Source organism: Echiichthys vipera, assembly GCF_963691815.1.
Source record: "Echiichthys vipera genome assembly, chromosome: 3".
NCBI lineage: Eukaryota > Metazoa > Chordata > Actinopteri > Perciformes > Trachinidae > Echiichthys > Echiichthys vipera.
The window spans coordinates 10422016-10710373 of NC_139828.1; the positions used below are offsets into that span (position 1 = coordinate 10422016).

General features: G+C 41.6%; 13 protein-coding genes and 1 long non-coding RNA gene across 19 annotated transcripts in view; 6 read left to right on the plus strand and 8 right to left on the minus strand.

Moving 5' to 3' along the window:
* Window positions 1–22453, minus strand: part of ssbp4 (single stranded DNA binding protein 4) — a 92001-nt gene extending 69548 nt beyond the window's left edge. For both annotated transcript variants that reach the window (XM_083940450.1, XM_083940451.1), the window contains exons 1-3: window positions 22326–22453; window positions 11486–11558; window positions 6386–6447 (exon numbers count right to left, since the gene is read on the minus strand). In XM_083940450.1, coding sequence (XP_083796576.1) covers window positions 6386–6447; window positions 11486–11558; window positions 22326–22381 — 191 coding nt within the window. In that variant the 5' untranslated portion in view covers window positions 22382–22453. The remainder of the gene's footprint in view (window positions 1–6385; window positions 6448–11485; window positions 11559–22325) is intronic.
* Window positions 22454–75442: 52989 nt separating this feature from the next.
* tmem59l (transmembrane protein 59-like) lies at window positions 75443–89164 on the minus strand. The gene is made up of 8 exons (XM_083940487.1): window positions 88848–89164; window positions 87509–87614; window positions 86718–86812; window positions 86355–86507; window positions 79802–79907; window positions 79564–79678; window positions 78944–79061; window positions 75443–77154 (listed from the first exon to the last, which is right to left on the minus strand). The coding sequence occupies exons 1-8, from the start codon at window positions 89010–89012 to the stop codon at window positions 76996–76998; spliced, it is 1017 nt and encodes a 338-aa protein (XP_083796613.1). The 5' UTR covers window positions 89013–89164; the 3' UTR covers window positions 75443–76995.
* A 3147-nt stretch (window positions 89165–92311) lies between these two features.
* On the plus strand, window positions 92312–104684 carry crlf1b (cytokine receptor-like factor 1b). The gene is made up of 8 exons (XM_083940526.1): window positions 92312–92412; window positions 96358–96636; window positions 97896–98025; window positions 98251–98423; window positions 100476–100633; window positions 101175–101343; window positions 103523–103704; window positions 104545–104684. The coding sequence occupies exons 1-8, from the start codon at window positions 92355–92357 to the stop codon at window positions 104566–104568; spliced, it is 1173 nt and encodes a 390-aa protein (XP_083796652.1). The 5' UTR covers window positions 92312–92354; the 3' UTR covers window positions 104569–104684.
* Window positions 104685–105707: 1023 nt separating this feature from the next.
* rex1bd (required for excision 1-B domain containing) lies at window positions 105708–110137 on the minus strand. The gene is made up of 5 exons (XM_083940100.1): window positions 110009–110137; window positions 108789–108871; window positions 108405–108609; window positions 106295–106383; window positions 105708–106122 (listed from the first exon to the last, which is right to left on the minus strand). The coding sequence occupies exons 1-5, from the start codon at window positions 110009–110011 to the stop codon at window positions 106050–106052; spliced, it is 453 nt and encodes a 150-aa protein (XP_083796226.1). The 5' UTR covers window positions 110012–110137; the 3' UTR covers window positions 105708–106049.
* A 3425-nt stretch (window positions 110138–113562) lies between these two features.
* On the plus strand, window positions 113563–116049 carry fam78bb (family with sequence similarity 78 member Bb; the record flags this gene model as incomplete). Its single annotated transcript, XM_083911141.1, has 2 exons — window positions 113563–113939; window positions 115527–116049. The coding sequence occupies 2 exons, from the start codon at window positions 113563–113565 to the stop codon at window positions 116047–116049; spliced, it is 900 nt and encodes a 299-aa protein (XP_083767267.1).
* Window positions 116050–120136: 4087 nt separating this feature from the next.
* On the minus strand, window positions 120137–130979 carry slc35a3a (solute carrier family 35 member A3a). 2 transcript variants are annotated; one of them, XM_083911344.1, is made up of 8 exons: window positions 130608–130979; window positions 130253–130465; window positions 127579–127733; window positions 127306–127428; window positions 124027–124198; window positions 122690–122808; window positions 122397–122530; window positions 120137–122285 (listed from the first exon to the last, which is right to left on the minus strand). In XM_083911344.1, exons 2-8 carry the CDS (start codon window positions 130440–130442, stop codon window positions 122195–122197), a joined length of 984 nt encoding a protein of 327 aa, XP_083767470.1. In that variant the 5' UTR covers window positions 130443–130465; window positions 130608–130979; the 3' UTR covers window positions 120137–122194. The 2 variants fall into 2 exon arrangements, with proteins under 2 accessions (XP_083767470.1, XP_083767469.1); XM_083911343.1 differs by having other exon boundaries at window positions 130581–130979.
* A 2182-nt stretch (window positions 130980–133161) lies between these two features.
* notch2 (notch receptor 2) lies at window positions 133162–180877 on the minus strand. 2 transcript variants are annotated; one of them, XM_083940172.1, is made up of 35 exons: window positions 180455–180877; window positions 166212–166293; window positions 153270–153544; window positions 152393–152600; window positions 152138–152271; window positions 151451–151573; window positions 149982–150215; window positions 149045–149200; window positions 148760–148945; window positions 148044–148157; window positions 147808–147921; window positions 147361–147594; window positions 146339–146449; window positions 145974–146166; window positions 144826–144971; window positions 144601–144714; window positions 144358–144477; window positions 144060–144212; window positions 143535–143763; window positions 142663–142864; window positions 142381–142534; window positions 141888–142072; window positions 141582–141714; window positions 141215–141466; window positions 140960–141072; window positions 139609–140141; window positions 139154–139495; window positions 138884–139026; window positions 138563–138785; window positions 138259–138346; window positions 137957–138110; window positions 137557–137876; window positions 137191–137338; window positions 136850–136947; window positions 133162–136647 (listed from the first exon to the last, which is right to left on the minus strand). In XM_083940172.1, the coding sequence occupies exons 1-35, from the start codon at window positions 180525–180527 to the stop codon at window positions 135202–135204; spliced, it is 7533 nt and encodes a 2510-aa protein (XP_083796298.1). In that variant the 5' UTR covers window positions 180528–180877; the 3' UTR covers window positions 133162–135201. The 2 variants fall into 2 exon arrangements, with proteins under 2 accessions (XP_083796298.1, XP_083796299.1); XM_083940173.1 differs by having other exon boundaries at window positions 138563–138770; window positions 180455–180876.
* Window positions 180878–201203: 20326 nt separating this feature from the next.
* On the minus strand, window positions 201204–208407 carry sec22bb (SEC22 homolog B, vesicle trafficking protein b). The gene is made up of 5 exons (XM_083911349.1): window positions 208226–208407; window positions 203874–203983; window positions 203571–203731; window positions 203031–203177; window positions 201204–202834 (listed from the first exon to the last, which is right to left on the minus strand). Exons 1-5 carry the CDS (start codon window positions 208298–208300, stop codon window positions 202680–202682), a joined length of 648 nt encoding a protein of 215 aa, XP_083767475.1. The 5' UTR covers window positions 208301–208407; the 3' UTR covers window positions 201204–202679.
* A 5474-nt stretch (window positions 208408–213881) lies between these two features.
* Window positions 213882–221972, minus strand: npl (N-acetylneuraminate pyruvate lyase (dihydrodipicolinate synthase)). Its single transcript, XM_083911166.1, has 12 exons — window positions 221852–221972; window positions 221486–221567; window positions 220811–220884; window positions 218739–218826; window positions 218595–218652; window positions 217053–217128; window positions 216845–216937; window positions 216549–216694; window positions 215950–215996; window positions 214964–215048; window positions 214832–214871; window positions 213882–214714 (listed from the first exon to the last, which is right to left on the minus strand). Exons 2-12 carry the CDS (start codon window positions 221563–221565, stop codon window positions 214569–214571), a joined length of 933 nt encoding a protein of 310 aa, XP_083767292.1. The 5' UTR covers window positions 221566–221567; window positions 221852–221972; the 3' UTR covers window positions 213882–214568.
* A 1140-nt stretch (window positions 221973–223112) lies between these two features.
* LOC310966349 lies at window positions 223113–224720 on the plus strand. 2 transcript variants are annotated; one of them, XR_014593822.1, is made up of 3 exons: window positions 223113–223504; window positions 224200–224418; window positions 224531–224720. It is a non-coding gene; the product is annotated as an uncharacterized lncRNA (long non-coding RNA). The 2 variants fall into 2 exon arrangements; XR_014593823.1 differs by having other exon boundaries at window positions 224538–224720.
* Window positions 224721–225044: 324 nt separating this feature from the next.
* LOC310966337 (G2/M phase-specific E3 ubiquitin-protein ligase-like) lies at window positions 225045–232185 on the minus strand. 2 transcript variants are annotated; one of them, XM_083940104.1, is made up of 11 exons: window positions 232046–232185; window positions 229398–229534; window positions 228429–228735; window positions 228042–228124; window positions 227833–227933; window positions 227577–227702; window positions 226888–227192; window positions 226387–226565; window positions 225963–226135; window positions 225500–225714; window positions 225045–225399 (listed from the first exon to the last, which is right to left on the minus strand). In XM_083940104.1, the coding sequence occupies exons 1-11, from the start codon at window positions 232179–232181 to the stop codon at window positions 225164–225166; spliced, it is 1998 nt and encodes a 665-aa protein (XP_083796230.1). In that variant the 5' UTR covers window positions 232182–232185; the 3' UTR covers window positions 225045–225163. The 2 variants fall into 2 exon arrangements, 1 of the variants encoding a protein (XP_083796230.1); XR_014593820.1 differs by lacking the exons at window positions 225045–225399; window positions 226387–226565 and having other exon boundaries at window positions 225579–225714.
* A 2250-nt stretch (window positions 232186–234435) lies between these two features.
* On the plus strand, window positions 234436–246544 carry edem3 (ER degradation enhancer, mannosidase alpha-like 3). The gene is made up of 20 exons (XM_083940460.1): window positions 234436–235693; window positions 235778–235823; window positions 236012–236112; window positions 236301–236340; window positions 236601–236713; window positions 236904–237057; window positions 237687–237821; window positions 238545–238650; window positions 238861–238958; window positions 239190–239315; window positions 239418–239501; window positions 239752–239835; window positions 240054–240178; window positions 241018–241189; window positions 241290–241435; window positions 241550–241694; window positions 242164–242355; window positions 242571–242736; window positions 243624–243809; window positions 245322–246544. The coding sequence occupies exons 1-20, from the start codon at window positions 235605–235607 to the stop codon at window positions 245699–245701; spliced, it is 2688 nt and encodes an 895-aa protein (XP_083796586.1). The 5' UTR covers window positions 234436–235604; the 3' UTR covers window positions 245702–246544.
* A 901-nt stretch (window positions 246545–247445) lies between these two features.
* Window positions 247446–275853, plus strand: LOC310945151 (uncharacterized protein C1orf21 homolog). Its single transcript, XM_083911164.1, has 6 exons — window positions 247446–247668; window positions 260846–260975; window positions 269864–269949; window positions 271848–271915; window positions 272773–272833; window positions 274223–275853. The coding sequence occupies exons 2-6, from the start codon at window positions 260885–260887 to the stop codon at window positions 274280–274282; spliced, it is 366 nt and encodes a 121-aa protein (XP_083767290.1). The 5' UTR covers window positions 247446–247668; window positions 260846–260884; the 3' UTR covers window positions 274283–275853.
* A 9028-nt stretch (window positions 275854–284881) lies between these two features.
* colgalt2b (collagen beta(1-O)galactosyltransferase 2b) overlaps window positions 284882–288358 on the plus strand; it is a 23128-nt gene continuing 19651 nt past the window's right edge. Inside the window, exon 1 of the mRNA XM_083939845.1 lies at window positions 284882–285144. Coding sequence (XP_083795971.1) covers window positions 284909–285144 — 236 coding nt within the window. The 5' untranslated portion in view covers window positions 284882–284908. The remainder of the gene's footprint in view (window positions 285145–288358) is intronic.

Genomic DNA, 288358 nt, shown 5'->3' on the forward strand with positions numbered 1-288358 from the left:
AACACATATGGTGTGTGCGTGCCCTGCTGCCCTTCTGTCATTTGACAATAAAGCCAGTGTGCATTATCATATCTATCGGTTGGTGTTAAAGAGATTGTTGCTCCATCAGACACAAGTCGCAGTGAAAAGGTTCGACCATCGCAAATCCAATCAGCTCCCAGGGAAATGAAATGGAACGTAGGTTACAGTTTGTTACCGGAAAAGACACAACCAGGTACAGGTGCCGGGGGGTTGTAGGGGAAAGGTGATCCAACAACTCACGGCCTGTGAAACTGAAATATATTGCAATTTGAACAGCTGACCTGCTTCTGTCTGAGCCAGGCAGGGAAATCTCATTCTCTCTGTGTCCCTGCATAATCTGAAGCAGGATCGCTGGCGGACGAGACTAAACGTACAAACCAGGACTTTTCATTATTGTGATATTTTTTTCAGGTGGTTAAGATAAGATACATTTCTCTGCGTAGTTAAACCGGACCATTTAGGAATGAAAAGGTGGTAGATTACTGAGCAGAATTATTCTTATGTTCAGGGTGCAATCAGGGGAAATAATTAATTCCCATCAACTGTACCATCTCATGCATCACTGGGAGTGAATCCAGGCAAAGTCTGGATGGGACCATTGTTAGTTCTGATTCGACAATCCCACCCACATTTAGAGGAAAAAGCCCAAGTCTTAGTTGTTGTCGCTTCCTTTTCACAGACACTAATCTGTAGAAATTATCAGGGAAGTCAACATTCACAGTTAATTAGCACCAGCAATCTGCAAAAAATCTTGTACTCGGCACACCCTTGTAATAGTAAATTTTCTATCCAATTATCTAATCATTTCAATCTAATCATCTCATCATGGGAAGCTCTTTATGGTATTATGGGTAGTATCTGATGGTATCTGAGACACACAACTCTGTACAGAAGAAACTCAACGCGCTATTACTCTGAAGAGTCACAGGAGAGATTTAAATTGCAGCTCAGGGTCATGCAAACACCTTTTTTATTCATTCCAATGAGAAGCAAAGCTACAACACACACATACACGCACGCACGTGCACGCACACAGACACACAGACACACAGACACACAGACACACAGACACACAGACACACACACACACACACACACACACACACACACACACACACACACACACGCACACACACACACACACTTTATATCCAGAACAGAGGAGGAAGGGATTAGCGACCAGCCGTCCAGAAGAAGACAATTACTAAAATTAAATGCCATCACGATAATTATTTGCAATTAACTGTGGTCTAACAAAGCCGGTGGTTACAATGTTCTTTTCCATTATAATAAGGAGTATAAACAAAGACACGGAAAGACAGACATACAAGCAGCTGGTGGCAGGTCTAAGTGATAATCCTGTGTGCGTCTTTAGCTAGTGAGTCAAGAGAGATGGAAACATACATGGAAATGAAGGCAGATATGGAGACAGATGGAGATAAGGAGGCAGAAAGAGCATAACTGAAACAACCACAGTCCAATAAAACAAACTTACAGAGAGTCGACACATGCCGTCCCCTCCTCTTATCAGAACAGGCTCTTCGTAATGGGGCAAAATGTTGCAGTCAAAGAGCGGAGGTGGGGGGAAAACAACCCTTCCAGTTGTCTTTATTACCTTGACTCAAGTACCAGCTATTCTCCTGGTAGCAGCAATGCATTCAGCGAGCAGGAGGAAACAACAACGCTGTGCCATGTAAATCAGAAACACTCCCTTTGGACTGTTGCTAATAAATAAAGCAGCTGTCACCGCAAGACGACTGATGGCTTAAGAGAAACCAACAACAAAATGAAGTTGCATATTTGTTGTTAGGTGTTCACAAATACAGGTGAAGGATATTTTCCTGCATGCCGGAGGCTTCAGAGACCAAAAATTAAGCCGCAGTCTAGAATTGGTAGCGCTGGAAGTTTATGGTTAACTGACAATACAGGATTATTGCAGGTTATTAGAGACAAACCCCTAAAAATATTGAATTAATTTTGCTGATAAAATATGACGTCAGTGTTAAATACAACATTTAGAATAGACAAATATGTTGCTGTTACTGTTACAATGACACATACTAGGGCACAAAATGAAAAGACTAAAGTCACAAATAGAACCAAAGCTTAACCGTAACCAAACCTCAAGTTAACAAGGTTCATTTCAGCAAAAGTGTTGTATCCTCTCGTCTCACGCCTGGCTGCGGGTCGTCTCTTTTGTGGAGCAGAGGTCGTATTAAGTGACATGGTGAGACACAGTTAATACGATAGCACCTTATAAGTTGGACACTCCTTCAAACGTCAACGCTGTCAAGAGGGTTTACAATCGTTCAACGATGCTAACCCGCCCGCTAAAGTTGCACTCGAGCGCTGATCCATTGATTGCAACAACTGCATCATAGTGAAATGAAAATGGGGCTGTTATTAATGGTGTTGACACCAAACCATAATTCTTCTGAAGTGAAACTCATCGAGTAGTTTTGCTGAAAGAGTCGAGATAAGAGTGCAACCCGTTTCATATTTCAGGATATCCAAGGAAGTCATCGGTGGGTGATCTGCGATCGCAGATTATATCTTATATCTGCAGGAGCTGTTTTTTCATACACTTGAATTAAATTTGAATACGCTGCCATTTCGGAGGAATGGGAAGAACAGGAAAACTTCTTATTACTCTGTTTTAAGACGGATTGCTGGCCTTGTCGTCTTTTGCTTTGTTCTATAATTGTAGCAGTTTGTTAAAACCATATACAAACAGTGTACAGCTCCTTTTAAATTAGCTGAATCTACTGTATGAGTGTAACTATTGGATTTTATTTAGATGTTACCGCCAGCGATGGGCCATCTCCTACGCAGAACTGCAACCAGCAGGCCGACGTGAACGGTACCTCAAACTCAGCTGCTACGATTTACAATCTGAACGATATGATGTGAAGAAAGAAGAACAAATGAAGCAAAGAGAGAGGAAGGAGGAAGAGAAAGAGGTGGAGAAGACTGAAACCTGTGTTTAAAATGAGCAGAACTGCTCTCGCTGTATTCTCTGCCCCTCACAAACAAGAATTTCAGCTACAGAGGATGATCTCTCGACGTACTGTCGTGTATGTTTTTGTGTTGGGGTGTGTGTGTGTGTGTGTGTGTTTGCATGTGTGTGTGTGTGTGTGTGTGTGTGTTTGTGTGTGTGTGTGTGTGTGTGTTGGGGGGGCGTGTGTTGAGGATTCAGCGGCCATCTAGTGAAAACTGGTTAAAGCAATCGATTTTGGGATAAGGAGGAGACAACTAGCAGCAGCCAATAGAGAGAGAGCTAATGACACAATCAACACCTGCAGCCCTCTCTGAGCCTTTTCTTTATCCTTCTACCCATAACAACAGATGTGGATGAGTGACCCCCACCACCAGGCTCCCTCTTCCTCCCCCAACACCCCCCTTTCCCCTCTTACAGCCCTGGTCTTATACTGAAGGCCCCCCACCGACGCCATCCTACAGGAAACAGCCACAGAAGCAGAGACAGGAGGGAAGAAAACGCCAGTGAGGTGCTGAGGAGGGGACGAAGGGGGCGGGGCCGAGTGGCGGAGGGGTCGGGGTCTTAGATTTGGCTGTTTAACACAAAAGAGGTTGGAATGCAAAGAGTTAATCCGTTCGGGGGTCTCTCTTCCGCAAACAAAGGGACAGGCCTCCAGACAAAGGTTGAGGGAGGGGGGAGCGAAGGGTGAGGGATGAGGGAGGTTGGTGGCTTTCCTACCATCTGGAGCTTTTGTTTTGGGGGAAGCTGTAGGTTGGGGGGGGGGGTATGGGTGGCGTTGGGGTGGACAAGGGACTCCGCCCCTCTCCTCCCCCCGGACCCCACCCCCCCAGTGAGTCTCCATGTCCACGTGCTGCACGGTCCAGACAGACGCCCCTCAGCTAGGTCATACAACACCGGAGCGCTGCCCCGCTCAGCCTGGCTAATCATCAGCCTACACTTCAACTGCTCTCCGAGACACACACACACACACACACACACACACACACACACACACTAGGTCATCTCCCACACTGTGCTTAAATATATCAATACAGTCAGAACACACACTAAGAGCGCTCGGTTTCCCTCTCTGCTTCCCACTCTCACTGGGCCATTCTCCCTGAGCCAGTCTCCCTGAGCCCCCTTATTGGTTTAGGCAGAGGCGAGAGCAAAATTACACTGCGCTGTATGTTTGTGTATTTCATTCTGTCAGTATTACTGGTAGCTGTCCAATTGAGAGCTGCCAGGTTGAGAGAAGCCAGGCTCTTTAAGCACAATTATGAACCGTGTCAACAGGCTGCACAATTACAACACACACTGGGGCCAGAGAGGATGAATGAATGAAGCTGCATGTCCGGCTTTATTACACAGGGCAGGGATGAGCAGGATAGCATGAATGACAAACAAAGCAGGCCCTGTCAAACCTCTTATCCTGGCTCTCTTCGCCTCTCGTGCTGCCTTGCTGAGGATTCAGGCTCTCAACCTCACTGCTTGTTTGATTCTTTGTCTGCATCGTTTCTAGCTGCCCAGCTTCCTCCTCACTGCATGTTTGCTCCCCTCTTTGCTTTTCTAGCTTTTGGCCTGATGACTGGAAAGGGGGGAATCCTACATTTGGGTGTTCCCATGCCTTCTGATTCAGGCCCTGAGCCCACTGACCCTGTTCTTCCAGCCAGATAGAAAAAACTGTCCTCTGTTTATCTAGCATTAATAAATCTGACAGATTTGTTTAAAGACAAAGAAAGAACGAAAGGAACATCCCACGTCAGAGCTCTGTTAAATGGAGCGTCAGGTTAAAAAGTATATATATAAGTATAAGTAAATATTGACAAGGTTTTGAAACTGAGAGGAGGCGTGGTGGGACAGAAGATACTCGGGAGAGGTGATTGCCAGTCCTCTAAAAACGACTGGAAGTTATAGTATTTTCATCAACAAGTATGCTGTAGTCATCTTGCACAGCTGCAGAAACACAAGATCCTGTGACAATCGCGTTCACATGTCACATGAAAATCGGTATCGTCAGGCTCCAAGTAATGTTTTTCTGTTAAGAGCAAAAGAAAGCCGGAAAATCAGTGTCCTGTGAGGAGCTACAGGCAGTTGAGGTGGGAGGAGGGAGCGCGGAGTGACGACAACACGGAGAGACGACCGCTCGTTCAAAACAACATTAGCGGTTCCTAAAGAGGCTATTGGCACTGAAGACATTTCTTGACGAAAAAAAGGTTTTTGCTCTTCTCCAAACTGACTTTGGCAAGAGTTATATAGACAGATGGTTCAACCAATCACCTGCCAGGTATGTTTTGAAATTGCCAATTTTCCAATCAGTTTGCAATGAACGCCTTCTCAGATGGTCCCATGAAACAAACCATGTCTACGGTGCTGTAGAGCCCCCTAAGGCATTTGTCATTTATGATATTGGGCTATATAAATAAAATTGACTTGACGTGGCACTGTTTGCAGTTGCAGCAGCAACAAAGACTGTTACACCCAGTTAAATTCCTTTGAAAGCAGTCAAATCTGACCACACAGATATGATACAATCCAACGTCTATAAATCTACATACAAATCATCTGTACCCCGTAGAGAATCTCTGGAAGGTCCTTGGCAACAAAGTAATGGCTAAGAAACCCACTACAGTTACTGAACTGTGGAAAAGACTAAAGAAGATAGGATCAAGATCAAACCAGAACAGTGTGAGAAACTAGTGATGTCCTGTGGGCCCAGATGTGCTGAAGTCCCTCAAAGCTGTGGACTCACACTTCCTATTCATTCTTTAAGAAAACATTGTTAAATCTTCTCCTCTGACACAGTGGTTACTGGTCTCTAATGTTGCTCACTGTTTTTTTTTCACAAAATAAAAGTGCCCCTGTTATTTAAAAAACATGCTAGGACAGCAGTGGTATAGCCACAGCTGATATTATATCAAATTCTGAACAATAAAAAATAACAATATTTCAGAATAAATTTTAGTGCATAGGCTGAAACACAGAGGCTCAGAATCCTGTTTACCTTTCGCAAAGCATCATGGGAACTGTAGTTGCAAATCTTGGGGGATTACTTGACTCTGATTTCACAGTGCATACTTCGATGTGACGTTAAAAAATAGAAGTTCAGCTTAAATAATAGTGCAAGGCAAGTTAGCTCACTTGTCAATCAGAAGGGCACCAGGATAACAGCACTTAAACATGTGTGAGTTGATGCACTTAGCATTCCCTGCAATTACTTTCCCTCTCCACTCCTGCACATTCTTTCAGACCATGAAGAGTACTTATACAGTAGAATGTGAGTTAAAGTAACGTGTGTGTGTGTGTGTGTGTGTGTGTGTGTGTGTATGTGTGTGTGTATGTCTGGTAAAGAGCGACAAAAAGAAAAGAGGATCAATGTATACATACCACCACCATGAGTGTAAAAATCCAGGAGGTTCCCCAAGTGTGATGTTCTTCTCCCATCGGATCTGAGAGGAAGAGAGGAAGTGGAATAAAGGATCGAGGGGAGAAGACAGAGGAGAGAAATGAAAGATAAGACACTGCAGCATTTTTATGCATAATGTAATTATTTTGCACAACTGTTCCCCCAACTTTAGACAGACAGAGCGATAGTCGGGACAGAAAACTAGGCCAACGGGCAGCGCAGTGAAGTGTAGTGCAGGAGTTTGTGGATAAGAAACTGTGACTGTCTTGAAGCGGCGGCCCTCTCCACTGCCCTCACAAACCAGCAGAGCTCCTGCCTGTATCTGGACACCGAGATAAGATCCAGTGAGAGATAAGAGAGCGCGCTGCCTGCTTCACACACTCCTCCTGACATGACTCCCCACACACAAACACACTCACATCCTCATACATACATGATTCACTGGAGTCTGTGAGGACAGCATGACAGCAGCGAGATTTGTCTTTGTCTTTGTTTTCCATTTATATATGTATTTGTGTGTGTGGAAAATTAGATCCAAGCTTCAGATTTCTATTAAAGTGCCTATTCTATAGATTTCCCCAGTGCAGTTTATTGTGATGTGATGTGCCGTATGTGGGTTGGGCCTGTTGATTTAATGCTGCTAAAGAGCTGAGTGCTGCACTGTGCAGGAGAGCATAGAGTGGCAAAGTCCTCTCGGGGACACAAGTGTATTGTGTGTATACTATAAATATGAGAGAGAGTTTGTGTGTGTGTGTGTGTGTGTGTGTGTGTGTGTGTGTGTGTGCTAGTCACTGAAGAGGAACAGAGGCTAATTGAGGCAGGAGAGTCCAGGTGATAGCGCTGTCATTAGATGAACAGGTGTGTGTGTGTGTGTGTGTGTGTGTGTGTGTGTGTGTGTGTGTGTGTGTGTGTGCGTGTGTGTGCGTGTGCGTGTGTGTGTGTGTGTGTGTGTGCCTGCAGTCTACCTGTGAGGATTGGAAGTCCCTTATCTATTGAAACATTTCTGTGTTTCTGTGTGTGTGTGTGTGTGTGTGTGTGCCTGTCTGTCTGTCTGTCTGTCTGTGTGTGTGTGTACATGGGTGCTAAGGTTGAAAGATCTCAATGCATTGCAAAGAAAACATCAACCCGCCTTAAACAACACATACATTTAATTTAGTAAATGAATAAAAAACAAGTCAGTTGAGAAACACGTCTTGTCTTGGATGTTGATCTGCTTTTCTGACACGGCCATCGTCAGTCAGAGTTGATTTGCCACATCTTTGAACCCTGGCGCTGACATTGATTTGACCAGTGAACCGATTCATTCCACTTCACACGAGCTGCCGTGATAACAGTTTAGTAAATTTCTGCAAGAGCCACATATAGTTAACTAATCGTCTGTGGTTTTAACGGGTCCAGGGAGCTCCTCCAGAGCTAACGTACAGGAAGGCTTAACCTTTTAGGTCACCAAATATGTTTGTCTTATCTCATCACACACAGTCCACATGTGTCATTTAATATTATTGCGGTGCTTTGTGGGAAATTAGCTATTTTAATGCCATGACTTGCCTCTAGGACTGAAACAATTACTTGAGGAACTCTATTTACTTGATTACAAAAATTAATCAAGGCAAAATCTCTGCCTCGATGATTCGTTTAATTCCTATCTTGCGCGTTACGCGGCTTGTTAAGCGCAGGGATCATTGTTCCACACCGACCGCTTTTGCAGATGCAAAACACTATATCCGGAAAAGGCAGAGAATAAGTTTGGGATCATTTCACACTTAAAAAGGTGCAATGTGTCCACTGCAAACTAGAACTGATATTCCACAACAGCACAACATTGATGATTCAGCGTCTGAGCCGAAAGCAGCCCGTTGTTAACGCCACTTCACTGAGCACCGCTCTTCCGGTTTAAGGAGGACGGTTGTCGTAGTTACGGAGAAACAGGAAGAGAATGTGTATAGTTAGCTGTACTTGTGAATGCCTCTATGTTTAGTTTTTCTTAAATGTTAAACATAACGTCACCTCCCTGACCAGTCTTTATAGTTTTGTTTGAGTAAATGTGTCAGTTGAGTTTTGTACGTTGCTAGTTTTTACGGTAAACAGGAAGAGAGCGACTCACTCTTCCTGATAATATCTATCTCATTCATTTTCTAAATTAACTTAACTAAACCTGTTTAAGTAAACACGTGCATCACACAGACACACAAACACACACACCTGTTAACTAAATAGGCCTACCCTAGACATAATATATTTTTTTTGCAAAATAACGGAAATTTAAATACGTTTTTATGCAGAATTCTAATATTTTTTCATACAATTACTTAATTAATCGATAGAATAATTGGTAGAATACTCAATTACAAAAAGATTCGATAGCTGCAGCCCTACTTGCCTCCCTATGGTCACATGTTCCACCAACACAAGTTCTCTCCCGAGACTATTCTGCAGAGGCACCATCGCTGCACCTGAAGCTTAGCGCCGTCCAAGATGATTGTGTTTGGTTGTAAGAGTGTTTTTTTCCCCCTTTGTCCCAGAATCTATGTGTGGGGTAACCAGACAGAGCACGACTAGTTAAATGTTAAACAAATGCTAACACGGTTATTGAACATTGAGTGACATAATGGAGTAAAACAAATCATGTCTGTTTGCAACCTTTCTTCAAACTGTTGAGAGAAATCCTTCAACGCTTCAGTTCCTACTGCTAGAACAGCATGCGGGGGAAAAGGTAGAAGGTCAAGCTGCTGTATTCTTGGATGTGTACCCATTACTGTCAGTCTAATCCAAATACAATCGCTCTGACCATATAAGACAACTAAAAACCAACCATGCTGTGGTTAAAATAAACAAAATCATTTAGCACTGTTGTAGGCGCAACGTTTGAGATAACTGGCGTCAAATTGACTTAGCAGTCTTTGCATGCATGCCTCCCGGACATGGATTGTTTGTGTGTCTGTGTGTATGTTGTTATAATCCCTGTTTGTGTAGATGTTGTTTTAATTCCTGTTTCAGGCTGTTTAAATGTGAGTGTGCGTGTGTGCCTCCAGTTGCTTGCGACCCAGAAATTCACCCCTTTCCAGCAGCTCACCAATAACACTCAATCTCCGGGAGAAGATTCACCCACAAGGGCTCTGAAATGAGCGAGGCTCTCTGCAGCTTGACCACTTGATCTCCCTCTGCTGCTCCCCCCATCTTCGCTCTATATTTTAGACGTCCGCTCATGGTTGTTGGCAGCTGGGCCGGCCTCCTGCAGCCTTACCCTTGCCCTGCTGCCAGCCTGCCTGCACACTATAAGCAAAGGCAACCAATTTCTGTCTGATTGCATCTGATTGATACATCCACATCACATCGAGAGTGATTATATATATATATATATATATCTTCTTGATATATGTTTCTCTACTTTTTGGTTGGTCTCTCTGGAAAAGATATTAAGTTTTTAAGAATTAAAATGAGGGCATTATCATCTGATATTGCTAACGAGAGTTCTTTGGCGCCCAGGCCAGGTAAGTCAGATTAAAGCCTTTTTCACTGCAACACCACGAGTGCCCACTGGAAAACATTAGCTGCAGGGTGGTCATGTCTAGATGGTACCTTAGCCATTCAAGGTTAATGCCATCTTGCAAAACTTTCACAAATCTTGGCTTACCATCTAGACACGACCCTGCAAGAACAAGTGGGAGCTCCCAGTTCTGAGAGACTGGAAACGGGGAAGTCTCTGTAGTCGTAACCAGTCACCTGACCAAGTATTAGTCTGAGACATCATCCAATAAAACCACAATTTCTTGTTTTTATACTTCAGTTTTTGTACGAATTAAAGAAACTGGCAAGTTGTTTCCCTCTGTTTCCAGTCCTTATGTTAAGCTAAGCTAACAGCTGCTACCTGTAGCTTCATATTTACCGTAAACACATGAGAGTGGGATAGACCTTCTAATTTAATTCTGAGCAAAATAGCTTGGAGCATTCCCCAAGAATTGCTCTCTAGACTCTCACCTATAGGCTCTCTCACCGCCGCACAGTAACTTGCAACCTCCAGTCATTTTTAATGAAGGGAGGCGTCGGTTTCCATGACGGCGGCCGCCTATATGAATGCACACAGATTTTGCTCTGCCGCCGAGTTCACCACCAGGAAATCACCTGGTGGCAGGGGCTGGTTTTTTAAAAACTTAAAACTTAAAGACCTTTTTGGGAAACACTCTTGATGGTGGGCGGTTATCAGGCCGGTTGCCATGCAGCAGTGTGAAACAAGCTTCTGGATGTGCAGCATGCATGTGTGAGTTTATGCAGCACTGTGCAACAGTATGTCCATGAGTCTCTACACTGTGCTCACTTGATGGAATGACAGATACATACTATGAAAGTATGAATAGTTGAATGATATAGACCTGCCCTTGCTTGCCATAAAAGCCCTCTCAGTGTTGGGGAGTGTATTAAGTGGAGCTGAATAAAACCAGTGACCAGGAGAGGTGTTGTACAGGAGACGGCCTGGACACGGGACCATTAGCAGGAAGGATGTCCATTAAGGAAGAGGATGCAACACATTAGAGACCTTAACTCTTCAACAGTTCAGGGGCCCAATATGAGGCTAATAAGTCTAGCAGAGCTGGGACACATGGTAATGTTTGGACTGATTTCAAAAATTAAAAGGTACACTCAATTTAACTTAACAGTGCCTGGCTTCGCTTCTTGAATGTCATGGCAGAAAGCGAGCAACACATTCTCACAATATGTCAAACTGCTCTAATTATACAATGTTTATGATTACAAATTAGCGCTAATAATGAAGGACGGGTAATCATATTAGGTAGCCTAACCAATGCCATGTTTACATTGTTCAAAATTAATAAACAGTCAAAGGAACAATTGCTGTTGTGCTGCAGTAGTAAAACAATGTATTTGCTAATTAATGTATTTATATGATAGTCCCAGTTTTCAGTGTCCAGAGCCTGTTGTTTTTTTTTTGTTGGATTGTTCAACAGCTGCTTCAACCCAGAAACAACTTATAATGTGAATTCCATTCGCGATCACACAATAGAGGGGGAACCACAGTCACACACACTTTAGAAACAGGAAGTCAAACTGAAGGAACGTCTTACCTCTGACAGGAAGGTCTGTGCTGATTTCTGTGCGCCGACATGGAGCAAATACTCATACACATATAAAGCTAACCTGGAAAACAGAGGGAGAAAGAGAGAAAGACGTCAGTGTCGGGGATCACATCTTTTAACTTCTACTCAAACTTCCATATTTCACTCTCAAAAACAAATGAAAGGATTATTTAAAATGTAAAAAAAAAACACAAAAAAACAAGGTCATGCACTCTAAATGTGTCATCATTGTACGTCCAACAACGTCCATGTGCACAATTGGCAGAACATCATCACTGTGTCATTTTAGATGGAGCTTGGATAAACAAGATTTCACAGTATGAAGATCACATACACTGAGAGGGGGTTGTAAATGTGTGATGTAAAGCTCTGCAGCTCGAAGCTAAAGAGCCTCTGTGGCACTCGGCCATATCCCTGTGGTTTTAGGAACTCTGCTGTTGAGGCACAGAGGCTGAAAACATGAACCGTGTTAGACACAGAGAAACATGAACAGAGGAGATGAAAGATATTCTCAGACGGGGCTCAAGTTGGACTTTCAGATGTCACCTTGTTAGCCTTCTGTCATTTGTTGATGCCCATCTGTGCATCAGATATATATATATACAGTATATATAATCATTATTTTCTGATGGTTAAAAGCTTTCTACACAAACTAAAACATAAACAAAGCAGAGCAAATATTATTGGCTTATCAAGTTGTTACAGATAACCAGCAGACATAGAACAAAATGAGCACTGGAGTTAAATCTCACATACTGACGAAGAAGAGTTAAAGGTCCCATATTGGGCTCATATTCAGGTTCATACTTGTATTTTCTGTCTCTACTAGAACATTTTTACATACTTTTGTGCCTGTGTTTTTAAGCCCCTCTCCTGAAAACGTAACTGTAACGACACTGTAGTGTCACTTTCTACCTATATATAGTATTGTTGTGATGTCACAACCACGCGAAAGTGCTGACGTCTCGTTTGAAAGGCAAAGTTTCTGAATATGGGCTCTGCGCCTTACTCCATTATGATACTTAACAGTATTTATATTTAGTAGGACCTTGACCTGCTTGACATGGTGATCTCAGTTTTTACAATATCCCATTTTAGATCGAGCTCAAATATAAGGATGTGAGTGAGAACTGCTGGGAGTCACAAGTTGCAGAGGGCTGAAGAGTTTGGTGTTGACTCTCAGAGGCTTTGTTTCTAAAAACAAAGCCTTTGACTTAGTGTCATTAGCAGTGTCTTTATCAAGCTTTGAATCTTTTGGCACTTTACGCTTTCTTCATGAAACACAGCTTTTATTAAGCACACATAGTAATGGTGGAAACCGTCGTGGAACGGAGAAATATGCCGATTGTCGAACATTTTAGTCATGTAATTACTCATCTTTAATTAATTCTACTAATAATTTCTTAAAATTGGCTTACTAATATATGACAAGTTGTGTGTGAAGTGTTTATAAGGAGCGTGAATGTTTCCACATCTGGCAACAAGATTGCATGAAGTCACTCCTCCCGGCTAAGAAATAGTCACATATAAACCCTCGTAAAAGCACAGCGTGTCGTTTTTTTACACTGTGAAGGTATTCATTTTTTTACACAGGTATGAATTAAACACATGTGTTAATTAATGCGCTTAAAAAAGTCTTTATGCTAAGCTAAACTAACGGTCTCCGGTCTGTACCTGAAAACTTTCCGAACAGATATGAAAGTGGTATCGCTCGACCTCTGCAAGAAAGCAAATGTGTGTATTTCACAAATGTTATAGTCTTAAATACTTCAGTATATAGACAGACTAAAGGCTTGCTTTTAACTGAAGAAGCAACACAGCTGTTCTGTATCTGATCCACTAAAATCTACGATTTTTTGGTGATGATGTGATCGAGACCACAGCAGCTGGTCCGGACTCAAACCTCAACTGGGGCCACATTCACAAACCATCTTAAGGCTCAGAGTAGGTCCTAACTTGCTGATTTAGCTCTTAACTCTTAAAAATAAGGGATGTAGAGTAAATCAAGAACGACCTCACATGGCTGCTGCAGTCAACATTTTGGAGAGATTAAATGATAGTGAGCTTTTAAAAAGGTATCGCCTTAATGGAGATGGCATTATGAATGTGGTAGAGTTGGTCAGGGATGCCATCACATCACTGACTAATAAAAAACATCCAATATCACCGCAGATTAAAGTTGGTACAACTCTTCGCTATTTGGCCACGGGAGAAATGCAGCTGTGCTACGCAGACGATCTTGGCTTCTCTCAGCTGTCGGTCAGGAGGATTTTGGACCAGATGATAAATGTCCTATCCAGACCCCACATAGTGCAGCAGTTCACTTGTTCCCATTGAAGTGTTTCTATTATAAATTCACTCTTAGGGACTCATTCCCTCTAAGCCAATCACTGTGGGCATAGAGGGTACAAGGATGTTTCCCATACCACCGAGGTCAAACCCACCCTCTAGTCACTCACGAGTAAAAGTTGGTCTCAGAAGCTTTGGGAATAGGTTTGAAGGAATTACTCTTAACTAAGAACTTAAAGTGCTCTTTAGGAGTACTCTTAGTGCTCTTCTCCTGTATCTGCAACAAAATCATCAGATATATCTGACATACTCAGTATAAATTGCCCAGACCTTGTCGGACCTCTCTGACCACATCAGGACAAAAGCAACCTTTACCCCCTCACCAGCAATATTTTCAGGAGTCTGTACAGACATAACAGCCTGAAATCATCTGTATGCAACTGTGTCCTGGTCTGGCATAGAGTAGAGGGGAACTGCTGTGCCTTTGTGTACGGTGGGCGACTCTTTTCATGCTGATCACATGCATCAGGGCCGGAGCAGACAGAGTTATGATGTTTGGGTTGATGCTGGATGATACTGAATGAATCAATAATGAGCCGGGCCAGAGTAGAGCAACCTGATTCTTTATCTCCTCAAAGATATCACAGAATTACCCTGCAATGTCTTGACAACCCTCTGCTAAAAGAAAATTATCTGCTACAGCCGGTCCAAACCAGTTTCAACTAGCATTAGACATTCGATGCTATCGCCTGTTCTATTTCTCACTCTTACATCAGATACAACTGTATCAACAACACTTTCAGATATGAACAGTAAACATATTGTTTTAAAAAAAAGATTTATAGTTGAGTTTTTATTTTTTTTATTAGAGCGTGTGCGTTTGTTGAGTGGATGTGGTGAGGAGGGATGATCAGTGTTTCCAGGTCACTACTTAAAGGCCCGGTCACAGATTGCACGTGCAGAAAAAGGATCGTGAGAAGTGAGAAGTGCGAGTCCCACGAAGGTTTAATATTGGTCTCAAATGGAGTGGCTGTGCTGGAATTAAGTGAAACTGATGAGTGTTGTGTTTGATTACAATTAAATCACGTTTATTTACATGTTCTCTGAAAAAACGTAAAAGACATTGTGCCTGGAAAAAAATGTGAATGCAATGTCTTGTCTTCATATACATATACATACATCTATACAAGACCATTACTTTTCATAATAAAGGCATAAAAAAGAGGGGATATACAAAAATTGGATGGTAAAAAAGAATGCACTAACACAACTTTAAACCACGTTTAGTTTCCTACATAGATACCTGATTACCTGATGCTGTAAACACACCAAGCGCCTGCAACTGAATTACATTTTTCTGCGGCCAAGAGGTCTGTCCATGTTTTTCAAGCGAGAAGAAATCATTTGTACACATAGGTCAACAGGAGTAAATCTATTTTGGTGTAATGGCCACATGGGGTATGGCAACTTCTGGGACCATAGTTTTCAAACATACAGCATTTTTAGAATGCAAAACTTTTGGAGAAGGAGCGGCTTTGAAAAAATGATGGCTTCTTTTTTTTTTTTTTACGATTTTTGGGGGGCTTTTTTATGCCTTTAGTGTGATAGTATGAATGGAAAGTGACAGGAAATGGGAGAGAGAGAAAGTGGGTGACATGCAGCAAAGGGCCGTAGGTCGATAGCATTTGTATGAGCGTCTTATTGATTGAATTTGATCCATTCAGCCCAATAACATTTAGAAAGTCTAGAAGAGTTGTATGATTAAATTATTTTGCATCATTCATGTACAAGGGGAGCCAACAGGAAGTATCGGATACTCCGGCTCTCAAGTGGGACTCTCTACTCTTAATGGCCCAAAAACGCATGAGGAAACCTAATAGAGGCGCCAGCTTTGATCAGGAATGCAGTTCTCCTTTAATACATCCATGGCATACTGCCCCAAAACCTCCAGTAATAATGTAAGGCAGCCTCTCTTCTGAGGGGTGAAACCCATGAAACTCCACTGAATTACCAGGTTTGTCTGTGTGATTTTTGGTCAGTCGCTGTGATGCTGACGTAAACATCCCAATTTGTTTTTGCTCCGTCAGCCTGAACAGTTCAGGGAATGTGTCTGGCTGAAGAGAGGAGTCTGTTGGTGAAAATGTAAAAAGAAATTAGGCCTCCTTTGCAGCGTGAAAAACCCAGCGGCAGGCGTCAGCTCCTATACACATCCCGTCCGCACTGTACAGAATCGAACAGACATTCCCATGAGCAATGCGGCAATGCAATGCAATTTTCATGGCAGAGCCTGGTGTGATCTGAGGGGCGCTATGCCCTAGTGATGGGCACCTGCCCCGGCTGCAATGCATTATTTAAAAACACTCATTCAATCCAGGCTTCAGGGGACACCTTTTGTTACTCTGTCGGAAGCTGTAAGTGTAACTCGGCTAAGGAGGAGACTTTTTGGCGAGTTGATGGAGCAAAGCCTGAGGAAGGCCAGGTAGATAAAGGAGACATGGGGGGTACTGTACAGCAGAGCTGTGTCAGAGGGAAATGAAGGTCAGGGCCTCAACTTTTTCCTCTGTGGATACCGTAAACCTGAGTTCCTTCCCTGTGTGAACCATGCACTAGTTACACATGTCACTCAGGAATAAAAGATGAGATGCTTACGAGACTAACCACAACCAGCTCACTCCACATCTCGCATTTCCTCCACAACACAATTCACTCTCTCCTTCCTCGTCCACAGATTGGATTTAACAATAAATGACATGATGAGAAAGAGATCTGTTTAAATGGGAGGTAGAATACTTGACCTGTGCTTTGACTGCTGACTAAGTGTCAAGGCTTGTGATGTAAAGCTGCTGTGTGCCTTTACATGAAAAGAGACACAAAGCCAAGCAGTCACTGCTTGTCTGTTTCTAATGCTTTTCCTCTTCAACAGCATTTGCAACAGTCTTTCCACCATATAGAAACTTGGTGGGAAACTAATACACCAATCTTTCTCTTCTTTCCTGTGCCTAACCTTGTGCGGCCTAACTTGTACTTTGCTCCATGTCCACACATCAAGGAGATCTCTCCCACTGTCTCGTCCCTTGGAAACACACCTGACATTTAGCCCCAGGCTGCCTCATCCTTCCCTTCGCTAGCCTCCAGAGACAAGGGCATCTTGGCTGAGTTTAGCCAGCTAAAGCACAGACAGTTAGCAAATTAACTTTCATGTCTTGGTTTCAATAATTCAGCAGGGGCAGGGTGACGTAAGGTATGAATGGGGAAAGTGATGGAGGAGGGTTCAGCAGGGCTCGTTATTGCATCTGCTTTCATATATAATCTTTAACAAAAGAATAAACATGTATGGCATACATTATTTATATATTCAGTGGCACACTGACTGTAACACAAAACGTAACCGGATAAAAACCCCAAATATTACTTCCTAAATATTAAATATTTATAAACATCATAAAGAAGCTGTATAGATGTCACAGTGTGTCAAGGGGTGTGGATGTCGTGATGTAAAGGTGAATGAGAGCCTGCATGAGACACCTGTGAAACTGTGAAGCTGTTTCACTAGAGCTTATTCCCAGTGCACACACTGTTTATATTTGCTTAGCTTTGTTATGGCAGTTCCTTTGTCAAAACAAATCAGTGTCAATACGCATGTAAACACGCATGGCTTTAGCCACGGGTTAATCCACACTGTCTCTCACACAGACAAGCATCCACACTCACACAAAAACACGCAGTCCTCTCCAGCAGCGAGCTTGACTCTGTGACTTTGTCGTATCGACACACTCACCTGTGAATGTCCTCTAACCTCAGAGTTTAACTGATGCTAACTTGCTCATTTACAGTTTTCAGTGAAAGAGGCAGAGCAGAGACTTATGGTGATTTATGATACGGGATTATACTGACATAGTTTTGTTATCCTCCCACATTAGTTAATGAGGACAAATATATGACGCAACTTCAGCAACAATAACAAACAATAATGCTTTTCCTTGTTTTCTATGATCATCTGTAGAAACACATGAAGTCTTCTGTACCTCGTGTCTGTTGAGGCAGATGCTTTTCTCTATTACAAGATATACACACTGTTGCCAAACTGATTAACGACTCCAGGCACGCAGACTCAATATTTATACTGTCTCCTTTATTTCAAGTGAGAAAACTAACAAATTTGTGCGGATGCACCCAAAGCAGCTGACGAAAGGCAGCATTAATTGACTGTTGACATATTTGAATGAAAGCCGTCAGCCAAAGGGTGCCGGGGGTAAATCAAGGGTTTCTTTACTCTTAGTGCCGTGTTTCTGCCTCTGTCAGTGCGTAGCTCTTTATGCTTCTTTCAAAAGGCTAAAATGCAGATGGCAGAGCCATCTGTGTAGCATCAAAACCATGCATTCAGACCTGAAGATCCCCTTAAACGGCATGTAAATACATGGGAGGAGCCAAAGGAGGAGCGGAGGATGTAAAGAACCCCATGTTCAAAACAAACTGATTAACTTGTAGTTCTTGAAGTTTTTTTTCCCAAACAAATCCAGTGACACTTGAAATCACACAAAAATGTCCATAAACAAACAGAGGATCGGAAAACAAACGAGGGAGCAGAATTATTTTGGAAACTAAGAACGTGCTTTAAAAAATGAGATGTTTGATCAAGCTATTAAATATTTTGGTGAATGGCACCTTTAATTAGAAAGCCGCATTCATCAGTGCATATTTCATAGAGGTTCCTGTTACTAAATAATAAGGTGACATTATTATTGAAGCTGCTGCGTTACCCTGTTCAAATCAAATTAAATCAAACAGTGTGAAAAAAAAGGTCTGGAGAGTAATTAATTTCTCTGGTCACAAAGGAACTAGTTCATCCTCTACCTTTACTTGTTCTTGTTATTATTTGTATGTTTTACAAAATGTGAGAATGATCACAATAATGTTTCCCAAGGATGTGCAAAGAAAGCACTTCACTCCCCATCGTGCCTGCTACCTGTGATCTCAAGACAGTGAAACATGGCGGCTGGGTTGAATGGCGAGGCCTTGGCTGTGTGGAGGAATCCATCAAATGTGAAATGTACATGTGACTGTTTGTTTAATGCTGCATTTCTACAAACAGGTTGGATTCAAGCCTTGGTTTCAAGGCTTTGAAGGAAATCGTTTTTTTTTTTTAAAAAACACTGCACACACAGCTTTGTGTTGCAGATACACTTAAATGCACACTTGAGCTTGCACATTGAAAACGTTTAGTGTAAAAAACCTGAGAACTATTCAGGTGGCTGATTACTGAAGCGTTCGGTATTATAAACACAGAAGAACGTGCTGTACTAGAGAGAAGCATTTGCTTTTCCTTATCTTCTTAGGGTTTAGGCTGCACATCTGTACACACCAGATTACATGCAGACACTGTACCAAATCTGACTCCTAACTGAAATCAACAGATCGTCATTACCAGAGGCAATATGGTGGGATTGCAATACCAGGAGCTAATAAATGCACCGTATAGAACCTGCAACACTGACAACATTGCAGCACATACAGTTGAGTTACAGACGTTTTAAGCTACAACTCCCTTAAAGATTCAATCTTTTCTTGAGTTAAAAGAAACAGTGGTGTAAAAACATGATCATAAAGATAGATGGTTTCTTGTGGCGGCTCCACATCTTCCAGAGTGAAGTTAATCTATAATTTCCCTCAAAAGCTTCAGCAGCTGGCACGTCACTCTTAATGACACCAGATTGCTAACAAAAACCAAATGGTGAGAGAATAAAGTCTGCTTGAAATACTGGATCTGTATGAAACACTAGCAAAACAGTCACTGCAGTAACGACACGGTATTGCACTCTGCAACTTCTTCCTTGTATCACATATTAGTCTAACTCACATGCCCACAACCTTTGTATCGTCCGATTGCTTTCAACACATGGACATTTTTACATTTCCTTCAATAACTTCTGTGTATCTAATCCAACTGCAATAGGATATGACTTATTCCATGTCTTAAACAGGCACACATTGTTGGGATAACAATATAATGTGGGACATATGAACAACACCTAATAGATTTAATTAGAGCTAATGTACATGTTCCTTTTTACAGCATATCGAACACACCAGCTGACCAAAACTGATTCCAACTTACTTTTTTATCGAACCGAGAGATAAATATTAAATGATCAATGTAAAGCTAATTAATTAAGTAAGTATAGGGCTTGGATCAATCCCCTAAGAGCTGCAGCTGTGAGTTTTATGAGTGAGTCTGCTTTAATCAGAAGTCCGTCTGGGGCGCCCTCTTTTTAGCATTTGAATATGTAAAGAGCCATATGAATATGTAAATATGAATATGAGCTAATTCAGTGATGCATTGAGGCAGCTGTTGTGAGCTCCACATTTACAAGGAAACATGTGTTGGCCCTGTGGGGCAGGTTAGGGTGACAAGACAGGTGAGGGGAGAGGGCAAGCATCGTCTATTATGTCTGGACAACACCTATAGTCCTGTGACGTGTGGGGGCACGCACACACACACACACACACACATACACATGCACGCACACACACACACACACACACTAAACTAAATGTAAAAATACATACACATGATTTACTGTTGAGTTTCTGATATGTAAAATAAATGCAAACAAACACTAAAATAAACAAATTCAAGAGTTCTGTAATTCAAAAGCAGCCTCCAAACAGAAGCATTCATCATTTCCAGCTCCCAACAGACTTGTATTTCTTACCAGTTAAATAATTAATCCTCCTCCTACATTATCATTTGAAATACATGCTGCCTCTGCACTGATTTCACTCCCAATAACACATGGAGCACAATCCACACTCCCTGAACAAGCAAGCGCGACTAAAAACTGTCTGAAAACCACAGCGTGTAAATCATCCATTGCTCTTGATGCATATTGTAAATAAAGTAGCGCGACTGAGGCGCACAAACAGGTGTAGAAGCAGCCCCGACGTCTGCTGATGGTTCATATGCAATATTAAAGCATCATATGCTGGTTCAAAGGTCACTCTGCCTGCTGTTCATGAAACCACATGGGACTGTTTCCATTTAGGATTCACTCCTCCACGACACAAACACACACACACAAACACACACACACATACACACACACACACACACACACACACACACACACACACGAGAGCTGCTCAATTTTCCAATAATCTGATGTGAATTCAGAGTGAAATTAAACGCTTGTGGCACTAGAAGTGTACCAAGTCGTATTCAAGGAAGCTTACACTAAGCACATAAGCGAGCCACATCTCTAGAAAGCTTAATCAATTGAATGTGACACGGCGATGCATCACAAAAATACAACAGAGTCTCTAAAGAAATTTTGTTGCTATTACAGATGTATGAGGTGCTGTAACAGCAGCCTCTCAGGACCTGACAGTGATTTTAGATTACAATTGCATCTCAGCGGGGATCTCCAGTCACTCCTCTAACCTCAGACTGTTTTAGTGCTTAAAAATAGCAAACGGTGATAAAAGACTACACCATCTTAAAGAGCTGGGATGCAAAGAGGGTCCAAATCTTTGAATGGCCCCATACAGAAATATCCCAGGCAGCGTCGAAATAAAGAGCACTGCAGCCTTCAGTCTATAAGGGATAGTGACATTTAAAAAGTTCATTTAATACAAAAGCATGGACAAATGTGCTTTTATGTGACAGAGAAAAAGGACATTTAACACAGAATCTAGCCCCAAAAACGCCTGATGGGATTGCACGTTATTTAAAAAACACAAAAAGGATGTTTTTTTGCAATATTCCCAGACACAATAACTTTGCAGAGTTACACATTCATGAGCCGGTCTTGTAATGTGAGTCTGCTTCTGGGATATTCACAGCTAAATGCTCGTGGCAGCATGACTCTCCTTCGTGTGAGCGGATGCTTAAAAAGTTTACCACCGCTGTATGTGGCTGCTGAATGGGACAAAACTTTTCCCTTCATCGCCAGGTTGGATTGCGCCCGGCTTTACGCCTAAAAACACACACACACACAGCAAAAGACCCCGAGCAAGCTGCGCGTTTCTATTTCTAAAAACACGAAAATAATCCAACCATGCAGCAGCTGCATCTCCTAAAAGTTTACAACACCGAGCAGCAGCCTATGGTGTCCGCACAAGGACGGGGACGTGAGCACCCTACAGAAACACGCTTTGAAACATGAAATAATTAAAAAAAAACGCGCCTCTTTCTGCAGAAGCGCTTCAATATAAAACATACATTGTTGCGTTTTTGCACCAAGTTACAAGGGGAAGGGAAGTGCAAGCGCGGTGAGCACGAAACACAAAACACTCGTAGATACAAAAGTGCAAACAAGAGATGCATTTAAAAAAAAAAAAGTTTAGGAGACGCACCTCTAAAGGTGGTGGTGGTGGTGGTGGTCGGAGGAGGGGGGGGCGCACGGAGGAGCGCACTTTACTACAGTACGCTCCTTTTAAATTACAGTACCCAGTTTAGAAAGTTGGACTCCCCTTCCTCTGCCCCTCTCTCCTGCATGATAAACAGGTAAAGTCTTTTACATATAGCGTGCAATTCACTTACTTTTCTCTCGCTTGGCTATCGGAAGGGACGACAGCTCCTTTACCTTTGGCGTACATGCTGGATACTGTTTTAAGACTTTTGCCCCACTCAACACCTGTCAAAGAAAGCAGCCAGGAAAACGCTCCATCTCCATAGCTACCCCTTTAGTGTTTTTCCTCCCCCCCTCCTCCCCTTCTCCTCCCTCCTCCTCCTCTCCTCCCCCTCCCTCCTCCCTCCTCCTTCTCTCTCCTCTCCCTCCCTCTCTTTCTCTGCTTTTTTTTTTTTTTTTACATCTCCAACATTGGCCACAAATCAGGCACAGTTTCTATTGGGGGGACTTGAAACCGTCCTCTGTTGGATTTTTTTTTTTTTTTTCCCCTCCTCAGCCGCTGTTCTGCAGACCTGCTCCTCCTCCCTCTGCTGTGCACACGGTGGGGGCTCCTTAAAGGGAAACACACACTTCTTGTTTACTGACCTCAGAAACATGAGGAGAGAAAGGGGGGATGATGGGGAAAGAAAGGCATGCCGGGTACAGGCTCTGCACTTAACTGCTGCAGCTCCTTTTGGGAGGGCTGGCACACTCTTGAGCCCCCCCACCATAGAAAGAAATTCCAGGACTTTGACTTCAATTTGATTTCGAGACTTTGATACACACTAATAAGGACGCTGCTCTCGTTTTTTAACGTTTGCACACACCCTTAAGGAGGTATGATTTGAAGAAGTATTCCTTTATTTGTCCCGCAATGGGGAAATTCAATTTTTATAAATTTTTTCATTTTACACACACAAAATAATGCCCAAAATACACACACATGCAGAGACAGGACCTATATACATGCAATTAATGGAGAGATGTTAGAGCGAGGGGGCGCCCCGAGTAGTTGGAGGTTCGGTGCCTTGCTCAGTAGCACTTCGGCAGTGCCCAGGAGATGAACTGGCACCTCTCCAGCCACCAGTCCACACTCCATATATGGTCCACACAGGGACTGGACCCAGCGACCCTCCGGTTCCAAACCAAGTCACCTATGGACTGAGCTACTGCCGGTTCCCAGCCAAGTCACCTATGGACTGAGCTACTGCCGGTTCCCAGCCAAGTCACCTATGGACTGAGCTACTGCCGCCCCCACTTCCCCTATTGTGACGTGGTCTTAAAGCAATTCTTTAAGCAATTTCTGGCATTTTAACACTTTTCTTATGTAATTTTAAAAATGCTCTTAATAAGCGTACGAAACATTCATTCATTCATCATCAACCGCTTATCCCGGGGTCGGGGTCGCGGGGGGGGGGGGGGGGGGGGGGGGGGCTGGAGCCAATCCTAGCTGACATCGGGCGTGAGGCGGGGTACACTCTGGACAGGACGGCAGTCTGTCGCAGGGCACATAGAGACGAACAGAGACAGACAACCATTCACACCTAAGGGCAATTTAGAGTCATCAATCAACCGAACACCTGCATGTCTTTGGATTGTGGGAGGAAACCGGAGTACCCGGAAAAAACCCACGCAGACACAGGGAGGTGTTAAAACTCAAAAATATTCAATTCTCATATAGTTATGATAAAAGTCTGACCAATCAATTTGCGAGCTTCCTGCCTGTCATCCGTTGCTCCGCTTCACTTGCGCTGCTCATGCTGCGTACAAGTGCCATGGCAAGTCCGATGTTTCAGACCTCCAACCAGGCAAAGTGCACTGAAATGCCAATTGTTATGGGAGAAATCTGTCAACAAAGATTAGACACAACCAAGTCTTGGTTTTTCTCCATGGTTTTATTTCTTAAAGCATTTTCTGCAGAAAAGGACTTCGCTCCGCGCACACAAACACAGGCTGCTGGAGACAGACCCAGAGCCAAGGGCCGTTCTCCTTTTATACATAACATGAACACATAATCACCGTTTGGATGACGTACAAGGTAAAGCACTATCATTAGTCACATTCATATCATGTTTGGATGGGTGACGTACAAGGTGAAAGTGACATTCATATCATATGATTTCTCAGTAGCATACGGACAGGCACTAACCTTCGTTATATTTGTATCACAAGATAGGAATCCGTCACAAGATACAGAGCTGAACATTGTATGCTCCGATAAAGAAAGTCTGCGTCACGAGGGGATACACAATGTGTCTTGTCCTGTGTTTTAAAACATGTAACTTGTTATTTCCACCACACTGTCAAAGTTGAACCTCCTACTCGCAAATTCAGGGTAGGTCAATCTCCTCTGAATTCGTTAGTAGGAGGTTCCACTTTGACAGGCCTTCCAGTGCCGAGTTGGAGGTCCGAAACTTCGGACTTCCCATTGCATTCGAACGCAGCATTTCTCTCAGCGCAGGTGTGGGGGAGTATCAGAGGTCAGACGGGGGGAAGAGAGTGGGACTGGAGGGAATTGCTGTGAGACATGCAAGAATGGTAAGAAATCCTTTAATATAACACTGCTTTGATATGATCACAAAATAATTAGTGCTGCACTTTATGAGCTCAAGAAGAAGAGAAGAAAATTCTGGTATGGCCACAGGAAATACTACTAAATAAAGGTGTAAATTTGACCTCTGGAGTGTTTTTACAGTCGGTTTAATTTTGTTCAGTAGATAATTCTGCACCTCACAGTTGACCCTTCGCTCGAGTCCTGCCTACCTTGGTTACTGTTGCTAAGCCTGTCAAGATTTAATATCAATATGACATTTTCAATTATATCAGCGGGAGATATTACAAAGGAAATATTCCCTCGAAACGTAGCTGAGAGAACTCAGTTTGGTTGTATGGGAACGTCATTTTTAAGAGGCCAGGCAAGCAGGTAACTTTATAAAACGGTGTGACCGTGTTGCTCCATCGTTGTGAACGGAAACACATCCAACATGCTAACGTGCATTGGACAGCATCACCCAAAACAACCCGGTGCCTTAATCCTAATCCCCGCTGCATTCCCACATTAAACCATAGACTATACGTAATTGAAGTGACGCAACTCTACAACCAATCGTGAATCGATCACAGCTGTCAATCATGACACCTTTTAAAGCATAAAATAACTAGTTGAGAACAAACATAGAAGGAAAAATGAACACTTGAACAAACAACAGCGTGATAAATAAAACTACCTACATCAACAGAAACCATCTTTGGGTGTGTATGATTTTTTTAGTTTGGCCCATGTAAATGGTAAATGGACTTATATCACACTACTTGTCACTTTCACCCATTCACACAGACATTCAGACTGATGGCAGTGGACATCTACATACCATCTTCTCTAGATCTAACCATTCACACCACCTCCACACACCAATGCACAGCATGGGGGGCAATTCGGGGTTCAGTGTCTTGCCCAAGGACCCTTCAACATGCGGACCAGAGAAGCCGAGGATCGAACGGGGATCGGACCACTGATCCTTCGAATGGAGGACGACCTGCTCCACCTCTGAGCCACAGCCACCCATGTCCCATCCACTAACATGGGGCGATCCAGATGCTTTGGCTTCACTTTTGGGGAGCAGTCAAGCCGTCCAACGTTATAAACAGTCCACATATCGGACTTGCAGGTTCCATTAGCACATCATTCATTTCATCTTGATAGGCCTCCTAACGTAGGATTTGACAATGGCCTTCTAGGGAGCGGCTTCGCGAAGGCTCAATTTACATCCAGTGGTGATGCTGCCGGGATGACGTTACTTGGAAGTTAGCATCGTGCTGGTTATTCAATTGGATTATGGATTAATGCCGAGTATGTGGCATACTAAGGTTTATGATATTTACATGTTTTGTTCAGCACGATAATGTTCACAAATGAACACCACTTCTGTACTATTTGAAGGGTATGCCTAAATGCAATCTGCTGAGGTAAAAAGCTAACGTTAGGCTTCCACCATCACTTGTAATTTGATTTTGCATGTTTGTTTTTGTGATGATATTTAATGTCCCTGAAAACATCTGTGTCTCATTTAGCCACTTATTAGCAACCACCTTCGTGGGGAAACACTTTATGTCGTAAATCAAAATCTCTAAGTTTGTGTTGACCCCAGACTTTGTTCAGACATCCAACCTAAAACCTTAAAAACAAAACTATAAAAACTATACTATAAAAAAACAAAACACTTGAGACAAGGCCATCGGAAATGCAAAACAAATTTCCGGGCTTTGGGACCATTTGTTCACCATTACCACGATCATTCTCTTACCTTTAGTTTACCAAAGCTGCTATACAACATAATAATAATCAGAAAGAAAATAAAAGATATACCAACTCTTTGACCCACAGTAAAGCAGCATGCACTTGAAATAGCTCGAGAGTCTTTTACGATATGCATCACTGGTGTGAATACTGTCAAATTGATATGAGGATTGGACCTTTTCAAGACATTTAAAACCCTTATTGATTTTTATTTATATCAGTGGGTGTTTGCCTGATGGTGAGGTCACAGTTGGTGCACCTTTTTATTCACATTATTTGACTCAAACTGAGAGATCAGTATTATTGTCTGGTCAGAGTACAACACAAATATCTCTGAGGTTTACTTTTTACTGAAGCTGCTTTCTGAGAAGCAAAGGACATGATCTTGTGTTATTCAAATGATTAACACATAACAAAATGAATGGTTTAGATGTCGATCCAGAAACGATGAGTTAACCAAGGGCGGCGTTCATGGTTAACACAAGGCAGGCTTAAGCAGCAGCTTCCATTGCCAAGTCATCCTCACAGTTCTGCATGGTTCTCTCTTTGTGCTTCTACTGTACATTTCACATCTTGCGCAAGGCCACACTACTGATGACATCTTTAGCTGGGGATTGGTTATTACTATTCATTCCAACTCTGACACCCCAATGACCCAAGGGCAACCCACTTTCCCTGTCACTCTTACACCTCCGACTCCAATTACAAAGCAGCTTTAGGGAGGTGGCACAATGGTTGCTCCATATCACCGAATGTGACCAGATCTGTATAATAGCATCTATGATTAGCTACTAGATCCTTAAAGTGAGACACATTTATGGTATTTGTCAACCAGGCCTGAAGGCAGGATGTGCTTGTGATCTTTAACTTTTAATATCTTATAGCATGCTCCTTTATCAGGCTAGTTTACTGCTTGCAGAGATCAGTGTATGATACTGGGTGCACAAGACAGGAACTAGATATGAAGTACATAAAGGATTAAAACGTATGCAATCAGTTATTTTGTGTTGTGTATTTGTACTTAAAGAGGCACTCCAGCAATTTTGTATCGCACTTCCATGAAGTTGAGGAGCTCACGAGAGACAGATGTTTTATTAAAATGACCAAAGTTGAAGCACAGAAGCTGAGATATTCTTAATTTAGTCCTCAGTAAGGGTCAAGCTCCAAAAGCTCTGGAGCCTACATTTCCTATAATGCAGCTAATGGCCCTTTTCCACTGCGTGGTACGGCTCAACTCAACACAACACAACTCTGTTTTGGTTTTCTGTTTTGATATAACCTGTACCTGATACATTTTTAGTACTTTTAAATGTGTTAGTTACTGCTGATGAAAACCAAACATTTCCTGATTTAGCTACCACGTAATAAAGCATTTAAATAACAAAGCAACAGGCTGAACTCTATTGTGAAGATTTTATAGGAAATTAAATGTGGTTTTCCGTTGTTTTACGCTCCTAAAGTTTGCCGGATTCTAAATAGCAACAGCAGATGATGCAACATAAGAACAGGGATGTCTAACTTCCTACAAATTTGTGATATTATTTATTATATTAAGCCTACAATTTCTGAAACGAAAAATAAGGTTACTATCTTGGCAGACAACGCTATCTTTTGACAGACTACAGCGGAACTCGGGGCTCCAGACAGCCGGCGCTAGAACACCATAAGAAAAACAGGACACCACTGACACTTTTAAAGTAACATTCGTAACACAAGATTCACGCTCAGCGCTTTCTGTGACATGATAAATACTTTTATATGTTGTTTAAAAATACAAACCTGCCAAAACACAGAGCTACCGTAGAGTCGTAGTCTATTTTGGCTTTGGAAAGCTCCTGCCAGAACCACAGAGGACATTTGAGTGGTGTGACGATGAACTGGACGGTATGTGTACAATCATTGTCACCTCAGTCTGTTCAATTTGTTGTGATTTGTTCTAATTTTGCCTTTGTATTGATCAGTATAAAAAAAACACAACACGTTGTTAAATCTAAAGAGAAACCGGGGTTAAAGTAATAAATGTTTTGTGAGCCTCAAAGGTTGTCCAGGAGGAAATGTGAACAATGTATTGAATTAAGTTTTTCAATTTGAAACTGCTCTTTGGCTAAAATCTGTTATGGTGCCTGAGAACATTAAGCCCAATGTAAAACACTGAAAAAGTGCACTTATATACTGTTTTTTTCTAACGTTTTGATGATACTGCTTTTCTAGCATATTAAGTGTGCTCAAATAAAATAATTGGACAACATTGCAACAGCAAAGATAACTTGTCAGGACGACAAAGATATCCACGCCACATGTTTGAAGTGAAATCTAAAAACTGTTCATCCATATGATAAAGTAATACATGCTCGATGTCAAACGATGAAACAATAGTCATAATATTCAATTTCCAGTAGTAGAGACCATGCCTTGCATATGTCTTTCATTCACACGTATTCATTCACACTGAATGTAAGAAATATTAAGGAAATGATTACATGTCCTTACATTACATTGTCCAATTGGCAACCAACAACATTTTTGGGAGGAACCTAAACTAGTGTTGTTTTTTCCTGCTTCTCTCTCTGTCTTTTTCTCTTTTGGGTGGCCTTTCTTTAACTCATGCACTGTTGTTGCAAAGCCAGGAACCACTAAGCCAACTCTGGCCACATTTCTTTACCCTGAAATGTGTGTTAAACTCTCGTTGCTCTGTTGCAGTCTGCAGAGTGCAGTCCTTCCCTATTAAAGACTTTCCTGTTATGCAACAGCTCCAGCAGCGAGGGTCCACGTTAGACGTGCAGGCATCCAGTACCCCTGTTACATAGGTCTCTGCTCCGCCCTGACATTGGCCTGCACGGGAAGGAAAAACACAATAAGTTGCAATCCAGACCAACAGAGGAATTCCCCCAGCCCCTGCCTTTGTGAGGCCAAATTATAATTAATCACAGGTTGAATAATTCAGTGCAGAGCGAGTGGATGCCTTTCTGAGCCCTTTTCTCGGCACCTGCCTCAGGAGGCGTTCTCAAAGCCGGCATGTGTGTGTAGGTTATGTTTGTGGTTGTGTGTGTGTGTGTGTGTGTGTGGTGGAGGATTTTCTCCAGTGCCAGTTAAAAGAGAAACACACAACCCCAAAACAACCAAACACAAGACAGCCATGAAACCTCCGCCCTACAATCCCATATGAGTCAGCCTTGACTTGCAATGGCCCCTTAATCCGCCTCTTCTCTTCCTCTTCACCCTCAGTCCATCTTTCCTCTCCTCCTCCTCCTTGACATCTTGACTTATGGAAGATAAATTGCACCTTTGAATGCATAATGGATTCCTGAAGGGAAGGGGGGCTGGTTCTACTCTAATACCTCCTTATTCTGTTTATGTCACTGATTGGGTCAACAGGTTGGAGTAAGTTCATGTTTTTGCCTGTATCAGAGAGTCGGAGACAATGGGGCGGTGGGGGGGGAGGGGGGCATGTTCATGTGGAAAAAGTATTGATGCTAATCCTGTCTCACATGTAAGTGTGAAATGTACACAGGAAACTGCAATGAGATAACCATCAATATATCGTTCAGCCATAGTTATTGTGAAACACACATATGCTACATTCCCAACGGCTCTTTTTGGTTTTAAATTAACAAAAGTTGTGGATAATACCTGGTATTTTTTGGACACCGCCTTGTTAAAGTTCTTAGCGAGCTAAGACGATACTAGAAGGTGGGGTAAAAACTGAAGACCACTGATTGTTCAGAGAGAATCTTCTTTAGCGCGACAAGGGACATCCTGCACAAACCTGCAATTTCTGATTTTTCAAGCGGCGGTCATCTTTTTATTTACTCGGCCGCAGTTTCACGTTCCGTCACTTTCTTTAGTGAACAGCTGAGAATCCCGCTTACACTGAGGGGGTACTATCCACACAAGGGAAAACAAGACAGCGAAAAGCACCTGGTTCCAAAAGTGAGTCGAGTCCAGTGGAATCGAGCCGAACCATGCACTGAAAATGAGGCAATAGATTCTTGGCTGTCATTCGGTCGCTGAATTGAAACCAGGACCTCAAAATTATACTTCCACTAACAAACAGGTTTTGTTTTGTTGCTTGGTTTGAATAATGCTCAGCTCATGTTGTTTACTTTTTCACTGCAATAACTACATATCTCAGCAAAGACCAAAGAAAACACTGAGCGTGTGGAAAATTGTACACAACAGTAAATAAATAATCCATCTGCACAACACAGCCATGACAAACATCTACTGCTGCGGGAACATTTTTCAAGCTGTACGCTCCTGCTTACATAACTTGAAGCTATGTTATCCCAAATATGAACCTGTCTGTCTGCTATTCTGTCTGTCTGCGTGCCTACCTACCAGCTGTTATGTCTGTCCGCCTGCCTTCCTGTCTGTTTGTCTGTTTTGATTTGCGTCACTCCACTTGGTCACCAAGTTCGTCTGTGCCATTCCCCAACACCCTACCAACCCCCCCGACTCCTCCTTGCTTCACTTCATCCATCTGACACCCAGCGGCTACTGCGGGCCTCTGCTGTGATGAAGAAAGACTGCGCTCTTCAGCGCTCCCATAATTAGAGACAAAGAAAGAAAGCTTTGGCACTCGTGCTTTTGTGTGCCTCCTCTGCAGACACAGGTTGCAGCCACACATGAGAGCAATAATAATAAAATCCATCTCCCAAATCTTTCTTTCTGTGCTGCTGCCTCGTAAAAATGTTCAAAGTCATTGCAAACTTTAAAAACACTTCCACATATTGCAGATGAAAACCCAAAAGCCTTAATGGGTAAAAGGAATCTGTGTTACATTTTCCCTTTTTTCTTTTCAACGTGTATATGCCTTAACTTCAGATTTACCAGCTGTAAAGCCACCTTACCATCAATCGAACCTTGAACACGGGCGAGATTAAGGCCTTAGCCAAGCTTTTAGATCGAAAACACCACTGCATTAAAAAAATGCAAGGGGCTGCGTTGGTGGGGTCATCTTGTTTCAGGTACCGGTTAGATGATTAAACATGACCAAGGGAGTGCAGTTTGACTAACATATCCATGAGTTTAAAGGCTTAACACACATTAACATTTCCAGGTTCCATTTTAGTAGAGACCACTGCCCACAATGAAACTCCCGAACAGCATAAAAACGGCTAAATCTACTTAGTCGTCTTGTTTTTGGACCTACAGCAAAACTGCATATCGGCTGAGAATTTCAATGTTTGCAACGTCGTCGGAGAAAATCAATATCAATACAGGTTAATCGCTTTCCACTACTGCGCCAAAGGCAGGGGCGCTTAAGCATGCCAAGGCCATCCACTATTCCACTGACACTTCCTTTCTTAGGTTGTGTCGCGGCGGGGCCAATTTCTAGGTGAATATGGCGATATACCAGAGGAATAATAAATCAGCAGCTATAAAGATGTGCATTGTTAATGCAGACGGACATTATCTGACAAACATCATGGTTTTTCACATGGTCATGGAGATAAAATGAATACAGAATTATCATGTTAAATATCAGCCAACATGAAACGTCTTCTGTAGGAGTCACATAAAGTCATATATGCTTTAGTTAAGTATTAACTGTGTAACATCAATATATGATCAGAGTCTGGAAAGTAACGTTAGTCAGCTGGCAGTCACTCCAACAGCACCAATGCGTACTTTAGGAGCAGATCTGAGCTTTTGTTTTCTGGATAACAGCCCATCGGACTGCTGGGTTTTCAGTCCAGTGGGACATTTTTCATACTATCTGTGTTTTGGATTAATGCCATCAGAGAGACCGCCCGGGCCAGGACACCACCGGGCCACCGGTGTTTGTTAGTTATAGGCTAGCTAAACAGGGAAATCGAATCACATAAACACATCTTAACGTTAATCAAACTTAACTTGTCTTTCCGCAGTGTGGGATGAAAGTGTGATGTTTACACTGAGGCACTTGCGGGCGAGTTTTAGAGAAATACTGTTGGGCTATTGGCGCAACGGTCGAAAGGCAAAAGGGTTTTTGTTTTGCTGACTCGCGGGCAAGGGCTTACATCATACCGTTGCAAAAGCTATATGTGTCCTTGTACACACTAGCCCCTTTCACACAGCCTGTTTGCTGTTGCGCTTCTATTACGCCCTGCTGTTTGTGTAAAAGGTATGAAGCTGGAATGGGTCTCCACAGAGCGGACCTGACGGGACACAAGGTACAAGAATACACTGGCCAACATAACATTGTAAACATCATTTTTGAATTAGGTAAAAAGCAAAACATGTGAGCAGCAAAGAGGGATAACATGATTTGACGGCTTGCACGCCTCAAATTGATATTGAACAGTGCGACACAGATTGTGACCAACAATTTATTTGACCCATGTCCCAGAGTGCGACATGCAATTAACTTTTTAGATCGCTGTTATCGCACAGTGCGCGCTGGCCTTGACATACATTACACTTAGTACACATACAGAAGATGACCGTGAATTGTGGTGGTGGTTGAATAACCACTTTAACGTGGTCTGATGAGGCACAGAGAGCAGCATGTGTTTGGATAACTGTGACTTCCACCTCCAGTTTGATTCTCTACATGGAGAAAGATGACTTTGTCCCTGTACCTTTAAGAACAAGAAGAGAGGGGAGGGGGCGAGAGAGAATTGGGAGAAGTGCAGTGGCAGAGAGAGCGAGAGAAAGAGAGAGGGAGGTGGTGGTAATGTTCTCATGTGTTTTCTTTCTGTGGGAAGTGGCACAGCCACACCGCAGCATAAACACACACACATGCATGAACACACGCCTGCCAACACACACACAGACACACAAACACACACACACACATGCAGGCAACACGTTTTTCTACGTGTGAGTGAGGGTCCCTATCCTCACAGTCAGGGAACAGAGAGCCATGTTGACGACCATATTCCACAGCTGTGATTCCTCCGTTCTCTGCAGACATGGAAGAGGAAGAGACGGCAAAGAGAGGAAGGAGGAGGGGACGGTTACTTGTGTGATTCAGAGGAGGAAAGAAAAGGAGGATTTTTATGAGTAAAAGTTTTGTATGTTAGAGAGGGAAAGACCCCAGATGGGCCACTTCAGGGAAAGTATTGGTATTGCTCTCACCAGAGGAATTTCCTTTGTGAATGATACATCACCGCTGATACAATACAGAGACAAACACGGCTGTAACATATCCACCAGTAGATCCCCTTTTTTTCTGGGTGATAACTGTGAGGAAGAATTGTTCTGGATCTTTCCAGTGTGGCTTCCCGCCATTTTAGATGGAAACCACAAACAGCTAGGCCCAACCCGACACAGCCACACTGAAACATGTGGTTACATCCTATGCCTGCTCACTCTCTCCTTCCATTATCCATTATCCACCATGCTCCACCCTGCCATCCTCTACTTCCCCACCACCACAATATATTGGCCTCCCTCAGAGTCAAATTACCATGACAGTGCTGAGGAAAACGACGGGATGCAGTCGGCCCCGGAGTGAGTGAGAAGTGGGAGTGACAGCTAACTGTTTCTTTAACAGGCTTTGTGGTACCCCAATCCCCTAAACTGGAGCCGGAGTGCCGAGGCGAACCGCATTTACTCTGATAAGGACTGGCCCGGCAATGGCAGAGGAGCACGCGTCACCTTCAACTGGCAGGCAGGCGGTGAAATTGCATCATCAGCATGAATGCAGCCACCACGCCAAAAACATGCCATGCCAAGTCACTCCTCCTCCTCCTTCTCCTCCTCTTCTACCATCCCCACTCAACATTTAGCAACCTCTCTCTCTAATAGGCCTACCACCCCTCATCACCCCACTCTGTCACATTTTTTAATTCTCCGTTCCAAAACATGCCCATGAGCACTCTTGCCAGCATGCGTGCCCACACTAGCACGTGCATACATTCTGCATCACAGTTTGTCTCATGCTGCATGTCTCCCACGCGCCCTCGTACGCCACTGCCAGGCGGCACGGAGCGCCGTGACCTCCCACTGCCCCGGGGGCCTATGTGTGTGTGTGTGTGTGTGTGTGTGTGTGTGTGTGTGTGTGTGTGTGTGTGTGTGTGTGTGTGTGTGTGTGTGTGTGTGTGTATGTGTGTGTGTGTGTGTGTGCTGCAGGGGGGGATGGGGTTTAAGCAGACGGGTAATGGGGGTTGTCACACCAGGGAGTCGGGGATTGTCTGCTCCTCTGTGCCCTACAAGAGAAAACTGGTGCCATAATGAACATCATTCACTCCCAGAGCTTCACAACACAAGCCTTCAGTGATGAAACTACCAATCACACAGGGAAGGAAATGAAACCTGCAACTTTACAGCCATTAATGATCGGGTGGGCAGGATCTTTCTACGTCATTGGGCAAAAATTCCATAATAACATTTCAGCATATTGTAAATCAAGTGGTCTGTGAAAAGACTCTGGCTCTGTTTTCAAGCTTTAGAGAATCTAGCACCTGACTTTTTGGCCAATCACAGATCGTTTCAGTTCCTTTATGCTGTTCTCCAAATGCAGACGTGTGTCAGTGTTAATTTTGTTTACAAAATATGTCCGTCAACAACCTTTTTTTCCATGACAACGACGATATCATTAAACATTTACTGTAACGATATCGACATAAAATAGATGACTAAAATGTAGGCAAAAAATAAAAACTAGCAGATTCAGTCGGCTTTGGGGCGGTTGATGTTCATGATCTGATTCGTAGGATATTGTACGAAAAGTTCTATTATATCTTACAAAATGGTGAACCGTCAAACATGAACCGTCGAACGTGAAACGGCGACGGACTGGAAGTGAACCGCAACGGTTGCTTAGGTTTAGGCACCAAAAATAACATTACATGACAGGTTCTAGACTAATAGAGGTTAGGGTTACGCATGAAAACCACTTGGTTTGGATTAGAAAAAGGTTTTGATGTGGCTAAGTTTGTCCAAGGCATGAACGACAATGGGAGACAAACCCTGCTCGCCCGGATGACAGTCCCGTGTTTTGGCGAGGTTTGGTATTGCAGAAGTTGCATGCTGCCTGTTACTGCTCAAAATCATTTCCCCCGGGGATTATTAAAGTATTTCTGATTCGGTTTCGGATTCGGGTTCTCAAACCAATAAAAATTGTCTTGGGCGAAATTAAGCACCATAGTGGTGACAGCAGAAAGCAAAGACAACGCACCAGATGTCAGGTTTTATCAAATCACTGTTCATCTTGTAAACCAGGCGATGAAAGCATGATTCAGTTCTGTCGGAAAAGTTGCTGTTGCAGCATAGGGCAGCAACCGCCTTCACTGCAAAGGATCCCCAAATAGGAAAGACGGACTTAACCTGAAAATATAACATCACAAATCAATCAGACCTTCAGCATTACGGAAGTAACAAATGGTAGGATTGGTGTTTATAAAAGCAGTGATGGGGTGATGGAGTGAGACTAATGTGTTGTCAGCTGCATTTTATTCCAGCAGACTTCTCAGCTGCTTGTACATTTGACTAACTTGGCTAAACTGCGTGTGATGCAAAGGCGGGTTCACTGAGGGGACAGTGGCTGACACGATAGCCGGTAGGCGTGTGTCATGTGGGGTTTGGAGGGGGTGTAGCAGTGGGCGGGCAGACTGGATTGTGATCCTGTCAGTGTACAGAGGAGGGTGGGGGCGGCGCGGGGCTGAATGATATGAATAATACCACACAGAAAGTAAACAGCCATTCTTAACGTTCTTAACACCTACACCAGCTGACTGGCAGACAGAGATGTGGTGGGAGGAAGGAAGAGGGAGAAACAGAAACAAACACAGAGAAGATCAGGAGACACTCCTGCATGAAGTTTGCCTAATTTTTTAAGCTCCCAAAATAGCCACAGTGGGATGATGAATTTAGAGCTGCCTGTGTTGTCAGGAGAGTAAGATAGAGGTATTATTTGGTTCTCTTTTCCTCCCTCCTCCCACATTTCCTTGCACTCAAACATCTCGATAGATAGACCCATAGGATCCTGTCTCCTGGATGAACCCTGCTTCTGCTTTAAATCGCACTGTTAAAAAATCTTGAAGTATATAAGAAGGCAGCGGGGACGGCACACTGAAGCTTTTGTCTCAGTGTGCACCACTGTGAAGAGTAAAATCAAAACCGAGCCAACGCCATGGGATGCCTGAGGAATGCCACCGCAGGCTCCTCACTGAGGTGGAGGCTCGACAAGATGCTCACTGGGGCTTTTTGGGTTGTATGAGAAAAACATCCTGGTAGGTGTGTGTTTGTGTGTATGTTTGTGTGTGTGTGTGTGTGTGTGTGTGTGTGTGTGTGTGTGTGTGTGTGTGTTTCCTCAGCTTCACTCAAAGTGGCTCAAACTAAAAACGGGTGTTTTAAGAAGTAAGGAGGGATTTTGAGTTTTGCAGTGACTGTAGTTCTGTGTGTGTGTGTGTGTGTGTGTGTGTGTGTGTGTGTGTTTGTGTGTGTGTGCTTCAGTACATGTGTTTATGTTAGATCGAAGGGGGTGTACTGTAAGCCTTGCAGAAAATAGGTTGTTGTGACCTACATATCCATGTGGCTTCCTATTATCATATACCCATATTTCACACAGACAAACACCAGTACACACACACACACACACACACACACACACACACACACACACGCACACGCACACGCACCCCCCCCCCCCCCCCCACACACACACACACACACACACACACGGCAGATAACAGTGACTTGTGTCATAGAGACAACCAAGAAGAAGGCTATTTACATTATTTGCATTGTGTCCTTTGTTTGCCTTTAACCGTCACAACACCAGAGCAGATGGCACTCTGACACACACACACACACACACACACACACACACACACACACACACACACACACACACACACACACACACACACACACACACGGTAGATGGACTTCATCAATTAATGTGTTTGTGCGACCCTGTGGCCAACAATTTTCATTTTGAGGATTGCATGACAAACAATTTACATGAGAAGCTCACACTTCAGTTAAGACCATCAAAACTGATACACACGACCCCACAGGGAGAAGAAGGTACATTTGAGGTAAAACCAATATAATTTATTTAATATACTACTTATTAGTTCAAATGAAGAATGAAAATACAACCTCCAACTGTCCCCAAACAGAAAAATTACCACATTGTTGGTTTGGTGAATGTCCTAAAATCGACCTGGTTAAATTAATGTTGACAGGAAACTTATGAAACAACCTTGGGCCTCATGCAAGCAGTAATATACGAACACCTTTGCTCTTTTCCAATCTAAGACATAACACGGTTGGATTATAGGGCTAAACATTCATATTATAATTATATAGATACAGATATATATATAGATACATAGATAGAAGGAAGTTGCCAGTTACCTGTGATAAGTAGCTGATTCTGAACAGAAATAAAGGCTTTCTAGTGCGTATTTAGTCAATGAAATGTACACACAGCAGTACATACTGTATTTCACCACTTTGACCACTTTTTTTGGGGGGGCCAAGAGTGAATGAACACAGTAACACATAATGTTAGCTTTCTCATGTTGTCAGTGACACAATAACACCAAATAATAACATATTCATATGTTAAAATAATCATTCTGTGATAGTGGTCTTAATATATTTTAATAATGTGTTAAAATAAAATCCTCAATGTTAATATACGGTATGATTGAATGATACATGCATACAGACTGGGATAAACTTAAAAGATAATCCTTAGTTGATTTCTTAATGTCAATACTTACATGGTCCTGTTTAATATCTCCACAATTTCTGTAACTTTGTATCTTAATCTTGATCATAGAACGACCAGAGTTGTTCCAAACAACACAAACATATTTTTAAAGCTTAGTAAAATAAACATTATAACAGTTCATGTCTTTAAGAACATATTAAAATTGAGTCTCTTCTCCTTCTTATCTGATAAGTTCAGGGGTCTTGTGAGCTGTGCTCAGGGCCGTTAAAGTGTCACAGGTTTCTGTGAGAGGAATGTTTGGGGGGTTAAGGTTGGAGAGTCGAGGTGCAATAAAAGTTCTCTTAAGAAAGTCTTTTCTCCATTAGTTTACATATATTGTTTGGTAGTGTCCCATATTTTTTGTTGTGTCTAATTACTAAGGTAGAGGACACACACAGTATTTGCACTCGTGGCAGTATATTAGATCTGTGTCCTTAAATAAATAAATAAATTTAAGAAATCGTCAGGGAAAGGAACCTTTGCCTATATTAGATCGGCAAATTAAAGTCATTTCCAGCCTCTTTTAAAAGGAGAATTAAGGCCTGGTTACTAGAGGTTAGCTTAATAGAGCATGGGGCCAGTTACGCTTTCCATTTTTTAAAATGTCTTATTTTAGATAAATGTTTTTTACTGATTATCATGCACTTTGTAAGTGTCTTGTCTTGTCTTGTTTTGTCTTGTCCTGATGCTTTGTGTTGAGGACCACAATGGAAATAAGTCCTGGACTTCTATTGTGTTTTTTTTATCCTCAGTTGTATTTTATGTATTAACATGTGTAAGACATTTGTGCAACAATTTCATAAAACATAATTTTGTTCACTACCTGGTTCAGAAAACCCTCACTCAATGAGTTTGAGTTCCTTCAAAGGGTCAAAGGATTAAGGGAGTAGAGCAGGGAGGGGGCCAGTTCGTAGCTGGGCCAAGGAACAGAGACAAGGCACTGGACAGGCCGGGGGGGGGGGGTCCCGGGGGCAGCAGCTCTATCAGGGGACCCCAAACTTCCCTTTCCCGGGCCACATTAACCAGCTCTAACTGGGGGATCCCGAGGCGTTCCCAGGCCAGTGTGGAGATATAATCTCTCCACCTGGTCCTGGGTCTTCCCCGAGGCCTCCTCCCAGCTGGGCGTGCCTGGAACACCTCCCTAGGGAGGCGCTCAGGGTTCATCCTTACTAGATGCCCGAACCACCTCAACTGGCTCCTTTCAACGCAAAAGAGCAGCGGCTCTACTCCGAGTTCCTCACGGATGGCTGAACTTCTCACCCTATCTCTAAGGGAGACTCCAGCCACCCTCCTGAGAAAACCCATTTCGGCCGCATGACCAAAATAATTCTGTAACCTTCAATAAGTCATTTTTGTTCTTTAAAATAATCAAACCCTCACCTTAGTGGTGTTGGCAGGTCAGACAACGGCTATATGACTCACTTTTGTAATGGTCAAACAGTGCTTTCCTGCCAATGCGCTCTTATTTGTTGTTTTGGAAGGCGATGCCAGACCATTCTGAGGTTTCGTTTGGAGACTTTCATGTGTGAGAAACCCTGTGGTCAACAGTTTCCATTTTGAGGGCTGCATGACAGTGAACACGATCACCATCATAACACTAGAGTAACTATAGTAACAGATTAATATATGATATATGATCTAATTTAAGACTAAACTAATAACGTACAATATTTCAAGAGAAAGAAAGGGGAATAGGCAGAAAGAAAACCTCTAAACAACATAATTTACTGTGGTTTGTGATTCACCAATAATGACAGTAGCCTCTTGACAGGCTTTATTCATAAACCCTTATTAACACACAACTGCAACACAACAGGAGACATTCAGAAATCTCTGAGCTCTGTTTTCTGTTTAACTGTTTCAGACCCCTAAGCAGGATGAGTCCCCCCCCCCCCCCCCTCTTTTTCTGCCTCTCTCTCCCTCTCTCTCTCTCTTTGCAGAGCAGCCATCCCCAGGACAACTATTAATCAGAGGCAGAAATGATAGATGTTTTGCTCACCAGCAATGCCATCTATTTTGCCTAAGTACAAACAGTAGATGTGCTGTGCATATTTATTTCAGGGGGGAAAAAATATGTCTCAAAAGAACACACATATTTGCACATTTACAAAGGCATACATGCAAACACAAACTCATACTCTCGTCCTCTGTAAACAGCCCCTGTCACCGTGACGCAGAATCCAGACTAAAATATAACAGATCGAGCTCTCTGCATGTTTTTGCCTTTGAGTGTCTGGGTATTACTGTGTGTCATGGCACCTTGCAGCTCCTCCGGCACACTGATGATTCAGCTGCACAATGGACACTGTGGTCATTGTTGGTGAAGGATCTCTTAAAGAGACTTTAACTAGAGGCGTTGGTGAATCAGAACACTTGTTTATAAATAGTGCCTTCCAAAAGGCTTGAAACTATTGCTATGAATCATTCACTGTCTGAAGTATCATGCACATTATCTGGTTCTCAGTTTGTCTTTCACAGGGAGCCACACATTCATCATCATCACTTTTCTCCGCTGACTTAAAGGGGATTTTTTTTTAACCTGGACCCTATTTCCCCACTGATTTCTGTGTGATGGCAACAACTTTTTAAAATAAATTGGTCCAGTATTAAGCGTGAGCACTGCAGCCGGGCTGCAGTGTAATCCAACGGACCACCTGCACGCTGACAATATACGTCCACTAGCCTTGCCTCTGACATGCTCAGATTGCGATCAGATGTGTCAGACTGTATTATCGAATGACGGTGAAGTCTAGTTCTGAAATCTCACAGGATGTTTCCGTAAGACACCAATACTCCATAAGAGAGAGGGAGAGGGTTGTGTAGCTTTGTGTTATCTGGGCAATCTTCCAAATTGTGCCAGAATATGTGGAGCTACACTTCACACAGCTTTCATCAACTAACATGCATAATGTGTTTAGATGCAGACAGGCAGGAGTTGTGGCTCATCTCATCTCATCTCATCTTCATCCGCTTATCCGGGGTCGGGTCGCGGGGGCAGCAGCTTTAGCAGGGGACCCCAAACTTCCCTTTCCCGGGCCACATAGTTTTTACAAATGGACCATTGTGGTACACTACTGCCAACACTGCACCGAAGCACATTTTCCTAAAGAAAAATGCTGTTCCAAGAGTGGAGACCCTTGCTGCAGACAGAGCAGAGGTAGGCTAATGGTATTAGCTAAAGTCACTGTGTTGACCTGCATCAGTAGCTACACACAAAAGCATGGCAGGATAACGGAAACTTTCCCTCCTTCAAGAATAAAGTCAGATACTTATAATAACAATCTGATGGCAAAAACAAATATTTCAGTTGACATATATGGTGACCCGTTCGATTACATTGCAGCTCGGTTCATGGCGGCCAGGCTGCAGTGCTCACACTCAATACTGGACCTATTGTTTTTTAAAGTTCTTGACATTAGTCAGTTACCCATAAATCAATGCTCCTGGACTTTAGAGTGACCTGCACAATAACTGGCTGGCACAATCAGTCTCACCTTTTAAATCACCTCTTAAAATCTATTTTTATAGACTTTGTTGCCACCAAGGCAAGCATCTACACATATAGCCTCATTAGATGTTCTGAAGTTGCTCAGACCGCCTCCATATTAAAGGCTGAGGTATGCTCAAAAAGAACCAGTTTGTACGACATGTCACTCAACCACGTCAGAAGGCAGAAGTGTTTATAGGTGTTCACTGGGACCTGGGGTGAAAAGCCGGTCATCATGAGTCGTTTTCTCATATGAACTCTGGACAATGTCGGGGGAATCAGGTGTGGACAAAGTCTGGAGTTGCCCTTCAACACACACAAGCACTCTTCTCACTTCTAATGCCTAGGCAGAGCATGCAGAAGGCATGATGACGCACAGAGCTGGTTCGTAATTTGGTCATCAAGAACTGAGTCTCTTGCCGTTCCATGAATTGATCTGACGATTTCAGTGAAGAAATTACTGAATCTTGTCGTCTCTCCAGCCGGAAAATTTGTGTTGTTGTCTTCATGTACATCACCCTTCTTCTCTATCCTTGGATTCCTCTGCATTCATGCCAGCCGCATGATAGAAATGCTATCAACACACCCACTCACTTGCTGGGAATGCTTACTCTTTGGACTCAATCAGAGATCACATGGACTTTGTATAAGGGGGATGGTAGGGTAGACACTGTTTGGTGTCCAATCCAAGTGATTTGGACATCTGCGTTTTCACATACAGTACCACTGGGTAATGTCTAGGTATTATCAGGTTTGCAGTGCATTGTGAAAGGGACTATATACAGGATACATACAGGGATGTTGGACCATTTCACAAGTTCTGTTGAAGCCCCCTGGCCCTTTAATGATGACAAAAGTGAAAACACCTTTTTTTTTAAGATGAGATCTCAAAGATCAAAGGTCATCTTTTTCTTTGTTTGTTGGCACCATCTGGTTCAAACAATAGACCATTATAACAGAGATGGACAAACGTAGAGATCATTAACTGTGATTTCACTGTACGCTATGACTCCTTTTCATTTTGTAGATGTGAAAAAAGGCTTGACAAATAAACTGGACTTAAATCACTATGTGGATGATGTTCGCTTTTATCTCTATTTTAGTTTCTCAGTTATTAGTTGGACATTATAAACTCACTCACTGTACATTGTACCAGGGGCTCATGCAGTGGGGTTGATGGTGTCACACACTTGATCTCTCAGCACAAACTCCATAGGGGCATAGTTTGTTTCTTGTCTCATAGTAATTACGTCATTCTATAGTAACTGAATCATTTGAGGTAGCACTTTGAAAGGGATCAGTGTTTTTGTATGCATGTGTGTGTGTGTGTGTGTGTGTGTGTGTGTGTGTGTGTGTGTGTGTGTGTGTGTGTGTGTGTGTGTGTGTGTGTGTGTGTGTGTGTGTGTGTGTGTGTGTGTGTGTGTGTGTGAGTTTGGCAGGATTAATGAGGATTTGATTGGAACAAAGAGGCGTATCCATCCGCTACAAGGTGGGACAATGTGGCCCACTCCTGAAGAATGCTTCCTCCCTGGCTGCCTGCCTCACTGGCTGGCTGGAAGACTAGCTGCCTGCCTGGGAATTAATTGAATGGACCACTCCAGGTGCAAGAATATAACACATGCTCTATGCGTCGAGTAGTGTCAATTTACAGTTGGGGTGGGGGATGGGTGGAGCAGGGGAGTAGCAGGATGGAGAAGGAAGAAGATGATCTGCTGGTTTATAATAGACTGAAAGTGAAGCATGGGGAATAGTTTAAAGTGACTCCAGGGTATCTGGTGGGAGATTGTGTATATATAGAGAGTATTTTTACAACATAGAAGAAAAATCCCCAAGGTGTTCCTTATGTTTTGTGACGTATCACCCGATAAAACACTATACTTGAGCAGTGTACAGTTGCAAGAGGGATTTAATTCAAATACTTTGCATTTGATTGGCCCCCTAGAAAATGGTCAGGCTTAGGGTTTAGCACGTTATGGAGCAACAGAGCAGAGAACTGCTGACTCCACACACACTGAAGAGGACGAGGGAGAGAAGAAAGGGACTTTCACCCAGCTCCATGTCAGTGCGGGGAGTACACGCAGATGTGCCCGGCCCCCCAGTCCCATTGTGCAGCCAGAAGCCTCCCCGCACACTTGCCGACAATAGCTGGCGTGTACTGCCTGCCTACAGCCACACAGACTCCAACGAAAGACTCCCGGAAATAGACTTCAGACACATTGTTTTGGAAATGAAAACCTTGGTAACATACTCTAACCCCAGATTCTATGAATATAGATGTTTTTGCCCAATGACATGCATGGTGTAGTGTGGTTTTATGTGACCGTCGTGACTAGCTAGTCGCCCAAAGTCTCATTTGATTGGATTAATTTTTGTAAACGCCCCTGTGAGTGTGACATGAGTCATCAAAACATTTGAAACTATTTTACTTGGTTTGACGGGAATTTGATGTTGAAATACTCTGATACAGATTTTTTTGACGTAATTTTTGGACACCGGGGACAACAGATTAAAACTGAGAAAACGTATTTTTCATTTCATTGGAACTTTAATGATAAATAATTATTTTGTACAGATAAAGATAACTTCAAACAGTAGTTTGACAGTTGGCCGATATGCAGCAATAACAAGCAGTTACCTAAAAAAATTACCTCTGACCCCAAAACATTCATTTATTTATGATATATTTTTTAACAATAAAGACAAGTCATAAATTAGTTCATCATACATTTAAAGAGCTACAGACAACACTGAGGCTTTTACCCTCCCTGCACACCAACAAATACACACTTTGATTTCACTATCATATCCCATCTACTATGGACAATAGTTGTGTTTAATTCTGAGACCAAATCAGGCCAGCTTCTCCTTTTTTAATGACTTACTCACCCATGAACTCATTTACATAACTGAAAATCATGCTTCTTAAAATCAGTCATGCGCCATAGACTCCAATAACAAACTGGACGTCTTGGCAAAGCTTGAAGTAATCCAACAGTATGGAGTGTATCGATAATGAGGACACAAACCTCAACTACACTCCAGAGCCTTGCTCAATATGCCAGGATTTGTCCAAGTAGATAAATCAGAAATAATTGCCCAGTTCCCCTACATTTCCTGGCCACACTGAATGGAGATGAGGGGCCACAACACAATACAATCAGACGTCAGTCACTTCTCAGCCTTCACGGGTCAGTGGCTGAAACAATAGGGAACACAGTAATTGTTTACCATATTTTTTGGACAAAGACGGTGTTTTTCAATTTTTCTTTGTCTTATCAAGATCAGGATTCGGTCAGCTGAAGGGCGGAGATGATACGGAGCTCTTCGTCCAACTTATCAGGTTATTTTGTTGGCTAGTTGGCTCACCTATGAGCCACTTTACACATGTGGATGTCAAACTCTTTGTGTGTAATAATGACATATACAAAAGTTTGGAAACCACTGGGATCTGAATCAATAACGTGATGTCAGTCTTCAGTTGCAACCAAGACACTGGAAGCAGACAGAGCGTGCCTGTTAGCACCTCTTTCAAACTGTCCAAAAATTCAAAATGTCACAAAAGTTACAGAAAAAAATAGTTGAAACTAAGTGAAAGTTGCATAACGGAAATGTTTACATTAAAAAAACAAATAAGGGAGTATCTGTGAGTGCCTTTTACAGAAAGCCAAAGAATATAAACTAGATGATGCACTAAAGAAAAAGTGGTTTCCAAGGTTTTTCTTTTAACGTCGCAAGGCAGAGTTAAGTCAACAATGGCTGACCGGGGGGAAGTATAAACAGAGAGAAGACGGGGTGAGAGAAGCAGGACAAATGGTGTATGGTTGGCTGAAATGGAGTGAATCACCTTTTACAGGGTCCTGCCTCGGTGCTCCCGGGTGATTGAACAGATCAGTTGGGTTCAGCCTGACAAAGTGAAAGAGACAGAAAGAGAGAGGAAGACAGGAAGAGAGAGATTTATGAGTATAAAACGAAGTGATCCTCTACTATATGTTTCCAACGTATTAAATCATAATGTGAAAACCTGCTGGATAAAAGGTCGAGGTTACCCACACTGCCAAGGTGACTGTGAAACCGTTCGAGGGTTAGTTCACGTTCAAAGCACAACGCAAAAACTGTAAAATTCTGTAAATTAAATAAAAAAACCTGAAGTCATTTGTAAACTGGTAAAATATGAGAATTGATACTGCCTTGACTTGCCTTGGTATGTAAACATTCGTAACAGAACGCTGTAATCCATGATGAAAAGATAATATTTTAAAGCGTAATTTTAGCTGTGTGACAATTTATGTGCATGACCTCTAGCGTTCAAAAAGTCAGTGCTTTTGCGATGTTGGTTAGGTTAAAGGTATTTCATAGCTGTCCTACATGTTTCTAAAAAGGAAAAACAGATCAGAGGCAATATTAAAAACGGTTTGCTAACACCTTAAAGTAATATTACATCTGTTAAATGTACTTTATATCGACTTGAAATACTTAAAAAAAGAAAACAAAATAATGACATGACAAAATAATAACAAATTTTAACATATGTATTTTTTTTAAATGCAAAAGTTCTCTTTTATATATTGCATCTTAAGCACCTCAATAGTTATAGAACTGGACGTGGAGAAACCCTCGAAAGTGTAAATAGTCATGTAGATACAAATCCAACACCTGTTATATCTAAATGATAAAATAGGGAGATTGACAATGACTCCAAAAACATATAAGACCGTTTTATTTAACGCTACGAAACCGCCACACAGACAGTTTAAAAAAACAAGACTGCAGTGATAGTATGACCGATTTAACATTTGGAAAACGGAGCTACTTAAGTTTAAGCAACAAAACAACTGTTAAAAAAGATGGATTGGCTTTAAATGAGACACAGACTTCATGACACCATGGACACAGGTTAGTTAAGTTAGAAAATGTCACCATTCACATTTCGTGTCACGCGGTACACAAACTCCAGTTGTTTGTCTGACTTTACAAGGCAAGTCCCTGTCATTATTGCAACAAATTCATGTCACTGTTTGGGATTATTCCCAAAATGCAAATTAAATATGTTCACAAAAAAAAAGAAGAAAGTCCTGTGTGTGTTTCCACCACACAATCCTTCCTCCTTAGATGGATTTTGGAGCTCTTGTGATGATGTCACCTCACTTCCTTGTTTGCTCCGGTGATAATTACGACGCCCAATAGGGGTTACCGCCTAAAAATAAACGTAAATCAGTGTTTTTATAAGCTGCTAGCACAATTGACCTATATGGGCGTATTTGTGAGGGCGGTCTATGCAAATGCACTCAAAGAAGGTTAGATGTGGGATCGTTTGAGACCATCTGAAAATGAATGTGTAACTGTTGCAATGATGCATCTGCTGTCCACATATTGTAAATTCGTCCTAGTGTGATGATGGACATTATCATAACCGTAAAATATTTTTTTCTATCTCAGAAATCAGATTTTAGGATGACATGGTGGCCTAGAGGCTAAGAAGCATATCACATAAACTGAAACGCCCCTGATTCGAATCTGGCTAGAAACTTTTATTGTATGTCATCCCACTGACTTTCTCTCTCAACATTTACCATCTGCCTCTCAACGCTTTCATAATGTTTTGTATGTTCTTCCAGCAGTCGATGCGATACAGAAGCCAAATCATGAAATCGTTCAAAACGGGCTCTCCTCGTGCAGAATCAGGGATGTCTGTTGGAGGAAACAAGTTGTTTATGTCTGGAAACGACAGAAGCAGAAGAACAGTGTATTTAGCATGAACTGTGATAAACACCATGACTTGACAAAGGCCCTGTTCAGGCCTAATAGCTTGTATTCAGTAATGTATCTAGATTGTGTCCAGATCCATTTCAGATGGCCTGCAGAGTGCATCTCAAATGTGTCTCCAGTGACCGGTTTTGATGAGATTTTGCTTCCCTGCTCACGTGTGATTTTATCGGCAGAGACATTGAATGCTGCAAAACAGAAGTAAAAAAAAAAGAGGAGGCCTGCTGTGGCTATTTGGTGTTTCCAATTAGATTTCTTTTTTCCGGTTTGATGTTTAAAATACACACGCAAATCCACTGTGTTGAAGCTTTATCATATGCCCACTTTACTACAATATATGTAGTCGTTCAGTTCAGCTGTGGATGCATTCACGCTACATTATTCAAAGGAGCTGTACTCAACATTCAGAACATGCTTATAGCAGTAAACAAATATTTTCTACGTACAGATATAGTGGAGCAACAGCGTCCTGAGCCGAGAGTGAAGTCACTGTCCCTCTGTGTGTGTTGTATAAATGTCTCTGTACGTTAGTTTGTTTTGACAGTTCCGGCCACATGTGCACGTTAAAAAACGTCTGTATTTCACGTATTTGGGAACGGTGTATGACAGCCGTGTGGAATCTGGAGTCCCGGCCCACTTTGAGTTTTTTTTTAATTTAGTTTAGCTTCTTTAAGAATATGAGAACCGTTTTCCAGGGACTCAACACAATATTACAACAGAGAGAGCAAAAGCGCATGTGAGTCATCACAAATACAAGCGATCAGACAGGTTTCAAACAAGCCCAGTTTCACTCGAGTGTATCCAAACTGAACATTTGAACGATTAAGCAGGTTTTCTATGACATACTGTTGTTACAGCTTGGGGACATCCCTGCCTTCATGTTTTTAAAAATGCTTGTAAAACGTTACAATGCATTCACACCTGTATTTAGTTCTGGTCACTTGTGATCAGTCAACTCAAAATGCATTTTAGGTCTAAGTGTTAACAGGGATGAAGACATAGTGCCAGATACAGAGACTAAAGAATCAAAGCAATTGTGATGGAAAGTACAAAGCACACCACAGTTACCACTTACCACAGATTATATTTGTAAATTAATTTAAAATATATATTTTTATCACTCAGAGAACAAAATTTGAACCATTAAATTTAAATAAGTTTTGAAACAAATGCATTTATGTGATACATCGAATTGGAATATTTAGGATAATATTCACGTTATTCACTAAGACAGGGCCCAGTGATACTACTACTGTATTGAACCATGACTACAGTATACTTGTGCACGCAAAGTGTATCATTATTTTTCCGTGTCATGATTCTCTGCCATCGCCTGCCATCCAAACATTTCCCCCTTTACTTGAACTCTTTGGTTGTCAAGTTATATTTCCATGGCTGTTTCATTCTGAGAATGTCCCCTCTCCTATTCATGCATGCACATGGCTCAGCTTATACTTAAATATAGACCTGTCATTTTCATCAGAAGTGCACTGAAGTTAACATAAATTTGCTACACTCAGAACGCGTTACAAGTCCAACCTGTTCTTCACGGCGCCACTCTGTTTGTGACTGTCTGTGTTATGTGTGTGACTGGTGGACTGTTTGGCAAGGACACACTGAACAGTATGTTCTCATAGTGTGTGCGAGCACAAGGCTTCTGTATAAACACATCCGACTTGATTGTTTTGTCGCACTGATAATCTGTGTCGATGATGCCTTGAGTTGCTTAGTTATAATGAATCACTGCAGGAACATTCAAGCTCTCACTCCAAATACAGTGAATGCAGCAATTCACCTCCTACATTTCAAAACCAAAATCAAAACAAGCTTGTTATTTATTCGCTCCTATATGTTCTGCAAAGATGCAACAGGTGATTTACTGAGGATCAACTTTATACCAACAGATCACTCTCGGCCTTTCTAGTCAAACAAGACTCAGGTTTTATAGTCACTAGTGCAGTGCCCATTCTCCAGTGTTGCTGCTTGCAGCTGTTTTGAGATCCGCTCATCCAAACAAGCAAGCTGTACCCAGCCAACGTATTCTAATGAAGGTTCACATGATATCTTGTGAAAAGTAATTCCAAGAAATTCGTACAATATCTTACAAAAAGTGATGTTCTATTTAAAGCCGTGAAACTGCGAAACTACTGAAGTGGAGCAGAATGGTTACGTTTAGGAAGCAAAAGGTTACGGTTAGGATCAGGCATCAAAACTTGGTTATGATTATAAAAAAAGGTTGTGGTTTGGCTTAGTAGTTCCAGGACACGAACACCAGCGTGACATGAACCGCGTAAAAAGTCCTGTGTTTTCAGACCCAGCACCACCCCAACCTCCCGTCTTATACTACATCACCTGATTTCAATAAGTGGAATAACACAAAATAAATATGTGGAATACACTCAAATTACTCTGCATTACTTTTTGTAGTTATATATGTACGCACAGTGAACGAGGATAGCCTGACCCAGCATGCAATTCGCCTTGTAACAGCAATAAACCCGTCAAGCGTGAAGTCATTTGGATAAACGGTTCTTGAGAAAATCGTTGCACAGACAAACAGACAGAGACTTTATTTTAGTTGGTCGTAAGCAGCCTTGTACGGCTTCATACACAATTTCAAAATCAGTAATTAATCTATACATTTTAAACAGCTGCCATTTCCAGTATTGCTCCTAAATTGGCAATAGCACCATGTCTGCCTTTTGAAAATCATGCATTCATTCATTCATCTTCAACCGCTTATCCCGGGGTCGGGGTCGCGCGGGGCTGGAGCCGATCCCAGCTGACATCAGGCATGAGGCGGGGCACACCCTGGACAGGATGCCAGTCTATCACAGGACACAAAAAGACGAACAGAGACAGACAACCATTCACACCTAAGGGCATTTTAGAGTCATCAATGAACCTAACACATGCATGTCTTTGGATTGTGGGGGGAAACTGGAGAACCCGGAGAAAACCCACGCAGACACGGGGAGAACATGCAAACTCCACACAGAAAGGCCCAGGCCGGGATGCGAACCTGTAACCTTCTCGCTGTGAGGCGACAGTGCTAATCCTAGAAATCCAGACGGACATCTAGAAAGAGATATTGTCTGGCAATGAGTGACAGACCTTCCCAACTCAAGGGGCGACACCAACGCATGCATTTCAAAGTACCACCAGTGCCCCTACCACTGGATAACACTACGAGCAACTACGACCAATCGGCATCCAGAGCGATGGAATGGCAGAGTTTGTTTTGGAGATGACTTTGATGGGCGTAACGTCATCCGGTTAGCCCGCCCATGACAGATAATATATGATTTGATTGGTGAGTTGGGATTTGCTGACATAGTTAATGAGCTCCTACGGTTCGTGCCCAGAGGCAGCTGCAGAGCAAATTTGCTGGATGTCCAGGGTAATTTCCTACACGCTCCTGTGATGAAGTTCGAGTTTTAAATAATTCAGCGTGGTTTTTAGATGGATTCATAACAGAGCAACTTCATTTTCGATTGCTGAAATGATTTCTGAAATTGAAACGGTAATCTGTTACAGTTGTCATTAAGGGGAATGGTTAGGGAGTATGTGATACTGAGTAATAGATATAGATGTATACCATTGTTCCAGCAGCGTTTTTGAACTTTAACATGACTTGTAGCAGCTCAGATGAACTATTGCTACCTCTGGCGACTCGTTAGTGCTAAGCTAATTACTGGTGATTTGGTGGAGGGGGGGTGTTAGGATGTGAAGGGAGGGGCTAGGCTAATGAGGGATTAGACAGAGGTTGTTAGCCTGTTTCCTTTTGATGGGATTACTGTGCTGAGGGCTATATGCTGGCTGGCTTTTAATGATGGTCGTTCTGGTGTCATTGGAAACAACATCAACTATAAAAGTGGCCCTGGGCGCGAGAGGAAAGGAGAGAAAAGAAAGGAAAGGAGAGGAGAGGATAGGAGATGTGCGGTGACACTGAGAGGTTTAGTTAATTAACCTCTATTCTGCGCCGTAGCTGCTCTCTGCTATCACCTCACTCTGGGAGACACACAGAGCATTAAAGGGATGTTTCACTGAAAAACGTGACTGTAAGAATGCGAGCTTGTGTAAAACGCTCATGTGCTTCCCGCCAATAAAGAGTAAAAAGGTGTACATGTGGTGAGAAATGTTTAGATCATTGGGAGTTGTCATGGTAGCTCAATTCTCATTGATATGCATACCAGTTTATAACGCCAGCTCTGGTGATTCACAGAACAGGATGAGTCACACCTACCTGATTTCCCTCTCTGTTACTCCTTTTTCTCGGAGCTGAATTTGAGACTGAATTAATCCACATTTGGAAGACAAACTATTCACTTATTATATTGTTCGCAACCCTAACTCGATTTGATTGTGTTTCACTACAACAAATTATCATACGGATGAAAACCTCATAAACCAAACAGATGATGCTCCACTTATCATTACTGTCTACACTAGTGCAGCACCCTTTCAAAGGAAGGGGACGGTTGATTGGCCTTCGGTCTTGCAGCTTGACAATTTTTCGAGAACCGCTCCTCCAAACAACTTGATACTCGACACTGCGCTTCCTGACATAGTTGCGTCCCCTAACGATGCTTAATGATAAGTCTCATTTCCTAACAGCTAGCTATTTGGGACCAGGTTATTTCCACAGGAACAAAAGCGAACAGTAACTACAAAAGTCACATCCCCGATCCTCGAAATTAGAGATGCACCAAGTTATCAGCTGAGTATTAGTACAATACAATATTAGCCTTCTTGACTGCAATCTGCCTATTGACAAATATGATGATATTCACCAATGCCAATGGCTGATCTTTATCTTTTGCGTTGCATCAATTTTGCGCTGGCTAAATGTTGCATTATAAGGTTAAAAATAAGCTTCTCAAATAATGACCTTTTCTTTTCCTTTTTTTTAACATTCATATGCAGATATATGGAATGAAATTACTCATGTGGCCTTCAGGTAACATGAAAACAAGACAAGGCCCTCTCTAGAGCTAGTTTGTCTGTTCTGGGTTACTGTAGAGACATGGCGGTACAACATGATGGACTCTGTGAAGGAGGACCCGCTATGAAGGGAGAAGAAGGGCTTGTTCTAATATATGCAAACGAAATCACAACCATTCTTAGTTTCATGTGATTATACACCAATGAAAACATACTAAATATTATATTCTATATCTGCCAATAGACTCCCCTAAATCCTACACACTGGTCCTTTAATGCTGCTTCCAAACGTACGAGAACAAATGTAGAGCAAAGGAAAATCAAACCATGTTAGAGCTGGATACATACAACAGGTCTAATCTGAATATTCACTCAACACACAACCATGAGTATAAAAGGACATGTGTGGTCAGATTAATGTGATGCCATAGCAACCAAGTAAGGCTCTTCCTGGTCGGGGCCCAAAGGACAGAGATGAGGAAGCTGCCTGAGTCCCTGCGTGAACCAAACTGACTCAACAACATGACGAACATCACTTGTCAATATTTGTATTATAGATGCAGCCGGAAGCTTTGTATTATAGTCTCTCTCTCTCTCTCTCTCTCTCTCTCTCTCTCTCTCTCTCTCTCTCTCTCTCTCTCTCTCTCTCTCTCTCTCTCTCTCTCTCTCTCTCTCTCTCTCTCTCTCTCTCTCTCTCTCTCTCTCTCTCTCTCTCTCTCTCTCTCTCCCTCTCTCTCTCCCTCTCTCCCTCTCTCTCCCTCTCTCTCTCTCTCTCTCTCTCTGTTGTGTGTATCAGTGACAGACTCGTCCAGGGAGTAAATTTGCCCTCTTTGTTTTGTTTTTGGGGGCTTTAATTTAGCTGCTGTTGGAAAATTACCCATAATTGCAGCCTGCAAATGCTTATCCCTCTCTTTCTCCTCTCCAGCTATTCTCTAGTGTACACTAGCTGCACATGCCAACATGCGCACGCGCACACACACACACACACACACACACACACACACGCACACGCACACGCACACACACACACACATAAATGCACAAAAAGACAGATATCCCCTGTAGATAAAATGGTTGCTGCTAAAGGAAAGACCCACATTTTCTCTCTGCAACACGTTTGCATTGACACACACACACACACACACACACACACACGCCCACCCTGAGGTTGATAATGAGACTGGGGAAACATGATTTATGTTTCATAGTGCAATCTAATTGATTTGATTAATTACATTGTTTCTCGACTAATTAAATTACCACAACAGGTTAAGGAATATTTGGCCACAAATGTGCCCTGCAGCTGTTAGTTTTCAACTCTGGGTTAGATTATGTGTTTCTAAAAAAGCTGGGATCAATGAATTCTGTGGCCAATAAATCATTGAGAATCCATTCCTAAAGTTTGTGTTTGACAAAAACATACGCATGAGAATTCCCCAATACATTAATCCCAGTAGCAAAAGATTCACCGCCATGTCCAACTGGACAATATGTATGCCATGCGTTGTTTTGCAGATGGCCTTGATTGCAAAAATTACACATATGCTCATAGTAAAATATACACTGCATATTGCATACATATTTCTTTATTTCTCATTCTAGTGCTGTAAACATACAGAATATATACCAGACCATATAAAGATATTGAATATTGTCTTAACGATTCAGTTTTATCTCTCATTCCCTCACCTTGAAACTCACCGGGGGATAAAAGTTAGGAGTATTATATGTTGGAAAATAAACTAATACAGTCTCATTCATTAGTGTTAGATTGCCGTGTGGACGGACGGGTTAAATGCTCATTCTGCAGATTGGCTCCAACAACTTTGAATAGGTTTAAGCATCTATAGAAATCAATGAATGACATAAAAGAACAACCTATACAATTTTTACCTTTTCATTTTCAAATCACAAAGAGCGATATTAGGAGAACAACTACTTATCTTAAAACAAAATATCTGGCATGGGCGGATTATGAGACAATGGACCCCTGGACACAGACAGAGGCCGCCCACTCCGTCTACGTAGGAACAAGACATCCAAATTCAAAGTGTCTCGTTTCGCAGTAATTTCTCTTTATAGTCATTGTACGTCCATTTTTAATTGTTTTGTATGTCTTTGTAATTCTTTTCCATCATAAACATTTGACGTTTCTATGTCGTCATTTTGTTTCTCTCCGTGGTCTTTTTAAAAAAAACACTTTGCGTGTCTTCATTTCCTGTCTATTCTCAGTCATTTAGCATCTCATCGTGGTCATTTTGCATCCCTATAGTAATTTTTTGTCCCTTTGTGGTCCTTTTTTGGTCATTCTATGTATACTGTATTTAGCATCTCTTTGTGGTCATTTTGTATTTTCTTTTTAGCAACATTTCATGACCATACGTAGAAGGTCACCTGAAGTAATATGGGACAATACAAAACAACAGTATGGGTGAGAGCTACCTTTAAAGAGTCCTCCTGCATTTGATGTTGTATTGACGTAAAGTTGGGTGACTTATCGTTATAGACAGATACAAAACGCCATTGCGTCTGCAGAGAAGCTTTTCACTCCGCCTTTGAGTGTAGCTGCACAGAACAGCAATAAACACATTTGGTTTCCGACGTGGACAGACAACATCTTACAAATTCTTTATTTTCTAGCAAAACCCAACCCTAAGATATCCTGGTTTTACTGTAAACCCACAGCCCTGCACGTGCATTGCACATACTATTTTCTTTACACAGCCCCACATTGCTATTTTCATCAATCTCACTGTCTTTTTTATGGTTGCTGGAAGTCCTCTACGTATATATTGACTTGGCTATTGATGCTGTTATGAAATGTCTTCGAGACACCGGGCTGCTGAGAGTCGGTGAGTAAGATGGCCGTAACACAAGAAAATGGAAAATGAATTATGTGCGAGCAGGGCGAGGAAAAAGACAGAAAAGGAAGAAAGGAAAGGGAAATACAGGGAGTGCGGGACTTGTGAAGTTTAGAGGTACAGCGGGACCTTATAAAGTGGGTGAAAGAGTGTGAAGATAGCGCACATAAATAGAGAGCGGGGGGATAGGGAAGATTGGAAAAGAGAATGAAGCCAAAGAGAGGACAGATCGGTCTGCAGAAAAGTGGAGAGCAGGGAGATGAGAAAGAGAGGGTGCAGGATGGAAAGAGAGAAAACAGGAAGGTGCAAAAAAGAGAATGGGAGAGAGAAAGGGAACGAGGAAGAAAACGGGGGATGGGGTGTAAAGAGGTCATGGAGTGGTTATGAAACCAACTCTGACCTAATCTGGCATGTTTATGACTGTGTTTTCCTTTTTTTCCCCAGCCACTGAGATGCTAGCTGGAATTAGACTGGGCGGTGGCTTAGGATGAGCTCAAGGAGAGGAGAGAGGCAGAGAGATAGGAGCATATTGTGTTGTCCATTTTAGAGATACAGCTCTATACGGTGTGAGCGCGTGGCAGCGGTTTATGGTGGGGAGGTCAGGGTCGGTTCAAAACAGCTTCATTCAGATTCACCCAGCAGCACCTGAGCCTGAATCACTAAAGTCCTGTAATCATTAACCAGTGAAATCCGTACAAACAATAGAAAGGTGCTCAAGTAAATTTCCATTACATGTGTCCGGTATGAAAGGGACGCCACAGAGGGGAATCTACCTCTTTGGTCTTTTCTAAGGTGGTAAATTACAGTCACTGTATTATGCTGTCAGCTAATTCGGGTCACAGGCTAAGTTATATTTCTCCAGAGAAAATAAGGTAAATTAAGTATTGGAGACCAAAAAAGACTGTGTATAAAAATCTGTGATAAATCTGTTATGTTGTACTTTTTGTACACTATATACAAAGCAGAAGAAGAAGAAGAAGAAGAAGAAGAAGAAGAAGAATTCCTTTATTTGTCCCGCAATGGGGAAATTCAATTTTCACTCTATTATTAATTTTCATGTTACACACACAGGCCCGAAATACACACACATGCACAGACAGGACCTATATACATGCAATTAATTGAGAGATGTTAGAGCGAGGGGGCTGCCAGTGACCGGCGCCCCGAACAGTTGGGGGTTTGGTGCCTTGCTCAACAACACCTCAACAGTGCCTCAGCCGTGCCCAGGAGATGAACTGGCTACTCTCCAGCCACCAGTCCACGCTCCATTCATGGTCCACATAGGGACTAGAAGCAGCGACCCTCCAGTTCCCAGCCAAGTCACCTGTGGACTGAGCTACTGCTGCAATGTCACTTTCAGTCTGATCTGGTCGATGCCCCCACTTTTAAGCCATTTACGATGTTGAGCTAAGTGTTCATGATAAATCTACTTCCACCCTAAAGCTCTGAGTACGAATGCATTTTTCAACTCGGTTTGTGTTTGTTTGTCAGGATTACGAAAAAATGATTTTCATGAAACTTGGTGAAAGGGTGTACCTGTAGCACGGCCCAAGGAAAAACCTGTTACATGTTGTAGCGGATCTGAATCACGGGGCGGGTGGGTAAATTATTTTTCACTTTCATTAACACTGTGAGATAGCCTTGGTGGAGGTGTTTTAATATGTGACTGTGGGTACATTGAAGCTACAACGGGGTGTTACAGTAAGTGGCTTGTTGCACCGCTGTCCCACAGGCACATCATGCTCAGGTGTATACTTGTATTTTGGATTTCTAATGTTCAAAAAAAGAATAGTTTTCTCATACTGTCTGTCTGAATATACCTGTATATATCTGCCCCCTCAACTCTTCTTTGAGTTTGATAGACATATGCCTCTTCCAATCACCTGCCAAGTTGTTTTTATTAAAGTGCCTGCTCTCTTCCAAATAGTTTTTAATGACGGCTTCTCAGATGGACCTGTGTAACAAACATGTGATGTGTCAGGTAGTAGGTACTCCCCATACCAAATGTATGTACTCTTTGAGATGAGTTATTTTGTGCAGTTTTTCTTTATCTGATTAGACGTCTAAGGAAGGGAAAAACAAAGCCCCTCCTTCATGTCAGTGGGACCAGTGCATTGATACAGGGTTGTCTGGCTCAAGCTTTGTCAAAAAAGCAACGTCATCCACATTCCTGTTAGACTTTGCAACATGGACGCTGTATTTCTACTTTCTACAGTTGTAAAATCCTGTGTCATAGTGTTACAGGCTGCTGTGCAGTGTTTATACATCTTAAACTGGACATCTTGTCTCACCAGAACCTGAACCAACACCCTCCTACCAACCCTTTAATATAGGGCTGTTTTCAGTCTGAACGCCCACTAAGTACAGAGGGTATCCTATGTTGCACATTGTAAAACCCTCTGAAGCAAACATGTGATTAGGGGCATTGTAAGTACACTTGACTTGACTTAACTCTAAATTAATTTACAATAGATTTTTGATAATCCAGCCCCTTGGTCTGTTTCCCTCCTGTCATTGCTCCAACCTTCTTTCTCTCTTGGTCTTTTCTTTGTTTGCTCTCGTTCTAATACTGCAGCCATGCATTACACTGAATTATAGATTCCAGTCGACCTGCTGCCACCCCACTTGGGCAGTGAGAAGTGCCGCTTTTCTGCTGCATCCTCGTTGCATATGGATCGTACAAGAGAGTCAGTGATCTTCTTCTCATCGTAACTAACCCACGGACAATGTGACACTAATACTCATTCAATATGCTAATCTTTGAATCCAGCCTGAACACGTGTGCATGTGAACAACTCTTTCTCAAAGCTGCTAGAATGTGACGGGAAAATATGCAAATCTGGGATGTTATCGAGATATCAGGAGTTTGTCCACTGACAATTTAATAACAGCCTGTGAAATCTACTGTGGATTTATCCCATTACAGAGACAGCATGCAGATTTGTTTGTAGTTGTTGGGTACACTAAACACGTATGTCAATTGCATGTTTCAGGAATAGACTAAAGAGAGATCCAGAGTAGAGCTGCAATGATTGGTCGATTGACAGAAAAATAATCAACAACTATTTTGATTATCTATTAATTGTTAAAGTTTTCATGGGAAAAATGTAAATGTAGGACGTTTTTTAGTCTCTCACATACGGAAATTTCCTGATTTTCTCTGTTTTATAGACAACGGCTTGGCGGGGAAGGGGGTAATATTTTGAGAAAAACCTCCCAGGTTTATGAGATTCAAAGTAAATCCACGAGAAAAAAGTCACAGATTTACAAGATTTCATAGTAAATTTCTTGTACATTTGCTACTTTGAATCTCATAAATTTGCAACTTTTTTCTCGAAATATTACCCCCCTCCCTTGTGTCCGTAATTTAATTATTTTTTCATACTTGGCCCTAATACGCCGTCGTTTTTATATCATAATAAAAACAGAATATCTTTGGGTTTTAACCTGACAAAACAAGACATTTAAAGACCCAAGAAACTGAAATTTGCTATTTCACTATTTTAGATAGATAGATAGATAGATAGATAGATAGATAGATAGATAGATGGATAGATAGATAGATAGATAGATAGATAATCATTCATTCATTAATTCATGTTAGATAATCAGAAGTACTAAAAATAAAATAAAATATAAAATACGAAATATGAACAACAATAAATATTTTCTAACATTTTACAGTGCAAACGATCAATCCAAAGAATAATCATCAGATGAATCCATAATGAAAATAATCATGAATTGCAACCCTAATCCAGAGAGATCAGCATTGCATTACATCCATTTAGCTGAGACTTTTATCCAAAGTGACTTACAATGAGTGCATTCAGCCATGAAGCTACCATCCAAAAAGTGCAACCATCATGGCAAGTACATAAAAAAGATCAAATAAGCAAAAACTACATTTTAGAAAGAAGTTATTGTCCACGCTGAGAAGACTTATTCCTTCTAACTGTCCCTAAAGTCTGTTAGTTTGCTTATCCCTCCCGTTGGTATCAGTTACAAAACCACCTAAGTCTTGGGTAGCTGGTTTCATTGGACTCGTTTAAAGTGATGGTAAAACATCGGCTCAGTGTTACATGATGTTTCATGATGCTCTGATTGGTTGTAGGTCTATCCAACTGCGCCCGGAGGCATTTTAGTATGAAATTTGTTTGGTTTGGAAATCGGTTTCAAAGATGAACTTACTTGCATTTGTGATTTGGTCTGGCAATGTCAAGCTACGGCTGATCTCATCATAGCTGTTGAAGTTTTGCATGATAGAAACCAGTAACGTCTGGAAAATCACTCTGGCGTCTGATCCGTCGTCTAGTCACAGTTGGCCCAGTCACAGGTGATGAACCAACTCGAGAATGTGTTTCTTGATAACATCCCAGACTGCAACACAGACTGCTTTTTTTGTTTTGTATTAGTGCAAAGGACGTATAATTGATTTACACTAAAACACCTTAAACTCACACGATGAGCCAAATATGTTCAGGTAATAACTTCATAATTTAATTAAGCTGTATGACGGAAAAGGATAGATGTAACGGAAACAGGCGAGGCATTTTTACACTGCCTGCAAAGCCGCCTTAACGTCGTGGTAAGTGGGTTATCATAACAGTGACATATTTTAGAGAGGCACCAAATGTTCCCCGTTCACGTGTCATCACAACCTCTCATCGCATTGTGATTATATCAGCTGGGGGATCATGCCAAGCTGGTGTAATATAAACCCTGCGTTGTGCCTTGTTCGGGAGCAGCAATTAATTAATGAACTTGATAGTGGTAGTGTGTTAGTGTGTTAGTGTGTGTGTGTGTGTGTGTGTGTGTGTGTGTGTGTGTGTGTGTGTGTGTGTGTGTGTGTGTGTGTGTGTGTGTGTGTGTGTGTGTGTGTTTGTCAGATTCTGGGAACCAGCAGAGAGACTCACCAAATCCTCAGACTGTCTGGGAAAAAGCATAAACGATGGTGTTTTAATGCTCTGCTCTGTCCTCTTCTGCCCACATCTGACTGTAAAACAGCGCTGCTCACAGGCACGTGTCTGCTTCACTTTCTAGAGAACAACACTTCTGCAGCTGTATTTCTTTGAATATAACAGACCAACATACTGCATAGGAATCCAGCACCCTGGTGGAAAATTTAGATCTGTAATTCCCCCACACCCCCAATTATAATATTAACCTTTCTGGGGGCAGCCACTACCGCTACCTTCAGTACAGTTTGATCAAATGTTTATCATTTTTATATGACCTGCATACACTGCACAACAGGCTGGTTTGAATTCATGTGTATCATGTGCTGTTTCCTGCAGGGAAAAGGCCAACTAACTACCTTCAGGTTTTCTGTCTTCTCCCTTACAGGGGCCTCTTCTACCCCACCCCCTATTCTTACACACAAACGCACTAAATCTCTCTCTCTCTCTCCCTCTCTCTCTCTCTCTCTCTCTCTCTCTCTCTCTCTCTCTCTCTCTCTCTCTCTCTCTCTCTCTCTCTCTCTCTCTCTCTCTCTCTCTCTCTCTCTCTCTTCTCTCTCTCTCCCTCTCTCTCTCTCCTCTCTCTCCTCTCTCTCTCTCTCTCTCTCTCCTCTCCTCCTCTCTCTCTCTCTCTCGCTCTCGCTCTCTCTCAGAGTGGCGGATGTGCACACACACAAAGACGCACACATTACTGTGCACACAATCGGTATGACACATGAGAACACGTTGAAATGCTTATACACACACACACACACACACACACACACACACACACACACACACACACACACACACACACACACACACACACACACAACACACACACACACACACACACACCACACATTCCTACCCGCTCGGCTGGGACGGTATGTGAACAAACCACAGGCAGGGAGAGGTAGAGAAGGCCAGGCCTCCACTCTTACTGATTACTGCAGGAGAGAAGAGGAGAGAGGAGGCTGCCAGCTCCTCTCTCACACAATGACCTGCACACACACGCACACCACACACACACACACACACACGCAGAAACAATAAATCTCTCTGCTGGCTGCCACACTACTGTATGTAAAAATGCAGACAACAGTGCATGTTACCACACATAAAAAAAATCAGATGCTCACTTACAGAGATACAATCGGTAGAACTGATCACACACCCAGACACCATTTCAGATCACATACTCTCCCTCAAACACACACACACACACACACACACACATGCACGCACGCACACACATACACAAGCACAGACACTAGCACACACACACACTTTTCGGTCTTAAAACACACAGTGAGACATACATCAATGCTTTTACAGCCCCCAGTCTCGGACAAACATTTACACTGGCTCCCCTTCTTCCACACCTCTCCGCCTCTTAAACCCCTGTTCTAACACCCCTGTGTTTATGGAGCCACGCTCACACACACTCCCATGTGTCACACTCAGACCTTCCACTTACAGTACAAGCCCTGTCACACGCCGCCACACACAACAGCATACACCCTCACAGTACAGGTTGTGCTGTATGTTGCCATGCCAACAAATGCTGAAATCATCAATTAGTTTAGCCCCTTTTAGTCCTACAGTCTACATGTCTATGTACATGTGTATATGTGTGTTTTATTAGATTATATTTGAGATAAAGAACAAAGAGGTATTTTAACTGATATATCAAGGTTTTTAAAAAATGCATCCATGGATTTACAGATGTCTTTTTGCAGCAGATGTAAAATTATTATCACATGACACACCCGGTAGTTGTAATTCCGCCATTTGGCCATTATGTCAAATTGGCTTCAAAGCCCTGGGTGCCTGGTATGTTTACCGTGTTCACCATCTTAGTTCATTATTTTGCCAGTTAATTAACACAATATACATAAAGTACAGGCCGATGGGAATGTCATAACTTCAGCAGGTTTTTGTCATAAGCAGAGACGTTGGAGAAATGGTCATTTTTGAGCTGATGATCGATCAAACCATCAATATCTGTTCCAGATGTCGTGGCAATGCATCAAAACTTATCAAAAGACATTTCACCAATAACTGAAAATGTCAAGCCCACGGTGGCAGTATAGGAAAAGTTGTACATTTCTTCACACTTCTTCACTTTTTGCAGGTGAAGAAATGTGCAAGATACACAAGACGAGAACACACACACACTCACACACACACACAGACACACTCACACACACACACACACACATTGTATTTCTGCTGTTAATGGCCAAGCTCTTTGATGTAAAATGGTCAATAAAAGGTCCTCTCAAGCATTCATGTGTCCCAATAAAACATCTGCTCCAGACAGGTTCTCCCTGCATCCAGCGGCCTGATCGGCACCTGAAACAGAGCTCTTTCTTTTGGGACTTTATGTGTCCCAGTGACTCCATGTCTACGTTGAAACTGCTTTGTAGCTGTACGAGCCAAAATCAAAGCCAGGTCCTCCTGTCTGTTTGTCTCTCTGTTTTACTGTCTCTCCCCGACTCTAAATCCTCTTTTATTCCTCTTCTTTTCCCGTTCTGTGCGTTGCCAAAAATATAATTATATATCTAAATGTCTGTTAAAATAACTCTTGGACCACAAGGCATGACTTCACCTACAGTTATGAATACAGATTGGGATTTGCACAGATGGAAGATTGCGTTGGAGCTAAACTAACGAGTTAAATGTCCAGTGTCGTCTGCAGCCCAGTGTGTTTTGTGTTGATGTGTGGAGGTGGGCTAGACTTGGCATCGTTCAGGGTAATGTGGCTCTGAAAAAAAAACAACATCTCTGCTCCTTGCTTTCCTATCACTCATGCATGCTGCCATTTGCATGTATATTGCACACATAGAAATGCATATGGTTGAGAGGTTTCTAAATTCTCACACCACCGTCTCTCTTCTTTTTCTTTCTCTCTCTCTCTTTCTTTCACTCTGCTCCGCATCACCTCATCCCAACCATCTCAAAATCTTTGCGAAATCTCTCCACCGCCATTTTGCCTGACATATTTTTCTCCCCTTTTGTCCGAAATATATTGACACACTCGCCTTCTCCTCCTCGTCAGTCTTTCCATTCCTTTCCTTTCTTGCTTGCTTAATTTCTCTTTCTTTTGCTCTTCCAACGTAGCTGTTATTGTGATCCCTGTTCCTTTTTTATTAGTAGTCTGAAAAGCGTGACATTTATATGAACTGCTCTTGGAGTTTCTCTTCCCCATTGTCTCAGTGAGGCTGCAGACCCCTCAGCACCATGGCTCCACGCAGGGTCGGCTCTTGCCCTCTGTCGCCATTCATAATTCTCATATCAGCCAGCAATGAAACTTCGTATCTTCATATCGACGATCCCTGCCTTTTAATAACACAGGAAATTGCTGGTCTAGGTATCTGCTTGCAATGAATATCAGCTGGATTCATTAAAGAAGAAATAAAGGAGAGGGAAATATCTTAACTATTGTTTATGAAAAAATTAAACCTGTTCCTTACAAGTGACAACGATGCTCGTTTCGCCAGGAACGTAGGCAAATATGTCTTCCCATTAATTATCTCGCTGTCCTTCTCACATCTCACACAAACACAAAGATGATGAGTGTACTCGAGCCTCTGACGACCAAGGAAAATTTCCCTTCTCACTGCTAAGTCTTCTCCTGAGAGCAACCTGGAAACCGAACCTGTGTTTGTGTGTGTGTGCGTGCATGCGTGCGTGCGTGTATGTGTGTGTGTTGGGCACTTGCTTACATCAGCAGGCGCAGCTCCTGACTGATCTGTTTAAAGACACACCAGCCGCTCTGATTACCCTCTCCATTGCTGGCCATAAATAATGAGATTTAGCTCAATTAGGACCTTCTTGAGGTGTAAAACAAGTGGAGAGGCTACAGTTAGCCTCCAGTAATCCACACAGCTCCTGCTCGGCCTGCTAGTGGATTACAACGCCCGGGGTCACTGTTTATCCTTTACGTAAACTAACTGCTGTGTGCAGTGCTCGGGTTGTAGAGCGGAGCTGAGCAGAGCAGACACCTCTCTGCCCGATAGCATCTGAACTCTCAGCTACTTGACGAACAACAGGACACTCCGCCGCCGCCCCCCCCGGCAGCAGTACCATCACCGCCAATGCTCCATCCATCTTCCAGCTCTTACTCTGGATCTCTATCTCTACTGCTCAGACATGGGGACTGGAAGGGCAATTCAATCTCAGGCGTATCTGCTGAGAAATGGTGATGCTGCCGCTGCCTTATACGGTCGAGGGCGGGCCGCATGGGTTTAACACCACACAGAAAGTACCACATAGGGCTGGGCGATAATTCAACATGATCGTTTATTGTCTTTCAGTGGAATTGTATTGTGAGGAAATGATACGCATATACACTGTTTTAGATTCATGATGATTCATGATAATTTTTCTGGTCTAAAAGTCTCAAATCATGCTCATTTCCAGGTTCATACATGTATTTTGGATTTTAATTAGAACACATTATTTTTCTCATACTCGTGCGTTTACATGCAGTTTAAAAACCTGATTATATTCAGATTTAGGCAATACTCCAGTTTCTCAAACGCCACGTAAACACCCTAACCCGGATAAAATCCAAGTTTTCATACCGTGGTTTACAGACATAGATAACGCCTTTAGTAACTGCATGTTTTATTTATTCATGCATGTAAACAGCTTAACCTGAGTATGATCAGGTTTTGCATCTGCGCATGCTCCGTAGGTTATAACTCCCCCTCCCCACTCCGCATTATTGGCTTTTGACCCAGAAATAGAATAAACACAAAAACAACAACACAAGCTTTACAAGACCTGTTTCTGTTGGAATTCTGTCCAAAAGTCGTCTGTTGTTCCCCGTTTGTGATTTTGACAAAGGTGAACAGGAAGAAAAAGATGTATTCTGACCATCTGTGTGTTGGTGGAGCGCCACCTACTGTACTGGAGGTTGAGTTACTCTCGTCATTTCCCCCGCTCATGTACACAAGGGGAACATCGATAATCTGATTATTCCCTTAACCAGGGTAAGACCATTTTCAGGTAACTGCTGCGCATGTAAACGCACTGACTGTCTGCCTGAACAAACCTGTTTTCACTCTCTGTCTGAAACACTCTCAGCGCTTATCTCTTTAAGCCCTCCCTGGTCTGATTGGCCAGCGCTTCTGGGACTTCTGCATTTGTGCTCTTGCTGTGTCTGCACCATCATTGCAGTCAGGGAAGGATTGTATCTCTGCTGTAGCAGCACTTTATAGATGTATAGTTGTGACATCACAGTCATAAAGAAGTCCTGACGGCTCATTTAAAGACACAGTTTCTGAATACGGGCTGTGTGCATTTCTCTATGGATGAACATTTTGATACTTTCACAGTATTTATAAAGCACCTTCAACTGCCTTATAATCAAGAAATCTCACTTTTAACAATATGGGACCTTTACGTAAGAAGAAGAAGAAATACTTTATTAATCCGGCAAGGGGAAATTCCATTTTTTCACTCTACTATTATTCATGTTACACACACAGGCCTGAAATACACATAGATGCACAAACAGGACCTATACATGCAATTAATGGAGAGATGTTAGAGCGTGGGGGCTGCCAGTGACCGGCGCCCCGAGCAGTTAGGGGTTCGGTGACTTGTTCAACAGCACCTCGGCAGTGCCCCAGGAGATGAACTGGCACCTCTCCAGCCACCAGTCCAAACTCTATTCATGGTCCACATAGGCACTCAAACCGGTGACCCTTCGGTTCCCAGCCGAGTCACCTATGGACTGAGCTACTGCCGTCCCCTATTTTTTTATTTTTTTTCACCACCTGCTTTTCATGTACAAGCATGAAAAAGATGGTTACTGTACAAAACAAATGAGTGTGATTGATACTGAACCACACAACAGTGGCACAGAAAATGGCAACAAAATGCACCTGGGCTGTATTTGTGCTAATGTTTGCTACAAGATTTTTGTGTACACTTTCCGGTTGTGAATGTATCAGACATTTTTTATATAATTGTGACCGCTCCGACTGGTCTGAGTCTCAGTTAAGAGTTGAGATACTTGGTGGCAACTGTCCAGGGTCGCCTGCCCTATTTTCTGCAGTTCATTTTCGAGTCTCCATGAGGTTGATAATCAATCATCATGAGCAAATCAAGCTTATAATCAGCCTCTGTATTCACATTCTTTTCACGGTGTAATGCAGTTGGATGCGGCGATGCCTCGAGTTTAAGGTCTTGTGTGTGGCAGCAACTTGAAATCAGCTCTGTTTTGTTTATTGGCAAAAGAGAAGCACAAAAGACAACTGAGCACACAAGGATACGCAATATTACTCTGTGTGCGGCACAGAAAATCCATGTATTCAAGCAAGGAAGGTAATTCAATAAGCAAGAGTATCCGATGACTTGTAAACATACCACAGTGATGACGGAACTGCAAGGACAGTGTTAACATTTTTAAGACACATGTTGAATCTTCATGCGGTCCCGCAAATCACTTGCCAGTCGCACAGGTATGAGGTATGCATTCAACTCTTTTCTGAATAATTGACAGCTACAAGTCCTTGCGGTATAATAATAGGGTGCAAACATCACAGCAGAGGTTGGAGCACACCTCAACCAACATGTGACAAAGATATATCCAGAATGTAATGTCTCCCAAAGAGGTGTGGTAGGTCTGCATGTTGGTCTTTAGGGTTCTTCCATTTTACGGCGTGTTGGTGAGGCCGACACAGATATGGTTTCGCTCCCCTTGGCAGAGCCAGGCCCCGCTGCTGACAGCAGGTTTTATTTGATGTGGACGTCCCGTGTTGGGTTTCAGAGCTGGCTTCAACATATGATCTCCATTATGACCAGAGGAGGAACGCATGCTGGTAGACGACTGGTGACTCTGGGCAGACAGGAGAGGAGAGGAGAGGAGGAGGGGTGGTGGAAGAAGAGATGGAGGAAGGCCAACAGATGGAGAGTGGCGTTGAGGGAGGGAAGGAGAAATATAAAGGTGGAGAGACAAATGGATCAGGTGGATGAGACAAGAGAGATGATGAAATGGAAGAGATAATTGAATGAGATTAAAAAGAGAAAGATGTGAAGGAATAAGTCAGAAAAGTGAATGAGGTTTGGTGTAAATGGCTCATTTAGATTTTGCTGTACACAATTAAGCCTGTGTCGCACAATACCTCTACTGTCAATCAAAAACAAAAGTAAAAACATGCATTTTGTCCCTGACAACAAAGATGTTATGCAGAGAACATGCCTTCTTATTTTACGTTGAGTTTTTGTTGTTGTTTGACTTCAGGCTTTTACATTAACCATATTAGATGTCTATAATAAAATGTATATTTTCTATAAGATATGCAGATGGACCACATGGACATCATATAGCATCTGTTCATTTCTTGACATAAAAGTCATGGGTATTAATGGGGTTGGTGTTATTTTATATCGAACATGCATTTGAAGGATATCTAAGCCTATGTGACATCACTCCATATCAACATATTCCCTGTTTAATAAAGCCATTTAGTAGTCTATAAATGTGAAGATATAAACATAGCGTCCACATGAGAGCCATTTAGCGCACTTAGAATAAATGTGTTTTCAGTGAAGAGATTAGCAGTGACTCATATTTTTCATTATCAGAACTCCATTGCACAGTTCCTTCAGCACTCAGTCTTTGCAGCATCCTTATATTTGATTAAACTAATCTATATAACATACACCAGGCCTATACTTAATATCACAGTAAACTTTATGAACCACTTTCATCATTAGTTCCACCGTACTGAAAATGTGGAGGGTGTAATACATTATATTACATCCAGAAATGAAATGAAAACAGCAACTTACTCAGGATACAAATTGCTAATCTTATACAGCGTGTACGATGCTTCATCAAACTTAATTATATGTTGGCACAATACCTGATTGTTACTTAACTAATGGCCTACTTAACTAATGCAGCCCCTTTAATATCTGGAATATGTTCTCACTCATAGATTAGGCAAAGGTGTTAGATGGCATTTGTTTAAAACGAGAGAAATTAATTACACGTAAAGTCTTACATTGCACCTGCTGTGAAAGGTCGAAAAGATAAGTGACTTAGCTATGGCAAACAGAGGTTTTGTTTAACAAATTATATTTGTATAACTGTTGTTATAGGCTAAGCCAGAGTGCAGAAGCGTGACTTTAAGTATACAGATCATGCACTCCCTCAATACATCAAATTATTGTCAAACTCCGGCTAAGTGGAGTGATAACTGACACCGACGGAGCCTGAGATGACAGTAATATAAGCAAAACAGTGTCATCATCAGCAGCACTGGCAATCACTTGTGACAATTAGGACTCAAACCTCACGCAGATGATGTTCTGCGTGACCTTCAGGGGCTCAAATAATATTCAAGTACCAAAAACGAACCATCGTGTTTGCATTTACAGGCAAACACATCGACAGTCTTGCAAATGTAGCGATTCTTCAATAATGGGAGTAAGTTGCGTGTAGTATATAGTATACAGCTATCTTCCCTTGTGTTCATAATAACTTGGCCTAACTCTAGCACCAATGTATTTAATAATTTGATGGAGGAGGAGGGGGAAAAATCATATTTATTGGATTTAACTGTTTTGGGCGCTCTCTCTCCGTCAAATTGAGCCTGCACACCATCCTATAATTCCTTCTTATCGGCCAGAGGCTTTAGTTATTTACTTTAAAATGGACTAATTTCTTATTCCAGCAGAGGGGGGACCGGCCGCTGACTTGAACAGCTGCTTCATGACCCAAAAAACTGTCAGTCTTTCCCTGGAATAAATTGTGGAATGATCCATTTCGCGGCGCGGGGGTGGCGGAATCTGATAGATACCACCAATCCTCCTCAAAACGAGCTATCTCTCCTGTTCTATCGACACAAAAACAATCTCGCTTCTTTTGGGATACCTGGGTCTACTTGTGTGACATTCAGTGAGGTTTTGAGCCGTGAGAGAGCCGCTGTTTTGTACCGCTCACCCCCGCCTCTGAGAGCGGATATTCGTGTAGGCTCATAGTAGAATCAATTCACAGAGAGGGCAGCTTGAAACCGGCCGCTCATGCCTGTGCGCCTAGTTTGGAGAGAGTGGCGTGTCGGGCAGCTTGGAGTTTAATAGTCCGGGTAGCATCCGTGCTGTATGTACATGTCTGTCTCCATGTGTACGTGCATGGCTATATAAAAAAAGAAAAGAAGAAGAAGAAGAAAATGTGCTCTGAATTTTGATTTGACATGTTGTTAAAGCTCTGATTGAATCTTTGTTTTAGGCTCATGACAGATGTCCTGGTGAAATAAAGTTAGTGCTCCAACAAAGTGGATGTTTCCCCATATCTATCTCTCTCTCTCAGTATGTGTGTGTGTGCAAAGCAACTGGCACACAGAGAGATGGAGAGCAAGATTGTGTGTGTGTGTGTGTACATGCATTTTCCCTCCCAAAAACACACCAAACTTTTTACCGCGGTAAAGCAGATGTGACACAGAATCACATTCCTTGTGACACTTGTCACATGCAGTTGGCATGAGTGGGATGGCTGTAGAGTTGACGGGTTTCTTTCATGCACACACAGCTACATCTGTTTTTGGTCCATGTGCACGAGAAACAGGAGTCAAAAACAAAGCAAAACACAACAGGAACAGATCTACCAGCATTCAAGATTTCACTTTTAATACTTGTCAAGTTAGGGAAACAGCTAAGAAGCTGTAACATTAAAATAATCAAATATGTTTCAGTGCTAAATCAATCTTGACCCTTTGGCATTTTTAATAGCACTATTAATATTTTCAAAAGCCCCAAACTGTAAAAGGGGAGGTTTCCCGCCGAATTTAGAAAACTGTGTCTTTAAACGTGACTGTGAGGTCACATCTATACCATATATATATACACTGTAGGTAGAAAGTGCCGTTACAGTTGTTCCCCGGCTGCAATGACGGTGCAGAGATGCTGTGAGCGCAGATGTGGAAGACCCGGAAACGTTGACCAATCACAGCAGACTGGACTTTTTCAGGAGGGCGGCTGAAAGAGACACTAAAACTGAGTGTTTCCGACAGAGGGGGGGATACAGGTATATTAAGACAGACAGTGTGAGGAAAATAATGTGTTTTTGAACATAAAAGCATGTAAATATGTTAATGAACCTGAAAATGAGCACAATATATCCCCTTTAAAGGCCAATTTACACAATCCCATTACCACTGCTTCTTTAACTTCTCACTTTCTAGCACAGGGTATACAGATACATTACATTTTCATCATTTCGTCAGTGTGTAATCTGTGAGATAAATTATTCACAAATATACACTACAATAGACTGTCCAATCAATCGCCCTGATGAACTCCCCCTCTCCTTCCTTTAACTGTCTCTGACTGTCGCTCCTCTCTCATTATTCTGTTCATTTCCACAGTCAGACACACACAAATACACACAGAGCAGCGTGTGTGTGTGTGTGTGTGTGTGTGTGTGTGTGTGTGTGTGTGTGTGTGTGTGTGTGTGTGTGTGTGTGTGTGTGTCAGTGGTGGTGGCTTGTTTAATGCACTGCAGGTTGGCTCCTGCAGCAGGTCTGGCCAGATAAGAGCAGCACACAGCTTTCTGCTGGGAGGGAGGGAGGGAAAGAGAGAGAGAGAGAAACATTGCCTCTTCACTCGCATAAACCATTAAATTGTAATAATGGGGCCACCAGCGCACAATCCTGGATCCATAGCGCCCCCTGTGGGTGACTAGTGGAGCGACAGCACCAAGTGACAGGCGTCCTTGTTGCTGGTTTTGGTGTGTTCATGCACCCCACTGCTGAACGAGGCACTCATGACAATTATTTAGGGTTGATTAGACTAAAGATGCAACAACTGTTTTCCTTTGCAATGCAGCATGTGAGGATGAAGACGAGCAGGGTGGAAAGAGAGAAGAGAGAGAGGGTAAGGAGAGAAAAGCGGTGAGAGATTAACTTGTGGACATGTAGCATCTTTCTTTTCTTGCCTTTTCTCCACCAGAATCGTATCCCTGAGATCTTTTGGTAGCTAGTGAAACTAAAAAAGGGGAGTGGGGTCAAACTGAGAGAATTTGGACTCACAACCTCAGTATTGATACGTAAAATTATGGGTAAGGCCTTGTTTGGAGCCACTGTCTTGAAAAACACCATCCTTATGCAAAGGATCCCTTCCAGTCAGTGCCAATGGATGAAATGGATTAAACCCAGATTTACTTGATGGTGGTCCACACACACACACACACACACACACACACACACACACACACACAGAGCGTTTAAAGTACAAGTGACGCATGTCCTAAGCCTGACGTTGTAAGGATCATAAAATCTCAGTTTCTGTCTCCGTGTGTCAACAGAGAAATACTGATTGTGGGAGACGGAGAGAGTGAGACGGCAGAGCCATTTGCATTAAATGAGTCAACATATCAGTGTGAAAAGTGCAGTCCGATCCAACTCTCTCATGTTTTAGTTTTTAGTCCCCCCCCCCACACACACATACATCTTTCTATTTATAGCCAGATCCCTTGACACACACACACACACACACACACACACACACACACACACACACACACACAAGACCCCTTACCTTTCTCTCTCGTTCTTCCTGCAGGTTGTCATCAATGGGAGCCCATCCGCTGCCAAACTCATTCACTGCACACAGAGTGAAGGCCGGGCCAGGTCAAGTTAGTGAAGTGGCACTACAGTAGGCAATTTTTCTCTCTTTACCCAAAGTGTCTGAATGTATGGCAGAAAAATCACGGCTCTGAAGCTTGTGGTGGGTGAAAGGGAAGTCAAAGACACACATTTGCACCCTCTACCAACGTGAAAAAGCTTGAGGAATTGACTTTTTATGAGAAAACAACAAAAGCCTGAGGATGTTCTTGCTCTAAAAAAAGTTTGTTCCGGCCAGTTGGTGTCGATCCTCCTCGATTGTCATCACCTGTCGACACACACTCCAGTGTTAATGGGGAGTATCGGTGCTGCCTTGTGACCAGCGGCGCCAATCTTTCCACACTGAACTTTAATTTTGTTCATGCCAAAACATCACATTCATGTAATGTAACACCCTCTTGTGCAGAAGCTTCTTCCCTTTGATTATGTGTCACCACTGAGGCATGTTTTGATATTTCCTTCTGTCCGTCTGTCTGTCTCTCACACAGCCGAACAGCATGTTATGCTAATTGGACACATGCACTGGTTTGTGTTTGATTAGGCATTCATTGGATCTGGTCTGTTTCTGATGCAACGGTAGGGAAGCCAAAGCAAATGTACGTTGTTTTTTCTTTCTGTGTCTCTTTTCTCGAGTGTAAAAATTACAAATGGTAATCTTTAATTGTCCCAGCAGCAAAATCTGCCTTCACTTGATTGATCTGTTGTTGATCTGTGACCATTTTCTTCCTTTCAGAACCAGACTTCATATATTTTGCGTAGACTTAAATGTCACACAATATTTTTCTTGACTAATATGCTCAGCTGCCTCTCTTTCTGACATTGAATGCTGTTAAAATTAAAACAAAAACACTCCCCTGATGCATTAACATGTATACCTGGATCACTTACAGCGTGATCACACTATCCCTTTGGCCGCGGCCAAAACCGGTTTTTCAGCTAAAGTCTAGTACCTTTAAGTAGTGTGAGCGCACCCGCTCCGCGCTCAACTGGGGCCAGCTGGGCCGCCACGGCCCGCTTGAAATAGGTGGGCTTTAGCGGAGCCGTTTGCACATGTACGAGCACGAGCGTGCGCACGTGTACGCGCACGAGCACGAGCCCTACGGCAGTAGCGTTATGTCCGCCTGTTCGGACATGTAAATAGAAGGACGGACCATGCGCGGACATTTAACAACAACAACAATGGTGGTGAAAGGTTCATGTTGTGTTTACTGCAGATTTGGTCGGATGAAAATATTCAAAAACAGTCGACAAGACGCACAAAAACTCCGAGGTCTATGGAAAGATTTGTAAACAAAGCCACACACACGAGATCAATGCGTGTGACGTGTTACGGCTTGAAGGCGTATGGACAGCAAGAAGTATTGGCCGAGGCCCTGGTAGTGTGAGTACAAACGGGGCTGGGGCGCGGGGGGAGAGGGAGGGGGGACAAGTACCCTAAAGTCCGGGTCTCGGTCCGGGAGGATAGTGTGAGCGCGCCCTTAAGCTCTATTGAACACAAACCAAGGCACACATTATGGTGTTTCAAGAGAGGAGCACTGAAACTATACTGCCACCAAGTGGACAACAAGATTTATTACACATTTAGGATTTAATTGGCAGAGTGAGTTGCAGAAATAAAACACTGTATAAGGTCTTAATTGCCATTGTACAGAATAGAACAGAGTTAGGAGCGCTACTCATCAATGCAGTAAAGACGGACTGACATCACAAACACAACTTAAGTAAACAGACATCCGCGGCTGACAACATAGGTTCAAATATAAGTTAAATGGATACATCCAATGTAATATTGCACTAGAATAAGAGTTTGTATTGAACTAGACTAAATGTAAACATTTCACTGGTATGAATGTAATAAATGCACTTTAATAAAATTAAACATTACTCTGGTATGAATGTAATAAATACACTTTAATAAAAGTAAACATTACTTTGGTATGAATGTAATAAATGCACTATAATAAAAGTAAACATTACTCTGGTATGAATGTAATAAATGCACTTTAATAAAAGTAAACATTACTCTGGTATGAATGTAATAAATGAACTTAAATAAAAGTAAACATTACTCTGGTATGAATGTAATAAATACACTATAATAAAAGTAAATATTACTCTGGTATGAATGTAATAAATGCACTATAATAAAATGAAACATTACTCTGGTATTAAAGTAATTGTAACTGAGAATAAATGTAATTATTGCACTTGGAAGACAGTCATCTTGCTGTACGTTAGGGGTCGTTCGTGCTTCCGACCTGAGGAAAGAAACTTGTCTTCAGTCTGATGTCTGTGCTTTAAGACCAGATTTAAGTGCTAAATGTAATAATGTCCACATACGTTGATGTGAAAGAACCTGCAAAGAGTCTGATCTCAACTCCAGTAAACATCTTTGGGATAAAACTGTTGGACAGGACCTCACTAATCCTGGCAGCCGGTGGGTTACTGGGAATATGTTTCCTTGGGACACTTATGGGGAATAATTGCACTACAATAAGAGTTTGTATTGCACTAGACTAAATGAAAACATTTCACTGGAACGAATGTAATAAATGCACTATAATAAAAGTAAACATTACTCTTGTATGATTATAATAAATGCACTATAATAAAATTAAACATTACTCTGGTATTAGAGTAATTCAAGTGCTAAATGTAATAATGTCCGCATACTTTGATGTGAAAGAACCTGCAAAGACCCTGATCTCAACTCCAGTAAACATCTTTGGAATAAAGTAGAAGGCTGACTGTGGGACAGAACCTCAGTAATCCTGGCAGCCAGTGGGTTACTGGGAATATGTTTAATTCAATTCAATTCAATTTAATTTATAGTGCCAAATCATAACAAAAGTTATCTCAGGACGCTTTACAGACTAGGTAAAGACCACACTCTATGACTTATTTATGATAAACATAGACCCAACAATTCCCCCGTAGAGTACCGTGGCAACGAAAACCTTCCCTATAACAGACAGGAACGTCAGACAGACCCAGCTCTGTGGAGGACGGACATCTGTCTGCACCGGTTGGAGAGGAAGAAAAGGAGAGAGAAAGAGAGAAAAGACGGACAGATGGACAGAGAGAGACAAAGACATACACAAAGACAGAGACAGACACACTTCCAGTAACTATAATAATATCTATAGTAATATGAATATGACTTATATGTTATGGCAGTTAATACAGCAGAATAGTAGAAACAAGCACAGTTAAGGTTATACATTATAATAGTAGCAGGAAGCGTCATGCAGGACCACGGCAGCAGGCACCACCACGTTCAGCAGAGACCTGGGAGACGACAAAGCACAAACATCGCCGGGGAAGAAGTTGAATTAGTAACATGCATTGATGAGACATGAATGTCACACAGCTTTCTGCTGGGAGGGAAAGAGAGAGAGAAACATTGCATGTTTACTTGGGACACTTATGGGGACATTACATTGACTCTGTGAGACCTAACCTAACCCTAACTTACCCACTGACCCCAAAATCTGCTTTCTCAATTGGGGACATAGCCTTTGTCTATTGTGTCCCGCACTGGTAGCATATGTTAGGAACACACACACATGTATTATTTTTTATTTATTCTTCTCTTTAGTGTAAATTGGAAAAAACAACAACACTCAACGTCACAATTTATTTACAATGAAAACACTTTATTTCATCATGTTGTAAGTATCAGTTCATTGAAAATAAGCAGACGGGTAAAAATGAAAACAAAACAGATTGAAATTCATATCCTACTCCTTGTGATATACTTTCAGTTTGAACCAGCACAGAATAATATAAATGTCTATTTTCAATTACATCCTTCCTGTAAATCATGAGGATATTGTCATTCATCATTACACATTCTATTCGATGTTTACAGTAAATAGTAACACAAAAATCACAAGTCTACAGTAGAGTCTTGCCATACAGGTGTGGCGAGTGGTTAAGCTAAACTATTGAAGCTTCACTTGCATGCGCGGTTTATCGGCTACATAGCCTGGATGAGAAGAGAGCGTTACGGAACATCAAAAGCACTGAGAGGAAAACGGAAACATCTTCTCTAAGACTGTGCAACTCTGTTCAATAACAACGGTCTATGTTGAAAGCTTTGCATTACACATTGTTACAGAGGTCATCCTTCAGTGTGTGTGTGCTCCTAGGACATACAAAATAGTCAGCTATTAGAAAGCATGTGGCACATATAACAGCTAAGAACGCTTGAAGTGATATAAGAGCAATAATATGATAATTATACAGTAATAGGTGCAATCTCCCCTCTATGTGTCTCTTTCCAATGTGTGTTACAATGTATTTTTACATACAGATCAATAACATTTGTGTGATGAATTAACTGTACATGGCACTTCAATAACACTATTTAACAGATAACTCATGTTTATGATTCTAAATAAATAAAGTAGAAAATAAATAAAGTGTTTGTTTTTGCTCATTCTCAGACAGAGCGCCCAGTTTTCAATCCAGTTCCAGTTACGCATGTACCAGTGTTTTAGTATTTGTGTGCTGTTGTAGATGTACACACATGCTCACACACATACAAACATACACGAACACACAGAGGAGGACAAAAGACACTAGTTTTCGGAGCGAGTGTGCTTTTGTTCCTCTGGACTCGACAGGATTTGTTTACGTTGTGAGGGAGAAAACGTGATTTAAAATGTCTAATCAGTCCTGAAGCGCTCGTAAAAAAGCTCTCAAAGTATTTAGCCGGGCTTTGATACATCTTCCTGTCCTCTTTCGCCCCTTTACCCCTTAGCAGCCCATCAATTAATCCAAACTCTCTGTGAGAACGAGGCAAAATTAAATGTAAAATGAATCTCAGCGTTTGACTCCTCCTGACCACGACAGACCTGGAAAATGATATGAAAGCTCTCTGCTGTAATCCATCCTCTCTCTGCTGGTCTCCAGCACGGCTCTGAGACAAGATTTATCAATAAGCGACGAGCAGGCTGAACTTTAAGGATAATCTGAGGATGGACTCGAAGAAATCTGGGCTGTTCATGGAAATTAAAGGCCATCAGACCAACAAGACCAAGCTAGATGTATCGGTATTGTAATTTTAAATGACAGAGGAGGTGCCATGCTCTTAAAAATATGTGTTTTTAAAAATTCTGGTGGTTGAGTCCTGTTATGTGTTTGTTTCACCCCTTGCACCAACGTGCCACGGATATCAGACAAGGTTACCCTGGGAAGCAAGACAGCAGCTCTCCCATTGGTCCTTTTCTAAACGCAGGTTTTGTTGAGGTCAACTTTCACCGGCAGCGGCCCCGCCTCCTGGCTCTCCTCCGATTGTTTCATGGCGACGGCGATCACAGGACTCAGGTGGTACGGGTTGACTTTGTGGGCATTATCCAGAAACTCTTTATCTCCATTGATACTCAGCTGGAAAGACACAAAGAAGAAACAAGTGATAACAAGTTCACCTACAATACTTCACACTACCTTGTCTTGACTTTTGCACTCAGACTGCACTGTGAAGCATGCTGCAGACAGACAACCCTTGCATTTGTGAGTGTAACTTAAAGATCCCACATTGTTAAAAAAAAAAAAGATTGATTTGTAAAAATACTGTGTGTGTGTCAAAATGCTTAATCCACAGAGAAATGCACACAGCATGTATTCAGAAACTGTGCCTTTACACGAGCCGTCAGGACCTCTGTAAGATTGTGATGTCACAAATATACTATATGTGCTGTAGGTAGAAAGTAGGGCTGTTAATAATGATGTGAAAAGTGTAAATACTCGTTCTGAAAAAACACACAGGTTCAAATATATTCAAATATCTTTTTTGTGCATTAAGTCCATAAGTGGGCAAACCGATACAATTGGAGACATAACTACATGTAAGGGAATATTTATCTCAACATAAACATCGTTAAGATCTACATGCTGTCCGTGCTCGGCCAAGTGATGCGGGTGTCGGTTGGCTTGACCGCGGTTCTGCACGTTGGAAGGTTACAGCAGGCGCCATGGTCCCTCTGCCTAACTGAAAGAAGACTGGTAGACTATTTCACTGTGGAGAGCAAACTGCTGCTCGGAAGATGCCCAGCTTGTCTGTCTCTAGTGTCCGCTTTTTTCATATTGGAATATGTACATTTTTTGTTATAAGCGTAAAAAGTGCCGATTCAGAGGAGCTAAGGTCATTCACCAGCTGCAATGACGGTGCAGAGACGCAGACAAAGATGATCTGGGAACACTGACCAATCAGAGCAAACTGGGCTTTCTCAAAAGGGGGGCTCAAGCGCGGTTCAGACCAAAGATTCATGACGAGACGAGTTGAAACTGGAAAAAATGCAGGTCTGCAACGTTCTGAAACCTGCCAGTTCACACCAGTGAGACGAGACTAGACGAGACGAGACGAGATGACACGAGACAGTGTATCATCTCCACAGCAACACCTCTCTGTACTTCTGATCTATCCTCCGACTTTTAGGCTTTCTTTTCGTAGCTCGATATAATTTGTAGCCCCATAAAATATAAATGAGGACAGAGGTAGTGAGATACTTGCTACAGCTGCATTTCTAGTAGTGATGAAATGGCAAAAATACCATTTTATTTCCCTGATTCATTGTCTTTTTCTTGATGTTGGCGCTCCCTCTCCTAATTTATAATATAGCTCGCTCGACCCTCTTTCTCTGTCTCTTTTTCTCTAACTCGCAAGCCGAGGGAGCCTCCGTGCAAACGGCCATTTCAGCCAGTTTTTACGTGACTTGACCAGTGGACTTCGCTCCGAGTTAATTGGCTTTTGAAACAGGTGACGTGAGTTACGTTCTAAAACCAACTGCTGGCGACTTGACGAAGCTGAGTTACAGGCAACAACATCAGCCAGTTCGAGTGGAGATGAGACGGCCGGTTCACACCACAGCAGCTTTTACCTGCAACGTTCTAAAATGGTTTCATCTCATCGCAAATCTTTGCTCTGAACTGGCCTTTAAAGAGACTGGTGTGAAAACTGAGTGTTTCTGATAGAGAGTGAATACAGGTATATTCAGGCAGACTGTGAGAGAAACGTTTTTAACGTTAAAGAATGTAAACATTTTCTAGTAGAAACCTAAAATGCAAGAATGAATCTGAAAAAGAGCATGTCCCCTTTAAAGCTCATGAAGTCATTACTTCCCTCACAGGCATGTGCTGGTTTATACACTGATTGTGGATACTTTTCTCTGTGTACCTGCGTCTTGATGTGCTGCTCTGGTGCGGTGACGAGGCTGGCACAGCTGAGCCACAACATGACCATGATGGAAAGGAAGAGACAGGCCGCCAAAATCCACCGCGGAAGGCCTGAACGTCTGCAAAGAGGGACCAGAGAATTAGGGGTTGAGACTGCAGAGGGCTAGAGAAACAGAGAAACATTTAGTACTAGCCTGACTTACGAGCAGTTTTTGCATGTTGTACTGCAAATCACTGCTTCAAATTCGTTCAAAGCATAATATAAGATATTTTTTTCCCTACCAAACACGCAGCTGTTAGTTCCCTTTATGCCAGTATGGGAAAGATTGAGTTAGATCATCCATCTCAGTGGCTGCATCTCAGTCCATCGTGTCTACCTTTGTTTTTGTCGGACTTACATCGCATAATATTATCACACGTTTGACATTAATAAAATCAGGTATATTTGATGGATTATGATATCCAAGTAACTTTCAAGTCTCTGCAAGTTGATTTTCATACTGACAATAAACTTTAGGAAATGATTGTCACTTATGTTAAGTATGTTTTCATGGGGAAAAGACATTAGTTCTCTCATTTAAGTATTTCATTCTCAGCAGGGCAACTCGAGCTCCAGCGCACCTTGACATGCAGCCGAGGAAGTCATGCTCAGCCGTGGGGTCGTCTGTGTGCTGGACAGGGTGCTTCCCTTTGCCTCCTGCTTTGGATGCTCCCCTCTCACCATGTCCCCTCACACCTGCCAAACAATTGTTTTGAAAACAAACATTTGGTTGGATGCAAATGAGGGAATATTGCAGCAACATGCACGTGCTGCTAAACACAGATACGTGTGTGTGTTGTGTGTAAAGTATGTTCTCACCATGGGGTCTCTGGGTGTGAGAGTGGACCTGAGGCCAGGGTTTGTCCGCCACGTTAGATCGAGGAGCCTGCAGCTCGGGCAGAGAGTACTCCATCTCTGGTTGGCTCTGAGGACAACAAACAACAACACAGACTCTCAACTACAGCACAATAATTCACAACTGTCAGGAAAGGGTCTGTTTAACACACATCCAAATGAGGCATAACTAAACACAACAGTAAACATTAAAGGAATAGTTAGTTACATTTAGGAAATGTATCAATACTACTCTCATGTCTGAGTGGTAACTATTGAGCTAACAGACAGAGCCCGGCTAGCTGTTTCCCCTTGTTTCCAGTCTTAATGCTAAGCTAGGCTAACAATTTCTTGGCACTAGCTTCATATTTAGTCTTCAGACATAAGTCAAGTCAAGTCAAGTCAAATTTATTTAGATAGCACATTTCATATGACAAGCGTGAACTCAATGTTCTTCAATACATTAAAACAAAGATACATCGTATAACATAAAATAGCATATAGGATAAAAATAATTAAACATAAACATTCAACATAAACATTAAAACAAAACATTTAGGACAAGGGCAGTGTTAAACCGTATTGCCAAAAATGATAAACTATTCCTTTAAAACCACATGAAAAACAAAAAACAATGCCACATTTGAATGAAACAATATTAATTATCATTAGAATGAAGCTGGAAGTCATCTAATGTTACATTTAGACCAATATTAAAACTAGAGTTCACTCTACAGTATGTAAAGCATTACTTTATAATTGACTTGAACCTTCAAACAAAATGCTCTTTTTATTTGCTTTGCTTCACCGAAAGTTCAGAGGTTAGTTATAAAGAATGACATAAAAAGTTAAAATAAATAGTGAAAGAAATATGTTCATCAACTGAATTCATTTTAATTTAGTGCTGGACTTTTTACGTCATAAGAAACAGTAAGTGATGATAAATGGTGCCACTTCAGGCTGGAAGGACACTGGTGACTTCTGGAGTTCCTCAGGGATTGTGTTTGGTCCCGTACACGTTGTCTACATTTGCCAAGTGAGATGCAATCTGAGGCATATGTTTTTGCAGATAACATATGAAATATGAAAAAGAATTTAGTACACTGACGCAGCCAATCTTCAAGAAGATCTTCATAGCATGAGTAATTGTTCATCAACTGAATTCATTTTAATTTAGTGCTGCAGTCCAATTTGTTTTTACTCTATCACCTTCTGAATTTACTCTTCTGTTCAGTGAAAATATCAAATCAATCTGAACGCCAGCAAAAGGATTATAACTCTGAGCACTCAATGTGTTGTGTGACTTAATCAAACGGCGTTGAAACTAATTATTTCCATTCTTTGCTCCTGCCTGCTCAATGTCGTCGAGATGTGTCTCGACAGTCTCGCCCACCCAAACCAGTTTAGTAAAACTCCTCAAACCGGGACAGCACCTCTGAAAAAAAAGCTTTTTAAAAAAACGCTACCACATACACACCACCTGCTGTCAGTATTTGCACTGTAGTGTGTTTCATTATGTGCACAGTGTTTCTGGTTACCCCTGGAGAACTCATTAAAAGAGGATTTTGGTTCCCCACTGCTGACCCTCCCTGCACAGCAGCAGCGGCGGCAGCTGTAGTCGGTTGCAACAATACTATTGCTGGCCTCAGCAACACACGCACACAGACACACACACACACACGCCCACGCGCACACGCACACACGCACAGCAGTAGCATCAACTACCCAGTATTTATCGATTCCGACACTAAGTGGATCAATGATCTTTGAAACCTCTTGCTGTGTCTTACACTATAATGTGAAACCAGCAAAAATCATTCATTCTCATTACTTTACTGAGGAAATGATTGATCTGTTTTCTACTCAAGAATTTCAATCACTTGTCCAGGATAACGAAACAGTCAACTGTGGAGACACGGCTGGTTAGATTGCTTCCCAAAAACGCTTCAACCTCTTACGTTGAAAAAGTAATTTCGCATCGGGGATATTATTATCCCGCGTGAGCAATGTTTTCTGACAGAGTGCATTGAAACCAGATGCAGCGGGAGTGTGAAGGTTTGGGGAGACGTGAGGGGGCTGATTCTCATTGGCTGCAGACTGAAGAGATCTAACCGTCAGGACGAGCGGAGCCTGATCTGCATCTGTCATGCATTATGAGAGAGAATGTAAAAGGTGCTGTGGCTTACAGAAAGAAGGAAAGAAAGAAAAAGAAAGAAAGAAAGAAAGAAAGAAATAAATGGCTCAGCCTTAAAGAGAAAGGGTTTCAGCCTGAGGAGGGGTGGATACAATTAGACTAGATCTCCCTTCTCTTATTTAGTTGATTTTGAGACGAGGTACAATCTGTTCAACAAATGAATATAAACGTGTAATGAAAAGAGGTTAATCACAATTACAAACGCTGCCTCTTTGTTGTGTCTCCATGCAGAGTGGGGAACATGGTAACACAAGGTATCTGAAGCCCCTCTGGCTGTGTGCAAATGATGCAAATGAATCATTAAAGAAAGAAACCTTGGAGAAATATCTAGATTAAATTGGACTTTAAATTGACTTATGGTGTTGAAATGATGGACTTTAATCTGAGCTTTGACTACAGCAACCCACGTGGTCAATCAATGACCTGCTAACAAATACTGAGTATTAAAATCATGATATAGCTCCTTCCTCTTTGTCATCAAGCTCTGACTGATACCTTCAATCATTAAGATGAACATGGGCTCTGTAGTTTGTCGTGAACAATCGCCACAAACGTTTACTAGTGCACCCAAAGTGTATTAAGCAGCTGCTGAAAATAGTCCCTAACAAATGCACTATTTACTTCTGTTTGACATGAATGAAAAACTAAAATGCCCTTAAATGTATTTAAGGAAATTACTGGGCTTTATTTAAAAATTAAAAAATATACTTGTGACCCAATTTTAAAGGCTAAGAGCAACAGACCAACAGACAGAGATCAAACATAGAACATAATACATATATACTGTGGGCTACTGCCTATGTGTACATGTATACATACTATATGTATACAGTATATATATATCTTGGTCAATTAACCATTGTAGACATACAATCAACGGCTGTTACCGATTGTTCTGCTTATTCTAGTGCATTGTATCCTATAAAAGAAAGTTTTTGTTTTGCTTTTTGTCTTTTTGTTTGTTTTTTCTATTTCTTCATCAATGAGGGTGTGGGATTGGGATGTTTGAATGTTTACAAAACTGAAAATAAATGATTAAAATATACACAAAAAAAACCAAAGACCCTAATAACATGATTCTGTACGATGTAAGCCAATGGAAAACCTATTCAGGACATTTATTGTATACGAAAGATCGACCACCCTTTAGTTTCTCAGGGTTCTTGGTCAGAGGTCAAGAGCTTTGGGTAGAGGAGGGTCAGTCGATTGCATATATATGGATTTCCAAAACTCTTTGCTACGGTCCCTCATTAAGGACTACTGTCAAAATATAAATCCTATTGTATAGATGACATATACAGACTGGACTTTTTACATAATAAGAAACAGTAAGTGATGGTAAATGGTGCCACTTCAGGCTGGAAGGAAACTTCTGGAGTTCCTCAGGGATTGTGTTTGGTCCTGTACACGTTGTTGTCTATATTTGCCAAGTGAGATGCAATCTGAGGCATATGTTTTTGCATATGACAAAAAAATATGAAGAAGAAGTTAGTACACTCATGAGTAATTGGAGTGACTGGTGTTTATGGAAATTAGATCCAGGAAAATGTTCAATAAATTTCAATAAATCATTTTCAGTAAACTAAGATGAGAAAGTACACAGACCTTTTTTTAGTTTAACACCAGAAGTCAAAGTCACACTTCCCTCAAACACTGTCATTTTCACAGGATCGCTCAGTTCTGTAAAGAGTTTTTTGTTTCTTTAAAATGCATGCAGGCAGAATAACTGAGGCAGTTGTCAAGAAATAAATGGGGTAAAATTCTGTCTTTACATTCAGTTCGATTAGTTCTGCAGACCAGCTCATGAACAGAACCACAGCTCAGTTGGAGGAAGTCTTTCATTGACTCACTTTTGTCTCAAACTCTCTCACACTGTCGCGCTATCATGGGCTGATTTGTCATAATAACAAGGGCTGGTGAGAAGGGAATGAGTTAAATGGCTGTGTTTTACCTATATTTCCTCCAAATTACACGTTTTCTTTATTTCTTTTTCCTTCACTGGGGGACAAGCCCCAGTTGTGACCTAAAAGTGACTTACTCCACCCTTATAATCTGAAGTAATTGCTGCCACAGATGTTTGTCTACGGTGCACACAACTAGTTATTCTCACAATTTGAGGTCAAACAAACACACACATAGATGTATGGAGGAAGACAGTCAGCTCTTTATGGACATCCCCCCCGCTGTCCCTCAATTTAGCTGGACTTTTTCTGTTGTTTCAACAATCAGAGAGTCAATCTGTCAACTTGGTGGCAGTTTGCCAGCTGCCCACTAAACACAGGCCTGATAGTCGTCTCACAGCCCCGTGGAGCCTGGCTTCCCCTCACCATTTCAGCCTGCATGTCACTTCCATAAAGAGCAATCGTCCATCACTATGTCCGAAAGAAATGTCGGTAATTTCTGTGGCTGCTGCATCTCTATATGAGGTTGTGCCTCAGAGCCCAGTGTACCTAGTAGTGAGTTTCAGCATATGAAAGTCTCCTCTGTTATACGGTAGCCCTTCTGAATGGGTTACGCAGCATTAAATACTGTCATTTCCTATTGAGCCCTTTAATTATGTCGCTAAAAATGCCATCAAAGTCACGGGAAACGGGAAACCCCCGACAGGGACGCAGGTTTCTGACCAGCTTTTGGAGGACATGGTTGGGTAGTCTGGTGGTTAGACAGACCAACTCTGATTATAGCTTTAATGTATACGGTAGGTGGTTTACTGCATTGACCTTAGCAATATGTTTAAGTTCAACTCGAGAGCATGTATTTCTGCCAAGGCTGCAAAAGCCTGTAAATTTTCTACTTTAATGATATATAATGTGAAGAAATGTTTAATTTGTGTCTGGATCCAGATCTGCATGAAAGTACACATAATGTCAGAGGTAATCACTGGATATGTGAACTAAAGTAAGTAGACAGGAGTGAAAATGTTTAAAGACGACCTTAACTCAAATTTTAAAAAGAAAACAAAATCCTTGATCCGGACCGTAAAATAGTTACGGGCCAAACGTTTAACCACTTAATTATCTTCTTGATAATCCTGATACGTGAGTCTGTCAGCTCCATTTACTTTGTCTTTTCAAATTCCTTAAATAACTTCTGAAAATGTATTTGTCACAACCAGAACTTTAAATCTTGCAGTGAGTTTCCATCCTGAGGCGAGTTCACCACATCTCGCCCTGCTGGTTATCAAATATGCATGGTGCTGAGGAAAGTGACATAATGTAAAAGGACATTTATAAACAATTAAAGTGCAGAAGAAAAAAAAATGTTTGCAGCTCTCTGGATTCAATCACCTCGTCCCCACCCCGCTGTGCGTGTCCTTGCTCACTCAACCCTCACAGATGCACTGACTCTAAAATGGGCTGTGAGTTGTTTTGGCAATGACCCAAACGCTACAGCCCCGTTCAGCTCACAGGATATATTTCACTATCTTAACAGAAAGCAGAGATTAGCTCAACTAATAATCTATAAAGGTCTAGTTGCTTTCTTTTAACCCTCGGTTAAAAACACACGACATGAAAAAGCTTTGTAGATATTAATCTTATAATTTTCCGCCATCATGACATTATGAGTGGGTCATAATGAGGATCGTTTATGGAGATTGCAGTGTTCATTTTGTCCGTGTCTTTTGCAGCGAATGACATAAAGATCCAACTCTGTTGTCAGCGCAGATGTTTAAAAAACCGGGTGACATTTTACAGTTCTAATTAAACAATGCTGAATATTTGCTACAACATAAGACTCTTAAATTCATTCTGATTCATGCAATATAGACGACGACAAACATTCACATATTAACACCATCAGGACGTAAAGTCATGTATTCTGTGTTTCTCTTTGTGTTTGTTCACTGATGAGATTTGATATGAAATGTGTTGGATGGGTCGAGACCTTACCATCCACCCACTCCACAGAGTAACACTAGTTGACAGTTCTGTCTCATATCAGGCAAGCAGAGATCACATGTCAGCCTATGTTCTTCACGTTTTGGGAGTGAACTTTGGGTCAATGTAGGTGGGTGTTTTTTTCTTTTTCAATTCAACCACAAAAAGCCTTGGTGTTCACAGCATTAACATAGTTTTCTTCCATTAATTATCAGCAAATTGTTGCTGCCAGAAACACAAAATCACATCATATCTAGCAAGTTTAGCAGCTGGGTTGAGCTTAAAACACCATCACATGTTTACATATATATACACCGGCAAAAGAGCACGGAAAATGTGCATTTACATGAACATTTAGCAGAATATAACCATTTATCTATGCATCTAGAATGGACAGATCAGAGACAAATGCTTTTTAACAAAGGCTGCCTGTCCCTGGACAAAGACTAAGTAACTTGGGTCTTACCTGAAAAACCACAACCTTGCCATCATCAGCCTGCAGGTAGAAGGTCCAGGTGGAGGAGATGAAGCTCTGGGCAGAGCTGACAATGTCGTTGCACCAGCTGGACACCGCCTCCATCACAGAGGGGGGCTTAGGGCGGAGAGTCATGGCCCTGAGCTACAAAAGAGAGAGAGAGAGCAGGATACTCTATTAGCAGGAGAAGTATTGACTGTGTGTGTATGTGCTTCAGTATACTGTATGTACACACTTGTGCTCTTAGTAGTGATATTGACATTTAGACCTCCTAAGTCACTTTGGCTCTTGTAGCTGCATTTGCAGTGTTTGTGTGTGTGCAGCCACTGACTGCAGAGCCCCTCTCTTTCTCACCTTCCTCCTCTTGATCTCAGGTTCAGAGGGTTGGCTGGCACAGCCGGTGCAGCAGGCCTCCTGCTCCAGCAGCTTAATATATGCCTCCTGGCAGGCTAGAGAGAGACAGAGAGAGAGAGAGAGAGAGAGAGAGAGAGAGAGAGAGAGAGAGAGAGAGAATAAGCACTAAAGAGAGTGGGCACGTAGCACTACAGTCATTTGGATGTAATATAAACAGAAATAAAAGAGGTACAGGCTGTGTGTGTGTGGTAAGAACAATAAAGATGCAGGAGAGATGTATCTGTGGGCCCCAATAGAGATGATTCACTCCACGTTTCAGTGATTGAAACAGGGGGCAACGGGGCATCTGCTGTCTGGACGGCAAATCACATCATCGATTTCCAATACAGCAGTTCAAACAGGGCAGAACAGCCTCAAACACCCAGAAAATACCCACTGGGTCTGGCAGCTTTAGGAAACACTTCAATATTTAGCAGAGCTGTTGAGGAAATGTTTAGGAAAAAAAAAGAGTCTTGTCTTGTCAAAAAGGACTCACTTCTTCAAGGTTTTAAGACACAAAACAAGTAGAAATCGCTGGAAGTTGCACATTATGTAGTAGGAGTCTGTAAAAATGAATCATACTCGCTACATTTTGATTGGATTTTTACAAGAATTCGATCTGCTGCCATTCATTTTGACACAGCATATTAAGGATTGAGGCCTCAGCAGCATGGACTTCGGCCTCGGCTTGTTCACCGAGGCTGTAAGACCGGCAAAGTCTTTCAAACAGACAGACTGACACACTGACTCACCTCCCTGACACTCCTCCCTGCTGGTATTGAAGCCGGCGTTGCCATTGACGAACTGGCAGATGGAGTAGAGGCGACAGCCGCGGTGACAGGCGTTCATTATGGAGTCCTACGGCCAAACAGAGAGAAGACATGGGAAGACGCAAAATTAGAGATGTCTCCTGCACTCTTGGATAAACTCATGATCCCCTTGTTAGAAAATATGACTTGATGGGTTATGGCATCTCTTAATGACACGGTGCAGCTGTTGAATTATAGCCTGTCAGGAGGGAAAAGCAGAGACAATGAGTCGGTTGCAAAAAACTGGTACAGGAAAATGAGGTGTTGAGAAAGAAAGATGCACATTATATTTCCTCTTGTCATAATGCATTCATTCTAGGTTTGAAAAAGGGGAAACAGCTCCCTCTGGTGACCTCTCTGGGAACAGGAGAGACAAAGAGATCCCCTGACCACGACCGTGAACGATTTATTACAGCCTTGTGCTTGCCATCATCTTCACTTAGTGTCCCTGTTTCCCACATAAGGCTGTTTATCTCAAACCATGAAACGATGCCTTATAGTTTGGAGGCGACTTATTCAACAATTGTGCAGTTACTGCCCAGTGCGCTGTCCCTGAACTCGACATACAGCCTGTGTGTGCTCAAGTCGCTCGGTTTCAATCACAATCTTGAAAGCAGGTGAAGCGCTTTGCAGCTGTGCTTCTGCAGGATGCCTGAACCACACCTGAAGGCAGCAGAGGAGGAGGCGGAGGAGGTGAGAGGACAAACATCCGAAATCACAGCTCTCAAAAGCACAGAAACTCCCGGTAACATTCACAGCCATCATCTAGCTATAGGGTCCAGTCTGGCCTCGTCTAAGCAGGGAGATGCTGTGTCAATAAAGGAGAATTGTTCCGTGGCTCATAACAGTCTCACTGATCCTCCACAGCCTGCGCTATACACATCGATCCCAATTGCGGATTTAGAAATGATCAATTATTGGTTTAGTGTGAGACATCTCGAGATGAGCTGGGTGAATGCAGTTCACTTCTTGGACGCGTCTGTAAGGTGCAGAAGAAAATGAGCTGCATCCATCTTTCGGCCTAATTATGCGCCGTAGCATCCAAGAGAATGCAGCGGAAGAATCGGAGCGACCATGTCATTACGCACAGGCTTAAACACATTTGGCCTATATTTTCCATGTTCAGATTGTTTTTTTTTCGATGCCGAGTATGTTGTGTAGCCTGTGTATCGGTGCAAGCGCTGAAATGTCGGACAGCAGGATGCCTATCTGTCAGCTCGCTGCTGATAATGCGCTTTCTGCAGACACAGCCTACGCTGTACAGCACACAGGAATAACTTACTTTAGCGGGGCTTTTGTTTTTGATGGTGAGCTGGCATTGCTTTTTGCAGTAATTGATGTCGCCCAGTTGGTTGTCAAACAGATCCGAGGTCGCCGCCGCGAGCCCGGCAAGAAGAACCGAGAGCAGGGCCGAGAAGCCGCACATCTTTCCGCCGAGCCGGAGCATCTCAAACCCTGGAGAAGAGGAGCGGAGAGTCGAGGTTTCAACCAGCGCTGAGCTCCCTTTGTGGCGGCGCTGCTGGTGCGGATGCTGCTGCTGCCTCAGCCCGGGTCCTGTCTGCTCCGCCGATCTGCCTCTGCTCGTGGTGGCGTCACGCGCATCATCATCATCATCATCATCATCACGCACAAGCTGCCCCTCCGAACACACACACACACACACACACACACAACCTGCAGAGCTGCCTTCACTGCAGTGCACAATGTGGCAGTGATGACATTCATAAAAATGTGTCAGATCGTTGAAAGGACCAGGCTGCGGGCGGCAGATGCCCGGCACAGAGCAGACAGACGGAGCGTTTGTTGGAGTATCGACCTTTCATGCAAAATCAATGTCACTATTATCAGTTGAATGGTAAGATCCGGCTGAACCACAGACTGTATAATGTCTATGGGCTGAACACGTGTGGGCCACAACACACATCAAACAACTGAAAACACTGATGTTGTTATTGTCTGTGATGCCCTTTGTAACTCTATTCATAAAAGTGCTTGAATAATAATAATAATAATAACTTGATGATGACTGCCATTGTGAATATAGTGATCGTTATTATATGAATACTATGGTGTGTATTGTGTGTAGGCTACCGTCTCATAGTTGTCAGATCCTTAAGAACTCGCAGTAACAGGCTTCAGTGGTGTAAAAATAACAAGTAACAAGTACAAGTACATTCAGAAAGTGTGTTGGTGTCAAAATGCACTTAATGTATAAAAAGTTATAGTATGCAGAGTGAGAGTTACATTATTGGATTAGTTTTATCGATATAGAGTCTTTTCACAGCGACTTAATGTTGTAGCTGAGCTAATTCTCATCCCTTTACTGTTGGACAGCTGCATCTCTATCGATACAGAATATTTTATAGTTGTGGTGGTTCATCGATTTTGTGAAGGGGTACACATTGGTAATCCTTAACACGTGCACGGCTCATGATGATTTAAGGCATGAATGTATCATGAATTCCTGCTTCTCATCATTAACAAATGATCGAGTCACTGTGATTTTATGTGATTAGTTCACACTTGATCATTTTAGGAATGTAAAAAATAAAAATAAATTGATATGCAACCAAATTAGCTGAAGTCCTATTATACATAAACGTTTATATTAGGACCATGCATCTATGAGAATATACATAATATGGTATTTTTGACACATTTATAACATAGCGAGTGAAATAGAGTTGTTTTTGTTGTTGTTGAAAGCACTGGAGCTTAAATTTGTCTGATCAGTCATCAAGTACCTGCTAGATGATTTTGATTTTAGTTCATCTTTCTAGTTCTGCACTCGATTACTCCTGAAATAAACTTGTATGTATGAGGAATCCTGCAAATTTGATATCGCATATCAATTAATGAATGAAGTTAACTGTGAACAAACGCTCCTCAACTAATGATCTCAATGAAGTGTGAACTGGTTACATAAAGGCACACAGCGACAGGAATTCAAGATACACTTTTGTATTAAATCATCATGAGTCATGCGTTAGTTAAGCATTACTCGAGTATATGAATTGAACCCTTAAAGCATGGCTGTCAAAGTGATCCAGTAAAGGGCCGTGTGGCTGCAGGTTTCCATTCCAACCAATCAAAAACACACCTGGTCCAACAAATCAACTGTGTGAAGACAGTTCAGGTGATTGAATGAGTCGAGTCAGGTGTGTTCTTGCTTGGTTGGAATGAAAACCTGCAGCCACACGGCCCTTTACTGGATCACTTTGACACCCATGCCTGAAAGTGTTACCTAAAATCAGAAATACTAAAGTTAAGTACAACCTTAAAAATGCTCTACTGTACTAAGTAGTAGTACTAAGGTACAGTACTTGAAAAGGGTGTTATTGTATGTTCAAACGTGTGCACAATACACTGATGTTTCTTGTACACAGTATATACATTCACAGGTCAACGTATTCTCAACAGGTTTGTATGATATCTTACAAAAAGGGTTACCGGTACAATGTGATACAAAGCTTATAATTTTTTCGTTTTTTGTCGACCCTGCCAGAGAGGTAATAATTCTACTATGTTCATTACTGAGGTCATAGTGGGTGGAGGGGTTGTACTGGAGTGCATTATATCGTCAGGTGTTTCTAATATTCTGCCCCTCTCATGTATTAGCAAAATATTAGAAACACACATCAATATAATGCAGTCCAGTTCAACACCTCTGCAAACTACAACCGCAATAATAAACAAGTGATGAAAGATCCCCACTAGACATCTATTAAGACATTGGAACAATAATGTGCCTGATGTGTATTTGTCCACACAAAAAGCATATTTTTCTCCACGTTAAAATCCTTAAAAAGAGAAATCTACTCCAGAATCTATAAATATGCAAATGCTTTTAATTTCTAAACTTTGCTGGACACAAGATCTCGTCTCGTCTACTTCACTGTAAAGCCCATTCTCAGTGTATTTGCACTCATACTAAGTTAAATATCGCACTGGGACTGACTTCCAAAGTAGTTATGATGTCACAAATCCTGATCTTGGGCCCGCCCCTTAAAACCAGATTTTCAATGAGCTCTGAGACACTTATGATAAATGTGAAAACAGCTTTCTTGTGTCAAACTCTGCACATGCATCAATCTGCACAGCGAAGCGCAAACATCAGACTATTATTGTTTGTGTTGCACTGTTTTTAACAAATCCTTGAGTGCTTAGAAAGGCGCCTATAAATAAAATGTATTATTATTATTATTAGGAACACGAAGAAAAAACACAACTTTGAATTGAGGGGGACTTTAAATTAAAACGGCTCTGACAGCCTCGATCAACACACTACAGAACATTATTATAAAAGTTTAGTTAAGGAAGAATTTAAGGCAGAGCTGCTCTACTGGATCACATTAGATTGTGAAATGAAGTGTAGCTGTAATGTTGAAATCAAAGTTTGACGTGTGTGTGTGTGTGTGTGTGCGTGTGTGTGTGTGTGTGTCAGGGAGGGGACACACTGAGCTGCACTAATGACTTGTGACTGAGTGGGAAAACAAGGGAGGAGCAAACAGTATGGACCTGAGTGTTACAGCAGCAGAAGCAGCAGAGTCACTGTGGAGTTAAAAAGAAGCAAACCTCGTGTTTCCTCCAGCAGCCTGTCCCGGACCGGGCAGTCAGCTTGGTCTCCAGACTTCCTCTGAGGAGCCAACATTTGGATCCGAGCAGAGCCGCCGGGGAGGGAAACTGTGGTCCCCGTCCCCCCCTCCAACTTCACCTCTTCTGTCCTGTCTGCTCACATCCCGGAAACTCGACAAGCACCGAGAGTGGGGGGAAAACAGCTGAAATAACCATGTTTTCCTTCACGTTTCTCCTCCTCCTCGCTCCACATGTGCTGTTGTCCTCGATGCGTAAGTACCAAACTTTAGCCAACAGACGCGCAACCTACTGACCATGAGCGCGTTTGTGTCGGCGCAGCGCTCTGGGAGGATGTGTCACCTTAAAGCAGCAGTGAGCTAAATAAAGTGAGCTGCAGTGTGCAGGCTTCAAACTAACAAGAAGAGTTTTAAATCAACTTCATTAAAAGCATCCCACCTTTACCTAACAGGTAACCACAGAAGATGGATTTCCAGTAAGTTCCTTTGTTTATTAGGAGGAGATGATATGGAAGGATATCCCTATCACAGTATTTTACATTTTATATCGCGATATAGCCTATTGATATAGTATTTTTTTAATTAAGAGAATGTGTTTATGGTTAAACACGAATGTCAGCTTTTAGCAAGTAAATCAAACACTTGTCAAATCAAGAAATTTCATTACATAATGCAAAACTTGATACTTGGGCTCAATATCACTATTAATATAGTATTTTCTTTAATGGAAAATCAAGATAATGTGTTTATAGTTAAACACGAGTTAAACACGAATGTGAGCTTATGACAAAATGTTATAAATCAAAAACTTGTCAAATCAAGAAACTTCATCAAATAATGCAAAAGTTGATATTTGGGATCAATATCACTATTGATACTGTTTTTTTTAATGGAGAATCAAGAGAATGTGTTTATAGCTAAACATTAATGTCAGCTTATGACAAAATGTTATAAATCAAAAACTTGTCAAATCAAGAAACTTCATCACATAATGCAAAACTTGATATTTGGGCTCAATATCACTATTGATATAAGACTTAAATATAACATTTCTGATATTGATTCCTTAATTCCTCACCTTTTATCTGTGACCATGCACTGTGATATAAACTTGTCAGTTCTCTCTGGTGGACAAATATGTCTTTAATATTTCTGTACTGGAAGTTGTTACTGATCAGCTGAGTGGGCAGATAATATATTTGTAAAAACTAATGTCAGCTGATAATTTAGGGGTCGACCTCAAATGACAATTAAATTTTGTCTACAAGCACCTCATCCAGAAATATCAACATGGATAGCTACCTCAGTACGGCAAAATCTCTGATAATTGATACATATTTATTGTCTCATGGTCATCAGATTCAATTCAAGATTCAAGATTCAAGAAGCTTTATTTATCCCGAGGGAAATTATTTTGCAACAGTTTCAATACAAAGATGGGAAAAGATCAGAGTAACAATAAGCATAAAAACATAATCAAATCAAAATAAAGCTTGCGTAAAATAAATCAAACAATAAACTAAGTGTGACAAAGTCCAACAGACATTGTGTTAAGCGTAGGTATATACAATATACAACAATACGCAGCGTGCAGTTTAGCAGCATATGGAAATAAAATAAGTACAAACTAAATAAGTGAGAAGGAGCGATACGTGATTACAGTGTTAAAAATGTAGCAGCATTTCCTACAGAACTAAGTGACAGTATGGGATCTAATTATGAAAAAAAGATTAACAGCTAATGAGTGTTAACAAAAGCCTAATTGTCACATTCTCCACTAAAATAAATCCATTAATTCTGCATGAACACAAGAGTAATAGTCAGATGTGATTGTGATGGTGGATTAGACTCAGAGCAAGACTTATGAGACATGATGAAATATGGGCTGTATATGTATGTTTACGGTTATATGTCTATATATGTGCATGTAGATGTGCTTCTATGGATGTTTATACTGTATGTAGGCATATAAATTATATTATGTTACTTTAGATATATTATATATAATTCATAAAATTGTATAATGTTGATTATTGTATAGTTAGATTTACAAATTGTACATATAGTGGCTTAAAGATACAGATTACAGCAATCACTGAAATGTTAAAAAGGGGTCGGATCAAATAAGTGAAAACTTCTTCCTACTCCTTTTCACACAGAATTAATTATATAGATCCTGTTACAAGTTTTTTTTGCTCTTATCTGTTAAACTTATTTAATTTTATATACTTTTGAATTCTTCTTTTTGACATTTCTGAAATAAATTCATACATTCAAACTCAAATGATAATGATGAGACACATTCAAATGAAAAGATCATCAGCGCCGTTGCAAGAAGGAGATGCAGGTGTGTGTGTAACCTGTATAATAATAATAATAACAGAGTGAAAAAATTGAGTTTCCCCTGCGGGATAAATAAAAAAGGAATTCTCCTTCTTAATTCTTCTAACAAGTTATTAAAACGCAGAGATTTCCAATCACAAGACTGAGAAAATGACCTGCAAGTAGCTTCGATATGTGATGAACGCATGCACGTTTGCTATTGTTCCCATGTGTATTTCATACCTAACATAATGTTTTATATTGAATCCCACTCACCGGGCCCAAACGTTAATCCTCACTCTTCTTCCACGTAGACACAGTTTTCCTCTCTGTACACTCGTCTTCATATTAGATGCTACTGAATCCAGTGAGGCTCGAAACAGTGCAATGGTGCATATGTTGGAACGCTTGTCCACAGCCCACCTGGAGCAGGGCTAATAAAACTCCACACATTAACCTTCTTATCTCTGAAGAGAAGCAGCCCATTGGTAACATTCAAACGCAGTGCAGGGGGGTTTCTCATGAGCATCAATCATAAAGACAAACTTTACGTTTGAGAGGGGTCGTGGTATGGAAAAGCATTCAAGGATTTCCCCGACAAACCCGTGTGACCTTTCTGACTGATCCTACTGAGGCTCCATAAATCCACTTCATTACTGGGTCATAAATATGTGCCGAGGGGCTGCTCTGTTGTGGTGCAGTGTTGCCGCACTCCCTCCTCCTCACAAACAAAGTTTTCTTACAGTTGGTGAGAGATTTAGACACACTGTGTGTTCAACACTTCAGCAAATCAAACTGCACAGACTTAACAGCTGCACAGGAACTAACGTGTGCCATTAAGGAGACTCTAGTCAATGAACATTTAAAGGTACTTTTAGAAAAACAAGCAGCAAGTTTACTGTATCTTTTGGCTTTGGCCTAAAAAAAAATTCATTCACATCTGTAAAGTTTCTTGACTGCATCTTGTACGGTTGTGAAGCTTTCGCAGTGACAAAATCTGTCCACAGAGAGACATAAGCACCTGACGAAATACTGAAAACCTCCTGTGTGGTAGTTCCCTCTGTAGTATGAGTCTCCAGGGCCACATTTTGCCATGATGACACACACACACATACACACACATACATACACACACACACACACACACACACACACACACACACACACACACACACACACACACACACACACACACACACACACACACACACACACACACACACACACACACACACACACACACACACACACACACACACACACACACACACACACACACACACACACACACACACACACACACACACACACACACACACACACGCACACACACACACACACTCAAGGTGAAAACAATACCAGTGTCACTAATCCACATCCGCTGAATGTAAAGTAGGTGCAAATCATTTAAAAAGGTATGGGCCTAGTTTGCACAAAAAATAGGAGAGAAACAGAGAAACAACAAAAACATTTAAATTCAACTATTAGTCAAATTAGTGCTAAGAAGAATAGTTAAAGTAAACATTAAGATTGAACATGCAGTCTATTGAAAGATGACTGAGTTATTTTAATAATTTAAGTCATTCATCAGACAGAGAATTGCAACACATTTGCAGGATCCAGTCTCTTTAAATGTGAGGATTTAAAGCTTTTCTTACTTTTATATTTCAGAAAACCTAATATCTTTGGATTCTGGACATTTGGCCGGACAAAACAAGTCATTTTTAGTCATCACCCTGGGCTCTGGGACATTTTTACACTAATTTAGTTCAAAGAAAGCATGGCATGAAGAAAAGTTAAGGCGCATCGAAGAGAAAGGTGTTTTTAATACTGTGTGTGTGTGTGTGTGTGTGTGTGTGTGTGTGTGTATCCGTCCAGATGTAGCAGTGATCTCCCCTCAGGATCCTGTCCTGCGTATCGGCTCCAGTCTGACGGCCACGTGCACGCTGAGCCCTGAGCTCGGCCTCCACGCCAGTACGTTGTACTGGACACTGAACGGGATGAGTCTGTCCAGCAGCACCTACAGCGTGGTGAGCTCCAACACCCTGGGCGTCACTCTTCACAATCTCAACGGCTCCCAGCAGCAGACTGGAGACAACCTGGTGTGTCACGGAGCAGATGGACACGTCCTGGCCGGTTCGTGTCTCTATGTGGGCAGTAAGTGGACGCTTTCCTATCTGTGCAGATTCATTTGGAAGATGAGATGCACTTGGGCTCAGGAGGGCGGCTGTCAGGAGGTGATGAAGCTGTAGTTTGTTAAACACAGTCTAAACAAACCAGTATGCCGGTTTTCTTTGTCTCTTTTTGAGCGAACCACATATTCTGTGGTGTTGTTAATAAACAAGGACACACAAACCCTGTCGATGAATATGATGTTTGACCCGTTGTTGAGACAAAAGTGAGAGACTTCTAAAATCATGTAAAGAAAGAAATTTAAAAAGATGGTTTTGCTCTCCACTGGTGTTATCGCACCACTTAAAAAATAACTATCAAGCAGTTCTATACAAAATTATAATCACATAAAGAGCTACTTTTGCACTAAATAGGTGATCTGTTGTTTATCTATGTGGGGAACCTTGCTATGAAAACTGTTTGTTTTAAATTCTACATAGTTTTCTACATAAAAGCCTTTTTGATTATAACATGTGTGTAATGCTTTCAAGTCTATTGTTTAGCTGCTCAGACTGTACGGAGTGAATAATTTACATGTATGGAGAGTTAAATCTTCAATATGCAGCTTTTGCTCGTAACTTTTAGAATAAAAAAATAGATTTACATTTAATAGTCATATTTTGAGAAAATGACCCTTAAGATCATTTGCACAGGCATCTTGTAACGACACATATTTACGTTTATAGTGGCGGTGACCTCTCATGGCCTAAGTGATGATGACAGGAGCGAGGGAGGAAGTCAGGTGACATAAATAGTAGAAAGAGCTCTAAGTCAGCACAGGGAGGAGGTCAGAGTGGATGGGTCAAACAAACACAGGAAGCCGCTGTTTGAGTCCCGTATAAAACAAAAAGTCAAGTTGACGTCACAAACATAACTGCGTAACTGAAGTTATGTAAAAACAAACGTATTTTAACCGAAATCCTGATCTTTTTCTAAACATAACCAAGTAGTTTTGTTGCCTGAATCTAACCAAACTGTGACCATTTCACAAAGTTAACCACACGTCTAAAACGGCTATCAATACGTTTAGGTACAAAGACGCGTACGCTCCTGTAGAGGGTGGGGACAATTGACCTGTGGTCGTGTGGGTTGGAGGAGTTGTATGAGACTGACATACAGTATATGTTATTTATGTGTTTTTATATTTAACTCCACCTTTTTTTTAACTATTTAAAAAAATATATTTGTTTTCTTCTTGTCTCTTTTTAAAACATGTTTTTCATTGTCCCTTTTCCCCCCTCCAGGGCCTCCAGAAAAGCCAGTCAATTTAACGTGTTGGTCCCGCAACACCAAGGACTTGAGCTGCAAGTGGAGCCCGGGGGGGCGGGGTGAGACCCACGTCCGAACGAAATACACCCTCAAGTACAAATTGAGGTGAGCGCCCCAGACCTGCTGCAGCTCACAGGTGATCACCTCGTCCGACACCACTCAGGTAGATTAGCAATGAATGCATTAGTGCCGCGTACAGTTACAACACACTACGCTCAGAGGCTGTAGTGTGTTGTTTTGCTTGTGTACTTACTGTAAAAATAGTCGGTCTGCCCCTTTTAGAAACAAACGTCAGAGTTTATTTTGGTCATTGTGTCTGTGTGTGTCCAGGTGGTACGGGAGAGAGAAGGAGTGTGAGATTTACAGCACAGGGAAGCAACATTACTCCTGCTATATCCCCCGCAACCTCGCCCTCTTCACCCCGTATGAGATCTGGGTGGAGGCAGCCAATCAGCTGGGCACTGCCACCTCTGACATCACTGCCCTGGACATCCTCGATGTAGGTGGGTATTCAAAGTTTTGATGACACTGAGGTTAATTAATACCACTGTTTACATTCCTCTCATTTCCTGTCTTTTTTATTTTCCTGTCCTTTTCTTTCTTTCCTTTCCTGTCCTGTCCGTTCTTTCCCTGTCCTCTGTTCCACCTATTTGTCTGCAGATCTCCTGCATATGGCTAACACACTTCTCTAGAGGAGAGGGGAATTCATTTTTATGGTTTGCTCTCTCCAACCCACCTCTCTAACAGGATTACGGGTTCAGGCTGCACCTCTCAAAGATAAACTGTTGTGTTGTAAAAGTTGACCGCACATCCGATTCCTCTCTGGTAAAGAGGCTTCACAGGTTTCTCAGCGAGATATTTAGGCTATGATGTACGAGCATTAGCCGGTATATCTTACAATTTCTCCAGCCCATAATAGCGTGCTGCTGTGGCCTGCAGCGAGCGCCACATTTATGAAAGCTGTGTTTATTGTCCATGACTGGGCACCCTCTCCCTCCATTCATCCTAACGGCACGCTCAGGAACAGATAACTTGGAGCTGTGAGTGGGTTGGAGGAGAAGGAGGAACACTGCCATATGTATGATACATTGCGCTGCCTCAGTAACAGAAACAAAAAGCTGTGCGAATATTTGTTCTGGCTGTGTTTCCCTCTCTCCCTCAAGCGAAATGTGATAGAACAAATAAAGCTGAAAAACGGCATCATGCACCACCAGCGAAGCAGGAGGTTACAAAAAGGGGAAACACGTTTACAAGTTCTTTAATAAGTTCCTCTCTTTGTCTCTTGTGCGACCATCACCTTTATCGGCCCCTCCATCTTTTTTCTCCTTCAAAGCACTTGATTTGTTTGCAACCTTTATTGCAGAGGGTAAAATGTTTGACTGAGGGAACAACACGCTCTCTACAAGAAATACAGATTGACCCAAACCAAAGCCTGACAGCCAGTCTCTGTAAAGGAGGGAGATTTTTATATACTCTCATGAACATATATACATATATATACATACGGCTCGAAATGTCTAAAGGTGACAGACTCTCTATAAGCGTTAGAAAATTGCTAATAAATGTTGATCTGCCCTGTGTAATATATTTTTTCTCTCATCTATATAATTCTGTAAACAGATTGATTTATTTGTATTTCTTTCACTCACAGCTGGCAATGTGCGCATGTTTGCATATATTGATTTTTCAGTATGTTAGGACTATTCCCCTGCATGAAGTTGAAGTTATGACACACAGTAGAGGAACAGTATACACTGGAGGAATACGCACTGTTGCTTTGACAGCAGACCGAATGAAAGTATATCCTTAACTGGTCAAAATGGAAGTTGCAGTGGCAAAGATGTCCAGATATTTCCACTTTGTAATGCAGACTTTCTGATAAACATCTTAAGTAAGGCTAAGGTAACCCTGCGGGCATCATTAGTGTGTGAAAGGTAAAGAGCCCTATTAGGCTTTTAATAATAAAACTGTGTAAGAGAATAATACTTTAGCTTCCTTTCTTTATACTTTACAAAAGTAACATCTCGACTTACATGTAATTATTGTCTTTTTCTTCATAACTTCGATCAGGTCTGGACCAATATCTTATATTCTGATTTCCTGTACAATATAGCATGTTTTCTGGTAGCTCAATAAATAAATAACATATATGAAATGACCCCTCATTTAATTAAGAACTGTAGTGAAAAATGAACATGACGGAGCGCAAAGCGTTGTTGAAACGACGTAAGTATTGCCGTAACGCAGTATGGCATCTGGTTTTTCGACATTGCCATAGAAACAAAAAAAAAAAAATATTGTTATAATATTGTGCTGACGATGTACAGTATATCTTCCTTCTTCTATCACCTTCTTCTGTATTACCATGTACAAAAAGACTCCAATAAAGTGATCGTCCTCACCACGAAGAATGATGATTTATGGTGTGTTTTAGTACAGTCATCACTGTAGGTTTAATCTCTCTTAAGAGGACATTCAAACCTCTTATATCCTTTCCCTGATTACCATACATCTGCTGTGTACAAACCATTTAACTCTTGTCCTTGTTCGTGCAGTGACCACTGACCCTCCTGCCAACGTGCAGGTGAGTCGTGTCGGCAACCTCGAGGACCAGCTGACGGTCCGCTGGGACAGCCCCCCCGAACTCAAGGACATCCTTTTTCAGGCCAAATATCAGATACGCTACAGACTGGAGGACAGCACTGAATGGAAGGTGGTCCACACACAAACCTGCAGTCTACGCACACTCTCTTTATAGTTATGACATCTCTGAGGCAGCTGTGGAAATATTTGATGTGCAGCATCGACTGATCCATTAAATGATGAACATAAAAGTCGTTCCTGCTGCATCTCTAGCCTCCTGTGTGTGCTTTCATTACAAATGAAATACCACTCGTGTAAAAACCTTCATTTCTGCCAAATTCTTGAATGCTGGCTTTCATCCATAGTGGAGCTTTTAGACATGTTTTTTTCTTTTGAACTGCTTCTTTTAAGTGTTTTCTGCCCAAAGCTTCTTTATACTTTTCTCTGCTGTGTAGGTACATACTGTCTTTGAACGCTAGATTCACTATTGAATGTGAGAACTAAGCAAATAATGTGTAAATATCCAGACTACATTCAAAAGTTGTAATAAAGTCAGAAAAAGTGATGATAAAATATCCTCCTGCAAATACCTCCATTTAGTTTGACTTGACTGTGACTCTAGTAGGACTGATTTTATTACATCCACTCTGTCATCTTGGTTCTTCTCACAGGTGGTGGATGACATTGGTAACCAGACGTTGTGTCGGCTGGCCGGCCTGCAGCCTGGGACCGTCTATTTTGTCCAGGTGAGATGCAACCCAGTGGGCATCTATGGCTCTAGGAAGCCGGGCATCTGGAGTGACTGGAGCCACCCGGCAGCTGCCTCCACACCCAGCAGTGGTGAGTACGCTGCAGAAGAATTTTTAAAGGTCCCACACTGTAGAAAGTGAGATGTCTCGCTCTGTTTTTATTCTAAAGCAGGCCAAGGTGCTATATAAATACTGTGAAATTGTAAAAACTCTCAATCCACAGAGAAATGCACACAGCCCGTATCCAGAAACTGTCTTTAAATGAGCCGTCAGGACTTCTTTACAGTTGTTGTCACAACTAACTATTATAGATAGAAAGTGCCGCTACAATGCTGTTACAGTCATTCCCCGGCTGCAGTGACGGTGCAGAGACACCAATAGTGCAGACGACGAAGGCCTGGAAACGCTGACAAATCAGAGCAAACTGGGCTAAAACGGAGCATTTCAGACAAAGGGTGAATACAGGTATATTCAATTAGACAGTTTTATATTAAAGCATGTAAACATGTTCTAGTAGAAACCCAAAATTCAAGTATGAACCTGAATAATGTGCATAATATGGGACCTTTACTATAAGACAGTATGGGTCAAACAGCTACGGTGGTTTCTGGAGATTCAATACAAAAATTCACCAAATGTGTATAACTTAAGTCTTTTCTTTCATAGTCTGTCTCGTGTCTTAAATGGCTTTTAAATGCTTCCCCAAGCTTCAGTGAAGCCCATAAATCTTGACCATTCGGTCCTTTCCTAATAATCAACCTTTCATTGCCAATTAAAGCAAGAAAAAACAATGTCCTTATCCCTGTTTCAACATCCTGAACAAGCAGATCCAAACCGCATGTGACCCGGCAGAAACCCAACATCAATAGGCTAGATACCTTGATAGAGATCTTCCAGCAGAGGATTGGAAGGATTTGCCAAGAGCCAGGGGGACATTTTGATAGATTTTTGTCGTCAGCTTCAAAGATTGATCAAGTTAAAAAGCTGGTTGTCTGTCCACGGCACACACAGGGCCTATAAAGCTTGAGTGGAAGCAGGTTTGAGAGCAGCAGGAGCAGATAATGAGTTACATAGGTCATGCGGTATTTACTCCCCAGAGGTAGAAATCGTTATCAGGCTCTGTTGTTTGCCGTACAGAATTGATTGTAGCAGACTTACGACTTTCAGTGGCTTTTCCTCCCCAGAAATAAACGTATGGTATATCACCTCAACAGAACATTACACCGAGAAACTTTTTTCTTTATGAAACTGTTTACATAACGTTTTGTGAAATTCAGCATCATGAATCATCATAAATGTTCACTGAGAAACTCAGAAGCTTCTGTAATAGAGAGAGGTGAGAGGTGTACTACTGTAATGTTTCTATATTACATTTATTTTTAATAATACACCCGAGCATTATCTCAGGATTTGAGACTGATATTAGAAAAGTGACATTTATATGCTCCTAAAAAACTTTGAACTCTGATAAGTTGTGATTGACTTTAGTAATTATTTACATTTTTATAAGATAAACAATTATTGGGTTCATATAAAAAACAAGCGTCAACAGCCGTGCTAATATCTTAGGCTGTACAGTGACGCTTTGAGCTACATGCTAACGCCAACATGCTGATGTTTAGCAGGTATAATGTTCACCATCTTAGTTGCCTGTGTTAGCATACTAAGATTGGCTAATTACTGTAAAAGTATAGCTGTCACTATTTTTGCAGGTTTTCAGTAATAAACCAAACAATAGGACAAATGGAGATTTGGCATGAAATGTGAAATCGTGAGAAGTTATCAAATTGTATCCTGTGGGAAACATGAATGTGTGTCCAGAATGTCATGGCAACCAATCCAGTAGCTGTAAAGATATTTCAGTCTGGACCAAAGTTGTCTACCGACCGACCAACGGACAGATTGATATTGCGTCTCCAGAGCTACGTGGCAAGCCATTAGCATGGCTAACAACACTTTCATTTACTTTTCATCATGTGTGTGTGTGTGCATGTGTGTGTGCATGTGTGTGCATGTGTGTGCATGTGTGTGCATGTGTGTGCGTGTGCGTGTGCGTGTGTGTGTGTGTGTGTGTGTGTGTGTGTGTGAAAAAAACCCCATCACATTTATGCTGACACATGATGTGTTAAGCAGCCGGTGCATAATCTGTACAACACCTTGCACTAACACTTGTCCTAACTTTAACCTTGACGTTCTCTCATCCTCTCTCCTCTCTTTTACCTCTTCCTTTGTTTCTCCCTTCCTCCTCCTCCCCTCCTCTCTTCTCCCAGAGTGGCTGCAGAGCGGCTCCTGCAATCCTAAGCCCGGTGGGCAGAACTCCACCCTGCGGCGGGAACTCAAGCAGTTTTTCGGCTGGGTCCGCAAGCATGCATCCGGCTGCAGCGGAATGTCAATCAAACTGTACGATCAGTGGAGGGTGTGGCTGCAGAAATCGCACAAAACGCGCAACCAGGTAGGTAAGCAGAATCTCTTTTATCTCCCTCTTTAAATGATCTCTCTTGAGCTGCTCTCTCTTTCTCTCTCTCTCACACACACACACACACACAACAGCCACTGCTGCATTGAAGTCCCAAACGCAGTTTCTGACCCTGTCTTTGTTATGCCATGCGGTCAGCATTTTTCCAAACACAAAGAGGACTGATTTCTCTTGAACTGGCTGGTTCTGGGAAGTTTCAGTCTGTACTTTATTATCAGGTAAAATGTGCGGTTTTGACTTTACTGGCCCAGAAGTGGGAACATAAAAGTAAATGCACTCTGATTTTATTACATATTTTAACGACGTAGACTTGATCTTCAGCTGACGACCACAACAAAGAGAATGTCATTAACAGCCCACTGTAATGTGCTCCTTTTGTTTTCTCTTGGCGTGAGGAGCCCCCGTTCACAAAAATAACTCGGGGCCTAATGGCACGCAGAGCCCGGGCATCTTCTGTGTGTTTATGTGACTTTGTGAGGAGTTCAGAGCCTTCAGCCACATCCTCTGCTGCTCAGTCCTTGAACCCACAGAAACCTTGACTCTACCTGACTCAATTAGCTCAGTGGTGTGCTGCGCGGGGCACACGCTGTCGCCTGAATAATGTCTTTGTTCACAAACTGTGACAGGTTCCCATTGATTACCTTGAGAGAAAGGTAGCAGGGGGCTGGGAGCGATACTTGGAGAATAAGAAAGGGATGATGCAAAGAAAGAAGAGGAGAGAGAAGTGGCAGCCAGAGATAGCAATACTTGTGATGATTGTAAATGTCTTTCCCGTTGGATTATCCCAGTATGAACCATCTGCTTTTGTCTTTTCAGATTCTACAAGATGATAATTCATAGCAGCACCGCTCAGCACCACTGTGGGGTTTAGTTCAAGAACAGCATCAAGAAACACTGACGGATAACTGGCCCTGAGGGACCCTGCAGTGTTTGGTCATACAGCTTTGACTTGAGTTTACAGGGCTCAAGTGGAAGATAACTGAAGAGACAATGCTGCCTTATTCTGCCATTTCCGCTGGCCAAGTCTGTCCAGCACACAAACACAAACGTTACAGCACTTAGTTACTCCACTTCTATTCGTGTCATACTTTAGACTTTTTAATAACTTAGTCTATGATAAAATATTTCTATTATGATACTTTTAGGTCAAATGATGCTGATCTTTACTGAACCATCTAAAAAATGAATGAGTAACAAAACAACAAAATGTACAAAACAAAACTAATTCTACTTTCCCTAGTTAAGAAACGTTTCGCAAAGTATTTTCATAAAGCTGCGGTTTTCTCCAAGCAATTCCGAATGTTTATGAGATTTACAATATGATTGCTGTGGCCTTTTGGATAATTTAACTCTACATCATTTATTGTGGGTACGGCTGCCATTGACAGTGATTTTCATTATCAATTAATCTGCTGATTCTCAATCAATCATTTCATCAGAAATAGTAAAACAAAACAAAAAATCTTCTCAAGGCCAAGGTGACATATCCAAATGTTATGTTTTGTCTGACAAATGACCCAAAACCCAAAGACGTTCGATTTAACTGGAACCAATGAATTTTACTACAAAAAATGACTTGAAATTGATTTTCAAAACAGCTGGTGAATAATTTCCTTCCCATTAACAAATGGAGTGTTTCAGCTCAATGAACACTAAATATATGAAATCTTTAGTTTAAACACACTAATAAGGCATCAAGTAGCGAGCTATCTAAAATATTGTATTACAGTGTTGATATAGTTAAAATCAGGTAAACTGACGGTGTGGTCAGTAACTGAATCCCCATGAAATAAGGCCTCACTGTAACATGTACTATATACTGTCCTGCATCTGAGTGGACCGTTTGTTCAAATCCATTTTTATACCGTTTTTATATTTTTATAACTGCATATTTAAAGTCTTTATTTTAAGGTATATTATTTGACTGCACCTATAGTGAAAAACGCAGAGCACAGAAAGGTAGAGAGTCAATATTTTCTTTGAAAGCTTCTTTATCTTTTAAAAATACAAATCATCAAGTAAACAAAGATAGTGGGATGAGCCTCCGGGAATTAGGAGTATTTACACATTTCAACAATTTCATTATGATTTTGCTGAGGCATGCATTAACACAAACGCATGACTACAGAAACAGAAACACACAGGGCCAGAATGAGAAGAGTCCCCTGGGTGGAGTAAGACTGCAGCAGCGAGCAGGGAGGAGCCAGAGAGGGGATCGATAAGTGCAGGAGTCCAAGATGGAAGTTGCAGCAGAGGCGATCTGTCCGCTGGGCTGTCTGGTGATGCGAGAGAGCGTCTGCAAGCCTCCTGGGAGCAGAGTGTCAATCACACTCCTCTGAGTCGTACTTAAAGTCCTGCATGATCTCACTCAAAGCCTCTTTGTTCTTGATGATCCTGGAAAAAACAAAATAAATGGTAAATGTCTCTGTTTAAGACCCAAAGAACAGTAAGAGTAATGGAGGAAACAGGAAGTTCTACAGCAGACAGCGGGCTGATAGTGAGTGAATGGCTGGGTCAGCAGCGTGCGAACGCAGTAAACAGAGGGAGGGGTAATAGATGCTCTTACTCTTGCTTGATCTCCAGAATCTGTTCTTGACAGCCTTCATCCTCCGGGTGATCCTGGGCCCGCTGCCTGGCCAGCTGCAGCTTGGCTGTCTGTTGAGAAGGCACATGCAAACCATTCATCAGGGGAGGACGGAGGGGAGACGCAGGATGAACTCTAAGATAATAGGAGCTTTATGACATTACTGGCAGAAAGAAAGTTAAGTGTAAAATGTCATACAGAGTACTACACATCACTTCTGAACACCAGATGTACAAAATGTGGACCTTCAAGAATTTGGGAAGCACAGAGGCGCAACATTTTAACACCAGTCTAAAACTGTCCGATAACGATGAGCGTCGCAGACAGACTGCAGTTCTTATGACTTGATACAGAACCCAAATATCCGATCATACACATCACAGTTTTCCTCCATAAATGACGTGAACTTTAAACATTTATGACTCAAGCTTTCAGCATAATAAGAATAGCTGAATCCTTAACATGACCGTGAGGAAACCAGTAAGAGAGAGATTATGAATATTTGCATAGGAAGTCTGCCTCCCTGTGGTGAAATAGTGGAATTGTATCTAACAATTGTAAAAGTATTTAACAGAGGGCTTACATTACGCAACAATAATTTGTTATGAGCTTAAAACATCATTAGTTATGGCAGGTTTAGTCGATGTTTGAAACAGAGAGATTCTTGTAAAAGAATATACTTAATTATATACAGCAATACTGATATTTAATAACAGGAAATGAAAAATAGTGAAAAAATATATATACTGAAATATAACAAATAATAAATGAATCCTCCCTTACATATATATCAAATGAAACTACATATAACTGCACAAATCAGAGTGCATTGCATATTTTCCTAATGCATTTACGAACTCCCTTTTAATTAGTTAATATCTTTAGTATTTCTTCTTAAGTATCTTATTTCCACTCAAAGATGTGTGTTTCTTATGTTTATGACCCATTAAATGTCTGACCTTCTCTACACTGACTTGTATCTGTGCAAAGTTTGTCACTAGGGACGCTAGGGGAAGACGTCTGTGCACTTGTAGATTTCACAAACATTAACGCTGTGTCAGCCAAAACACAAAATGTTAACTACACTTACCATTCTGACACGTCTGCTCTGACTTTGGTGCAGTATATTCTCCTCGTCACAGTCTGTGTCTGACTGAGGCTCAAACATGTATGTCTGAATCTCTGATGTTTCCTCTAATGGAGAAAATAGATCTGACGCCAGACCGTTCACCAGTCACGGGGCTCCTCGCCGCGTCCTATCTGAACAGACCGGTTGATTAACGGGCAGCCCCCCTGTCTGAACCCGGGGTAACGCGATACATCTTGATGCACACTGCTAACGCAAGGAGTGGTCGTGAGCAGGAGCAGAAGTCCAAATCCAGAATTACTCAATGAGGGAGAAGGAGTAGATGTGCTTGCAACAATTTCAAAGATTGTTTTTTTTTTATGTTTATGTGGGCAAAACAATGTTAAAGAAAATATTCATAGCAGAGTATTTTATGTACTTTAAAGGAGGAGGGAGACGTTAAATATTCTGTACCAATATGCTAGAGCAGGGGTCTGCAACCCACGGGCTGCATGCGGCTCTTCAGCCCCTTTTCAGTGTCTGGAGTTGGTGAGCCGCACTGCTGCTGGATAAATCCCCCCCAAAAAATAGCGACGGAAAATAGTGTTTCGTGGACATATTAATTTGATTTCACATGATGATGGCTTACCTGTATGCTTGATATGTGGTGAGAAATTAGCGAACAACCACAATTTTAGGACAGGTAACAATGCCAGGTAACAGTAACTATATATAAACCTTTATAAGCTGTGACATCAAATATGTTTTGCGGCTCCAGACACATTTTATTTGGTGGAAGAGGGGGAAAAATGGCTCCTTTGATAGTAAAGGTTGCAGACCCCTGTGCTAGAGTGTATTTTCTGTATCTAAAAATCTGGTGATTTGTTGAAAAATCAGAGTGGGTAACATATAAAATCCACCTTCCCACAACACAGCATCCACATCATTACAGACATTTTCCCCCTGGCTTTGTATTCTGCTGTTTTCTGGATTCAATATAAAAAAATAAAGCAAGTGTTTACATACCAGTTCAAGTTTCTGTTTCTCTTTGCTCTGCAGCTTCTCAATGTGCTCAGAAAGAGCTGGCCTGTCAAACTCGTGGTGCAGCCTCTCCTTGATCTCCAGCACTTCCTTGGAGAGGCCGCAGAAGGCCTGTGTTATCTCATGGACCAGCTGCCTGTAGTGGTCGAAGTCATAATGGGGCCCTGTCCTCAAGTAGGCCTCGTGTCCTCTGGAAGGCAGTAAACGACACAGTAAAAAAACAAGCGGCCATGAAAGAGGGGTACAATTTAGATTTCTACGTTCATGTGCTTGAAATTAAGGGCAATGATCCCTGGAGGGAAGAAGAAATGTGATTGTGTATATGCAGCAACATAACAATGTGGTGGTGATTACTAGATTAAAACGTACTCTTCAAAGAGCTGATATGCCTCTACCCGCTCAGACTGAAGGTGGTAAAACCTCTGGATCAGGGCTTTAAAGTCTGTGGGGACCTACAGGGAGGAAATCACAACAAAGAAGGTTAACGTATAACAACATGGAGTATTAATGAATGCATCAATCAGTTAGGTTAGTGCAGTTAAAAGAGCATCAAAGATGACTGACAGGCCGGTACTAAGACACAAGAAGAAGTGTTTATCACCTACTGTAGAGACCAATGCATGAGGAAATAAAAATTATGAATGTCATAAGGGTTAACTGAGTTAAATAAATACTAGATAACATCACTTGATAAAAGGACAATGCAAGAATAAAAAGATTACAATAAAAAAAGATTAAAGCAAGTTTAAAAACAGTGCTGGTTGAAAGAAATTGTAAAATAAAAAAATATTTTACAACATAAATACAATAAAACAAGAAAATTATAATAAATTAAATTAATAAATAATGTCTATAGAACATTTTTAATCAAATGCCTGGCTGAATTGGTAGGTTTTTTTTAATTACTGTTATTGTTATTATTATATTAGTATTATTATTATTAAGCTATTATTACTGTCGTTATAACATAAACCAAATAGAAATACGTATGAAAAATGTAGTTAAGTTAAGCTAAGCTATAATGATAATAATAATAACAATTTTATTTTAATAATTATTTATGTAGCACCTTTAAAAACAAGAGTTTACAAAGTGCTTTGACAGCAAGAGCAAAGGCAAAAGCACATAAAATACATAAACATCAACAAGGCGAGATAAACGATAAGACACGTTTAATAACAACAAATAATTAATAAAAATGTAATTACCAGATAAGATACAAAGACAGTTAAGAGACACTAAATAATAAATTAAATAAAAAAACTAAAACTAAAAAGACGACATCACAAAAAGCAAGTCTATAAAAAACTATAAACAATAAACTCTGCATGTATGTTTCCATATAATTATGAATTAATTGTTTTGGCACACTGTACAACACTTAACTGGTAATAATTCATGTTTAATAATATAAATATTAAGGATACAACATTTATGCGTGTTAAATGTCCCTTCAGCTTTAACTAAAATAAAGTTAAAGTTAAATTAGCCTAGCCAAGTTACCATTAGCTCTGGTTAGCTTAGCACATGCGGAAGTGTTAGTTGTGAGTCTCCTGGTGTTTAATTGTTGTTTAAATGTAAACACTCACCATGGTAACCAGCTGTGATATAAGGTCGCTGAGCTCGCTCAGTTAATCACAGAAACATGTTTTTATCTCATGAACACGCGACGATGTTTCACTTCTGATGCTGTGAATCAGCAGCCGGTCCGTGCTGCCACCCGGAAATGACGACACTGCAGAGCGAATGTCGTTTTGTTTTCAAAATAAAGGTTCTCACACAAAAAAATGACTTTTTTTTTTCTTCTTTTTGAACTTTTTTGAAAATGTAGCTGCAAAATAAATATGGTAACATTTACGTTTATTCATATGTTGCATACAATTGGTACAAAGCATTTTTCAAAAGGCACAGCGCGGACATTTTGTAAAACAGGATTAATAATAATGATAATAATAATAATAATAATAATAATAATAATAATAATACTATTAATAATAATAATAATAATAATAATAATAATAATAATAATGATAATAATAATAATAATTAATCCTTTGTTTTTAAGATAGGGACAGTGCGTTTTAATGAACTTCGATATTTACATAGCTCTGTAAACATGCCGGATTATTGCAAAGCTGCTAATTTGCATTTGTAGTCCCTAATAAATAAAATAAATAAATAAGAAAAGACAGCAAATAATTAGATAAAATAAAAATAGAAGAGATAAGACACACGGCGCAGTACATTACTTAGTCAGAAGGACACCAGACCCAGACAGGATATAATAATGGAATAAAAAGTAATGTTCAATTACTTTAAGTCCAGTCGCAAGAATGGATTACAAAGGAAGTGTGTTTAGTAATAAATTCTGACTAATATTATAATATAAATAGAAAGGAGAGAAAACAATTATAATAATTTAGAATAAACAATTTTACATACACAGGGAAATACAGTTTAATTTAGGTTAGTTGACACAGTGGGATAGTGTTTTACAATATCATACAAGCTTTCTTCCATTTACAGATTTTAAAGACTTTGCTTATAGTTTAAATTCACTTGAGAAAAAAATAATATTGGGGGAGGATTTAACATCAGAGATGCACAGTTCCTTATGTAGCCTCTTCAGTCTTGTTTCATAAATATAGTTCATACATCATTACAGTGTGTTAAAACTTGATGTTCGCCTTAGCGCTTCTGTAATAACATCCTCATGTGAGGCTGAACCTAAAACTCTTCCAGCAGCTTGAGAGTTAAAAGGCAAAATAGCTCATTACAGAAACATTATTCACAATATAGGCCAACATAAGGAGTGTAAGGTCAATTAAACAAATCTAACCAAGACATCTCTGTATTTGTTTATAGATCCAAAACTCATTATTTTATAGATATACATCTGTACAGCTCCTGCAAATGTAAATTTGTGGATGCTCTAAGTTTGGTCTAAGGCGCTGGTTCTCAAACTGTGGTACTGGTAGCACTGGTGGTACTCAAGCTCTCTCTTCTGGTAATTGAAGGAATCTCCAAAATAAAAAAAGGAAACATTAATTACTAAATTAACATAATACTAAGAAAATACTTGAAGTTCAGCATAACCTGTAATATTTTTGTCTCAATATCAGCCTGTTATGTGTAAAGTCATGCTCAAGAGCTAAACTCTTCATACAGCACGACTGTGGTTGAAGACAGTCAACAATAAATAATCTTCTGATTAGGAATAAAGCTCCCTGTCTGTGGCTGAATAGTGTCGGCCTACGCTGCTGTATTTGAACATTGGTCTTAGTGGTGGGACTTGAGAGAACCTGATATTTGCTGAGGTGGTACGAATACAAAGTTTGAGAACCACTGCTCTAAGGTCTAACCTAAACAAGACAGTATATTTCTTCCATGAAGTCAAATAGCAGTGAATGCATTATGTTAAATAAAAGGGAAATTACTTATCTTGTATTACAAAGAATATATGCAATTAGATGTATATATATATGTGTGTGTGTGTGTGTGCGCGCGTGTTCAGCAGTCTGAAAAACATATTGATTCTGCCAGTGTTGTCTGTCATTAAAAAGATAGATTGTTTTCACACTATCTTTATTTTCATCATTGAGGGCATAGTCTTCACAGCCGTTTAGGTCACTAGTTTTGAAACCTTGAGTTTCTTGAGCTTCTTGAGCATTCGTTTTAAAGTTACAATTTTTAAGCCAAAATGCATTAAAAAGTCATTAAAATGCAATATTAAAAATAAATAAAAATTGAACATACAATTCCATGACAACAGAGGGCTGTGTACTTACCTTGTGGTGAGTTTGTTTTGGCAAGACCGTGAGGATTTTATTTTGAAAGGGGTCAAAATGCCTCTTGCAGCTTGACGGCCACTAACCAATCAAATGTCTTTATTTACCATCAGAAACGCTCCATCTTTTTCTATCTAATCATAGTAGGGTGTATTATTAAAATGCATAAACAATTATATGAAGTGGTGATTTATAAGCACAACATTTGGGCTAAATAATCACAAATAGATGTCCCTGAGATGCAGCAAAGACTACCTGTTGCTTCTTATCTTGCAGCCCCATTAAAGACAATTACAGTCCATCCACTGGGGGCTTATCTGCGCCTCATCTGCTTTGTGTTCATGCGATTAGAAAGCATTATTCCAATATGGAGGAAACAGGTCGCAGAGCTGAAGACGCGGGCACTCCTACGCCTGCAGTCTCCCTCCGCCGTTCATTGGTCCATTCAGCATCTTCAGCACCACGCAGGCTGAACAGCGACACACAGCCGTGCAGCTCTCATCAGGCGAGAATGCCGAGCGACGTATACGCTGCCCTATACACGGTTACCATAGCACTGTTTATCTGATATTTTTTAGCCGTAATGTCATTGTTTCATCAGTCTATAAAATATGTTGACAGTCGGTTTGTTTGCAGCTCATTGTCTCCCCAGTGTTGATCGGGAACGACCCGCCTGTGTCGTCTAACACCGCAAGAGGAAGCTGTTTTTTTTGCCATCACAGATGCTCGGACTTCCAGGATTTGTTTGTTTCAGCGGGTTTCCCTCCCGTCGAGTCGACAGGCATGACGGACAGTAACGCTGCCGCTCAGGTTATAGGCAGCAGCAGCATCTCATGCACAGTGCCGCATCAACAAGCCTCGCCGCCCGACCACCAAGTCCCCCTGCCGGCGCCCCGGTGTCCGCCGGTCCCCCGACGCCTGTTGTGACATGACAGCTCGGGGAAGGAAGAAGAGGATCAAAGGTTACTGGCAGGGGTTCAAGCAGGAGCACGGAAGGGTCGGATCCTTGCGGAGAGGGCACACGGAAACACACGGTGTGCACTGTTTGAATGGAGAGGATACAATCATACTTGTATCAAAAATTCATGTGATACTTTATTAATCCCTGCAAGAAATTTCTCTTGTGGCTTTCAGCCTCCAGAGAGACCAGAGTTGGCCACGGAGCAGCGCTTGGAGCTGGTTGATGTGCCCATACATCAGCAAGGCAGGTGCCTGCTGACACAGGGGGACTGGACCTGGATCCTAGTCTCACCGGACCCAGCTGTACCCCCTTGTGTGATCTCACTGAAGCCTTATTGTGATTCTGATTTGGGCCTACAGCGGTAGCACCCATCTCTGCCTTACGGTTTCATCTGATGCACAGCCTCATAGTGTTGATACTGGTCGAGTCCCAGTCAGCAGTGCAGTTCCCCAGGCCTGGCAGGCTCACTTGGCTGCTCCTGACCATCACCTTTACCTGCACAGCCATGGGCTGCATCCAGAGCATCGCCTGTAACAAGTCACGCATCAAACGGGAGAACATTGTGGTGTATGACCTGTCAGCCACCATAGACCACTGCCCGACTGTCATTGAGGAGAACTCGCCCATAGTGCTTCGATACAAGACGCCCTATTTCAAAGCCTCTGCCAGGATTGTGATGCCCCCTATTCCACGCAATGAAACATGGGTGGTGGGCTGGATCCAGGCGTGTACCCAGATGGAATTTTACAACACCTATGGAGATATCGGCATGTGAGTTCACACCTGTCACCTGTGTCCCCATTACACCCTTGTCACGTGCTTTCAGATACAAAAAGTGTGTGTGTGTGTGTGTGTGTCCTGCATGCTTGTACACTCTGTATAATAATGTGCTCGTGCTTGTGCATCACACCGAGTTGCATAGAGAAGCATTTGTGCACGCAGCAGGTTAACCGTACTTGTCAGCCTCCTTCATTCAAACGCCCACTGACAGATTCTGTTCCTGTGACTCTGGCACCTAAATAGAAAAGCTGCTATTAGAGGAGCTAAACAACAGTTGATGCTCTCACACTCAAATTGTCCCCAGGGAGACATGTCCACCCCCACAACACACACACACACACACACACACTCTATCTGTGTGGGGGTGTTTAATCCTAGTGGGTTTAAGGAGGGGGTGGGTTTCTGGGTGAGAGATTGGGGCTTAGAGTGGTTTTAGGATTGGTCATGAAAGCAGAACAACTAGATGGAAGGGGGACACCAGATGACAAAAACTGTTTGGCACAACAAAGAGATGATGATAATCCACTGAGAAACCACAGATCGCATTTACAGGCGGCTGTTGTAGTCTCACTGCAAGCTTGTGTCTGGAGAAGACTTTAAAAGGCTTTCTGTTACTTTTCACATATCAGACACACGCGTATGCCAGCAATCACTTATCCAAATGTGAGTAAAGGAGTCACCTCATCACTAAAATTCAGAATAGTGGAAATGATATCACTTCCAAATGGACTGGCGGCTCATCGATTAATGGCTGTGCAATATACACTAATGATCGTCTTCTTTATCGATGGAGTTTGCAATTATAATTTAAATTAATCATCTAAAAAATGTAACAAATTGCTGAAAGATGTTTTCCCAGAACCCAAGATGACATCTTCAAATGGCTTAATTTGGCAAAACAGCAGTCTAAAAGTACATTTAAAGTGAGATACAGAAAAAAATGCTCCAAAAAAAGAATAAACATGCATGTATCAGATGAAAGGAGCCCGCGCTCCTTCCGTGTCACCAGGACATGAGGCTCCTCGCCCACCCCCGGTAAAAAATGTTTGCCGTCATCTGACCAGAACTCGTGGTGTGAAGGGTGTCGGAGTGAAATTGGAGCAGGAGATATGATGACGCTCAAGAGTTTAAAAAATCCTCCAGCTCGTTCCCGTGCTTTGAGGCATCTGCAAGATTCAACTGTACCCAAAAGAAAACAGCCAATCAGAGCCGAGCAGTCTCTAACGCAGTGTCAATAACTGCTTGTGAACTCTGATCAAACTGTCAAACTAGGCAGCGCTGATCAAATATGAATCAGGAATCTGTTACTGCTTTGCCTGTGTCTTGCTTCAAATGGTTTCAGAAACATATTTTAGTGTACACTTAAGCTGTGATTTGAGAAAGTTTGTGACCAAGTTGAACTCAAACCAAGCAGTGTCCACTGGCCGACCGGACCGGATAGAAGGATCAATTCATTGTTGGTTTTGCGTGATTTGTTGATAAATATAGAATATCACCAGATGTATCCTTTAAATTAATGGCACGTAGTTACCCATAAATCTCTTTGTTTCCAGTCTCATACTGTCTGTCTCCTTTCAGGTCGAGCTGGGAGCTGCCTCAGCTACGAGAAGGCCTGGTGAGGGCCATCAGCGACTCAGACGGTGTGAGCTACCCCTGGTATGGAAACACAACAGAGACTGTCACCATAGTGGGCCCAACTTCCAAGCCATCTCGTTTCATCGTTAGCATGAATGACAATTTTTACCCCAGCGTCACCTGGGCTGTGCCGGTCAGTGAATCCAACACGCCCTTACTGACTAACATCAAAAGGGACCAAAGCTTCACCACCTGGCTGGTGGCGCTCAACACCACATCCAGGGAAAAGATTCTGCTCCACACCATCAAGTGGAGGATGAGGGTCGATATCGCGGTGGATCCGTCCCTGCCTCTGGGCTCTAGAGCCAGGCTGGTGGGCCGGGTGCACCAGGACCAGCCACGGGTGCTAGCCCGCATGGAGCCCATCCCTCTAAACGCCATGGGGAGGCCCAACGCCAATGACGCACAGGTTCTGATGTGGAGGCCAAGGAGAGGGCCTCCGCTTGTTGTCATACCATCCAAATAGAGCATTGAGAGCATCTGATTGGCAGTTTGTTATATCATATCATAGTAGACTACTTCTGCAGTGAAATGGCTAACAGGATATTCAGATGAAAACAAATCTATAAGCAGACTGAGACTTGTGTCAACAGCAAATCAAGAGTTGCAGTCTTTTGCGTGTAAAGGGGACAACTGCCTTAACTCTCCACCGCTGCCTTTGATGATCCAGAAAGTATGTTGGTCTCCACTTCTGGCAACGCTGAGCTGTTGGGTATCCAGGCCTTCACTCCAGCCGAGCACAACTGAGCAAAGCTAACTTTGAAAATCAGCCATTAGTGCTGGGATGTAACGCAAACCTGTACTGTAGCTACTCAGGCCCAGAGAAAAACGATTAAGCCTAAACACAGACCCTGTTAAAAAGGTTCTTCAGCCTTAATAATGACATAATTATGGCGTGTACTGTACAGTAAAGTGCTGTGTAAGAGTGTAACCAAGGAAAGGTGATAGCGTTGATGTGTCAAACACTGCTGCTGGGTGTATTCATTACGTACAGAGATAATCATAACACCAACTGTAATGTTACTGGATGACATGCTTTTAGACATGATGTGTGTGGTTGTGTTTTCTATAATGGAGACCCAGGGTTGGGTCCAGGCTTGCTGCTTTGTCACACCAGACTGCCTCACTTACTCACTCACTCTCTCTCTCTCTTTCACACACACAAACCAGGGGCCTCATTTTTATCATGCTACTAACAGGGAGGGGCATTGTTCAAGATGATTTAAAAACACAACGATTGTCAAAATACATGCACACTCGGAGCTACTTTGCTTTTTACATATCAAAGAAAATGTAGAAATCACAGCTTTTGGATTTGATGACATGCACAAGATTTGTGCATTGAGAAGAATCTTAAATGAAGCTCTGCAGCAGGATTTTTTGTTTTTCCAATCACAAATGGCCAGTTCATCCAAGCTGCAGAGCCTCTCAATTCCTGCCTTTTGAAAGCCAGTGATGCCTGCGATGACAGCGTTTTACAGTAAAAACACAACATTGTCTTTCCCATGACCCATCTAATCAGATTTGTGAGATGAAGACAAAAAAGTTTACTTTATTTTACAAGTGATAAAACGTGTCAGCCTTCAGTGGCTGCAAGAGGACAAACAGAGCTATAACGCTTCTTTATCCAGTCTGTATTTGTTGTTTAAGAGCAAATATTTTAGTGAAAGAGAACAGTATTTACACTAAAAGACTATATTTATCTAGCCTTGGGAGACCATCCTGATCTTGCGAGCTCCATGGTATTTTACTCGTAGTCTGATCAGTCTGGTAACGTGCGGTGAAGAAAATCTAGAGAAGTTTGACCAGCGACCGAACCAATCAGCGTTGGTTGTGAGGCCAGGTCGTAGTGTGACGCAATGAGAAGCGACTGTTCAGTGTAAACAACATGGCGGCTTCCGTGGATGAGATGAGCGCAGCTATTGAGCAATCCTTGGATCCTTCTGTTGGAATATGGATCGGTCACCTGAAATTGTGCCATTAATCTGTAAATTCACGTTACACAAACGGCAAATATCCTTTACTGACATCTTGTTTACTTTCTGTGCTTTGCCTCCAAACTGTTAGCACATCATACCCTTCGTTGATCTGACTGGTTGATTTAGCCAGTATGTCAGTGATAGACAGATAGTTTATCCAATTAGCATCCAGTATTTTTGCCCCTTCCCAAAATCGCTCCAAACGAGAGTTCCCAGATGGATATGCTGAGCAAATGCGCATCAATCCATCTGGTGGAGTAAGGTTAATGTTCAGTATATCTAGCCATGCAGACTTTTGGGATTTATTTGTGCAAGTTTTGAAATATCCGTCAGGGATATTTCTGCCACCCAGCCAACACAATGGAGGCAATTGATATTTCTTTAGTGATCAGAGCTTTGTAAAACTGCATTTAAACAAGATAATAGTCTACAGCCATGCCAGCAGCTGTGGGGCTGTAGCTAAATGCTAACATGCTTACTGTATAATGACAATGTTAACGTGCTGATGTTTAGATAGTATGTTTACCCTGTTCATCATCTTACTTTAGCATGTTAGCTAGTTACAATTACAGCTGAGGCAGATAGAAGTCTCCCTTTTTTTGCATCAGCTAAAGAGTTATTCAGCTGATTTAAATCTAGCCCTGTGTCATGGCAATGTGTGCAGATTAATGGTTTTTGGCTCCCCTTTGTGGCCGCAGCATACGAAGGTTGGAGTATTGGAGGATTGGAGTATTGGAGGATTGGAGGAGAGGTCCACCAAGTATACTGTTCACATGCACACACTGCCATGACACAGAGCTGGTTTAAATTATGTAAAGTAACCCTTTAATCATCAAAGTTATTACTATACATCCTCTGGGCACCATGAATATCTCGCCACCCATTTAGTAGTTGTTGGAATATTTTACTAAAAATCAAATATGTTAGAGTTTTTATGGAACGACCACTCTCTCAAGCCATGGCTTAAGATTCAACAGCAATAACAGCTGTTATCAAAGTAGAAAGTATTTCAAATCAAAGCTTTTCAGGAGAGACATGTTGATATTGATTTTTTTTTTAAGTAATTTGTCAAAGCTTTGGACACAAGTAGCACTCCATCCATCTCCATTGTATAAGGTGAAGGCTGAAAACCTGCAAAAATACACTTTCTGCATGGCTAGATACTGACAGAAGTAAGAATTTAAATGTTTGTAATTTGGGTGAGTGACCCTTTAAACATTGGTACAGCATTTGGTTTCCACAGACATTGTTTGTTGTGCTATTATGGTCTTTTATAAAAGACGAGTCATGACGACAGAATCACAATCATGTTGAATGAAAATGTTGCTCATCGTTCTCCAGGCAAGTCTCTAGGTTGTATTTCTGTTCGTACACATTCAGCACTCCGTGAGGCCAGCGAAGCGGGTCACACTGAAGTGCTGAGCTAGTCCAGATGAGACAGAGATGAAGAGAGACAAAAGGATGTAACCATGTTATCTTACCCATGCTGCTGCTCATTACTCCTGGTGCAAACCAAACAAGCCTTCACATACACATATACACATAAACACCTCATCTGGAACGACCCGAGCAGTGTCTCTGCCTGGTTACTGCACACCCTGCAGCACAGTCACACAGAGGCATGGAGACTGGATATTATTAAAACATGCCTCTTGTAGCCGTGACACATGAACGGTTTGTGAGGCATCTAAGAGCCCACATTGACAATCAAGGGTAACATCTAGAGCAGCACTTTTGACTGGAGAATCAAAGACGGTGATCTTTACTGGTCTGATTATCAGAGGATTATTGAGGCTTTTTTAGGGGGATAGAAAGTAGAAACGTTTTCACATGTTGCCCCATTTAAAATACAGTGTTAGGGGAAAATACATTTATACTTGACCATGAGGTCACACAGTCTGCTGTCTGCGTGTATCAGGGCCTCAAGTGTCTTTTACAGTATATGTGCCTGAGGACTGGAGGTAGAGCGGTGCACAAGCCCGTTCGTGAGCTCGACACGTTAAGTTCCTATGTGTTCTGCTGATTGAATGGAGTTTAATGCAGTTATTGGTTTAAAATGTCTGGGTAACGGTGTTTAACAGTGTTGTAACATGACACTCTGCTGTGTTACAGTCCTTTCTCTCAGACTGTCTGGCTTTTGCATGCAGTGTTTTTAAACTCATTAAAACAAATGCCAAAAATATCAGAAGTGTGAATTTATTCATGACATGTAGTTTGCAGTTCTGAGGCGTCCTGCCAAGTATTAAATAAGACAAGGCAGACTTGTAATTGTGAAAACAATTAATCTTAGTCTATAATCAGACAGCTGTGTTAAAAAGAATGACATGCTGCTAAGATTGCTCCATGATAAATTGTAAAGAATATTGTGCTACTGCAGTGTATTGCAGATGACTTTTGGTTTAGCTGTTCAAGGTATAAATGTGTGCATTTTATGTAGCGTCGCAAAGATCCGGGAGGAGATACACAATGAATTCAACACAATAACACATACAGAAAACTTTAAGGAAACATTTTTCTTTTATAAAAGATTCACATAGTGGTAATTAATATAATAAACGTGTTAATTATACCCGCTTTATCCCAAGAAAAACAAATGTTCCAGGAGAAAAACACCAGTCAAATTGTCCAAGATGTAAATAATGCCTCACAGTTGTCTGAAGTAATCTGTATAATTCAGTCAGATTTACACATTCAACCATTTTTGATTACTTTGCCACAAAACCAACAGCGTATTTTGTAACACAGGCGCAGGACACAGCGAGCTGGATGTTTGTGATCAGTGGCTTTGTAAAAGTCACGTGAGGACTAGTCAATGAATGAATAAGTTAAACAGACAATTCATTTAGACTTACAGATTACAAGTGAAACGTTGCTATTATTTACGCCCAAGGTTATCATACTGTAATTTCAAATTTTACAAAATAATCCTCACCACATTATAAAACTGTCACTTAAAAAAAAAATCAGCATCTTCAAATAATAACCCCCATTACAGCCTAGAGCTGCATTTCTGATTAGTTCATTCCTGCATACATTTCTGTAGGCTATTCATACACATAGATTACTGTAAAACATGTAACGCAGACAGACCGGTCCTACAGTAGTTCGCCAATGTTTATCATAGACATTCCAATGACTATATGTTGCCTGGCAACAAGGACTGTTTCCAAAAATAGCTGAACAAAACGTAACATGGGAGCCATACTTCAGGAAACAATACTAGTTATGGTTACTGCAACTGCCGTGGTCTAAAGGCTCTTGGTGTAGTGAGTGGTTTTGCCTCCCAGGCATCCTAAACCATTTGACTTGACTGCTTCAGGGAAAACAATGGCGGGAAAGGCTCATTTCAGGGGGAAAAAATGCCAAAAATGTGCTTTCAGAGCTCAACGTGGGACCAGAGAGACTGTCAGAGCCTTAAACACTGTAACTGCTGCGTTCACACCCAACGCAAAGAAAATTTTCACCTCGCTTACACGCATGAGTTGGCCTTGGGATCATATTGGGATAATTTGTGTTAATTCATAATGTAGAGAACAACAACTTTGCTTTCTGTCATCAACCATGACAGAAATAACCACTATTGCTGCTTTGTACCTGTTGTTGATGTCCGTGATGCGTCAGAAAACCAAAAAGCGTCGGGTCTGAGTTTATAGCATCATCCGGTGGCACACAGCTCAGTTAATTTCACTGTTTTCTCTAGGGATTGCTTCTGGATGATTGCCGCTTCCAGCGCTACGTAAGGTACAGATTGTGCCGTGACTTAATTGCATAAACAAATCAAAAAGATGCCAAAATAAAAACATCATGATGCTGAATTGTAAAAAGTCTGAATCCATGCTTTGCCAGGTCTGTCCGCAAGACGACAAGCAAACAACTCTTAAAATGCTAATTTTATGAATTCAGATCTATCGGGGCTATGCTCTGAAGGAGGATCTCAATGGTGGTAGGCTTTGGATGCAAATTTGGAGCAAATTATGTAAATGTTTGTGTATTTCGTGTTGCGTAATTTGCATCATTCGTAACGCCCAATTCACATATTTGCATGTCTGTACTGACTTCGGCCTGTCTGCCTCTGTCATCCTTTATTCAAAGTTACAGAAGTGTATTTTCACTCTGGTCTAACAAGTACAAATGTTTGAAATGCTTGTGCTGGGAGGCTTTTTTTATGATGTCGGTGAGGCTGATGTGGCAGTAACAGAGAAGAGCAATCAAACAGGCTCTAAATAACAGCAACTAGTCGGTCCTGCCGAGAATTTCTCTCCAGATCTGGAGGTGTGGCAGCCACACGCATTTCTATTATAGTTACAAAGAAAAACAAAATCAATTACCACTTGTCTTTTCTCATTGAATACCCTGCTCGGCTGAGGCACTTTTGGTGTGTAAGACCCATCCCAGCGTTGTGCTTGCTTTTTGTGTTTTTAACCTTCTTTTTCCCTCTTCCTGTCCTCGGTCCTGCCTACTTACCTCCTCTCTTCCTTCGCCTCTGCTCCGTCTCCTCCTTTTTGTGATCGCAATATAAGATAGAGACCTTTCCCCTTCTTGTTTCTCCAGCTCTCTGTCCTCCTTTCAACTCCACGCTGTGACGCTTCAACAGGACCTCCTACTGCTGCTGTAGTGTCAGCCGTGAGTGTCCTACGCCCTGCTGGGGTTGGGGGATGGCTTGCCTTCATAACCGTAGAGGAAAGTGGCTGCGATGACCAAAATGGCCCCCATGAAAAACACCCTGTGGACGACAGCAGACAACACCGTCAGCTCGAGAAATTAGGATTATGAGAAAGCAAAGCACAAGAGAAAAAAATACAGGAGAGAGGGAGAGAGTGACTGCTTCCTCTACCCTGTGGGGTCGAAGTCCTGTAACCAGAAGTACGATATAAGAGTTGACAGGATGATGGAGAGCGATGTAGCAAAGCCCTTGAGGATGTTGTCTGCATACTTGATGACCGCTGCTATGACCAGACCACCCAGTGCCTGGAGAAACAACAAACACACAGACACAGATGGACAAAGGCATGAGCTGAACGGGCCGATGGGGGGGTCTGATCCATGAAATAATCCAGGCCTCTGTTACCCCAGAGGCCTGACATTATATTTGACATATTGGATCACTGGCAGTGGAGAGAGCGTTACCTGCAGTGCTACGACAGTCCAGGTGACCGAGTTGTATCCCTGGAACATTCCTGACTCCCTCACCCTCTCTCCATCGTAGGTCAGCATCCCAAAGAGGCCAAAAACAAAGCCAAACATCCCTAGACACAGGTGCCCATACATTCATCATATCATCAATGTAAAACTATTTACAATTCAGTGAAAGAGATGAGTTCAGATGGTACCAACTACTGTGCGCAGACATATTGCATGGTGAATTTTAGTTTAGCGTTGTTAATGATTCAGTCATTCAGTCAAGAAATAGTCTGACATGTAACCACGAAACCACAGTCTATCGCTTCTAACACTTTAGTTTTTGTTCGGCTTAAACATACGAGACATAAAGCGTTCATAAGTAAGTTCTAAAAGGTGCTTGAAGATTTATCATCTTAGGACAGAGCCAGGCTAGCTGTTCACCCGTTTTTAGTCTTAACCCTAAAATAGGCTAAGCTTGTGTTAACCATCTCCTGGCTCTAGCTTCATATTTAGTGTATAAACACGACAGAGGTGTCCATCTTCTCATCTCACTCTCGGCAAGAAAGCTAATAAGTGTTTTTTCCAACAATATCTAACTATTCCTCTAACATCTTGCCACAGCATGCACCCTAAATAAGTTGCTTTTCTCCCCTACTTAAAATAAAATAATAATAAATAATAAATCTGTAACTAACTTAGTGTTGTCATATTTGATTAATGTGCTAATTATGATTCTACTTAGGTCAATTGTTATGTAAGATGCCCATTACAGAGGAGAGCATATTTTGTCCAGTCCAAACCCCAAAAATATTTACGTGACTATCATACGAAATAGAGAAATATCTGGCATTTTGCTCGGCAAATTACTAAAACTATTAAAATGTAAAAATGTATCAACTAATCGTTTCAGCATTGATTGCTAATTTCCTTCATTTTACATTTTCTTGTATCACTTTTACAACTTCTAACAACAACAACAACAAAGATACACAGAACTTTCTTCACTGCTCTCGTTGCAGATCTAGGCTCCAATGTTGTTAATGCAGGTGAACAAGCTCCAAGCTCACACCAGGTATCGTAGGAGACATGCCTCACAAGCTCCAGGGTAAAAATAAACTAGACAGGAACATTCATCTTAACAGAAACATATTGGAGGTAAAAATTCCAGCTGGCTCTCTGCGGAGGGTATAAAGGAAACTGTGCACACACACAAGAGCTCGCTTCAATCTGTTTTCATCAATATCTCACAACATTGTTGCTCTGTGGATGGACATGCATTGATCTAATGTCAAAAACGTACAACTTTAACCCTTGATTGTTTCAACGGATCGATGGGTACTGACCTAGCTGAATATTGCGAACCCAGACGCTCTGTTTGCTCTCCTTTAGGATCTTCTCAAAGTAGACACCAGCAAACCCACTGGAGCAGCACGCCACCAGGACCGCTGCTACACCGACAAACTGGGAGCCTGTAGAGAGGGCCTCCTTTTCTGGGGCCGCAGTCTCAGAGGGCCACTGCAAACGCAAAGAGACACTTGTGAAAACCTTGTGGTTGAACGTTCATTCTCGACCTGGGGATCAGTAGTTTGAAAAACAAAAAGTTCAATTTCCTATTGACAAAATCCCCAAAACATCCCAGAAGCCATTCACTAAAAGCAAACTCCATCCACTGAGGAAGACTGTGAGATGTGGTTGAAAAGTAGTAAGTGGACTTTGAAGGTTTCAATCTTGAAGATCTCCTGGAAGATTAATTGCAGATGGGTTTTTTTGGATCTCACTTCCCTCCATCTGTACTGCAGTCATTGCTCTTTGTTTGTTTGGCCATAGTTACACAGGAGTGTGCTGCATAGCTCTGCCTACCCTCCCTGGCAGAACAATCACAGCCAGGTGATGGAAAACGGTCATTAACTGGGTCCAGCTTGTGATCTGTCCTGTGAATTTCACCACAAGCACTCGGTGAATAATATTGTTAAAGTTTAAAACAAAAGTTTTTTTGTCCACATTTAAACCTGTTGGTTTAGGGTAAAACATCGGAGCCCAGTTTTAGTGTTTGCACCTGTTTTACAGACGGCAAAGCAAATGGAGTTGTTTGACTGTGGAAACTAGAAAATAATTTGATTCAGTTACTTTAATAAAGCTTTTTTTATGTCACATTTAAATTTTTAAGCTGACATTAAACTGCTTAGTATCTTAATTACTCAATAAGGTGACTAAAAATGGCGACCCTATTTTTAGTATTGGCAACCAAAGGCTGATGCCTGATGGCAACGTTAGTAAAAGTTAGTGTTGAGCTCTGATAGGAGTGCATCTATATTCGCATATCGTCTTCACAACAGCAATGTTTTCCATCTCATGTTGTATTTTGATACTTTATTCTGGTTTGTAGCGATTATTTTCTCCACAGAAAACAGAAATTGGTTTTGCATTGTATTTTTTATAGGAAATTTAGATTCAGATTAGTTCTTGATTGGGATTTAAAAATGAAGATTTTGCCCAACAGAATAATTGTATTTATTATCTGAGGGCTTTTTTCATCCAAAAAAAAACACCATAATGTTAAAAGGTGTACATTTAAAATAGATATTTAGTGGCCATAGCCGACCTATCGAAAAAAAGGTGCGTTTCATCGAATGAATAAATATCCAAATACCAAATCAAACTGTGTGTGTACTTAGTAAGGCTTAAACTCTCTGTAATGATTAACAGTCACACTCTCTGCAGCCAGGATGCTGGGTACCTGACATTTCACAGAAAGGCGTCTTCACAGCTTTGCCAAGTAACAAAAATGCTGCGAGTGTTAGTTTCTGCGTTATGTGCTGCAGTAAGCAGGAAAAGTGATGTTAATGCAAGAAAAGAAAAAGATGATGATCTCTGGTTGTGCAAAGAAAAAGAAAAGGATTGTAGGTACTGCACTTTTCTTTTGGACCAAAAAAACATTAATTCTTTGTGTAAAGATCATTTCAATAAGTTAACAATTACTGGAACAGGATGTTATTTGCCTGCCACCTATATACTGTACCTCCTCCAGTAGCAAAAACAAACCCTACTGAGTGAGAAGTGACACCATAAACCATTCAAAACAGCAACAACAATTAGTTATCAGCATGCTGTCGTTTGAGCTTCTTTATTTGTTTGTAGGAGATACTGTAAACAGGCCGTGGGTTACTATCGCCTGTGATGTAAGGATCTGTTAATTGAGCCTTGGGCGGTGTGTCAAGGATAAAAGCCCTGTTATATATCATCCTGGCCTGCACAGTTTGGAGTAAATGCTTCTACCTGTCTGATCCTGTAGATTTATGAAGATGTCCTCCTCCTCTCCGTTGTCTTTCTGTCTGTGTGCTCAGCCAGCATTAAGATCACATCCGGTGTAATACGAACTGACTGGCACTTTCTTTGTTTTGCCAAGAACGAGGAGGAGGTGATATCACAAAAGTATTTCCTTTTCTGACACTTGAGCACATCCCTCATCGCCACTGGCAGACAGTATTTATTCAGTGTTCCAGTTCAGGCCTCATTATTTTTGTTTTATTTATCTAACCTTCACAGAACTCTTACTAAGATTAAATATATATTTCCTTTATCTGGCAACTAGAAGAAATTAGAGATCACACAATTAATTCAAACTAAATAAATATGGTAGGCACACTTCCAATACAAAGCTGAGTAAATGCTTAATTAGACAAAGTGACACCAACAGGATTGGCCACATTCTCTTTCTTCTTTGACTTCAAAAGGCATTAACATGATGGCCTGTCTAACGTCTTTCAGTATGATTCGGCTGACAGCCATGAAAAGCAACCTGAGCACTAAGAGGTGGAGGAAGCTACTTGTGGTGAAAATGATCCACATGCTAAACTTGCTCAACGAGTGGCGAGTACAGGTTTATAAGAAACACTAAACTACACAAAATAGGGACAAAATGCCCAAAGCAACCATCCAGAGCTCAAGATCATCTTGAAATGTCTTGTTCGACCCACACTGCAAAATCCAAAGATATTCACTTTACAGTTCTATACAAAACCAGCATATCCTCACATTTGAGAGGCTGGAACTAGAGTGTTTTTGGCATCTTTGACGTGATATTTCTTAACTTAAAAACAGCTGCTCATAAGAACAACCAGGTGTCTGTATGTACTCTACCACCAAGAGGAATATTATCCCTTGATTATATTATTTTGTCTATTTCTATCCATCCATCCATCCATCTTCAACTGCTTGTCCCTATCAGGGTCGCGGGTGGGCTGGAGCCGATCACAGCTGACATCGGGCGTAAGGCGGGGTACACCCTGGACAGGACGCTAGTCTATCACAGGGCACATAGAGACGAACAGAGACACCATTCACACCTACGGGCAATTTAGAGTCATCAATTAACCTAACACGTGCACGTCTTTGGACTGTGGGAGGAAGCGTGAGAACCCGGAGAGAAACCCATGCAGACACGGGGAGAACATGCAAACTCCACACAGAAGGGCCCCAGACAGGATTCGAACCAGCAACCCTCTTGCTGTGAGGCGACAGTGCTAACCACCTAACCACCGTGCCGCCCCTGTCTATTTCTAGATGATGGTAAATAATTTCCATTTCTACAAGTAATAAACAGACAAGAAGCTTTACTGGACCTGCACAAGAGCCACTCCGGCCATGAGTATCAGCAATGAGAGCCACTGGTAGACGCCCAGCCTGCGGCCCAGCATGGACACCGAGAACAGAGCGGTGGTCAGGATCTTCAGCTGGTACGTCACCTGATGGAGACAGAGTGGGGAAACTGTAAGTAATCCATGAACAAGGATGTGTGAATTGTCTCAGAAAGACACATTAGGTCCTGTTTGTGTTGCACTTGAGCCATTTAGATCTGCACGGTGTCCGCAAACCCAACCTGTCCTCTGCTGTACCTGGTAGGTTGCTGCGTCCAGGTTAGACAAGGCGACATACAGCAGGTTGTTCTGCAGCGTGTAGATCCCAGAGGGAATCGCCAGCTTCAGCGTTTCTATGGGTTTGTGAGCAATTTCCTGACGCAGAACGCTGTTCAGAGCTCGCATGCTGTAACCTAAGGAACGAAAACAAACAAGTTAGACGACTAAACTACTAAAAATCACTAAAATACTTACACATCTGACATCTCCATTCTGGAGCCTCTTCAGTTCAACATTTACATGCTTCCATTGTCTCAGATTATGGAAAACAGTGAAAATAAGGTATCACAATTATGCAGACGACACACAAATTTACATAACCATATCATAAGTGGTCTATGGGTCGAATACACACACTGAGTAAGTGCAATGAACAGATCTTTGACTGGATGTGCCAGAATGGTCTTTGATTTAACAAACACAAAACTGGGGTAGATGTTTTTAAGTATAGTTTTAATGCACCATACATCTGAAACAAAGTCCCAGAAAACGTTCTTTTAAAGTTCCCGTCCTTTTAAATCAAGACTGAAGTCTTTTCAGATTCACACTGCCTTTCATCTAATCAAGTAATTTTTAAATTATAACACTGCACTGTAGCTTTTATTCACATATTATTATTATTATTCTCTTTGTTTTTACACGTTATTTTTAGTGCTTTATGTAAAGTGAATCAAACTGCTATATAAATAAATGTGGCCCTAGGGAAACATACACACATATATACACATAGATATACATTTCTTTTGCATTTCAGTTTCATTTATTTTCACAACTGTCTAGTCTACACAAATGACTTAATTTATATTTTAATTGTACATATATTTATCCCTATATCTTAACTTGCTCTTTTTGTCTTCGATTCAGATTTTGCTTTTACTTGCATGGTTTTCTTTTATAGTTATTTAATGAGCATTGTCGCCTGAGGCCTAAGAGTCTCATTGCCAACGAATATTTCTGTAATTATTGTGCACGAGAAATACAGAACCTTGAAATTAAATTTGTAATTGAGTCCGTCAGCTTTGGCAGGATGTAATGAATCTAAAATTAGCTGTGGAATTTGTTTAAAGTGGGTACTGTGTAAGTCATTTGTGTAAGATTTGTACAGGGGTTGGCATGTTCGTACTAAAGTACAGATGAGCAGTACAGTACTTTTTTGTTTTTTACATGCTTGCATCAGTCCAGGTTCCAGATCTGAGGGGCTTCAAGGTTTCACAGATTCAGTAAACCTGCTTTTTGCATAAGGCGTGTTTCAGTTGGACAGGTTCCAGCTTCTCAAATGTGAGGTTTTTTTCTGTTTTATATATTAATGTAATGTTCAGAGACATTTTCCACAGTTGTGTGACCTTTAAAGCTGAAGTTGTTAACTTTCTATGATAAAGATTTGTTTTTTTTTTCACATTTGCTGAAACTGTCACTATGTTCTGACAGCACAATGATACAGATGAAATGTGAATTAGTAATAGTTTTCTCCTCTTTCTGTCTGCTCCCAGAGATCTCTCTGCATGCTCCTAATGGCATCTGCTACATGAGCTACAGCTAGCTACCACCGCGGCCAAAGAAAAACAACCAATCAGAGCCGAGCTAGTCTCTGACGCAGTGTTAAAGGCCACCCTAAACTCCAATCAAACTGTGAAACTAGGCAGTGCCGATCAAATATTAATCAATAATGAGTTTCTGTATAGCCTATTTCTCACAGTCTTTTCAGAAACATATTTTAGTGCACCGTTCAGCTGCAAAATGAGGACGTTTGTGACCAAGTCCAGCTGAAATCAAGCCCCGCCCACCAGTCGTACAAACTTTCTCAGCTAAAAAGTACAATTAAATGTGATTCTGAAAACACTTTATGCGAGAAATATGCACTGCAATAACATAATCTTTATTTATATTGGATCAGCGCTGTCTAGTTTGCACCATAGACCGTATAGAAGTGAACGTAGCCTCTACATCGAGGTCCGTTCTCTCAAGTTAATCCAATCGTCCTGAGAGTCGCCATCTTTTCAGACTCTGCCTCATTTCCTGTTACCAAAAAAAAGGGCATTGATGTTACGTTGGGGGGAGGGAGATGCGTCCATCTGGCTGACGTTTACCTCCAAGGCAAAGTGAGGGCCAGCGGCTAGCTGTCACATAAGAGACCGCGCCTCTAACTATTCATAAATTTTAACCTCCAGTAAAATAAAAACTAGCCCGGTACAAAAAAATTCACCCTCCTCAGTGTTGTCATAGAGATACGACCTAAACATACAGACTGGAATGTTTTTCAGGCCTCAAATATGTTTAATTATGCTGTGAAAACAGCCTGTTTAACGTGGGGGTCAATGAGAAATTGCTCTTTTGTGAACCTGCCCCTAGTGGCCACTCGGTGAACTGCAATTTTTGGCACTTCCTTATTGGATCAACCAGGAAATTGCTGTGGTGAGGGCTTGGTTTACACTCATTGACACTGCATCAGAGACCAGCTCAGCTCTGATTGGTTTCCCTCATAGTGGCTCTAGCAGATGACATTAGGAGCAGGCACCGAGAGTCAGAAAAACATTACTATTTCACAGATCATCTGGTGATCGTTTGTGACCGTTTCAGCAAATATGAAAAAAAAAACAACCTGGCATTATTTATGATTGTGGTGGTATGCAGTGTGTTCAGCAGGTGCACTCACTGTGCTCTTTGAAGACGAGCAGCACACAGGTGAGGATCTTCATGACCTCGGCCACCACCACAGCTGAGGAGGCCAGGTACCGCGGGCCCTCGGCCTGCAGGGTGCGGGAGTAGCGCATGGTGAGCACCAGGGAGGTGGTCTGGAACACCAGCACGCCCAGAGAGAGGTACTTCAGCCGGGAGGAGGCCATGGTGAGCACAGGTCGGTGTGAGGCTGGGCACAGAAAGGTGAAAATGACCGGAATTGTTAGTATTGTTGGGAGGTGAATAGAGAACCCCAGTGAGGAGTTGAAGAAGACTTTAAGAAGAAAAAAGAGGTTTATACTCACAAAGTAAACACTGTTGACAAGTCTCACCTTTCTGCCTTCAATGGCGCTTTAAAAGCAACTTCCCAAAGGTGAACACTTGTCTGTGCGTTACATTAAAGCCCCGTGTTTAGCGTGTAAAGCCCGGGTCGTGTCTGTTCTCCGCAGCTCTGTGTGTCAGGCAGACAGACAGGTACCGGGGGCTCAACCCAGCTGTCAAAACAGCAGCTCTTCAGGTCCTCGCGTGCATTGACCCCGCGCTGCACCTCAACCGTCCTCTGATAAACTTCCCCGTTACCTCATCAGGGTTTCCACACCGACTGCGTCTTCGTTTAGTGCCATTACTGTTTCACTATGCGCCAGAGGAAAGATTAAACTACACTGAAGCACGGAAAGAATCATGCATGTAAAATCCTGGAGGACTTCCGTGTACACGTTTCTTCCTCGTCTTTTTCTTTTTTTGTCAGATTCCGGTTTGACACAGCGGCCCCTGCTGGACCGGAAACAAGCTGCACCCACGTTTCTCCTATTTATTGTTAAAAAGTGTGAACTAGAGACTTCAGAACAAACTGTACAATAACAAAGCGCTATGAATTATTACATGTATGGTCAAAGTCACATCAAATGGATATTTAAGAAAATATATGGGTTTTTTTATCATCTCGCAGGTCTCTGCTGATTGTGGTGGTGCCTGCTGCCGTGGTCCTGCATGACGCTTCCTGCTGCTATTATAATCTATAACCTTAGCTGTGCTTGTTTCTACTATTCTGCTGTATTAACTGCCATAACATATAAGTCATATTCACATTACTATAGATATTATTAGTTACTGGAAGTGTGTGTCTGTCTCTCTCTGTCCATCTGTCCGTCTTTTCTCTCTTTCTCTCTCCTTTTCTTCCTCTCCAACCGGTGCAGACAGATGTCCGTCCTCCACAGAGCTGGGTCTGTCTGTCTGTTCCTGCCTGTTATAGTGAAGGTTTTCGTTGCCACTGTACTCTATGGGGGAATTGTTGGGTCCATGAAAATCATAAATAAGTCATAGAGTGTGGTCTTTACCTACTCTGTAAAGGGTCCTGAGATAACTTTTGTTTTGATTTGGCACTATAAATAAGATTGAATTGAATTGAATTGAACAGTTCATTGAACCTCCAATAACATGTGGTGAAATGTACACACTATACAGTTATTCAGTGAAAGTGCGGAAAGATTTGAATGATTGGATGATTTTTGCCAATAAAAAACAAACAAGAACAAGTTCAAAACAAATAACCAAGTCCAGTTGCTTTTGACTGAAATTGCTTTGGGGAAAACGATGACCTGGACAAATGAGAACATTCACAGGCTGATTGGATGCTTTATTTCAAAAATGTAAATAAAAAAATACAATAAAAGCTAAAGGAACAAAAACACAATATTAATTTATGAAAAGGCCCGAAAAGGAATAGGAAGTAGCAAAAGCTTGAATTTATCCTTCCCCTTTTCCACTACTATATAATATTAATAATGTGATGTGATGTGATTTATTAATATGATTTTGTTGTTGAAAGTCAGCCTGACATAAACTTAAAACTTCAATAATGAATGGCTTCCTATTGATATCATATCCTGTCATTAACACATTATTTACAATTTTCTACATAGGTGTATATAAGCAAAAAAATAAAATAATAATAAATAATCTGTGAGAAACATATTTAATATGTACATGTTTTTATTAAACAAAACATTACATTACAAAAATTTAGGTAAATCCAAGGCACTTAAAGGAAAACCCTTATGAGTTAAAATATGGGTGTTATTTTGCAGTAAAAATATAACTTACAACTATCAATCAAACCTGCATTGTGTACCCCGAGGAAACACAGTAAAATATCATATTTCCATCAGTCTGCACATTACTGCGTACTCGTCTGTATCACATGTAGGCTGATTATGAGACAATGGGCCCTTCTGGGGCTCTGTTATTGACATGAATGACTAAGCCCCTGACTAAGCGACAACACGCAGAGGCTCTGGTTCAGGGGGGCCTCTAAGTCCTTGGGCCCCTGGGCTCAGAGGCCTGTTTGTTAATCCACCCATAGCGTCATACTTTAATTTTCCATGTGAAACACCAGCACTGTGTCTGAACTTGTGGACTAATACTAGATGGTACCATATGGGGGCTCGTCCGGGATGAGAATTTGTCACCATCTGGCTCAAAGATGGCACCAAAAAGGGAGGCCACACAAAAATCAATGTGTCAAAAAGTAATTTATTAAGCCAAAATGAACAGAATTAACCATTAATAGGTGTATCGTATGTAAGTGTATGACATCAGTTGTGTTAGCAGTGTGTGGATGAGTGGAAATACGGCATAGGCACGTTGAAAGGTGCATCACACCAAACAAAGGAGAAACTACTGGTGGTGGTGCTGCAGCAGGCCTGAGCCAGAGAGCGAGCTCCCAGCCGGCAGGCCTCTTATGCCTAAAAAGGATGTGGTTAGGCAATCAAGGCTCTCCATACCTGCCAGTAAAGCAGTGGAGAAAAAGACTCAAACTGGCAGAGAAGAGAGGCCATAACAGTATATATATATATATATATATAAAGAAAGACAGAATTGCAAAAGTCTATGAAGATCTGGGCTTTATTTCAAAGAACATTTGGTTGATCATTTGGTGTTTTGACAACAGACAATTTATTTTGTCATCAGTTTTAGTTCTTCTACCTTATACAAACATGGTGACAACTACTTCATATGACATGGATATTATAGGCTATTTGGTTAACAGAGGAAAGTACAAAAAAACTTTATATACAGAAAATAGACACATGGCCTTGCATATGAACGGGAACTGACTCAATTCTTAACAAAAATGCTGACTGACACCTCAATGTACAGTACATGTGGATCTGCAGGGACATCACAGGTTCAGAGGCAACGGCCCTGAAGTTTCAGACACCGGGAATATTGATGAATTAATTGGTTTGTTCACGGACACTTACAGTAAACCAAAACAACATTTCTTGGTATCGAATGTGTGTGCTGCGTGTCGAGCTTTAGTCTTGAACAGATCATGTACTTTTTTTGGCAGAAAAAACCCACTTTGGTCTTAGAGACACTGACGGCCTTTTTTTGAACTTTAAAAAAGTCAAACAGTGAATGATTGTCTGTGTTTACAGAGCAGTCACATTAAGCTATGATCAACCTCAACTTTAAAGAGGAAGACAAAAAAATACTTTATCAAACCTTACTCGTCTCCGGACTTGGTTCATGAATCACTACAATTAAAAAAGGTGCAGATATAAACTGATTGTAGTTAAGCAAAAAGGCAAAACTGGTTAAATGATTTGGGAAGAGAAAACATTTAGGATGGAGGCGATTTAGAGATAATAACATTTGCCTCTGTAACATTCAGAATCATTGGAGAAGTGCGAACAGAATTCATATAAAAAAAAAGAGACATTTGAAAATGTCAACATGTCTTTGCCAAACGGATCTCAGTAATAACAAGCAGAATGTGCTGTAAGTCTATTTACATTTCATCATACAACAAACTAGAACTAATGTATGTTTTTGCATAAAGTTTGGCAAGCTTAATGAATCCCTCAACGACACATGAAAGATGGTGGCACCGCCTGTGGCACGTCGTAACTGCATCCACACTAACTCTGATTTGGTTTTCAAATCAACTCTTCTCTTCTTCTGTAACAGAAACTGCCTTCAACACTTACAATGTTCTTACTGCACCAAAAGCATGCAAGTAAAATCTGCACTTATTGAACCTTTTGATGGGAAACACTAATCTATCAACTATAATCAATGCAGTGAATACATTTAAGTTGTTAGCACAAGTGTAGAGCCATTTAGTAACAAGATGCATCTGTGTGCATTTCTATATAATCTGTAATTTACTTGATGTTCGTCTTTCTAGTCATGCAACAGAATTTTAAAAAATTCCCCCTTTAGCACATAGAAAACAATGCATGAATAAAAAAAACAATAAGGCAACAACAAGGTAGTTTTGCTGAGTTAAAGCATCAACTGAAGATGACCCATCGTAATTAAAAAAATAGAGTGAATGGTTGCAACGACGCGTTAGTATTGGCAGGTTTATCACATTAAACAGCACATAGCATATAACAGAAAGAAATGACAACGTCCTCCAAAACAGACACCATCAATGCAGGCTGTCCTCTGCCCCCTCTCAGTGTCCATCTCTGCTTATTGTTCATTTCTGTTTTTCTGATTCAATACCAGCCGGACGCCATCTGGTTAGCACTTCCTCGTTGATCCCGCAATAAACAGTTTGTGTTCGGGTGCCAAAGTCTTGACTTCGCCAACAGAGAGCACTGGATGCTCAGCTTGGATCACAGGGACTACGTGGAAACTGATTTTAGCTCGTGAGTTAACTGCGTGCTTTTTGGTATTGAGAACTTTTGATATCTAGCTGATAATACTCAATGACGTTTTAGCAACTATACAAACAGTTTTCTTAAGTGCAAAGAGGAGAAAAAAATATAAAAGGGGAGGTGACTGAAGATTATAATGAAGAACAAAAAGAAAATGAACAAGACACGAGAAAAGCATCATATGAGTTACTATGTGTTGTTATTCAACTACACAGAACCCCCAAAGTCAGTCTGTTTATGCTTTCCTCTGGCTGGCCTACGCAAAAACCTGCATGTTACCGAGCTGAGGCTGTTGCGAGGCCTGCTGCATCTGCTGCGACTGAGGCTGCAGCTGCACCTGCTCTGGAATGTGTGTGTGGTGTGAAGATGGCAGTGCGTGGTGGGGGTTCCCCAGAGGGGTGGGGCTGGTGGTGACATCAGACCAGTCCGAGTTGGAGTGTGGCGAAGAGGACGACCAAGGGTCTGGGGACTCGGGCGAAGGAGTGAGATATGGGTGCTCGCTGGGTGGGTGGGCAGAGTGGCCAGGGGTGGTGCCCTCCGAGCCAGTGGTGGTGTAACTGTGTTGGGAGGGGGGAGTGGGGTACTTATCCACAGGGCTCTGCATGGGTGGATAGGAGGGCAGCGGCCGAGACTGGCCCTCAATCCCACTGTGGCTTCCGTGGGTGACGGTGTGAGGGTGCTGCAGGGTGTGGGAAAGCCCATGTGCCATGCTCATCTGCTCAGGCATCTGGTACATCATACCCTGGGAGCACCGGAGGTGGCCTTGCCCCTGCTGAGAGTGACCCTGATTCTGGTTCTGCCCCTGGGACTGTGTGACCTGTACCTGCCCAGGCTGAGGCTGCTTCAGCAAAGCCTGGCCTCTTCCAGGGGCCATCATCTGGAACGTGACGATGGGCGGTAGCTGCTCTCTGCTCATGGTGACATTCATGGGAGTCAGCATCGTGCCCTGGCTGTGGTGTTGGCCCATACCAGTGTGAGATCCCCCCATCTGGTGCGGCACGAGGCCGAACATGTGGCCACCGTAGCCGTGCTTGGTCATGCCCACCCAGCCCTGCTGCTGTCCCAGCATGTGGCTGACAGGGGGCAGCATTGGTCTGGAGGTCGGGCTGCTCAGGAGGGGAGGGGAGTTTGCTGTGGTGGTGACGGCACCGGAAACGTCGCCTGTATATGAGTGTGGCGATTCCAGGGAGTCAACAGGTGACATGGTGACAGAGCTCTCTGGAAGTGCTCCTGCTGCCTTGACGCCATTCACGTTCCCTCCTCCTGTACCTCCTCCACTTCCTCCTCCCGCTCCAGCAGCCAAACCAGGCCCCTCTCCTCCAGCGGGCTTCTTTCTTCTCTTCGCCTTCATGTCTTTTAGCTCCTTAGCTCCCCCGCCAACACCTCCCACCTTCGCTCCACCTCCACCCCTCCTGCTCTTCTTCCCCTGTGGCCCAGGGCGCATGCCGATGAAGCCCGCTCCGTTGGCCCCACACATAGAGTTTCCTCCTCCACCCATGTGGTTAGGGCCGTTGTGCGGACTGTGAACCAAATTGTACTGGTCCAGCAGGCGCACTATGTCATGATGCATGCGTTCTTGAGCGGTGTCACGGGGCAGCCGATCCAGGTGATCGGTGATGTCACGGTTGGAGTAGTGGTCAAGGAGAACCTGAGCCGCCTCGAAGCTGCCTTCTCTGGCTGCAAGAAACAGTGGGGTCTCCTCCTGAAGGAAACACAGCAAGCAGCAGGTTTTAATACACAAAAGATCTGCTTTGAGTGGAGTCTCAATTTAATCTGTGCATTTAAAATACAGTTCTGGATAAAAGTCTGATTGGTACATTTAATATAGATTTAAAAAAATGTATATTTGTTTCAGTACACGTTTCCTTGTTTGAAATAGCATAAATGAAAACACAAGTACCAACCTTATTGTCTTGCATATCACGATTGGCTCCATTCTTCAAAAGCACAAGAGTGGCCTCCACATTATTAACTGCAGCTGCCCAGTGCAGAGCGGATTTGCCTACATGGTGGGGACAGTGAGAAAAGACAAAGAAGCAAACCCATGTTAGCCAGAATAAAATTATTACAATTTGGTTTTCTGCTCCATTGCATTCGTAACAATATTTTTGTGACCTTCAAGTCTAAAATGTTACTAATGCACCAGATTGTAAAGGACTGAAGCAAGTATTACAGTGTAAGGTTTGCTAACATGAGAGCAATATTGTAATCCAAATAACCACATAAATATATGAAGTTTGCTGACCGTGGTCGTCTACAGCATTGATGTCAGCGTGGCAGTGGATCAGCTCTTCCACCATGCCCTCAACAGCTAGCCTGGCCGCCAGGACCAGTGGGGTAGTGCCGTCATTCATCCGGGCATCGAGTTCTGTTGCACGATTACGGATCAGAATCTGAGAGAAGACAAATATACAAACACATGAGATATGATGAAAAATACACGACAGAGGATAGTGATGCACAAGTAATTACATATAAATATGTTTTTAGCCTTTGCTTATAATTACAGTTAAATTAGTATCTCCAATGGTTGAACTTTTGTCTAATAAAACAGACCAAATCTAAATTCACCCCAAGTTTATAACAGATTCTAAACAAACAGCTGTCTCACCTGGAAGACTCCCTGGGCGTCAGCTGCCACGGCAGCATGCAGCGGAGTTCTGCCCATGTTGTCGTGGGCATTGGGATCAGCTCCAGCGTCCAGCAGTCTCTTAGCAGCATCAGCCCTGGCGTAGCGGGCAGCTAGGTGGAGTGCCGTTTCTCCTGTACGGTCAGTCTGAGCCATCAAAGAAGCGCCTTGAGCGATCAGGTCTGAAATGACGCTCGGCCCTGGTTCATCTCCTCCACTCTCTTCCTCCTCTTCACCATGCAGGCTGCAGTCCGGGCCTCCGCCGTTACGCAGCGATGCCAACATCAGTGGGGTGAAACCATCTGAGGGAAAAGAAATTCATAACTAAACATGTTCCTGAAAATTAATCAGATCTAGAAGTTTAGAAGTACATTTTTCTCACCAGGTCCCTTTACGTTAACATCCAGACAGTCCGCATCCAGGTCGGCCTGTGGGGGAGTGAGAGAGATGTCAGCAGCCTTGCGATGCTGCAGGGTCCACTCCCTTTGGTCAACGCCTCCATCCATAGCGATAGGCAGCAAGGGTTTGTCTTCAGTCTATAAAAAGCAACAGAAATTGAAACAACATTCACAACCAAAAACCTTTCCTCATGTTCAGAGCATTCCTCAGCCAATTTAATTTAAACCGCTTCAATGCATCAGCTTTATTTGAAACAAGTTTTTTTTCCTTTACCAATTCACTTACTCTTGGTTTCTTTGACGGGGCGTCGTCTTCCAGCCACCTCTGACTCTGACCTCCATCAATCAGGGCACCGTCCTGGTTCTTAAAATTCCTGATATGAGAAAAAGTCAAAAGTTAAGCGATAGTAACATTTCATTCTGCTTATATTTATTACAGGACACAGCATCCAGCTATTTCATGTATAGTATCTTAAACAAAGGGTTCTTAAGAGTAAGATGGATACTTGTAAACTGTAATTCCCACCCAGTAGTTATATATTGTTTTAAATATTATCCAACACCAGCTGCTGGTCTGTTTAACCACTTACTTCAAGTCAAAGTCATCCTGTCCAACAGGCTCTCTCCTTTTGTCATTCTTATTGGCCAAGAAGCCATCAGGCAGCCACAACGTGCCACCATGTTTGCGCTTCCTCTTGGCTGCTAGCATCCCCAGCACCAGGATGAGCAGAATAATAACCACTGCCACTCCAACCAGGATCATCAGCAACGGTGGCTGAGGGGGAACTGTCGGGTCACCTGTAGGATAAAAGTCTAAATAACAGTTCTTTTGTCTTCATTTGATTTTTTTTTTTTAACCTAAAAACAAACCAGTTACATTCTATTAAATGTTGAATGACGGGCCTACTTACTGTCAACAGACATCAGAGGGTAAGGAAGTTCAGCCTTAATGTGTGCTGCTGCGATGAATGATGCAGCCTCATTTGTGTTGGAGAAACAGTCGACAGAGCTCTGGGAGCATTCGCGGTTATCGAGTTCCAGGTGCACCACAGATCTGGGCAGACAAACGTGAACATACAAAGACTGTTAATGACAGCTCTTTAATTTCAAGCCACAGAGTATTATAAGAAAGCTTGAAAAAGAGAAATGAAATGACTACCCCCATCGTGAACTATCCTTACCCAATAACCTCCCTCTCCAGCTCCCGTCTGCTTCTTCTCCTCTGTATATGTCGTCCGTGCTCCTCCTCCGCCCTGTAGTAAGCGTACACCATTGGCTTCTTATTTTCATCCAGCTTCACCTGCACGTTGGTGTGCAGCAGGGCTCCCAGGGCGCGCAAGAAACCCCTTAAGTCACCGAGCAGCTCCTCAGGCTGCAGCCGGACAACGATGACCAGCGTGCCATCTATCTTTTTGGGTGGAATGTCAGCTGAGCAGTCCAGGCCGTCCCAGCCACAAGCCTCTGTGTGGCAGCTCTGATCACAGATGCCGTTCCCAAAGTGGTCAGCGCAGTACTTGTCATACCTGAAAATACACAGAACAAGGAGGATGGGTGTTTGGTGACTTGGCTTCAAAACGTGTTGGACTTGTTACGTAACTTCAACAGAAATGACAAAATAAGGTGGAGGGTCTCATACTTGCAGGACGGTGGGGTCTCCTGGCACTCAAAGCCATCAAAGAGGCAACCAGGGTTGTCACACTCCTTATCACAACGTCCATTCTTAAAGAGATCCCAGCAGGAAACACTGGCGGTGCAGTTAACCCAAGGTTGCTGCCAGTTGAGCGAGCAGTCGCCTCCATCCCACTGACATTCATGGTTGTTACACTGATCGTCACACACTTTATCCCCTGAATGCTGCTCACACTGCAGATACGGGCAGGATGGAGTGCGTGTTTTTTGTAGTTTGTTCTCGCAGTATCGTCCAGAGAAGGACATGGGACAGCGGCAGCTGTATAGATACGGGTTGGATGGGTCTTTGACGCAGGTTCCTCCATTTTGGCAGGTCCATGGACACCTCTGTTCATTCTCACAGTGTGGTCCACTGAAGCCTGGTTGGCACTGGCAGTACAGGTTGCCAACTGGGGACTCCACACAGCGGCCACCATTCTGGCAACGTAGCTTTGCACAACTGTAGCCTTCTATTTCACCACAGTTGAAGCCAGTAAAGCCCTACAAAACATACAACGTTGAATAAGTGTTTTAGTAATACAGTTATTTTAAAAATCTTGGCCACACATTTGAAAAGTGCCAATAAAACTTTGCAGTTGGCGTTAACTGAAACAATCTACTATAACTAATATACATCAAGGTTGTCCTACAAATCTGCTGCTTGTCTACTATACCTGAGCCATGGTGTGGCCCTCTGAAGCAAGCGTGAGAATAAGAGAGGGAGCAAGATGTTAGTGGAGAGAAAAACAGGAATTTAGGAGAGATTGATGTTCCAGTATGACAGCAAAAGAAAGGAAAACAGTGAGGAAGTAATGTCGACCACCCGTTCTTTTTAGAGTCTTCTGACGCCACTCACTTGATCTATATACAATTTATAACTTATTTATTCTGAGTAGATGGATATTGAGTAGTATTTATATATATAGCTCACAGTAAGCTGTATTCCTTATTAACCAAAGTTGACTTTCATGAGTCTGGAGGAATGTGTTGTGGCCAACAGAATAATGAGAATATATTAAGAAAATGGAGGAACGTCACTGGTATTGATTGTCTTTTGTGTTGATAAATCGTAACACAATCTCTGACAGTCCCGCCAAATGAAGTGTTTTGTTTTCTTGCACCACTGCCAGCTGGCTCTCCTTTTTCAGAAACACCACTTTGTATCTGGTTCACCCTGAACTTTGTAGCATATGTGCATTAATCAATACACAAATACAATACACCAAAAAGCATAACTATGCATATACATGGCATGCCGGTAGTTATGAAACCATGTTATCTTGTGATACCAGAAAATGAGTGACATTAAATAAACTTACAGGAACACAGGAGCAGGTGTAGCCATGTACCGAGCTCATGTTCATAGAGCAGAAGCCACTGTTGTGGCACGGCTTAGACAGACACAGATCCACCATTGACTCACAATGACGACCTGGAAAAGAAACAATAATTAACAACTGAAGTACTTTGCAGGATTACCTATCAAACCATTTACATACTTTCTGTTTTCTTACATACAAAATGACTAAATATGATGCTTTAATGTCCCTTTGAGGGGCGAAAAACAAACAAACCAGTGTATCCAAGGCGACAGCGACACTGGTAATCGTTATCCAGCTGCACACAGTCGAGGCTGCCGGGAGCATGGCAGGGCCCAGACAGACATTCATTGAGATCCCCCTCACAGTGTTCTCCAACGAATCCTGATGGGCAATGGCATGTGTAACGGCCCACGCCGTCCACACACTGTCCTCCATGCAGACAACGTGGTTCAAAGGAGCCAGACTTGGGGGCACAGTCATCCACATTGACTTCACACTGGAGCCCTACAGAGCGGTGAATAGGCAAATATCACTTTTTGCATCAAGGAAAGCACTGAAGCTGCTTAATGAATGTTTGGCTTTAACCCTCCTGTGTGTGTGTGTACGTATGCAGACGTACCATGTGTTCCAGGTGGGCAGGCGCAGGTGAAGCGGTTGATCAGGTTGATACAGGTTCCACCATGGAGGCAGGGCCTAGAGTGGCACTCATCAACATCATACTCACAGTTCACCCCCTGGTAGCCTGGTTTACACTAGAGCAGAGCAACGAAACCACAAAAGTTAGCTCACTGTGTGCTTTGGGGAAATTGTTGCTAGTTTGGTATTAACATACAACTTGAAACTTAAGTTTTAAAACCTACAAACATGCACACCTATACCACCAACAAACAAAAAAACTCAGACAAACAGCTGAGAATTGACTTACTATACACTCGTATGTTCCCTGATAGTCCTTGCATGTAGCTCCATTGCGACAAGGGTTTGACTGGCACTCATCGACCAGCTCTTCACAGTAGCTGCCTGTGTATCCTGGCTGGCACTGACACCGGTGGGAATTGCCCACATTCACGCACCGCCCAGCGTTCTTACAGACATTTTCCACTTCCCAACCTACATTAATTTGGTTAAAGATGCACATAAAATGAATAAAGATTGTGAAGATATAGACTTACTTAATTTATTAATTATTTATTGCTTATTTTAAGACTCTAAAGATGAAACTGTGAGCAGGAAAAAAAAAATCTTTGTCCTGCTACTGTGAACAACATTTACATTGAAAGTTTGTTTAGCTATGATGCAACTTTTCTCTTATGATGAATGCCTCTATATAACAGAAATTCATAATTTCGGTACTGAGGATGATATCTGCTCTTATCCCAATTATAAATAATGTGAGGTAACAACTTAATTGAACTCACCATTCCTGGCGGCGTAGTCCTGGCAGGACATGTTGGGGACGTCACAGTAAAGTCCTGTCCATCCCATTTGACAGCGACAGGTCCAAGAGGTGGATGTCTGAGAGCAGGAGCCGCCGTTGTGACAGCGCACCTGGCTGCAGAGGTTCACAAAGTTCTGCAAAAAAAAAAATGAAAGAGAGTTACAGTTGGCTGTAAATGTTACACAGAAGGAATTACACATCAAGCCACCTCATTGAGTTAGATATTTTCTGCGGGTGCATGAGTGACCAACAGACACTTTACCTGGCAGTTCTGTCCATTGTATCCCACAGGGCAGGTGCAGCGGTAGGTGCCCAGGCCATCGGTGCAGGTGCCTCCATTTTTACAGGGCTGAGAGTCACACTCATTCTGCTCGTACTCACAGAATGTCCCGTAAAAACCAGGACGGCAACGGCAAGAGAAGGAGTTGATGTCATCAATGCAAGTGCCGTTATTCAGACAGGAGCTGGAGGGAAGGAGGAAAAGGAAAGAAGTGACTCATGAATGTCCAGACTGCTGAGACATACTTTAATATAAAAAAAAGTAACAAATAAAGAAACAAAACAAAAAATCAGCAACAAAAGAGAAAACCTACTCATGTCATACATCTTAATGAGAAACACAATCTGCAATCACCACTTTCTGATCAATTTAGGCATCTTTGCAGCATTTGCGCCTAAAAACAGATTTGTGCAAACTGTTAAATGTATTAAGGAGCATGTGTTTAAAATAACATAGGTTTGGCCACACAGTAACTCATGAATTCACTACATTTTTGATTTCATTTGTAGTCTTTTGCCATTAGTAGTTCAGCCGAAAAATAGCAACACAAAAGCCCCTTTGCGCACTCCCGGATGACTAGTGTGAACGACATGTGCATTGCCAGCAGCGGCTTCGGAGCAGCAACAGACAGTTCACTTAAGCTCAACAGACACAATTAACCCCATTAACTACTCCCTGCTCACACTTCTTGAACTGTACAGAAAGTTTATTTCATGTTTACATGCATACCTTTGTGTTTGTAAAAAAAACGGGATCGGTGCAAATAATACATGGATAATTAATTGCAGAAGAACAACACAATTAACCATAAAAATGCAGGTTTCATGGATTTACGCTTTGAATGAATGACTCACCTCTCAGTACATTCAAGGATATTGTGTTCACACAAGATTCCATCAAAGCCTGGTCGGCACGCGCACACAAAGCTGTTGACGTAGTCCCTGCAGATGGCACCGTTCCTGCAGGGCTGGCTGGCACACTCGTCTACTTCAGTCTCACAGCGGTCCCCTTCAAAACCTGCGCGGCAGTCACAGGAGAAACTACCGACTTCGTCCACACAAGAGCCTCCATTCAGGCATGGGTCTACAGAGGGGAGAAGAGAGAGGGAAGACAGGCTTAGCATCACCAAAACATTTTATTTAAATAGCTGTCAATGTTATCCACGTGCATGTTTTTATTGTGCTTAAACTAATATGAAACTCAATATCTCTGGGGGGTTTCTATGTTTCTTTCCACCAGGACTTGGGTCATCTCTAGTCTCTGATGATACGTCAAAGAATGTTACATAGGTGCCATAAAACATGGCTGGCATGAATGCAGAAGTGCAGCTTCCATAGGCTGCATTCAGTAAGGTGATAATAGTGGAAAGTGAAACTCACTTGGTGAACAGTCATCAATGTCTGTCTGACAGTTGTGTCCGCTGTATCCAGGTTGACATTTACACGTGTAGCTGCCCTGGTTGTTCATGCAACGACCACCATTTTTGCAAGGGTTTTTTTTGCATTCATTCACATCCTCACTGCAGCGTGTACCTACACGATAGCGAACAAACAAAAACATATATTAGTACAGCATCAAACTGGCAGTAAACCTCAGACACATGGTCTCATAATTTCCTGCCCTCTCACATCCATACAAACTCAATCAGATGTACACATAAGTACACATCTCAGATACCTTGCCAACCAGCAGGACATCGACAGGTGTAGGAGGTGTAGTCTGCAGATGGAAGACACACTCCTCCCCTCTCACATGGATGAGAAGCACAGGGGACCTGTTCCACCTCACAGTGTTTACCTGTTTGGATATAGCACACATTCTTAATAATGACAAAAAAAGATATTCACTTGGCTGCTGCAAAGGTTGGTTTTGCATGCTACTAAGTGTGTGTTTATATAATGGAAATGTGTAATCATATACCTGTGTATGGCGGACTACATTGGCAGACATAACTGTTGATTCCATCTATACAAATGCCTTGATTCAGACAGGGCCCGGATGCACATTCATCTAGGTTCTTCTCGCAGTTCACCCCTAATGCGAGAGGAGGGATGATTCAAATAATTTAAAATTAAGTGTAATTTCTTTATTGATTGCTAAGTTTAAAACAATGCAGTTCTGAAGTGTAATTATTATTTTTACTACCTCTGAATCCAGGTTGGCACTGACAGGTGTAGCCATTATGCCGGTCCAGACAGATGCCCCCATTTTGGCACGGACTGGGCTGACACTCATCTCTTTCCTGCTCACAGTGTTGTCCTACCCAGCCAGCCTTACACTCACAATGATATCTTTACATAAAAGAAAGGCAAGCACATGTTAAATATGAGAAATTAGCCACATAGTGATAAAAACAGAAGCATGTCTTTGGGCTATCTCGAGCATTAGTTCAAGAATGGCTATTAACTGGATAATAATATTATTGTATAGACATATTTGTGCTGGTGCTGCAGCTTTAATGTTCTGCAGGGGCAAATTGGAAAGCAAGGAAGGCTGGAAGAAAGAAAAAGAGACATCTAAATCAAGTGAAGGGGAAAAAAGCTCTGGCTGTTAGCCCAGTTGAGGCTTTTACCTAATGGATCTTGTTGTTCGCCCATTCAAGCATTAAATTAGACAGATGAATGTCGGCTGTTTGGATGGATGTTTAAACTGTGGTCTTATATGAACTCAGGAGCCGTATTCCTGAAACATCTTAAGGCTAAGAGTAGGTCCTAACTTGCTGATTTAGGAGTAACTCTTAAAAATAAGGGGCATTTCACTAATACTTTTAGGAGTCCTAACTTTTTAAGATAAGTGTAATTCACAAAGCATTCAAGCCCTAAAAGTAGCTCCTAAATCTATAAAAACATAGAATTTGGGAATAGGTTTGAACAAATTACTCTTGACTAAGAACTTTTAGTGCTCCTTAGGAGTACTCTTAGCGCTAACTGTGGAAATACACAGTTTGGTTTGGGCAAGAGGTGGTGCCTGGGCAGAGCGTGTAGGAGGCAGGGCATGTTGCGGATTACACTGCAGTCACATAGCCAGTTTGTAATTTGGGTCTTTCGACATTCCTTGAATTTATTTGACGACTTCAGCGTCTCTGTCGTGACCAACAGTAGTTCCTGGATCTGTTTTTCTGCTGGTTTACTTTGATTGTTGCATGAGCCGTAAAGCCCTAAAGCCTGTCTAATGTCCAATCCAACTAGTTCGGACATTTGAGCTCTCACACTCAGCTTTAATGCCTAGATCATTTCAGGTTTACAGTGCATGTTTGACAGGGGCTTCATAATGGTAGGATAAGGTTAACATACCCGTGTTGCTGTTCAATACATTCTCCGTGCACACAAGGCTGAGGAGCACAGTGGTTGGTCCCAGAGAGGCACAGAGGGCTGTGGGTGCTGGGTGGGCACAGGCAGTGGAACCCGTTGACCTTGTCCACGCAGGTACCCCCACTCATACACGGGTTTGAGAAGCACTCGTTGATCTCCACTTCACATTTAACTCCTATTAGAGAGCAATTCAGAGGGAATTAGTTTTTCATTATCCTGCTAATTTCAGTAGTAGCATCCAAATATTAGCTTGTATAACTATATAGTAATTTCACCCAGCCTCAATTCTGAAACATTTTATGCAGTTATATCACACTGACTTTACAGGGGTATCTCGCAAAACATACCTGTATATCCTGGGGAGCACACACATTTGTACTCGTTAATGCCATCGTGGCACTCTCCGTACTCACAGGGGTTGCTGGCACAGTCGTCTTCGTTGATCTCACAGTTCACCCCTGAGTGGAAAAAGGATTATAATTAAATATAAGGGGAAAAAGCCAGGTGATATGCTTTATCATTTTATCTGACTCTATTCTTGCTGTGACGATATTTAAAAGTAGCACACCAAAAACACCCTGTCATGTCCATTTTGGTTAAAGTGAGTAAGCATAATAGGTGAAGCAGATCACATGGCTGCTACAAACCTCATTTACCACCAGGGGGAGTAAGACTCCATAAAAATGTAGTTCAGCAAGAAGTGAGAAATAAAACAAAAACTTTTAATACAGAGAAGGCCCACTTGTATGACATAAAGTTAGAAAACGAACAAGAATAACATTTGAGGGACATCTGTTAAAGTGGGAGAGAGAATGACAAACAGAAAGAGGGAGAGAGATACAAAGAGAAAACTAGACAATGAGAGAAAAGGGCACATCAGAGGAGGGGAAGTGAGGGCATGAAACCAGAAAGTGGGACCTGACAGGGTGTCCTAAGAAGGGAGGACAGTACAGACCAGGCCTCAGGGTGGTACGACGTACTAAACTGAGCCTATTAATCCGCGGAGCAACGTGGGTTAGCACCACGTCAAGCCAGACTTGTGACTGCTACACTTTATACATCAAACGCTATACAGGAAGCTCTAGACGTGGGGGATGGGGGTCATTACATTGAATTTAAGCTATTACCTCCACTCTTAAACTTTAAAAGGCCACAAGAATCAATCACAAGACAACTCTTATTCTCACATTTTGATGATTAAACTCATCTGTACATCCATCAGCAATTGAATGAAGAATGAATAATGCTGCCACCAAACATTTAACCACAGTTGCACAACTACAGTGACACTTTTGCCTTTGAAGAAAAATATAGAGTTAACTTGTGTCATTATACAGGCGATGAGTATTTTGGCACACCAAGCACCTACCTGTGGTTCCTGATGGGCAGTTACACTGGTAGGCATTGACCAGGTCAACGCAGCGTCCACGGTTCTGACAAGGGTTGCTATGGCACTCCTGGACCTGGATATTACAGATGGAGCCGGTGTATCCAGGCTGGCACTCGCAGGAGAAGGTGGCGATGCCGTCTTTACACACACCATGGTGGCATGGCTCTGGCACGCAGTCATTGATGTTCTCCTCACAAAGCAGACCAGTGAAGCCTGCAGGGGGACATTTCCTCTTAGAAAAAATTCTATTGCATTTGGGATTTAGTGACAATTTCAAATTATGTTCCAGATTAAAATGGATATGGGGTTCGATGCGATGCAGTCTACCATTTTCAATTTACTGTATATAACACAACAGCAGAGCAGCCCCTATAAATTAGAACTAGGAGAATGTTTCCTTCACTTTAACAGGTTTTTGCCTTTTACCTTCAGCACATTCACAATCATATCCGTTTGGGCGGTCGATACACTTGGCCCCATTTAAACAGGGTGTACTGGAGCACTCGTCGATATCTATCTGGCACATTTCCCCGCTGAAGCCTGAAAACAGAACAACACGATGAACATTACAACAACCCCCTACATTAAAAGAGCTTTTTAAAAATTGAAATCTGTGAAATTCTATCTGAAAAACACATGAAAATAGCTACATGTGTACCAACCTGCTGGGCAGTCACAGACGAAGCGGCTGACCTGGTCCAGACATTTACCCTGGTTCAGACACGGCGAGCTGAGGCACTCGTTCACCTCGATCTCACAATGAGTCCCCTCAAATCCTGCATGCATGCATGACGAGAAAAGAGTTGGTTATAATTACTTATTTTCTCAAAAGTTACAGAAACTAAGGACCTGATGTTTTTCATCCCATTTTTTATGTAGTTTCATTTTAACCAAGTGGTGGGAGCCACCTCAGCAGGCTGTTATCAACTCCAGCAAGAAAGTCATGTCTTTGGTCCTTCTTGTCAATTTGTTAGCAGTATATTAAAAAAAGTACCATATTTGAATGAGATTTGAAAAAAGTAGGACACGGGCCAAGGAACAAGAGACAATGTTTGAGTGAATCCAAAGAAGACTGCATATTTTTTTTATATATTTTCTCATGAACTCCTGCATTTGTGGCACATGTTGCACATTAGTGTCCATCATTGTGGATCTTCAGGCTTTCAGTTATTGATACTGATAACTCATACAACTGTGCAGCCTTGGTGGAATCATGCTCTCGATGAGTGCTTCCGAGTTATTAATAACAAAGAGTATTGCTTTATTTTCCTGACACTCAAGACTGGCAATTTCAAATGCTCTTCTTTTAAACGATTATCTGGATGTTGATAAAAGTGGTTAAAATGTCAGGTCATTCATTATTTCTCCAGAAATGTACCAGGCATGCAGATGCAGGAGTAGTCCCCAATGCGATCCAGACATGTGCCATCATTCTGGCAGGGGTTCGAAGCACACTCGTTGACATCTTGTTCACAGCGCGGCCCAGCGTAACCCCTAACACAGTTACATGTGAAGGAGCCATCAGTGTTTACACACTGACCACCATGCTCGCAAGGGTTGGTACCTGATGATGAAGAGGAAAGAGGCATGGTTGAAAGCAGAACAGATCAGATGCCAGGAAGAGACACACGCTATATTTGGTTAGAACTTTCTCTTTTCTTACCAATGCTGCATTCATCTCTGTCGATGTTGCAGGTGCTGCCCACATATCCAGGTTGACAGTTACAGTTGAACATGCCATTGATGGGGTTAGTGTCACACTGAGAACCTTCTCGACAGGGGTTACTGATGCAGGCGTCATCTCTATGGCAGAGCAAACCTGAAAAAAAAACACCACGTTGACAAGGAATGAGTGAAGAAGACAAGGTCTCCACTGATGTAGTCTCACTGAAAAGGTTTTGGGAGCAAAATGCAGCCACATTGTTCATACAAGCTGAAGAAAAGCTCATTACACGTTGTCCTCATGACGTTGGCGTCTACCGGCTATTTTAATTTCTTTTCGTGCCTATTCCTATTTTGAAAGAGCAACGGCCAATGGGTAAAATTCAACACTCAACCGCATTTATAGAACTGCCCCGCTTTGCAGCAGTCCAGACCAAAATAATGTGTTCAGCTATTTGAATAACAGATCTGAATGCAAAAAAGCATGTCTGTGCAGAGACAAAAAATGTCACCAGAGAATTCCCAAAACTCCATTACGCCCACTTCAGAGCAAAACAAACTCGATGCAAATTTACTTCTGGCGAGAGCTTAACTCCAAATCCAAGAATGAGGCTGGAAATTCAAATCTATTCTGCGGTATCATTTTTGTATTTGACTGTTTGACATGGATTACATTAGGTGCCTTTTCCTCAAAGAAAAAGCTTTTGTGAATACAGTGAAATTATCTGCTCAGAAAAACATCAAAGGGGAGAGTTGCAATTCAATACTGTTAACATTCATGAATCAAAACCAAAGAAGAAACACAATACGACACAATATTCAAAGGGAAGTGTGAAGCTATGAAACAGACTCACAGCATTTCTGTTTTGTCTTTCGTTACATTATATCATGATTTGCATTTTAGAGTTCTGTATGAAAATGTCTCACTACTGGCCTACCTGTTTTTCCGTAGGGGCAGAGACAGAGGAAAGAAGCGACACGGTCGATGCACGTGGAGCCTGGGCTGCATGCAGCAGTAGCACAGTCGTCGATGTTTTCAGAGCAGTCGGGTCCACTCCAGCCGTTAACGCACACACAGACGTAGCTGCCGAACAGGTTGCTGCAGGTGCCTCCGTTCTGGCAAGTGTTTGGCTGCAGGCGACACTCGTCCACATCTTCTGTACAGTGCTGACCTGTGGTGAGGCAGGGAGGTGGAAATGAAGAGGAGGAAATGTAAATAAATTAAGTTAATACTCTATATAGCATGTTAACTCAAGGTGTAACCTCAAGGATTAACTGGTAGTCAAATAAAATGAAATAAAAACTTCTTATTTAGAAAGTTCTTTTTGTTGCTGATAGGGAGAATATACAGCATCAAAATACTTCTTGTCCACAATAGTCATTTTTAAATACCCTGCTAATGTTGGCTTTGCTTCCCTTGGTTGGGTTAGTGCAACATAAACCCAAACAGGCCCCAGGAAGCTGATCTATGCATGTTTGCTTAGTAAACAGAACGCTTGCGTATGCCACACAAGTGTGTTAGCAAAGTCACGCCTTATGTGAAGTACGGGACTCTGTAGGATGAAGAAAGAGTACAGGAGAATGGTCGGAAGTATCACATCAAAACAGACTAAATGATACAAGTTAGTATCTGATTACAGCATAAACACTTGTTCACCTCACTGCTCAACCAGCATACAGAAAAATGACTTTAAAGTAGAAAAAACATTTCTAGAATGTTAAGCAAATAAAAAGGTAAAGACACAAACAATATGCTGTGGATCTCCTTTTAATAAATGTGAAAGATGATATATTATTCTGCAAAACACATGCAAATAGATACAAAAAATACATAAAATATTCCTTAAGCTGTGTTCAGACCGACTTTAGTCCTGACTGGAAAAAAGCAGCGCTGTCATTCTTTTGAATGAAGCCACTTCAGTGATGCAGTGTGGACTCCAACACAAAGGCCTTCAACAAAAAACAAAACCAAACAACATCTGCCGTCCATCAAAAAAAGTTGAACTTGGCTCAACTTTTACCGCATGGCAATGCAACCTCATCTGGCAAAACACTGCGGTGGTCGATCAAATACATGCAAGCACTCAAACTCATGGATCTGTTTCTCTCACTGGACTTCCTTGTCTCACAGATACCTTAACCAACACAGCAACAAAGATCCTGGCGTAGTTTTAACATGGGGCTGTTTTAGGTCTGAATGCCTGCTAAGGGCACGCATGAAATACAAAACACTACTTTTTGGATGCTTTGTCTAAACATGCTTCAGCCATAGATCCCCTTGAAACACATGATATCTTGCATGGACTTGAGGAGAGATGGTAACCCTACACACCGCACATGACATGACATCACAGCAAACCAGAGTGGATCAACATTGACTGTAACACAAAAACAAACAATCCCTCACCGGTCCACTCTGGAGGGCACTGGCAGTTGTAGGTGTTGACTCCATCCATACACGTTCCTCCATTGGCACACTGATGGCCAGGGCAGTCATCAATGTTGTTCTCGCAGTTCGTCCCGTTGAAACCTGGCACAAATGATTGGGGAAGATGTGTAAATTATGTAAAAACATAAAGTGATTTGGTGTAAAATAGTATTTTGACATGTCCTGGTAGTGTATAGACAGCAGCTTTGTGTGTTTGTTGTGACTACTTATTAACTGTAGCAGACTAAAAGTGTACAGTGTGTCTAATACAACACAGCCACCAGGATCAGACTGTTTGCACCTCAAACAACATAATGTAGCAACACAAAAACTCAAAGCTACCTGCGTTTACAGATTAACTGACAGTGTCACTGCAGGTGAATGAGATCACTAATAGATATCACCATGATACCAACTTCCCCAGTTAATTATTTATATTAATACAATTATTTCTTGCATTATTTTCTGAAATTCTAGTATGTTTAAATATACGTAGATATGTGAATAAAGCCAGGTTCAAAATTCTTGTTTCATTTTGTTGACATGTTAGTGTTAAATGTTTTTATCGAGGAGATTTTGGATATCTGTTTTTTTTATCACTCCATAGATCAAAAAATACTGTCAAGAGCCTTTAAAAAAACACATTTAGAGTGTGAATCTTCCTACCTGGGAGGCAGTGGCACGAGTAGCTGGTTTCAGAGTTCTGGTGGCAGGTGCCTCCATTCAGGCACGGTGAGGGTGAGCAAGGGATGTAGGAGCTTTCACAGTGTCTGCCAGTAAACCCTGGGGTGCAGACACACCTGCAGCAATGACAGAGTACATTTCATTTAATTCTTTTAGTCTAATTTCGTAGTAGTAGTAGTATCAGGAAGTCCTGGTGACACATTTCACATTTGGTTATTATACACTCTCGATTCTCACTTGTAGGAACCAGGGGTGTTGATGCATATGCCTTCATTCTGGCATATGGAGGGTGTGGCAGCACATTCATTTGTGTCATTAAGGCAGCGAGGACCTGTGTAGCCAGGAGGACAGGAACACGTGTAGCTACTACCAGACAGAGAGTTGCACGTTCCACTGTTGGCACAGGGACTAGAAAGACAGCTGTCTTCATGCTCACACTGCAGTCCTGGGAATGAAGAGCAAGGAGGTGAGCAGAGCGTTAGTGCTTTAGCTGGTGAAGGCAAATAATAAAACAGCTAGAACAGTCTGGGAAGTTGAGAAAATTACATCACTTTACTTTAATGCAGCCTTTAAAATCAGGATAAGACAAAACTAATGCATAAGTCATGTTACGATATCCAAAATGATACTTTCAGTACATATGAGATTCAAACTCGTCGAGAGCACACTCTTGACTGCTTTTTAAAAAAATTATTTGCAATTATCACATGTATTCATGTTATTTTAATAACAGGGAATATTTCTTAATCACCTTCTCGGTCAATTAACATATCAAGATACACATAATGATACGGGATACATGTGCCAGATTTGTTTTCACTTCCTCAGTAATTGCAGGATTTTCAGAGAAAATTGCTTTAATCAGCAGGCAATTAGACAACGTAATGTTCAAAAATCTTTCACAAAATTCCTGGATACACACCTAGAAACCACCTTTTCCTTGCCTCACCGCCCAACTTTTACTTTCTCTGTATATGTTTTTAGATATAGGATATATCAGTCTGCACAGTTTGTTAGCAAGTGTGTACATTAACAATGTTTACTGTACACATAAATTAGTGTTCTGGTGATAAAAAGTCAGATATCCCTTCCCCCCTGACAAACAGTGTCTCACCTGTCCATCCTCTGCCACACTTGCACTTGTATTTGTCGAGAGACAGCAGGGTGCAGACACCTTTGTTGGCACAGGGGTTGTTGGGGTAACACGTGGAGTTCTGGGGAGTTTGGCAGTGCTCTCCGGTGTAGCCAAGAGGGCAGGTGCAGGCAGCGCTGCCTGGTACGGGTACACCAGCTAACAACGACACAGAGCAGTTCCCTCCATTCAGGCAGAAGCCGGGGTGACAAGGGTCCTTATGGTGACAGTACTCGCCCAGAAAGCCTGGCGCACACCTGGACACACAGAAAAACACAGAAATCAATAATAGAGCATGCAAAGGCACACACAAGGACTTGAGCCTAAATTCTCCTCAATAGAGACAACAAAATGGAAGAGATGAGTTAAACAACGAGATGTTTGTGTGGGTGTTTGACAGAGAGGTAAACAAACAAAACAAAAGAGTGAGTTTCAGGCAGGTGCACATGATGCACCACATCAGACAACAGCATTGATAGCAGAGAGTAACATCTGCATAGGAATCTTTTAGTACACACACATCAAAGAAAGAAACGAAACAGCGCAGGTAAAAACTAGTGTCTGACGCACAGTCTTCTCAGCGATCTACACAACATGTATGTGGGGAACCATATCCCTTAGTATGAGCATTAGCAAAATGTGTGGCTGTGCATAAAGAGAAACTAGTTGTTCAATTACTATTAAATGGTTAATCAATGCCTTTAAGACAGATATGAAGCTATTTACAGTACAAGGTACACACAAATTCACATGAGCTGTTTGGCAGAACTTGTTTGAGCATTGTGTCTTGTTAAATGGCATTTTGACATGCTGTTAAGATGTGAAATCCTATCCCTAAGATCACTGCGCAATCTTAACCCTGAGCTGTTTCCCCATAAACCCTGTAAGAGAAAAAGGGGGAAGCTGAGCTTGTTAAAAGGGTTAAACTTGGGTCAGTGATGGAAAAGAAGAAGTTGAAAAAGTAGAAGGATGTGAGGTGGAGTTATCTGGAAGTTGTTGACTGAAGCCTGGCAGAAACTTTAAACAACAAGTGGTAAGCCCTTATTTGGGCAATGTCATGGATGAACAATATCCGTGCCACCAGAAATAATGTCATAATCTGTAGAAATGTTTCCACTGTGAAGGTAAGGACATTTCTAACAAGCTGTACGGTGGATGACCAAAAGGAAAGACAAACTTATTTATCGTGTTATGACCACATCTGGTCTAAAAATCAGGAATTTTCTTTCTTTCTCTGCTTATTCATCCGCATTTTTCTTTCAATCTCTCCTTTTTCTTCTGTCAGTAAAGAGATTCGGCCACATGCTGTGCAGTGGGGAGGAAATTACAATATTACACAACATATCCACTAGGAGATCCCGTCAGAGACAATGATCCCTTCGTCACTTTCTATTCCTCTCTTTTTTTCTTAGCCCCCTCCCACTTTCACTCCTCACTTCTCTATTTGTGACAGTGTTTGGTCAGGGGTGTTATTTTGTTATGGAGCAAAAAGGTTATTCAGGTAATTTCCTGTGTACGCTATTTTGAGCTGCCGTCTGCTGCATGTAGGAGGACACATGGCAGACACGCTGTCTAGGGACTGTGGGCGACAGAGCGACCTGCTGCCTCTTACACAGGCCTCTAAAGCTGCCTCCCTAGAGGGGCTCAGGTAACATAATAGGAGAGATGCAACACACACACACACACACACACACACACACACACACACACACACACACACACACACACACACACACACACACACACACACACACACACACACACACACACACACACACACACACACACACACACACACACACACACACACACACACACACACACACACACACACACACACACACACACACACACACACACACACACACACACACACACACACACACACACACACACACACACACACACACACACACACACACACACACACACACACACACACACACACACACACACACATCTAGCCTGTAAAAACATTAAGGGAAGACTCAGATGTTGGTGTTATGAGCCGTATAACATTTAAGATGGGAATTATTTGAAATTCAGTCTCACGGTTATTAACTATTATTTGTTATTAGCCACTCCACCCCAAAACAGCTTGACATTCATGAATCGTGTCTCACAGATCATTTACGTCTGTGAAACTTCTGCTTGCCATTATGAGTCAGCCAGAGTCTCCTCAAATATGACAAACAACATCTGACATCAAATGCCCTCTCTAACTAACAACACATTTGGTTCACAAATACACAGTATAACAAATGCATTGACTTGTAAACAAATCGACAAAAAAACATGAAATTGACCATGATATTGATTTTTGTAGTATTCTATTTGTTTGAATAACAATGACAGAAACATCTTTACTGAATTCAAATTTACGTTAAGGTCTGGCAATAACACAGTTTTCTTGTTGTGAACATATAAGTTGATCCTCCTTACATGTATTGTGAGCAAGGCAATATATTTAGATTTTCAAGTGTGTGTGTGTGTGTGTGTGTGTGTGTGGGGGGGGGGGGGGTCGCAAACTGGCGTAATATAAAGAACACACCAGCATATACATATGTGGTATGCGTGGTATATATGGTTACGTTGGTGTGGAAGAGTCAAATGGCTCAAGATACATTACAATTATTATCATTGTGCTAAAATGCTTAAAAACCAATTCATGAGCCACATTGTAGAATTGAGAAACATGTTCCTTCAATACGATGAAGATGGGCACAGTTGTTTATTTTATGACATTTTCTTTAAACTTTTAGGAGATGACTGAGTCTTTTTTAAACATGAAAGTATATATTTGTTGTCATTTTTAAAGATTAACAGCTTCAGAAGGAATTAATTGACTTGGCTGAGAGGCACAGAGAGGCAAGGCATCTTGAAATGTACTGAGAGACGGAGGAACACATTGTTGGTTTTGTTTTCTTGATGGTTTTTGTTTTTGACAGCAACAAAACACAGTGTTGCCAGCCTTATCTTTTAAAAACACCATCTATCTCCCTGACATATTGTCAAAAAATCTGCTATTTGCCTATACTCATGATGCTGGTCAACAGATAAACAAGTTGGTAGATTAGTGACGTATGATCTTCAAAGGAAAGACAGACTTCATGCCTCTTCACCTCAACTCAGATTAGACACGGCCACCCTCCCTCTTTCCTGTCTCCGTCCCTGTATCAGCATGTCTGCAGTCTAACCCCCTACACATCCCAAAACACACGGACACACACAAACACACACACACATGCACACACACCAATACACACACAAATACACAAACACAAAGATGTCCCTCTCCACTCGGAACACAAACACAGCTTGGTCATGATATCACAAGACGGCTGTCGTGGGAATTAGGACGGCCTTTCTTCTCCTCAACAACCTCTCCGCCCCCTCTCAAGGAGTAATGACATGGCCTTCTGCCCTGTGACATACATCACATTAGCAGGCTGTCACACAAAGAACACCGTGGCCAGGTTGATGCCAGGTTTAGGTTTCACTGAGAAAATTTCACACATTTTTACTGTTAAAAATATGGGAAATATGAGAGGCATTTTTTGAAGTCAAGTAAAGCCGATTCAGAGTGAGAGAGGACATTTGAAACGTGTGCTTTGTTTCAATATGTGGCTTGATTACAACTCTTTTGAGCTTGGAATTAATGTTTAATCATTTTGGATAGTTGGGCAATCAATCAATGTGCGTTTCTTTTTTACATAAGCTATTCCTATAGAGTTGTGTTGCAACTCTACGCCACCCTTCAATAATTATTTTTGAGATTTTTGAGAATATTCCAAAGTGCTGACAGGAAAGATGCATAGTAACCTCTATTAAATGAAATTGCTGATATCTAACCAGTGTTGACAGAACCAAATGCCATGGCGTCAGGAAGCGATACCACCCTGTCCTTCAGGTTTCACTGCCAGATAGAGAGCTCATTATTGGCCCCTGGCTGTATCGCTAGAGCCAGAGGCAAACAGACAAGGCTGAGCATGATTCACATTAATGTCGGGGAGTGGTGTCTCACTGAGGAAGAGATAACCCAACACACTGACACAGAATGCAACACAGATCAGTGCGCCTCTTCTGACAAATGTCTATACACACTACAGAACACAGGCAAGCATTTGCACACAGATGAAGACACCTTAACACACACACACACACACACACACACACACACACACACACACACACACACACAGTCGGCTCTACTTTCATGATCAACTCGGCAGAGAGGGATCTGCAGCCAAAGTCATCTATGGGATTCTTTGTTTTGCTCCATGAGGACTTTTTTTCCCTCCTCTTTCCCCCATCCTTCTCTTACTCTGTGCAATTTTCTGCAGCCCTTCTTTCCCTCTCTTTCTCACTCCTCCACCTCTCATTTCTAACCCACTCTTGAGGTGTCAGGTTTCTACAGCTGGTTCACATTAGCGCCCCCATCTCACGCACACCCCTCCCTCTTTCTCTCTCTCTCTGCACCCATTCTCTCCTTCGCTCTCTCCCTCCTCCTCTACCTCATGCTGACCTCTGCCTGTCCTAGCTGGCCGTGGGGGCTTCAATAAGCAGAGAGGGCCGGGTTGATTCTCACTCACTCATGTAATGTCTTCCATCTCTTTTATTGCTAATTCCTATGTCCCAAACTCCCATACTCGCTCCTTCTCCTCCCATCCCAAATTGCTAATTCCCTGTTTCATTGAGGCTCCTACCTCTCCACTTCCTCTCCTCAACTACAACCCCACCACCCCCCACCCCTCTCCTCCAGCCACTATTCTAGTCTCAGCAACGCTTAATAACTTCATCATGCTCTCCCCCTGCGGCCATCACAGAAAAACAGTGTGAGAGTGGTGGGAGAGCATGAACCAGCTCACATTTCAATCCCTGGATCATTCCCTGGCTTGGATAGAGCATAGGTGGCCTATTCACTGTACTGTAGTCTTGTGTGTGCACGCAGGGACATCACAAGTTAATAGCTGTTGGTTTTGTGGTGGAGGTAAATCAGGAACTAAGGAATCAGGGGCTTAACATAGAAATTGGAGCTGAAAGATGTCTGGTAGATAATTTTAGGAAAAGATAAAAGCTAATGCGTTAAAATTGAATAGTTCACATCCTATCTGAGCTCAGAAGTCTGGAGAAATTCACAGAACTCGTTTTGAATGGTAGTCTAGATCATGGTGATATGCTCGAAAATAATCACAATTGATGTTAAAAGCAATTAACGGAGTTAGTCATTACATGAGACCAAAACTTTCTCCAGACATTGTACCACCTGGAAGATTGAGGTGAAAATTCACAGTCACATCAGAGCCAGAAGTGACACATAGGGAAGCACTTTCTTGACCTCAAAGGTGAACTGTGGAGTCTTATCGGGGAGTTCCCCAAGACCGACTGCCGGCAGTCAAGTCAATCACTGCTGCTTCTGTGTAAACCATGGGAGCTTCAGTTGACTTACTGAGTCACTGATGATAGGTAACTGTTGAAATTAAAGACAATAATTGATTTGAAGCAAAAGGGTAGAAAAGAAAGAGGTCAGCATGTGTGGGCAGCTGACCAATCCTTTCTTCTTCCTTCTACAATTTCACTTGCACTCTACATTGCCCTTTTAAAAAAAAAACACCATAAGCAGTCAGTCTAAAGGAGTATATGCTAATACTGACAAAAACGCAAGAAACACCCTCGACTCAACCCCGGCAAGACATTCAGGAAGAGCATCAGAAATGCAGACATCCCTGAGAAGCAGAGGAGAAGAAGCCTATGCTACATTGGAAAATTAAAATACACCTAAACATGTACGTAAAGGTTCAATTATGGCTTCTTCTTTCGAACGGGGGTGGGTGGAAACTATGAGTCTGTTACTTAAACAATCATTAGTATGTAGTTTGAGTGTGTTGGAGGTGTATTTTGGCGCACTACTAAGCATTCTTTGATCTTGTATATATTTCACTACTGTAAATATTAATTTCTGTAAATTGAAATTTGAGTTTTTTCTTATATACGTTTAGTCTGTATAATATTTGTTGTTTCTATATCTGGAGTTTTGTAACAAAAACAATTTCCCCTGGGATTAGAGTATGAGGAAAAGAATAGGAAGTTGAACGAAGTGAAGAGAGTGCAATGCGGTGCAAATAAAAAGCCAGAAAAGTAATGAGAGAGCAAGACATAGAGAGAAAAAAGAAAGGCAGGCGGTCAGTCAGGCTGAAAAGCATCAATGTAGAGAGCACAGAGCAGGGTGGAGTCCAAACGAGGGACATGTGGTAAAATCTCAGACTGTGTTTAGGAACATGTTCAAAAAGACTAATCTAAATGGCTGTGGTACAGCAGAGGACCCATTTTCGCTCCGAGCGCTCCGTCTGCTCGCCTCTCTATGTTGTTCTGTCATTATCCTTTCTCTGCGGTTGTTTAAAGGGATAGTTTGGCATTTTTGAAGTGGGTTTGTATGAAGTCCTTATCGATCGTCAGTGTGTTACCTACAGTAGATGACGTTAACACGCTGCCAGTTTGTGGAAGCAGACAGGAGTACCGACGTGCAAGCTGCTGTGGACGAGGGCAACAGAAAAACGTCACCTTTAGTCACCTTAGAAAAAGGCCCTCCTAAAAAATACTCAATATCAGTTTATGGGAAAGCTGTATTTAGGTAGAGCTATGCAACTGTCCTGCAGTGCTTCCGTTTGGTTCAGACTTTCTGTGGTTTATGGAATAAACTAATACAAGAAAATAAAAATGAGTGATTATGACAGAGCTGATCAAAAATCTGCTATTTGCCTATACTCATGATGCTGGTCAACAGATAAACAAGTTGGTAGATTAGTGACGTATGATCTTCAAAGGAAAGACAGACTTCATGCCTCTTCACCAGAATTCACTGTGGAGACAAGAGGATCCCTTTATGAGCTGGTGTAAACAGAAAAATAACTTTTGCAGAGAGACACTGATGTGGAAACTGGAGGAAAGCGTTGTCTGACGGCAAAATAAAGAGGTGAAAATATCCCAAATATAGCATAATACATTTACACATTTGAATATTTATTTTTAAGGTTTGCCTTTTTTAAAGGACCAAAACAAAGCTTGTTTAGCTGCTGCCCCACCCAATGCAGTGCATTTCGTAGCTGTCGATACTCCTGTTTGCTTCTCCGAACTGGCGGTGTGCGTACCGTCATCTTAATAATAACTGAATTGCTAGTGTTTGCCAAATGGATTGCTGCAGGCCACCCAGGAACATTTTCTGAAGGTATTTTTGTTTTTCTTTTATGTATTTCATAGATGATTGTCTGTTGATGATTGAATGGCAGCTCAAAGTTCAGTCAAATGTAATAAAATGTAAGTAATAATAGTTGATTTACTTGTGACAAAGCACTGAAACTCACTGGTCAGAGTCTTTACATTACGGTGCATATACTTTATATATGAATAAATAAAGAATGTGTGACCTCGTGACAGAACTGAGGTTATTTTGACCCCACAGTGTCATTGTCAGTGTGTGACAGAGAGCCACTTGTCACCTTACTGTATGCGGGTTTATGGTCTGGTTGCTACATTCCCCACTGTTTTGCAAGGTTTCCTCTTTCTGAGAGCCGGTTTGAACGCCCAAATCTCCAAGCAGCCTGGTGTGCGTCTGCATGCTTGTGTGTTTTACCCTTTGTTTGTTTCTGTGGCTGTGTCTTTCATTGTGCTGATCCTCAAATAGAGGGTCAAATCCCAGTGACCTCTGAAGGGAGGCCTTGTTAGCACTAGTGCTGAAAGGATCAGTCAATTCATTCACTGACAGGAATTTAACTGGCAACTAGCATTTCATTAATGTTTTGAGTGAACAAAAATACCCTGTTATCTGACCTCAAATTGAATATCTCTGGGTTTTGGGCTGACGGTCAAACACAACAAGCAACTGTCCCCTCCAGCTCTGAAAAACTGGGATTACCATTTTACACAAATTAAACAATTGATTAATCTAAATATTTAGTTAATTAAAAACATATCCTCAGTTGCAGCCATGGTAGGCACCGATGAACAGTCTATTTGTCTAATAAGTTGGGCCCTTAAACTAACTTTCAAAAGACCCATTAAATTACTTTTGTGCATGTCCACCACCCAAATACTGAACCTAAACTGAACTTCCACCAGGGATTACCGTTGTTGGACTTCCAGCCCCCACCTCCCACTTACTGTGCTGTAGTATGTTCATGTTCATTAATGAATTGTATCCCTTGCTGTAAAACCAATTGCCCTCCGGGGGAAAAAGAGTAAGTTGAAAGTTCAGAAGTCTGTGTGCCAGCTTGGGAACTTGGCGTGGCTCAAGGTGCCCCTGACACACACACACACACACACACACACACATACACAAAGAAACTCTTATCATTGTGGTTTCAGTCTAAACCACATCTACATTGCTATTAGCTGGGCTGTGGGTAGGAGATAAGTCTTTGGAGAGCCAGAGTGGGAAATCACTGCTGTGGGTTCCAATCTCATATTGTAGGGTTTGTTGACTTTAGTGTGGATCATATGCATATCCCACTTACAATCTGTGAGTGTCTGCTGTAGAGGTGTGGAGCAGAGTGGAGGAGTGGCCGGCCCAAACCATTTTCTCCCATCTTTTTTCTCTTTGTCTGAGTCCTCCTCCCTCTTCACCTACTCTGGTAGCCTCTTTTTAACCAAAAGACATAAGACTGAGAGGAGATATGGACGTGAAATCACACCAAAGCTTCCTCTGAGGTAACAAGATGACACAAAGTGACTGAGACTGGTAGACGACAACAGCCAGAGTAAAAGATCCTCACCACACCTTTACAAACAGAGAGATGATTGTGAAATGGAGCAGCATTGGCTACGGTAAACGCAAAAATAGGTGAAGATCTCGACAATAAGAGGTATGTGGGAGAAGGATTAAGAGGCTTTGGTGAGTTGTGTCCAGAGGCATCTAAATCCCTCAAGTAAAGGGAGGGACAGAGGCTTGGATGGATGAGTGACAGTTTGATGAAGGAGGCGTAGCAAGAGGGAAATTACACTCCTCTCTCTGCTCCGCTTCTCCCTCGTCTCCCTTCCCCCCCTTCACTGCTCTCTCATCATTAGTAAGGAGTAGTGCTCCGAGGTATTCCTCCTCAAATTACCTGAAAAAAGACATCCTCTTTTCTTTTGGCCCTTTCTCTTCCTCTGTCTGCCCTGCAGGGAAAATTCTACCTGTCAGATCAAACAGGCAGCAGGTCTGTACAATAGAGTAACACTCTCCCCGAAAGATTTAAAAAAAAACATAAACATAAAGGCATAACAGTGACTACAAGAGAAAAAGAGAGTAAGAAAAATCTAAGTTATTGAGAGGGAGTTAATCAGTGTGCACCGGGGCCAAACAGCAGACAAAGAGATGTTGTTCGGGAGGAAAATGGGGTTTGGACAACATAATGTGTGTAGCCTCGCTCTTCCTTCTCAGGTATTAAGTCAGTGACTCAGACTCTATGTTAGTGTCAGGATTCCTCCTTGGGCGACAAGCAAGACCACTGTTTCTGTGCTCTTCACCAATACCTCATCAGAAACTGATTAGGTAACCTTTCAGCAAACTACCCAGAAAACTTGTGACATGCACAAATCCACACAACATCTTTTTCTCACACCCAAGGCTTATGGCTTGCAGTGTCACCGGTTAGACGACTTCCCTGCACCCTGCCCTGCTAGTCAGCTAGTGGACCTCTCCCATGCACTTAAACTCCCTTTCACAATATTCTTCTCGTGCAGTATAAGACACCTGAACTTCAAATGCCAACACAAATTTCCCACATTTCTCTATACATTGTTTTTGTCTGAGTCTATGCTTCTGAGATGCATGCAGGCACACTAAAAGTTTCCCTTTCCTCTTCTACTTTTCTGTCGTAAACTGAAAAATATTCAAAGCCTAAGTAAAAAAGAAAAAACGTTTCTAAAATGGAGTTAAAAGATATACAAAATATACATACATACAACTAAAGTAGTGTTTTCCAGAGTTTCTAGGATGTAAAGGAACTCTGCAGAGGAGGCATTGGTGGCAAGTTGCACAGAAGCCTATTCTGTTGCCAATCAAAACAGAGCCTTGTCTCCAATGTGCAGCAGTTTCATTGTGAATATCAAACGCTGTATTAATGTTGTATAAACATTCCTTTCTTGTTGTTACATAAACTGAGAAAAGTTAATAACATGACGACACTTGCTGTTGCATCCCACTTGCAGCATTACAGGCTGGCTGCTTCGTTACGGTTCTTGTGTTTACTCCAATAAATGCTTTAAAACGTCTTGCAAAACAGATGTCACTGGCCACAGTAGTATCATATTAACTGTCTGTTTAACTTTATAGTTTCTCCCAGTCTGACCCCAGGTGTGATCCATGTGACATACGGTAATAAGGCTGTTCCGAGTCAAAAGGCCAAAGTGACTGTTTACTTACAACCGGCTGCCTTTAATACACTGAGGAGACTAATGAACACATAATTCAATTTCTACACAATGAGCCTTTTGAGCAGCAGCACAATTCAGACTGGACCAGAGAGGCCAGACAGAGACAAACGCATGCATCTGCGTGCGTGTGTGTGTGTGTGTGTGTGTGTGTGTGTGTGTGTGTGTGTGTGTGTGTGTGTGTGTGTGTGTGTGTGTGTGTGTGTGTGTGTGTGTGTGTGTGTGTGTGTGTAGTTGTTCATGTTTGCTTGTGAACAGCAGCAAAAATTGACTGATAAGTTAATCAGTCTAACAGTAGGCCTGCGCTCTGTCAGCTGACTCTTCTGAACTGAGAGACTCCTCTGTGTGTCTTTAGGGCAGGCAGCCTCTCTGCTGTTATCATCAATATCATCATTTAATTCATAGAAAAAAAATACTAACTTCAGGAATGGAGACAGTTTGGCTGAGCAAGAGCATGAGTAACTCAGGCCTCCAGGAAGTGTGGCAGACATTGAAGCTAATCTGAAGTAGTGGCCAAACTTTGGAATTACAACTTCCGTGTGGGTCCAATGATGCCATTGGGCCCAAAAAGACGTTTTCCCATTGACTTACATGGCGAAAGAGACATCTGTTAATCCATGGATAACTCTTTCCAAACGCCACAACCCCCACAAATGACTCAAATGACTCGTGGTAATATCAGCATTTCGTTCAGTCCAATAACATCCTGAAAGTTTTGGAAGGAGCCGCACGATTAAATGATTTAATCTCCATTCAAGTTAAACGGGAACCAGTCGGCTCGGCTGGCAGAAGTCTCTCATGCACCTGCAGTATGGGCCCCATAACACAGAAGTAGTGCTGATCATTAGGGTATTTTAAGACAAAGTCGTTTTTTGGCTTCACGCACCACTAAGCAGCTTTCATAGGAATGGACAGGGGTCCACTCTGAACTCTTTGAATAAAGTTACTAAAAGATTTCAAATCATTATTTACATTTGTAATTAAATGGTAGCAAAGGTAATAAAAAAAAGCATAAAAATTAAAACCTTAGAGGATGTGGTCAAACTTAAACAGCTGCAAATGATTTGAATGTTGTGTTAGAGACATACAGTATGCCAGCAAGTATTGGCATAAAGCACTGTTCCACTTGTACTGTTTGCCTGTCTCCTCATATTAGAAACACAACTCTGAATGTTGGTTTTGAGCTGGACCTGTTGTTTAAAAGTGATCGCCCAAGACAACCCAATCATGTTTCCTCCACCTGAGAAACATTTCCAAAATTAAATGATGCCTATCGCGAGCTGACCCTGAAACGGTCATCTTATGATGACCATGTTTCACCACGTCTTTATTAACCGCACGCACGTTTAAAATGCAGCTGTTAGCTAACTAGATGCCGCAAGATCATATCACATTAAATTCATCCTGGCCTCACTTCACTGGTTGTCTGACTTTAGGATCCTCTGTAGTGATACAACAATTGACAGTGAATAAAAGAATATCGCTCATGTTTCTTGTCATCATGAAGCGTCTAACTGACTCTCACACACTGAGTCCCTTCGCACCTGCAGTACAAGGTCTGTATCTGACCTTCAATTAGACACGGAGAATGTCAAACACTGATTAAGGAATGCTGTGTTCTCCTTCCCTTTTTACAAGTACAAGTGTAGCAAAGTGTTGAAATTCCAAAAGCTCTGGGAACAGACACACACTGTGATTCACATCACATTTGTTGAAATCTGAGCAGGCTCATGAACCGGCTATGATGCGTATTCGTTGGGAATTTGGCTCTGGAGTGGCAATGCAATTATAAAGATAGCTCAGTCTTAATTACAAACTAGGGTAAGCTGTCAGAAAGTGGAAGGTGTAGATCAAACAGGCCACTGCTCTCCTTTACACTGCAGCACTTTCCCTTTAATGGCCTGATTGCACCACCGGTAGTAGAAGAGACTTACTTGCAGCTTATTTGTTTCCACCACAACACAGCATGCGCCAGGAAAGGAAAGTCTACACTAACATGTGGTATCAATGATTAGCCTACTTGTCATTTTGAATTAATACTACCAAGTTTCAGATTATTTTTTCTCCTTAATTATACTGAATAGGGTACTTTCTCATGTAATAAAAATTCCTCGTCTGACATCTCCCACAACAACAAATCAGTGAGCAGTAAAATGTGTTGGCAATACCTAGAGCTATCAATTTTATAGCAACAAGACGTAGTTACAAAACCCCCAAAATGTCCTAAATAACATCTTGGAGGTGGAAATGTGTGTATTGGTATTGTTCCAAGTACTGGTGTACTTTGTCAGACAGAGCAGTCTTTTATTCCCTCTTCCGTGTCTGAGAAAAACCTCATGGTCCCGTGGACAGGCTGGGGTTGATCTAAAAACCTTATTTCTGTACTGGCTTTCACATCCAACAGTCCCCTGATGAGGTGTTTCTATTGCAGTGGTTAGATCACAGCGTTGGGGTGACAGCAAGAGTTCATCTGACAGCCCCGTGAGTTTGGTCAGAGACAAATCTAATCAATCTTACCTGCAGTATTCAGTGCCATTGGTGAAGGTCAGACATGTAGCGTTGTTAACACAAGGCGCCTTATCATTCATACACTGCAGAGCTGCAAGAAACAAGAGACGATTTAGAGAGTGGACAATCAGAGAGGCACTTCTGTGAAAATATGTATGTGTACATATACATGTCAATTTTTTTAATTAAAACATTCATTAACACAAGTTTTGTTTCTTCAATAACTGTAACAAAGTAAAGACGCTGTTCACACCTTAAAACATGCGTTCTTTAGCAGCTTCAGGGAACAACCGTTCCCTCATTTATATATGTGTTTATTGTGAAAATGATTGCTCCCAAATATAGCCACTTATACACAAGGTTTTTGTAGTTTCCATGGTGTTTTGTTCTTGTCTTAATCCCCCTTTCACACATGCTCTGCACACCAGAAATGATAGACATTACCCGGAGGAGCTGTATGTGAGAAGGCAAATGTCCGAATAGGCTCGTAGTTTCCAAGTGAGCCTATGTGTAAATACAGCAGCACATTGTGCGGCGTATTCCTGGCAAGCAAGTGGGTGTGATGAAATTTCTCACCGAATCTGACGCTGAAATGTCAGACAAATTCAAGGAGTGGCAAAAGTTTTTTCCCCAAATTACTGCGATGTAACCCATGTCATGTCCAGCCTCCTGTACTACCCAGGCAGAGTATATATATATATATTTTTTTTTTTTTTTTTTGTTGATGCAATACAAAAATACAAAAAACACATTGGACAAGTGCTGGGGTACAACATTACAAGCAGACATGATGAGTAATGAGTAATGACCAGAAAAGTTGGAAAGAGACTGGGCAGGGACAATAACAAGTAATGATGAGTAAACGTTACAATGAAAACAAGAGGAGGGGGGTGATTTTTAACCTTGTAGTGTTGTAAGCTGACCATGTAAGGCAGAATATTTGTAGTGAGAAACAATTTGACAAAGAGGATCTCCCCTTGTTGTGTGCTACATGTGTGAAAGGGAAACTCCAGACTACGTCTAGACCTGATTCTCCTGATATTGTCCAGAGTTCATGTGAAAATGACAGTATTGTGTCTAGACACAGACTAGTCACCATGATGATGATTTCATCCTGCATCCTGCGCCAAACAATAAAAATGATATGTGTAACAAATAAAAACAATAGATAGCCTGTTTAAATTATTAGAACGTTCCTCACAAGCTGGGTTTGTTTTGATTGACAGTGACTCTCCACACCCGCCTACTTGCACAGATAACACATTACACAACCCACATACCAGAGTAAGCATGCAGCTAGAGACCCAGCGCAACATTAGCCTACCCGTAGACATCATGGTCACTGCTAACCAGATTCCACCAGATGGATTGATTTGCATAATTCGCATTTGCTCTGCGTATCCATCTGGGAACTCTTGGTTGGAGATCTTTTGGGAAGAGGGGAAATACTGATTGCTGATTGGATAAGCCATCTGTCCATCACCACCTATGTTGGTGATAGACAGGCCAAATCAACCAATCGGATCAACGAAGCGTATGACATACTAACTGAGCGTCGAGGCAAAGTAAACAACATGTCGGTAAAGGATATTTGCCGTTTGTGTAACGCGAATTTACGGCTTAAAGGCAATATTTCAGGTGCCCGGTCCGTATTCCAACAGAAGGATCCAAGAGAAAAAAGCTTTGGCAATCGGCTTGGGCAACCTTCTCCAAATTTTCTCTGCGGTAGGTTACCACACTGATCAGCGAGTAAAGTACAATGGAGTTCGCAAGATCAGGATGGTATCGTGAGGCTAGGTCACTGCTGGATATATATATTGACCATGGAATGACCTCATTTTTTCAACTGAACAATCTAAATATTATTCCTTCGTTTAGCGCATAGATTTTGAAAGTAGCAGATACAATTTATGAATGGCAGACAAAACAAAACATTTGGCAGGCAATGAAAAAAGTTAATTTCAGATCCTGTCTGCAGGGCTATACTTGGTGGTGAGTATGTAGTGTACGACAAAAGAAAATCTACTTTAAAGGTTTATGTTCTTTTTCCATTGTGACTGACTATCAAACTACATAATAAAAGGCATTCATTCTCTCTATGTTCATGTTTTATAAAGTGTTCAGCCTGAGTCAGAACATAAACAATGATGGCAATCATATCACATTCTTACAGGGTTAGTAGTATACAGCTGATAAAAATAATAATATATATGTATTTTTTAATGCACTCATACCGGATTGGTACTCTGTATCCGCTGATACTCAAGTCCAGGTATCGGAATTTGTATCGGGAGGAGAAAAAAGGTATTTGCTGGTACACAGGGATTGGCTGTGGCTCTTTTTAGGAGCATATTTTATAGCTTGTTCTACAAATTCAATGCATATTTGACAAATTCAGTGTGGACAGAGAACATTTAATTGGATAGTCGGACGCTCACTTGCTGTAAAAATAGATTACCATATTCAAGATTCGATCTCCCCTCGAGATATTCATGTGATTACTCGTCCTGGTAAAACATTACTTGAGGAATCTCTATCAACTACGCAAAGCCGGGCTGTGGTCGCAGGGTGGCCGGAAGAGCAGGCGGACAGAAATGAGCCTTGACGAACACAACAAAGCCTAACTTTCTCCCCGCCATTGAAACACTCATAGCCAGACACATCAGCCATTGTGTGGCCTGCCAGAAACTCATGGCTCAAGAAGTCTTCATTCACACCATGAGAGCCTAACATTAAGTGTTATGTTCTCACTCCAGGGCTCGACAGTAATAGCTGCAAAACGTGCACACGAATATAAATCAATCAATTTGTGATATTTCTTAGTAATATTAAAACGGTTTTACAGACAGACGACACTGCATGTGTGCACAGGCTTCTGTTCTTGAGCAAAAGCATCTTTTCTTTAAGTTGTTTCCACAGTAAGTTAGTCTAATAAAGCTTTTATTCTTTTATGTCACATTTTAATTATTAAGCTGACATATAGGATAGGATCTTAATTAGTCAAAACATAAGGTGACTAAAAACGGCAACTGTATTTTTAGTTTTGGCAACCAAAAGCTGATGCCTGGTTGCCAGCCTGGCAACCAATTTCAAAAATTGCTAGTGTTGAACCCTACAGTCTCATTTTTTTAATTAACATTTAGTTCCATGTATAGTCTCACGTGTCTATGAATCCCCACTCAAGAGAGCTCACTATACAAAACTGAGGGTAGGTCAGCTGATTTCAAAGAAACGCCAACAATGTCTTCACAAAACAGTCATTGCATTACAGGAAGTGCGCTCAGAAATGGTGCTACTTCCTGCGCCTAGATTTATCACAGTGTCACTCAAGTTGATGAGTCTCTGTGAAGACTTTTAACTATTATTAACCCTATTTGATATGATTTTGTGGTGTTTAAAGTTAAAAATATTTTTTTGTAAGTGCTGAACATTCAGGGTACAGTCTCTGAACTGGTCTGGTCAGAGAGCGAGGGCAGAATATTGCCCTAGAGCCAGGCTGACAGACATAGTCCATTAGACATGGGGATACCATACATAAACCACTGTGAAATCCATAATCCCAACAAGCACGCAAACACACGCATGCCTCTATGTGCACAACTGCACAGACACCCACTGTAATAAAGTATCAATTGATATCAGGCTACTGCCGCAGTACAGGAGACCACAGAAAAATACTGTGCTATTTTAGGACCCTTTCTGTGCCGAGTAGACATACGGTATGCACACTTGATATGAGTCAACACACAAAAATCATGCACACATAAAAACAAAGCACAGAGAGAAGAAAATCCACACATATGCAAGTAGACTTGTGACACAGTGGAACTTTTGGTTTTCATCATGTCTGAAATGAATGCTAAATGTTTAATCCTGCTTTTGAATTAATCATAAAAAAAGACATGACAAGTGATTACTGTATAGTAAATCTTGGACATTTGGCAGTGAATAGAAAACTGCAAAATCAGCACAAATAAAAAGAAAAAAAAGTAATGCTGGTGGAAAGAAGGAGGGCTGAGAAGACCAATGCATACGGCAGAGGGAGTGAAAAATGGAAGCAAGACAGCACAGACCGGAAAAGGCTTCTCTCCCCTGACTGGATTGACGAGCTTCCCATGCATGCTGTCATCACGCCAGACGCAATGATCTTACCAGATTTGGGACAGCCTGCCTGCCTGCTATTACGCCATTTCAGTACGGGTCACAAATTCCCTGACTGAAATGTTGGACAAGGTTTCAGCAATCTCTCTCTAAAGAAAAACAAACTAAATGTTCACACACACATTCAAATGCCAGACCAGACTGTGTTGTCATCACAGACTCACATCACCAGGCTTGTGTCCTCTCTACCTGGCTGTTCTCACACTTCACTATCATTCAATAACAATTCCCAGGAATGAGAGCCTTGATAAGACCCAATCGACAAAGTCAACAGCGAAACTACAGGCAGATGGTGGGAGCTAAGAAAAAACACACATGGTCACCTGACTGAATGATTACTTTTGTTTGGACCATTTCTGATCAAAGGCCACATTCCTTTCCTCATTCACTACTACTGTATCTTCCAGCTGTGTATTTGTTGTGTTTGGTTGTTTTTTGTGTGTGTGTGCAAAGGTGATGGAGGGGGAAGAAGAGTTTAAGTGGAGAACGAAAGCTGAACAAAAGCAGGAGGATTTACAATGTCTGCAGTCTGGTGGGACTGGGAGGAGGGCTGTGTGTGATGGAAGCTGGATCTGTAAAGACGCCGTTATGCACAGTGTGAAAACGGAGGGTCTATACACACAGATGTTGAAGTGCTTTTCTCAAACTTTCCTCAATGACCTCAACATGATAATGTTAGTAACGTTTCAAGCATAGCTACAAAGTGCTTCGTAGACAGAGAACAAAAGAGATGTGAAAATGAAAATGATGAATGTGGAAATGTTAAAAAAGCAGAGCCTTCTGATCAGCTGAGAGTTGCAGTATGTAGATGTGGCAAAGGAAACCTATTCACTGTGGTGCTGTGCGGATATCAGAGAGGACATCTGAGCTGAAGAAATAGGTAGTGCAGTGTTGGTTTTAATTTCATATGCCGCCATCCCAGTGCATAGCTGAAACAATTGCTGTAACTCTTCAATAAGAAGCGAGATATATGATTGTTCCCAGCGAGCTGCGAGTGTATTGAGAGGGGACCACTATTAACTGTCTGCATTCCCTTCTTAGGAACAGTTATAAGTTTATAACACCAATAATTGCATATTTAGAAAATGACACCACTGAACAGCATGTTTTATATTCTATGACATTAGAATGAGCCATTATATACCTATAATAAGGCCCAGTCATGAAAAAAATACAGTGAAACAGCCGAAATCTTAAAAAAATACTGTGATACACATGTTTGGCAGGCCTAGAACTAGTTATAAGTATGTTTCCATCCACCTGTGCATATGTATTTTTCTTAAAAAGAAATAAATAAGGGTAAAAATAGCAGAAAACATAACCACAAAGTCACCTGTTCAACTGCACGAGGGGGCCAGCAGCCCACTCTCTATCGTCACACTGGCTTACAAGAGCTAAACAAAGGGTCACAGGAGACTTCTTCAGAAACGAGAGATGCTACAGAAAAACGACAGTGGCTTGTTGTTCTTGGCGCTCTAGAACAAAAAAAGTTATGAGTTATAATTGACATAACCTGAATCAACCCAGTAGCCCGAGACACTTTCTAGTCTCCTGGGTATTTAGAGAATTGAGAAAAAGCAAGCTCGCTGTCAGAGTCGCAGCTTGGGGCTGGCTTGCATCATCCTCATCATCATCATCAACGTAACTGAGGATGACACTAATTAGTCTGTCGAAGCTTTAAAGTGTACTTGCACTGCCTCATTTAAATGCACTGAGACAACTCAGATGACGTATCCTACAGAATTTGGTGTTGTCCTGACTTTTCCTCTTGTGGTCAAAATAGTGGATGCTGTTATATTTTGGTAGTAGATATTTGTGGTCCAATTAGGAAACTTTAAACTAGTGCCATCATCAGGTCGAAATATCCGAAATATACAATCTTTAAAAAATAAAGATCTGTCATGTGTCAGCTTCTCCAGATGCTATATATGCATTGCTTCTGCATTCATACGGCTAAGGCGCTGCCCCTAAGCCAATAATGGCAGGGAAACCCTGTTATTTAAAACAACTCTTGTGCATAATCAGAAGCTCCTTTGTTTTTCTCTTCCTTTAACTTTTCACTTTCTATTACTAGAGGCAGTTACTGAGCTGACCCCATTGCAAGTGGACAAGTGGTTTTTGTAAACTGCGGTGAACGGCAGCAACCACAACTACTTTTGGATTCATGGTGACATAAATTCCAGGTAAAAATAAGTTTAAAACATTCTCCTCTTTTTAAAACTGGGTATTTTTCTGTGAGAATCTGTAAAAACTGAGCCGTTAGTGTGAATAAAGTCGGAGAGAGAGCGCAGAAATCACAGCCCTTAATGGTCTACACAGAAGAAAAAAAAAAAAGGGAGAGAGGGAAAGTCAGGTTGATGTTGTGCTCAGCTGGCATTACGCTGGTTCCTCCCTCAGCACTCGCCACTGCTTTGTCACCGACACCACAGCAGGTCCCTAGAGGGATCCAGCCATGCCATGCGAAGAAGGGAAGGCTGTCAAAGAGGTAGAAAGAGGAGGGGTGAGGAAGGGAGAGAGATAGACGGCCTTTGGAGCTAATAGCTGAGGATTGAGATGGGGAAGTAATTAGGGACCTACAGACAAAGACTACACACGAATGGGTGTCCCTGAGCCCTGGCACACATCCATACAGCGGAGGGCAGGAAGTTATTCGCGCTGAGTGAGGAAGTAACCCCATTTCCTGGAATTGCTGTACAAGCCTCTATATCCAGCAGGCCAAACAGTCGCCATGGTAACTTGCAATAAAATACCCTTAGCTCAGCATGGAATGAGGGAGATGAGGCTCAAACTAAACACTATTACCCTGAGGGAAGCTTTACTGGCCCACACAAACAGCAGAGGAACCAAGGAGATGAAGCAGGCAGGGAAAGGCTTTAGTCTCCCAGGTCAGCCTCAGTTTAGAGGGTGGTGACATACTGTGACAGAAAGTTCAGTGGATGCAAACAGAAACAGCAAAAGTGTGTGATTATGAGGATGTCTCGAGTTCACCTCCTGGATCTTTATCAGGGCAGATCAAGACATTTTTAAATGCAACAGTATCTGGATTATTCAACCGGATCCATTGTCCTTTGTTCAATGTAACCCACTGCACTCTTGGTACACCAGCTGTCAAAAGCACCCCACCACCTGATGTAGCACACTGAAACCTCTTCCTGAACCTATTAAAGAGAAATTCACAAGTGAACCACAGAGCGGCATAAAAGTTATATAGCTGCCTGTACTTTCAGTCGATGAAAGTGAAATTAAGATGGAGAACAAATATCTTGACTGGGACAGCCCCAGTAATGAATCACCCTCCCAACCTCCCAACCGAGACAGTCGCTTGGAAAAGTTAGGAGAGTCTCATCTAAATGTGCTGGCCTGCTGGCTCAGAGAGAGTGTGTGTGTGTGTGTGTGTGTGTGTGTGTGTGTGTGTGTGTGTGTGTGTGTGTGTGTGTGTGTGTGTGTGTGTGTGTGTGTGTGTGTGTGTGTGTGTGTGTGTGTGTGTGTGTGTGTGTGTGTGTGTGTGTGTGTGTGTGTGATAAGGAAAGAGAGACGCAGACAGAAACATGGAGAGCAGACCAGACGAGAAATGAAGGGACTTTCCCTGGTTAATTCATATAGCCCCCACACCCCCCACCCACACACACACTTTTAATAATGATAAAACAAGACTATGTGCAGACATGTTCAGTTCCATCACATTGTTTACACAGAAATATTTTTAACGCACAACATCAATTACTGGAATCTGTGACGAATAGTATCCATAAATATATTCATATCATGATGATACTATATTCTAACCGCTCACCACTTGCTCCTGTGACACAAGCTGATACAGAGCTGGCACTAACTTTACTAAACAGCAGGGGTGACCACGGACACAATTTGAAATGATCACAGCATTATCGCAGTACGTTGTGTGAATCCAGCAGCACATGGTACAAAGTCAAAGTCCCTTTCATCCTATATTGAGTCAGACGTTGTTTTCAGAGTTTCAGGTCTTATACTGTGACAGATTCCAGTAAAAATGTTAATAGTTAGCATTTATTTAGGTATCAGAATTCAATCACCAGTATCCATCACAGTAATGCCCAATGACAATGAGATCTATTTTCTCATTTCGAAATACATGGCCAGGTAATTATGATAAATCTTTTTTCCCTGGCCTGGTTTGGCCAAACATACACACACAGAACTTCTCTCTCTGCTCGCCCCTAGTATTTCTTTCTCCAGACTCTGGGCCAAATAATAGTTTATATTCGTTTCGTGTCGGTAACTATATTCAACATATTTGAGGTTATATGTCAGTAACAGGGGAAATCACACCGCAGCTGAGTGGTGCGCTGGGCTATAACATAAGGCAACACAAGAGCATCATTGGGCCCTTTCGCGCAGAGATTCAGCGAAAGTGCCGCAATGAAAGGTACGCTTCCATGCCAGCAGGGGGAATAATGCCGCGCCAGTGTGTGATTTCACATACTAGACGGCATTGTGAAAGCAAAAGAAGAGTTGGTGTCCAGTGTGTGTCAATGGATCTGCACTGTGAATCAACCACTTGAACCCTACCCGACCTATAAATCGACAACTGTATGCATTATAGCAGCACATTCGTCAGTAGAGAGAAAGACAGAGGGACTGAACGCCGCGGCATCCGTGTGCGTATGCGTTTGAGAGATAGGGGAAGAGAAAGTGGATTATTGCACGCAATGTTTCTGTAAGTTATTAATAACTTAATGCTGCTTTGTCACTTTTTGACCCTCCTGTGGGTCAACTCTTCACAAATGTCTATTGTGAAACAGAATTGGGCACTATAATGTTCACAATAATTATCTTGATTTTCTTGTTTTCATAATTGTTGCAATAATCGGACTTGAAAAAAAAAAACTTGATTAATTACCCAGCCCTAAAAGTACTGAAATCAGACTGATTAGGTCTACAGTATATGCCACAAATTACAAGTGGTTGTAACAAAGGACTAAACTAATACTGTGACCCATTACAAAGTAGTTTCCCTCATTCTCCTACCTGATGTGCCCTGCTTGATTCAATACTCCATGCGCCCTGCCTGCCTGTCTCCAGGATTACGGGCTGTGTTGGTCAAGGAATGCAGGCCGCAGTAATTCCCTGTTAATTTGCTAACCTGTTCAACAGTGCAGACACAACGCTCTGTAATCCCCTCGACCTTCACAGTCACAAACACCACCTCCTATAGTAACAGTGCATGTGCTTCATGCAGGGCATGCACCTAGCTTCAATCACACTTTGACTGGTATTTGTTTAATGCGTGAGGATCAAAGTCACTATAAGCACTCTGGTCAAGCAGCACTGACGCTGTATTAGCAAGCAAAAAGGTAACACGCCCACGTCTATGACTTTCACCTTGTGTGCTATGCATTTACACTTTTAGACCTTAATCACAGTAATTCTATAAGTTTACATCTACTCTAAGCCCTCATGGCCACAGAGGCCCACACACTTGCATGAATGTGTTCATGGAAATACAGAAACACTTGCATCTGTAGTGCAGTGCCACAGATGTTCACCCACAGACTGACTCATACAGCTCTACACATTATTTACTACTCTCTCCCACTACAACCAACACCTACTGGGCTGAAACACACGTGGAGGACTGGTTTTTAAATACACTACTAATCGACAGGGTGGAGAAGGCTGAATTAAAATGTAACCTGAGCGCACACAGAAGCAATGGCAAATGTATCTTACTGGGACTACAGTGAACACATGAGAAGAGATGAGAAAGAAAGCAAAGGAAATAGCTTGGAGGGTGTCACAGAGAAGATGTCTTAAGTCACATTAACAACACAGCCACAAGGCAGTGGGTAGAGCCGGTGGTCAGAAAATAATGCAGTGTTGTAGGCAGCTCAATAAATATCTTTGTCTTTAGAGCACAGGGCACAGGGCACAGCATGGCGCAGATAAATCACATTTCACACTAGACTCCAGCTTGGGTCAGATGCAAGTAAATCATGGGCGGCACAATTGCTGGCCTGTGTCCGTTTGTATCCACAATGCAGTACATACACACACGCAAAATAGATACACACACGCAAGTCAGCTGTCTGCTGTTTGCACTGGGCAAATATATGCAACCATCCGCATGCCCACACCATAGGAGTAACACTACGTCGTGTGCCACAAAGATGGCACCTACGCTTCCTCAAGAATCACATTCACAATCGACTACAACACTGTGTAGCACAGTATTATTAACCATGTTCCTGCATCAGCACAGAGGGGCCTCATTGTCCTTTACAGGCCTTTAAATTATGATCGAACAGCAAATAAGCATTTATTCTATTTGAAAGACTTTCAGCACAATTTGTTAACCACTGGAACTTATTGGCAAATGTCGATGCAGCCTCTGGTATGCTGGTAGTGGGAGAATGTGTCACATATCAGCTTTTGCAGTGAGAGCTTTAGTAATACTGAGCAAAAAGAAAATGCAGACACTCTCATCTGTTTCAGACAAAAAAAGCCCCAATTCCACAGGAATAACATGTTTTAGCTGCTGCTGTTGCATGTGTTGTTGCGGTTTTAATAAGCATTTCCACTGCACCACTTCACAGCAGGGGATCATGGTTGTCGCCCGCAATATTGTGGCCCTGCTTAAGATAAGTTCACACTACAGGACTTTCAAATCATCAGATCACTGTAATGTTCGCACTACGTCTTGTAATCTTGAGTGTTAAAGTAGTTGTGGTTTTCACACTACATGACTGACCGGTGACACATAAAAGATCTTCCACCAGGAGGAATCCATGATGAATCTGGTCTCCAAACTATGTTTTGTCATGAAAAGACACGCGAGAAGTGACACAGGAAATGACGGGAGACTACCATGCACAAGACAGAATTTTGTTCCAAAAATTAATGTCCGCCCAAGACAAGCACTCCCAAGTTATTCATGTCGCATTTGCAACAATAAAACTAAGAATAAAAGGGTTATAGGCGTAATATCATTGGCACACATTCACAAAATAGCCTATTTCCACACGTCTTTAGTATATATAGACTGCTGTTCCCTGTAGATCCAACTGTGGACATTACACATACATACAATAGAGTTCCTATTGTTATAGGGGGCCCCTCCCCCAGGTTTTCCCTCAATCTGTGTCTTGCACTCACATTGGCTCTTGGTCTCCCCGACAGGTCCAGATATTTAGCCTGCTAGATAAGTGGAATGCGTCTGCAAGGCACGAGCGGGCGTCTCGGCTCACATCTATGAGCAGTTCACACATAGCACTCGAGTGGCATTTTGCGAGCGCCAACACAGATTTGCTTCTGGTCTGAAGCTTTTGTCAGGGAGCTCGACAGTCGTGCAGTGGTAACTAGGTATAAGGACTGTACTGTTCCTCCTCAACTGAGCTGTGATGCGCTTAACTGATCGGCTTCACATGTGGCAGGCATTAATTTAGCAGTTTGCAGCTGTTTTCTGATCCACGGTCATGTTCTATATAGGAGCTGTAATAATGCAAACCTGGCGCTTCACATTAAAAGCTTTCAATCTGCAACAAGCTTTTATTTTGAAGTAGGTAGAGGAAGTGCAAATGGCTCAGCATAGCAAGACAGACATTTTGACATGGTTTTACTGGCAAATAATTTTCAAATATTGCAAACAAGAAATTTGGTAACTGAAAAACAAAAACTCATTGAACTGGTTTAAATAAAAAGCTGCAGGCTACAGGTGCTAATTGCAGTATGGGCTATCTTCAAACCTCCTTCGCCTCATCAAATAGATACTTAGCACAAGTGGTTTTCCATATGACAAGAGGGCATAGAGACACTCAAAGAGATACTTTACCCATTTTAATCCAGGTCTGTGTCATGGCAATGTGGGCATTGTGTTCAGATGAACGCTGTTTGCTCTGTCTCTGTGGTGGAAGTCTCTGTGGAACGGAGCATCGGAGATATGCTGGATTTCTGCAGACCATGATGACGCATTACGTGTCATTTGGCGTTTTTCGCCAGATCTCCGATACTCTGTTCCCCTCGGACTTCCGCCTTAGAAGACAGGTCATGGCACAGAAATATGGGAAAGGTATCTCTTTAAGTATCTCTATGCCCTCTTGTCATATGGAAAAACCACTTGTGCCGTGCACACATCGCAAGCTGTGATCAAAGTTGCTCATGGTGTGTTCCATTGCGGCGCAGTGTCCCAACTATTTGGAGGTTTAGCTTTAGAGATAAAAAGGATAGGTGAGGATGGAGAAATCATGGTGCACAAAGTGTGTGTGTGTAAGAGAGAGAGACGGACTGAATGGAGAGAGAGAGAGAGAGAGAGAGAGAGAGAGAGAGCGAGAGAGAGACTGAACTGAGAGGGAGGGAGGGAGGAATGTCAAACACCAACAACATTCCACTGCCTCTCCTTGCACTGCCTGCAGCACTTCTACATTGTATTTTCTTCTTTTGTGTAACTTCTCTGTTGACAAGCCATCTATAGTCCATGAAAAAAAAATGTGAGAGAGAATAGCAAGGCTGCATATATCTACTTTGAGCTAAAAGGTGGAAAAAAACCCACCTGTGAGATGAAATCAGGTCCACTGTCTTGGCACTCTTACATAAAGTCTAAAAAGGCAACAGAGTGTGTCTTATGAGCAAACCCCTACACACACATAGGTATGAAAAAACGCTACTATATCATTGAATGGTGGTAAGAAACATGGCTTCATGAAAAAGGGCAGATAAGGCAGACAAACATTCACAAATTTACTGATCACCAGGAAATTAAGAACTTTACCTGTAACTTTATCAGGGTAGCCTTTCTGTTTTTGCACCACTGTTGCAGAACAGCTTTATCGTGCTTTCAGACTAAATGCATATAAAATTACTATAAGTTATGGAGAAACAAACATGCACACTGTCAGTCAAATGTCTTTTTTTTAACATGCCTATATTTAGCATATTAGCTATTTAGTTTTTTGCAATTTCAATGCAAGGGAATCTTTCATATGTCTGAGTAATTCCTAATCCACTGAGAGCTAACCCAAGTATGTTAGGAACTGCAGGTCTGGACTTATACGACTGGACACTAATTAGTGGTTAATTAAAGACTGCACTAGAAAGTGAACCACTTATCCTTTGCTCTGTGACAAATGAACAGCGTGCCTGATTTGAGTGAGAGTTTCTCAGTTTTTACACACCTCAATAGTTCATTTAATTATGAGTGTGCACTTGCAGTTGACCCACATGTAACTGGCAGTGTTCTGTAGTTGGGTACTTCGGTTGGGTGTTGTGTGGAGGGAAAAATAAATGTGTTTCCCTGTGAAACTAAACCATAATGATATTGGTGGATATTGATCTAAAAATCAACTTTTATCCCTCCATCACTGTAAGCTCTCTTAATTCATCAGAGCAGCCTAAACATGGCTTAAGTGTCCATTTTGAATTCTTTGCTGCTCAACATCTGGGCAGTGGTGCGACTCAGCTCAGACTACTGTCAGTAGCAACAGCAGGCCACAGTATCCATACTATATTATATATTATAGTAGATTATATTATAAGGAACTTAACTCTAAGAAATAGACACAAGGCGAGGTTAGCTTCAGTTTTTACCAACCTTATGGAGATTTGCAATCAACTCTAGCCTTTTAAACTATGTGAAAACAGTCCAGCAGATGTATTGATGGTTTGTTAGTAGTTAAAAGAGTAAAATACCACTTAATGACGTTACTAAAGGTGAGCATTACAGTGACACACTCGACATTTAAGGATGTTTGGGGACACAAGTTCCTCTTTAAAAGCAAAATACAAAAGAACCACGGTTACAGTGCTTTCTATAGGTCGCCCTTTTTATCTAAAAGTTACTTTCAGGAGGTGTTTAAAAAGAAACTTTGTATCAATTTAACTCAAGACACAAGAGTACGTCACCAGCAGAGTGTGTGTGTGTGTGTGTGTAGAGAGAGAGCGAGAGAGAGAGAGAGAGAGAGAGAGAGAGAGAGAGAGAGAGAGAGAGAGAGAGAGAGAGAGAGAGATGCTATGTCTGCCCCGTGCGTCCATCAGATGCAGAGGCAACAAAATGACAAGTTATGAATTATTAGGAAATAACAACACGGCTTCATTGTGATCATCATAAACACACTTACCCAAAGAAAGGCGGATGAAGCAGAAGACAAAGACTAGTGATTTGCCCGAGGAGAAACCGGGGATCTGCTCCATATTTTCTGTAAAATCCACATAAGGTCGCCAGCACAGAGTTGAGCTTGTGGGTTGAGTTTGTTCTCAAAAGAAAAAAAAAAGCCTCGTTGAAAACAAACAATTAAAATACCTTTTAAAAACGACTCGTACCGCCCAATTACAACATCCCTGTATTTGTTTTACATGTGTTCTCCGAGACGTTTCAATAAAATAAACGATTTAACTTGTAGAAGTAGTCGCGCGCACACACGGCACAGAGAAAAGTCTTCACCTCTCCTCGCGCAGTCACCGAAGTCACTGCGAGCGAAGGGGGGAAAACACATATCCTTCCGCCGAAGTCAGAGGGGATCTATCGACGGTCTGAAAAGATGGTTAAAAACGCGTTTAAAGCTTAAATCTAAATTAAAGTGATCGTCTCCGCTTGAGGAAATTCACATAACTCGATTTAATCGTCAGTTTGTGTCCTGGACACGACGTAAAACACACATTAGGAGTTTTCTTTCTCGGTGTCGCCGCGGCGGAGGAATTTGTTTTCTCATTTTTCTACTTCTCGGAGCCTGGTATGACTCAAAATTAACCCGTTCAATGATTTCTTTTTTTTTTTTTTTACATTTCTCCCATGAACTGCACGTTTTTTCCCCCCGATATGTCTTTGAACACCCACTCTGTTGTTCACTGTTTTTCGTTGCCGTCTCTATCAATGTGTGCTCAGGTCTGCGGCGTTTTCAGGTAACTTACGGGTTTGATTTGGAAAGACTTTGTAGAGGTGCACGTAGATTTAAAGAAGAAAGAGAGAAAGGTGGCTTAACGATGCATTCAAAACCAACTCACTTTGCATGTTTGCTGTGGCTGAGGATCCATACAACAGGGGTTTGTTACTGAAGGAAAGACAAATGAGTACATTAAGTTTGCATTGCTGCAGCTTTTTGATGCAGTTTACCTGCAGGTTTCTAGTTTGCACCATTTCTCAGGTGCAGATTAAGTTCTGCACTATTCCCAGCCTGCAAGATGTTGGTATAATACTTTGTAAGTGGGGAGATCTTTAACGGTTATATATATAGATATTTATATACAAATTAATGCTTTTCTTCTCCAAAAGACAAACACCATACTCCCACCCATGACCTGTAGTTTTAGTGACTTTGTTCTAATCAGAGCCGAAACAATCACTCAATTAATCAATCAGCAGAATATGAATCTGCAGCATTTTTGATAACGGATTATCGTTTAGGCTGGTTTTTAAGCAGAAATGCCAAATATTCTTGACTGTGGACGTTGGTTTTTGTTTTGTTTTTTTACATAACTTTACTGTTGTTGGACAAAATCTCTGACGCTCTGGGAAATTTTGTTATATTTCAAAATTCTTTGATATTTTATAGATGAACAGAGAAAATGATCATCCTGCTTAATCAATAGAGTCACTTTAGGGGTGGCAGTAGCTCAGTCCATAGGTGACTTGGCTGGGAACCGTAGGGTTGCTGGTTCAAGTCCCTGTGTGGATCATGTATGAAGCGTGGACTGGTGGCTGGAGAGGTGCCAGTTCATCTCCTGGGCACTGCTGGGGTGCTGTTGAGCAAGGCACCAAACCACCAACTGCTCGGGGCGCCTGTCACTGGCAGCCCCCTCGCTCTGAGATCTCTCCATTAGTTGCATGTATATAGGTCCTGTTTGTGCATGTGTGTATTTCAGGCCTGTGTGTGTAACATGATTAATAATAAGAGAGAAAAAATTAAATTTCCCCGTGCAGTGAAGTAATTCTTCTTTAATACGGAGGTCATCAGCATCTTGCATAAAGAAACATTTTCCTCATTGCTTACCAGAACTACAGTAATTCACAGTAGATCATTTCTTTTTTTTTAAATCACATCATATTTTTTTTGGAGAGCAAAAAAGAGAGAGCAAGGTTTCGCACTAACATTTAAAACCATGGTTGAAGCCCAACGTTGCCCTTTAATCTCCTCCTTTTTGCACAGACAGACAGACACACTCACACTGGCTTTATAAACTGTTAGTGTCCACAGTAATCCCAAACTAATTATCTCTTATCAGCCCGAATGATCCAGGTGTAAATCACTGGCTCATCACAATAACAAGAGCACGTCTCATCCCACTGATTTGTTTGTCTTTACACCCCGTTAGAGAAACATTGCAGAGCTCCTGCTGCTGCGACCGGCCCTCTGTCCTCTATTCAACCCTGCTGAAAGGCCTGGAACCGGGGGAGAGCAAATTGATCTCCTCAGGGGTCCGTATTGACAATGCTTTTGTTGCTGTGGCCAATGTCATGCTCTTGCTCTACATGCATGGGTGGGTGTCAGGTGCTGGCACTACAACAAACGCTTTTCAGACATTTGGTCAGATGCTGTTTTTGTTGATAAACCGCAACTGGTGTTTGCTTATTCTTCCGTCAAAGCATATAAATCCACTGCCGCAGATGCATCGCTCTCTGACTTGCGTTTTTGTCCGGTCATGTTTTGTCACAAGATTCTAAATTGAATTCAGAATTCCTCTGCTGCGCTTTGATACGTCTCTTATTTCACAGTGCAGCCATTGGTCATGTGAGCCAGTGGTAATGTGATTTTAAAGGGAAAAAATCAGAGGATCGCTTGTCTGTAGCACTGTTTTCGTAATGATGTCACTCCAGATGTGGGCCTCTTTGGTTTGGGGAAGATGGGGTGAAAAGGGTGTGGATCTGCCTTGTGAGCAGAAAACGCTGATTAGTTCCTCCTTTCTATTGCTCCGATGAAAGGCTTCTACCACATAAGTCTAATACAGTTTCAAAGAGGAGAAAATAAACAGTGTTGGGAAAGCTCAGTCTCACTGATGCTTTAAATCCTTTTGGACCTTCGTATTAGATGCATCAACAAGCCCAACTTCAGATCTCTTCGACATACATCTCCTGAGGTTTATCAGGTAAAAAGTCTGCCTAGCTTATTACAGATTTGTCTGTACCGAAGACATTTACATTAAAAACCAATTCTATCAGCAGCATTAGTGGGTTTGTTATCAGAGCTTCAGCTTTAAAGGGAACGTACTGTGCTCATTTTCAAGTTCATACTTGTGTTTTGGGGTTAAGAACACGTTTACATGCTTTATTATTAAAAAAAAACACATTATCGTTCTGATCCTGTCTGTCTGAATATACCTGGATTCACCCTCTGTCTGAAACGCTCCGTTTTATCGCCTGTCTCTTTAAGCCCCCCTCCCAAAAAAGCCAAGGTTGCTCTGATTGATCAGCATTTCCACGTCTTCCACATCTGCGCAGCACTTCATTGCAGCTGAGGAATGACTGTAACGGCACTGTAGCTGCACTTTCTACCTATATAAAGTATAATTGTGAAATCACAACCGTACAGAAGTCCTGACGGCTCGTTTTATGACAGTTTCTGAATACGGGCTGTGTGCATTTATCTGTGAATTGAGTGTTTTAATGTTTTCACGGTATCTATACAACACCTCGACCGGCTTTTTAATAAAAAAAAGACATGGAAATCGCCCTTTTTACAACATGGGACGTTTAAAACAGCACATTTTACATTTCGTTTTTTGTATTTGCGGTTTAATGCACCACAGAGAGAAGAAATAAAACGTTGCCGTGATCAGAGCCTTCAGCCTCTGTCACGCTGGTGAGAGAGTTGCTTTCATCAATGTTGGGGCTCTTCACACTGATTTGAAGCTCATCAGTCAGGGTGACTCCAGCTGTCAGACAGTAGATTTATACTGCAGAACATGGTGTTCAGCAGGGCAAATAGTAATGACTGATTACACAAGAGAGTATGAGTGTGTGTGTGTGTGTTCTTGTGCACTCCCCTTAACCATAAACACGCCATCTTCCCCCAACGTGATAGCCATGGGAAACCAAATCAGTGTCTGTAATTCAAGTAGAAGTCACCCGGCCTTTACGTTCTGGGATGGCAGGCAGGAGAGGCAGTATGAAGTGTATATATGATGCCTTTCTATAATTAGTAGTGGCAGGGACTGATTCACTTTTCCCAGCTGTGGCAACTGATTTGCGAGCATAAACAGTCGTGCATAAACCGAGGCTGGTCTTGGTCTTGGTTCTGGATTCTTCTACGCACTTCAGAGACGTTTAATAATCATGCTTTTTTTTTTTGCACCAAAGCATTTTGCAAACTTTTAACCTTTAAAGCAGCTATGTACGCTACACTAAGAGATCAGGTTTCGTTAACACAAGTGTTGATCAGCAGGCATTTTGTGCTGGCTTTGCTGAGCATTCGTGAACCTTGCGCACTGGGTGTGAAGTTTTGATGCCCCCCGTGCCCTCGTCAAGACGGAAGCATCGTCTATCTAATGTCGTCCTTACTGTGTAAGCAGATCCGGGGGACAGGAAGCTAAAGGGGGTATATTTAGGGTTGATTATAACCTTCTATTGCACTGACCTGTTTTGACGGCTGTAAATAAAGAAAGCAGCCCACAGATAGCTTTACATTTGTATTACGTGTGTTCCTGTTCTGTAAGAGTAAAGGTTTGAATTAAATCAGCTGGGGTGGAAGGCAGTGTTCTGATCTGTGACTGTGCCCATGATAACAAGTACTGCTGAAGAGCATATCACATCAGTTTAGTTTCAAATCGCCTAGACACAAGCATCAACAAGGGGAAGTTTGGCCGCTAGAGCGGGGACATCAAGATGAGAAGCCCTATGGTGTCTAATTTACAGAAGGATGCAGAGCTGATTAAAGAGTTTCTAAGTGTTTACTCGCAGTAAATCATTTTCCTGTGTGAACTCAAGGTTATATGAGTCAAATGTCAACATTGGGGCAGATAATGTGCACATAATTTAAAATAGCACACAAATCGGCACTAAATCAGTGTAATCATTTACCTGGTGGGAAATAAACATACCTGCGCAAGTAGTTTTTATTGGCCTCATTTTTATTTTAAAATAATAAAAGTTGTGCTGCAGAATAGACATAAAACATGGCATTTTATAGTGTAGTCGTTGCATGTAATCACTCAAAATGAAAGATAATGAGGTCTGAAGTTGTGTAATTATTTGATTTCTTGTCAAGCTGATGCATCACTTTTTAAACCCCCGCACTTAGCCAACAGCAGCATGTTGCAAAATGCAAAACAAGGAACAAATTGAAACATCATCTACAGTAGTTATCACCATGCAGCTTTGCATATTATGTTACAATCAAGTAGCATTTTGCAGTTGTCATCTTTCTTGAGAAAAGCAGGGATTTTGTAAGTATATTTGTGTGAGAAAACAAGATAGTGTGTTTGAGTGAATGCGTGCGTCATGGCGTTCCACAGTGGTCAAAGGTGGACTGTCAGCGATCGTGATGTAGGTAGAAACCTCAGCGAAAGGGGGTCCCTGATGAGAAAAGGGGAGTTGACGAGGAGAGAGGAAACAGGTGATGAAGGAAAGGTGTGAGGAGGAGGGATGTGTTTGTTTGTGTGTGTGTGTGTGTGTGTGTGTGAACACGTCCTGTAAGGGACCTAGGGCTCTGGCAGGGCCAGGTGGACAGGAATGTGTGGTTGTGTGGATGGGATCCTCCCTTGAGCGCCCCTGCCTGCCCACCGTCACCCCACACTAGCAGGCTATTTATATTGCACTGTGGGAAAATAACGGCCCGGCAGTGTCATCTGGGTTCTGCAAGGTTTATACCCCCTACCCACACACACACATACACACACACACACAAACAACCACACACAACACAGCCACAACTCCAGGGCAATGTGGAGCATAAGTGGAATATTTGCCTTGTACACTGGCTTAATCACTGCAGGTGCATTCAGGATTAAGATGTTTTAGGACAGTTTAGATTCAACATAGATTTGTGCAGAGGAGCAAATATCTAAGCTAGAAAAACAAGGCAACACAATAGTTTGTTATACCTTTAGGATATTGAAGCTATGACTAGGAATCACATTTGAAATACATCAATATTTTCCGTGTACAAAAATGCACACACACACACACGGTGCGCATGTATTCATGCATGCAGGATTCTCATTTGAGGAGGGCAAACATTCTCCAATCCAGAATGTGCTTCAGGGTTGAATATAGTTTTACTGTCTACTGCGGGACGCAAATATGTAGCTAAAAATAAGATAAAGGTGTGCATTTTTAAATTTCTTAAGCATGCAAACACGCAGAAACAGATCCGATGTACACTTGACTCACAAAAACATCATCTTCCCAAAAAAGAACAATTACAATCACATTTTATTAGACTGAGTTTTCTCTACAGTTACTGTAGGTGCCAGCTGATTCAGTGAGGAAGACACAAATAGTATGATGAATGTGATTTAATGTGGAAATTATGATTTTCACCCAAAATGCCAACATGATTCTAATGTCACCTAAACCCTGAACCCTGAGGCCCAAAACAGCGTTCACAAAAGTTGAAGATGAAACAATGACTTTTAAAAACCTTCTGAGAAGAAACATCTTGGGCTGGATGCCTGTGGTTGTCGTTAGCTGCATTAAGAGTGGAGGTATGTTTAGGTGGTGGGACTAATTTAGTAACGGGAGTTATAGTAGAGGACCTGACGTTAACACCATAACCTCTGCATGTTATCCGCTGCTGGTGATATTTGGATTTGAGAAAGTTCAGTCCAACTCCCACCCAAGGTCGTATCAACATACATACATTAAAGGGAGGGACACATTTAAGCACACATGTATGGACATGAGCACACACAAAAATACTGACACGCACATTTGGACCCATGCCCTGTTCCCTGAGGCTTAAGGGGTGCAGTAGGTCAAACTAATCTTCCACGGTCCATGATGTTTAACACAGACGGATCAGAACAGCAATAGAGAAGAGAAATTACCCTAAAAGATAAACAGGAGTAAAACATAGTGCGTGGGTTGAAGTGCACGAATGATTAGTTTGGTTTATTTCTGCCATAAAATAACAAATATACAACACACTTGCCCAAATATAGATAAAACATTAGACCTGGAAAGAATTCAAATCACATGAAACACGGACATGCAAGGAAAAATTCAAAACATGAACAATGTGATGCATAAATCAGCAGTGTGAAACAGGATAAAGACTTGCACATCTCTAGCACTTTGAGCATTTCTTACATGTTTGTGTTTAACTCACATGCTGAAAGTTATAGAGTGTAAAGTGAGTGTGCTCGGCATATCTTTCAGGGTTAATTGTGTCATAAATTCACAAGCTGCTAAAAGACAGGCATGGCTGGAATTCACACTTAGGCCTTCACTTTCTCAAAGGCACAACTCATGCATTGTATGTGTCAGATATGACACTATTAATAAACCAACTATGTTATCTGTTTCGTGAAATGGAGAGATAAATGGGAAACGTAGGGAGACGAGAGAATGATTTGAAAACAATTTAGCCTTTCCATGTGATGAAGGGTCTCAAATTGTAAAAAGGGAGATTTTCATTTCTATTCCCGTATTCAGAAACTGTTTCTTTAAACAAGACGTTAAAACAGATATCAGAGGGTGGAGAAATAGTGTGCTTTTGGACATACATGTAATGAACCCGAAAGTCAGCACAATATACCATTAAATATTAATCTCAGACAATTCAATATTGCAGAGGTGTGTTTTGGAGCAGTCCTGTGCAAACCATCTCTCCCACTGTGACATACATTTAAGAAAGTCTTTTGTCACTCCCCTTTTTCACTTTCTCTCACTCTTCTCTCTAACCACTGTATATCCTGTTTTTGTTTATGGCATGTTCTCACACCTAAAGGGAAATCCTCAAAAGCCTCAATATAAGTTGTGGGTATAAATGTAGTGATGGGAAAAAGGCTCATTTATTACATCGGTTTTATTACGGAGTTCAGATGCCTGCTCTCAAGAAGTATTATGACGGCAAGGTGTGAGGGGGCCATCGTTGGTCTGTGGTGAGATGATAAAGAACACACAGAGTGCAGAGCAGGTCCGGACCTGTGGAAAACACTACACACTGACCCCCCCTGTGAGAAGTTCCCAGTTCCCAGGACCCGGTGTGTGCGTTTGGGGGGCAATAACTCACCAGGTTCCTTGACTTCCTCTTTCGGCCTTCTGCGTTTTATGACCCTCTCCTCTGCCATACAGCTGCTGCGTTTGCAGCTTCCCATTGCTCTGATTGGAGTAGACGGGAGTTTGAGGGAAAAGGATGAAGGGGAAAGATGAGGAAGCAGCTGGGATGAGGTGGGAAGCTGGTTAGATATCGTATTGAGTACTTTTTTTTAATCGTAGCCATTACAGATGATGGGATGAGCACAACTTCCCTTGTTGTGGTCCGCATCTTTCTGTACCTTCACACCACACTACATGTATACAGTGGGAAACCACTAGCCTGATAATCAGACTGGATTCCCACTTTATATTCACTTAACTCACACATTATTCCTGTGTGAATGGCTGTGGGGATGTTAGAGCCCTGTTCTTCCAAATCTGCAGGGGGAGAAAGAGTTTAATTAAGCAATACCAGTTGATAAAAACACATTAAGCAGTATTTTGTGTATACAAACGCCGGGGATGGCAATGTAGGCCCTTGAGTTGGTCTCAACAGCTATTACATGTCTTGTACGGACATTTGTGGAGCCCAGAGGATGAATGTAAATGACTTTTGCTATTAGGCTGACATTTGTGGTTTTGAGTGAAATATCTCAACAACTATTTCATGGATCGTCATGACATTTTAATCAGAATCAGAATCAGAAATACTCAAATAATCCCAGTCGGAAATTATTTATGCTACGAAACTCCAGATATACAAACAACACATATTATACAGGCGGGGGGAGACGGTCCTCTAGGCGGTTTGTATTTTTTTTTAAAACAATCACAATCGTCTTGGGGAGCGCTAAGCCCTAGATGCAGCAACAGTGTCCTTGTAAAAACAGATAGCGGAGATAGCAGTGGCCTGACCAGACTTTATACACTGCACCGTACATCCAGTAAGCAAGAAAAGTGCTTCACAGATCCAAACTAGGTCCGCTTTTAACCCAGTGAGTTTTAGCGTACTAATTCATTTTGTGACTTTTTTTCACCACTTTTTTTGTCACGTCCTGTCAGAAATCGAGGTTTACTCACCCTGAGGATAGTAGTTGTCAGAGTGCAGAGTGGCAGACCCCTAACAAACATTTCAACAGTGTGGCGTCCTGATGATGAGATCAGAAGTTCAGTGGAAATTAGCAACACTGGGTAACAATCAAGAAATTTGCAGCATGTTATCTGTTTCACAAGAAGTTGAAAGCTCACGTGAGGAAGTTACCTTGACGGAAACAGGACTGAAACTCTCGTCACATCTGAATGTGCATGCTCGACTGTTCCTGTGACTTTCAGAGGAACTGGCTTAAGTTGAAGGTGAAGGTCAAGGTCACGTTGTTTTAATGTCCTGTTTCTTTAAGATTACACAAGACGCAGGAGAAGTCGAGTGTGTGGGTGGATGGTCTTGTGGTTGTGTCTGTGTCTTTGACAGGAAATTTAATCAAGATAGGTAATACGAGTTGCCTACACAGCACATTTTGTTCTTTAATACTGATAAATGTTTAGAAGGCACGGCAACCTTTCTACCTGTCTTGGTTTGTGAGTTAGTGTATGTGTGTGTGTTTAAATCAGCCCATGTGTGTTTAGTACATGCGCCGTATTCCTGACCCTTGATCACACAAAGTATTTTAATCCAATCAGCTTCGTTTTCACATGACTGTCACACACTCACTGCTGCTATGGTAACCTGCAGAGGAAGGAGAGAAAGTGCTGGAGTGAGATAGAGGTATGTTGTCCTCTCTTTAATCTCTGCGACATTTAGAAATAGATTTTACTCTTTAACTACACAAGTTTCTTTCTCTTCCTTGTTTCGGACTTCACAAAAATACAAACCATGATATTTTAAGGAACTCTAATGAGCGACTTAAGAACGTATAGCAGAGGAAGAAAAGACACTGTTATCAAGTTCAGACATGTGGGAGATTACCAATAACGAGAAATCCATCACTTACAAACATACATATGCAACAGGAAATGGCATTTTCTGTCTGGAAAGTCAGTTTTAAAACCCAACAGGTTTAAACAAAGAGAGAATGATTGAGCAAATGATGACAACTATAGGGTATGACTGAGCTTGACAGAATATAGACGGCGTAAAGCATAGGCAGTGTCACATACACGTATACAGGCACGATTATAGACAAATAATAATCTACAAGAGACAGTTAGTAAAAAAGGAAGATTTGCAAAAAGAATCATTCAAGTATTGAAAGCTGATCGGGTGGAACAAGATTACAAAGGATAACTTTGATCACTACTAAGGCCAAACTCACAAATAGCCACTTCCCTAGAGAGGTGAAAAGGTTAGCCTGTGCCCTGTGGTTTGTTTTTGGCACGCTACCCTCTGCTGCTTCTCATTTTTGCTTTGACATTTCCTGTTCTACCTCAACTTGAAGAGTCAGCCTGCTGCTCTGGAAGCTAAACTAGTTGTTGCATTTACTGTTATGTGCCAGAAACGTGCATCTGAAACAGGCCGCCCCTTTTTTTTTTCTCTCTTTCTCTGATGCCAAGAGCTGTAGCCTATATTTTTTCCATGCTTTAAAACGAACCTATGATTTGGAGCTCAGCTAGCAGAAGGCCACTGTCCGCAGCAGAAGTTGCAAGTCAGGGAGATTTTGAGCCTCATATTTTTTTGAACTGTATCAGTGCAACAGTAAGGGAAGCACTCTACCTGCTGGTCAAGAGAGGTATTACCAGACTGTAAACACCATGAAATTGCACAAGGGTAGAGTCAAAGTATTTCTGGTAGATGTAGTGTTTTAAAACAATAGCTGTGGAAGTGAAACCAACAACTTATGGCTGCCTGGAAATGCCCTCAGTCATTTAATTTCCTACTAAGAAGTTGGGGTTGCCTATGTGTTTTTTTTAATTTATGTTTTTTCCCCATTAAAGAGTGTTGATTTCCATTAAGTCTTTTTCATACTGTATATTACTCAGAGTCAGGAAAACCTCTTAACAGTTAAATCTCACGCTGTTTAAATGACAAAGTATAGAAGTCTCTGTCTTAGATAACACTCAGCCTACTTTTGGAACCGGATTATAATATAAAATGCTGCAGTCGTGCATGTGTATTTTGCATAGATGACTGAACCAACAGTGAGAACTTTGTAATGCATGCATCTAATTTGCATTCCCAGTTGAAGAACATCTGATAATCATCAATTCAACTCAAGTTCCTCTGGAGCATGTTTTGTGCAAATTATTTTATTTATATTTCGCAGACAGAAAAACCCATTAACAACTTATGGACTGATGACTGGCCACAGTATAGGCCCCCTCCTTGTTAGCTAATAGGACATGGGCCAAACTAAAAAACTCAAAGTACAGCTCAAATAATTATTTCCCAAAGATGTTTTCTATTTATGTAGGTAGGTTTTATCATGCTGATGTTTGTTCTGGTGTTAATTTTTCTGATATGTTTGGTTTGAATTGCTATTGCTAATTACCTCTGCTGGGGATCCAAACAGGCCTCGTCAGTTCGTGAGTCGGTGGTCTCTGCCAACATCTCACCAGTTCCTGAGTCTGTGGCCTCTGACGCAGACCTCTCTCTAACAAAGGGACAATAGCCCTGCGTTTTGAATGGAAGCGGGCAGAGGGCTAGAGATGGTAGAAAGCAGGCCAACGGCAGGAATACAAAGGTACAAAAGTTATCCTTTTACAAAAGACATGTTGCATTGGCTGGGAATCGAACCCGGGCCTCCCGCGTGGCAGGCGAGAATTCTACCACTGAACCACCAATGCTCACATACTCCCCTAGTGGCCGTCTGCAGACACAACATCTGAGGGTAGTCTGCAGGCAAAACATCACTCGCTAGGCTGCAGGCTATCCCAACCCTACCGACTCAGCCACAGCTGTGAGGTGCTGCTGGACTTCAAAACAGCGCAACATCATAGCAAAGCAACTTGACCACCTGGTGGGACATTCTTTTACCAGAACTAGAGCACACTTCTGCAGTAGCCTCTCTGTGGCAACAGATGACTTCCTAAACTTGTTCACCAAGTGCATCACTTTTTCCAAAAGCCTTTGGATTGGGGTTCTTTTTGGACCATATTCACTACAAGCTGTATGATGTGAACAAAGCATGGGGTCCTCTCTATCCTCTTCAGAAGTTGTGGCAACCCCTGTATGTGTGTGGCTGTGGAGAGAAGCCACCACATTGCTGCCATTGTCAGTAATTGTTGTGAGGACCTTCTCTCTGGGGATTCCCCATTCTGCTATTGACTCCTCCAAAAGTGTACTAATTGACTCTGCGGTTCGAGGGTGAACCATCTCCTTCAGGGTCAGGAGCTTGTGTTGAGCCTTGTTGTCCTCAGGGTTGAAGTAACATGCGCTGACTCCCAGGAAGGATGCTGTAAGCCCCTTTTTTGTCCAAATATCCAACCCTATAGCAATTCTGCATGCAGTGGCCAGGTTGTGTTTGATATTTTCTTTCTCTTTTTTGTACATGTTTTCAATCAAGTTTAAAATTTTATGTGTTTTTGGCACAGCATCATTTTGTCCATTTTTGCCATCATGGGGCGATGAACTCCTCATCTTCGACATTAGTCCTGTGCGGCCTATCCACTGCGCTATCCCCTCCTCTTTGGTTTGTTTCTCTGGGGAGTTGTTGTTGTACATCCTTGTGGCAAAGAAATCTTGAGCACTAGTTGGCTTGTCCATCTTCTTGGGCTGGACTTGCTTCACTGAGGCCTTTTCTGGAATTTAACACAGGAATAGATACAATGTCAGGACAGATGCCGCCTCTGGAAAATCTAACTGTTGTAAATATTAAGTAGCATAAATCCTTGCTATGATTTTTATCTTAGTAAATCAACCTATTGAGTGAGTGACTCGATCGTCATAAAAGAAAAAAAAGTCTAAGTTACATAATGAAAACAGAAGTAGTCTAAGCAATAGTTTCAGGAGGCATGATAATGCAAATATATTTTGTTTCCATGCATGTACGGGTCTAGAATAAGTCATTTAAAGTCATGTTGATGCCGAATTCAATTCAGTGTGATTGCTCTGTGAAAAACAAAACTAGTGAAAGTATTTGGCTAACAAGGAGAAGTTAAGTGCACTTATAGAAGGAGTCTTTCAGGTAGGAACTAAAAACCCACTTCACACTCTCTCACAAACAAATATACATACACACGCTAGTCACACACACTTGTTCTTAGCTCCAGTGGCTAACGCTAAAGCTAGCGTTAAAATCCGTCACACATTAACCGTAGCCTCGTGAGTTGGCATGTTGCATGAGCTTTCTAAAACAGCATCGTTACGTTAATGTCTTGACTTACCTCAATTTCATTATGGGATGCCTTGAGATGTCTCTTGAGATTTGTGGTGTTTTTTCCTTTGATTATGTGGCCGCATTTCTCCCCATCTTTTTGTACAACCCATTCCATTTTCTTTTCATCAAATGCCCAAATGTCATTTCTTCTTTTTCTCCTAAAGACAATCCCGGCCATCGGTCCCTTTCTCCGTGTCAGACTTGTTTTAATTTTTCTTAGTTGCCGTTGACGCTAACATTCACGCTAACCCACAGCAGTGGCATCTTCAGAATCTAAATAATGCCGCGTGTGGGGATTGAGGAAGTGACGTTGCCCAGACGCGAGACACAGGAAACAGAAAAACTTCAAAATAATAATAATATCCTGGATCCCGGATCCTGAATTGGTGGTCTCTGCTGAATCGGTGGTCTTTGCGGATGAAGACGACTTGCCAGTTACTGAGTTGGTGGTCTCTGCTGGCTTCTCCCCAGGTCCATAGTCAGTGGTCTACCATAGCCTTGCCTTGCTTGAGTTGGTGGTGTCTGCCGAGGGGTGGTTTCTGCCAATGCCTGACCAGGTCCTGAGTTAGAAGTCTCTGAGGAGACAGTGGTGTCTGTGGAGGCCCGGCCAATTCCTGAGTTGGTGGTCTCTGCCGAGTCGGTGGTCTCTGCAGATGCCTGACCAGGTCCTGAATTGGTGGTCTCTGCCAAATCGATGGCCTCTGAAGATTCCTGGCAAGGTCCTGAGTTGGCGGTCTCCACCGAGTCTGTGTTTTCTGCGGAAGCCTGACCAGGTCCTGCGTTTCTGGTCTCTGACAAGTTGGTGGTCTCTGCAGATGCCTTGCTAGGTCTTGAGTTGGTTGTCTCTGCAGAGTCGGTGGTCTCTGCCGAGTCAGTGGTGTCTGCAGACGCCTAGCCAGTTCCTGAGTTCTGATTGCCATAAAACCCACATTTATAAAACTGTCTCTGTTGATTTCTCCCCAGGTCCTGAGTCGGATATATGCACACAATCCCTGACACCTTGCCAGATCCTTAGTCAGTTATTTATGCCATTACTTCGTTAGGTCTTGAGTTGGTGGTCTCTGCGGAAGCCTCGCCAGGTCCTGAGTTGGTGTTCCCTGCCGAGTCGGTGGTCTCTGTGGATGCCTCACCTGCCTAGTCAGGGGTCTCCCACCAGATCCTGAGTTGGTGTTCTCTGCCGAGTCGGTGATCTCTGTTGATGCCTCACCTGCCTAGTCAGGGGTCTCTCGCCAGATCCTGAGTTGGTGGTCTATGCCGAGTCGGTGGTCTCTGCGGATACCTTACCTGCCAAGTCAGTGGTCTCACTCCGGGTCCTGAGTTGGTGGTCTCTGCCGAGTCTGTGGTCCATCCCCATATCCTGGGTCTGTGGTCTCGACTCACCAATTCCTGGGTTGGTGGTGCCTGCAGACGCCTTTGCCAGTTTGTGAGTCGGTGGTCTCTGCCAACATCTCGCCCGTTGCTAAGTCGTTGGTCCCTCCCAACATCTCACCAGTTTCTGAGTCTGTTAATAGATGGTAGAAAGCAGGCCAAGAAAAGTATAAATAGTCCAAAAGTTATCCATTTACAAAACACTTGTTGCATTGGCCGGGAATCGAACCCGGGCCTCCCGCGTGGCAGGCGAGAATTCTACCACTGAACCACCAATGCTTACATACCTCCCGCAAGACAGTGTGCAGATAATACAGCGCCCACACTCACTGGTAACTCACTACTAGTACTACTAAACGCCACCTCTCCCTTGCAGTTCTGTTGCACTATTGATATGAAAAACTTGTGTCTCTGTTGTCTGATTCGTGCATTTGGATCAGGTTCTCTTTCCAGATTTGGCACCTCAAATAAAATTAATTGAATACAAGAGAAAAAATATCTGCGCCCAACGTGGGGCTCGAACCCACGACCCTGAGATTAAGAGTCTCATGCTCTACCGACTGAGCTAGCCGGGCCTGAAAAATGGTGAAAATACTTAATTTTTTATAACATCTCGTTACTACAGACAGACAAAGGCATCAGAGTCACAAAGGCTATGTTAAAAGTGTTTCAAGTGATCTGCACTCGATTCAAGTTGCATCGAATCTGGCATTTTTTAATCAGGCCACTTTTAAACGTGGTAGTGAATCAGATACAACAGCCCTGCATCAGAGAGCAGGCATGAAAACGGGTCAGGGGTAAAAAAACGTGAGGGGGGGCATACTCCCCCGACAAGCATCAATCTGATGCAATTTCAGAGATGTAGTATGAATATATACAGTATATCAAAGCAGGGCTATTCAATTAATTTGGAATTGAGGCTGGTTGAAGAAAATAATCCAAAATGAGGGGCCGGAAAATATAAGTGCGTTACATTAATGGATATTGTAAAACACTACAGTGACACGGGAGAGCATATATTGTCTTTATTTTATCAATATAAATAGTGGCAATAGGCCTAAAAGTGCAGCAGCATAACGGCTGATCAAAGTGGTAGTAGTGATAGGCCGACTCAAAGCAACAAGCTTGTCAAAAAACAATCCTTGTTAAAAGAACAAACCTGTTAACCGGAGGTTTTCACTCAATTATTGGACTAAAGTAAAGTTTGAGGCTCCTGTCCTTTACATAAGTATTTTATTGACATGCTCCCTTAATCTTCATCTCAACTACAAATCAGCAGAAATATTCTACTTTTTACTCCACTACATTTATCTGATTACTTCAGTTACTAATTACTTTACCAGGCTGACAAGCACATATGAAACATTAGTTAATTCATCAAAAACTGGACTGACACAAATGAACGTTAACGTAAATGCAGAGTATTTTTTACAGTTCAGTGGGAAAGTGGTGTTGAAGTTAGCATGATTTTTATTAAAATACCTTATCGACTTGTGCTCTTTACACACCGATATGGCTGCAAAGTAACAGAACAACAGAGAAGAGCTTAGCGAGCTGTTGCCAAGAGGATTCAGAAACCCACGGAGAAGAGCGTAGCGGGAGCGCATGGAGCAAGTCCACCAGCGTGCCGGGTTTGGACGCGCTGAGATGGACAGAGGACAGCGGTCAACATCGGCCAACAGGGCCATGAATCATTGTTTTACACAGGCTTCTGCTCAAAGGACCAGGCAATATTCCATCGTTCGTCCGCAGTTCACTGATAATCTCCTCCATGTCCCGTCCACCCCCCCCCCCCAAAAAATGTTCTCTTTGGATCTAAACGATTCACGTAGGTTGTTATATAACAATAAGTAACGATACTGTCTGTGTTAATACAATTGAAATATAATATAATATACAATGAAATATCCCTAGTATACACCATTGCCTATTGAGGACTAAACATGACTTCAGTCTCAATAAATAAATGCATAAATATATACAGGAATAAATAAATGCCAAAAATTAATTTGTAAATAAATACATAAAATAATAAATAAATGCATGAATAAGTGAATGAATTAATAAATGCATAAATCACTTTATAAATACAGAGAATGATTAATAAGTGCATACATAAATGTAGAAACAAATAAATGCTTTACATTTATTTCTATATTTTTGTCCACCCACATTTATGTATTTCTGTCTCCATGTGTTAATGGGGTAGGATGTCCCATTTATTCATGCAATTATTTATTCATTTATTTAAGCATTTATTTATTAATTTATTGATATTTAACTCATGGGCCTGGTAAGTCCCGTCCCTTAAGTACGGCTTCCAGTAGACCCCACGGAAAATATTATATCTATTGAAATGGAACAAATATTTTCTGGTCCCAGTAATTTTCTGTGCTGGATTACACATACAGTATGCTGTTTGCGGAATTAAATGATCATTTTTCATATGAGATTGTTCAGTGGTTCAGTTACATAGACCCAACATTTCCCCTGTAGTGTACACCATTGTAAATTTGGCGGAGCTGGGGTCCCATGGTGTCTCCCGGAAGTCACTGCATGGGCGGGACTTATGCTCACCCAAAATGTGTTCTAATAAAACATGTGGACCATTAAAAAAGCAAAACATGTGCCCCGTGTGAGGCTCGAACTCACGACCTTCAGATTATGAGACTGACGCGCTGCCTACTGCGCCAACGAGGCCTGAAAACCACGTTACCCGGAAGTGTTTAAAAACGCGTTACAGTTACAATAGGTTGGACACTTAAACCATGAGTGTTGCTTGACAATATCTGAAATATCTGCAGGTACTCTTAAAAACATGCTTAATCAATAGCCTTGGTGTTGTTTTAAAACATGCATCCCATTCGGAAGCGTTTCTCAAACAACTTATGCAAAACAATGTTTTTGTTGTAGTCCCCCTCATTGTCCACCGGAGGGAAGCAAAGCGCTTCTTGCTATGACTGCACCGTCTGCCGTTTCTATTTCATTGTCAACAGATTAGAGAGGACTGAACATCACCTAAGTCTCAATAAATAAATCAATGCATAAATCAATAAAAATTAAAAAATTATAAATTAATAAAAGCATAAATAAGTGTATAAAAATACAGGAATAGATAAATAAGTGCTGAAATAAATGAACGAATAAATAAATGGATGACTATTTGGCCTCATTAATACATGGACACAGAAATACAAAAATGCATGTAGGTGAACAAAAATGTAGAAATAAATGTAAAGCATTTATTCACTTTTTATGTCTTAATTTATTAATACATTAATTTTTGCATGTATTAATTATGAATTACTTATTTAATGATGTGATTAATTATTTATGCCTTTTTTATTTTTCAATTAATGTATTTAATTATTAGTGCATTTATTTATTTAGTCCTGTTTGTATTCATACACTTATTTATGCATTTATGTATTTAGTGAGACTCAAGTCATGTTTAATCCTGAGATATATATTTAATATAAATGTGATATACATACAACACGCGCATCTGTAACCAGTCCAAAGCGAATCAGACACGTCAAATTAATTTACCATAGTTGGACTCACAACTGGATGTATCTTAACTTTTCTACAACGTACTGCACATTCTCATAAATGCATGTCTGTGTGGTTCATTAGCATCACGTAAATAAGCATTAGCATGTTAAGAAATAGTACACGCTTCGGCCGCCATTTTGTAATCCATTACGGTCGCAGCATAGTAGCTTTTCAGCTAGCAGCTAGGCCCTTAACCCTAACCTTGACTTAACGCTAACACACCAAACTTGGCTATCTCACACGGACATTTACATAACAAAGTCACAAAAGAAACACGGTCCATATGCGTCGTGGTGTTAAATTGACAGCAACTTACCGCCTGGCAAGAAAAATATGCTGCGTTTTCCTCCAACCGTCCTCCAACCGTCCTCGGCAAAGCGAGTGTGAAGACTCGACGTCGTCCGGATCTGGTGAATGTCATCTGCGGGTCCTGTTCTTTCACCAAAATAAGCTGAAACCACCGCAAATGTCTACCACGACACATTAACTTCTCTTATAATATTAAACTAAACGGTAATAACCGAGATATGATACGGTAATTCCTCCGTAATTGCTCCGTCTTCACCCTCCGTCGTCCGCCGAGCTTCGTGACCTCCAGACACTGAAGCGCCTTCACTTGAGTAGCAGCCAATGGGAGACGGCCAAACATGATCCGATGTCACGTGTTGAACAGATGCAAGTCGCGTGCACGACGAAAACTTAAAAAAACAAAAAAAACATATATGTTACAAAAGTGGCTACAATGTATAAAAAAACATTAAAATGGCATAATATGTAAGTTCCAGTGCTGCACTTGTGTATTTACTATTAAGATAAAGTTTTATGTGTGAAACATCAGCTCATTAAATATTATAAATGGTTGAAGTCACGCAAAAAATAAAATAATATAAAAAAATAATAATCAGTTCTCTGACGTATGGTTTTTATTTTTGGAACACGTGCAAGCCACGTGCACAACACACTACATCGAAAACTTAAAAAAAATACATGAAATGTTACAAAAGTGGCTACAATGTATAAAAAAAACATTAAAATGGCCTCATATGTAAGTACCTTGCTGCACCTAAGTAGTTACTTAGCAGGATCAACTTTTAAGTGCAAAACATCAGCTCATTAAATATTATAAATGGTTGAACTCACCCAAAAAATAATAAAGATCAGTTCTCTGACATCTTGCTTCATTTTGGAACACGTGCAAGCCACCTGCACAACATACTACAACGAAAACTTAAAGAAATACATGCAATGTTACAAAAGTGTAATTCAACTCCTGTCTTTGTGCTTTGTCGTCTCCAGGTCTCTGTTGATCGTGGTGGTGCCTGCTGCCGTGGTCCTGCATGACGCTTCCTGCTGCTGCTGTTATTACTGTTACTCATATAAACTATCATTAGTTTTATAAACTATACTATTTGCAACCATAAACATCATCAGTACTATATCTCATTGTATCACAGCTGTTATTACCACTACTCATCATTGATCATATTTACCACCATAATTATTATCATTTTCATATTTTATCACTTTAGCTGTGCTTGTTTCTACTATTCTACTATATAAACTGCCATGACATATAAGTAATATTCAAATAATTTTAGATATTATTATAGTTACTGTTACTTTGGTGGTTGCTTGCAACTCTGGAACTGTCTCTCTGTCTTTGTGTCTGTCTCTGTCTGTCTTTGTCTCTCTCTATTTCCACCTGTCTGTCTCTTCTCTCTTTCTCTCTTCTTTTCTTCCTCCCCAACCGGTGCAGACAGATGTCCGTCCTTCAATGTTCCTGTCTGTTAAGGAAAGGTTTTCGTTGCCACTGTGTACTCAAGGGGGAATTGTTGGGTCTATGTAAATCATAAATAAGTCATAGAGTGTGGTCTTTACCTATACTGTAAAGTGTTCTGAGATAACTTTTGTTATGATTTGGCACTGTAAATAAAATTGAATTGAATTACTCAGTATTCAGTACACTTATTATTGCACTTGTTCATCATTCACATTAAATTAGATGTTATTGTCCGACAAGTAATCAACATGATGTATTGAGACAACTTTCTACAGAGGGGTGACAAATGAAAGGAGAACTAACTCAACTTAGAAATGGACAGAAATATAATCACCAAGTATTTTGATAATCTGAACCGCCAAGTAATTTAAAAGAAGTCAAAATGATGTTTTCAGGCTCTCAATTATGCAGATCTTATTTTCTCTGTTCTATCATATATGTCATCCTGTATCACACGAATTTCATGCAGTTTCAAGCACTTTATTCAAAATCCAAAGCACTTTTAAAACCTTGAAAACACCAAACTTAAATTTAAGTGTTTTCAAGGATTTGCAGCACCCATACGAAGGCTGATTATAATATAAAGTGCTGCAGTGGTGCATGTGTATTCTGCATAGATGGCTCAACCAACAGTCAGAATTTCATAATGCAAGAAATGACAGAAATGAAGCGTGTTTTTTGCAAATTATTTTATTTATAGATAGCAGACAGAACAAAAACAGAGGTGTCCTTTCCAGCCGTGAGCACCCGTTTCTCTCAGCCTGCATCCACTTTTTTAATTGAGTCTACAAGTGGAAACTTTATACAAAATAAAAGGGACCCAACCAGATATCTTTTATTATTTTTTTTTTTTTAAATACGCCTGCTTGAAGAAAGGTGCTGACAGTCACGGTGCAAGAGAGTATACAGGGAGTCTGGATAAACTGTTGAGGTCAGGTTATGGGCTGCACGAAAGTTATTGTGTTCACTTTAAAAGAAAAAACAACAGTCAGTAATAGTTTTCTTTGGGCTGTCTCCTATGAATATTCCTGCTATTCTCGATTGTAGAATAAAGAGGTACTAACTAATCAGCTAAACTTGAATTATAAAAACTTAAAACACATTTCACTTTGTGTTGTGATGGGGGGGGGGGGGGTACTGCTCATAGAGATCATTTCATCAGGATTACTTGAAGTTCATAAATACAAATATTTCCTGTGTTATTGTGACATACTGTATATTACCTTGTTGACTGTGATGGGAAGAATATGAAAAAACTGAGAGGACTGTTGTCTTTGTGACAAAGGGCACCTTTATCATCTTTTATCACTAAACTATTTGATCCCAGTTAAAAAAAGAAATCTTCCTCCTTAAAATAAATAATTATCTCTAATATTAAGGGAAGGCTGAATACGTCAGATTACACTACTTTCAGCAAAAAGAAAAAATACATTACCCTCCCACTTTTTGACCCCCTAATCATTTTTGTACAGTCCCTTATACGGTCAATGACTCCCATAAAAATCTGCTAAATTATACAGAGGTGAAGATTCATTTTTACAAGGCTTACATGCAATAAAAAAACAACTTAATTCTATTTGTTGCTGAGCTGATTAAACTAAAAGAATGAATGTCATGTTAGCCAATTATTTGTAACTGTGGTACATACTGTATCTTGTCCAGGCCATCACTACTATGACTATAATGTTGATGCTGATACCCATATGATGTGCTCAGGATAAATAAAGTTATGTTTTGTTTTTGCTCTTTTATGTATTATTAGACATTACACAAGATTAAATCAGCCCTGTCATAGTTACAGTACAGCTTTGGAAACTCACATAAGAGGACATTTCTTTTTCCCTTCATTTTCCCTCCACACTTCCGAACCGATCACCTTCAAAAACGTAGCAATCAGCCACCAAACACATACACACGTTCACTCATTTCCTCTTCTCCTATCCACCTATCTCCTGGGCTACTACTAGCGCATTACTGTATAATTGTTAATAATAGAACTATGTATTATGACATCATTTATATTCAGATTACACATCCATGGACAGGCGAGAACAAAAAGGGTGGCGGTATGTCTGCAAAGTCTTATTAAGAGCAGGGATCCTGTTTTTAGTCAAAGGTGACAGCTTTTTCTTAGTGTCTGCCGACTCTGTGCAGCTCATTTTCCACTGCAACACCTCCGTCCTCTTCTTCTCTTTTCTCTCTCAGAGCCACCAGAAGCGTACATAGACAATGAGCATGATGAAAAAGACACCACCGGCTGCCAGCTTGGCATAAGTGGAGCGGGTATTCAGATACTTGGCGTCGCTCCTGTACTTCTTTGACAGGCTAGACAAGTTGCTGGCCTTGGAGTCCAGCGCTGCAGGGAGGAGAGACAGGAGGAAAAGGGAACAGGGGTTTTAAAACAAATGAGGAGAAAGAGACACAGAAAAGGACAACCTCAAATGAGGATCACAGTGTTAATATGAGGAGCATCCCTCTCCACTTTTAATATTCAGGGAGAGGCCGCACTGCATCGGTTTGACCTGAAGTGACCTGAGATAACAGGGGCTTACCAGAGAGAGCCTCTCCTCTCTGCAGCACCTCCTCTATGTTAGCCACCATGATCCTCTGTACGTCCTGGAGCTCTGTGTTGATGCTGCCCAGATTCCTTCTCGCTCTGCTGTCGATGTACGACTTCTTGGTTTTTTGGATGTAGGTGTCTGGTGAGAGAGCGGCACAAATAAAATAAGCCGTTAATGGCAGTCACCAACAGTTTGACGATAACATCCGACACAACTCTCAGTCATCCATCTTGCCGTGTTGGGCTGGATTTGGAATGGCTGTAAGTCTTTCTATTGTCAAATCGCTCTGAAAGTTATCCCAATAGAAATAGAAATTGTTACTGTTATCATCCTTGGCGTGAACAGCCTTTATTCGGTTGCACCTGCTCTATCCCCAGAGCAATTTCAGTCAAAAGCAAGTGGACTTGGTTATTTGTTTCTTTCCTAGACAAGTCCACTTGCTTTTGACTGAAATTGCTTTGGGGATAATGGTGACCTGGACAAATGAGAACATTCACAGGCTTCCTGCTCCTGCTCTCTTTTTCTTCTTACCAAATTCAATGAAGGAGTAGGGCCGGGAAACTGTAGGGACCTTCTTTCCATGCTGCTCGTGAAACTCTGCCTGCAGGTCTTCAAGGTAAGCAAAGGCCAGCTTCTTAGCAAAGCTGGCTTCACACAGCACCAGGTAGCACACTCCTTTCTCTATAAAATAGCTGCAAGGAGAACATATAAATGAAAAATAATCGGTCAAGAAACCATGAAAGAAATACATGTATTCTATATTTATTTTAGCACTTTGTGCCACTGTGCATTTAACAGGTTTCTAACGGTATTCACATTCTTGTTGAAACTCACTGAAATGCCATGGAGCCAGCCTCTAATGTGCAACGTGTGGGACTCTGATCATTGAGTTTCCTGAAGAGCTGCTTAGCTTGACTCTGATACTGCTGAAGGTCCCGACCCAACTGAACAGGTGAAAAAACAACAGCAGTTACCACACGACTCGCTCACACCTCACACAGAAAATATGGTTTTCATCAGGGCAAGAAATTGACTTTTGTATGCCACACCTGCATAGGCTCACAAGCAAATGTCACTGTTTGATCAACAGAAGAGTAAATGACAAAAATATAAGTGTGGATACTTATTTATTAAGTGTTTGACATGCCAGACAGAAGTAGCAGCCACCAATGTTAATTTCTTGCTCTGTAAAGTGTGATGGAAATATGTAGTTGGTACAAAAGACTACAGACGGACTCAGCAGTGTGATGCCACAACTGAGACTGAGGGCAATGTTTAAAGCCACTCCAGCTGTTTGCGGTAAATCATTTATGGTCAGCATTTGGGTGTTGGATGGTATTTATTTGCTGGGTGTTGTTGACTGTAGCAAATGACAGATTCTTTACAGCAACACTGTAGCATCACAGACACACGTATGATGTTGAAGCACAGAGCAGAGACACAACAAACCTTTTCACTTCCCTTTACGAAAGCAAAGAAGAGAGTGAGGGAAAGATGTTAGACTCCTGATAAGTCATGCTCAAACATAATAACGCAACATGTTACAATGTCATCTGTTTTTACATTTTTCGAGTGTTTACTTTATGTCGGTGTCTTCGACAGTTAGACAGACAAGCAGTACAACTAAGGTCGTTGCATGACTTAAGTCTAAATAAATAAATAAATGCAGGAATAAATACAGGATTAGGTCAAATAGATGAATAAATCAATGCATGAATAAATAGGACCTCCTAACTCATTAACATATGGACACAGAAATACATAAAGAAATAAATGTAAGTGAACAAAAATGTAGAAATAATGTCAAACATTTATTTATTCATTTATTTATTTATACAGTTCTTTCAGCATTTATTTATTCTTTTATTCATTTATTTTCATTCATGTATTTTTACTTTTATTTCAGCATTTTTTCTTCATTTATCTATTTTGATATTTATTTAGGCATTTATTTATCTATTTATTCTTGTATTTACGCATTTATTTATTTATTTATTAAGACTTAAGTCATTTTCAGGACTCCATAATAGGACAGTCTAATTTGGGAGTTTAAAAAAATCCATTAACAATTTACCGACTGCAATCATAGACTGTATATAACAATGGACGGCTTGATTGCTCCACAAAAGTGAAGCCAAAGGATCTTGATCGACCCTGGCGGCTGACCACAGTACAGGTCATAAGTCCCGCCCATAAACTGTATAAAAAACATGGACGTAGCATCCCCGTCGGGGTCCGTTCTCTCAACTTGATCCAATCATCAAACTTTGACTCCGCCTCTTTTCCTCTCACCAAAAAAGGGCGTTGATGTGACATTGGGGGAGGGAGATACGTCCGTCTGGCTGATGTTTACCTCCGAGGAAAAGTGAGGGCCAGTGGTTAGCTTCACTCAAGAGGCCACGCCCCTAATTATTCATAACCTCTAACCTCCAATAAAATAAAAACTAGCCTGGTACAAAGAAATTCACCCCCCTCAGTGTTGTCATGGAGATATGACCTAAACATACAGACTAGAATGTTTTTTTGTACCAGACCTTAAACAGGTTTAACTTTGCTGTGAGAACGGCCTGTTTAACATTGGGGTTATGGAGAAACTGCTCTATTGTGCAACTACTCCTAGTGGACACTCGGAGAACTGCAGTTTTTGGCACTTCAGTATTGGATCAAGCAGGAAGTCGGTGTGGTGGGTGCCTGGTCCCGCCCCCTCCATGTTAGTTGATTCGACATGGGCAAAACTTAAAGACTCAAAGTACACCGCAAATATTATTTACCCAAAGAGGAATTTGAATTGTTGAAAGGTAGTTTTCATCATGCTGATGTTTGTTCAGATGTTAATTTTTCTGATATGTTTGTTTTTTATTGCTACTTAACATGCTATAAAAACGGGGTGAAAGGTCATGATTGACAGCTGTGATTGAATCAAGATTGATCCCTAGAGCTCAGACTCTGGCTCCAAAACTACAACATTGCAGCGCTCCTATCTGGGTTAATAAATTAAGAATCGAACTATAGCAGCATGCCCAACCCTACTCTGCCTCTGATTGGCTAGTACTCTTTACCTTCATTGGTTGGATGCTTAGGTTTAGGCGGGATGCGCCTCCGTCATAGTAGGATTTGTTATTTGGCCTATTTTGGCTTCACTTTTGTACAGTGCGTCGTCAATATTCATATACAGTCCATGGACGGAATAAATCTTTTAACATTGACACATAACATAAACAAATACTTTTGATATAATCTCCTAATTTTGTATTAGACATCATAATTCAAGATATCTAACTGAGCAAATCATTTTACAGTTGAAAAATAAACACGTGAGCCCCCCGCTGGTCGATAAATGATGGAATGGAGACATTGATTTTGTCCCACATGTGTTTTTAAACAATTTCTAGTTAATTATCAGCTAATAAACATAAATACAGACACGCTAAAATGTGAAATATGTATTGATCTGGCTCTAATCTGAAATGTTCTACTTGGAAAAAAAGGCAATGTATGCCCTTTATCTGGTGTGACTGACTTCATTACGCTATCAAACCTGACACAGAGCAAGTTGTATGGGAAGAGTGGTTTTAACATTTAATCCAATCACACTCCTATCTGTAATATCTATCTGTAATTACATTTCAATCCATAATACCACCTCTCTTAGTCAAATTTGAATTCTTACTAGTCAGAATGACAACTTCAGATATCCACAAAGACATTCTTTCTAGTAGAAATTACGTCACTTTTGTCATTCATATGTATTAGACTTTTAATTCTAGATATCCACAATTACATTTTAGAGGCCTTAAATCAACACTCTGTATATCTCTAATGTAATTCTTACGAAGTAATGACATTTTGACTCGTCAGAATGTGTGTTCTGATGAGTCAAAATTACTTTATGGATATCTGGAATGGTAACAGTGAGAAAGAATTTGATTGTAGATGTCTGAAATGGGAGTTCTATAAAAAATCACATTACAGATGTCCAGAATGTTTATTCTATATATATAAAAAATTTATTTCTGGCTATCTATGATAGACCGATACGTACTATCGGCAGGCCGATATTATCAGCCGATACGATACACCTAAAAAACGCAAATATCGGCCGAATATGCGGGCTGCTACGTTTTTTACCGGAACTATTTACAGACAGGCGTCCACAGGCATCGCCGCGTTGCTGGAGACGCCTTTTTTTAGTTCAATAAATCTTCCTTTTTTTAAAAAAATTGTGACTCGCAACATTTGTTATCATCATTGTGTAATTTTTATGATGCAAACTGAGGGAGCAAAAGTAGAGCAAAAGGCTCCACATATATAAAATCGGCAGTCAGTATCGGTCATCGGCTATGGCTGAGGGGGGAAAAAAATCAGTATCGGCATCGCCCCGATACGTACATCAGCAGGCCGATATTATCAGCCGATACGATACACCTAAAAAACGCAAATATCGTCTGAATATGCGGGCTGCTGCGTTCACCGATAGTTTTTTTCCCAGAATTATTTACAGACAGGCGTCCACAGGCATCGCCGCGTTGCTGGAGACGCCTTTTTTTAGTTCAATAAATCTTCCTTTTTTTTTCTTTTTTTTAAATTGAGACTTGCAACATTTGTTATCATCATTGTGTAATTTTTATGATGCAAACGGAGGGAGCAAAAGTAGAGCAAAAGGCTTCAAGTATATAAAATAGACAGTCCGTATCGGTCATCGGCTATGGCTGAGGGGGAAAAAAATCGTTATCGGCATCGCCCCTAAAAAATCCATATCGGTCGACCCCTTAAATCCAGATCTATAATTGAAAGCCTAATACACAAGAATAGAAAACGTGAAGGCATTAGTGCTTGCAAGAATGTCATTGTGGATACCTGAAATGATATTTTTTGACTAGGAGGAATTGAACTACAGATATCTGCAATACATATCAAGTCTACCTATTAATTATACAAAAACTGCTTGCCATAGAAGGCATATTTAGAGGATTTTTGCAGACCTCGTGTATGACTGTGCAGCCTCACAAAACCTACAGGTGAAGCAGAGCGACACTGGAGTGAGTAGCAGCATCTGAATAAAGGTCAGGGTTGAGTCAGCCTGTTCTGGGAGCGCTCTGAGCAGTGACTCAGTCGCTTTAGGTAAATAAAAGGCGGCTCTGTGTGCATATAGAGAGGCCTAACAGTAAAAAGCTGATTCCTTTAACCTGCTCGTCCTCCTGCATTGAAGCTGCTAACGGCAGTCCGTCCGCCAGCCGCGCGATCATCGTCAGCAGCACCATCTCTGCGCGAGGTCCAGGTGTTTCTGCCCGCGTATGAACCTTACAGGTGACCGGTACCAGAGTCTGACAGGCTGTAAAGTGACAACACCACAGGGCTGATGCGCTGAGCTGGCCGGAAACGCAAGAGCTTTGGGTGTGTCACCGCCAAATAAGTCCGTCCTCTCTTTATGTGGAAGGAAGTAACCTCAAGTACAGTTCCGCACCATTTAAATTATTGAAGAATATCAATGTAAGAAAGGCCCCTACCTTTATTTTCCTTTAATTATTGATGTTATTTGTATGTTTTTACTGTTTTTTTTAATTATATATATATGTATATATATATATGTATATATATATATATATATATATATATACATATATATATATATATGTATATATATATATATATATATATATATATATATATATATATATATATATATATATACATGTTTGTATATGGATTTTGTTGATAAAGAATAATAATAATAAAAAAAGCAAAAAAATGTATATATTCTTTAAAAATCCGTATGCCTGGATTTATTTATTTTAAAGATTTTTTATATTCAATATAATAATATAATAATTCAAATTTTAAAAAGAAAAGAAAAAGGTTTCATATTTTACATATTTTTATTTTGTACTTTATTTCTATTTTTTGTGAATATCTTTCATATATCTATCAATATCTATTCAAGGACACATACTGTATATTCTAGCATACATAATTTAAAGATGCAGTGTTTTTTCCCCATTTTTTAACAAATCACACTAAAAAAGACATAAATAAACCATGAAAACCCCATTTAAAAGAAAACAAACAAACAAACAAACAAACACACAAAAACGTAATTTCTAATTTAGTTTATTTAATTTCCTAGTGTATTATTATTGCTCTCATACATCGTGTGGATAAATGTATATAACTCAGAATTATTCCTCTTAGACATTAAATAAAAACAAATATTCACTCGAGGTCCATGTATTCATCAATATAAAACAGTATAATAATTATATCTATGCACGTTGTACCATTTCCCCCCTCCTGTGACTGAAAGCACCAGAAAAAAGCGAGTAAGTAGACCGATTATTTTTGGACGGGCGACAGTTTTCCAAGGAGAATAGATTTTCGGGGTTGAATTAGAATATTGGAAAATTAATCATCTTTAATTTGTCTTTTATGAGTTTTAAAAATAAAAATGTACTAGGCCTATGTAAATGTCTCTTATATATTTTCATTCTAAAATCATATACAAGCCTATTTGTTTTTAATTATTTGATATGAATCTCAAAAATGCAATTAGTCTTTGTTGACCAATTTAATCATCTGTTATTATTATTATTATTATTATTATCATTATTATTTGTAGTAGTAGTAGTAGTAGTTAATTGTAGGGCTGTGTGCAGTTCAATAAGTGAGTATAAAGTTGATTTTTGGGTTTATTATTTTAGAAAATGTGTGAATATTTCATGAAAATGTGCCCGTCACTTTGAGAAAGTATGGAACTATCAAGTTAAAAACCAAGTTAATTGCATTTTTGTGCCAAGAAACCCACAAAGAAGCTTTTAAATGAAAGTGATTTCTTTAATGTCTGTCTTTAATTGGTGTCAAGATAATAAAAGTATTACCTCTTGAATGCAGTCAGCCCCAGAAATGATGCCATGTCCACAAAACAGGACACCGCTTGACTTGAATCATAAGCCAATCAAGCTACCTTTCCATTTTCATTCTGCTTATTGCACGTAATTATATTATCCTCCTCGTATCTGTGGTGTCCGTAGTTGTAAGTGAGAAATACATACAGCTGAGGGCAGCATTGATCACTTTTTAGAGAGATCCTCAGTGAGACAAGCATTCTCTGTACACAAAGAAAGTTACTTCCCCCTTTTCTTTATGGTATTGAACCTATTTTATTCAAACATCTGCATTATGTCATCTCTTGAAAATAAGAGGCAAGTTCAAGGCATTGCTCAGGATTTAACATTTCATTATCTCACAATACTAACAAACCTTTATGTAAAACAACTGATTTTGAAATATCAGACAGAGAAGGGAGCTCCAAACTGAAGCGTGCAGCGAATAATGTGACGCTGTACGAAGGCCATTGAGAATCCACCCTTTAGGACTGCTCATGAGAAGTGAAGCAACACAAAAACACAACTGATATGCACATGCAGCCTGTACTCATAACCAAGCTGTGAGACAGCATCAACTAGAGGCTGATACTTTGTAACCATAGTGAGAGTCTCCTTCAAGCTAAAGGCAGACTGCTGCAGAGATGCAGAGAGAAAGAAAGACCTTTAACAACCTCTCAGTCTTAACACCTTTGAGTGAGTCAGGTGGTGTGTCCACAGGGAGTCACTGTCACAGACTGCAGCCCTGACACGGCAGTCCCCCACCAAGTGACCCCAGGCGTCTGCCACACAGCGTGTCTGCTTCCTGTCTGACATTTTATGGAGGCGACATGTGGCGTGAGCTGAGAGGAAGCGTGCACAAAAAGACCATTAGTGTGTTCTCTTCATAAGAAACTCAATAGAAGGAAATGCGCCTGTGAATGTTCTCATTGGTCCAGGTCATCGTTATCCCCAAAGCAATTTCAGTCAAAAGCAACTGGACTTGGTTATTTGTCTTGGAAGACGTTTCATCTCTCATCCAAGAGGCTTCATCAGTTCATGTACGCATCTGACCAGGCTGGGACTGGTCCAACTAGCTGGTGTGGAGAGATCCAGGTATTTAACCTCTCTCAAGGCCGATGATGTCACTGAAACCCTTTGTGCTGCAAGTGCCAACGACCGTCGTTAGAGTGGCAGTCTTTGGCGGGAAGTAGGTTTCGTTAGTGCTCTATTGAGTCTTGGCGACAGTCGTTGGAGTCACAGGAGGCCATGTGTGAACAGTTGTTCTTTGAGGTTAGATTGTTGAATTTCCTGGGTAGGGATGAAAGGGCAGCATTGTAAACTGGAGATAAGTGGTGTCTCAGACCTCCTCCTCTGTTTAGCGATGGTTTCTCTACTTTTGCATTGATGGCTTCTTTTACTTCTCTTTCAAACCATCTGTCCTCTCTGTCCAGGACGTGGACTTTGTTGTCATCAAAGGAGTGGGCTTTCTCCTTGAGATGTAAGTGGACAGCAGAGTCCAGGCCTGAGGAGTTAGCTCTGCTGTGTTGGGCCATGCGTTTATGCAGTGGTTGTTTTGTTTCTCCAATGTAGAAATCTTTGCATTCCTCGTTGCATTGGACAGCATAAACCAGATTGCTTTTGTGGGTGTGTGGTGTTCTGTCCTTGGGATGTACTAGTCTCTGTGTGTGTGATTGTGTTACCGGGTTTGAAATACACAGGGATGCAGTGTTTGTTGAAGATCCTCCTGAGTTTCTCTGATACCCCAGCCACATATGGGATGACTATGTTGTTCCTCTTGTTTTCTTTTTCTTTCTCAACCACTTTGGTTTTCTTTCTGGAGGCAGCTGCCGTTATAACAAAGGTCCAGCTGGGGTAGCCACAAGTTGTGAGGGCGCCTCTCAGGTGCTTGCGTTCTTCCCCATGGGCCTGTGAGCTGGTGGGTACATTATCAGCTCTATGTTGCAGTGTTGTGATAACTCCAAGCTTGTGTTCCAGGGGGTGGTGGGAGTCAAACAGTAGATATGGATCTGTGTGAGGGGGTTTTCTATATGCACCAATGTGGAGGCTCCAGTCATTCTGGAAGAACTGGACTTTCAGGATAGGAGACTTCTCTAAAGTGAATATCTAAAGGGAGCTGAGGAGGAGAATGACAATGTGAAACTGAGGCACAGAGTGGAAAAATAAGGTTCTGTGGCTAACAAGTATACAATGAATATATTAAAAGTGCTTTATGACAAGTTTGACAGGGGGAAGCCCACCTTACTATCCGTGAGTGATGATGTGTCTGGTTCTCTGTACCACCTTCAGTTACAAGAAACACCCTCAGTGATTAGATGATGCAGCTATTCACCTGTTCCCCCTGCTGCTACTGTACATCCTGGAAATCCTGTAATTCATAAAGTTTCATAGTGTTTGAACATAATTCCTTCTACCTAGCACAAGAGTTATCATCAGTTACGCATCAGTTTAGCATCTTTGGCATCATCTCATCACTATTTGCTTTGTAGTACTCTTTATGTTCTATTTTTTAAATGTATTTTCTGCTCCAAAAACCCAGTGTCCTCACAGGCATCATAAAAAGTGTCATCTTATATAATCTCTCCTCTCCGTTTTGCCTCCTAGACTCCATCTGTTAACGCGGCACCAGTCCTGTACCACTGCTGCTGCAGCTTTATACAAGAACAGCAGGGAGGCAGGTTCGGTCACAGTAAAGCACCTGAATGTCAACTGAGGACGGCCAGGTGACTCAATAAAACAGCTAAAATGTTTACTTGCAGGAGATCAATTTGGCACTAATAGTGGTACCAGAGTGTAATGTGTTTTTGTGTGGAACCAATTTTATAGTGCTTTGCTTTCCATGACTGTCTGAACATTGCTCCCTGTGATAGTGTCTAATAGTGCTCATTGTAACTGCCTCCAACAGTGCATGCACACACTGGGCTACAGCACATCACAACAAGACACGAGGCCTGAGGCAAGGGCTGCTGTAAGACACGCACAGACTACTCACTGCACTTGAATTGAATCCAGATGTTGTATAAGAGATTCAACTCATGACCAAACACGCCTCGATCAAGCTGCGGCCAAGGAAAAACAAAACAAAACCATGTGAAGGTGAGACAGTTACGCAGTTGGAGAACCCATAAAAGGAGATCATGTCTGTCTTAGTAGGTGGCATAGTTTCTCACAGAGGTAAGTTTGGTTTGTGTGACGCTTTTCGTTCTCCCGTGTTTACTCACATTTCTGTAAATCCACTGCTTTTGTGTGGTGGAAAGAGAAGCAGATGTATTTATTCAAACACCAAACCACATAATTAGAGGTTTATTTGTAACAACAGCAATGACTTAAGAGAGGACTTATCTAGAAACAAATGTTTTTATAATTTAGTTTAAAATGAGTGACTCACTTTTGGGTCAAACCATAATTTTATCCAGGTTTTAAGTTAATAACTGGAACTGGTGGAATTCACCCACTGACGGTGTTTGTCAACAATAGGAAGAATTTGATGGCAATCTGCAATCTCATGTAGTTCGAGACGTGCAAACAGGCCATTACTTGTTCTCAGAGCATTTCTTTGAAGTTCCCTAAAAGCTTTGCCAAAGTAACCAACAAAAACAAATCCACAACAGAAACAAAATGTAATTTTCAGCTAATACGAAAAAATCAAACAAGTACAGAAAATGCAGAAAGTTCAGGCCAAAAAGACAAAGTGAATAAAGAGCAGGATAAAAAACAACAGAAGAGTCAGAGACAATGCAGTTCTTCAAGCCAACTAGACACTTTCAATGGCATGGACACTAAAACACAAACCCACGCACACGCACGCACAAACACACGACTTTGAGATAATCTGGCCTTGGGATTTTGAAACTTTTCAGGAACAAAACGTCAGAAAGAGACAGTGTACACCAACAAACGAATCATCACATTTATTAGTAAGAAATTAGTGGTTATCTGTTAGAATAATACAAAACAATCCTTCATTACACTGCATATTTCCCTTTAATATGTAATTCAGTAAGTAAACATTTAAAAACAACTTACAGTATAAATTCTAAGTCAAAACAAAGGCTCATGGTGTTTCGATGCTCCCTTCTACCAACCTGAATGTTTTATTACAATCTTTTCTGGAGTGCTCAGCATTCATCAGTCAGTGCACCTTCTGTCTTTTATCGCCTCTGGTTTTTTTTTTTTTGGTAGAAAAATCGTTTTCAACTTTTAATTCTACAAATCTGAACGAGAAACAGGGTAAATAGTAAAAGTCAGGACACTTTTCATTCCCATTTTTAAAGTAGTTCATTGCGATCATTTATAATTTCTATAATAATACCGTGTGCCTTACAAAACAAGGCTTAGAGGGTTCTAGAGAAATGTAAAATGAGATCAAGCTTACACAGTACAGCATAATAAGATAACACTGCTGATGTGCGACAGTCCCTGGATCCCTAAATGTAGCGGAAACAAGAGCACCACATTCCCCTGGGTAATGGGAGTTATCTTCACATTTCATGAAATGATAAACACTGAGATTAAAATACACATTAGAAATTTTCCCTTCTTAAAATATCCACTTTAACGGTCAGGTTTCATTCAAAGTGTACGGTAGATGTTTCAGTCAGAATTGTTGGGTTGAGTTTCTGAGATATCTCAACCATTCGGTAAGAAGATATCAGCATTCAGGAAAAATGCTGTGATATTTCTGTGTGATGGACAGAGCGCGGGCATGAGGACACGGCATCACGGGGAGTCGAGGGGGCCCGAGACACAGGCCTGACACCTCGTTCATCAGCTGCTTGTTCACTCCCAGATCAAAGCCTGTCAATAACAATAAGGGCAGTTTAAAATGTAGACAAAGCCTTCTACAGTACAAGAGCATTTGTCTATCTTACATATAATATGATTGATAAACATCATGACACAAGAGTCACTCACCAAGTTTCGTGGCATAACTGAGAAGCTCTTGCATCTTGAACTGTTCATGGAAGTTAAACAAAGATGTCAGTAACCAAAAGTGATGGAAAATATCAAAAGGGGTGGGAGCAACAACAGAGAGACGGACAGTACCTGTATCGTCCTGGCTTGGACAAGGTCGCCGTTCTCAAATGCTGACATGAGCTTGTTGACATGACATCCTACATAGTTATATGTGCTGCAGGCAGAGAAATTAATAATTTACTTATTAAAGAACGGTTACAACTGAAGTCTTTCTTAAAACAAATATTTAGAATGCAAGTAGTGAATTAAGTATGAAGTAACTTTCTGAGAAATGTGTTTTTTTCATATTTGCTGAAACCGTCACTATATCCTGATGACTGTCACTATATCCTGTGAAAAAGTCATGTATCTCTGCCTCTACCTTCTCCTCTCTGTGTGCTCCTATTGGCATCTACTAGATTCCACTGGGCCCAAACTACAACAACCAATCAGAGGCGAGGAATCTCTGACACCGTGTCAATCATAGCTCATATACTCAACAAATAGGAATCCAGATTATGTTACTGTATTGCCTATTTCCCGCATAAAGTGTCTTCAGAAACATATTTTAGTGTACCGTTTAGCGGTAAAATGAGAATACAAGATTCCTCGGCTCTCAGCGGTTGTCGGTCGGGAGTGGTGGAGACTAGCAGATGCCAATCGGAGCAGACAGGAACAGAAGGTGGAGGTAAAGCAACATGATTTTTTCCACGATCGTCTCACTGTGCTGTCAAGATATAAGGCGTGTTTCCATTAGCCCTGTAGAGTGCCCTCCAGGCACGTTTCAGTCCATGCCCTCTCAAATGGCCTTTCACTCGCTGCGTTTCCATTACAAAAAAAAGGCAGAGACAGATTTAGGAGACTCTAGAGGTGACAATAACTCTGAATGGGTTTAGATCGCCGGTGATCAGCTGATCAGTGATTCAGCGGTGCGTTCTTCCTCCAGAGAAATACAGAATAGTTGTAGTTTGATTTAAGGTGGCCCGTATGATTCACAACGTCAACTTATGTAGAAGTAACATGAAAGAAAACACTCCACCTTAAATATTTGAGGCGCTGTCGGACAACACACTGACCTGCCAACTGCTCCCTGGGCTCCCATTGCCAGAGCTGCAAGCAGTTGCTATGGCGAAATGAAAGAACATTTGTCTTAAGACGGCTCTATGGTTGAAGTCAGAGTCACAAAACATAATCTTGCTGCAGGAATTAGTCCTGAAACCTGGAAATGAGTTTGCATTTTTGCATTTCAGGTTCCCTCGTCTTAAAGTCAATGGGTTTTTTGAATAGATGCCTGAAATAAGGTCTGTGGTTGGAGGTTTTTACATTTTGTTCTACAACATAAAATACAGCAGTAGATAACCTCACTCATGGATTTTGAAGCTTTTATGATACCTTAAAAAGGGTGGTTGCTAAGAAGCAGCTAAATGAAACCACAGATGATGTCAAACGTCATCACACTGAACACAAAGGAAGCTAGTGGTGGTGAGGTTGTAATAATGCGATAGTGGTATATTTCGTTTATAGCCTAATGTTAGCTTTTATTCTTCTGGTGATCGTTTACTCCCAGTTTGGCCTAGAAAAATATATATGATCATCATATATCAGCACTATATAGAAGCAGCTACAGCGCAGAACTGATGGCGCAAACAAGATAGAGGCGGGGAAAATTGCTGACCTCGTCCACGCCGTAGAGGACTGACCAGTGAGGCTTGCTGTAGCTGACACACTGGCCAAAGTCCATCAGGTCACTCCCACTGAACTTCACACCTCTGAAGGAGGGGATAAACTTCTCAATATCTTCCAACACATCTCTCACCGGCACTGGAGAGAAGACAAAAAGACCAGCTCACAATCAGTATGCAATCAGAAAAGACGGTCTGACATTCAGTATCCCTTTACCATGGTTACGGATGCAGTCTCTCTTTTTCTAAATGGTATGCAACTGCAGAATCCGTCATCAGTAGCACTTACCATTAACACCGGTGACAGCTGGAATATGATAATAATAGAAGGGCAGAGTTGGGGCAACTGAAGCCACTTCCTGAAGGAACGACCTCAATGCTTCTGAAGCAGGATGAGAGGGAAAGGGAAGTATCTTGTTTTGGTCATTTTTAGTGTGCGTAAATTTGCATTTGAAAATATGGAAAAAAATGCCTTTCCCACTCAAACTATTGCATACCTGCAGTGCTGGGCTTCAAGAAGAAGGGGGCAATGGCTGCTATTGCATCAGCTCCGATCTGTGCTGCATGGCGAGCCTGAGGGAACGAACATTGTGAGGAAGAGCGAAGAAAACAAAGACAGTTTGTAGCTACTGCTGTAGTGGAGATATTAAACTTTGTAGTTCATAAAGTAAAATACTATCACTGCAGGGCCGATCTCCACTACTGAAAACAATACCTGTCTACAGTAAAAAACACTTATATCAACTCTGGTCATGTACTCGGCCACTCATGTTGTCAACAACTGGTTTAAATGAATAAATCCAACATGTGCTCATTTGCTTTCTGGCAGAGAGAGATGAGAAAATTGACACCACTCTCATATCTGTCCGTTAAATATGAAGCTACAGCCAGCAGTCAGTTAGCTTAGCATAGCATAGCATAGCATAGAAAGTAGAAATGAGGGGAAACAGCTAGCCTGGCTCTGCGGTAACGAAATCTCCCAACCAGTACCTCTAAAGCTCACTAATTAACACGTTAAATCTTATTTGTTTAATCCATATAAAAGTGTTTGAACCAGTTACTTCCTATAGTCTCTACTGGTTGCCCGGCAACTGCTCAGGGCAACAAAATAGTCTGACACATAACTCCCTGTAACATGGATGAATTCCCAAAAAAGTATAACTATTCCTTTAATGTAGATGCAGCATGCCATCACATACTGTCATCTGTTATATTTATGGGTAACTAAAGAGCCAGATCCAGAACAATCATTCATCAAAACATACAGACAAAAGGGACATATTAGGGTCAGACATAGGCTTTCTATCAGATTTCTATACCAGCACAGTAAAAACCAACATGTATGTAAGACTGTTTTCAATCACTCTCACTGGCTCCACTTATACTAAATCAAATAATATGTTGAAAGCCTTGAAAAATGAGGGACGTTATTACAGAAAATAAAGCAGTCCTCCATACAAATAATATAAAACACTCCAGGAATGAACACTACTTCCAAGAACCTAAACGGCAGAAACTGTCAACACGGAAACAAATACATTTAAAATGAAATTGTTCTTCTAATAAAATTGCAATTATTGCGATGAAAAAACCACATATTCAACCAACTTAAAAAGCAAAAACAAAGAAGAAGGTATAAGAACCCTGTTGAGATTGTGCTGGTTTGTCATTTTGTTTGAAAAAAAAGAAAGAAATATGACTCAGCAGCACGGTGTAGATGTAACGCTCACTTTGCTTTAAGCTGGAACGAGCTAGAGACACAAAACTTGTATCTACTGGAAATTATATGAAAATGTTTCATATAAATATATATATTTGATCCCAATCAGCCAGATGGTGGAACTATAATTAACAGCCAAAAAATATTGAAACTTTTGAAAGGCTGCCTTGTTTCAAAGCAGCAACTGGAACACTATGTAGATACTTTTATACGCTCTGATTAAAAGTAACTGATCTGAAGACTGAAAACTTGCCTGACACCTTTGAGTTATCCTGCAAGTCACATGCTCACAACAGGCGACATAAAGGCAGCCACTCACCAGCTCTTGGGAATCTTTGAGACTCATGCAGCCGACATGCACAATCACCTGGTCCATTCTGTAGAGACATGCACACACATTAACTGTCAACTTTTCCCTGCTGCGTTAGCCTCGACTTATGGACAACTCTGTGTGAGGACTTACCTGCCCTTTGCTTTCTGACACCACTCCTCAGCCAGGGTCTTCCTCTCTGCAACACTGAGAGACATGCTCTCTCCGGTGGTGCCATTCACTGTAAGCAAGTAAAGTCTTATCTGATTTACATACGGTTTCCCACATCACAAAAGCACATCTTAGAGGAAATTAAAGAGCTCAAATGAATCACAAAACAATAATATACAGTATGGCATACAAAAATCCACAAACAACAAAGGAAACAAAACGAATTGCATGGTATGGACATTCACGCTGTCCATTCGTACCCTGCCCAAGCAAGTTTAAAGGCTAAAGTCTAGCTCGTTTGACCAGTGTGCCACGGCCCGTTTGGGAGAGGTGGGCTTTTGTTAAGAACGTTTGCACATGTACGAGCACGAGCGTGCACACGTGTACGTGCACGAGGCCTACTGTGGTTCTGATCATTTTATGTGCGCCTGTTGGGACATAGAAAAAAGAAGGGCGGACCATGTGTGGACATTTAAAACAATAGCGGCGAAAGGTTCACGTTGGTGTGATGCGGAGGTGGAGTGTTTACTGCAGATTTGGTCGGATGAAAATATTCAAAAACAATCGGACAAGACGCACAAAAACTCTGAGGTCTATGGAAAGATTTGTAAACAAAGCGACTCTTCGCGATGACGTCAATCAATGCGTGTGACGTGTTACGGCGTGATGACGTATAGGCAGCAAGTAGCATTCCGCCGAGGCCCAGGTAGTGTGACTACAAACGGGCCTGGCCTGCGGGGGGAGAGGGAGGGGGGAACAATTACCCTAAAGCACGGGGCACGGTACGGATGGACAGTGTGAGTGTGCCCTAAATGGTCACCTAACCTACAAAGCCAATGTTAGCCTACCGGACACCACCAGACCTTTCGGCCAAAAAATGGAAGAGACCTCTGGTGGGGCTCATTCATAGAGGAGTCCACCACAAGGATGTCTGAGTGTGCAATATGTGCCAGGACAAAACAATGCGTACATGCATAATGAGCGGTAATGCAGACAACGGCAGTGAGATGAGAAAGAAACATAAAAACATGATGAGGTAAGGTCACACAGATAGTTTACAGACACTAGAATGGAGATGGAGCTTAACACGGGGAGAAGCTTAGCGTGAACTATGATGATTGAACTACGGTGGTTAGAGAAGTGTGAAATGAAGCAGCAATTAGAGTCACATTTTACACACAGGACACGCACACTAGCTTTGATCAATGTCGAGAAAAGGGCAGACTTTCTGTCTTCACCTTATCTAACCTTTGTCTCTGTGCGTCTGTTTAAGGGACAGTGGTTCATGTGGGACAGATTTATAACAACCACAGCTTGAAACGAAACGGCAAATTATTCCTATTTTGTGATAAAGGTCAGATGAGAGCGCGTTCACTGAAGAGCAACTCATTAACTAAATCAAAAGTGTAAAGGTCAATGTGTCATGCGATTTTTTTTTTTGCCTTTTCCCAGGAAATGATATGAAAGATTTGCAGAAATGAAATAGAAGCTGATGTTGAAATAATAACGGTGATTCACAAAATCATGTTGACATCGGCTTCAGTGTTACACTATTAAGCATTATGTTTAACTGACAGCTCTACAGAGATGGGTATTATGACATTAGATTTGATATATGTAATGTGGCTGAAGGGTCAAATCGAATAATAATAATTATAATAATTGTTATTACTGTCATAGTTACAGGTGATAGAATTGCCTTCTATTATATTGTCTGTGCTGCAGTAAAAAAGCATGGTTTTCTGAAAAAGTCACTCGTCTTCAGCCTACAGGCGAGTTATTTTCTTAGTTTCTGAAAGTTTTGTCAAACTACTTTGACAGATCATTTCAATCTAGATAATTGCTGCATGAGAAGATGATCCAAAACTAACAACATACTGACTAGGTTTTGGTATCAGTGTGTTATCAACTCTACCTGACTACACTTCAGTGAAATCTGACCCAAGGGAGGGAAAACACATGTCCATAAGTTAAAAGACGCAGTATTAGGGTTGATTCAGATGGGAACACAGACAATGACAAGTTTTAAAGGAAGAATCTATTTGTCAACTTACCAAATATGCTATTAACACCTTGCTTCTCTGTCAAGTAGTCAATATAAGGTCCAATCTCTAAGAGGTTGATCTCACTGTTTTGGGAAAATGTGAAAAATAGGCCTACACATTTTGCAAAGAGAATACCAAACATGCTATAGTGCTCCAGATCCACAGAAGTGTGCCACGGTTTTCAAATATGTCCACACTCATTCCTCACTTTTTACTTTATACACTTTGTCACACAACAAATATATGGAAGACTAAACATGACTTAAGTCTCAATAAAATAAATGCATGAATAAATGTTTAAATAAATACAGGAACAAATAAATAAATACAGGAATAAATAAATAAATGCTGGAATAAATAAATGCATGAATAAATGTTTATAAACAAACACACAAACAGAGGGATAGAAAATAAATAAATGAATAAATAAATGTATAAATAAAAAAATGCTTTATATTTATTTCCACATTTTTGTTCTCCTGCATTTACTTATTTCTGTGTCCATGTGTTAATGAGGTAGGAGGTCCCATTTATTCAGGCATTTATTTATTAATCTAATGCTTTTATTTATTCATGCATTTATTTATTCATGTATTTATTGAGACTTAAGTCATGTTTGGTCATCACTCAGTGCTGCATTCATAGTAGAAACAAGCTGGGTAGTGGTTTATGAAGGCTACTTACCCTTCTTTGGTGAAAGGGGTAAATGTGGCCGCAACTAGGCCAGTCAGCTTTTTACCAGGAGAAGGGGTCATGACTGACATAACTAGGTGACATACAAACACACATCACACATGTTGGGTGGGTAGAAACAAAAAACAATGAAGAATAAGCTTCAAAAGACAGAAAGATTAATAATTAACGTCACATATTATTCTTAAAAGGCACATTTACAGCAATACTGCCTCGTGCAACGACAGGATACACTGGGGCTTTGTGAGCAATTAGGGAATATAAGCTATTAGACTTGCAACGATATGTTTATGAGGAAGAGTTTAACTTGACTGTCGCAAACTATTAAATTAATATCAAAAGTCAGCACCAGCCTACCTGGACGTGCTTTCCCCTCGCGTCGTGGACATTAAGTTGTGTTTTTAGGAAGTAGGATGCCGGTTAGGACTTGTTTTCGACACTGGTCAGAGAAGTGTTGATAAACCAGAGTCATGTGAAGACACCGGAGCAATCAAGTGACCGCGCAAAGCTTCATGGGTAATGTAGTTAATGGATTCAAAAATATAGATATGGAGTTAAAGATCAATTTGCACCATTTATGAGTTAGGACATATAAACAGTACCGTGGCCCTGAGGGGCAAATGACAACGACAAATTCAAAATGACAACGACAAATTCAAAATGACAACGACAAATTCAAAATTACAATGACAAATTCAAAATGACAACGACAAATTCAAAATGACAACGACAAATTCAAAATTACAACGACAAATTCAAAATGACAACGACAAATTCAAAATTACAACGACAAATTCAAAATTACAACGACAAATTCAAAATGACAACGACAAATTCAAAATTACAACGACAAATTCAAAATTACAACGACAAATTCAAAATTACAACGACAAATTCAAAATGACAACGACAAATTCAAAATTACAACGACAAATTCAAAATGACAACGACAAATTCAAAATTACAACGACAAATTCAAAATTACAACGACAAATTCAAAATTACAACGACAAATTCAAAATGACAACGACAAATTCAAAATTACAACGACAAATTCAAAATTACAACGACAAGTTCAAAATTACAACGACAAATTCAAAATTACAACGACAAGTTCAAAATTACAACGACAAATTCAAAATTACAATAACATTAACTTTTACCGGAAAGGGTAGGGCCCATCTCGCAGAGGATGGGCCCTCCTGATTGGACAGATGGACTGAACAGAAGGAGAAGAGGAGGAAAAACACGGAAATGCGGCTATTTTGAAAACATGAATACTTCCGAAGATACTTTGGCTATTATTAGGAATTATTTCGATGCAGGGCATACATACGACGTGGTAGTTGATATGTTGTCAACCAATCACAACATCAGGATGAGTATACGCACTCTGAAGTCACGTTTGAGAGAAGCAGGGTTGTACAGAAGGAGCAACTATTCACAACTGGATGAGGTGAGACGTGCCGTCCTTACAGAGCTGCGTGGACCAGGGCAGCTATTCGGATATCGGACAATGTGGCAAGTACTCCATCAAAAACACAAGCTACGTGTTAAACGACACACAGTGATGAGATTGCTGAAGCAACTTAATCCACAAGGAACGGATGCAAGAACACGCCGGAGGTTTGTGAGGCGAACGTATCACTCCATGGGTCCAAACTACATATGGCATGTAGATGGATACGATAAGCTGAAACCCTTTGGCTTGGCACTCTCAGGATGTATAGACGGGTTTTCAAGAAGGATCATGTGGCTTGTTTGTGGGGCTACAAACAACAACCCATCGGTCATCGCCCACAACTATATTAATTGTGTCAAGAGTGTTGGTGTGGTCCCTATGAGACTGAGGACAGACCATGGAACCGAAAATGGCACCATGGCTGCCATACAGTGTACCCTCAGACACGAGCATACGGACTACTATGCAGGCTCGTTGGGCCACAGTTATGGATCATCCGTTGGGAATCAACGTATCGAGGCGTGGTGGTCCATTCTGAGAAAAGGAAGGTAAATTAACCACTATTACGGCTCTAACCGCATAAAAGTATAATTATGCATCTGCCTAAAAGGGATTTCAGTCTAATAAAAATGTATTTCAGCAGGTAAAACAGACTGGGTGGGCTCTAATCTGTCCCGTATAAATATAAAAAAGTATATGCTGTAATCACGTATATGTCATGACTGATCACGCTATGAATTACAAATGCGACTGGATTATGTAAGACTTAAGTTTTAAAAAGACCTGTATTTGCTGTTACTATTTGCTGTTATCACGGATAAATAGTTATGCATATTTGCACATTATGATCCTGATGGAAACAGCTGTCCATATTAAACTGGGCGATGTAGCAGGCTCTGTCCGTAGACAGAAATCATTTTTAAACAGAACACATAATTAAAGTCAGAGTACGGTCATAGCCAAATGAACAGACCGCATAGAAATAGCTTCGTGTTGTTAATTATTTTCTGTTCGAGAGCGAACCCTTTCCTTGTGTTTCAGGTAGACTGATTAACAGGTGCTGCAGTCATATCTACTCATGCATTATGGAGGCGCCATGCAGTGCCTTTCCACCTATTTATTTTACTGATATTGACAGCAGCACTATTATGCTTTTTGTAGTTGCTTACTTGTAGCTGTTCAATACTCATAATCTTTTCCTCTTGTGGAAAATAAGTAGCCTAACTTTGAATTGTATTCCTAGGGCTCAATTTTGGATGGACCTGTTTGGAGATCTGAGAGACTCTGGAGCCTTTAATGGCAGCCATGAACATCAGGACTTACTGAGATTCTGCTTCAGTGATGTTCTGCAAAAAGACCTGGATGAGTGCACGGACCTCTGGAATAAGCACAGGATTAGACCCTCCAGACTTGCATCATGTCCTGGGGGAATACCTGACGAACTCTATCTCTTGCCTCACAGGTAAATCCACATTAACTGACAATGAATTGACTATATCTATTCCTACAAAAATGCATATTTGAATACAACACATATTGGAAATACATTTTGCCTTTACGATGAATTATGTCAGTTTGCAGGTTTGGTTCAAGGGACTGTGGATTGGCCATTGAAGACAGGGAATTGGATACATTTCCTGAGTCAAGGCAAACTCTTCATACATGCAGTGATGCAGACATCCAGGATTATCTTCAACAGACTGTTGAGCAAAGTGCATTACAGCAGCCACATGATTGGGAGTCAGCCTCCGAACTATTTATCACTTTGAAAGAAATAGCTGGCCTATAAATATGCACTACTACAGCCAACTCTTAAAGGTCAGGCAAGGTCTAGGGTTTTGTTGATTTTGCATACTTTTGTAAATTCCCCTTTAAAGCGTTCTTGCATACAACATACGACCCAAGTGTTTATATGTAAATTTTCAGAACAAACTTAGCTTTATGCACAGTGAGGCCCAAATTTGTCCTAGAGCAATGTGTAAAGAGAGTAATAGGCCCAAATGCTGAAAATGGAATTCCACTTTTTCAAATTCTTCATATCTCTTTTGAAAACATACCTTTACTCATGTGGACAAACTGTTTAGAAAACATTGTCAAATTTGTTTATTTTTCATTTAACCTTTAACATTTTTCATTGAACTGAACTGAGCATGCACTCTTTAATCTTTATCAGCTGCATTTTTGCAGACTGGACAAAAATCCAGACATTAAATACACCCAAAGCCTGGAGAGTTCTGTAAGCCAAACTCCATGCTTGTCTTAAAGACAGTGTACGTCTCAAGGAGAGGGAGCTTTAGTGTATTTGCACAAGTGTTTGCCATAGGGAATGGCAAATTTGTTAAGAACTCGATGCATGGTAGTGGTGTTATTCCAGCAGGTGGAAGTGATGTGAGCCCTGTAGCAAACATCAGTACATCCTCTAGGGACACAGCAGTTGCGTTTTCTGAAAGGGAAAAGTCAACATTGTTTTAGTGTCTTCATCATCCAACAAGTAAATTAAGTAAACATTTTTACAAACACCATATAAAGAAGCCATAACAAACCTTCACAATCAAGAAGAAAATCTGCCCAAAATCCAAGTGCTTTGCATTCTTTCTGGCGACTGTTACTTCCTGCTGGACTGAGGTGTGGTTTAAACATGCTTTCCATGTCTGCAGCTGTCAGGTTCTTCTGAGAGTGGCACAAAAGTGGGGCCAATACACAAGGATGCTGCTGGAGTGCGGTCAGAAAGTGTAGACTTGCAAGTCCTTCTTTGAAACTATTAGGGACAATGATCATATAACAGAAGGTTTCAGTTACTATGCTAATTACACCAGAGTCTAACACTCAAACAAACTTTTCACTAAACCCGCTTTACCATTTGTGAATGTCACACAATCTTATCTGTAGCCACTTTTGAAGCATTCAAGTGATAAATCATGGGACTGGAAAGCATGTGGTTGTTAAACATGAGATTGAAATATGTTTGATGAATGGAGAAAGAGAATGAGTCTTTACAAGTATTACCTTTGAATAACACTCTGGTTTCTGTGTAGAATATACCATTTGAGGTATTCCTCCACAAGAGTTTGCTTGTCCTCAGAAGACTTCACATGTAAGAAGCATCCAGCAGTCTGGAACATGGAGCTGTTTTGCAAAAGTAAATTTTGCAGAGATTCCACTGAGTCTGTTTCCTGGACCTGTTAAAAAGACTTTGTAAGACTTACCAAAACCCATCCCTGATAGGTTAAGGATCTTGCAATGGTCAAGCAAATGGTAAACCCCTCAAACAAAACATGGATCAAATTATTTTTTACTTAAATGTTCTCATACTGATAGAAGTGGAGATCTGAACATTCCGATCATCTGTTTATTTTACTATAACCTCACTCTAAATTAAATACTGGTTTCTCTTAGTTAACTCATTCCTTGAATCATGGTCACTTCATACCTGATGCAGAACTCTCCCTATCTCCTCATCTGTAATATCTCCGACAGTGGCGCTGAAACTGGGATTCCCTACAATGTGGTTAACAAGGTCCTTTGACAGGAAATGTGGTGCTGGTCCCCCGTGTACTATAGACACAGCAATGATCTTTCCTGCCAGGACATATTCATTTTCCCTGACAGCTGTCAATCAGAGTACAGAAAAAGTACAGTTAATTGGCATATTTATCTGCTAAGAGCGACTTTCTGTTAGAGTCAGGCAGGTGGTGACCCAGATGACATGAACCCTTTATTTTCATTCAGGCTTTTTTTTTATAAAAGATTATATGTATGGCCAGGAAGTTTAACAAGACTAAAGGGGTTGTGTACAGTGTCAACGCTTGTATTAAAGTGCTTAAATTTGGCAGAAAGTGGGACTTAATGTACAACAAAAATAATGCATTTATCAAAATATATTCACACTTTCACACACAAAATACATAAACTGTCATGGAAAAAAAGACACCTGTAGCGTTGTACACCAGGTAGCGGCTTTGTGGAGGTCCGTCAAAGATGGCGCGATGCTTCAGATCATTCATGAGAAGTGTGAGGAATTCCCGTCTGGGTCCGCCAGTATCTATGCCTTCTTCAGGGGAGCCAGCATCATCACTAAACTTAACGAACATGTCACTTGCCTCCGAGTAGGTGCAACGCTGAAAACCTCGGACAGCACCATCCCATACATTAGATCTGGACACGTTGAATCTGCTGACTTTCTTGTGGTCAATGGGAAGTGCCAAATTTGCAATTATTTCAGGTGCACTTGTATGCCTAGAACAAAAAGTAGAAGTTACTTTGTAAAATTTTGTAGCTTATTAGCTGAACACAAATTGGATCAATCATCCCTTCCATTAAATATTCATAAATTGTACTGATAACACTTGATCATGATTCCTAAGGCCCTCTCAAGGCAGTTAATAAAACAATATCTACTTTTAATACATTCAAATGGAGTTCCTTATAGAAAGACATCTCTCTACTGGACCTAGCACAAACTGTTTTTCTTGCTACAGTAACTGAGATTGTTTTTTCACCCTTCTTAATACAGTGACGTTTATTTGTTTAATAAGTACTCACACTCTGTTCAAGTCTATTCTCCATTCTACAAAGATACAGGATGATGGATAATACCCTAATAATTTACTCATGACTCACACAGGTTCATTAGAAGATGCCTCATTTGTTTCTTTGACAGTTAGAACTTCATCTATGTCATCATCATCATCATCGTCGTCGTCGTCGTCATCAATGACGACAGGCGCATACAGGTCTGTGTAGTTTCTGCACAAAGAAAAATATGTACACAAAATACAATAATAATGAAACATACGGTGTGTCTTCTTATCAGAATTTAAGAGCTTTAACATTCAATATGCTAGACTATTTTTAAAAAAAAGCCCCAACACCAAACCTGTAACAGGTTCTCTTTGTTCCAGGACATCTTGAGGTACTTGGACCAATATCCTCTGTGTTCATCTGTACTGGACTGCTTTCATGCAGAGGTTCAAATGGCTATATTGAAGCATTAAAAACCATTGCGGTTGATCAATTCTTCACATAGCAAACAAAAACAACATTTTCATTAAAGACACACCCAAATATGCTTTACATTGCACTCACCAGCGTGTCAGCTAGGTCAAACTCTGTGGGGGGTATTTTTATCATAATCTCTGTGTCAGAGTCACTGTCTGACACTCCTCCAACTGCAAAAAACAAAACAATTTAAGTTAGCTTGATTGTTGTCAGTAAAAACAAACATTTTAAAAGAAGTTTACTCCAGAAGAAGGTGATGAATGTAAAGCTGCTTTGAGACACTGCACCAGAAACAGCTGGTTTTGACACATGGTGGAAAAAGTTCACTGAATGGTTTTTCATGCATCTACTACTCCAAAGGGTTTGCAGTTATTTTAACATGAATGCAGAATACACGATGGGGAGCTATTTTCAAACGAGTTTTTTTTAAACGTGAAATATCTAGCCACAGATGTAAATGGCATGACAACTTACCTTGTTCAAAGTCCTTCTTTGTGCAGATATACATTTTGATTCTTTGATATGTTCTGCCTAATTCTGCCTTATATTCTTCTAGAATAAAAGGTCTCTGTGTCCCAGGGATATTGATAACTTCAGATCCATCCGGATACAGAAGGATGAAGACTTCTTCTTCCAAGTCTTGGTTGAAGTCTCTCATTTTCTTCACACTCTGATGAAGAAGACTTTGAGCGGTGATGTCAGAGTTGGTTGATAAGGGAATGGTTTTCCCACGTACTGGCTTTAAAACACCCGTCTGAGCAGTCATCAAGCCAAGACTAATCTGCAATAGAAAACACAGGAACTGGCAAGGATCTCTTAATCCGGTTTAAATAACATGGCTTAATTGAAGTGGTTGTTCCTCTGGTTTGCAAATGTTACACATAGACCCAAAATAGATCTTAAACATAAAATGTGACTCAGAGCAGCTCTAATCTTTCCTTCAAATCTTAGTTAACAGCAGTTTTGTAATTAAAAAAATAAAAGCTCCATCTTGGCCAAATAAAGGCTATTAAAAAATTCATTAATTTTCCACAGAACACAACAATTGATATTCATGATCAGAAGTCAGTTTAAAAGAAAGAGATATGTCAGCCTGCGTCCTTGATAACTTCCTGTCAGATGATGTCATTCACATTAACTCCAACAGGAATCAAACTTGGACACATTTAGATATGTTTATAACTTTGAAAAGGTCTATAGGTAAACTCAGATAATTCTATGTTCTTTTCTAAGTTAATTGTCTACAATACAGACACCTATTTCAAACATTTACATAGTTTATCTCCCAACATTACTTGAAACAAGCAAAACTATATTGCTTGCCATGAAATTGACCCTACTAGGGGGCTTAGGTATAGGGTTCAAATAATAATGGGATGAGACAGCAAGTCAACACTGGAGTTGGGTTCGAATATTTTTTCACTCAATCACACATTTACTTACCTGCACTTTCCTTTTTTCCTTTTTCTTTTCCCGCATCTTACCAAAGGAAAACTTTTGCCTTTCCTCTGCTTTTTTCTTCCGGTAATCCAGAAAGGTTTTAAATATTGGTTTTGGATTGGAAGGAGGGTTCTCTGATACTAGAGGGAAGCAAAAAAATGCATTCTTATAAAATGGCAAATCATGCATTGCACATTCATAGAAACAAAAGTAATGGTAACACATGGCTAGATTAAAGAGGACAACAGATATCTGATCTCATTAGCACCTCGATTATAAATAATTGAACGGCGGAGGGCAGGGATGTTGTGGTGCCAAAGCGATCGTCTGCCAATTAAAACATGCAAATATACATAACTATATCCATGTTAACAGCAAAGACATGGACAGAATATAGCCCAGGCAATCTGTTTTACCTGCTGCAATCACTTTTTGGCAGACGAACACTTGTTAGTGTCACACCACCTTCACTAGGTGCATGCAGTCTCACGATATCACAATGTTTTTTCACTTTATTTAGTTGTACTGTAACTTACTTCAGTAAGAAATGCTGCAACACGTTACTGTACTTTACTGTAACTTAGTTCTGTCAGAAATGCTGCAACACGTTGCTGTAACTTAGTTCTGTCAGAAATGCTGCAACACGTTGCTGTACTTTACTGTAACTTAGTTCTGTCAGAAATGCTGCAACACGTTGCTGTACTTTACTGTAACTTAGTTCTGTCAGAAATGCTGCAACACGTTACTGTACTTTACTGTAACTTAGTTCTGTCAGAAATGCTGCAACACGTTGCTGTACTTTACTGTAACTTAGTTCTGTCAGAAATGCTGCAACACGTTACTGTACTTTACTGTAACTTAGTTCTGTCAGAAATACTGCAACACGTTGCTGTACTTTACTGTAACTTAGTTCTGTCAGAAATGCTGCAACACGTTGCTGTACTTTACTGTAACTTAGTTCTGTCAGAAATGCTGCAACACGTTACTGTACTTTACTGTAACTTAGTTCTGTCAGAAATGCTGCAACACGTTGCTGTACTTTACTGTAACTTAGTTCTGTCAGAAATGCTGCAACACGTTACTGTACTTTACTGTAACTTAGTTCTGTCAGAAATACTGCAACACGTTACTGTACTTTACTGTAACTTAGTTCTGTCAGAAATGCTGCAACACGTTGCTGTACTTTACTGTAACTTAGTTCTGTCAGAAATGCTGCAACACGTTGCTGTAACTTAGTTCTGTCAGAAATGCTGCAACACGTTGCTGTAACTTAGTTCTGTCAGAAATACTGCAACACGTTACTGTACTTTACTGTAACTTAGTTCTGTCAGAAATGCTGCAACACGTTACTGTACTTTACTGTAACTTAGTTCTGTCAGAAATGCTGCAACACGTTGCTGTACTTTACTGTAACTTAGTTCTGTCAGAAATGCTGCAACACGTTGCTGTACTTTACTGTAACTTAGTTCTGTCAGAAATGCTGCAACACGTTGCTGTACTTTACTGTAACTTAGTTCTGTCAGAAATGCTGCAACACGTTGCTGTAACTTAGTTCTGTCAGAAATGCTGCAACACGTTGCTGTACTTTACTGTAACTTAGTTCTGTCAGAAATGCTGCAACACGTTGCTGTACTTTACTGTAACTTAGTTCTGTCAGAAATGCTGCAACACGTTACTGTACTTTACTGTAACTTAGTTCTGTCAGAAATGCTGCAACACGTTACTGTACTTTACTGTAACTTAGTTCTGTCAGAAATGCTGCAACACGTTGCTGTAACTTAGTTCTGTCAGAAATGCTGCAACACGTTGCTGTAACTTAGTTCTGTCAGAAATGCTGCAACACGTTGCTGTACTTTACTGTAACTTAGTTCTGTCAGAAATGCTGCAACACGTTACTGTACTTTACTGTAACTTAGTTCTGTCAGAAATGCTGCAACACGTTGCTGTAACTTAGTTCTGTCAGAAATGCTGCAACACGTTGCTGTAACTTAGTTCTGTCAGAAATGCTGCAACACGTTGCTGTACTTTACTGTAACTTAGTTCTGTCAGAAATGCTGCAACACGTTACTGTACTTTACTGTAACTTAGTTCTGTCAGAAATGCTGCAACACGTTGCTGTAACTTAGTTCTGTCAGAAATGCTGCAACACGTTGCTGTAACTTAGTTCTGTCAGAAATGCTGCAACACGTTGCTGTACTTTACTGTAACTTAGTTCTGTCAGAAATGCTGCAACACGTTGCTGTAACTTAGTTCTGTCAGAAATGCTGCAACACTTGTTAAACACTAATTAAAAGTAGTATTTTACGTTAGCTTTATTTTGATTTGATTATGTTAGCTATTGTCACTCAGATCCTTTCCCTCATTTGTATTGAAACTGTTGCACAATAATTTCCCTCGGGATAAGTAAAGATTCTTGAATCTTGAATACTTGAATATCGCCCTACTGCAGACACAAATGGGCGTTCCGCTCAAGCATGCAGCTGGACCCTTCTCCGTTAACGCAGCCGGAGACTAACTTTATACGCGGGTGGTAACTTCCTTGGCACGACACCCGCTATAAACTTATACAGCCCAATAAATTAATACGGCGCAAGAGAGTACATCATTTAGGAAAACCACCATTAGCTGCAAATAAGGTTACGTTAACTTACCTGAAGCTAGGCCATCGTTGGGTTCAGCCAAAGACGTTAATTTAGCGTCCAGACTTTCTCCAAGTCTCTCGCCACAACCACTGTAAAAATTCGGTTGGTCCTCCAACAACTTTTTCCCACAATGTCGGCAAAACATCCTTCACCAAATTGTCTGGCGCCGAATGAAGGGACGCGGTTTAGCCTCTAGCAAGCTAGTTAGAGAACTCATTTCATGTTAAAGGACCGACAGTCCGTCTGTCCAATCAGGAGGGTCCATCCTCTGCGAGATGGGCCCTACCCTTTCCGGTAAAAGTTAATGTTATTGTAATTTTGAATTTGTCGTTGCAATTTTGAATTTGTCGTTGTCATTTTGAATTTGTCGTTGTAATTTTGAATTTGCGCTGTCATTTGCCCCTCAGGGCCACGGTAAAACAGCGCACTTTTAAACATGAACACTGTGTTTTTAATCACTTTCAAGCGTATTTAAAGGTTTGAATGTGTTTTTTCTTTCATTTAGGCAACAACACATGAATGCTTTCTTCACTTGTTATTAAATCTGCAAACTCATACAAACAGACTGGAATTATTGAAGTTCCCTGTAACTCTACATAATACATATTTAATGATATAATACATCTATGATTTTTGTGGTTGGTTAAGTTAGGTCAAACAAGCTACTATGGTAAAACATTACATTTTATAACTGAATGATTACCACAAAGAGTTGTTTTACAGTTTTACTCTTACAGTTATTCTAAATAAGGATTGTTATCATTTTGGTTTAGGGCAGGGGTCTTCAATGTTTTTGGACCAAGGACACCTGAACTGAAAGAGAGATGAAACACGGACCCCCTGCAAATATTGTATTAAGTTGAGTTGCATATGAAATTGGGACCACATTCTATGACTTATTTATACATAGACCCAACAATCCCCCCTTGAGTACACAGTGGCAACAGAAACCTTCCCTTTAACAGACAGGAACGTTGAACAGACCCAGTTCTGTGGAGCACGGACATCTGTTTGCACCGGTTGGGGAGGAAGAAAAGAAGAGAGAAAGAGAGAAAAGACACACAGATGGACAGTTCCAGAGACGCAAACAATCACAAAACTAACAGTAACTATAATAATATTTATAGTAATGTCAATATGACTTATACAGTATGTAATGTCAGTTAATAAAGTAGAATAGTAGAAACAACTACAGCTGAGGTGATAGAATATGACAATAATAATTATGGTGGTAAATATGATCAATGATGAGTAGTGGTTATAACAGCATAACACATTTATCCTGGTGTTGTTTTTATGGCTACACATTTCATAATTTATAAAACTCATTATAGTTTATATGAGTAATAGTAATAATAGCAGCAGCAGGAAGCGTCATGCAGGACCACGGCAGCAGGCACCACCACTATCAGCAGCAGAGACATGCAAGATAATATAAAAGGCCATTAAAAAGAGGTTATCCTTGGGTTTAGTATATATGTGCAGTTTATATGGTAGAATAGTAGAAACAAGCACAGCTAAGGTGATAGAATATAACAATGATAATAATTATGGTGGTAAATATGATCAATGATGAGTAGTGGTAATAACAGCTGTGATATAAAAGGCCATTAAAAAAAGAGGTTATCCTTTATCAACTATAAATGTGGTTAAGTATATATCAAATCAAATCAAATCAAATCAACCTTTATTTATATGGCGCTTTTCATACAGAAAAGTATCGCAAAGTGCCTCACAGAGATGTACAGAACAAGAGAAACATCAAATAAAATCAGGAGAAGAAAGTTAAAAGAACCCAACCCTCCCACAGTCATGCACAGAGACACACACACATATATACGTTCATTCACACATTCACATAAACACGCACAGCCATCTAGTAAGGATGCCCCCTGGGCGCCTCCCTAGGGAGGTGTTCCAGGCACGTCCAGCTGGGAGGAGGCCTCGGGGAAGACCCAGGACTAGGTGGAGAGATTATATCTCCACACTGGCCTGGGAACGCCTCGGGATCCCCCAGTTAAAGCTGGTTAATGTGGCCCGGGAAAGGGAAGTTTGGGGTCCCCTGCTAAAGCTGCTGCCCCCGCGACCCGACCCCGGATAAGCGGATGAAGATGAGATGAGATGAGACACACAGCCATGCAGGCACACAGACACACAGACTCACACCTACACCAACACTAGCTGTCACTACAGAGACATGGCCGGGCAGCGCCCATATATGTGCTTAATAGTTGGGATACAGTTATGTCTAGAGAGAGTTGAGAGGCGGTTGAGCACCTCCCTGGTCTGCGGGGCTGCGTTCAGGGCCTTCTCGGTTTTTGCCTGTGAGTCTAAACTCAGGGCACGTCACCACGCAACACCAGGAAGCGGATGTTGTTGACGTTTTCGTCTCAACCGCATCCGGTTGTTTAGGGCAGGCTATCTTATCGAAACAGCAGCTTACGGCGAAATTATCCCCTTTATTACTTCAAAGACAGGAAGGAATAGCCCAGGTCAGGCCCGCTGCCCAACAATGGAGGCTGTTTTTGTGGATTTTTCTCGTGTTGTTTATCGGTCTGTCCGTTGTCTTCAGCTCGGCTAAGTTAGTTAGCACCAGTGGCTAACTGGCTGATTTAACCATGACAAGTGTTCGGCTGCTGGTCTGACGACAGATAAACTGTCAAGAAGAGGAAATAATAATTAACTTATATTAGAAAAAACAGTTGACACAGCGGTGTGATAACAGCAGCAGCTGTTGGGTTGTCTTCTGGTTTAATCGGATGTTAATTAGTTTGTGTGGAGTAAGTATTATAATATGGATTTGGATGATTAAACACACGAAACCAGGACTGTTTATTCACGGTGGCTTGCTTTAGTTTATCTTAAATATGACAGTGTGTCGTGATGATTGAAGAGGCTATAACTGTTTATAAGTTTCCTCGATCGCTGGCGTGTGAAGACCACATCTAGAAAATGGCATTATTGTTTAATTTTTAGTATTTTTTTTAAGGATTCATTTGATTTAGCTGGTTAGAGGTACATGTAACGTTAGTCGTGACGTGTCAACGTGTTACATGTGTGCAACAGCATGGGAACATAAACAGGTGTGACTTGCCAAACTGTTCAAAGGACTTGTAAGCAACTTTGCACTACAACTAATGCCTTGGTACTTCTCAATATCAATTACACCTCGATATCTGGTTACTTGAAATAACAACATTCCTACACAGTGTTTAGCTGCAGTTTGGGGCTGTAAGTGCACATTTTATTTATAGACTTATTGTCCTATCTCTGTGTTTGCTGAGAAACGCAGATGGGGTGTACAGTAAGTGGCCCAGATTCAGCATCAAGCTTCACGATGCTTTCATGTACCTATTGATGATTAAAGGGGTTCATCTAAGGAGAAGCCAAAAGTGCTTTAACATGATCTCAGAGGTTTACATTAATTAATAATCATTTCTTCAGTGTTTTTTGTTAGTGTGAGCTGTTTGGTTAGGGCGGTGGTAATGACTAGATATTTGTTTTGTGATTAACCAAGAGCCAAACTGTAGTTTTATGCACACTGCTGTGATCTTGCCCACCTACCACAATGCCGGCTGTACTGTTCTTATTGATGCTGCTTGGAGCATTATGCAACTTTGGTCAGGCCATGTCACGGGATGAGAAGAACAGGTTGAGGTGAGTTGAGAAAAACACACAGTTTCCTCTCCTGAAAACATGTTATGCACGCTGAAATGTGTCTGTGTTTCCCCCTCACTGAAGGAACCAAGTGGTTGAGATGTTTGACCATGCATATCAGAATTATATGGTAAGTTATCCATTTTCACTGGATCCCTTCACAGAAATAAGAATTTGTAGTTTGAGTATTCTTGCTGCAGCTTTGATATTTGGATTTGATTCAGGAATATTAGGGTGTTTGGTTTTCTTTTTATTTATTTTTCATACTAGTTTGGATAACATGAAGTATTTTAATGTGTGTTTGTGTGCGTTTCTTAGGACCACGCATACCCAGCAGATGAGCTGATGCCACTGACATGCAGAGGAAGAGTACGTGGGCTTGAGCCCAGTCGAGGTGACGTAGATGATGCCCTGGGAAAGTGAGTACCGTACTGCCCTTGTCCCTTGAGATCAAACACATTGACAGAGCAATGATGACGTGGGTGCACACACCCAGTACCACACCTAATTGTGCACTTGCGGGAAGTGGAAGGTGCAGGCAAATTGTACTTGTTGAATAGCCATTATTATGTTTCTGAAACATGTGTTCTCTCCCTCTTTTTGATAGGTTCTCTCTGACGCTCATAGACACTCTGGATACTCTGGTGGTGTGTATTGGTTTGGGCTATTTTTAACGTGTGGTTGTCTTAGGGAATTTTTTGGCTATTATTTTGAGACTGTAATTAAATTAATATGACAGCACGCGATGAAGCTATTGATGAAATTGGAGTATTATGCGCCCTTTACAAGACTTAACAGACCTCGGTATTACTAAACTTAAAAAAATAACAAAGTCTTTCACTCCACTTTCAACAATGAGACACTATAATAGATTGTTTTGGTCATGTATTATTTTTTTTACTGCCAGCTTTTGAACAAGACAACAGAGTTTGAGGCTGCCGTGAGAAGAGTGCTGTCAGATGTGAGGCTGGACAATGACATTGTGGTGTCTGTATTTGAAACCAACATTCGAGTCCTCGGGTGAGATTACACTACAACATTAACACACATTATAGGTTAGGAAATAAACTCTGAATGTACTATACCACAACTCCGAAAGGCAGCAAACCGCTGATAAAAAAATCACCAGCTGTGATTAATTTTTTTGTGTGTGCGTGTGTGCGTGTGCGTGTGTGCGTGTGTGCGTGTGTGTGTGTGTGTTTTTTTTCAGAGGACTGTTGGGAGGGCACTCCATGGCTGTGATGCTGAAGGAGGGAGGTCAACACATGCAGTGGTACCAGGATGAGCTCCTGCACATGGCCAAAGACATCGGCCTCCGACTGCTGCCAGCCTTCAACACCAGTAGTGGCCTACCTTATCCCAGGGTGAGATGGCAGCACACAGGCAGAAATACCTGAATTCAGCTCTTTAAATACCAGGAACAAACCTACACACACTGTAGTCTGTTTCAGGTGTGAATCTTAAACAAGAATTTAATACATAGTTGTTTGGTCTTATCCTAGATGGTCCCATGGTGTCAAATTTTTAAGATTTTGTTTTTGAATATGGGACCAAAAAGCTCCTCGTGCTTTATTGCAACTAAATATAGTTTCGTTTTGAGTATTGTTTCATGAAGACGTAGTCTGATTGAAAAATAATAATTAACTCTCCTCCTAAAATGTCGTGAACCTTCTAAGTTGCAATGATTAAGTGAGGAAAGAACCAGGTTAATAATTAAACCTTCATCTTAAATAAGATCCTATTTTAACAATCTATGTCAAACATATTTGTTCATATATGTACTACAAAATGAACATTTGAGCGTATTTATACACTACCAATGTTGTTGTAGCCTCTCAGATCATACATATTTCCATTTTCCACTTCGCTGCTCGCAGCTGTCACCGCTTTTGAACTCAGTTATTCTTTTCTGCGTCATGAGTAGTCTCCTGCAAACCAGATGTGACTCAAAAAGATTGCGCAGTGTCTTTATTTTTTTTCTTCTGCTTGACAGGTGAACTTGAAGTACGGTGTCAGGGGTCCTGAGACGAGAACGGGCACGGAAACGGACACCTGCACTGCATGTGCAGGAACCATCATCCTGGAGTTTGCTGCCTTAAGTCGCTTCACTGGAGATCCTGTGTTTGAGGTATCACATTTAATGATATCCTTTTTAAAGAAGATTAAAAAAAAAAATCAACCTGACTCTTATCACATTGTTGGGGAGAAAACCATTTTAAAAAGCAACAGTCATGTTGTACTTAGTCAATAAAGCGAACAGAAAGCTGTTAATGAGTAAGAAACATATTGTAGTCAAGCAGCTCTCTAAAGCAGGAATCTGATATCCAGTTATGTCTTTTGACTTGCCGTTACACTAGATACACTAGAACTTTTTACCTATCACCGCTGTTATATAAGCTATCAGCTGTTTAAACAGACATGTGTCACTGATCAGCCACACCTCGTGTCTCATATGTCTTTCTTTATCTGTAATACAGGTTATGCTTTGGCATTTAAATCTTGTTGATCGGGATGCTGACACTTATTTGAAAACACATGATGTGAAATGCTGTATATGTCATTTGGCGCATGTATTCAGTGAGAGTCAATTCTCTTTCCTTGCGGGAAAATAAATCTGAATTTGTCCACTTTATAAATCCTAGATCCTGTAGCTGCAGTGGTATGCTGAAATATTTCAGGTTGATATTTTACCCTGTGCAACGATATTAGAGCCTTGTATTGGTTCACTTCCTGGCAGCAGTAGACTGCTGATCAAGCACAGAGTCAATCACTGTAATCTCTCCAACTGTAGACAGCTACTGCAGATTGATTTTTTAACTTCTTGAAATCAATATTGCACCTTTCCTCACAGGCCCATGCCCGGAGAGCTCTGGACTTTCTGTGGGAGAAGAGACAGAGAAACAGCAATCTGGTGGGAACCACCATCAACATCCACTCTGGAGAGTGGGTCCGCAGGGGTGAGAGAAGATGGAGATGGTGGATGAAGTGTTAAGAGAAAGAGGGGAGGACACGGGGAAACTGAAAATTAAGTATAGGGGTTCAAGCTTTCTGTCTGGGAGAGAGAGGATTTGGTTGCACAGATGTTTGATGGGTAAACATAGAACATTTGTTTGTAATCTGATAATTTTCTTGTCTCATAAAGTGATAGTATGATTGCGTGTCTCTAGACAGCGGAGTAGGAGCGGGAATTGACTCATACTATGAGTACCTACTCAAGGCTTACATCCTCTTGGGAGATGACCTGTTTCTGGAGCGGTTCAATATCGTGGGTACACACACACACACACTTACAGAGTAATCTGATGCCTGTCTGTCTGCATAATAGCATTTCCACTGGTGCGTCTCCAACTTAAAGCAGCGTTGGGCTTTTTTTACATTTGCATTTCAGGAATTTGTATAGTTTTCCAGCACAGAGTCCTCAGGCTACCATCTTTCTATTTGTGTTTATCACAGAGCACCATAAGACTGTTATTGTATCCCCAATTCTTCCATTTAGCACTATGCATCTATAATGAAGTACATTAGCCAGCCACCACTGCTGCTGGATGTCCACATCCACAAACCTCTGCTTCCTGCTCGCACCTGGATGGACTCTCTGCTGGCCTTCTTCCCTGGACTGCAGGTCAGATTGGATCATGTGAATTGAAGGTTTTACACTTCCTGTATTGACGTGTGCCATTATCGTAACGTTGTGCCTACTGTTCATACCGTGTACGTGTCTCAGGTGTTGAAGGGAGATATCCGTCCTGCCATCGAGACTCATGAGATGTTATATCAAGTAACAAAGAAACACAACTTCCTCCCAGAGGTAATCCGTCTCTCTGTGTATCCAACTTGGAATACCACATCTTAGGCTTTAACTGCTCCACAAAAAATATCTTTGTCATGTGAGCATGAAGTCAAGTAACCTCATATGGCTTGTGTTATCAACCATAAGTGAACACGCTGGCATTTTGCACAAAACGGATGCATTTTTAGCTCCGTCTTTCTGGTCTTATTACAATGCTTGGGATGTTGTGCTGACTCCTTTGTCCTTCTCCTTCTTCCTCTCCGCCCAGGCCTTCACTACTGATTTCAGGGTACACTGGGCTCAACATCCCCTGAGGCCTGAGTTTGCAGAGAGCACCTATTTCCTTTATAAGGTAATTTATAAAGGCAGCTTGACAAAGTGCAGATGTTCTCTTTTCACTCTCATAGTACAGAGGTTAATGCCTTTTTATCATGGACCAGCACTTGGGCTCATTACAGTATCTTCATTTCTGCAGTTATTGAACAGATCATCCCGTACTTTGCATGCCTTCTTAATAGTTAATGTACTGTCCTCTGTTATGATCACACTACTGTGCTCTCATCCTCCCAGGCCACAGGAGACCCTTATTACCTGGAGGCAGGTCGCACCATCCTGGACAACCTCAACCGCTTTGCTCGTGTTCCCTGCGGCTTCGCTGCAATGAAGGATGTACGTACTGGGAGCCACGAGGACAGGTGAGAATATAAAGACTCTTACTATTTGTAAGATGATTTGTATGGTAATGGAGGAAGTAAATGGCAGCTGGAGACACCATTCAGACATGCAGTATATACTGCACCATCAAATTGGCATACCATTAGATGATGGTCCATAAAACATTGTATGAGTGAAAGGAAGGAAAGGTTAAATATTGGGATGGATTAGATATGTAAGGATCACTGAGCCCTTTTTTATTCATCCCTGCAAACCACACCTCAAAAGTCCCTTTACTTAGAAAAAGTACCATACTACCCACGAGCAGCTATTTTTTTGTAGGGGTGAAAGGTTATCAGGACTTAATTTAGACCATGGTCCCTGCTTTCAGAAAGCAGTGAGTTCTTAAAAAGATTCCTAATCCCTGAGGAAAGGTCCTGCGATAGGAAATTACCATAAGGGTAAAATAAGATACTGTTTATCAGCCAATATTTGTTTTTTTAATTATATAAGATAAAGATCCCTCAAATGTGGTTATTTAAAGAGTTGTACTGAAGCAGGACAGGATAACAATACACTTTATTTGTTAAGAGGACATTAAAAAGGAGTTAAAAAAGACATACTATAATCACATCAGTGGGTTGGAACATGGATTAATACAATTAAATACAGATACACAAAAATAGGACTTATGAAACGTTAATGAACCACATATACGGCATATGTGGAAAACTTCCAGTGTACACAGTTTCCACAATAAGCTGATGATGTGAACAAATAATGGCCTGCTGACGTCTGGCTCTACTTTGCGACGCCCTAAATGATAATATGATAAATAAACCCTGTGCCCAGTGATCTTACTCCTTTTCTCTCCGGTCAGAATGGACTCATTCTTCCTCGCTGAGATGTTCAAGTACCTCTTCCTGATGTTTGCTGACGAAGAGGACTTACCGTTCGACGTGGAGGACTACGTCTTCACCACCGAGGCACACCTGTTGCCCCTGTCCCTCTCCAAAGCCCCTCACTCATCATCTATTCTCTCAAACAGAACGGTAATTGACATTATACCATTATGATTTATAATCTGACAAATCTGAAAGCATACACATTCCAATTCCTAACAGAATCTGTAATATACTCATGATACTTTAGTCAGAGGAGGAGCTGGACGACTCTAACTACGATTGGACCTGCCCTAACACTCGCCTCCTGTTCCCTGACCCTGCCTTCCCTCGTAACCTGAGAGAACCAATCCGAAGTGCTGTTGATAAGAGCTGCCCCCGTCCGGCTCCTTACCGGTATGTATACATGCAGGAGTGACCAGTTTATGTGCCCGCCCTTATTATATATTTTTCCCTAACTGTTGTATCTCCTCCGTGCTTTTAACTTGTTGCTCTTCTCCCTCCTCTAAGGGAGCCCGGTATGGGTCGTCCTCCCCTGAGGGCTCAGGACTTCATGGCAAACAACCCTGAGCATCTGGAGCTGCTGAGGAGAATGGGAGTCAGTCTCATCCACCTGAAAGATGGCAGGGTGCAGCTGGTCCAGCATGCAACACAGGTAAACATAATAAAGACAGGATAAACGTTCTTCATCAGTGATCACATCTGATCACATTCTTCATTTCTGACACTGCTCTTCATCTTTTCCACAGTGCCTGATTACAAAAATACAGAATCCAAAGCTGAAATAATTAAGTCTTAATCGTATGCAATTCCTCAGCTGTTTTGTTCTAATTATTAAAGATGGGAATGATGCAACACTATAAGATTTCTAGCACGCATGTGGAAAATACTGCAAGACAATAACCTCTAAAAACTACAAAGATAGCTCTAACTTAAGTCCCTTTTTTTTTTTAAAGGTGAAGATACAGTTACTTGTAAAAGTGTGCGACAGCGTTAAAACATGCAACAGCTGTGCCATTGTCTAATGGAAATATGTTCTTAAATAATAATTTTCTTTCCATCCTGACTTTTTAAAACCCTCTGTCTTTCCCTCTCCTTCCCCACTCTGGCACACCCACACTTAGGCAGTGAGTGCGGTAGCAGCAGAGGACGGTGTGCGTTTCATGCAGGAGATGATGGAGCTGTCCAGCCAGCAGCAGAAAGAGCAGTTGCCTCCCAGAGCCATACAGATCGTCTCACATCCATTCTTTGGCAGGGTTGTACTGACTGCCGGCCCTGCACAGTTTGGCATAGACCTGTCCAAAAGTTCCACAGGGGTGAGTGGGCTATGCAGCTTTGCAAAGCCAAATTTCAAATGGACACTTATCTGTCCTCATATTTGTTTTCCTTAGCGAGCCACTCACTTTTCCCTGGTATTTTTAAGAGGGTGCTGGACATGTGGACAGCTGCAGAGCTGTCCAACCTGTAGTATTAAACTGCGTTCCTTCATGCTTTGCAATAATTTCACTGTCATGCTTCCTCTTGTGTGCAGGTACGAGGCTTTGTGACTGTGGCTGAACCATACAGCGGCTGTACCGAGATCACCAATGCTGAGTATGTCCAGGGCCACATCGCTCTCCTGCAGAGGGGTCAGTGTATGTTCGCAGAGAAAGCCCGACACATCCAGAAGGCTGGCGCCATCGGAGGCATAGTCATCGGTGAGTGTGAGCAGCTGACGACACAAGACAGAAGATCAGATCAGTATGGTCAGTGAGTAGATTAGGGCTCCTTAAATGGATTATCTTGAAGAAAGGAAGTCGTCAGACAGACTTAATGATAACGCTGGAGTTAAGTAAGCTTTCTAATAATAATTTGCATCTATATTGGGTCTTTCTTTAAACATTGTATTGCAATCTAATTTTTTTTCTAATCAAAGGGATAGTTAAGATTTTTTAAGTGGGGTGGTGTGAGGTACTTATCCGTAGTCAGTGTGTTACCTACAGTAGATGGTGGTCAGCATGCCACCAGTTTGGAAAAGCAGGCACGGAAACTAAGCAATGTACTGTTGTGTACAAGGGCAGCAGCTTAATGTTTTTAGGTGGCTAAAAGTCATAGAAACAAACCGATCGAGGCAGCAGAAGACCAGCAACTCCTGTGTTCTGCAAGGTGAAAATTTTGTCATTGGAGTCTGGTGGCTATGGCAAGAGTATAGATAACAGCTTCAATTCACCTGTGTGAACTTAAACAACTTAAACTGTCCGACTGCAAGAAAAAGCTGTGAAAATATTCTAAATATAGCATACACTTAAACTGATATTGATTTTTGTAGTCGGGCCTTTTTTAGCTGGGGAAAATATACATTTAGCTGCTGACCCCATCCATAACCATCCTGTCCTCCTTCCTGCTTCTCCAAAGTGGGGGCATACTGACTGCCATCTACTTTTGTACATCATACAACCTCACTTAAAAAAAAATCCCCTTTTTAAATAGACAAAGTGTACAAATGACAGAAACTAGTGAAAGGGATTCATCTCTTGTTAATGTTCATTCTTTCAGTTCTACTATCTATCACTTATCTCCTTTTGTTCCCTCCCTCTCCTTCCAGATGACAACGAGGGCAGCAGCAGCGACACGGCACCCCTCTTTCAGATGGCAGGGGATGGACGCAGCACAGATGACGTCACCTTGCCTCTCCTCTTCCTCTTCCACAAAGAGGGCAACATTCTGTTGGAGGCGCTGAAGGAGTACAGGCAGGTGGAGGTGCTGCTGAGCGACAAAGCCAGAGACAGAGGTGTGACCTTACTCCCTCATACTGTATGTCTCCCTTAATGTTCCTCTCTCTGCATCCACTCATCGCTCCTGATAAGATTGATCAGCGTACTTACCTCTCTTTCCACTGACTGAGCCTCATTATGTGCTTGGCTTCATGAAATAAAGATGAGATGTAGGGATCCAGGTGTTATTTGAAGTCTCCAAGATAGTGACTCATTCCAAAGCCACCCACCAGCTGTGGTTATAATAGAGGATGGTGGAGTTTTACACCCTTATCAATATTGCGTCCTCATTCTTTTCCTCTTTTTCTTCATTTGCCAAATCCCTCTATTCCCTGTGGTGGACTGTAACTGTGCCTTTCCTCTCCTCTCTCTCTTGGTTTCTCTTCTTTTTTATTTTCATAACCCTTTCCCCTTTGGATGAGCAGCAACCATATTCAAAGGTAAACCTCTTCCAGGCAGCCTGATTGAGGGAGGTAAGTATTATTTTCCTTCTTTGTCTGCTATTCTCATTCTGCATCCTTTCTCTTGCCCTCATTTCTGTTTCCCCTCCTTTATAGTCATGCTTTCGTCTCTCTCCATCCTTTCCTCTCACTCTGCCCTCGAACCACAGGATTATCTTTGTGATTGATAGAAAAGCTTAGTGCAGTCACACAATATTGTCATTTCTTATTTTCCCTTTCAGAGCTTAGGACATGACGGCACTTTGTGTCTGTTTTGTCACTGAGGTAAACCAATAGTTACACGTGGCAACGGTGGAGGATGACCTCTGACCCAAGCCACGTAACAGTGTTTTTACATGGTTTCTGGAACTGTCAGAATATGTGTTTGGTCAGGTTGTCATGATTAGATCATCATTTGGTTTTATATACTAACTGTTTGCTGTCAATCCGGCTGTAAAACTAATCCTAAACTAACAGAGACGATTGTCATTATAAGTGACCTGGCTGTAGACACAAGGGATCAGCTGCATTAGGAGCTGTTTGGGATCTGACCGCACGCTTCAACAGACAAAGTGCTTACCAAAATAGACACTTGACCACAAAACCTTTGGATGCAACAATGACCAGATACCGAGCACCTATCTGTGCTTATATAGTGCTGAAGTTACAGTCATTGCCTGTTCTCCTCGCAGCAGTCCTCTATGTATTCCCTCGACTGTTCGACAGACTTGTTCCTCAATGCGCTTAACAATCCGCTGTTAAAGAAGCGGCTACATTTTTGAAAAAATGGGTAATTTACACTTTTTTGTTCTCTAAATGGATCTGTGCAAAAGTCGCAGTATACCTTTTGCCAGATTTCTTTTCACAGTTGACTCTCAGTTTGGTTGTGCAGTTATGTGAGAAAGACTTCATCCTGTGGCAAACATGACTCACCATCAGCATCATGCTGTTACAGAAGACAGCCTCACGATGAAAACGGTTCTATTTTTGACCGAGAATGACTACCAGGGGGCGCGTTGTATAGATTACTGACTGAGGAGGAGGAAAAAGCTTTGTGTGTGTGGCTCACACCTCTTGCTTTCTTTTTAGGTGTGGATGTGCAAGAAGCGGAGGAAGACTGCTTAACCGAGGCAACAACTCCCACCTCATTTGAACCTATTGGCCAATCGCATGTGAACACGTTGGAGCTAGACGAATTGGCTCCTGAGGGTGTTACTCCATCACAGGAGGAAGTGAGTCCTGTAGATCAAGACACCAGTCCAGCAGAGGAAGTTAGACAACCGGAAGAGGAAGCTAGTCCTGTAGAGGCAGAGGCTGATTCGTCACAGCACAAAGAGGAGAGAGACTCTGAGAAGAGCGGGGAGCCCGAAGGGGACACAGACTCAAGCAGCCAGTCGGTGGATGAACTTCTGGCTGATTGGCGGGAAGACTTGGAGGCGTTCCAGCAGATGGAGAAGGATGAGCTCTGACAGTCATCGGCAGTGACGTGCCCTGTGACTGCGGTTTGATCCCACAGTGGGGAGAAACCTGGAGGGGAATGCGTCTTCACATGTCACCGTTCTCAATGTGGTGAATTGATGATTGATGGAGGCTGGGGAGATGTCTTTATGACTGTTTGTTCTCTTGCTCTCCGTGGATGGTGTCACGTGCCAAGGCTGCCCATATTCTCGACCATAAGGGGGTCCTTTTTTAGCCTGAGAGACCAGGGTTCTTACCTCACTTTCTCATACAGTTTCTGTTTATTTGTCATAAAAAAACCTATGTATGACATGGACCAGACTGTGTGTAACAGCATCTCCCTTTCCACTCCAAATTACTTCTCACACTGTTGCTCTCTCTATGCATTTCTGGTCCAACAACAACTAATGAATCCATCGACCAATTCATTTTATTTTAAATGTGATGATTATTTGTGATGATACATTTGCTATCTTGGTGGTCTTGGGCTTAATCATATGTACACGTTGATGTGAGTTAAGGACTTAATTCATGTGTGGGGGTCGGTGACATTGGGTAAGCCACAGGATGTTTGATGGCTTTATGGTAGACAAACACCAAACTTGATCTCTCTGGAGAATATATGAAGTCAATGTAAATATGTACTTGTCTAGATGTATTGACTGAAACAATATAGCGCTGCATTGCTCAGGTTCTGGTTCACCCCCACAAACAACAACCTCTGGACCACATTGGGTGGAGCAGACACACTTTAGCAGCGTGTTTGGGGTGGATTACACAACCATACGCCGTCACAGGAGGGCGCTGTGAGATCTGTCTGTCACGCTTCGGCTCCTGACTGGAAGGAGCAGGAATAAGACAATAAATTAATCTGATGAAATTAAATAAAAAATAAGAGGGAAATTGGGAAGACTGGCTGCATTCTTTTGAGTTCATGATATTTTAACGCTGAATGTTTACTTTAAATGTGGCAGTTAATAAAAAAAGGAAAATGTAGACTTGGAGGAGATTTGTGAATTTGGCTGATTTTACTTTACTAGGATCATGCAGACATGGATGAATCCAGGAAAAGTTATTTTATTTGACAGTAAACCTTAATTATGCCACTTTGCAATACTGTAAAAAGCAGCTCTAATAGGATGTCTTGTCATGGATTTTCAGATGATGTCAACTTTTAGAAGAAAACGGAATATTTAAATGAAAGGTGACAATTTTATTTATAAATCAGTTCTTTTCCAAAAGACAGGTTTCTATGAACAGTGGGCGGACACCTACATCTGTTGAGTCAAGATGACATAATGGAGATCTGATTGGAAAGTTCTCAGTATACAGCACTACTGTCAAACTGATTACAGCAGGAGTGGAAAATGGTCTCCTATCTTTTAATTAAGTAAAAAATAGCAAATCCTGCTTAAAAATTGAACTAGATGAAAAGGTACAAAAGTATTACCAGCAAAATGTACTTTACATCTCTAAAGAAAAAGATTATTATACATTTTATTTTATATACATGTCTGAATTTCAGTGTCACAGCTGGTACTTGTGAAAAATACACATTTTAGTATGTTCTTAATTACTGTACACTGTTGGATTAAAGTGACACCAAAGCAGCACTTTTACAGGGGAAAGTGAAAATAAAGTAAATGTGTGTTTATGGGTTTCCTCCAGATATTCCAGTGTAATGTAATAAAAGGTGAAGAAAGGGCTCATGCGGGATCACTTTCATTACTGGGACCAAAATAAGACAGCAGCTCAGGTCCGGCAGTGATTGGTGAGTTGGTGGGGCACTCCTCAGCAAGATGGCTGCATTGCTGCGCGCAATAGTGGCATCCTGGTGAAATGACGCAAGCCACAGTTTACGTTCAGTCCTCGAGGCTCTGAGCTCTCCGGTCTCCATAGCGCAGATCCCGCCCGACTCTCAGCCGGAAGACCGACCCCGGCTATCCTCCAGTGGACCGAGCCGAACCGGTTCATCTGAGTAAGTAACCAGCGTGAATTTACTTGGTAATCGTCTCCCAGATGGTGTCACATATCCTCCAGTGAAAAGCACGCTGCTGCTTGTGCTTTCTTTCTTTCTTTCCCTCTTTACTCCTCTCTTTTGTTGTTGTTTCCTGAGTGTAACCGTGATTACCCGGCGCTCTCCTTCCTGCACACTGGGGGCTTCGCATCTGTCGATGTTTTGGGGTTTGGGCGATGCTCGCTGCAGCGCTAAGACGAAGCTTTATCTCACCGATTCACGGGCGAGAAAAGAAACAAGGGGCTGCTTCAAGTGAGATGTGGAAATTTCTCAGTGTGTGTGTGTGAGAGAGAGAGAGAGAGTGTGTGTGTGTGTGTGTGTGTAAATGTGCTGGCTGGGCTTGGACAGCGTTGGCTCAGCGCGTTTGAAATTTTCCACACATCCTGGTCTGCTGTGTGCCACTCTGTCCCGCTGCTGCCTCTCCGTCTGAGGCCGTGCAGAAACACCCGGGAGGGGAACACGGACCTGGGCTGGACGAGGCTACAGGCCGTTAACCTTTGTGGAAATGAAACTATGTACACTACACACACGCACACACAAACAGACCGTTTGCACTACCTCTGCCCAAAACTCTTGCCTCCCCCTGTGGGGAACAAAGCCCCCAGTGTCTCCTTGTAGCGCAGCTGGACACAGCTGTTGAGCTGCAGCTCCAAGCCCCAGGACAGAGCTCTGTGGCCGGACCAGAGGCTCCTGCTGACGCCGCTGTGTGCCTCACAGCTCCCATAGCATGACAGGAGAAACACATTGGTCTGTGTTGACCACTACACATGACCAGTAGGCTTTTTTTTCTTCTGTATTTAAAGTGAAGGCTGGTTGCAATGTGTGTCTGCCTCCGAGGGAAAACAGGAGCTGCTGGATAATAATTGGAAAGTCACAGCGGCCAGAATTAGATTTGATATACAGACTCATTTGCAGATCATTAACTATAACCCAGCCGGAGTCAAATGCATCTTTCCCCACTTCCTCAGACATTGTTATATTGACTACATAATCAAAGAGACTCCATAACAGCCTTCCTGGACCTAGCTGCTGCGTTTAAATGCACCATATGGCCATAAGCTACTGTAGATGTCCCCATGTGATCAACACCAGATCATTACATCCATTTAGTGGCTGTTTGCAGCACCCTGGTGTGAAAGTAGATTGCTGTGGCCAGTGTTACAGGGCGTCCTGTCACCAGCAGCTTACATCAGGGTTATAGGTTACAATCAATCCTGTGAGTGGATGTTGCAGAGGTTGTTGAGTCCCTCCCTCCTTTTACTTGATTTATCTCTCTGTCTTCCCGCATCTGCCCCCTACTTGCTCATCACACGGCGTGGCATGTGTGTGTTCACGAGTCGTTGCTCACGTATGGCTTTTGGTTCCGTTGGGTAGCAAAAGAGACTTAAAACACACTCCTCCTCCTCCTCACTCTATTCTTAGTCTTCCGCGTCCACTCGGTCATCATCATCATCTGCTCGTCCGGCGTGTCCACCTGTGGCCTCCTCACCTCCAATGCTGATGAACAGCAGGTCAGGTGATGGTGATTTTTTGTCTTCTTGGCCCCCCATGTGGTACATGATTCAACACCCCACCAGTGATGTCACAGCGCGGGGAGGTGGAGGGTTTCCATGGTTACAGGACGTCTTCTCTGTGTGTCTCTGTCCGTGTGTGTGTGTGTGGGCGTGGAAGGGAGTTCCCATGACTGTGTCTTACATCCAGTTTTGTGTTTGCTTTGCATGCGTTGTGTTCTCTGAAAGGCAGTGCTTAGTGCTGTCAGGTGTGAGGAGGTAGTCTATACAGTGCAGTGCAGAAAGCACAACGCCAGCACAACACGATCCCTCTGGGTTCTGTATGTCTGTCAGTTTGACTGAGTGGCTTGCTGGAGGATCGGTTCGTCTACCTGACTGAATAATCAAAGCTCAAGCAGCAAACGCTGCAGCATGAAGCCTGAAAACTGCTCCTGTGTGGTTATCATCTGGTTGTTATTTCTGGTTTGTGTGTCTGCATTGCAGTCGACGTGCAGATCATTAGCGGACGTAGGCTATTTCTGCCTTCGGTCTGACTGGGGTTGGCTGTGCAGCCTGCATGCATGCATCGTGTGTTTTTAGTGTCAGTGATAAAATGATAAAGCTGCGTCTCTCTGTGTCCCTGACTGTGTTTACAGTGCAGTTTGTGTTCAGAGTCCAGTTGGGATGGGACATGGAGGCAGGGTCCAGTACTGATTTAGCTTGCCAGTTGTTGTTTTTTCTTTCTTTCTTTCTTATCTCGTATTCTCACTCCTATGCTGACTCTGATGTGCTGTGTGAATCTCTGCACAGAGCTTTCCCATCAGACAGAATGCATCTGTTGCCCATCTCCACCGTAGATAAAATGGTTTCTGATAGGATCTCTGCAGGCCCGCTCCTTGTTAATGACAACTTCACTGTTGGACTGACATGAGAAAGGAAATGGAGCGTTTAACCTTCAATAAAGCAAATGTATTTAATATGAAGACATAGGATATGGGAAGGTAAAGTAACCACAAACCTAGTGCTATAGGTGGATTTATCTTCCAACACATTCCTGCAAAGTATTTTATTCTTCTGATTTGTGCACATCACATTACTTTATGTCACACAGGATGAGTCTTTTACTTTAGAAGTTCCTCTGCATGTGACTCCCTGCAAGATGAATTAAAAATGTCTTCATCTTGATAGCTTTGTCAAAAGTCTTATAACCAAGATACTGGAAAGCATTGGACTTGGTCACTGTCTTTAAATCAGATGTAACGCTTTTTGAATCTATCTCTAAATTTTCTATTTATTGCACGAATGTTATTTATATCTGTATCTGTATCTCTGCTGCCTCTTGGCCAGGTCGCTTTTGCAAAAGAGATCATATATCTAAATAAGCTTTACCTGGTTAAACAAAGGTTAAATATATTTGAATAAAAGGAAACGTGACATGCCACCGTAGGAACTAAAATATGTAGGGTTGTGATTTTGCTTGATGTCTCATCCTTGATAGACATAATAGCAATCAAAGTGATCAATGCTGATTTTAAACATCCAACACTGCTACTGTCTAAGACAAAGCAATACTTATTGTTTATTGACTTCCTGCTGAACCATAGTGTTATAAAATTTATGTGTGTTATAGGGATGTAACTATCTATGTTATCAATTGATTCATTAGCGATTTACAGCAAAATAAAGAGTAACTTCACATTTGAGAAGCTGGAAACAGCGGATGTGAATTATATTTCATTGTTCATTATTATCTAGATTAATGGATTCGTTGTTTGCTCTATAAAATGTTAGAAAATGACAAAAATTTCCCAAATCCCTAGATGACATCCTCAAATGTTGTGTTTGGTCCACGACTCAAAGCTATTCAGTTTTTATAACAATAAAGCATCACAATCTCAAATTTAACCAGCAAATGTTTGGCATTTATTACTAATCCATCGACTAATTATTTCACCTCTAAATTTCTGTTGTGGCAAACTAACCAATTTCAGGCCAGCTGAAACTAAATCCCAACAGATTATATGTGTTTAACCTATACACACATAAGAGTTGGGTCTCATGTATGGCTTAAGATAAGATAAACAGTTGTGTGTAGGTTTGGATAGGATTTTGCTGCTGTCGGTAGATTGCGAATTATAATAACCTCATGTAAGGTGGATTGAATCCCTTGGACAGTCGATTGAAAAATGTTGAGTCTTTTGAATCAAAGTGCCTGCGTGTGTGCGTGCATGTGTGTGCGTTTGCGTGCTTGTGTGTGTGTGTGTGTGTCACTGTGCAGGATAATGGATGATGAAAAGCACTGGTTTGCATGTGAAAGAACAACACTGTGGATGTATCGTGTTTGTGTTAACACAGGCTCATCTGCAGCATGTTGGTGAAAGGCTCGAGCAGGCTAAACATTTCTATGTGTCTCATTCACACACACAGACTGACACCCGAAACGGCGTTGCCAATTATCCTGCAGCATGCTCGCCAATTAGGCAGAGATTGATATCTATTTTCTTCAGCTGAGGTAATTTCTAATTAATATTAATGCTGGCATTCTTTTATTTTTCGCTGGTTGTGGGTTGGTTTGTGAGCCATTCAGATGGATTTGGATGAGAAAGCATAAGCATGTGTTGGAGGAGGCCGACGCTCTATCAACCATGTACAGCTGTCAGTTGGTAAATGTGATGACGCACTTACTCACTCATACTATACTTGAATACATGAAAACAATGATCGTAAACAGACCGGCTACAACTACACACCTGTAAACTTTCATAACTGCAATTTGCACGGTTGCAAAGCTCACAGTGACAAAATCTGTCCACAGACATGCAAACCTACACTGTCCCGGACCATATTTTGCCATGATGACACACACACACACACACACACACACACACACACACACACACACACACACACACACACACACATACACACACACACAGGTGAAAAAATACCCGCATCTTTGTCAAGGCTGGTAATAAACTTACATGCTGAACACGCCTTTTCTACAGACCAGAGTAACTGTGAAAGCCCAAAATACACCTGTTAAATACATCTTAAAAAAAGAACAAGATCTCAAATCAAAGGTTACGCAAAGAACTTTGCAAAGTGCCTGTTGGAAAGAGTCAAACTTGGGACAAAATGAACCACCATTATACGGAGAGCAGGCTTTAATGACCCACATGATGCTGCGTTTTAGTCTTTCCGACTCTGTTGTGTGTTTCATGTCAGCGCAGGAGGAAGCCACAATATCGCTAAAGCATTTCTTCACTTACTTTTGATCCTACTCTTCACCCAACAACCACCTCAGGGGGCTCTGACCTGCTTTTACCCCAGCAGCAGGACACAATAGTATTGGAGGGAATAAAATAGACATGACTACTTGCTTTTTTGCTCTTTCAGGGAATAAGTCTCGCTTTTGACAAGCCAGTAACACAGGAGACATTTAATCCTCTAGCCTGGCCTTGATATTGTGGGACTATCCCTTTTGTATGGTTTGGTTCTACCTCGACCACCTTTTGCTTTAAATCCTTTCGTCCTGTCCTCTTCTCATTCTGTCGCTTTTTCTCTCCCCATGAGAGATGATAAGAGCCTGGCAGACGTCTCAATTTCAGCTCGGCTTCTTTTTATGGGCCTGGAGTAAATTATATGTAACAACTTGTCTAAAAGCTGTTCTTATTTATTTACCAGCATATGCCTTAGCTATGCACAATATGTCTCTCATTGTCAGTCACACGGCCAGGCTACAGTTTCACCCAGCAGAACAGAGGAGCTCCTGTATCTACCTCTATCTCTCCCCCCCTCCTCTGTGTCTACGCCCTTCCCTCCCTCTATGACCACTTGTCACCCTCATTTCAATAGTTAGAAACAGGAAAGAGCCGCTGCTCCCACAACAGCAGACAGCGAGAGAGAAAATAGAGATGTACACTTAAAGCAGCAGCACACCACTCATGAGAAACCTTTACTGTCCACCAGCCTGAGTGTGTGTGTGAGTGCGTATGTGTGTGTATTGGCACGGCTTCCCAGGCTTGTCAGACTGATGGAGTGCTTAAACTGGGACAAGAGGAGAGGTAGAGCATTTGCTGCCTGGCTAGAGTAAATATTATGGCGCGTTGGCCCAGGAGTTGTACTGAAGCTCTGCTCTGTCACAGAGGCAAAGACGCACGCGACACTCTGCAGCACACAGCCGTGATTCACCACCAGAACTTTAGGTAGGACATTTAGGTTTTTGCTTCTATCGTGATACATGAAGTATTTTCTCTTGCGTGATATATATATATAGAGATATATATATATCTCAATATATATGAGAGATTATATAAATATATCAGTCCTAGAATTAGATACTCACCTTTTTAGGAAAAGTACTGGTGTAGTTGATTTAGCTGCTTCAGTGTTAGGGTCCGGTCATTATAAGCTACATGCTGGGTCACTGTCACGGCTTACTGGGGCACTTGAATAGAACAGAGCCAGTTCAGGTTAACAGTAACATCTGTAATTGTCCTGCTAAGTCAAAATGTTGAAGTTGCAAATCAGTGAGCAGGATTGTTTTAAGGCAGGATTGTAATCGTTGCATCATTATAGTGATTGTTCAAACTCAAGAAATGAGGAAAATATCCAATAACGTTGAACATTGCAAAAATGATTAAGTAAAACGAATGTTAAAGTGTACTCTGTTCTGACTTTCTGCTGCTTTCAGTATGCTGCTTAAATAAAACAAATTGCTTGTTGAATTAAAAAAATTGTGCAGCCCTTAGCGTGACGAGGTACTTGTCAGGTATTTAATTTTAATGTACTATATCATGACAGTGTATGACATAAGATAACATAGACCACGATAGAGGATTGTATCTATATTGTTCACTCCTATATTTGAGAGGATATATAAAATATAAGCATAAAGCCAGTCAATACAGTCACTCAACACAGATGTATATCATCCAGACAGGAAACGTTTGTATGGCAATATTAATATGTGGCTGGTTTATAAAAAGATCTGTTGGCAAAACATTTAAAGATAAAATAATCAGAACGATGAAGGTAAAATTGTAAACATCCTGTAAATCAAATGCTGCCATAAAGCAGCCCTGCTCATTGATTTGATCTTTCAACACTGCCAGCGATTGCTTTAATACACCCAAAGATATTAAAGTGTTATCTACCTACAGTATGTGTTATTGACATGGCGGTTTATTTCTGCAGTGTTTTATACCAGAGGCCGGCCACCTCTCCTGAAAGAAAAGACTCCTCTCTAGCGTCATAAAAACATTGTACATTTTTACAAGATAAAACATTAACCTCAAGAGAGGAAGACATTTCACTGTCTCATTTAATGAGTTAAACTTAACTGATCATGAGATGAGATGTGGCGAAATATGTTTGGTTTATTCATCAATTTTGCTAAACATTTCTCCGGGGGGTCTTGCACCACTAGCGTGCCGTATTGCACTGACCAGCTAACACAGAGCAGTGTCAGCGCTCAGTAGCGCAGCATGATGAAGCACAGGATGAATCTCTGCCTTGTCACAGGTGGACAGGCTGAGAAACATGCTCTCCAGCTCTGAGGCTCCCTGCAGCTCTGACCGCGGCTGAAGTCATCACTTCCCCTCCCTGGCTTTCAAATCTCCTTTCTTTCCAGGAATCTGAAACACAGCCAGTTACTCCTGCATACAGTAGCCTTGTGATGGGAACTGATTAACCCACAAAGGAAAGCAAATCCGAATCCATAACGAAACCTGTTCCACACCTCCCCAAAACGTTCTAGTGCTCTTTCACTTTTTTGCTCAGCCAGTTTTTCAGGCTCTGTGGTCGCCTGCTCTGCCTCTGGCACAACCCTGTGTTTGAGAAACCTTTGCACTGCACACTGCTCAGCCTGTGTGCGTGATTTGTGTTTATGCAAGCATGTACGCTCACATCTCCCTCCACAGTCCTTTTGAGTTCCTCCTTTGACAAACTGACTTGTAAAGAAGCCTTATTCACACGACTGAGAGTAGGTCAACTCCCACCTCCAGGTATGCAGGCGCGGGCAAGCCTTAGTGTTTGCCAAATCATATTCATTTCAAGGGCTTGGTCATTTGCCGTGTGTTAAGGATTCCTTTTGGCCTTAACATGCATTCAAGAGAGTTGGAGCCCTGTTTGTGTTGCTGAGGCTTATATTATTGTTTTGACACGTACACTGACAGAAGGCTCTCTGCCAAATCTGGTGTAAGTTTAGCTGTAAATGACGCAAGACCTCTGACATCACCGGAATATTTATATCTCTAAATTAACTTGTACTTTGCTTTGGCGACTATGCCCCGTGATGAATGTTTAAGCATCTGGAGCGAATTCTTTTGATCCCGAAGTGGAACTCGTATCCCTTTCAGATGATGTGATGTTTATCAGATCATGTTGGATGAGCTTATGTGTGTGTGTGTGTGTGTGTGTGACAGCAGGAGTGAGAGATGGTTGGTTAGCGTGAGGGTCTTAGCTGACTCGGCAGACTAAGCTTGCCCCATTGACACAATTCAGTGTCTACAGGAGCAGGCGAGCTTGAGAGCAGCACAGCCCAGCTGTCCTGTGGGTTGAATTAACACTGTGCAACGCCCCACTGTGGTCTTGCATGTGGCACTGATCGGCTCATTGGGTAGAGCGCAGTACTGACTGGAGTCGCCAATGCTAAAAGTGTACGCGCTGATCTCATTGTACAGTGAAACACATGCAAAAGAGTAAGATGATGCAAAAGAGTCTTAAGCATTTGCACACTGGAGTATTCCCGAATCTTTAGTCTCATTTATTTCAGCGTTTCTCAGCCTTTTGATGCTTGGAATTCAAAGTTTCTTATTTGGTGCTTGTCTGAGTTTAATCACAAAGCCACTTTATTAAATTTTATATTTTGATGAAGTATCTACCAGTATAAAAAATAGCCCACAAGTAATAAAAGAAGCTCTTACCATTTCAGAGCGTCTTGCAAAACACGCCATTATCCTCCTCAAATTTCAACACATAACTGATTTGTGTGTCATTGAAGCATCCAAGTATCCTCTGCCTTATTACAGGCTTCACAGTTATTTATTTATAGCTGTTTTTGGCTTTGTAATAGTCTGCCCACTAGCTGTAGCTTATATGTATAACCCAAGTAATAGCAGCTTGGCTTGCAGATTCACACAGCCTAGCATTATCCCTGCACACAACAATAGCTTTGGGACTGCTCTGTCTATTTTTAGCCTGCTCCCACTCACAATTTGATGGTTTCAATACACACAAATCAAAGCCCTTCAAACAGATGCTGCCCACACACTGGAGACCCTTTGAAACATAAAAATCTATCAAGGCTGCTCACATTTCTCAATGCACTTCCTTCAGTGGTTTCAGAAGGGAGTCTCTGCTTTGCTAATATAATATTCACTGAAGTTCTACACTAATAGCCCTAAAAAGTATAGAGACAGTCGACTCTTCCCTCTCTGTCTCCTCTCTTTCTGTGCTTTTTCTTCCTCTTTTTCAGTCTCTGTAGCTCTCTCTGGATTCTGCTTCCCTGCTTCACTGTGCTGTGATGCTCTAACAAGGAACGAGCGCCCCTGCGGCAGCACTCCCGGGTACACACCTTGTCCACCTCGGTGCAGAAGCGACTCTGTCAAGAGACGGATTATGCCAGATGAGATTATTATTGAAAGTTTGCTGCTAGTGTCTATTTGCGAGAACGTGTCGGAACGTGTTAAGACCTCCCTGTTGTCTGTGTGCGTGTGTGCCTGCGTGCGTGCAAGAGCCATAATTGAGTTGTTCCAGAGTGGTAGTAGTCGTAGTAAGAGAGGTGTCCCAGGCTGCCTGGAACAGCCTGATAAGCTGCTCTCTAGACCAGGACATGCTCGGGCCACAGGTGACGCCACACACAGTCATGCACATCCCGAAACGTGTGTGTGTGTGTGTGTGTGTGTGTGTGTGTGTGTGTGTGTGTGTGTGTGTGTGTGTGTGTGTGTGTGTGTGTGTGTGTGTGTGTGTGTGTGTGTGTGTGTGTGTGTGTGTGTGTGTGTGTGTGTGTGTGTGTGTGTGTGTGTGTGTGTGTGTGTGTGTGTGTGTGTGTGTGTGTGTGTGTGTGTGTGTGTGTGTGTGTGTGTGTGTGTGTGTGTGTGTGTGTGTGTGTGTGTGTGTGTGTGTGTGTGTGTGTGTTTCAAATTCAAACACAAAATTTGTACGCACCTCGCATAACTAAATCCTAAACTACATTGTAGAATTGATGATACCTTTTTATTCACGTAGCTCCACTGCCTCACTAGAATGACGTGTTGATAGTCCCTTTTTCCAAAGGTGCTTATGGTACATACACACACATAGGTTTTTGTGCAAAAGTGTGTGAAAGATTATTATTCTTTTCTGTTATTTTTTCCCAGGCGAGTCAGGTTTGACATCACAAACGGGCCGCAAAACAGGTGGGAAAGGGACAATGTTACATTGGATTCTTTGTTTTCTGTTACTTATTCAGTTTGTCTTTCAAAGTCGCTGTTGACTCATGTGCTGCATGCAGGAGATGGACAGAAGTCTTAGCTGAGAAGACAAAGAGTAGTGTGCAACAGAGGCACCTGTCAAAGCATCTTTAGCATCATTAGCATTATTAGCAGTAGCATGTCCACCAGGTGGTCATGTTTCCAGCACCGCCCCTCAGAGCTGGAGCCGATAAATACCTGTGACTACTGCAGAGTCATTTGTCCCTTTGGGCTCTGAGCCTGCAATAGATCATGAGTGCATTTTACAAAAGTTATCTGCTGGAGTACAAGACAGAGCCTGCTGCACTCTTACACTGTGAATTTTGGATTTTCACATCATTACTGTGAAATCTCATGCTGTTGCGACTCATGTGAGAACCGGTCTGACAGGGAAAGAAATGTTCAGTCAGACAGGATGTAAACAAACAACAGTATACAGGTTATTGTCTGAACAACTTTAGGAAAACCATAAAAAGGTGAGTGCATGTGGATTTTTAAGTAATGATCCCTCATTATTCTTTAATAATCTCAGTATAATCAACTAAATAAGTGGCATCTTTTAGCCATGTCACCAGGTTCCCAAATCTCAAACAAAGCAATAACTTTGTGAATGCCATTTTATTATTACTGATTAGGAATGACAACAACAACACACGGCATGGTCACAGCCATCCATCCAGTTAACTCCCAGTGACCACTCCCTGCACCCTCTACACCTGGCGCTTTGTGTCATGTCCAGAGAGATGGATGCTGGTCGGCCACGGCGTAAATACAGGAGGAGTAAACACTGACCTCCTGTCAACTTCAAACACTCCGAGGATCACTGAAGGACGGAGGCGGGGCAGGCGGCGCTCTTTTGAAGCTCTGGCCGCCTTCTCACCCACCTATTTTCCATCTTTTCCTTTAGCGCTGTCCCCCCGTCGTCTCAAGCGTCCTACTTCCTCCCTGTCTTTGTCTTTTCTGCCCCCTCAGCTTTCGTCCTCCTCTCACTTATGCACCGGTGCTGCATATTTTGTTTTGGTGATGGATAATTATTGGCTGCCTCTCTCTCTCTCTCTCAATTTCAATTTCAACAAGCCTTATTGGCATGACTGTGGTTCACAATATTAGCTCAATCTCTCTCTCTCTCTCTCTCTCTCTCTCTCTCTCTCTCTCTCTCTCTCTCTCTCTCTCTCTCTCTCTCTCTCTCTCTCTCTCTCTCTCTCTCTCTCTGTGTGTGCGCAGATGGGCTCTGTCAATGACAGCATATGGCATGTGTGAGTGACATGGAGACTATCTATAGCGTAATGTGTCTCGCAGTGTGCGTGTGATTGACTGACAGTGATGTTCGCAGCTTCGTGTCAGCTGTCCTGCTGAGTGGGATGGCTTTGTTTCCTCTTTTCTCAATAGAAATGAAGTTTTTAATCTACTTTATTCTCACCTCTTGTGATGAAAAGAGAGCTGTTTGGTTTGAGGACACTTCAACAGGCCAAACTTTTAAAGTAATGTTGAGATTATTAGTCGACTGGCAAAGTCAGTAACAGTTTCAGTCTTTTATTTGTATTTCTATACGTCTTTCATATAACAATGGATCAAATGAGCAGCGGCTGCTGGCATTGGGCTCAGAGTCATCCCCCCACTCTGCAGTTCATCTCAGCTATATACGAGCTATCTGAATTTTAGCATCTGTTAGCTCATTGTTTTTGTTTTCTGGCTCACAACTTTTCTGTTTCGGTCGTTATCAGCACCCTCATCTCCAACCTCATCTTTTTAAGCCAAACACTCTCTGATGTACCCGCTGTACACTACCTGCCCAGCACCCAACAGCAGACAGACAAAGTAGCTGCAGGTTGCATTCAGCAGCTAAAGATGCCACCAGACATTTCCCTCAGGAGTTGGTGGAGATCACACCAGAGCTGCAATGAGAGTGAATATTGGAGTTGCAAATAAACAAACTGAATACTAATTAGAAATGCAAAGATGAATCAATTTGTTACTAACTAATAGATTAAGAAATGAAAGTCATGATTCCCGCTTCTTAAATGTATTTTTATTCTAGCAGAATGTCTTCTGGTTTCTTTCCTCCTCTGAGACAGTGAACCAAGTATCTTTTGACTTTTGGTCATCTTGGGCTTTGGGAAACACAGATGACATTTCTTTTTCAACCTTTTTCTGAAAATTTATAAACCAAACAGCCGCTTAATTCAGAAAATAATCAACAATGAAAATAATCATTAGTTGCAGCCCTAGTGCTGTTGTTGCTCTGTGTCTGCTGGATGTGTAAAAAGTCAACTGTTGACTTTATTTGGTGATAATAGGTCAATATTGTGTCAACAGTTTAAAAAAATCAAATAGTGCTTTAAGTAATTAACACCAAAAAAAATGAGGATTAACTTCTGTTATTATAAATATACAGGTATATGTAAAAATGTGTGTGTGTAAATTTGTATATATACATACATTAATGCAATTGAATCCCCTTAAACTGTGTTTCCAGAAAGATTGAAACAGTTGTGTTGTCGCTCTGGCGTCTTGTGATGGGAATGGGAGTTGTTATGTTCTGAAATTTTATTTATTTATTACTCATAAAAATACCAATGGCCTCATATAATGAAATATGTTATTACTCTAATATAAATATCATCAAAAATAATTTATTTGCAGCCCTGCTTTGAAAACCAGCAGGTAATCTTGTTTATTGACCCACTGGGCTTATCCACATATAGTTGTCCGTGGTTATGTTAGCCCTAAATGAAACACTGCTCATGTATAATGGCTCAACCTACATGTGTGGTCTGAACAACTGGTGTGAAATAGACACTTCTGTGAAGTGGAAGGAAATGTGTTTAAGGTTTCCTGTCTCAAGGTCATACATAGGGCATAGCTAAATGCGTGTGTAGCTTAAACAACCTGCTCCTAAGTGTTGGTACTGTTCACAAATACAGCATTGAATATATTTTCAGATCTGGGTGTCCTCTTTGAAGGAATCTCAGAAAACTGTTGTAATGCTGTGAGAAAACACTGTGTGAAGCATTTTTCCTTGATCAGCCCAGTTTGTTTTGGAATAAAGCAGAAGAAGAGGCTGGTTATTAAGCATGAGTGACAGGTGCATAGCTGAACAAACAGTACGGTGAAGTCATATCTATGCAGCACATTTTAAAAACAAAACGGCAGCGTTGTTCATGCTTTGATGTGTTTGTCTCTGTCCTCGACCAGGTGAGAGTGCGATGAGGAGAGGTTTCAGAGTGTGAGGCCATGGGCTGCACCTCGGCCAAGCAGGTGTCGGCCGTGCCCAACGATGAGGAGGGACGCGGCAAGGCCTACAGCAACGGAGACCTCTTCACTGGTCAGTACACACACACACACACACACACACACACACACACACACACACACACACACACACACACACACACACACACACACACACACACAGATCCATTTCATTGAGTTAATTGCTCAGCATAGACCCGTTACCCCCGCCTGCCCTCACAATATATTCTCTTCATTATAGCTCATAGTCCTCTGGCAGAGTGTTAAGTTCTCCATTTCAGACAATAACTGTCAACACCGCAGTTTTATTGGAGTCATTCGTGTTGACAGTTTGTGTAATGGAGAGGAAGTAAGCAGTTGGCGAGACTGACAGTGTTAACCGTGTGCTCGCTCAGGTGTATCCTTGAAGTTTTAGTCTTTGGAACTGGAGAGAGAGAGAAACTGATTGGGTCGGAGGAGAGTCGAGAATGAAGAGCCCCCCTCCCCCTTTAAGATTTTCCATCAGTGATGAACGATAAATCGATTCCAACTTAGGTGCAGAGAAGGGCCACAGGAATGCAAGTTAATGTGAGGAAGGCAACGCTTCGGATCTATCTTAAGAAAAAGCAAAATATTTTTTACCAAATTTTCACTGGATAGTTTCACCTCTTCAGGCCTTTAAAGACTACCTGAGTTAAAACTATTCTAACCTTTCTGGCATGTCGCACAGCACTTACAGAACTATAGTAACTGATAGCATCTTGAATGCATACTATCACATGTAAGGATTAAGCAAACTAAAAGTACCTGTCCAGCAGAAACTCAGTGAGCATCTCATCTCTTTTTAGCTCCAGATGAAGCTGCATTAGCCTCAGCCATCGCTGGAAAGCAAACTCGCGTCTTGCATCTTGACGCATCAGTTCTTCGCCGTTCTGTGCTATCTCTTACAGACCACTTGCTCTGCAGAGAGGTGTGCGACTCGCAAGCAGTGACAGCGGTAGGCACCTGGAAAGGACGCTGCGACGGATGACAGGCAGGAAGCTCGGCAAATCAGTTTATTCAAACCGAATAATATACTTATTTGGAGCATTTTAAAATTTACAAAAGAAAAGTGTAAAAATGCCAGGAAGGTAAGAATTGTTTTAAACAGAAAACATAGGAGCATCACTTCTCACTGATCAGACCTAAGCAAAATACTTGCACTTCGCCGTAAAAAGGCGGAGAACCACTGGATTATTCTCTAGATTAAATGGAGAGACAATTAATTCACAATCATTTTCATAACCGATCAATCATTTACATAATCAACATTGTCAGGTTCATCCTTCTTCGCTGCTCATTCTCTCTTTCACGTCATTTTAAATGGAATATTTTAGGATTTGTTTCGCTTTTGGTCTTACAAAATGTTAAATTACTGTTAGTTGTGATGGTTATTTTATTCGAGTAGGCTTGCTGGTTCAATCCCTGGCTCATGCTGCCCCATGTGTCAAAGTGTCCTTGAGCAAGACACTGAATCCCCCTTGTTGCTCCCCATGTAGGTCAAAAAATATATAAGTCACTTTGGACAAAGGCTCCTGCCAAACATTATGTCATTTTTTAGAATTGATTCATTTAAAAACGAATCAACTGATTAATCTGTAATGACTGTAATTGTCCGTTGCGGTTCTAATAATAGCGTGTAGGCTGTGAGGGACAGAAATGAAAGTGAAAGCCAGAGACAGAGAGAGCGATGATGGCTGGTAGAGGGATTAACGGCGATTAAGAATTAGGCGCAACACTCTGGTATAACTGCACGGGGGCGGAAGGACGTGGCAGATGACGATCCACAGGAGGTCTCCTCTCTCTCTCTCTGTCATCCACTTCTCCCTCTGACCCTTCTCCCTCCCTTTTCTACAGCCTCTCACCCTCTTCCTGTGACCTCTCTTTGACTTGCTGCTCTTGCTCGTCCCCTTTTATTACCCCTTTAACACGTTCCCCTCACCCCCCCCACCTGCAATCTCTCTACCCTCACGTCTTGTTTCCATCCTCGTCTTTTAAGGAGCAGTAGAACGAGGCAGGAGATGACAGGGAGAGATGTGAGGAGTGAAGCGTTTTTTCCTTGAGAGAGAGAGAGGAAAGGGAGAATGACGTGTGTTGACGCTGCTGCTTCTGCTCTTCTTTTTTTTTTCTTTCTCCCTCTCTTCAACTTCTCCCGTCTCGGTCAAATCGCCTCTTCCCTTCCCCTGCTCAAGGCCTCGTCCTTCCCTTCCTCTTTCTCTCTGTCTCTCTATTTTGGGTCTCTGCAAACCCACTCCCTCCTCCCTCTCTTCCTGCCTTCATCCCCCAGTGTTTCTTCTCCCCAGTTCTTTTCCTCTCTCCTCTGGCACAACATTAGGTCAGAACCTTTTGTCCTTTCACCTCTCCTCCTCTGTCCTCCCCCTTCCTCCCATCCTATCCCCACGTCTTACAGTAAGTTGGTTAAAGGGGGATCTAGAGTGGCTGTGGCAGTGTCTGGGCCAGACTACTGTTTACACTTGTCTGCTTGTGTGTGTGCGTGCGTTTGTGTGTGTGTGTGTGTGTGTGTGCATGTGGAGGTGGAAGGCACAAGTGACCTGGATAGCATGGATTATCCCAGGCCACAACCCCCCCAATAACACCCTTTCTTCATGCCCCTTTTTCTCCATCTCATCTTCATCCTCTCTTATCTCTGTTTCTTCTTCATTTTCTGTCTCCTCTTGCACACTGTGTAGTCATTCTTTCCCACTTAACTCGCTGCCCTCTCCAACCCCAGTCGGACGGCTTCACTGCATCCGGTGTACTTCTCATGGTCGAGGCGGAAAAGATCGTTCGGCTCTCGTCACTCAGCCCGCCTACGCTTATAAATCTACCCCCTGTAGACTCTCCGTGTGTGTGCGTTCATATATGTTTGCGTTCATATATGTTTGCTAAGTGCATATCAGTGTATTTAGTGAGTCAGTGAGCCCTCTTCTTACTCAGACTGATCCGCCTCCCACAGATTGTCTGCCAGTCAGCTGTGTGTGTGTTTGTGTGTGTGTGTGTGTGCGTGCGTGCCTGCGTGCGTGTGTGTGTGTCCCAGATATTCTGACTGCCCGCTCTGTCAGACTCCGGCCACTAACCCCGACCCCGCCCACCCCCCACCCCTCTCTCACACAATAACCGGAAAAAGGCTGAGCTCCATTACACAAACAGTGAAGGACGACGAGGGAAAATAGCAACACTCTCCACAACATCATGCTATTGATGTCTGCAATTATCACGTTATCAATTATGTGGCCCCCTAACATGTATACAAAACAGGGTGGCGTGCAGATTTCACTGTTTCTTTAAGAGTTTTTGTTGTTTTTGAGGCGGAGATGCAGCTGAGGGGTTTAATGTACTGTCCTCCCGATGCTACTGTCCCTCCGAAATGTTTGTGTCAGATGCATAGAAAATAGCATGAAGAGAAAGCAGGTTTATTTGTTCAGATTACTGATTTTTTTTCAGTGATTTTTAGGCCCGGAAAGGATCAATGGTGTGTTTTACTTCCTGGGAATGAAACAGGAACTCTCAAGGCAGATTTGTTTTATGGCTTTTTTTTATCAGGCTGCTAAGTGAGAATTATCACAAACACAGCACTAAATAAAAAAAGAGCACAGGCACATCCTTGAATGCGCATTTTTCATAGATAATGTGTGAGCGAAAGCATTTCTTGCAGTACCAAGTTCTCACCACAGCGATTTCCGGATTTTCCAATACAGAAGAGCCAAAAACCACAGTTCACTGAGTGTCCACTAGGGGCAGGTTTCATAATAGAGCAGTTTCTCATTGACCCTCATGTTAAACAGGACGTTTTCACAGCATAATTAAACCTGTTTAAGGCCTGGTACCAAAAAAACATTCTAGTCTGTAGGTTTAGGTCATATTTCCATGACAACACTAAGGGGGGTGAATTATTGTTGGAGGTTAAAGTTTATGATTAATTAGGGGCGCAGCCTCTTGAGTGACGGCTAGCCGCTGGCCCTCACTCCACCTCAGCCAGATGGGCGTATCTCCATGTCACATCAATGCCCTTTTTTGGTAAGAGGAAATGAGGAGGAGTCTGACAAGATGTCAATGCCCATAGGTGAGTATGATTGGATCAAGTTGAGAGAACGGGCCGCGACTGAGAGGCTAAATCCATTTCTTATACAGTCTATGGGCAGTGCACAGAAATGGAAAAGCACGCTGGTGACCTGAATGTCACCAGTTCAATCCCCGGGCAGTCAGGGTAGATATGACAGCGTGAAGTGAGAGAGCACCGCTTGCACATCCCTCATTATCACTGCTGAAGTGCCCTTTAACAAGGCTGATCCAGTGGAGCTGCTTAGTGATTAACGCTGGTTGTACTGGGAAGCTTCCAGGTGTGATTGTTGAGCAGGGCGTTCCTGGAAAAGAACATTCATGCTCAGTGAATTAACCCCAGTTGAATAAAGGTTAGATATATAACCAGATACTGTTTGTCAGATTGAGAACAAACATGCACTAGATTTAGACAAATGAGAGGACTAATAAAACATACACAAGGGTGCACACAGCTACAGTGTGCGTATGTGTATATTTTGGATTCCTTCACTTGACTAGAAGCTGTGCATGTGGTTGTAAAGCCAGCAGCATATCAAGTTTATCTACTTTTGTGTAACGTCCTCATAGGAATTGTTCACATAGTCAACTGTTTGTCTGACTATTCGCACTACAATTATTGTGAGTTTTGTTTTGTGATTTGTTCTCCCTGAAGGCCTGACTCTGTACCGCCATGTTGAGTCCGCACATTCAATCCAAAGCTAGCCAATCCATGCTAACATCCTCGTTCCATGGCCTCATCATTATCACAGCACAGACATCAGTCTTCATAATATCTACTGAATATCCCTCCGTCTTCGATGTTTGAGAGAAACAGTTCTGTAATTCACTGATTTCAGCAACGTTAAGTTAATGAGGAACTGCTGCTGCCAATGCTGCCAAGTGTGTTCATACAGTATAATGTATCATTTTAATACTGTGGGTCTAGAAAGGGAATCTGAAAGATGTGTAAATAGCCAAAAGGAACCAGATTCTTATTGAAAGGTCCCATATTGTAAAAAGTAAGATTTCCATGTCTTTTTTTTTTTTAGAAAGCAGGCCAAGGTGCTGTAGAAATACTGTGAAAGTTTCAAAATGCTCAATCCACAGAGAAAGGCACACAGGCCCGTATTCAGAAACTGTCTTTAAAGGAACCGTCAGGACTTCTGTACAGTTGTGACGTCACAACTGCACTATATAAAGGTAGAAACCGCATCGAGTGTTACGGAGAGTGAATACAGGTATATTCAGACAGACAGTATGAGAAAATAATATGTTTTTGATCATTGTACACAGAACACGTAAACATACATTTGGTAGAAACCCAAAATATAAGTATAAACCGAAAAATGAGCCTGATGTGGGAACTTTAATCTGATTATTTAATTGTGTATCATGTTTTTAAATTAGTCAGTTGTTGACTGAAGTTGTACTATCACAAGCAATTTAAAAGGCATCACTGACCAGAAAAAGACATTTTGAAATATTTTTCTTTGCCTGTTCCTTTTCTTCACCATTGTATCCCCAGCTGTAAAAAAAGCAAAAGCAAAAATTATATTTATTTCTCTTGAAAATATCTTGCACAGTATGTCTGTATTTCTTTCTAAACTGACATCCTTCTTGATAGGTAGGTGTGTGTGTGTGTGTGTGTGTGTTAGAGATGAGGCTTCGTGTTCAGGTGTAAATGTCATGGCGAGGCCGGTAATGGCCCGGAGCCAGAGTGGCCCAGAGGGAGGACACACAGCAGGAAGGACAGGGTGACATAGCCACAGGACAGGCAGACATACACACAAAAATACACACATGCACACGAAGATGGCAATTTAAATGAGTCACACCGTTACAAACGCCATACTTGCATAAAATGACAAACGTGCTGATTCAAAGACACAGCGTTATCTGAAATAGAACTGAACACACAGACACACAAACACACACACACACACACACACACACACACACACACACACACACACACACACACACACACACACACACACACACACACACACACACACACACACACACACACACACACACACACACACACACCCTCGTCCCCATGCACAGGCAGTGGCTGTTTGTACCTTAAGGTCAGCGCAGAGCTCCGGTCTCTAATCAGAGAAGAGAAAGATGTCCACATCATAAAATCACAGCTTCTCAAAATAGTTCTTCCCTTTCATCTTGCCCTCTCTGACAGTTCCCCTCCTTTCTCTCTCTCTCTCTCTCTCTCTCAAAGCGAGCCCGGCATCGGCGTGACGAAACACCCTTGTCGTTTCCTGTGACAAAGACTGCCGCACACACACACACACATACATACAACTCGCACAGCATGACCAGTTTTTGCTCCTATCTAAACTGAAGCAAAGTCTGTGATGTGATGAGTCTTGATTGGTGTAAGCTGGGCCACTTTGATCTATCTATACCCGTCACATTAAGCTCAGTGACTGTCCTGTAACAGGAGCAGAACGTTCAGCCAGTTTAACCCGTCACCCAAATTATAAAATGACATTTTTCTGCTTGAAAATGTCCATTTAGATTCATTTATGTATCCCACGGCAGCAGCTAATTTTACCCCTTTCCTTTTCATCAGTATCCACCTTAAGATACGGATTATATAGCTTAAAATTGATGTGGCCTGCCCCTGTTATATGCAAGAGAGCAGAGGAAATGGCTCTTAATTCTGTTTGCCTCTGCGGCACCGTATGCGCTGCGTGTTTACAGAGCAGATCTTAGTGCGTCGAGCCTGTGTAGTGTTATGAAACTGTTTGTCAGCGTCGGCATGTTCAGACAGGAGCCGCTTTGCTCCGACTCGTTTACATTCCTGAGACAAACGGAACAGAAGAAAAGTCTGGATTTGTTTTTTTTTCTTCTCATCTCCTCGTCTCTTCCTATTAAATCTGCCAGCTTACCTTCATCTCTCTTTCTCTCTCTCTCTCTCTTTGAAATTATTTCACATCAGCAGCGTTTATCTGACAGACGCAGGCCGCGTTTGGCTCTACAGTGACGCACATGTCAGATGTAGAAACACACAGAAGCAAACACACACACAGGTGATCCAGGTGGTAGGTGGATTGTGAGCAACAGAGTAGAGGGAGGGTTGAATGTGGCACAGACAGACAGACAGACTGCTGCTTGTAGGAGGGCAAAATACAAAGTGTGCAACAGATAAGGCCGAGAGGTAGGTGTGTGTGTCTATCAGAGTCTTGGCTGCTTTATCAGTAAAATGGCGAACAACCAGGTAGTCAGCAGAAATGCCATAGTGCTTGTATTGTTCTGTTCAAGGTTAGGTGGGGTTTGGTCTTTGGTAAAGGTGCTGCATGTGGAGCTTTAGACGTCACATCATCTTATATTACTGTCAGGTTTATCGTAATATTGTTTTTTTCAGTTCGCGGCACGCTTTGTTTAACTTAATGCAGTAACTTCTGAAACAATAAGGATTTGTTCAAAATCACTCCCTATTTACCAAAGTCTGCACCACATGAACTGATGATGTTTACCAACCCTGAACAAGGGCGTGATTTCCAGCACGGCGGTAGTTCATTAATCAATTAGTAGAAAACAACTGTCATTTACGTTAATGATTCAGTCAATTAATCATTTGGTCAATAAAAAAATGAAACTATGATAATTCACATCACATTTTCCTCTTCCATCTTCAAATGGATCAAAATATATTCAGTTGACAAATCACATAGGACGCTGGAAATAAAGGAATGTATGGTACTTTTGCCTGAGAGCGATACAACACAACACGCATTGGACAGCACTGTTAGTTGAAACCTTAAAGACAGCACAGCAAATGTCCCTCCAACTGCAGCCCGGTGGCACACTGCAAATTACAATGTTTGAGGTCACCACAGGCTCCTCATCATACTACCATGTCTCAAAATGAATACGGGAATGATTCATTTTTATTAAAATACTTCTATACACATGTATTTCTACTTGGGCTGGACAATATGATCTTAAATCTGTCCCACAATCAGAATTCACAATAATTTTAATAACTGTAAATGTTAACTATGTATTTTTTAATGCATCATGGCATGCATAATTATACATATGAGATACATAATTTCTCGGGGTTGACCACTTCAGATTTATTCATCCTGATTATAACCGTATCACCAGTTGGAGATCCTGGACTTCTTGATTTGTTGAACTTTAGGTGGTTGCATTTATTTAAATTATATGGGATTCAAACATTGAAAACTGCAATATGAATTACCTTGAATTAAGCAATGCATAATGCCAGTAATTTAAAACGTTGAGGTTTATTGCAGTAATTTAGGATGCACATTGCGGGGCGTGGTGGCGGTCCCATGCAGTTCTGAGGAAGTGTTTTACTATCCTCGCCACTGAGCTCGCCTTAACAGTCTTAACTGTCTAATCTGTCTATGAAGCCTAGAAGCTGCTTGACTGATCTTTAATCCCCTCCAGAGTTTCTCCTTCTTATCTGTTCCTTGTTTTTCTCTCTCTCTTGTCTCTTCTGTCCCCACTCTTAGTACACATGCACGTGAATTCCCTCTCGCTGTTGCTGTTTATGCTTCTCTCAGATGAGCTGCTGTAGCTAAAATGGAAAGGAGAGGACTAGTGTCCTCTCAGCTGTCCTGTCCACTCTCAAATACACTGTATCAGGTTCTAGTTATCAGATTACCCTGAGCAAATTATATCTAAAATCAATGGTGCAGTCATTAATGTTGACATAATTCAGTGAGAGTCCAGTGGAGTCGGTAGGACACAGTTCAATCATTTTAACCTTTCAGATCATATTGACCAGGGTGAGTGAAAGGAATCCGGTCAGTGTTTCTTCTCCGGGACACGCCTGATAGATACATGTTGTTGTTTGTTTCCCCCCTTAATCATGCCTCTGTCTGTCGCTCTGACCCACTCTCTCCTCAGACGAATACAAGATGAAGGGAGTGGAGGAGGTGAAGTACATGAGAGGGGATGAAAACCGGGTGAATGCACGCAACCAGGAGAACCTGGTGAGACACACACACACACACACACACACACACACACACACACACACACACACACACACACACACACACACACCCATCCACTGACAGCCTGTCATCCAAACACAGACTCAGACCTTTTCCTGGCAGTTTATCAGCTCAAGCGAACAGGCTCATGTTTGTGTCCGAAGGCAGCTCACGTCAGCCTCAACAGCCTGCACATACACACTTATTGTCTCTTGCAAAAACACACAGAGGTGCCTCACGCAGGTAGAGACAGCATGCTGGCGTGTGTGGAATGTGGAGGCTGATTGCTTGGTTGGTTTGACTCCCTTCCTGCAAAACCTGTGGTCTTCTTAAACAGCTGAAAGAAATGTTAGAGAGAAGTGTTTTTCTTTTGTTTTATTAGATTACTAAACCCGACAATCCAATCACTGTTGCACACATGAGCTCCAATCTATAACGATTGTACTTGTTTACACCCTTATAAACACACTAAATGACTGAAAAGAGTAGTAGTATGAAGTGAGAGTCTCTCTGCTCCTTCAGCAAATCAGGTCAGCCTGACTGGCGACCTGGCAAGCGGTGAAACAATAACCAATGCAGCTATAAATCTTGAAAACAGAAGCAGTCACACAGCCAGCTCAGAGACTGGCCTTATCACAGTAGCATGTAGGGCTGGGCGATAATTCATTGTGAGCAAATATCATGATATATTGAGATAAAGTCCTTCTTCCATATATAACGACAGTCAAAACAATCTAAAACTGTCTGTCGTATATATTTTTCTATAAAGTTTCTATCACAGTGTCCAAACACCAGAATCCAAACTACCTTATGGCAATATTAACGTCATTTGGAATATTTTGATCCTTGCATGTTATGTTCATTTTGCATTAAATTGCTTAACAAAATGACAAAATACTCAGTACTTTTAATTTGTCATGTACTTCATTCGCACAAGCTAGACTTTACCATGTGCACATTTCATGTTGATATTAAATGACCTCCAGAAAACAGGCTGTACTGTGACATATGTATATCGTTATTTAGATATTAAATGACCTATGTCGGGGTAAAAGCCCGGCCATAGTAACAAGGAGAAGACACTCTCATCCTCTGAAACATGAAGCCACAGCAGCACAAGATTTTACTCTGATGACGTCCACACGCAGGAAGGTGTCAGGAGATATTTTAGCCCATTAGCTGTACATAAAAATTATTGAAAAAAGATAATGAGGTGACGTTTTAATTATCACTGGAGTGTTTTCTTATAATCTCCTGATACAATAATCACACAGCTTGACCCAAGACTGTTAAACATAATGAGCTTGAAACACACTGAAGTGGCTGGTTGTCTTGTTTCAAAATGGGCGGTATGGTTTGTTATTACCCAAACCACATCTTTACGCAGCCAGGTAACCTCCTGTACAGCAGCTCCATGTGGTCAGACCAGTCATGTTTCTTACCACTTGACTGTAGGTGAGAGAGGAACACACACACACACACACACACACACACACACACACACACACACACACACACACACACACACACACACACACACACACACACACACACACACACACACACACACACACACACACACACACACACACACACACACACACACACACACACACACACACACACACACACATGCATGCACACACAAATTGGGTGGTGAAAAATGCAGGTCACAATATTTTTGGTTCATCACTGTAGAAAGAAACTGTACACAAAGCTTCTAAAAACATGGAGGCGATGTCATGTGAGGTGAACAGCCTTCATCAGAGTTCATACATTATTTAATAATGCGGGTTTGATGTGTGACGTGCGTTTTCAGTGGTTTGCTGATATGAGCTGTTTGGCTGTTTTATCAGTTGATAATCAAAACTAATGGTGTACATGTGCCTTTTCAGGAGAAGAGCAACGTGCAGTACAGGGGCAAACAGCAGAAAGAGATGTCTTCAGCAAACATCAAGTCTAAGTAAGTGGTCAGCAGCAGTCTGCGTAGTGAAATAAAAAATATGATCTATGTCTGGACAGCTCTGATAACTTGAACACGTGATCACAAACATTGTTAAAAGGTTAGTTCACCCAAATGACAGAGAAAAAAACGTATCTTCTCACATATTTCTAGCTTTAGCCGTACAGTTTTGTTCAAACATCTAGCAGTCAACATTTGAACAACAACACGCCTTTCTCGAAACAATGTTACACTTAATCTGCTGAAGATGATCGTGTGACACAACGGAAAGCCCCAGAACTGCTACAAATAGACCTAATGTGAGATTGTTCTGCCAGCTCACTGCGGACAGTTTTCATTGGGAGTGTTACATCCACAGAAATGTAGTTCCAATGAAAGCTGAGACATTTGTCGTAATCATAATGTGTTGTAATTTGACTGAATCAACCCTTTTTTGATAAACCGTTGTTTCCAGCGCCCATTAAGACGTGACTCTAACTCGGGATGTTAATATTATGATGTATGAAGTAAGTGATATTTTGTGTCTGGTTTTTATAATGCTGCCTCTTGCACAACCCCAGACTCTGTGCGTGTATACATAAACATATTGGTTGTTGGTGGCTGCACAGTATTTAGCCCGTGGGTGAGAGACTGGGTTAATACTTTATAAAATAATTATTTAAATTCCTCAACAGCCTTTCTCATACTGCAGAGAGGAGTGTGCGTCTGTGTGTGTTTGTGCTGTGTGGGGGGTGTAATGGAAAATTCTCATGATGTATGTGTTGCCTCCCTTCTCCTCCTCATCTCCGACCTCCGACTTCCTCCCCCCCCCCTCCCTCTCGCCTTTCCATTTTCTCCTCTCTCTCTTTCTCCGTCAGTATTCACACGTCAGAGAGCCAGCAGGAATTTTTCAGGATGCTGGATGAGAAGATTGAGAAGGTGAGGGGAGGGGAGGGGGGGTGTTTTTGGTTGGTGCAGGGGGGGTGGGGGTGCACGGGCTCTGAGAGTTTAAAGAAACAGCTGGGTCTTGACATTTAAAGAGACAGGCTGTGCAACAGCATACATTGTCTCTGCTTACGAGCAACACTCGACTCCACCTGTGTGAGGGGAAGGAACAGGCCGTCGCTGCAGTGACGAGCACTTAGTACAGTTAGTCTGCCACTTGAATCACACCAGTTGTTTGTGATCGTAGATGAGGTTGCACAGTGAAATGACGGTGAATAATGGCTGGATTCAGCTTCAGTGTGATGCATATTATTTTCAACTATGAATGGAAACAAGTCTGTTTTACTTCAGAGAAGAATTCAGGTTCACTAACTAAAGAATGTGAAAATACTCAGTTACAGGTAAAAGTCCCATATTATCAGGAAAATATACTTAAATCATCTCTATTCAGTATTTATTTAGTTTTAACGGTGGATTGAATTATTATGTATAATGTGAAGTAGGTTGCCCTTAGTAATGAAGCCACAGAGAATTATTGCCCGACTCTTCAGCCTTTATAGCGTCTTAAGATCATTGTCTTGGTTTTCTGGCCCGTTACTTCACCGCGTTGGTTCACTCTCACAGCTCATCAGCGTAGTACTCCTGATATTTCCCTCAGGAATTTGTAGAGACCAACTTCAAATGAATGCTAATGTAACACTGTGTGTGCTGGATGGGTAAATAGGCAGCTGTTTTCTTACACGCCATAGCGACTTTATAAAGGGACTATATATATATAAACATCATCAACAAATAGCCTTGCTCACATTTGCGAAGATTAATTATAAGACAATTGACGGGTCGATTAACTGACTAATCCTTTCAGCTCTAATTTGCAAAGTAACAGGTAGTAAAAGGAAGCGTTAGCCACCTGATAAATGTTTTGGAGAATTACATATTCAGTTTGAAAAGTAGTGAATTAAAGGTAGTTTGAAATGGAAATGCAGCAGTTAAGTACCTCCATACTTTTTTGAAATGCACTTTATTACTATCCACCACTGATGTGCAGTGCTCTTCTGAGACAGCCTGTGTTTTAAAGCCTCATTTAGTTCGATGAGCTGTTAGACAGCTCTGGAGAGAAACGGGAGGTAGATGAGTTGAGCTCTTCGTCGTGATGGAAGAAACAACATAACTGCCCACCTGTCAGCACGTCACTGACTCATCCAGTATTTTCTATGCCTGCACCCACAAATAGACATCAGTTTATTTAAACGAGACTATAGTAACAGCTGCGTCGGTGTTTGCTGCATGCAGACAGTTCGTTTAAAGTAGGTTATTACTGAGAATACTTCAGCCAATGAGAGTAGAAAAATCTCATATCGTCTCAAATCTCTTTCTCTGCAGGGGCGAGACTACTGTTCAGAGGAGGACGAAGAGGAAGAGGAAGATGAAGATGGGACATAGCACAGAGGCCCCCAAGATTCACCCCCACAGAGAGCCTCACTGTGTGTGTGTGTGCGTGAGTGCGTGTGCGCATGTGTGTTTGTGTAAATGCGTACGTGTGTGCTTAAGCGTGCCTGAGAGAGTTGAACCAGTGTTTTACTAATGGGGACGTTGATGTGACGGGACACTGTATGTGAGGGAATGAGCGTGTGTGTTTTAACGTATGGCAAAGATAGTATTTTAATCGAGAAAGAGACAGAGAGAGAATGGGGATAAAGAACATTTTCTTCAGAGACTCCAGCCCTCCTCTCTCAGCGCCTCTCTCCTTCAGGCCCCTGAGCGGACAGATGGAGGGACAGACAGATGAAAGGAGGGAGAGATGGAGGAGGACGTGACGGAAAGGACACAGTCGGGCCGAACAGAGTCATTTCCTCATTCCTCCATCTGTCCCTCAGTATCTGTCCGTCTATACCTCTGTGGTCCAATCCTGAATATTTAACCCCTGCTTTTGGACAAAGGAACTCCCAAATACGGAGTCCCAGTAAGGACAAATGTCTTTGGTGGGTGTGTGTGCGGAGGACTGAGGGGACACACAAGTGAAGAACAAAAGGAATCCCTGGGAGGAAAAGGCGGTGAAGGCAGAGGAGTTACGTAACACCACCAGGATCCAAACTGAACTTTTTTGGCCTGCCTACTTACCGCCAGGCCAGCCAGGGCCATGGGGGACTGAAAGAATGGGTGAGCGCGGGTGAGGGAAGAAAGAGTGAAAAATGTGTGATATTTTAATAAGAGATCGTAGGGAGCGAGCCGGTGAATTAGAAACTCTAAACCCCTCCTGCCTTCTGAAGTCAAGGACCTTTATATTTGTTTTGTTTTTATAATTGTGTTCAGCGGCCACTCGTTCTTTTATTTTTCCCCTTTTCTGACATTCTTTTCTTCTGTTTGTTTTACTCTTGGCTTCCTTCGTAGTCCATCTTCTTCATCATCATCATCATCATCATCAGCATCAATTCCATTATCGTCGTCCTTACCACAGCAGGCACACTGAAGCTGTGTTAATTCAGAGCTTCTGTGTCTCAACGCAATGCATCCTCCTTCATGCACCACTATACTGCAGATCCACACACACAGACACACACACACACACACACACACACATTATTGTATCCATTTCGTTTCACCAGCAGACTGTCGTGCATCAATCGGAGGTATTCTGTAAAGCTTCATTTCTGCTTTGATTCAGTGTTCTCTCTCTTGCTCACACACACACACTAACACACACACTAACACACACACACACACACACACACACACACACACACACACACACACACACACACACACACACACACACACACACACACACACACACACACACACACACACACACACACACACACACACACACACTCACTCATAATCACACTCTGCCAGAAAAGAAGCTGAAAAAACTGGGCACTGCAAGGATGCGTGGTTTCCGTGTCGACACAAACCTGATCACATTTTTGTTGTTGTCAACTTTACTGGATCCTTCCTGTTGTATTATTTTAAATACTTTTTTTCTATTAAAAATAAAAACGATGAAGCTCTTAGTGTGTGTGTGTGTGTGTGTATGCCATCTTTGTGTGTACATTGTGTGTGTGCGTGTGGCTGGCTGAGTAATGGAGCGGAGTCATGCTGGCAGGGTACTGGGGAGTGCGAAGTCAGTCTATTTTCCTGTGGTCATGCTGCCTAAAGCCATGCAGTCAGAGCAGATTCACTCAGAGCACCAGACACTGTGCCACCTGCTGGCACAAGAGCACTACTGCAGTCTGGTGGCATTATGTTCTTGTAAACAGAGTTCATTTCACCCATAATCCAAAACACAATTTAATATTAATTTAAACTGTGTGCCAGGGGGGATTTTAGTGTTTATTAGATATTTCTTCCTCCGCTCAATTTACAAATAATAGTAATAAAATCTTATCTATAAAAAAAATCTAAAATCTAGGATAAAGGTAAATTATATATTAATATTTTTCTCTTCATTTCTTTTATTAAACTTTATCTGTCTTCCAGTATACAAAATTAACTCAGCCCAATAACCGTCGAGGTAGTTTGTCTTGGAAAGAGCTTTGAGAACATCTCCATATATACATTATTTTTTGTTCTTAGAGGTGAAACATTTGGGGGTTTGCTGTGTAACTGACATTGTTTTGATGACTTTGTGTCTTTACTTGTGAACTATGTTTTAATATGTGCTATTATCCCACAGTCTCTCTTTAAACTACAATAATTGTGAAGATAAAACCAATTCAAGCTGCACTAACAAGTATATTTATAAGGACAATGGATCGGATTCCTAATTGAAATGTAGAAAGGGATTCCTTCTAGTGAAGAAGAGCCCAAAAGTGCAGTTCCCCTCAGCTCTACAGCCCTTTACTACAGCATGTTTCAGCTCACTGTTTTGTGTTTTTTTGGTTTGAGTTCACTCCTTAGGCTCTCATAAACCCTCAGTACACGACCGGCCCAGCACGAAGCGGTGGACAGACAGAGTTAGTGACTGACAGGTGAGCATAGCGAGTCATTTAGCAGCCAAAGAGCCAGAGACTTACCTTGTAGAGCAGCCGAGTTAGAGTTCCACATTTAAAATCATACTCAAGTAATGTGTTTGGCTGGATGACTTCTATACGAAGCACAATCAACATCCGACGAGAAGCTAGTGGCAGTTCGAGGGTGATGATGACATGAGAGGCGACCTGCCGCTCATTCAAAACAACAAATGCTGCTCGCTTAGAACCTAAAATAGCATCAGATTTATCAGAACTGCAGAGTTTTTCTTCATTGTGAAGTGAACGTTACTGAACAGTTTTCTCAATGGAGCAGATGTTTTTCTCTCTTCCCCTGATTGACTTCAGCGAGTTTGATAGACAGGCGGTTCATCCAATCACCTGCCAGGTATGTTTTGAAAGTGCCTGCCTATCAGTTTGCAGTGAGTCAGGTTAGGTGGAGACCAAAACAGAGCTAAAAGATAACATTACCTTTGTCAGGTGATCATTAACATGAATTAAAGATCCCTTTTTCATATGCCATTAAAATGCGTCTCGCATCCAGATTGTATCCAGATATGGTTTAATTTCAACACACCGGGTATTAATATGCATCCCCAGTACATTGTGATCCTTTTTTTGCTACGTCCAGCTCAAACAACTGAATGTCTACTCCCGCTGCAGCTGACGGTTGTGTTAGAGGCAAGGTGGCCGTCTGGCTGCTGACACACACCAGCCACAGTGCACCGCAGGACGGGTAGACAGGTTGCAGAGGTCCACCATTTGAAATCCATTTTCACAACATTCTGGAGGTGCACCGTACACTGCAATGCATCCCTGACCATCTTTAGTCGTGGGTGCATTTCCACCTGTAGCGTTCAAACGTTATCTGATTGCATTCCAGTCACCCAAAACACATTTTTATGTCAGGTGTAAATGGGGTCCAAATGAATGCTAATGTTGCTCTATATCTGTTGAAAGTATACCAACTGTTTGCTAACATATGTGCTTTATAAGGTGATAATATATAGGTGTTTACGCTACCTTCAAATGGCAGTTCAGTAATTGCATGTTTAAAGTAATGTCACACAAACACAGCAGAACACAAAACATGCAGCACATACATTGTGTGGGTAATGATTTATTGTTTTATGGTCCTATATGGGATTGTACTTGCAGGTAAACCAATGATAAGATATCAACTGAAATCAGGAAATGGCTTCCTCAATGACTTTGATAACTAATTGGCGACATGCAATCAAACGTGGAAGCAAGACTCATTCTAGTGCAATATTTAATAGTTGTAATCAATCATAATAAATGCGGACACTGTTAATTTGTCAATACACGACCAATTAAATGATAATGATAAGTGAGCAACTTTTCTTAACAAACGACCGTATATGTGTGTGTTTATCTTGGTGTATAAAACCCAACAGAACTGAATCAATATCCGCCCCTAGGCTCGGCCTAATGTGCACCCTGTGAGACTGGACGCCATAATGCTTTGAGTGACTGTCAGTGGTTTCGTTGATTACCACATCATGAAAGAAACACTCAGCAGTCTGGCTAGCTCGACCCATCTGTCTCTCTCGTACACATAACACACAAACTCCTTTACCTCACATGACTCACATGCAGGGGGCACATGAGGTTACAATCAGCAGCCACTGTCGACATCAGCAACGGAAAAGGGTCCCTTTGGGCCAGTGCTCGCAGCAAGGCTCCTTACACACAGAAATTAATGTGTGTTGGAGGCAGACAGAGAAAGAGAGAGAGAGGTGGGCGAGGTAAGACCGAGAAATTAAGCCAAGGGAGTGAGAATGTGGGAGGGAGAGAAGAGGAAGAGACTGATGTTGCCCGTTAACCTCAGACAGGAATATAGGCAAGAAAATGTTCTTTCCACCCTGACGTAAGTACCAATAAAGAGCCCACTCCTCCCTGCTCTGTGTGTGTTAACTGTTTTGTGTTTGTGTGCGTGTGTGTGTGTGTGTGTCTGAGTAAAATAGAGCCCAAAGTGTGAGAGTCCTTATTAGGGTACAACATGTTCCTGGCTGCAAAGTTCAAATCCTTGAATAAATCTGAGCCAAATTCACATTCATAACTGAAAACAATTGTCTTAATGATGAAATATCAGTTTGTTTGTCGTCAATGCAAATATCACTGCTGTGTTTGCAGCTTCAGCAGCTTCTGAAATATTAATATGGTGGATTTAGTTGTCTGCTGGTAATGTATGGAAAGACCTGCTAATGAATTTGAGAGTGATGGTAATGTGGTAGTGTTTGGGTCACAAATGCATAAGTGCCAGTGCCACACCTCAAAACCTTCAAGAGAAGACGAGAGAAAAGGGTTCAGAGTTTGACGCCAAACAAGTTGCAGTGCAAGCTATACAGGTTGTAAAACACATATTTTATGACTTTTTTAGGATGATTATTCCCCATCTTTTCACCTTTTCCCCCCATTATGATTAGAGGTTGCTACTGTTTTATATTTGTGGTATTGCAAACTAAATTACTGAGATAATGGAACATTAAAATAGATTTTCCAGTTACAGGAACAAGGTCAGAAAAAGTGAGCACATTAGCTTCAGCCAAGGATAGCTGTGACTGTCGTCCAAGTAGCCACAAAGGTCCCATATTATGCCTATTTTCAGGTACGCATTTGTGTTCTTGGTTTCTACAAGAACATGTTTGCAGTATTTCTACATTTTCTTTCTCTGAATATACTTTTATTCACTCTGTTCTGGTTCTTTAAGCCCCGCTGCTGAAGAAGCAGTCTGCTCTGATTGGTCAGTGTTTCTGGGTCTTCAGCATCTGTGCTCTCAGTGCAGTTATTGCAACCAGGGAACAACTGTCACGGCACTTTCTGTCTACATAGTATAGTTGTGACATTACAGCTGTACAAAGTCCTGACGGTTCGTTTAAAGACTGTGAGAACTGGCTGTGTACATTTCTCTGTGAATTGAGCGATACTTTCACAGTATTTCTATAGCACCTCAAACTGCTTTATAATAAAAATAAAAGACAATCTCACCTTTAACAAGTCAGAGTGTGGTCACCGTGTTCTGATTTTTACCTAACTATTTTTGTTGTTGCTACAAACTTACACATTTCTGTGGAATAATCATTTTTACAAGGTAAAACAGTATGAAACTTAAGAGGAAAAGTGACTCGCAGACAAAACAATGACACCACATATGCAAGATTTGTGCAAAAATAAGTAAAATACTGTATGCTTGTGTGTGTATGTGTGTGCGTGTGTGCGTGCGTGTGTGTGTGTGTGTGTGTGTGTGTGAGAATGTGCAGTAAGAGAAACAAATGTGAGGGGGAGCTGGTTTCCGGAGCAGCTGAATTAAGAAAATGGTTCTTAACTAACGATTAAAACAGAAATTGTGTGGGATTTCAATTTCATGAATCAAAAAGGTTTGTGTCACTTCTTGGCAGGTTTATATAATGACGGGGAAAAATATGTCTCTTACATCAGTTTTAAATTGACTGTGTGTGTTTGCATACAAACATTGCCCACGCAGAGAGTATGAGTCAAGGGATGGATCCCTGCCTGGATGCCCGCCCAGCAGGCCTTTGCTCAGTGTCTTTAGTCTCTCCAGCAGTTCCTTTAGGCCTAATACTCACTTTGGAGAAATCTACCTCTAGTAGCTTTAAACACATTCATTTACACATGTGGCAGCACCACCCTTAAAACATCTTGCTTTCCCTCAGTACACACTTTCTGTCCATCTACAATACACCAGCTATATTCCAGTGTCTCTAATGTCAGTCCAGCAGCTTCTCTCTCTCTCTCTCTCTCTCTCTCTCTCTCTCTCTGTTCCCTATCCATTTGTATGTAAAGCCTCTCCATGCAGATCCATACTCTGGATTACCTTGGCAAAGAAGCAACTCACATGAGGGGGAAGCCAAGGCTTTAGGAAGATAGAATTAGAAGCATTTGCATTCATGCCGCACATGCAAGAGAAGCGACCTACTTAAATCCCAGGAAGCTAATTGATCAATGTAAACACACCATATTTAAACTATGAACAATTATGCAACCGTCTGAATGCATCTACTTCATGTCAAGAGTGCAATTTTGGCGAAAATTGGAAATTGTTTGTGAATTCTCTGGATCGTTGAAGTGACCAGCAGCGTAGTAAAATGGATAGCCAGAGCGCCTGAATGCTTCATGGTGTCTGCACTCGTGTTGTATTTTGCTGCAGTCTACCAAATTCACAATAAGCTGAGCTAGCAGTCAGTGCCTGGAGCGAGCCTGGTGACTTGAGCCCACTGAGGAGGAGACGATGGCCGTGCAGCAGCGTCAGGAGTTGTTTAGTGACGGCCTCAATCATCTGACCAGGATTAGGGGGGTTTTCTCTAATACTGTCTGGACCCAAGTTACCTCAAGACAAGACAGTGTGTGTGTGTGTGTGTGTGTGTGTGTGTGTGTGTGTGCGTGTGTGTGTGTGTGTGTTTGTGTGCGTGTGTGTGTGTGTGTGTGTGTGTGTGTGTGTTTGTGTGTGTGTCTGTGTGTGTGTGTGTGAGTGAGTGTAAGAATGAATCTTCAAGATCTTTAAGGATAAAACAAGAGCACCATCTGCTGGTTCGGGCTTTTTAATGATGCTGACACATATGGCTCCCTCAGAGAGCACTGTGCATGATCAAGCACTATCTATTAGAGCAGTACATCACTCTGACAGCCATGACGGGATGTAAAGTTCTTTTCTCTCCTGAATTCACTGAGCCATACAGAGAGAGCCTCACCACACAGTTGTATGAAACTACAATTGTATGTGCTGTACCCATAATATCTCATGTTTGAGGATCCTAGCAGTTTCTTTTTGTTCATTAGGTTTCCATCATGTTTTACATTCGGTAGAGAGCAGCACAAACACATCATCTATCCGTTTCTTTTAAATCAACTTTTAAATTAGTCCCACATCCTTTTGTAATCTACATTTTTTCATACCTACTTTTAAACAAAAATGCAGCGTGCTACATATTTATCCTAGAGTTTTCTGTTTGACATATTTTTCTCTTTATTCAGCCTAGTTATGAAGGATTTACCCTGCTATTTAAAGCCTAGCTACGCTTTCCCTACAACCACAGTTTAACAAACCAAAAGCTTGGCAGTCTTTAAAACATACATTTATCCAAAACAAAAAAAAGAAAAAAGATCCAGTTCTGCTCTATCTGTCATCCATAGTTCAGTTACAAAGGGACAAATGGCTGCATGTCAAGTACACAAACCAAAATTACAAAGCAGATGTTTTGCTATGACAGAAGAGGGAGTGCACGAGCCATTTGAATAATGAAAATGTATCTGTGTTGAAGTCTGACGCCGGGCCAACAGGGTGAGGTTGTTTTTGAGAAGTGCAGAGTGACTAACACAAGAGGTAAAGTTTCAGTTTATATGCATTTTTCCTTTCAGTTCAGTTTGGAAACTAAGCATTCACAGTTCAGATTGACTACAGTTTGACATCAGAAGTCACTGTTTATGTGCCAAATAACAACCCGCGCAGACTTCCCCTGTTGATGACCCTGATCGCTGACCTTTGATTGTTTAGGAAACCTTCCCCCAAGTGAATTCTCAGGGTTGTCTGGGGATAAAGTTGGGATTTTGTAGGCTTTTTTACACATCTTAACTGTCTTTGGGAAAGCACTAGAGGGAGCTAATGGATTACTCGGACAGATTAGAGCATCCTCTCTCTCTCTCTCTCTCTCTCTCTCTCTCTCTCTCTCTCTCTCTCTCTCTCTCTCCTCTCTCTCTCTCTCTCTCTCTCTCTCTCTCTCTCTCTCTCTCTCTCTCTCTCTCTCTCTCTCTCTCTGTCTGTCTCTCATCCTCGGTGACTAAGGGCATCCAACAACAGGGAACATGGCAGAGTCTCATTACCTCAACGAAGAGGGAAAACATTACCAGTCGCAGAGAGATCCTAGCTTAAATAAACAGAGTCGAGCCGAGACGGGGACAGAAGTAAGCTGGCTTTGCCCGTCTGCCTGTGCTGTGACTGCACTATAATTAAAAAAGGTTACTTGAAGGTTATTGTAATCATATAAGAACGCGTAGCAGCCTATAATATTATAGCTCAGGGAGCATGGATGCCAACTTTTGGAGCTAGAGGTATAAATTTGTGGATAGTCTTCAACTGACTTTCTACCACCTTAACACGTCATTTAGTGTTTCAGTTACACTTGAATAGTTTCTTTTTTTATTCTATTCTATTTAGCTAACGCATCCGTTTGTATTTACGTCTGTTACTTCTATACTCATATGTATTTACTTCTGTTGTTTCTATTATACTGCTGCAAAGACTGACTTCATAAATAAAGGTGTATATTACTTTATCTCAGACTTTACATGACAATATTTACAGTCTGATTTTCTGTGGAAAGTTTAGAAGCTTACTCTATGAAGGGTTTGGTGCCATTTCGGTTAAATGTTTGTGTCATTGTGTCAGATTGGTTTGGAACATTTTCTTCTGTTATGCACTAGTTAGATTATTTGTTTTGGTGCCATGATTGTTCAGTGTTTTATGCCACTGACAGTTAGGGTAGAAAATGATTGTGCACTGTCCGATTTACTTGCAATAAGCTTTCATTTATAAAGAAATGTCTGGGAATGTTCTCTCCTCTTAATCATACAATATGGACATTCGTATACGCACCTGTCCACAAGAAAATGAAGGTGGGCATGAGCCTTCACAGTCAAGATGCTGCTGACACTTGAGAAACTTTTCCCCATAGGTTCTGTTGATTCATGCACATTTTACACATTTTCTCTTACATCTTTCTTTTGACTTGTCTCACTTATCTTGGTTTGTTGCAACTTACAATTTTCTCCATAGTTTAGACTATACGGTCTTTTATGTTGTGAACTGAAAACAATAAGAAGTCATAAAGTTAAATTATCTCAGTTGAAGCTGTCCTGTGAAAACTATGCATCTCCAAAATGTTTCATGAGTTCAGAAAAACACCTGCGTTGCTTTCAGCTTTGTGCCAACGTGTTTTTAGTTTTCAATAGTTTATTTAGAAGGAAAACTCACCGAATTTGGAGATATGCGGTTGTTATTGGACCGTGAGGAGCGTTTTCTCTGTGAATGTTGTTTTTGTAACATCTGACACAGTGCAACCCTCTCTTATGATGTAAACGGCACTATTTGTTCCTTCTTGGGCAACACGTTATTTTAATCCTCACCCCATTTAGCATTTCTTTTCCCGTTCTTTTCTTAATATAGCTGTAAGCAGATATAAGATCTTTTGTGTTTATTGACGTAATTATCAACTACTTTAACAACTCCTCTATACTGTATCTGGATGCTGGTATACAGTATAGACAGACAGAGAATGACAATATACTGTAATAAATTAAATACATAAGCACTTCAATACTATAGTTGTTTATAACTATATTGCAATGTGTTTATTATGCTTTGCTGTTTATAGATGACGGATAGGGAGGCTGGAGTCAAATGTAACCCCTCAGCGCATCTCAAATGCTTTCGCTGCTGTAACAACATACAGTTTAGTTGCATAAGTTTGGTGACTTCATGGTCTCAGTCATGGAAAAGCAAAGACACAGGGAGTAGTAGAGCTGAGGAGGAGAAACAGACATGGACCAACTAACAGGCTGCAGACAGGCATCATGGGTATGCAAATGGTTTGGAACATGGTGTCCTTCCCACGAATTGAATGAAAGTACAGACAGAAACATCCCTTCACCATCCAGTTGTTTTTATTATGTTTGCACAATTTATTATTAGGTGAGTGGAAGAGTTTTGTACCAAGCTCCACAGCAGCAGCAGAAGCGGCAGGGCTGTAGGGAGAAGGGGCGGCTGGGTGTAGGAGGGGTAAAGGCGGTAGGAAACCCTCCACCCAGCCTATCCCCCTCTTTTACCTTGCTTCCTCTCTCCCCCTCCCACCGGGTCTCTCTCTCTCTCTCTCTCTCTCTCTCTCTCTCTCTCTCTCTCTCTCTCTCTCTCTCTCTCTCTCTCTCTCTCTCTCTCTCTCTCTCTCTCTCTCTCTCTCTCTCTCTCTCTCTCGCTCACTCAGTCACTCACACTGCTCTCTCGCTCTGTCTCGGGACTCCAGATCCAGGTCGGGCGACTCACGGCGCAATCTGGTAAGCGAAGATGCGGGCGGTCAGGGCCGTGGGAGTCGGTGTGCTGTGGGCTCTGCTGGCCACTGTTGTGCCCGGCGGCGTGACGGAGCTGGCGACGCTGGTGCAGGAACCGCTCAGGACAGAGTCTTCCCTGCTGAGGCCGAAGGTTATGATCGCAATTGTGGCTCGTAACGCAGCGCACAGCCTGCCACATTACCTGGGCTGCATCGAGAGGCTGGAGTACCCGAAGGAGCGCATAGCGATCTGGTGAGGGACGCACAAACAGGGACGCGGTAGATGCAATTTGTTAGATGGAGTTTGCAGGATGTTTTTTTCTTTTCTTTTCTGATATATAAAGTTGTAGCCATCGTTTTCCATAGTTTCAAATGCATTTTTTTAGGACAGACTTTGAGAGGACATGATGTTGACGGTGATCTGCAGTGGAGCGTGCAGGAGCCTAATGGAGAGCAGCGTGTGTCCGTGTTAATTATAATAACAGATTGTCAGCATCGGCTCGCAGACCTGTTACTGCGTTTTTATGATGCACTTACCTCGCGTGTCTGCCGGCATCCAAATTGCACACTGTTGGAGAAGATGAAAGAGCTGCTGCGCACGTTGCGTTAACCCTTAATCACGGTTCTCCCCCTGATTCAGCACAAACCGGCGGAAACTGGGCTTTAAAACAGCAGGGCTGGCAGGTATAAAAAAGGGGGCCTCACCCCAGGTAGGGCACTGTAGTCTGTTCGGTCTAGACTGAGATAATACAAAGCTATCAAAGAGAGATCCTGCAGGTGAAAGGATGAAAGGAGACACTGAGTTGGTCTGACAGCAGGAGTTCTGGGAAGTCATGCGTAAAATGTGTGTGTGCCTCTGTGCGTGAGGGTTATGCAGGCTGATCAGATAGAAAATACAGAATCTGAGGTTCCTGATTAAAAAGCAAGGCTTCTTATCAAAGTACAGATGTGAAGAATGTGAGATGAGAGGACAAAACAGTCATGTGCAGCTTAAGGATTGTTTGCAGTGCTTTCCCCCTTCAGTGTCCGTCCCCCAGAGGACCTGTTGCACCCCGGCTGGCATTCTTGTTCTTTGTTTCCCACCCTTCCTTTACTGAATGTCTTGCTTTTGTTTGCAGAGCAACTGTCTGTTCCTAATTCGGAGACGAAAACACACACACATGCACACTGGAGAAACTCAATACAGAGAGGGGGCCCTTCTCTCTGGAGCATAGTGATTGAGCTAACATGGCTTTGTGAGTGGTTTAACTAACAGAGGAAGGGCCCCATCAAGTATGAGTGGCATCTCTCCGCCCTGCAGTCAGTGGAGTCAGGAGTTTAGCTGAAGCAGATCAGTCCAAGTGTGTTTATTCTAACAAAAATGTGTCCCTGGCATAGACATTTATCTTGAGAGAATGAGGGCACATAAACACACACATAAGGTCCAGTCATCAGCCTCTAACACAGGACCATTTTATTCAGTCATTAATTTGATTTCAGCAGACACAGCACAGCCTATATTCTTCCCACTCCTGTGGCTTAACTGTCATAAAGTATACTGATGTATAATTTCCATGCTTTAAAGCCAGTGTGATTATTAGTGAACACATATGAGCGTTTTTAGCACATTATGCAGTAAGGGTCGTCCAAGAAGCCATTAAAGATCCGATGAAAATAAGAACTACTGAATAGTGACGCTTTAGTATGTGGTGCTGATTTGTTTCTGTGGCATTTAAAGAAAAAAAGTGGCAGTTGCAATACTTTAAACATCTTATGTAAGTTAGAGTGAGGGTTTCTCTCTGCATAAAATACTTAATTGGCTCTTTGTGGCCAAACTGGTTTAGAAAAGGACACATTTTTACTCAAATTAGCTCTCGCAGCTCTGAGCTTCTTTGTTTCTTCTGTCATCATTGCACCGCCCAACATGTAAGCCAAACCCCTCATAAATGCCAAATTGTAATTCAACTCTCACTTAAACCTTAAATCCACATTATAGCATTTCACAGTGTTTTACAGAGCACTAAGTGACAACTACAATTTAAACCCCATATATTGTGTCTAAAGAGAAGCAAATCCAGTCACATTTAACTTCAAGATAATTTGACATTTCTACTCCTGAAGAGATATTAAATGGCAGTTTTGTCTTAATTCGATGCTTCAGAAGTTTGGGGGAAATGGAGAGAGGGGGATGACGTGAGACGAGGGTCTCCATCTGGAGTCAAGCCAAGAACTATGCGGTTACATGATACTCCATCTTTACCCGTGAAGCAGCCAGGTTTCTCCACTTTACTGCTCTCAGCAGCTTGTCTGGGTGGATTGTGGACAGAGCGATTTAAGTGCTGTGGAAACTATCAAGGAGAAATAGATAATACTAACACTGGCTGGTTGTGAAGCTCCAGTTTTTGTGCGGGGACACAATGTTCCTCTCTGGAGCTTCAGGCTGGAGCAGAACCGCCCCACTACTCATTTCAAACATGCAATCTAGTGAGACAGAGCGTGGAGTAGAGACGAGGGATGTAGATGATTAAGCATAATCATCAGGGTGGTGATAAAAGAGAGACACTTAATTGTGTAGCTGCATCAGCAGCTCCCCTTTTTTATGTCCTGAATACCCTGGGACTGGAGGGAAACGTAAAGTTTTGAGTTGTGCTGCATCTGTGTGAATGTGCACACAGATGCAGTTGAAATGTGAAGAAAGTTGGGGATGATCAGTGGGAGGATGTTCTGCAGTAAGAAAGGTTATCCAAGAACCCGCTCTCGTCTTGAGCAAATGCAAAAGTTAATACATAGTCAACTGAAGAGATCATAGACTTCCTTATTTGTCTTTTAGAAGTTTTCCTGTTGGTTCGGGTAATTCTATGTTTTTCTCTTGTTTCATAGAAAACCTTGTGTTCACAGTCCAGTAACAGGACAATAGACTTAATTTAACTTAATTTGTAATTTCCCAGCCATTTGAAATTATTTGGACAGTCTAGTATTAACATGTTCATACAAAATTTAAAGTAAGGGATATGATAATAACTGCATCACCCTGTTGAGGTTCTAATTCTCAACTATGACCAGCTCGCTCTACATTTTGATTATTATTAATATTATATCTAAATATTAATATATTTATATTATATTTATTTAAAAACGATCCTCCAGAGTCTATTATCAGATCTGCATCCATAGCAGCGGACTGTCATTCGGACATAACAGACCACAGAATGCTGTAATTGATCAGTATTCAACAAAGCTGTGTAATTGTGAAAAATACAGCACTCTTCAATAAACTTAAGGAGTGGAAAATCTACATGGGTTCAGGTGTTGTTGAAACAACATAATGGAGAGTTTTAAAGAGTTTCAACAACGCAGCCAGATGACAAAATCTTGCCTGTTTCCAAAAATCTAGACAGGTTTTGGCCGGTCTGAGGATGCTAGGAGGACCAAAGTTTCCAGTTTGGGCCTGTTCACAGGATAACCTGCACTGATCACCTCTGCCCTGT

Excerpts from the sequence above, each read along its gene's own strand:
- tmem59l (XM_083940487.1), bottom strand. The coding sequence starts at position 89,012 with ATGCTCCGGCTCGGCGGAAAGATGTGCGGCTTCTCGGCCCTGCTCTCG. Across the intron at positions 79,679-79,801 it reads TCACACCCAGAGACCCCATG|GTGTGAGGGGACATGGTGAG; the intron begins GTGAGAACATAC and ends ATTGTTTGGCAG. Across the intron at positions 79,062-79,563 it reads TTCCTCGGCTGCATGTCAAG|ACGTTCAGGCCTTCCGCGGT; the intron begins GTGCGCTGGAGC and ends CCCTCTTTGCAG.
- crlf1b (XM_083940526.1), top strand. The coding sequence starts at position 92,355 with ATGTTTTCCTTCACGTTTCTCCTCCTCCTCGCTCCACATGTGCTGTTG. Across the intron at positions 98,026-98,250 it reads ACCCTCAAGTACAAATTGAG|GTGGTACGGGAGAGAGAAGG; the intron begins GTGAGCGCCCCA and ends GTGTGTGTCCAG. Across the intron at positions 98,424-100,475 it reads CCTGGACATCCTCGATGTAG|TGACCACTGACCCTCCTGCC; the intron begins GTGGGTATTCAA and ends TTGTTCGTGCAG.
- rex1bd (XM_083940100.1), bottom strand. Across the intron at positions 108,610-108,788 it reads GCATATCAGCTCTTTGAAGA|AGGACACGAGGCCTACTTGA; the intron begins GTACGTTTTAAT and ends ACTGCCTTCCAG. Across the intron at positions 106,384-108,404 it reads AGAAACAGAAACTTGAACTG|ACAGCCAAGCTGCAGCTGGC; the intron begins GTATGTAAACAC and ends CCTTCTCAACAG.
- slc35a3a (XM_083911344.1), bottom strand. The coding sequence starts at position 130,442 with ATGGCCTCCTCCCGGCTGAAGTACCTCTCTCTGGGCGTGCTGGTGTTC. Across the intron at positions 124,199-127,305 it reads CCGGAGTGGCTCTTGTGCAG|TGGCCCTCTGAGACTGCGGC; the intron begins GTCCAGTAAAGC and ends TTGCGTTTGCAG. Across the intron at positions 122,809-124,026 it reads GGTTCGCAATATTCAGCTAG|GGATGTTTGGCTTTGTTTTT; the intron begins GTCAGTACCCAT and ends ACCTGTGTCTAG.
- notch2 (XM_083940172.1), bottom strand. The coding sequence starts at position 180,527 with ATGGAGCAGATCCCCGGTTTCTCCTCGGGCAAATCACTAGTCTTTGTC. Across the intron at positions 149,201-149,981 it reads CTGCCCCTACGGAAAAACAG|GTTTGCTCTGCCATAGAGAT; the intron begins GTAGGCCAGTAG and ends TTTTTTTTTCAG. Across the intron at positions 138,786-138,883 it reads CCCTCTGATGTCTGTTGACA|ACTTTTATCCTACAGGTGAC; the intron begins GTAAGTAGGCCC and ends ACTGTTATTTAG.
- sec22bb (XM_083911349.1), bottom strand. The coding sequence starts at position 208,300 with ATGGTGCTGCTGACGATGATCGCGCGGCTGGCGGACGGACTGCCGTTA. Across the intron at positions 203,984-208,225 it reads CAATGCAGGAGGACGAGCAG|TTGGGTCGGGACCTTCAGCA; the intron begins GTTAAAGGAATC and ends TCACCTGTTCAG. Across the intron at positions 203,178-203,570 it reads CTACTCCTTCATTGAATTTG|ACACCTACATCCAAAAAACC; the intron begins GTAAGAAGAAAA and ends CTCTCTCACCAG.
- npl (XM_083911166.1), bottom strand. The coding sequence starts at position 221,565 with ATGTCAGTCATGACCCCTTCTCCTGGTAAAAAGCTGACTGGCCTAGTT. Across the intron at positions 218,827-220,810 it reads AGGTGTTAATAGCATATTTG|TGAATGGCACCACCGGAGAG; the intron begins GTAAGTTGACAA and ends ACTTGCTTACAG. Across the intron at positions 218,653-218,738 it reads TGTCAGAAAGCAAAGGGCAG|AATGGACCAGGTGATTGTGC; the intron begins GTAAGTCCTCAC and ends ATGTCTCTACAG.
- LOC310966337 (XM_083940104.1), bottom strand. The coding sequence starts at position 232,181 with ATGTTTTGCCGACATTGTGGGAAAAAGTTGTTGGAGGACCAACCGAAT. Across the intron at positions 229,535-232,045 it reads CAACGATGGCCTAGCTTCAG|TATCAGAGAACCCTCCTTCC; the intron begins GTAAGTTAACGT and ends GCTTCCCTCTAG. Across the intron at positions 226,136-226,386 it reads TAGGGAGAGTTCTGCATCAG|GTCCAGGAAACAGACTCAGT; the intron begins GTATGAAGTGAC and ends TCTTTTTAACAG.
- edem3 (XM_083940460.1), top strand. The coding sequence starts at position 235,605 with ATGCCGGCTGTACTGTTCTTATTGATGCTGCTTGGAGCATTATGCAAC. Across the intron at positions 235,694-235,777 it reads GATGAGAAGAACAGGTTGAG|GAACCAAGTGGTTGAGATGT; the intron begins GTGAGTTGAGAA and ends CCCTCACTGAAG. Across the intron at positions 242,737-243,623 it reads CATCGGAGGCATAGTCATCG|ATGACAACGAGGGCAGCAGC; the intron begins GTGAGTGTGAGC and ends CTCTCCTTCCAG.
- LOC310945151 (XM_083911164.1), top strand. The coding sequence starts at position 260,885 with ATGGGCTGCACCTCGGCCAAGCAGGTGTCGGCCGTGCCCAACGATGAG. Across the intron at positions 269,950-271,847 it reads CACGCAACCAGGAGAACCTG|GAGAAGAGCAACGTGCAGTA; the intron begins GTGAGACACACA and ends GTGCCTTTTCAG. Across the intron at positions 271,916-272,772 it reads TCAGCAAACATCAAGTCTAA|TATTCACACGTCAGAGAGCC; the intron begins GTAAGTGGTCAG and ends TTTCTCCGTCAG.